Source organism: Lagenorhynchus albirostris, chromosome 1 (genome assembly GCF_949774975.1).
Source record: "Lagenorhynchus albirostris chromosome 1, mLagAlb1.1, whole genome shotgun sequence".
Taxonomy (NCBI): Eukaryota; Metazoa; Chordata; class Mammalia; order Artiodactyla; family Delphinidae; genus Lagenorhynchus; species Lagenorhynchus albirostris.
The window spans coordinates 187,931,880-188,220,237 of record NC_083095.1 but is presented as its reverse complement, the minus strand read 5'-3'; the positions used below and the strand labels follow the sequence as shown (position 1 = coordinate 188,220,237).

Below are 288,358 nucleotides of genomic sequence, written 5' to 3'. Positions count from 1 at the left end.
GGATCGTAGAGTAATTGCATTTTTAATTTTTGGGGGGGAACTGCTGTACTGTTTTCCATAGTGGCTGCACCAATTTACATTCTCACCAACAGTGCACAGAGCTTCCAATCTTTCCACATCCTCACAAGCACTTGTTATTTTCTTTTTCTTTCTTTCTTTCTTTTTTAGTACCATCCTAATGGGTGTGAAGTGGTATCTCACTGTGGTTTTCACTTGTATGAGTGATGTTGAGAATCTTTTCATGTGCTTGTTGGCCGTTTGTCTTATCTTCTGTGAGGAATGTTTATTCAAGTCCTTTGCCCGTTTTTAAACGGGTTTTTGGTTTTTGTTGTCGTTGTTGTGAATTGTAGGAGTTCCTTATATATTCCAGATCTTAATCCCTTACCAGACATGTGATTTGCAACTACTTTCTCCCATTCCATGGGTTGCCTTTTCACTCTGTTGGTAGTATCCTTTGATGCACAGAAATCTGTAACTTTGATGAAGTCCAATTTATCTATTTTTTCTTTTATTGACTGTTGCCAAACCTAATGGCATGAAACTCTTCCCCTCTGTTGAAGAGTTTTACAGTTTTAGGTCATACCTTGAGGTCTTTGATTCATTTTGAGTTAATTTTGTATACGGCGTGATGTAAGAGTCCAACTTTTGGATTCCCAATGTTCAGTACTGTATCTTCTTAGATGATTAAACAATTAGAAAACCATATTCATGACAAACAGCAATAGGAATGTGCTTATTCGGAGATGCCCTTTGATGAGAATCTTTAATGGTAGGAAGAATTTTATATGGAGTATCCCACTCCTTAAACCACAGAAAAGGCTCATGTTTAGTTTCAAAGCTCCCTGGTACTTTTCCTTAAAAAACTCCCATTTTCAAAACTTAGGGAACTCCTCCTTCCACCTCTCCCTGAAAGAGACCTAAAACATGGAGCAAATATTAAACAGAAATCTCAATGAGATGGCTTTAGGATACAGAGGTCTTCTTTTCAATGTTTGATAGCTGTTTACTCTGTGCCAGGCAGTCTCCTTTACTATGATGCTTCCCACTCGTGTGGAAGAGGATATTGTTACCTCTGTCTCACAGCTGAGAAAACTGAGGCTCAGAAAAGTTAAATCACCACAGTGCATTAAGTAGAGCGCCCTGTGCTATACCCCAAAAACAGGGGGTATACGTATATATGTAGCTGATTCATTTTGCTGTACAGTAGAAACTAACACAACCTTGTAAAGCAACTATACTCCAATAAAAATTAATTTAAAAATATAAATAAATAAAAAAGAAAAGGTAAGTGATGCAGGATCTCAGCTCGATATATGTTTCCAATTCTGGGCTCAGATACTTAGTTAATATCTGTCTCCAAACATTTAGTTAATAACCAGTAAAATTCTTGTAAAATTAAGCAAAATATGAATCCTTATTTCAATAGGACTGGAAGAAATACTAGTGTAAACAATGAAAAGAACTTCTCTCTACAATTCAACCTCAATCTTGTTACAGATGTGTCCCTACCATTTGTTATGATTCCTTCGTCGTGTCTATTTTTAACTGTTCCCACAATTCTATTGGCAAGCAGATCCCCAGTAAAATGCCACTCAAGATGTCAGAACCATAGTCTTAATTTTCCTCTTATGTTTGTACTTTCGGTTACTGCCATTCTAGTGCTTTTAGCTGATTAGCCTTCACTTAGCTTCAGGTTTTTGTCATTACAAAAGGATACGGAAACAAACGCTTACCATTTTCTAAATCTCTAACACATATTTAGAACAAAAATTTTCCAGCAATTCCTACACTATTTAGTGACATATTTATGAACCTCCCTTTCTTATTTTAGGCTAGCACATCATTTGGTACTTCAGTGATCTCTTGTTTATTAAGGTAAAATTCCTATAAGATAAAATTAACCATTTTAAAGTACACAATTCAATGGTACTTAGTACATTCACAATATTGTGTAACATCACCTCTATCTAGTTGAAAAATGTTTTCATTTCTCCAAATGGAAACTCTGTACCATTAAATAATAATTTATCCTTTCTCCCTCCTCCCAGCCCTTGGTAGCCCCTAATCTTCTTTCTATTTCCCTGAATTTACCTATTCTAGATATTTCATATAAGTGGAATCATACAATATTTATCCCTTTGTGTCTGACATTTCACATAGTACAATATTTTGAAGGTTCATCCATGTTGTAACATGTTTCAGAACTGTATTCCTTTTTATGGTTGAATAATAGTCCATCGCATGTATAAATCACATTTTGTTTATCCATTTATCTATTATGGGCATTTGGGCTATTTTCACTTTGGGGCTGTTGCGAATAGTGCTGCTGTGAACATTCATGTACAAGTTTTTGTTTGAACATCTCTTTTCAATTCTCTTGGGTACATACTTTGGAGTGGGTTGTTGGGCGAAATGGTACTTCTAGGTTTAACATTTTGAGGTACCACAAAGTGTTTTCCACGGTGGCTGTACCATTTTACATTCCCAAAAGCAATGTGCAAGGGTTCAAATTTCTCCACATCCGCACCAACACTTACAATTTCCCATTGTTTTGATTATAGCTATCCTAATAGGTGTCAAGTGGTAGTTCATTATGGTGTTGATTTGCATTCCCCTCACGACTAGTGATGTTTAGCATTTTTTCACGTGTGTTTTGACCATTTCTATATCTTCTTTGGAGAACTGTCTATGCAAGCTCTTTTCTCATTTATAATTGTGTCTTTTTTTTTTTTTTTTTTTTTGCGCTACGCGGGCCTCTTAACTGCTGCGGCCTTTCCCGTTGCGGAGCACAGGCTCCGGACGCGCAGGCTCAGCGGCCATGGCTCACGGGCCCAGCCGCTCCGCGGCATGTGGGATCTTCCCGGACCGGGGCACGAACCCGTGTCCCCTGCATCGGCAGGCGGACTCTCAACCACTGCACCACCAGGGAAGCCCTGAGTTGTCTTTTCGTTGTTGATTTGTAAGAGTCCTTTATGCATTCTGGATGCTAAATATTTTCTCCCGTTCAGGAGGTTGTCTTTTCATTTTCTTGATAGTATCCTTTGACGCACAAAATTGTTAAATTTTGGTCAAGTCCAAATTATCTACTTTACGTTTAGTTGCTTGTGCTTTTGGTATCTTATCTAAGAGTTCATTACCAAATGTATGTGGCCTTTGTGTACCTGGCCTATGTTTATAATTTAACAGAAAGCTCTCTGAATCCCATTGGACTCGGGTGGCCTCGGCCTGCAGCGGCTTGAAGTAGGGTTTCGGTTCCCGGCCAGTGATTGAGGTCGGGTCGTGGTGGTGAGAGCACCGAATCCTAGTCACTAGACCAGTGGTCAGTGACAAGGCCCTGGCCCTGTGGCTTTGCAGAAGAAGAATTCCCGCAAAGATAGAAAGTAGTGAAACAAGTAAAGTATTTATTAGGAGAAAAAAGAAGTACAGTACGTCTGGATAGACGCACAGGAGGACTCAGAGAGAGAGTTGCGCCCTCGTGGCTGCTTGAATCACTTTTATGGGGCATTCCTTCTGGGTTTCCTTTGGCCAATTTTTTTTTTTTAAACTTTGAAAAATGGCCAATCATTTTTATTTGCCTGGTTCAAAGTCCTTATTTGGTGTATCTCAGGATTTTCCCACGCGTGTGCGCGCACCTCTTAGCCAGAGGGATTCTACTGAAGTGGCCTATGGGTAGACTTAGCCACTTAGCGTTACTCCCCTTTTGACCGCCAAGGAGCCTTTCTGCACGTGTGTAGTCAGGGAGGTCTCCTGACTTTGAGAATGAGGAATATGCGGTCTCTTATCTTTTATCTGGGCCGGGACCAGCATCCTCTCTCAATTGTCCTGTTATTTCCATCTTAGAGCGCAGGTCCACAAGGAATGAACTCAAACCATTTGCCCTGAGAGCCCATCTGTCTCCTGCCTCAACATATTTAACGAAAATATCTCACTCATACTTGAAGAGGCACCTATAGGGGCTTTATAATTAGAGTACTAATAACAGTATTATTATTATTTTTTACCAAGATGGATGGTACACTACATCCAAGCCTTCCAAAGAACTTTACAAATAATTGAAGCCTCACAACATTTTGGCCAAGAGCTATCATTCTGCACATTGAGGACTTCGAGAGGAATGATATACTTTTGTCACATAAACCATAGACAAGAAACAGACACAAAATGCCATTCTTTCGTCCTAAAAGATCTCAAAGGGTTTTATAAATGGAAACGACTAGACTTAAGCACAGACCCATGTAGCGAGAACACAAGTGTGCTCTGACCGCACACATTAAGGCCAGATAACAATTCGGGAGGGGTCGTCTACTTGGCTCCAGTATAAGTACCCCAGCAAGAGGAAGGGCAGGCTAGACGCGGGTTACTAGAGGTAATCTTGTAGAAAAGGGAGTAGGCAAGTTAAACCCTAGGCAACAGAAATACAATACTTCAGTGAAATGTATGCACAATTTGATCTTCTTACATTATACTACATGCTTACTACGTACCAGCGACCATGCAAAAGCTTTACACATTATTTAATTTCATCCTCACAACAGTTCTGTGAGGTGGGTTCCATTATTATCCCACTTTATATACAGGAAGAGACTTTTAGGAAGTTGAAAAATCTCACCCAAGGCTGAGCAGATCACGGTGGCAAGTAATGATTGGAGATATGTATGTATGTGTACACTGTGTGTATATATAGATGTATGTACGTATGTATATTGATTGCAGTATAATCATTTCTACTACTGGTATTAGAGATTTGTCTTGGAGTCATCTGACTGTAAAACGGATAAACAAATAGTAATTCAACATGGGGAAATTTTGCCACCATCGGGCAGCGTACATGTATTTTAACCTATGAAATAAAGATAATGACTCAAAAGGAGGGAAGGAGGGAGGGAGGGAAGGAGGGAGGAAAGAGAATGACTTGCTGAAACCTTGTCAGATCAAGGCAGATTTAACGAACCTCATTATGAAACGAGTCTGGCTCTAAACAGGCCATGCAGTCCGAGTCCTCTGTTCTAAATAAAACTCTACAATTTTCAAAATGGCTTCACGCGTCAGGGCACTGGCTGAAGTGTTGCACTGGCCTTGGTTTGAAGACCCACAAACACCATCCTGCTCTGAGGGGCTTTGGAGAAACCCTTCGTCCTCTCTGAAGATCAGGCTTCTTGTCAGAAAATTAGGAAAAATAATCTCTACTTCCTGAAGTTGTAGGAACTAAATGTACAAAAGAGCATAGAGAGTTTGACCAATGGAAACCAGTCCATAAATAGTAATCCTTCTTCTCTTATGCTTTCTTATTGGCAGAGAGAGAGTGAGGGGTATCCCCCAAGGTTTGGTTAACTTTCGCTTATATGCAGCAACAGTGAAGGGGCAGCAGGTGTGAAAGAAATACACAGTCAAAAGCTCTTATTAATAATTCTGTTACAATTATTTCCTTCCATGTCTTTCCTGAAAGCGTTAGCTGGCAGCTGTGACTCCTTCAAATGCTGAGCTCTTTATGCAGTGATTCTGAGTCCTATTTGCCAGTTGTTTGCAGGACAAGGGCACTGCCTCCTGCATTGTGCCCAGTGATGAATGTGACTGCCCAAATCTTTCTCTCTCACACACACACTCACACAGTCCAGAAGAAAAAGAGGAAACAAAGACATTCATAAAAAGTAGAGATCTGATACGCTAAGATTTTTCCCACCCCAACGCTATACCACTAAGCCAGACACCAAGTAATTGTGAAGAGATAACATTCATTTTACTTAAAATATTATCATGGGAGCTCTAGATCCAGAACACAAAATATCACATCTATATCTTCTTGCTGATGAACAAATCCAGCTCTGATGGGAACGTAGATTAGTGCAGCCACTGTGGAAAGTAGTGTGGAGATTTCTCAAAGAACTAAAAATAGAGCTACCATATGACCCAGCAATTCCACTCCTGGGCATAGATCTGAAAAAAACAAAAACACTAATTTGAAAAGATACATGTACCCCAGTGTTCACAGTGGCATTGTTTACAATTGTCAAGATAGGGAAGCAACCCAAGTGTCCATCGCCAGATGAATGGATAAAGAAAATGCAGTATATACCTACAATGGAATACTACTCAGCCATAAAAAATGAGATAATGCCATTTGCAGCAACACGGATGGACTCGGAGGGTATTATGCTAAGTGAAATAAGTCAGAGAAAGACAAATTCTGTATGATGTCACTTATATATGGAATCTAAAAATTGTAACAGACTAGTGAATATAACAAAAAGGAAGCAGACTCATGGATATAGAGAACAAACTAGTGGCTACCAGTGAGCAGAGGGAAGGGGGAGGGGCATTATAGGGGTAGGAGACTGAGAGGTACAAACTATTAGGGATAAAATAAGCTACAAGGACATATTGGACAACACAGGAATAGAGCCAATGTTTTATAATAACTATAAATGGACTATAACCTCTAAAAATTGCGACTCACTATATTGTACACTTGTAACTTCTATAATATTCTATAGCAACTATACTTCAATAAAAAACAGAACAAACAAAAAATAAAATAAAACCAAGAAGCCTGAAGACATCTAAAATATATATGTGAATACAAGCTAAAATGTAGCCTGTTGCCAAATCTCTTGATTTCTTTCTCCACAATGGAAATACTATTCTAACCACTTCAGCTGGAACCCTGCACTTTACGTTTCTTCTCTTTCATCTTTCCGTCCCATCAGATAGGAAATGACATTAATTTTTCCTTAACAAGTATCTTTCAAAGCAATTCTGGTTTTCTCTCCTCACTGTCATCATCCTAGTCAACAATACCAAGTCTGGCTTTCTCACTTTCCATCTGGAAACCTCTGCGGTGTGCTGGTCCAGAGTCCCCTTCCGCTCTTCAATCACATCTGAGCACTGCCAATAGATTCATTTAAAAAACAAAACAAAAACACCACTCGTGCCAAGTCCCTGTGGTGTGGACAAAACTTTCTATGGAGTTTGTGTCCTCTCTGCTGGGCCCATGGAGGGCCTTTCCCATTCTCATTCTTCCTCCCCAACTCTTATGCCCTTGAGCCTTGAAATCTCTTCTCCCACCACCCTGTCTCCCTGTTTCTTTGTTTCTAGCATTGTGTCTACCATACAACCATCATACATACAGCTTAGTTTGTGAATGAGTGAATTAGCCCATCCTTCACACCATCCAAATAGGAAGAGAAAAAGCCTTTGAACCTTTTCTGAATATACAAAAGCAGACCTCACACGCGATTACCTCATGTGGCCATGTGTCTACTCTTTCACTTAATAACTATGAACTGGGGGGACAATAACAGAACAACTTATAAATGTTTTGGCTAGTACATTATTTTATTGTCTTAACAAACCATGTGCTATTTTAACAGAAAATTTTCTAAGAGGGGAGCTTGTAAACGCAGATGCGTATAATTTATATAGCACTTTAGAAGTATTCATTATTATTCATGAATCTTTGTGACAGTAAAACCAAAATAAACAAGGAAACCAAAACTCTGTCAAAAAAGAACAGATTGAACTTTATGAAGGATATCTGATGCGCTCTCAGAGATTTCAGAAATCTGTCTTGTTCCTACCATGGCATGTTTGGTTGATGGTTGAAGCCCTTAACATGGAATGCCTGCGTTAGTATAGCATATGGAACATTGGTTTTCCAAAGGCAATTTTTAAAGATTACTTAATCCGGGCTTCCCTGGTGGCGCAGTGGTTGGGAATCTGCCTGCTAATGCAGGGGACACGGGTTCGAGCCCTGGTCTGGGAGGATCCCACATGCCGCGGAGCAACTGGGCCCGTGAGCCAGAACTACTGAGCCTGCGCGTCTGGAACCTGTGCTCCGCAACAAGAGAGGCCGCGATAGTGAGAAGCCCGCGCACCGTGATGAAGAGTGGCCCCCGCTTGCTACAACTGGAGAAAGTCCTCGCACAGAAACGAAGACGCAACACAGCAAAAATAAATAAATAAATAAATTAAAAAAAAAAAAAAAGATTGCTTAATCCTGGATAGGCCCATTTTGGGTGTCTCATAACAATTCCAAAGCAAATTTTTAAAAAATTGATTTTATTACCTCAGGTATATTATACATCTCTTGACTTAACCTGTAACCTAGTAAAATATTCTCCCCAAATAGTTTGCACATTCAAATGGTCAAAATTCTTTCATTTGTATTTTAATATCTTCTCAAAAATGGTTGCTAAGCTTTTTTCAAAAGTAAAAATTAGAACTATATATGAAGAATCTCCCCTCCCCTGCCCCCACTAAACACCCACCAAAGCAGAGAGCTTTAAAGTGGCACGTCAGAAACAGTGTTATAGGAGATCGAATTATTTCTGCTTCTTCGGTATTCTGGTGTAAGAATAAACTCTAGTCTCAACAAATAAGGATTTTTAAATAGAGCCAATTAACATAAGCCTCTTTAAAATTTGTTGCAGTTAATTCTGTCCTTCACACTTCGATAAGCTTGGGTTAACTTTCTGTGTTGTTACCTTCCTTTAACATAATGTTAAATGGCAAACGAGTCAGAACACAAATGAGCAAGTACGATGAGTAATCCATGATTTCTTAAGTTTTGCAGCAGGTTTTGAGGGAATGGTGGTTATTTCCATTCAGTTTTTACTTTAAAATTACTCTTCAAATCCTTCCTGTAATGTGCTGTCATTTCACAAATTGCTTTTGCTAGGTTTTTTTGCTACAAGGATGGTTGGTAATGTAATCTGTAATGCTCTTTGAAGTCATGAACTTTAAAGTTCACGCTGGGGTTGGGGCTATGTGTAGAGTTCAAGGGCTGTAAAACATCATGGGTTCGTTGAGAAGATTCAATGGAATCACACCCATCAATGACTAAGATTGCTTTGAAAATACTAAGCCCTCAGTAAAGGTTAGTTATTATCATTATTTTAGTTATTATTACTAAAGGTATGTCTGGGTTTTTTCTTTTTTTTCCTAGAAAATCGTTTTTTCTTATTTAATTTTTTTTGCAGTATAGCTGATTTACAATGTCATGTTAGTTTCAGGTGTACAGCAAAGTGAATCAGTTATACGTATACATCTATCCAAGCGTTTTTAGATTCTTTTCCCATACAGGCCATTACAGAGTATTGAGTAGAGTTCCCTGTGCTATCCAGTAGGTCCTTATTAGTTATCTGTTCTATATACAGCAGTGTGCTTATGTCAGTCCCAGTCTCCCAATTTATCCCTCCCCCGCTTTACCCCCTGGTAACCATAATTTTGTTTTCTACATCTGTGACTCTATTTCTGTTTTGTAAATAAGTTCATTTGTGCCATTTTTTTAGATTCCACATATAAGCGATATCATATGATATTTGTCTTTCTTTGACTTACTTCTCTCAGTATGATAATCTCTAGGTCCATCCATGTTGCTGCAAACGGCATTATTTCATTCTTTTCTGTGACTAATATTCCATTGTATATTTGTACCACATCTTCTTTATCCATTCATCTGTTGATGGACATTTAGGTTGCTTCCATGTCCTGGCTATTGTAAATAGTGCTGCAGTGAACACTGCGGTGCATGTATCTTTTCGAATTATGGTTTTCTCCAGATATATGTCCAGGAGTGGAATTGCTGGATCATAAGGCAGCTCTATTTTTAGTTTTTTAAGGAACCTCCATACTGTTCTCCGTAGTGGCTGTACCAATTTACATAGACAGTCTTGAATTAAGTAAATTTCTTATTTTTTTGTCTTAATGAATATACTCAATCCGTATGACTCACCCTATATAACGTATTTCAACTTTTCAAAATAAGGAAAATTATAGAGTATGCATGAAGACATATAAACATGAACTCATTTCATTTTAAAGCAATTTTAGCACTATGATTGTTGTTTTCTTGATGGAGTTTCTGAATTCTGCCCTCCAAACCCAATGGAGCTTGAAATTATGCCCGTTTAATCTTGAATAAGATACTATTAGATAGAATTATTATCTTGAGGTAACTTCATATATTAAGTAAAAGGCCTCAGAGTTGTGATTTCTGTCTTTTTTCTGAAGTATAGTATACATGTAGGAAAGTGCACAAGTCATGAGTCTATAGCTTAGTGCATTTTCACATAATGAACCCACATTTGCATAACCAGTATTCAGGTTAAGGAAGAGAACATTATTCGCACCTTCGAAGTACCTCAGTACCCCATGCCTTCTACTAACCAACGACAAAGAAAATCACTGTCATGATGTTTAACACTATCTATTAGCTTTCCTGTTTTGGAATATACCACTGATACATGCACTGGTTTGTATGTTGCTTCTTCCACTCGGTGTTATGTTTGCAAAGCTCCCCCAAGTTGCTGTGTGTAATTGTAGCTTGTTTATGCTCATTTCTGTGTAGTATTTCATTGTATGAATACACAACAATTTACCTGTCCATGTTACTGTTGATGGACATTTGGGTTGTTTTGTATTGGGGGCAATTATGAAGAGTGTGCCTAGGATCATCCTTGTCTGTGTCTTTTAGGAAACATATGAATACATTTCTATTGGGAATAGAAATGTACTGGATTCTATACAAACCCAGGAGAGGAATTTACTGAGTCACGGCATGTGACGTTCAGCTTTAGCTTAGAACAGCCTGAGCTCTTCAACTGTTTCCCAAACAGTTTCCCAAAGTGGATGTGCTTATTTACAATCCCCAAAGGAAGGGTTCTAACTGCTTCACATAATTACCAATAGTTGGTATCAATCATCTTTTTATTTTCAGCAATTCTAGGGGATGCAAAGGATCAAGAACTATAAAGGACGAGGATTTATAATCTCTACTCAAATTAGTTACTTACTCCAACTTCATAGACCTTAGAAGAAGATACAATATTCCCGGGTCAGAGCTGAAGGACATTTTATTACTTCGCATCGATTACAGTAACCAGACTACCAACTTGTCTGAATGTGTACCCTGAGCCTCAGTTCCCACTGAGCAACGCAAATAAAGCCAGATGGTACCTGCGTGAGCAGTCAGGTGCATTACGGGAGAGCGATCCTGGCCTTAGGGAAGTCAAATTTTTTATAGTGGGCAGTAAGCGGGCCGGCTTTGCTCCAGAAGGAGATACTGCCTCTATCTTCCAAGGCTGTATGTACACTATATAAACATCAGTGAAAAGGTAATCAGGAACAAAAGCAGGCTCTCAAAGCAGGGTATTATCTCTGCTTGCAAGACATGCAGAAATGCAAGAGACCCATGGAGAATGATCTCTCAATATTAGTATAAGTACATTAGGATTTTAATTTCTACTTCACTGATAATATGGGGGAAAAAAAAAGAATCTTGATCCCTACCTCACACCATAACACAAAATCAATCTTAAATGGAGTATAGATATACATATGAAAGGCAAAACAATAAAGCTTTTAGAAGGAACACAGGAGACTATCTTTGTGACTTTGAGACAGGCCAAGATTTATTGAACAGGATCACCATACATTAATTGTAAAGGAAAAATTGATAAATCTGACTACATTAAAGTTAAAACTTGGAATTATCGAACTGAGCCTTATATAGGCATCAAGTTTAAAGAAAATACATACTTACTGAGACATTTTTTTCTATATATTTCTTTCCAGGACCTTTTCAATACTACAGCAAACATAGGTTTGAAGAGAAAGGAGAAGGTATAAGAAGCAGCTTATAACCTCAGAATGTAACTCCAATAGCCTAGAAGATAGGGCATTACAATAGTGGAGGCTTTCTATACCTTGCTAACGAGAAAGAAACCCTAGAAACCTAGTTTTTTTTTTTTTATCAGCGGACTCAATGTTTTTCCTGTTGCCAATGTGGTCAGATAAATAAACGTATCTACAGATGTGCTGACCTGCAAATTAGTACTTGATGTACACACCACGTTTTAATCAGGCTTTTGTTGCAATGAAACATCTCACACAAGTTAAATGGGGTTTATTTTCAGGATGCTTACTAACTTGAGAAAAGATCTGAACACCGTTAGAAACCAAGCCTGTGTAGTGATGAGCAGGAAAGGGTTTTCTGTAAACTCAATAAAGCTTAAACTTCAAGATCTGTGACTGGTTTGGATCTTTACCAAGAATCTGGGAGAGACTCTAGTCATTTTATGTTTGTCATTTTATATTCTTTTTCTTATATAAGACCCTTAGAATCGTGTAACTTTCAGACTTGAATACCTGCGTCCACCCTCACTGGCCAGTTAACCTTCTCATTTCTTAGGCAGCGAAGCTTCTCTAATGTGGGTTAATGGTCTTCTTTCCATCAGCTGGTGTCCCAGGATTACCTATCATTTCTGCTTCCTCGTGAACTCAGCACCCTGGCCACGCTTGTTTTCATCATGACCTCAGATCCTGCTGTCGCATTCCTAGGTGCCTAATTATTTCAATATTGCCCAGTTAAAATACAAAAGGAGGCTAGGGATTGGTCCAGCTTCTCCTTTTGTATTGGACCCCATCACAAATCACCAATCAACCTAAGAAACGACTGACAGCCCCGTGTCAGGCATCTAGTCCAGATACAGGAGGATCCCACTGCCTGCTTCTTCAACACGGGTTCTGATTGCCATCTCTAACACATACACAGGGCGTCAAAAGCTAAGGCAACAGAGAACCTCAGCTCTGGGGTGAAAGTTGAGAGAATGAAACGTGGGATGTGCGAGGCTCACTGCCTACGTCAGATAAGGATGTGGCAAGAACCCTGCAACATTTACATACATAAGAGGAAGCTGCAGATTCGTAGAAGTTTGGTATCAGCTTAGATTCTCTGAGCCAGTTGTCGGTCTCAGAATCCCTGAATTAGGGAAATCTCAAAAGAGCCTCACACCAGCTCTTCTGTGGAATCCATGGCTTGCGCTGTGCTCCTGACCTGAAAGGCACGGGGAGGATGATGGTTTTTCCCAGAGCAGCCAAATTTACAGAGTGTGCCATTCACTCCCGGGCCCAGAGTCATCGGAAATCAAACCCACTGGTAACAGGTGAGACGTTATCAACGATTACTAAATTATCTTTAAGGTAGTTTAGCGGTGGTCTGAGTTGCTTCATTACTAAAGATTTAGGCCAAATATATTTTTTGATAATGAAGATACTTAATTACTAGGAGATGTGAGGAAGAGAAGTTTAGAATGCCTCTGTACTAGGCCAGTTCTCACCAGTGTTTAGAACAGGCTCTCTAGACATGGAACAGAAAGAGAACTCATTTAGCGCCACAAAATACACTCAAGTTTTGTAAGGAAAATAGAAAGTTTGTCCTACAGAGGAAATCAATCCCTGTGTGTGTGGGTGGAGAGACAGTTGGGAACATAGGGACACAGCCAAAGAGAGGAAAACACTGCAGCATCAGAAGAGAGGGAGGGAAAGTGGGCAGGAAAACAGCCCATCCATCAGCAATAAAGCCACCGGGGACAGAGGACTTTGGTTGATGGACAGCTAGGTTACCTTGAAAACTGCGGGGCTACTCCATGTGAGGCAGGGACAGAGAACACAGCATTTCCCTCCCTGCTGGGCTTTTATTTGTCCCAAAATTGAACAATAAAGTTCCACAAAGTTTCATACGTTCTCTCTCTCTCTCTCTCTCTCTCTTTTTCTCTCTCTCCCCCTACTGCTTTCTTCTCTTCTTATGAAAATAATGTTGAGTGAATTAATGGAATGAACTAGAGTACACTATGGTATAGATAGACGAGAGAGGGAAGAAGAAAGTTTAAAGAGTGTGCATTTTTTTCTTTTCTACATCAATGAAAGAGCAAACAAGTCCATATACATTCAGTGAACACTGACCGTGAAAAAGCATCGTGCTCATTCGGGAAAACAGTGATAATAAAGATGAACCAATAAAGCCAGTGGTTATGTGTTAGTCTGTATCCTCTCACCCAAAATGAGGATCCCAAAATGCTGCCATCTCTCCTCTTTTATCTGTCTCCACCCCTCCTTCTGGATCATCGCTGTCAGCACACAAACATACTTTCATCTTAAACAAACAAGGAAGGGCTTCCCTGGTGGCGCAGTGGTTGGGAGTCTGCCTGGTAATGCAGGGGACACGGGTTCGAGCCCCGGTCTGGGAGGATCCCGCATGCCGTGGAGCGGCTGGGCCCGTGAGCCATGGCCGCTGAGCCTGCGCGTCTGGAGCCTATGCTCCGCAACGGGAGAGGCCATGACAGTGAGAGGCCCGCACACCGCGATGAAGAGTGGCCCCCGCTCGCCACAACTAGAGAAAGCCGTTGTGCAGAAGCGAAAACCCAACACAGACAAAAATTGAATAAATTAAAAACAAACAAACAAACAAACAAGGAAACAAACCAACCAACAAATTCCCCTTCAACCCACTTCCTATAGCCCCAGTTTCTGACCAATTTCTCTGCTCCCTTTAGCAGACATCCTTAAAAGGTCTGTCAGTCCTCTCAGTTGTCAGTTCCTCTCCTCCCGTGGTCTCTGAAGCACATCTCCATCAGGTCTTCCCCCCACCAGCCTACAGAAGCTGCTTCTGTGCCCCAGTCCTCAGTATCTGACACAGTCAGTCATCTCACTTGACTTCCAAGATGATCTCCTGGGTTTCCCCATAACCTGCTGGTGGCTCATCGGACTCCTTTGCTGGTTTGCCCTTGTGTCTTGACCACCAACGGTGGAAGATGTCAGGTCCTCTTTTCTTCTCTGTTGACTCTCATGCCCATGGCCCTGTAATCCACTCACTTGGCTTTAAATACCATCTCCATACTCATCATGCCCCCATTTTTCTCTCCAAATGTTGAAGAGACATCTCTAATTCCTCATGTTCAAAACTGAGATACTGAGAGTCTCAAACTTATGCCATCCACAGTCTTTCTTCTTTCAGTTTAAAGAAAGCCTGACCTTCCTAGGATTTGCTCAGACCCAGATCCTAAAAGTCTTCCTTGGCTTCACTTTTTCAGATTCCTCTTGACTCTACCCTCAATCCGCATTCAGAATCTGACCACGTTTCAGGCTCTGAAATCCTGTTACGCTGGGTCCTCACCACCGTCTTACCTCAATTTATTGTAACACGCTCCCCTTACGGTCAGTTCTCAACACGGCAGCCCGACCGATCCTTCTGAAATGTAAGTCAGAGTGTGTCTGTCTGCACTGAACACCTTGAAGGGGTTTCTCACGTCATGTGGAGTAAAAGCCAAAGCCTTTGTGATGTCAAGGCCCTGGATGATCTAATTCCCACAACGTCTCCAAACTTCTCCCTGGCCACCCTCACCCGCTCTACTCCAGCCACACCAGAATGGCGCCCTTCTTCCGAAATGCCCAGTGGCTCCCACCTGGGGTTCTTGACTATGACGTGACTGTCCTGTCTTTCTGGGTGCTTTTCTCCTAGGTACAGCCAAGGCTAAGTCCCCCCTCTTTCTGGCTTTGCTTGAAATGCTCCTTCTCAATGAGCTGACCTCGTCCACTGGATCTAAAATTGTACGCTGCCCCTCCAGTATTCCAGATCTCTTTACATTCTTTCATTTTTTTCTGTAACATTTATGACCTTCTCACATAGTCTGTAATTTACTTAATTAGAATGCTATTGTTCTCTAATTCAAAAAGGTACACACACCCCAATGTTCATAGCAGCACTATTCACAATAGCCAAGACATGGAAGCAACCTAAATGTCCACGGACAGAGGAATGGATAAAGAAGGTGTGGTACCTATGTACGATGGAATATTACTCAGCCATCAAAAAGAATGAAATAATGCCATTTGTAGCAACGTGGATGTACCTAGAGATTATCATACTAAGTGAAGTAAGTCATACAGAGAAAGAAAAATATCATATGATATCACTTATATGTGGAAACTTAAAAATGATACAAATGAACTTATTTACAAAACAGAAACAAACTCAGACTTACAAACTTACAGTTACCAAAGAGGAAAGGAGGGGGTGATAAATTAGGAGTTTGGGATTAACATATGCACACTACTGTATATAAAATATAAAAAATAGATAACCAACAAGGACTTACTATACCACACATGGAACTATACTCAACTTCTTGTAATAACTTATAATGGAAAAAATATGAAAAAGAACATATAAATATATATAACTGAATCACTTTGCTGTACACCTGAAACCAACACAACATTGTAGATTAACAATACTTCAACAACAAAAAATTTTTTTTAAAGAATGCTATTGTTTACTGTCTGTGTCCCTTGACCAGAATGTAAGCTCCTTGAAGCACAGGCATTTTCATCTGCTTTCTTCACTGATCACTTCTAAGTACTTTGAACACAGCCTGGCACGTAATACAATTCAATTTTTAATTACTGAATTAGTGGATCCCTATCTTTGAGGCGCTCACATTCTAGTGGAAGAGAATGTACAGGCACCATTCGTGTGTTCAAAGTGTTTTGAGAAGATAGAAAAGGGAGTCATTTACTGCGTTGGGTGTGGGGATTGGTGAGAGCATCAAATAAAAGAGGGATCTTGGAGTTACACCTCAGGGGTGAACAGTTAAAGCTGAAAAGCTGGACCGGAAGCCCAGGGAAAGGGCAGAGCATTCAAAGTAGAGAGTTCACATGTGAAGAGCACAACAGTACAAGGTTATAAGGTATATTGGTGTGAGAGAGGCCAAAATATGAAGCTTGAGAACTTACAGCCTCTGTTATCCTTATTCACCACTCTCACTCCCCAACCACCCTGTCTTCTATCGTCTTTTTTTGTTTGTTTCTTTGTTTATTCTTCTGCTTAGATACTGGACTCTTTTGGGTTGACTTGTTAGAACTCTAATTCCTGAATTGAAGAATGGGCCAAACTTTACTGCATGAGATGAGAACAGAAAGACACCCAGGGGGACAGATCCAGGAAGGTGAATGAGGTTGGGGGTGAGGGTAGGGACAGAGGCAAAAAGAGGAAGAGGGGAGGCTGGGGAGATTCTGAACAGCTGCCATGAAGACCGGAACTTTAGAAAGAAAATGTTTCTCTGAGTTATGCAAAGTGATTTCTCTCTCTACCAGAAGACATGAGTAAAGAACACCATTGCAGTCAGTGCTTTGGGGAGTCCATTTGTGTTGGTTTTCCATAACCCCCGGCCCCAAGGCACCTCTACAAAAAAAATGAGAGTTGATTTAGAAGTAGGATTGATGGGTGCGTCGACTTAGAAGATCAGGTTCAGAATGACTCTGAGGTTATTAAGCTAGAGATTTCGGGTAGAGGGTGACACTACCGGCCAATGAGAGGAACTCGGGAGGAGCAGGTTAGCAACTAAGAGACAGGGGCTTAAAAATAATGCGTCCAGATTTCAAAATGTTGAGTTTGAAAAGACTAAGGGACGTTTGAGGGAGATGCCCAAAGAGGCACTGGAATACAAAGCTGAAGCTCGGGAGAGCTGAAAATAGAGATTTTGGTGCCATCAGCAGACGCTGAAACCATGGACACGGATGGAGGTGATCGTCTAGGGACAGTGTGGAGAAGGAAACGAGGAATCCAGGGACGGGTTGATGAGGGGAGGGCAGGGAGAATGGAGTGTGAAGACCAAAAGATATCTAGAAGTTGAATCATCTCAGGATGATTCACGTCTCTGACTTTGCCTCTGTGTCTCTTACACACACACACACACACACACACACACACACACACACTCCCTTCCTTTTATGATCAAATGAGGTCCAGAGTCCAAGCACCAAAGGCTGTAACAGAACACTCCCCCCTTTTGCCTATTCAGCCAATACCTTCTTAACATCTCAGCTAACTCCAGAGTGCCAGATTCTTAGTAGGGACGAGGAAGTAATAATAACAATAAAAGCTAATCTTCGTTAAGGGCCAGTTACTGAGCTAAGATTTTACATAGATTATCTCATCTCATCCTCATAACAACTCTGTGTGGGTTTTAAAATTTCTATTGAATATGCAAAAAATTAGACTCAAACACTTGAATAATGGCCAGTGATCAAAGGCCCGAGGCAGTGGCCAAACTGGGATTTAAATCTGAACAGCTGATTGGTCCTTGCTTTGCATTCCATCACAATAAGTTGCTATGTTTCTCATTTCCTGATGAGAAAGATTAAGAATCTTATTTAATAAACTTTCTTAGCAGGAAAGTTGGAAGATTGGAAACAAAATTTTAAAATTCACAGTGGGGCTTCCCTGGTGGCGCAGTGGTTAAGAACACACCTGCCAATGCAGGGGACACGGGTTCGAGCCCTGGTCGTGGAAGATCCCACGTGCCGCGGAGCAGCTAAGCCCGTGTGCCACAACTACTGAGCTTGCGCTCTAGAGCCCATGAGCCACAACTACTGACACCGTGTGCCACAACTACTGAAGCCCACGTGCCTAGAGCCCGTGCTCCGCAACAAGAGAAGCCACTGCAATGAGAAGCCCACGCACCACAACGAAGAGCAGCCCCCACTCGCCGCAACTAGAGAAAACCCCGCGCGCAGCAACGAAGACCCAACACAGCCAAAAAAATAAAAAAAAAAACAATTCACAGTGAAAGAAGAAGGCTATTGGTAATCAACAAACCTGAGTGTAAAAAAGAGATTTTAAAACATGAGTAGATTACGAAGGGGCCAGAGTGATATAAATAATCCCAAGTGTTGGAGAGTATTTATTTATTGTATTAGAGACATAGAAATACACATCTGAAAAGCACTCAAAAAAGAAAGACCGTCTTCATTCCTATCCTGTAGATCATTTCTAACCACACGGCTTTTTCTCTTCTCCTTGTTAAACTCCTAATCCAGATAAATGTATAGTCATTTTCAATTTATCAGAGAATGTCCAAGTACCTGCACTTAAGCCCTCACTACATTTCCAAAAAAGGATCACGTTTCCTGTGTTATGCTGGCTACTTGTGACAGTGGAATCTTCAGATATGTTCTCTACTGGTCTCACGATCTAAGTCTGTTTTTAGCAGGACATTTTTCAGTTTAAATAAATCAAGAGCAATTTAATTTCATCTGTTCTTAAAGATTCCGAGTTTCTTTTTTTCAGGACCCAAACTGCACTCTGTAAGATTTTACCTCTCAAGACTAAATTGTGCTTTGGGTTTATGGACAATCTTAATGTACTAAATTTGTACTAAATTTGTTACTGAATATCACCATCTTAATGGGGTGAAACACACTGGTGGGAAAGCCAGTCATTATAAAATCCTCTATTTTCCAGATCACAAGATGTCTAAAAATAACTCTACTTTTTATGGTATAGAAAAATAGAGTAAGCTATACTGCAGTTTCTTGTCAAATGTAAACCAATCTAAGAAGTAGATTTATGTAGTTTTGCTAATTTTTAAATCCTTTACTCTCTTCAAGGCCACCTTTTCCACTTTCTGCTTTCTTACTAAACCATAATAGATAACAAAAACTCACTTTTAAAAATCCACCCCCCCCCCACCCAAAATGGAAAAGAAAGATACCAGTCATTGCACTCTATCACTCAAATCCGACTGTGAGAGCAGATGAGAAGAGGCTGAGTGACATTTGGTCCCGGTCAACCTGGGTAGGGTGTAGAAGAGGGGGCACATTTGCTGAAAGTCGAGAAACCGAGCTTCCTTTCTGGGTTTGTTCTGTAAGTAATTGTGTGACCTTGGTCAAGTAGTAACCAGAGGTTTTACAAGGTGCAGAAACAGATTTACTCATCTCTTCAACTATTCATTCAACAAACATTTCATCACCTGCTGTACACTAACTACTTTGCTAGCCGTGGGTGATAAGTTATGGTTGGTTGCTGGTAGATCTGTATCCAAGCATGACTTCTCTGTAGAGCAAGTCTTGTTTCTCAGTCTCTCCTACAACGGCAGATCCCCAAATATCCAAGCTCTACTGCTGGGAAATAGCAAGTGGAGTATTAATATATTCCAGTATAAACCTTTCTCTAATAATAAAAATAAATGATAAAATGAATTCTTTACCGTAAGTGTATTTTTTTCTAAAGTTCGATCTTCCCCTCATACTTTGATTTATTTATTTGCTACAGTAAGGAAGACAAAAATGGATGGCATAAGGAACACAACAGAACATTTTAGGACTCAGAGAATTAATTAAGACTGTTACGCAGGCACTGGCTATATCGCCTCTCATTAAGTTGGAAGTCATTGAGTCTTTCACTTATGATAAATCCAGAATCAGGACACCCTTTGACATAAATCATAGCAATATTTTTTTTGGATCTGTCTCCTAAGGCAAAAGAAACAAAAGGCAAAAATAAACAAATGGGAACTAATTAAACTTAAAAGCTTTTGCACAGCAAAGGAAACCATCAATAAAATGAAAAGATAATCTACTGAATGGGAGAAGATATTTGCAAATGATATGACCAATAAGGGATTAATATCCAAAATATATAAACAGCTCATACAACTCAATATCAAAAAAGTAAACAAGGTGATTAAAAATGGGCACAAGACCTGAATAGACATTTTCTAAAGAAGAAATACAGATGGCCAACAGGTACGTGAAAAGATGCTCAACATCACTAATCATCAGAGAAATGCAAATCAAAGCCACAATGAAGTATCACCTCACACCTGTCAGAATGGCTATCATCAAAATGTCTAAGAATAACAATTGTTGGCAAGGATGTGGAGAAAAGGGAACACTCCTACACTGTTAGTGGGAATGTAATTGGTGCAGCCACTGTGGAAAACAATATGGAGTTTCCTCAAATAACTAAAAACAGAACTACCATATGATCCAGCAATTCCACTCCTGGGTATATATCTGAAGAAAACAAAAACACTAATTCGAAAAGATACATGAACCGCAATGTTCATAGCAACGTTATTTACAATTGCCAAGATATGGAAGCAACCGAAGTGTCTGTCAACAGACGAATGAATAAAAAATATGTGGTATATACACACAATGGAATATTACTCAGCCACAAACAAGAATGAAATTCTGCCATTTGCAACAATGTGGATGGACCTAGAGGGTATTATGCTTAGTGAAATATGGCAGACACAGAGAGAAAAATACTCTATGTTGTCACTAATATACAGAATCTAAAAATTACAACAAGCTACTGAATATAACAAAAGAGAAATAAGACTCACAGATATAGAGAACAAACTAGTGGTTACCAATGGGGATAGGGAAGTGGAGAGGGGCAAGATAGGGGTAGAGGATTAAGAGGTACAAACTACTATGTATAAAACAAATAAGCAACAAGAATATATTGTACACCACAGGGAAATATAGCCATTAATTTGTGATAGCTTTAAATGGAGTATAATCTATAAAAATATCAAATCACTATGAGGTATACCTGAAACTAATATACTATTGTAAATCAATGATACTTTAATAATAAATAAATATATTAATAAATTTTAAAAACAGGGGAATACAAGGAAAAATTCAGAACCAAGGGGAAAATTCCAATGTGAAATTTTTATTGAAAAATAGCTATAGATAACTTGGAGTCATGGACATGTTAAAACAAAACACAAAAACGAAAAGAAACCCCCCCCCAAAGATAAGTGAGTCAGAAAGGTATATTCTACCCAAGCATTAGAGGAAAACAGGCTGAACTAAGCAATTATTAATGCAAGTTATTAATGAGAAAAGATGCCTAAGCAATTGTATGCATTTAGTCCTGCTTTAAATGGTTTTATAAATATATTATGGTTTCCTAATTGAAGCGTAAAAAAAACCTGAATCCTGTTATGAGAGAACCAAGCATAATTGGTTGGAAAACTATGAAGTTCCTTGATTCAGTGAACCAACGCCTTTGGACCAAGATCCCCCTGAATGACAATTGCTCTAACATCAGAAGAGTGAAATAACCAGGAAGAAACAATAGTCCTACTGGGATTCTGATCTTGCAGCTGCAAACCTGAAAAGTATAGTTAAAGATAAAGGCTCCTGTCGCAGGCCTTCGCTTACCTTCTCGATATCAATCTTTTCTCTGACCTCACATCACATGCATTCCTAGAATTACCTGAAAGACCTTTGGGTTAAATTTTGACCGTACTTTTGATGTAACTGCAAATGATTAATTTGTTATTCTTTACGTTTTAACCCACTAAATTATTTTGCTGACATGGTTTGTTCAAGCAAGGAATCTTGGTCAGAAGGCACAGAATATCAAGATTATTAGAAATTGGATTGCTGTTCTAACGACTGAGAATGTCTCTATAACTGTACATTAAAACAATGGGCTTAACCATTCACCACATTTTATCTACACGTTCCAGACAAACAATAGGACAAGCCCACACTCAAAAGAAATGTGGAGTGTCCCAAATCTACAGGGCTAAACGTTTGCGATAAATGCATGAAGACCAGGATAGGGTCTTTTTCTTATAGCAAGAGAAAGAGTAGGATCCAAAGTCATGATCAGGAAGACCACCGACATCATCGTTACTCAAACGTGGGCATATTCACCTCTTCTATGATTACTAGCTTACTAGACCATCCGACTGCAAACTTCTTTAGAGCAGTGATTTGTTCGTTATTATATTCTCAGTGCCTGCATTGACTAGTCAATGCTCCACCAGTGTTGAATAAATGGCATTTTGGGGATATACTTGTGGATTCCATTGGGAGAGCTGTAATCAATGGTCAAATCCAGAGGAGGAATCTAAAGGTTCCCTTCCTGACATCTTCAAGAATTTTTCATTTTCCCTATCAGCAAGTACAGGCCAGGCCAGCAGAGGGCAGTGTGACAGATCACAGATCTCATTTCAGGGAGGACTTTTTAATAAAAGACGCCGAGATACTAAGAGTTTGTTGGTATGTGAGACCCCAGCTTATTGTCATTTGTCTACTGCAGAATAGGTAGTGTTCAGTCTTTTTTCTTAAAAATAGTTTTGATACACGATACCAGTGTGCTTTCATATAAACACTAGGATGTTCAAGAAAGGGGACCCCCAGTTTCTGGCTGAATGTCAAGTGGAAGGCATCACCTCCCCAAAGTGACCTGGGCTCTTCAAGGCCATGAGATGCACATACAAATGGCCACCACATATTAACATATTGCAATATGGGTCTTTCACTGAAAGCATTCCCCAGGTTCCAAAGAGAGATTCCATGCTCATAAAAACAGGACCAAAAATAGAAGAAGTTACTTCAAACAATCCTGAATGATTTACTGTGTTTCTGACAAGGGGAAAGACAGAGGACATTTATTTTCCCTGCCATGAACACCAGAACGTATTAACATTATTTTTGGCAACGTGGAAGAAAATGCAAGTCATTGCTGCAGTGCATCCTCAAAACCCCATATGCCCATTCATTTTCTAGAACATGTGCAAGTATTTTGATCATCCTCTTTGGGACAAAGTACCGAAGGTCATTCTGAAAGCAAATATAGACTTGAAGGTATTATTAATTTATAACAACTTCTACTGATTAGACTTAAAAAAATTTTTTACCACCTCATTTTAATAATTATGGAAATGTTAAAAAACCTGACATTGGAGGCAATGTACCTTTTAGAGCACTCCTTAGTACCCTCAATACAATCAACATTTATTTCTTATTTACAATGCGTTATACATTCTGCTAGTCTCATTTGTTCCTGTCTTCAAGGAACTCTGTCTTGTTTCTTAACACCTAGAATAAGTGTATAGAAAACAGAAGTTGAGCTGACGGAGTTCATTGTCACCCTCTTGCTGCCTCAAGCTTTTATCGTCCCTGGCTCTGGACAGGGATGATAAAATTAATAAAATAAGATTAATAAAAAAGTAATTTCAGCAATGTTTATTGATTTTTTACTATAGGGAAGTGCATTAAAGGAGCTTAGAACTTGTTCAGCCTTAGAGAAATTCTGCAAACTTGGGGTCAGAGAATTAGCAGATAACAGAGTCTAAAGTTGCTTCACTACAATATGGAGTGTATACTGTGATGGTTAATTTTATATGTCAACTTTTAATATGCAGATTTTTTCCAGTAAATATGTACTATAGTATTACACCCTCCACAGTTGGTTGAATCCACAGATGTGGAACTGCAGATCCAGAGGGCCAACAGTAAGTTACATATGGATTTTCGACTGTGCAGAGGGTAGCACCCCAACCCCCATGTTGTTCAAGGGTCAACTGTAAACGTACATCTTCTTGGTTCCGTTTCTCTGGAGAACACTGACTAATACATATACCCAGGCCGAGACTGGAGGAATTAGGTCATTCACTGCCTATCTAGGAGGAACTCAGCATTCTTGTCTCAGATTGAAATTGAGAAAGGCAATGACTTGGGGCAAATCGGATGGCTTTTTCTTCCCGTATTCACCATAATGAATCTACTTTAATAACTGAGAATGCCATGTACCAAAAATCCCAGTCAATCTCCAGGGTTCATCAATAAAAGATCAAGGAGATTTTTCTCTGTTAAAAACTAAAAGGATTTAAAATGTAGCCAATCTGGCTTTGGGGGTTTTGTTTCATTTTGGGTTTTGAACCCACACAGATTTTAATCGATGGATGTTCTTATCATTATGTTTAATGTACAGAGAATTGGTAGTTCAAGCAATTAAATGGAAAAGTTGGCAGTCCACAAAATCAGCTAATGTCCCCCAAATTGTCTATGCCCCGACAAAGTCAGTTAGGCCCCTAGATCAGCTTGCCTGAAACAGAACTTTGTCTTGACAGCTAAAGAAAATACTGTGTGTGTACCTGTGTGGTGTGTGTGTGTGTGTGCGCGCGCGCGTGCGTGTGTGTGTGTGTGTGTGTGTGTGGTGGATCAAAGAAAGTGCTGGCAACTTGTTCTTTGCCCAGTCAGCAGTGTCCAGAGAATAACTGAAGACACAAAGAATTACCTTAGGGTTTACACATACTCAGCCTGTTACTGGAAATTTGGGCAGTAATGTTCTCCCAGTTCTTGATGCTTATTTCAGGTTCTTCTAAAAGAGAAAAATCTTTTTCTTTTTTTAAAAAAAAAATCCATCCTTGTTTCTGAAAGTTCTAGCTTTCTAAATTTTTACTGAAAGGTCAAGACACTCCAGCAGTAATTTCAGACACTATATTACCTGCCAACAATTTCTAATCTTGAGGAATAATCTGTAGGCGAAGGAGGAGGTGTAAGAGTAATAAGATGAGTTCTGACATTAGACAGACTTGGATTTTAATCCTGGGTCTACTGTCTGTGTGCACTTGAGTAGGTTGCTTACCCTGTCTAACCCTCAGTTTCCTCTTCTAGAAAATGGGTTTACAATAGTAACAACCTCACAGTTATTATGAGAAAGAATTGAGACCATGTATCTACGTGCTTAGTATAGAGTGGACGTGTGGTAGGCGTTCAGTAAGTGTTAACGATGATAACAATGTTGTCTGCAAAATAAAACTTATACATAGTAAAAAATAGACAACTTTATAAAACATAAGAACGTGTCACTGGATATGGTACTCCCCAGGCTCTCCTTAACTTAAGAAGTCACATACCGTATTCTCAACTCTACTGTCTCTTATTTAGTATTTTTAATTGACAGAAAAATTTAGCTTTGGCATAAACAATAATATTTGTGAATCACAGGTTTAATGTGTTAGGTTTTCTCTAATAAACAACATAAAACTAAAGCTATTAAAATGTTTGTCTGTGTATCACTTAGGACCATCTCATGTCTCCCCAACATTCCATATACAGCATTTTAGGAATAAAGAAATAACAAATAAGGGACTATAAAGAAAAGTAGATAAACATATACCGAGGAAGGCTTTGTGGAGGAGGTGGAATTGAGGAGGGACTTGAAGATAAAGAAAATCAAATGACTCAGATAAGAAATGATTATAAATGAATGAACTAATCAATGTATCACCATGTCAACTAGACCTTCATACATCAACAGGGCAAGGGAATAGAACACGCACAGATCCTCGTTAACGTTCTTGACTTGATTTGTGGTCCCACAGCTGATCAGAAACAGACTCCCATTTGCAGAAAACTTACAGACATTTTACTCTTTCTTTTGATGTGGGATCACTGAAAATTAAAAAGAAAAACAAACACCTAATAATCTGGATAAATACTCTGCAATGCTGCCACTTTCTCAAAATGTGTCCTAGGCAGGTTATTTTCTCTCTCTAAGCCTTTGTTTCCTCATCCATAAAATGGAGACAATACTTGCTTCAGAAGTATTTATTATGTGGGTTAAATGAGGTAATATGTAAGGTGTTTCTCACTGCCTGATTGAGTTCTCACTAAATGGTGACTATTATTATAATTATTATAACAATTTATCACAGTTGTACCTGTAAGTTTTAACAATTAATTACAAAGAACAATACAACAGAGGAGCCACACCTGGCAAAGGAAATATTCCTATCGACTGTATGTAAGTACTCGAGGATGAAGGGAAGAAAACTTAGTTGCCTCTGAAAGAATACGATGGTTAATCGTCACGCTTCTGAGGCATCAATAAAATATGAGATCGCGTTCACCCTCTTCTCTGGAGGACCTCAGGTACTTTTAAATGGACATCCTGCTTAGAAGATTATATATTATGCAACTGAATGAGTTCATATTTGCTTTGCACCCTGAGGGATTCACTCAGATTTTATAACAGACACTCCATTCATGGATGGAGCAAGATCACGGTTCTCCAGAACCTCTAAGAAGTTGATAAACCGGCAAGAAATCTGGGTGACTCACATGAGCTCAAGGGACACAATTACCATTCCTATTTCAATTTGATAGCTGATGTGAAAAAGCAGCCTTTTTTTGCTGTGCTTAATTTTCATGAACTACCATAAGCCTGAAAATTCACTGAAAGGGAATTGTCAGAAGCAAGAGAATAAGACCTTAAAATCTGAGAAAATCTACATGTACAAATATGGTTGAATGGGAAAAGAGTATTTTACTAATATGTTAAACACACACACACACACACACACACACACACAATCTCTTAGTATTTCCAGAGCTTCCTTCTCTGAAGGACTCAAAATATTTTGTGGAGGAAAAAAAGCTTTTAAGATTTCTGCAAGATAGATATGAAGACAATACTCCTACTTTGCAAAGGAGAGCAATTCTGTGATTTTCTACAATCTTTATTTACCTCCCTCCAGAGTTGACTAGTTTGAGAAATATGTTGCCTATAGCAACTGTTTAAATCTCAGTGATTGAAAACATTCACCAGCATGAGCAAGGGACTGTCACCTGTTTAAATGAGGTTAGGGCAACTTTTGTGGTCTTTCTTCCAATGCAAGAAAGCATCCGGCCTAGGGCTCGGCATCACCTTGTTTGTGAAAGACCTGTTCTCCCAGAAATCTTCTTTCCTTTCCTTTTTCTGCTTTCTTCTTTTTTAAAACAGCCCCATTCAGCATCTTCCCATGACCACAAATCACTCATTTCTCTAACAGGCGAAGAAAGAGTACACACAGTCAAATCACATCCCTGTTTCAGGGTGTTTAAAATATCACACAAACAGGGGTCCTCACAGCACCATCAGCTAAGCCTCTTCTTACCCTTCTCAACTAGGGAGGCTTAGTGGCCTTGCAGCAAGGGTCGATGTGAAGGATGAATGGTCCTGACATAGAGCGCTCTTAGTCGTGCCTGAAAATCCTTTTAAAACGTGACCTTCTCATGGACATTCTGGAAATTCTTTTCCTAGCCTTGGCTTTGATGCCACTCCCTGAAATAGCAATGTTTACAGATAGTCCCAGGAAGAGAAAAGGTCTGTGAGCAGGGCCGTGGCATTACGCTATGTAAGTCAACATCACAGGAAAATAATTAGGGACAGAAAACTCACACTGAGTCCTCCGTGCTGATGAGAAGGATGTGTGTTCTCAGCTAAAGGCAATGTTGTGGGTTAGGAGTCAAATGCATGACTAGTTGTAGGGGTGACAGAGTCCCGAGGCTGAGTCCACCAGCCACAAACCAATTCAGAATGTACTGGAACTGAAGAGTGAGTCCAAGAGACAGCACTGACTCCCCCTTCCTTCGCGATTCTTCTACATAGACGCTCAAAGGTGAGAACCCCTGTGCCGGAGAGTTAGTCAGGAACCAGTGGGCACAGACTGTTCACCAGTCATGATGCTTTTATTACTGCAGTAGTGCCAAAGGAGGTTAGAAAAGAAGCAAGCAAGACCATTGCCACTGAGAACCGTGCATCTTCCCCTGGCAAGATACAAACCTAATTACAGAAAGACAGGAGAACCCAAGCCCCAAATCCTTTCTTTTTTGTTATGCCCCTAAAAAAAAGTTACTGTTTGGAAATCCCATATTTCCTTTTTCTAAAATCTATTTGTGGGATCTCAGATCTAGTCGATTCTCCTGAGCTGGCCATTAGAGGGGGCAGTGGAAATCACACTGAACATCTACCATCTGCCAAGTTCTGTAAATTAGCTTTATTTTTCTCTCTCTCTCTCTCATCTATCTATCTATCTATCTATCTACCTATTTATCTATTTACCTATCATCTCTCTCCAAGGTTACATACTATCTCAACATCTCATGTAGAAGGCATTGCTAGGCAAGTTAAGAATTGACTGTCTTTTACACAGTCAGTAAGGCATGGAGCTGGGATGGAAAGACATATCTGTTTGACATCACACTGCTTGTTATTTTCACCCGGCCACAAGGGCACCTCTGAGTTTGGTATTCGTGGCTGAGATCCCTCTAGTAAGGGTTCCATAAATTTGCCTGTAGGGTAAAGCCAACAGGGTGGTAATTCCCAGTGAATGAAGGATTGAATGAAGCTTGCACAAAGAAAAGGACAGAGGACCTTAGAGTCTGAGAAAAGACCTGAGGTTTTCCTGCCGGAGCAATACACTGACCCCTGCTCCTTGACTGCTGTCCTCACGGAGAGTCCTTGAAGAACCAAACCATCTTTGTCTCCATTTGCACAAGTGTCACTCAGTGAACATGGAGAGAGGGGGGATCTTTCCCCCCCGACATAGAAATGACATTGCTACTTTATTTCAAAAAGAGTATTTTTATATTAGGCAAGTAAAGGATTCTCAGTTACTCTGACAATGTTGGACTATGCCCACAAAGAGGTTAGTGGTCTATTCATCAATCTATGGAAGGATTTCTTCAGAGGAGAAAAGTTCTAATAGATAGATAGATAGATAGATAGATCAATTGATGGGTAGGTGGCTGGCTGGATAGATGGATAGACTATACAGATAGGTAGGCAGGCAGATATGTAGGTAGGTCAATAGATAGGTAGATGAATATATCAGATAGAACAATAGATGGATAGGTGGATGAATATATCAGATAAATAATTAGATAATGTAGATAGATGTGAATATTTATAATTTTATTTTGGAGAACTTGATTTAACTTTCAAACGCTAAGGTAAATCAAAACTTGGCTGATATAATCAGCAGATTTAGGGGGTCCTTGCTATGATTTCATGAAACTTATAAAGATCTCCAATCTGACAATTATCACACTGTGTTATAATTATCTATTTACCTGTGTTACTTGTTGGTACCCAGATCTTCCCCTTTCTGGGATTACTCTTTCTTTTAATATTCACATAAAATACCTTAAGACAATTTCTTTGTGAAATTGTCTAGTCCATATTCCCAAGAATTCTGTGGAGAACCCAAGTGAAGGATGATTGTTTTCATGGTCATCTCTTCTTATAATTTCTAACTCCTGATATATTCTCACTATTTATCTTTCTTTGTTCACAGTCTACACAGATTTTCTCAAAGTGTGGCCTCCATCTTACCTCCTATGTTGCTGCTCCTTTGTTAAAGGATAATTTTTAAAAGTTAAATTGTGATGCTCATACAAATAGAAAATGAACTGATGCCAAAGATTTTACTTAACTTATTGTTGAGGGAACCAGTAAGATGTTACCACTGCTTCAAATAAGAATATTTGAAAATACGTGCATATATGCTGAAAAAAATTTTGCAGATCAAAGCAAGAGTGGTCAATACCACATGGCGATAATCAACTGCATGTCCCCACAATTTGCACTTTTGTGAACAAGAATCATTTGCATTGCTGCTGCCATTCTAGCTAGCAGGGTTGTCAAACAGCTCAAAGACAACGGAAGCTGGTGATGGCACAGAGGATGCCCTGGACAGTCAGTAATCACTTTTCCCATCACAACATCTTTCAGAATTTTTTAGGATATGTTTTCCTCCGTTCTCCAAAGAAAGTTGTTATTTTTAATATATTTTATTGAAGTTTAGGATTATTAAAACCTGAGACAGTAACAGACAATAGCACATCTCAGAAAAGCAGGAGACAACCCGGAGTTGAATATCCAGTCACTTGACATGGAACCCTCAGTCATCTGTAGCAAAGAGACTTTCTCATTGGCCATCTTTCTCCTCAGAGAAAGGCTGTCCTCACCAACCTCAGCTCTTCTCTCCATCCACACATTTTCCTTCTTTTATCTGCAAGGAAGCCCTCCCTTCTCTCCCTCCTTCATCCAGACTGACTCTGAAATTTATTCACAGCATCTAAAGGTCTGTTAGATGTTTTCCCACATAGAGACAGGTTTTTGACGTAAGTAGTATTCTGTCCCTCTAGGGCATTCTGTCCAAAATGCTGTCAGCTTTGACAATAAGAGCATTTTTCTTCTGTTCACACAAACGTTTAGGCTCTTTGAGAATATTCTTGAAATTTTCAACACTTAGCCCGCAGTGAGCCTTCGATAAAATGCTGTTCTTTTATAACTTAGGTAAACAAAACCGAAGAAGTTCAATTTGAACTGAGAAGCCTTCCTTCCTTTTGAATTCAGAAGCCCTCATCTTCCCACATCAACATCTGATCCGGCTCATGACTCTTTCTGAGTCTCAGGGTGCACTGTTCTTACTGAGGAGAATTACTCTCAATGGATGTGAAAAGGACCTCTTCTCCTCCAGCTCAAGTACCCTTTCAAGAGTTGGCCTTCCTTGCCTAGCCTGCGGGTGGGTAAAGGTTACACAGGAAACCTGGCTGACGATTTGAAAAAATGACAATCAGTAGGCTAATGAATAACTCAAATTCAGTGTGTCTTGTTCTTTAAATCATGGCTATTTGATGACTTTCCCGAAGGTAATGTGCTAAACACTCAAGCTTTCTATTTTTGTAAAAAAAAAAAAAAAAAAAAAGAAACAAAAAACAAACAAAAAACTCACTTAGGAAAAGATGAATTTGCTTACAAGATAACTGCAGCAAATACAGAGACATCCTTGATAAGAAGGCCAAATGAAGGCCTGGTAAGAAGAAGAGGCACTGGGAACCAAGGACTGTATTTGCTTCCAGGAGACAGAAGTGTGCACCTTCTTTTTTTTTAGTGTGTGTGTGTGTGTGTGTGTGTGTGTGTATGTGTGTGTGTGTTGCAAACTCTAACATCTGGGGGTGAGGACTGCAGACAGGAAAATTAAGTGTGTAAAGTGGGGCTGGGGGAAGGTATTTGGACCAGATGGTATAAGTCCCGGGATGATGGCATTATAATTTGAAGGGCAAATGCCTCCTGAAAAGTCTATGGCTTGTACTTGGCAATAGTTGACAAGGTCTATGATTTAGGACTAAACATTTCATGGATTCTCTAGGTTTTCACAACCTTTTTGAAGGGAGAAAAGGAAAGGGGTCCTATAGCCTAGGAATTCTCACTTATATTTGATCCTCTCAATTATCTTGGGCAGCATTCTTATCTTAAATTTGTGGATAATAAGAAGTTAACTCAGAAGAGTTAACTGGGTTTGTCCAAGGTCAGTCTACAAAGATCCCAGGTTGGGATACAGGTTCGTACGACTCTAAATCACATGTTCTCCTTCTATTTTCTATTATATGCTGCAGCTAGTAGATGGGTCCAAAAAGATGCAATCTTAAAAGTGCTCAGAAATTCAGAAAACATTATGTCACAGGGTCTGTGGACCATAACGTAGGGAGAAGGAAAAACAGGAAGTCATCATTAACAGTTCTTAGAGTCAGTCACTGTAAGTGGTTTTCTATTTAGTTTCCTTTCACTTATTTTAACGAGATGACCTAATCTCTACTCCCATTGTCATCCCAGCCCAAGCCCCACTCGCTAGATGCCTGAATTGCTAAAGCCACTTCTCCATGGGATGTGACCCAACCCAAGCCACCAACACACATCGCCTGCCTCAGATCACCGGCCTCCCCTCTTCACATATTACCCCAGTGTTGTTCATAAAAATGTACAACTAAATGCTGAGTGGTAATAGATCATGCCTGTATTTTACTCACTTTAAATGAAGGTTAAAGGACAAGTTAGGGAACTCTCTTAGGATATCACGTTAAATTCGAATGAAGACATTTTCGTTTGCCCCTTCCCAACTTCATACATTTGCAAACCAGTCATCCAGCCTGAAATCTGCATAGGCATCGAGTCAGAATCCTATCATTTGGGGGAAAATTCCATTATGGCGGTTGATATACAACTGCTCCTTTCTACATAAAACCTTTGTTTTTATTACTCTGTAATTTCTAAAGCTATTACATTTTGCTAAGCCCACCCCCAGAATACAGCCTGGGTACAGCTGATGATTAAAGCAAGAGAGACATGGAGACCAGCATCTTCTGAAATATTTGGAGATCAGGTCACTAGGCCAAGCACCCCCAGTCTTTTCTGCAATGATGGCCCTTTATCTACTGGTTCTCCCAATCCGCTCAGAAAGGGAGCTTTGAACTCTTGCCTTGGGCACGCTTCCCAGGAGTTCCAAATATCTCCCCCGGCCGTGGGCCAACAAACGACAGCTCAAGGATGAGGTTGGGCTGTGTTTGTTTGAAGTGTTCTGTGAACTCTGGCTCCACATTCTGGGTTGTCCACCATGAGCTGAGCTCTCTTTCCAGCCAATTGGAGGTCTTTTTCCTGAGAACAGTTTTGGCCAACGAATCAGAGCTCAGGTTCCAAGGCTGTCTTTACCTTCCTTCATATTCAATAGTTACTGAAAGTTCCAGAGCGAGTAACAGCTGGGTTTCCACATTAAACTAAGTGCCTGTGATAAGCTGTCCCACTCCGTGGTGAAACATTTCCTTTAAAAACAGAACGTATCCTTCAGGCCATGATCAGCAAAGGCTACACTTTGAAACTAATATACAGTCTCAGCCCAAAACAAGGTGGGACTAGGGCCCCCCACTAACAGTACTGGCTTGACAGGAACTGACGTGTGAAAAAATATTAAAATGTTTTAGAAAAGGATAAACAACAAGGTCCTACTGTATAGCACAGGGAACTATATTCAATATCCTGTGATAAACCATAATGGAAAAGAATATGAAAAAGAATTTATCTATATGTATAACTGAGTCACTTTGTTGTACAGCAGAAATTAAACACTACATTGTAAATCAACTATACCTCAATAAAATTAAAAATATACATAAATGTGCAATGTGAAACTGAATAATATTATTTGAGATATATTGCTATTAAAATCTTAGTCTATCAATGACTTGCCTTTTATGGCATTTTTAAAAAGTTACTCACTCATTACGGTTTGACCAACTTGCAAAAGTAAGGCATCTACTTCCTGCCGCTATTTAGTCCCAAAGGAGGTCAAGCTGCCCACGAGGTTCTCCCGAGTGAAGGTTCCTCCCGGTCAGGTTCCCTAGACCCTCTACCACCTCCATATTTGTTTGGATCAACAAGATCACCTTTCAAGTTGCAAACAACCTGTGGAGAGAATAGACATAGCAGACGTTTTGCACGCAGCGTCCACAGAGCTAACATGCTCAGGGAATTCGGTTGCCCTGAGGAAAAGGAGGTGATAATGGGAGGGACTCTCGACACAGAACGTCTGGGAGGGGGCCGCCCCCTGAGGCTCTGACTAGTGCAAAGGAATCAGCACACTTCCTCACAAAGAGCTCCTGGGATGGAGAGAGAAAGGCATAAGGAGGCAGAAAGGGGACGTGGAGCCCTTTCAGGGCAAAGCCTGTCTTCCTTGACGTCTCCCTAGGTCCCTGGGGGCTGCCATGTTTCCCCTTTAACAGCCCCAGGAAGACAGCCTCCCGATCGTTTTCTATAAGCAGAGAAGTTATTCTTTAAGTTTCAATGACTGACACAGAGCTTCCCAAAGTTCACCGAGAAGGTACCTCTCAAGCAAAGTAGAGTGAAGGATGTGCCACGTGGTTGCCGGGGGAATGAGCTTTCCAGGCAAGGCGGGTTTTACTAAAGCAACTGGATGTTCATCTCCAACCAAACACTGCTTTGTGTCTGGTCATAGCGGAAATAGGGTAAACTTGGATTCAGAAGTTGATAAGCCCAAACATTTATCATCCCTGGAGGGAACAAGTGTTCAGAAAGATATGAAGAATGCAGAGATCGGGTTCGAGAAGGAAGGTCAGACCTTGAAGAGCCCAGGATGTGACGGTCAGGGCGTGGGTGTCTATTCTGAGTGAGATGGGAAGCACTGGAGGGTTTTGAGCAGAGGAGTGTCCTGCTCTGACGTGGACTTCAAGAAGTTCCTCTTGTTGTGTTGATGATAGTCTTTCAGTAAGAACTTGGGAGGAATTGGTTTTACTCTATTAAAGCCCAAATCAGCTCACAGTATCCATGCAAGATGTTGTTCTTTAGCTACTCCAAGAATGTGTATCTCAAAAGCACCCAAACTAAGTACCAATCATGTTATATACTGTGAATATTTGAATATCTACGTTTCTATCAATTGACTAAGTAAGGTATTGGGAATATTAAACCTAGTGTGTCACTATATAAACCTGGATAATATCTGGTCCCATTTTCCTTATTCATCAACAGAGGTATTTGAACTAGTGTACTCATTCTTTACTTTTATCACATGTTTATAGATAAATATGGTGGAGAAAGAACTATGGTGGGAAAAGATCACACTTCTCTTCAAGGAGATCATATTCTACTAGTGAGAGACCAGAACAAGTCTAAAGAAGGAAGGTATGTGTTTTGTTTGCTTTTGGTGCATAGAACTGAGGGTTTTAAAAATTCTTTTGGAAAGGAACTATAAAATAGGAAGACCTGGGAGATTCAGGGGAGACAGAAGAAAATCTGTAGATTGTACTCGATGAAAAGGAGGGGGCTTGGTCCCCCTGAGGCCAGAGAGAAAGGGGCATTCCTTTGTGATAAAAGGTTTAATAAAAATACATGAAGATCATAGGTTTTCAGGTTGGAAGGTAAGGTAATGGTCATAAGAAAAAGCTTCAATTTTCCCTCAGAAGAAGGTAAAGTCACTGGTTAAGAGGGGGGAGGATCCTGTGGGGTAGAAAGATTGAGGAAAACAAGGAAGCTTGAAATAGCCACTGTGGAGAAAGGACAGTGAGAGCCTGGGGGTTAACGCCTAGTTGTGCCAATCTGTACTTTGTGATGTTTTTTCCAGAGGGTAGGAATGAGTGGAGAACACAATCTAGTTGGTTCAAAGTTGAGGAGACTGCTGCCAGCATGATATGAAGACCGTGGAAGCAGAGGCTGGAGGAAATGGAGAAAGAGTATTTGACATGAAGAAGCATTTGTTCTTGTCTGAATAGGGAGGTAAGAGAGGACCTGAGGAGGTGAAGGTAGCAGTGGCAGCTGGGGTCAGGGAGGGGAAGGGACCAGGTACCTTGACGAGACAGGGGCAGGTGTAGCGGGATCAGGGTGAGGGATCGGGGATGGGGGCCAGGTATAGAGAAGACAAAGTTTGGAGTTCAGGTTTTATAAAGGAGGCAGATGGAGTGGCATGTTACCTGGCGTGTGATGGGGCGGAATGTGAGAGAAGGAGGAGGTCATTGGAATTCAGGTGGTACAAGAACTGAGAGCTTAGGGTGTAGGATGTACGGAAGCTGATGTGGGGATTGAAGGTCACTGGGATTTCGGCAGCGTTGGGGGAAGAGGTCCTTGTAGCCCTAACATCATATTATTTGGATTTAGTATAAAAGGAACCAACAATTAAGTCAGTGGTGTCTTTTAGTGAAGTTCAGTGAATAATACTGGATAACAATTGGCTAAGGATGTCTTTATTTTATTAAAGCAACTCAATGTTCATCTCCAATCAGATACTGTTGTGTGTCACGTCATAGTGGGAATAGGGTAAACTCTGATTCAGAAATTGATCCGACCAGCCATTTATCAGCTGTGTGGCTTAGCTTCTCCAAGAATCTTTCCTTATTTGTGAAGTCAGAGTAGTAATATTGGCCACTAAGATTGTTGAGGTTTTCACATACTGGGACACAGATGAAATGGATGCCCAAGATGACGTGCCTGGTAGAGCCTTGTTCCTTCCCACCCCTGCCTGTCCTGCCCTGGGTCCACATGGGAGCTACTGCATTGAGACAAAATGCCCCTTTCCCTGGTCCCAGTTGATTAGTTTCAGGTGAAACCAACATGTACCCGCCAACACTTTGCACTCAAACCAGAATGAGTGTGGTCTGTCTTCCTCCCATGGCTGAAATCCTGGGGTGAAAATTACAAAAGGTGTGAGTTTTGGGAGCGAAACAGAGCTGATCTGCAGAGAGGTGCCTGGGAATCTCCTCTTTTGCCTCAATGGCAGAGGTGGATTTTTTTTTGAAAGTGCGAGTGGATGCGGTGTGTGAACATCCACGGTGGGGTACCTGACAGAGTTTGCAGGGTCCATAACTGCTTTTATTTTTTTTCAAGGTGTTTTGTAGGATAGAGGTTAGGAGTCAAAAGTAATCTACATGATTTATGAGACACTGCTCTGGAGTATGTGCATGGGTGCATGAGAGAGAGACAGAGACAGAAGGGGAGGAATTGGGAAGCTGGCAGAGGAGAGAGGGGAGGATCTGAGACATAACCTCTGAGAAGAGTCCCAGCTAAAGAACCAACTTATCTTCAGTCAATAACACCCCGCAAACAACCAGAACCTGCTTCCTGTCTCCACCCGGTACTTCAAGCCCAAGTTGGAAACACTCCTGGGAAGAGGCAACAATAACGTCAGATTATCTTAAAACGAGAAGGAAATGAGTGAAGAAACAGCGATCCGGAGGTGGAGCCCAGCCACAAGGAGCCAGAAAGCGGAGGAGGGTGACTGTTCTGCTGAAAAGTGGACCTTCTAATTCAAAACGCTTAGTCACCAGACTGAGCACAGATAGCAAGAGCGGGAGGAAGGGCTGGGGAGTGTGGGGAAACATCTCAGAAAGCTCTCGACAAACTCGCAGTCTTCTGGAAGCTTCGGAAAACCAACTCAGGGGATAAAGCAAACAGCTCCATGGGGGATTTCACAGGGCAAAGCTAGCTAACACCCATCGGACAGAGGCTCTGAACAGTGGAGATGGGTCAGACAGCATCTTCTACCACTGGCCATGATTATATCCGATCCTCGAATAATCTGTAAAATGTGGCTCCATTTGGATAATCGCCCTTTCGTGCCTAAATGGCCCGGTTAAAAAATCAGCTCCAACACGGGGAGGGGGAAGGGTGAGCTGGGACGAAGTGAGAGGGCGGCATGGACGTATATACACTACACCAAATGTAAAACAGATAGCCAGTGGGAAGCAGCCGCATAGCATAGGGAGCTCAGCTCGGTGCTTTGTGACCACCTAGAGGGGTGGGACAGGGAGGGTGGGAGGGAGACGCAAGAGGGAGGGGATATGGGGATGTATGGATACGTAGAGCTGATTCACTTTGTTATACAGCAGAAACTAACACACCATTGTAAAGCAGTTATACTCCAATGAAGATGTTTAAAAACAAATCGGCTCCACTATTTCACTCAGTCTAAGCTCCCTTAGAGCTCTAACCACACGCTTAAGAAAAACGACATTCATTGTTTTAAATGTCTCCGTAGGGGATGAGTGAACACAGAAACTGATGTGGGTACTCAAACCACCTGTTAACACTAGGTTATAAGCACTCAGATGAGTCAATTCTTGTTCTAACTTTATACCTTATCATCAAAATGAAGATACAAACTTTTTAAAAGGTTTATCGAGAAATGAATAGATCCCTGAGAAGGTGTCACCAAGACCCTGCAGATCTGTGGACCCCAGTGTTCGGTAGACAGAGCCATGTCAGGCAAGGTGACCTGACCATTTCTTCCTGGCTCTATGAAGGGTGAACTCGGTGGGTGAGGGGGAGACCGGAGACCACGTCTCCAGTAGCCATGGAAATAGTTGAGGCAGAAGGTGAAAGGAGTGAAAGACGGGAAGGGGAGGAAAGAAAAGGAGGGGACAACTTTGAGGGAAGGAAGGGAGGAAGGCTCAATGGATCCTCATGGCCACTAGAGGGAGAAAACAGAGAGAAGTCAACAGTGTCTCTAACTAGAAAACACGCAAGGCATCCATACTTAGGTTTCAAGTATCCCAGTCAGGACTCTCTTCTGTGGAGACAAGCTTCTGCGCACAAGTGATTCAACAAAACTCTACAGAAGGAACGCTTAGTCCCGTGTCAAGCGGGATATGCGATTAGAAGCCTTGGGCCCTCTTCTCAACTCTGCTAAGTGTGGAAACTGGAGGGCATGATCCCACAGGCAGCTGTTTCCTGGTCTGAAAAGCGGTGGGCGGGTGGGTGAGTGGACAAAATGCTCAAAGAAAATCCCAGAGCAGCCTGACAGAAAGACCCAGGAAAAAAAAAAAAAAGGTACCAGACAAAAATTAAGTCAGGAAATCCCTCTGTAAATGGTCTGAGCTCAAACGAACCTAGCCTTGAGCAGAGCGAAAGATGCGGTCAGAGATCAGGTTTTGGAAAGTGATTTCCAATCATTGCTCTGTTCTCTGCCGAGGGGAGCAGGCAGCTTGGCTTTGAGAAGAAATGGTCATTTAACCGCCTATCGCTCAGGGCAACCGGTTTAATTCGAAGAGAGCCTGCCTGTGGTTGACTGCTTAAGAAAAGTCAAGTTTATTTGCAAGAGATTTGAGATCGGATTATAAGAGGGGTGTAGAAAGATATCAAGCAGTTAGGAAAACAAGAGCAGATTTTAGATATGTTTAGCACGTTACGAAAAGTCTATTACATAAAGCCTGAGTTCTTGGGAGAATTTGCTTGCAAGCTATTGGATAACTTCTAAGAAAAATATTAACCGGAAGCACAGAAATAACTAAACAAATCTGGTGGATGAATTTTTCACACATGGAGCAGGTGTCACTCCATAAAATCCAATCCAAAACATTTGATCAAAAGGCTCCTTCTCAGACGAGGTTAGAAGTAAGTCAGACGCAGGTGTTTAGACCACATACCCGTTGGTGCCACAGACAGGAAGCAGACTTTGGAAATGCCACTGAATCCCTCAAATCCCTAACTTTATATATACTTTTTTACAGTGATATATTACTGGGTGTGAGTATAGTCACTATCATTTTGTTGGTTTACTTTCCTCTTGAAGAAAATAAGCAACTGCTAAAACTTTCAAAGACATGCATTTTCAACCCAAGTAACATCTCAGAATGAATTGTTTCCTGAACAGAGCATCCTTCTGGTGAGTTCTCGTTGGCTACATCTGCTGTTTGACAAGGGTCATCACTGAGTCACAGACTGACTCTGATTTCAGATTGTCCTCTGTCTGACCTTGAAGCCATTGAAGGGAATCAGAATTGGATTCAGAAAGCCATTGAAGGGAATCAGAATATGCCCTCCCCAAATATGCCACTTGGGCATAAAGATTATTTTGAGCTGAAGACAATTCATAATCAACGGATACAAGAAGAATTCCCTGACCTTCCCTTCTCTGCCAAAAAGGAGGGTCAGAAGCCATGTATTGTGTTACATCTGTTGCTAGGACAAAATAGATCATTTATCCTCTTGAATTCCTTTTGTATCATGTACTTATATTATAGTACCTATGGCATTGTATTTCACTGAATTTTCTTCTATATTTGTCTCCCACTTGCTTGAAAGCCTTCAAGAGCAAAGAGTATGCCTCGTCCCTCTATTTTTAGCTCCTGGACAAGGGCCTGGCATACCAGTAGCCCTCAATAAAAATTTATTGAATGAATGAATAAAGGAATGAATAAGAGCTTTCTTCAATTTTTGCTGATTTTTACACATCAAAATCTAATACAGTTTTAGAAAGCCATTGAAGGGAATCAGAATATGCCCTCCCCAAATATGCCACTTTGGCATAAAGATTATTTTGAGCTGAAGACAATTCATAATCATCGGACGCAAGAAGAATTCCCTGACCTTCCCTTCTCTGCCAAAAAGGAGGGTATTAATTTCCATGTGTGAAGTGTCCCCCTCTCTCTTCCTCACCTTTCTCTGTAGCATAAAGAGAATATCAACTCATATCACTGGAGACAGGGGAGTCAACACCCCCCTAAAATAACCCTTACCTTCCATTAGTTCTCCCACATATTTTTTCCTAGTTACTTCCCCGTAATTTGTCATCCCTCGAAGCCCAGCTCCCTGCCCTTTCTGTTAAAGGGGTATATAAGCCCCTGAGTCTAACCACTTCTTTGAATTTCACTTCTTTTCTATGAACTTTTGTGCACATAAATATTAATGAAAATTGTGTACCTTTTCTCCTGCTAATCTGTCTTTTGTTAGCTTAATTTGCAGGCCCCCAGGTACTCACTGTAAGAGGATATAGATTTTCCTACCTGACCTTATTATATTTTTTCATATTTCTCTTTATATCTGTCAAAGAAATATTTTTCCTGGCTATATTCACTTCATTTCTTATCTTTTCTCTCCTCTGTTAACATTTCAAAGTATAGTATAAAAGCAAGAAACTTCTACCTTGACCACACGGGACTCTTTTTAAAGACTTTTCATTCCTGTTAATGTCTCAGCCCCAAAAATAAACTCTGGAGGTTTCCACTTTTCAGCCCCTGCCTTTATTAATTACTCCATTTTCTATACACAGGGACTGTAAGAACATTTTCATTCTTCTATTAATTTTGTCTGTTATTCTGTCAATTTTCACTGTCTTAGAGTATTTTTGATTATAGATTTGGCAAAGTAATTTTCTTCTTTCCAAAGATTACCCCAAACTCTCATCTTTGTTCAGCGTAACAAAACTCTACCCTTGACCAAACTTTGGTCGGGCTGCTTTGAACACTCTTTTCAAGAAGGACTCAACTCTTGGACTCCTGTGTCTATCTTGGCATTGCCCAATTTTACCAAAAGCCCTGCTAAGCCAGGTAAGAGAATTCTCCCACCCTCCATATCTGATCACTTTGATATCGGATTCAGTTCCTCACCCGTCCCCAGCTGATGTCTGATCACCCCGGCCTGACGGCAGCAAGAATGTCAGGTTGGTTTAACCAGCATCCCCTTCATCCTGGATGTTTTCTCTTTGTAATGTTCCGTCCGCAGACCCCCACCCTGCTCCTTGTGTATAAATATCCGCTTGTTCTTGCTGTCTTCAGAACCGAGCCCAGGTCTAGGCTGCAGTCTCTCGTCCTCTCGTGCAATAGCCCTTGAATAAAATCTGTTCTTAACCACTTTACTGTCGGACTCTGATTTTTCTTTCACAAGTTGTATAGGGACAGTATCTCAAAAAGGACCTCTTGCAAAGGAGCCTCCTTTTATCTGTCACTCGCTTTGCCCTGCCAGAGTGTCATTTAAGGAAAACTAAAAACGTGACTCTCAATCCTCTCCATTATCCATCTGGTTAGAATCACTAGAAAGACCGTAAAACCAAATCCCTCCTTGCTGAAACCAAGTGGAAATGACTTAGTGGCCTTGCAGGAACTAGAACCAAAACCAAACATATACATACTAAAAAGAACCCCGAACAGTAGAGAGGATAAAAGAACCTAAAGAAGCCGAGAGTCAGCAAAGTTCAAGCTCTACTGCTTTTTGTCATTCACACCAGGAGCCAAGAAAAGACAAGCCTGGGTTTATGTAGCCTATGAGTTTCACGTCTCAAGCAATGCACTGCACCGGGCTTCCAGGTGAGTCCACAGCAGTGTTGCACGGCAGCCTCCAAAATTTCTCAAGTATAGCTTTTTAGTGTTAAAAATATGCATCTCATGCATAAGTCAAAAATGAGCGTGTGTCCAAGATTTTAACCAACTTGGTAATTAATAAAGGAACCAGTAAGACACTAAGACTAGTTCAAAAGACACTTTGGATGGATGGATGGATAGATAGATAGATGTAAACGGTTATGGTAAATGGTAAATGGTAAATGGTAAATAGATGTAAATGTAAATGTAAATGTAAATGGTAAATAGATGTAAATGGTTATGGTAAATGGTAAAATTTGTTAATAGATGCAAAACAGGTTAATATCTTATGGGGCAATTAAATGTCATCTTTGAGATTATCTTTTATATCTTTATCGTAGAAATGAATTATTTCTTTAGTGAAACAAAATTTATTTGCCTTGTTGTGGGCAAGAATCAACTGCATTGCTATCAGTTTTTGCACGATAACTTCTTCTCTTATATCTCTTAGATATAAAATTACCTAGATATAAAAGTCAACCAGAGGTGCACAGCCCTATAGAATTAGATAATCTCCAAAGGGGTTTCCAGCCCTTTGCTGAAAGGACACTCTAACCGTTTTCCCCCATTTCCAAATCTGGGACAATTTCTCCTGACTTCCTTTGGAATTTGATTTATCTTCCCTCCCTTTCTCTCTCCCTTCACTATTTCTTTCCTTCCTTCCTCTTCATCTATTTATTGATCATTTACTGTATTCTAGATCAGCACTGACCAATAGAACTTTTCTTTTTTTGACGTGGACCATTTTGAAAGTCTTTATTGAATTTGTTACAATATTGCTTCTGTTTTATGCTTTGTTTTTTTGGCCGCGAGGCATGTGGGATCTTAGCTCCCTGACCAGGGGTCGAACCCGCCCCCCGCCCCCCCCCCCCCGCATTGGAAGGCGAAGTCTTAACCACTGGACCGCCAGGGAAGTCCCAGAACTTTCAGTGATGACAGAAAGTCCTATGTCCCTGCTTTCCAGTACGGTAGCCACTAACTACTCATGGCAATTGAATAGTTGAAATTTGGCCAGGAGGACTAAAGAGATTTTAACTGATTTAATTTTGACTAGTTAAAATCTAAATAGCCACATGTGACACTGGGGACCATCGTGGGAGGCACAGTTCCGACGCTGTGTGCGACTCATCAATATGTAAGGTTCCATGTCCCTCGCCTCCCATCCCTCCTGCCCTCTAAGGTTTATGTGCTCACAGAGAATTTAAGGCAGGTATGAATGCACTGTTCTAGAAGGCACTTGATGCTCTGTGGTCTCGTAGAGGAGACTACGTCTCGCTGGGCTGGTCTATAAAGGCTTTAGACAACAGTGGATGAAACTTCGACTTGCCAAGTTGTCAGAGAAAGACCTTCCAGGAGGAGGGGACAGGATAGCCAAAGTCAGGAGGTAGGTAGATGTTTAGGGACTGAGGAGTCGTCCTGGCAGGCCACCGCCCAAAGCTCAAGTAGGCAAGCTGGGAAATCTCAAACTTTCTAGAAAGGAAAGGGGCTTGGAAACAGCCTGTAAGGTCCTCTGAAATCACTGAGGATCTCAGGACCTTCTCCTATAAACGTTCTGGGAAATCACTAAACGCCTGGGGGCAGGGGTGGGCATGGACAGGACCAGATCTTTATTATTAAAAAGCTCCATAAAGACAGCACGGAAGATGGATTGGAAGGCAGGAGCCACCGACGTGCAGGAGACGGGTTGGAAGGCTGTTAAAAATCATCAACGTGTCCTACAGAGTGAAGTAAGTCAGAAAGAGAAAAACAAGTACCGTATGCTAACACATAGATATGGAACCAAAAAAAAAAATGATTCTGAAGAACCTAGGGGCAGGACAGGAATAAAGATGCAGACGTAGAGAATGGACTTGAGGATATGGGGAGGGGGAAGGGGAAGCTGGGACGAAGTGAGAGAGTGGCATGGACGTATACACACTACCAAACGTAAGGTAGCTAGCTAGTGGGAAGCAGCCGCGTAGCACAGGGGGATCAGCTCGGTGCTCTGTGACCACCTAGAGGGGTGCGATAGGGAGGGTGGGAGGGAGACGCGAGAGGGAGGAGATATGGGGATATATGTCTACGTATAGCTGATTCACTTTGTTATACAGCAGAAAATAACACACCATTGTAAAGGAGTTATACTCCAATAAAGATGTTAAAAAAAAATCATCGAAGTGAGAGGTAATAGGGTCGGCATCAGAAGGGTGGTAACCAATGAGGTGGGATACATCCATCTGACGTTGCTATAGCCCAGGAAGGAGTTTATTTTTTATAAATATAAATTATATTTATATAAGTATATGTATGTCTCTGTGTATATATATATATATATATATACACACACATATATATATATTTGTATAATATAATATATAGTTACATATAAATATATTTATGTATATTTATATATTCATGTATATTTATGTATATAATACATATGTTTATATTATATTATAATATATTTATGTATAAATAATATATATTTATGTATATTTATAGACATATAATGTATTATATATATATATTTGGAATAACACATTTCTTCAAGTGCTGTTTGAACAGAATGACTATTGGGGGTGTACTTAGACATGACAACCCTGGCTCTGACCATAAACAAGTAAGAGGAAGAATTACTTTAGGTTCTAAAGCCAGCTTTGTGAACCTCTATGAGATTCTCAGAGCAGGCTTTTGATGACATATACAGGGTCAACCCCGGACAACATTGTTACATATTAAACACCTTAGAGTGTTCGCATTCCTTCTCCCTGACTGTCCTGCGTAACTAACGTGGGTTTAACTTATTAACTCGTTATGTACCTGGCACTTCTTTAGGGTCTTTAAATATTTTATTAGTTTTCTGTTAGTTTGTGTTCGTTTTCCAGAGCCGGTGTAACAAATTACCACCAGCTCAAAGGCTTTAAAAGAACACAAATGTATTATGTTACAGTTATGAAGGTTAGAAATCTGACACAGTTCTCGTGGGGCTACAATCAAGGTACCAGCAGGGCTGTGTCTCTTTCTGGAAGCTCTGGGGGGATCCATTGCTTTGCCTTTTCCAGCTTCTCGAGGCTGCCAGCATTCCTTGGCCCTTTGCCCCTTCCTTCGTTGTAAAGAGAGCAATGGTAGGTCAAGTTCTTCTCCCAATAGTTCACATCACTGTGACCTTCTCTTCTGCCTCCTTCTTTCACTTCTAAGGATCCTTCTGAGTACAGTGGACCCACACAGATAATCCTGGATCATCTCCCTATTTCAGTAATCTCCCTGATTTGCAACCTTAATTCCATCTGCAACCTGATTCTCCTTTGCCATCTCCCCACCTCAAGGTCCTTAAAGGTACTCAACTGCAAAGTCCCTTTCAACACATAAAGTGACACATTCACAGATTCCTGGGATTAGGATGTGGGCATCTTTGGGGAACATTATTCTGCTTGCTACAAATGTATTATTTCCTTTGATTCTCACCACACTGTTAGTATGATTATCCCCATTCTACAGAATCTCACTGCACTATTACAGTGATTCTTCTGTGTTGTGGATAATGAACCCAATGCTTAGGGAACTTGAAGGCAGCAACCTATAGCACACACAGCTTGCACAGTGGCAGTGCTAGGACTGGAACCCATGTCTGTCTCTCATGCTTAACCTCTTCACCACTAAACCACACTAATGCTCACAAATGTCACTTTCTCCTGATTCCTCCTTTTCTCCCTCAGAGTTTTATTCTCTCTAACCTACCCCAGAAAAGCATTACACCTGGAAGGTATGTCAAACGTGTTGCATTGTTAAAGCATCAATGCTTCAAATGATACCTTTCTAGGGGTACTTGCTTTTGCCAACATGAAGGTCTAGGAACAAAGGTCAGAAACTGGTGGAGAAACTAGCAAATTCAGAAGGGATATTTTGAGCTTGGGGCTTTCTCAGCACTTCTGGGCTATAGACGATTGTCTGCTTTGCTTCCTGAGAGGACAGCCTGGATCCCGTGCAAAGGCTGCTTGAGAAGAAGGGGTGACAAGATTTTGAGAGTGATTGAGAATAAATTCCGATGGCGTCTTCCTGCCCTTCTCCTCCCGGGAGCCATCCACTTACAGCATCAAAAGACAAACTGGCCACATATATTCAACATCAGTTCCCTTTTTTTAAAAAAATTAAGTTTATTTTTAAAAAAGAGAGAAAAGCTAAGATGCGAGGATGAATCACATTATCAGACATCTGCTCAGAGATTAGATGAGCTCATTATGGAAATTCAAGAGTATGAGGCCCATTTGGAAGCTCGTTTCTGAAAAGGTACAGTCCTGTTACTAAGGTAAAAAGGTATCGCGCTATGGTCCATTTTTTTTTCTTTTGCCTTGACCTCCTTCATCAGCTAAAAGTACAACCAATCCAGATGGGTTCTGCTGGGTAGCATTTGGTCCTTTGATGTGAAAGCTGGTTGGGCAGGTGTGTTGAACTTGGGAGATTTAATTGAGCTGCACATGTATGATCTGTGTGCTTTCTCTGTGTTGTACGCTAATCAATAAAAAAGACACTAATGACAGAGTGAGAATGAGGGAACAATCTCAATAAAGGACGCAGGACTGCTGGGGAGCAGAGTCTGATTTATCCTGAAGTTATGAGGCTTAGTTCCTGGGCCCCTCACCACCCCTCTGGGTTCCAATCAATGTCAGGGGTAGCTGGGAGCAGTTGAGTTTTCTAGGTGGGAGGGGAAGCCAGATTGCAATTGGAAATTGCTTAAAGAAAGAGATAAGGAATTAATTATTAAGAATCCAGCAATTTATTTCTTTATTTAAACACATATTCAATTTTTGATTTTAAAAAGCAAACCAACAGGACTTCCCGGGTGGCACAGTGGTTAAGAATCTGCCTGCCGATGCAGGGGACACATGTTCGAGCCCTGGTCCAGGAAGATCCCACATGCCACGGAGCAACTAAGCCCGTGCACCACAACTACTGAGCCTGAGCTCTAGAGCCCATGAGCCACAACTACTGAGCCTGCATGCCACAACTACTGAAGCTCATGCGCCTAGAGCCCGTGCTCTGCAACAAGAGAAGCCACCGCAATGAGAAGCCCATGCACCGCAATGAAGAGCAGCCCCTGCTCGCCGCAACTAGAGAAAGCCCGCACGCAGCAACGAAGACCCAATGTGGCCAAAAATAAATAAATAAATAAATTTATCTATATATTATAAAAAAAAAAGCAAACCAACAAAAACAAATGAACTCACCACTTGCCCTTGTAGAAATCACAGTGCTGTGACAGGAGCAGCCCTGCATGGAGAAGGAGGAAAGACTACATTGAAATCCATGTGAAGCAAGAAAGACAAATAATTTGAACCACTGCTGCACTGATTTCCAAACAGAAAAGTGCCAAAGGTCCTGGTAGGTTCTTGTGGATTGTAATGTCTTTTGAAAGAAATTACCCTCATGGAATTTACTTTCTAAAGTCGGGGTGGAGAAAGACCGACAAAAACAAGCACAATATATAGCACTTAAAAGGGAACAAGTGGGGCTTCCCTGGTGGCGCAGTGGTTGAGAGTCCACCTGCTGATGCAGGGGACACGGGTTCGTGACCTGATCCGGGAGGATCCCACATGCCACGGAGTGGCTGGGCCCGTGAGCCATGGCTGCTGAGCCTGCACGTCCGGAGCCTGTGCTCCGCAACGGGAGAGGCCACAACAGTGAGAGGCCCACGTACCGCAAAAAAAAAAAAAAAAAAAAAAAGGGAACAAGTGCTATGGAGAAAAATAAACCAGGGAACTAGGAAAGGGAGGGCGGTGGTAGTGGTACTAGAAGTGTGGTGTGAGTTTTTAAATGAGGTGAACAGGTAAGTCTTCACTGAAAGATGAAATGTAAGCAAACCCCTGAAAAATTAGAGTCCTGTGGTCATCTGTGGGGATGCATCAAGGTGAGGGGAACGGCAGGTGCAAAGGCCCAGAGGCAGGAGTCCAGAAGCAGCCAGTAGCTACAGCAGAGCTGAGGAGGGCTGAGTGGAAGGAGAAGTGTTCACGGAGTGAGCAGATCTTGTAGGTTTCCTAAGCCATTGCGAGGAGATTGGCTTTTACTCTGAGTGGTTTGGGGAGAAGTTGATCAGAGGAGTGGTATAATCCAATTGTAACTCAGTAACAGCAACATAATTTAAAAATGGACAAAGGATTTGAATAGACATGGCTCTGAAGAAGATACACAAATGGCCAACAAACACATAGAAAGATGCTCAACATAAATCAGCCATTAAGGAAATGGAAATCAAACCCACTGAATCTTTCTGGTGTTGTACAAATTGAGAAGAGACAGTCTGAGGGTAGGTGTGGAAGCAGGGAAAAGAGTTAGGAGCCTAAGCGATAATCCAGGTAAAAGATGAAAGTGCTGTTGGTGGGAGTGTAAAATGGTGCAGCTATACTGGAAAACAGCTTGGGATTGTCTCAAAATTTAAGCACGAAATTACCATATGCCCCAGCAATTTGATTCCTAGCTATATAACCAAGAGCACGGAAAACTGTTCATACAGAAACATGTACGTGACTGTTCATGGCAGCATCACTCAAGATGGTAAAAAGGGGAAACAACGCAAATAGCTATCAGCTGATGGATGATAAACAAATATGGCATATCCGTACTAATGGAATGTTATTTGGCAACAAAAATACTACATGATACGGTACATACGCCAACATGGATGAACCTTGAAAATGTTATGCTAAGTGAGAGAAGCCAATCATGAAAGATCACATATTGTATGATTCTATTTAAGTGAAATGTTCAGAATAGGTAATCCATAGAGACAGAAAGTAGATGAGTAGTTTCCAGGGCTTTGGGGAAGCGGGGAAAGGGAGAGTAACTACTAATAGGTACAAAGTTTCTCTTTGGGGGGAATAAAAAGGTTCTGAACAGAGAGCGGTGATGCTGTAAATATACTAAAACCCACTGAATTATACATTTTAAAAGGGTATGTTTCATGGTTTGTGTGAATTGTATCTTATTTTTTAAAAGAAAAAGAAAAAAAAGAATGAAGGTTCTCAAAAGCTAAGTTATTCTTAAAAGAAGATCTATAAGGGGGACATGTATCAATTATTAAGACTTACCATATAGTCACAGTAATGAAAGTACGGCAGCAAAGTAGACCAACAGAACAGAAAAAAGAGGTCAGAGGCAGATTCATGTATAGAGGGGAACTTAATGTATAGTAAAATGGCATCGTTAATCAATGGAGAAAGAATCCATTATCTAGCAGCTAGTATTAGGAAGAAAAACAAACCTGAATTAATACCTAGCACCGGATAGGTGGATGCCAAATGGATTAAAGACCTAAAGTTATTAGAAAACACAGAGGAATATTTTTTGTGACTTGGAAGGGGGAAAAGTCTTAAAATCTCAGAAGTGCAAACAGTAAAGCTAAAACTTGATGTGTTTGATCACATCAAAATTATGAATTTCTGTTCAGCAAAGAACATCATGGACAAAACTAATAGATTGACAGAATGGAAAAGTTATCTGTAATGCCTGACACTGACAAAGGATTAATATTCCTGAATACAAGAGACACTTTCATATGAACCAAGAAAAAGATAACAACTCTAATAGAAGAAGTCAACAAAGGATACAAAGAGGCAGTTTATAGCAGAGGAAAGTCACACGACTCTAAGCATATGAAACAAGGTTGAAACGCAGTAGACAGAAAAGCACAAATTAAAGCAACAAGGAGGCACTGCCTAATAAATTGATTGGAAAAGTTAGAAAGTTGGAAAACGATAAATGTTAACAGGGATGTAAGGATACCTGAATCCTCATGCACTCCTGGAAAAAAATGTAGACTGATACCATCGTTCTGGGGAGTGACCAGGCACTTATATTCCCTGACCTAGGAATCGCATTCCAGATATATATTCAAAGAAATCCTCATATGAGTCCATAAGGAGAAGTATTTGAGCATAATTATTGCAGGTTTCTGGGGGAGGGTATCAGGAAGGTGTAGGCAATCTGGCTATATCTCACTGGGAGAGTAGATAAGTAAAATGTACTCTTTCTAAGAATTCACACGCACCCATGTGCGTACACGCACCTACATACAAGGTGTTAAGTGCTCCATAGTCTGAAGAATAAATCTTTCTTTCTGTAAATCTGATTTGTCTAAGCCTATTCCTAATTCTAATCATAGACAATCTCATGTTTTTCTTAAGTCACAGCTCACCTACCCCACATATCACTTATCACACCAGGTACCACAACATATAGCATGGTTTCTAAAACCTACACTCTCCTAAAACACACAGGTCATAAGAGCTATGCTTTGGCATCTTTCCCTATTCTGAATTTGTAATGCAGGAACAAGCTGGTTCCTTTGTTATCCTGAGAGCCCTGAAGTCGCACTTGATTCTTACCAGTTTTCCTTCCAAGAGACTAGACCTCCTTTCAAAATCAGAGCCTAGACAGGAGCTCTTGTTCTATCGACAGACTTCCTGTGACGGCTGCCCACCTAAACTCCGGAGCACCAGTTTTCTGGATCTTACTTCCTTTCCTTGCAAGTTGAGCCCCTTGTAGTTCACCTCACATACTCACCAGCTCTTAACTGTGATCAGGAGAGGAGCCTGCCAAGTTCCACTAGACCTTGAATCTTGCCTACTGAGATGAAGCCTGACTGGCACCTAGGCACGTTCTTTACTCAGTACCTTGATCTAGATGGCTCACCTGTTGTCAGGTCCCGGCCACCTCTATCCACCTTTCATTCTTACTTGAAGCGTGGACCACAGTGCCCAGCGCAGTAGGCTGAAGAATGGCCCCCGCGTTAGGTCCACGACCTATTTCTGGGACCTGGGAATGTTACCTTATATGGCAAAAGGGACTTTGCAGATGTGACTAACTTAGAGATCCTTAGAAGAGGGGTGTTGTCTTGGATTATACAATGGGCCCGGTGTAATCACAATGGTCCCCAAAAGAGGGATGAAGGAGGAGTCCGAAGAGGAGGAGATATAATGATGCAGGCAGAGACTGCAGTGACGCTCTCTGAAGATCAGCGAGGGGCCACAAGCCAAGGGATATAGGCAGCCACTCAAAGATGAAACACCCAGGGAAACAGCAGAGCCCTGTGAGGAAACAGGTCTGTCAACACATTGACTTTAGCCCAGTGACACTGACTGTGAAGTTCTGACCTTCAGAACAGTGAGAGAATTAACTGAAGCCGTGAAGTCTGTGGTAATTTGTTACAGCAGCAATGGGAAACTAATACACCAATAATCACTCTCAGAGTGTTATACCGGAGACCTCCTCATCATAAAACTGAAGGATCTTTTCCTCTTCTCCTTCCTTTCTCCTTCCTTCCTAACGTCTCTTGGGATTTTAAGGGGAAACACCCAGATGTGGTTCTAATTAGCGTTTCCACGCAAGAATTCTTTCTTGGCATTCCTCAGAAAATTTATGTTTTCCTCAATCCTGAGAAAAATCAGTTGAGAAATTGGGGAAAGGGGGAAAGTATTATCATGCTCCAGCAAGAATTAAAGCTTAACCGTCAACGTTGGAGAGGAGAATTTACGAGCTAATCATTCTTGCCTGTAGCAGTTGCCATATTGTAAGTGTTTGCTTCTGGCCGTGTCTGCGGCGAACGGTGAGTCATTCTGGTACATAAAATAAATATTAATAAGCTTATACACAGTGTATATCCATCTTGCTAAGAGAGCCAAACATTACATTATTTGAATACAAGCCAGTACTGTTTGCCGGCATTTCCAGTGTTTGAACATTCACTCTATAAATTCTACTAAATTTAATATTTGTTTATTAAACAAAAATGTTTAGATATCCATAATAATGAGTTAAGTATATAAAGAATGTTGGAAGTATTTTAAAAATAAGTTATGATTTGGGGGAATTCTTGAGAAATTCTGTAAATTATGGTATCTCATTCCTGAACCCCCCAAATTTGTATCTATCAGGACTTTGGAAGCACTAGTTCAAATCCCTCCTCTATCATTTTACTAGTTGCACAGTCTTGGGCAAATTACAATTTTGAGCTTAAATGCCCTCATCAATCAAAAGGGGACAATATTACCATATAGGTTTGCTGCAAGAATTAAATAACATTATATATGGAGAGTGCCTGAGACGTAAGTCTTCAAAAAAAAGGTCAAGAAACCACAGGGGTACCTTTTCATAATCTTGGACTTGGCAACGGAGTTTTAGATACACCACCAAAACACAAGCAACTAAAGATAAACTAGATAAACTGAACTTCAGCAAAATTAAAAACTTTGTGCATCAAAAGACATTGCCAAGAAAGTGAAAATACAACTGACAGACTGGGAGAAAATACTTGCAAATTGTATCTCTGGTATACCTGACCATATTTCCAGAATATATAACGAGATTCTAATTTTCAACAATGAAACAACAAACCACCCAAAGGTGGCAAAGGACTTGAATAGATATTTCTACAAAGAAGATATACAAACGATCAATAAGCACATGAAAAGATGCTCTCAGTGTCCTTCATCATTAGGGATATGCAAATCAAAACCACAATGAGATACCATTTTACACCCACTAGGATGGAAATAATAATAATAATTTTAAAAATGAAGAATAATGTGTTGGTGAGGTTGTGCAGAAATTAGAACCCTTCTACACTGCTGGTGGGAACATGAAATGGAGCGACTCTTGTTGAAAACATTTTGTCAGTTCCTCAAAAAGCTAAACGTAGTGTCACCATATGACCTAGCAATTCCCCTCCTGGGTATATACCCAAAAGAAATGAAAGCAGGGATCCGAACAGACACTTATATGACAATATTCACTGCAGCATTATTCACAAGAGCCAAAATGTGGAAGCAACCCAGGTGTCCATCGATGGGTGAAGAGAAAAGCAAAATATGGTATATCCAAACAACTGAATATTATTCAGTCATAAAAAGGAGTGAAGTTCTGATACATGCCACAACTTGGATGAATCTTGAAAGTGTTAAGCTGAGTGAAATAAGCCAGACACAAAAGGACAAATCCTGTATGATTACATTTATATGAAATCTCTAGAATAGACGAATTCAGAGCCAGAGAGTAGATTAGAGGTTACCCAGGCTGCCAGGACATGGGGAGTTATTGCTCGATGGCTCTAGGGTTTCTGTTGGGGTGATGAAAGAAGTTTGAAGTTTAAGTGATGATGGTAGCACAATACTGTAAGTAACGCCACTGAATTGTACACTTAGAAATGGTTAAAATGGCAAATCTTACGTTAAATATATTTTATCATAACAACACCACAAAAGAAGAATTTGGGAAAAAAACCATAAAATGAAACCCCCTACATGGTTCAACAGGCCAATGAATATGAAATGTAGTTTGAAACCTTTTTCTCATCCTTGCTCTAGGGCACAGACACAAGTCCCATGGGTCTTAGCCCAGCTTTCTGAGGAAAAGCAGACCTTGAGACAAGGCATTTCTCAAAGGTATTTATTTTGGGAAGGGATCCCAGGAAATAGGAGGGGAACAGTGCAGAGAATGAAACAGAAAATAAGGGCAGCAGTTCCATAAGTACATTCTGGGCTCCGTCGTGCTGGACACTCCTAGGAGCTGTGGAGACTGCTACCCAGAGGGTAGCATTTGTCACCCACATCCTTCCCCATGGGGGACAGGTTGCCACGCGGGTGAATGTTCTCGCACATCCAGGCTGGCAGGATGGGGTATCTGCGAGGGGCCTTCCCTCCCATCCTGCTGCAGCGTCAGAGAGGCGCCAGGCCAGAAAATGAAAAAGATAGCTGAAGCCGAAGCACGGGCCCCCAGGTGGCATCTGGGGTAACAGTGGGCCGTAGAGGGGCCCCAAAGAAGCATGGTGCGCCCAGATGTGCGACTATAATCTTTCCCATGCTGCAAAGCCCTTGTCAGGAAAGCTTGAACATAGTTAGATCAGAAATCCATAGTAACTCCATCCTATCTGTCAAGTGAAGTTTAAAACTATTAAATGAGATTTCTGAAGGCTCCACAATGTTACCTCAATTTATCCATCCTCAATTCTTTGATGACTCACCTCTACGTATGTCTGTGTTCCAGCCCCACTACTCAGCATTTCCCAAACACGGGACAATTTCCTTCAATTGCGCGTTTGCTTGGCTCATTCCTACCATTTAGAAATCCCTTCTATCCTTTAAAAAACCATCTGCTCTTGGGCTTCCCTGGCGGCGCAGTGGTTGAGAGTCCGCCTGCCAATGCAGGGGACGTGGGTTCGTGCCCCAGTCCGGGAAGATCCCACGTGCCGCGGAGCGGCTGGGCCCGTGAGCCATGGCCCCTGAGCCTGCGCGTCCGGAGCCTGTGCTCCGCAACGGGAGAGGCCACAACAGTGAGAGGCCCGCTTACCACAAAAAAAAAACAACAAAACCCATCTGCTCTTAAAGGAACAGATCAAATCTCTCCTCTACCAAAAAGTCCATTCTGAGAACAAGACAGAGGTGAATCAGGGCGTGGCTAACGACTTGGGGCGTGGCTAACGACTTGGGGCGTGGCTAATGTATAGGGCATGGCTGGGCAGGCGGGTTTCCTGGAGCTCTGGACAGAGTAGTACAGGATGAACCCTACTGTATATACAGTGTATGGAGTCAGGAGGTCAAGATGTCACAAGGACAGGCATGAGAAAAACGGTTCAAAGAAAAGTAGCTAAGAAGTTTAAATGGAGAGGCAGGAAAGCACAGCATTAAATAAGGTGGAAAACTCAGAGGATGTGATAAGGAACGAGAGCCGAAAGAATGGGGCTCCAGCCAGTGGACAGATTCATTTAAAGGGGCGGAGCTGGAACTGAGTCTCTGGTCGGAAGTTCCCTCTTCCTACTTTTTAGCCCATCGCAATCCACATCTGTCCTATGTCTCTCGACACACCTTGCATCAAGATGATAGCTATTTGCACATGTGCTTTATCTCCCCTTACAGACAGTAAGTTCCTTGAGAAGTAGGATCATGCTTTTTCTACGCTACACAGTAAAAGGCACAATGTCTTTCCAAGTGCAAGTTCAATAGATGTATGTTGGACTGGATTAACGTTACACACCAAAATAATTTTGGCAAAACAAAACGTAGAGTTAGATTTATAATCCCTTTCCAAATTTCAATTAGTCAGATAGGAAATGCCATAAATAGTAGCTGTCTGGGGTATTCAGAAGGAAGCAGGGCAGAAATGATATTTTAAGTATTGCCTATATGTCAAACTCTGTGCTACATGTGTTTATATATCTTATTTAATTTAATCCTAGTGGTTGTACTATTCTACAGATGGGGAAACTGATGGTCTAGACGCTATCCAGAGTTATCCAGGTAGAAAGTGGCTATCTGATCCCAAAGACTCTGATCTCATTAGCACCAAAGATGTTCATGATAAGATGTCAGTGAAAAAATGCATAAACAAATGTCTTCCATCTTTGAGATAATCACGTAGCTGAGCTAACTCTGAAACAGAAAAACCAAAAATAATGGCTGTAACGTCAGGGTCATGTGATTGTAGGTGACTTTTGTAAACTAAAAGTTCCAAAGAGTCTGCAATCATGTTGCATTTCTGTTGCGTTCATGTTGTAAAACTTAATGCAGAAGAAGAGGCCGAGGCCAATCTTCCTCATCGATAGTAAAATATCTTACTCATGACGTTTTGTTCTATTTTATGAGCCAAGCAGCACCAAGGACAGCAAAATGAGGGACCTTTGAACTTCATTCCTCAAAATTCTGCTTTGCTCTGCTGGTGCTCTGATCAGCTCCAGCCCAAGCCCATTTTAAGAGGTATATGGGGCAGTACCCTCAAAGGACGTTAGAATTAACAGGCATCTTGGCAATCAGCAAACTCAGCCTCCTTATTCTATAGATGAGGACTCCAGGAACAAGTGACCCTCAGTGAGCCAGGAGCCTGGAGTAAATGACGGCCTGAGGCCAGGGATAATGGCCTCTGATATTCCAGAGACATCAGCCTTGCGAAAGGCTGGGGGGAGGAGCTGTGACATCCCCCACCTTTCTGTGTCCATAGTCTTAGACTCCAGTTCCCTCTCACAGTTCTTGTAAATCACTGAGACATCACAGTCCCTAGTACACAAAACTGCTTGGTTTTGTTAATGAAAAGGTAAAAAGAAAAATAAACCAAGTATAGAGGAGGAGAAAATAAGCCACAGAAGAGCCCAAAGTGGGAAAAAGACAGGACATGCCTGCAGTTGGTTAATCTGCAATATATGGGGTGGTTGGGTGTTATGGATTGAATGTTTGTGTCCCCCCCAAAATTCATATGTTGAAATCCTAACCCCTAAGGTGATGGTATTAGGAGATAGGGCTTTGGGGGAGGTAATTGGGCCATGAGGGTGGAGCCCTCATGAATGAGATTAGTTCCCTTACTAAAGAGACCCCAGGGAGCTCCACCGCCCCTTCTGCCACGTGAGGACACAGCGAGAAGGCTGTGTATTGTCTGCAACCAGGAAGAGGGACCTCATCAGAAGCCGGTTGTCCTGGTGCCCTGATCTTGGACATCCAGCCTCCAAAACTGTGAGGAGGAAATTTCTGTTGGTTGTAAACTACCCAGTCCACAGAACTTTGGACCAAGACACTGGGGATGCGAGGAGACCCCAGGTAGAGTCTCTTCTCTGGCTGATCCAAAATGACATGGGAGCTGAGAGGAGAGGAAGAAAAATAACAGGTGGAATTCCGGCTATGACTTTTCTGGACCAACCCCCAACATTCCTCTGCAAACTGAGTCAAGCAGGAGGTGCTGTGTGCCAAAGCAAATTGATCACCACGCACTATTCTCACCCGAGCGCTCATCAGCAGAGGAGAGAACAAGCCCCCAGGTATGAAATGATTTGCTCGGTACCATTCAAGGTATGGAGGAACTGGAGCCGGAACCCCAGGCTGCGTGTTCCCTTTATATCCAGATGCTTCCCTAGCTCTGCTCCTCAAAGCCTCAGGTGTTTCCCAGGGGTGCCATTCACAGGTGTTCCAGTCAACACCCTCCTTGAGCCAGAAAACTCCCTTCTAAGGTGAGGCTTCCTCATGAGAGTTTGCTTAAAGAAAGGGGTCCGAGGCTGGGACACTCAGAAGCCACTTTCCCACTCGGTCCTGTCCCTGGAGTACTAAGTACCCCCTGGCTCAAGAAAGACATATTTTTTCCTGCACCCAATGAGGTTTCTTTTACTGTTTAATGTTTCTCAGAACCGAAGAAGACCTGCAAATAGAACATACAGAAAATATCCACCACTCAGCCCCACGAGCTTCAGGAGCTATCACTCCAGCCGCAGAAGGGAATCAGAGAGCCCTACGCTGTCTGTCCCCCGGTCCCCTGCAAGCCCTGGCTCCTAAATTATGGCAGGAGGAAGGGGCAGGCTGGGCTTCCGAACAGTGTGTGAGACAGGAAGAGTATTCTCAGTCATATTGGAAGGGCAGCCGTTAAGCCTGGCAAAGTGGGAGGATGCTAGAAGGAAGACGTAGCCACTCTTGGGTTTTTCTTTTCTATTCAGAAGTTCTTCAGGACACCCTGGTTAGGGGAAGCGGGGGAAGGAGGGGAGTGATTTTGAGGTGGCCGTGGCAAGGCAAAGGTGTGAGTCCCAGGCCCTGCGCCCCGCCCCCAGCTGGTTGACCTTCCCCTTAGATGTTCCTCACAAGGGGTTCATTGTCACGGGAGAGCCGGAGCCGGGGGATTTGTCACCATAAAACACTAACACGAGGCAGGGCCCACTGCAGAGTTAACCTTATCTGAAAGGCATTATGTGATCAAGGGAGACTTGGCAACCCTCGTGAGGCCTGCTCGGCAGAAAGGGCCCAAGTGCTGACTGGCTCTGCCCCAGTGCGGTTCCACTCGGCTAAATGGAGGGCTGGGAAACATCCTGCCCCTGTGATGACTGAAGGGACACAAACCAGACCCAGGCTTGCTAAGCTAAGTCCATTCAAAGGAGAAATATTTATATTTTACATTTTAAATAGTCCCCGAGGGAGGCACAATATGTTTTTCATCTCGCCTGGGTTGAAGAACTAAGCGTCCTCGAGAAGCAGAGCAGGCCCCGCGAGTGGCAGATTCAAGTGAGAGTGATGTTCTTATCGCGGAGATCAAGACCGCGGCCTTCCAAGACGGACGAGGCTTTCCGCACAGACACACGCCACAGCGGTTACTCAGAAGAAAAGGTAAACGATGGCCTAACGAGGGGCGCGCATTCCATCACACCCCTGGCTGTCTGGACGCAAGCAGCTAAAATGTCACCTGCGTCCCCATGCTTCTTCTGTATCATTATGTAGCACGCATGCCCATTTCCAGGAATGCGTTTCTTGAGACTATGGGGGAACGATTGACAGATTTGTGCAGAGGGAAGGTTACGAACATTCTAGGAAAACTCACAAAGAGGCGGGGGAAAGGCAGGTAAGCTTCTGATCTGGGCTGACCTGCTACGTACAGTGTGGAAGGAAACTGGGCTGCTTTAGACAGGAAGGTTCTTGAGAGAGAAGGGTGACTACGTCCCTATGGGATCAGAGAGAGACCGGTGTAGTCCAGTTGCTCTCCGGAGAGAGAAAGGACCACCCAAGTGGATGGCCAGGGCGAGACCCGGATGTTAGGGCATTGGAAGAAGTCGGTGTCTAAAGAAGTGAGGGAAAGAACCAACATGCAGGATGTCTCAGCGGGTGAATCACTCTCCTCCTTTCCATCACGGGAACAGCCTTCAGCTCTGTGAGAAACACCAGGACCGTCTACCACAAGTTTCACGCGAGGCCTTCAGGAGCCCTGCCAGGGTGTGGGTCCCAGCTTCCTCGCCCTCCAGCTGTGTGACTTTGGCCAAGTCATTTTATCTCTGGGAGTCAGCGTCCCTATCTGAGAAATGGGGGAAAGAATGGTATTTATCTTTTTAAATTTAAATAAGCATGTATAGCACTTACTATTTGCCAGAAACCATTCCAGCTACTTACAAGTATTGACTCATTGATTCATTACATTGAAATAGGTAGCAAAGGTTGTTGTGAGGGTTAAATGAAATCATAGAGGTAATTACTGATAAAACAGCACCCCAAATATAGGAAGTGCTTGGCAAATGTTGCTAACGTTGTTGTTGTTATTATTACTGTTTCTGAATGGACTCCGTTTAAGCTGGTAACTGGTCTGATAAAAAAATCTTATTAACGGAAGTGACATCATAATAGCTCTCATTTATGGACTGCTCATTACATGCCAGGAACTAAGGTGCGTTGCTTACACAGATCATTGACCTGGCGAGGCAGAAAGTGCTACATCCATGATGAGGACTGAGGCTCAGAGAAGTTAAGGAACTGGTTCAAGTAACCACAGCAAGTAAGTGTCAGAGGCAGGCCTCAAAGCCCAGGCTCTTTCGATAGTCCAGGCTATGGAAGGCAGGATAAACACATTTTGTTATCGGTGAACAGACTGCATGAAGAAGTAGACTAGTTTGAACTGCTGATGTGGGTATGTGTGTTCTGTAAACATCAGTGTACTCACGTCACAGGAACTACCACCAAGTAATGGGTATACTCACAGTGCCTGAGGTAGTGCTTGGTGGGTTGGGGGTTCCCTATTTCCATTACGTGAGTGATTGCAGACGTGGAATGCTCCCCAACCTCTCATTCTCCCAGTTATAGAGTTACACAAATCATACTGTTAGTCCTTTTGAAAGAAAACTTTTTGCTGAAGAAAGAGACCAATGAGACCCAGGAAGGAAGACCGTAGCCAAAGGTAGACTCGACACGTCCAGGAAGCGTGGAGGCTGGAGTAGGGGTCGGGAGAGCTGGATTCTGGGCTCAGCTCTGCCGCTCACCAATGGCAGCATCTTGGCCAGGCCCATCCTGCTGCCTCAGCTTCCAATTCCTGGATTCCCAAGTCCTTTGATGAGCCAATAATACAGTCAGACTTGGGAGTAGCGTTGGAATTCAGATACACTGGTCTAAGCCTGAGATGCAGTGACCCAGCCATCCTCCTGGTCAGAGCCTGGAAGCCCAGCCCACCCGACTCTGCTGTCTGGATTCCTTGATCCCATATGGAGGGAAGGCTTCAGGAATTAGGGTTGAGGCTCTGACACTCTTTCCAATGTTGTGTCTGGGCAGCTTCTTCTCTCTCTCTCAACTCCTTTTCCCCAAAGCAAAGTCAGTTTCTCCAAACCCCTTTCCATAGCTTTCTCTCCTCTGTTACTAACACTTTGTCATCCAGAACTTGCCTCTGATCTGATCATACATTAAGCCAGCCTCCTGTTGTTTTGAGTTCCACCTTTGGAAAGTAAAGAAACTGAGCTTGAATCCATCAAAGTTTCCTACCAGACCTAGCATCCTGTGACTCTGTACATGAAGGTATATATACTCACATCTAATGCCTATTTCAGAGAAGAATTCTGTTTGACAGTTAAGGCTCTGAGTTACCAAGTCAACAATAGTCTTTTTTTCTTTTTAGATTTTTTTTTGATGTGGACCATTATTAAAGTCTTTATTGAATTTGTTACAATATTGTTCCTGTTTTATGTTTTGGTTTTTTGGCCCTGAGGCATGTGGGATCTTAGCTCCCTGACCAGGGATCAAACCCACACCCCCTGAATTGGAAGGTGAAGTCTTAACCACTGGACCACCGAGGAAGTCCCAACAATTATCTTGATATAGGACATAACTGGATAATCAGACAAACATTATTACATATGCTCAAATTTGAGTGTCTCCCCTTGAAATAAGTTGTCAGGAATAAAACCACCTATTTGTATAGAGATTTACTGTTTGAAAACACTCTCAAATGCATCTTCCCATCCTCCTTATACTAACCCTTAAAGAGAGATGGAATTAACCCCTCATCAATATATTACAAACATCAGCGTACTTATGTAAGAATAACCACCTCAAACTTGCATTGAGGGTTAAAGGAGAGATACTTACAATGCCAGGAATAGTGTCTGGTACACAGCTGGTGCTTAACAAATGAAGATGCAGTCCTAGTGCCAACAGTATTAAGGGGGATAGTTATTCTCATTATGTCATATAATGTAGTGTGGAATGCTCCTCCAAACCTCACTTCTAATATAAAATTACTATCTTCTAAAAAAGACAACTAAACAGAGATCGTAGCATATTTTTTACCTATTTTTTCATGTTAGTCATAAAGGAAACACCTGAACAGTGATAAGTCAACAGTTGAGTTCTGGAGCAAGCAGTATACTCTGAATTTGACTAAAGAATTGGTCATTCGCTACCAAAAAAGAAAATGACAGGCCAATGTCTTTGATGAATATGGATGCAAAAATTCTCAATAAAATACTAGCAAACCAAATCCAACAACATATAAAAAAGAACATACACCACGACCAATTTGGATTCATCCCAGGGTCACAAGGATGGTTCAACGTAGGCAAATCAGTCAATGTGATAAACTACATCAATAAAAGAAACTACAAAAACCACATAATCATCTCAGTAGGTGTAGAAAAAGCATTTAATAAAAGCCAACATCCATTCATGATAAAAACTCTTACCAAAGTGGGTATAGAGGGAACATATCTCAACATAGTAAGTTATTTAGGACAAACCCACAGCCAATATAATACTCAACAGTGAAAAAACTGAAAGCCTTCCCACTAAAATCTAGAAGAAGACAAGGATGCCCATTCTCACCATTCTTATTTAACATAGTACTGGAAGTCCTAGCCACAGTAATCAGATAAGAAAAAGAAATCAAATGAAGGGAAAAGGTAAAATCCTCATTATATGCAGATAACATGATACTATATATAGAAAACACTAAAGACTGCACAAAAACTGCTAGAACTGATAAACGAACTCAGCAAGGTAGCAGGATACAAGACTAACATACAGAAATTGGTTGCATTTCTTTATACTAACAATGAAATATCAGAAAGGGAATGTAAAAAGACAATGCCTTTTACAATCACATAAAAAAAATACTTAGGAATAAACCCGACCAACAAGGTGAAAGACTTATATGATAAGAACTATAAAACATTAATGAAGGAAATTGAGATGATTCAAAGAAATGGAAAGATATCCCATGCTCTTGGACTGGAAGAATTAATATTGTTAAAATGTCCATACTACCCAAAGCAATCTACAGATTTAACATGATCCCTATCAAATTACCCATGACATTTCTTCACAGAACTAGAACAAATATTCCTAAAATTTATATGCCAAAGCAATTCTGAGGAAAAAGAACAAAGCAGGAGGCCTAACTCCCCCAGGCTTCAGACAATATGACAAAGCTACAGTAATCAAAACAGCATGGTATTAACACAAAAACAGACATATGGATCAATGGAACAGAATAGAGAGCCCAGAAATAAACCCAGACACCTATGGTCAATTAATCTTTGACAAAGGAGGTAAGAATATACAACTGAGAACAGACAGTCTCTTGAGCAAGTGATGTTGGGAAAGTTGGACAGCCACATGTAAATAAATCAATGAAGTCAGAACACACCTTCACACCATACACAAATGTAAACTCAAAATGGCTTAAAGACTTAAATATAAGACATGACACCATAAAACTCTTAGAAGAGAACATAGGCAAAACATTCTCTGACATAAATCGTACCAATGTCTTCTTAGGTCAGTCTCCCAAGGCAACAGAAATAAAAGCAAAAATAAACAAATGGGATATAATCAAGCTTACAAGGTTTTGCACAGCAAAGGAAACCATAAGCAAAATGAAAAGTCAACCTACGGATTGAGAGAAAATATTTGCAAATGATGTGACTGACAAGGGCTTAATTTCCAAAATATACAAAGAGCTCATACAACTCAACAACAACAACAAAAACCAATTGAAAAATGAGCATAAGATCTAAATAGACATTTCTCCAAAGAAAACATACAGATGACCAATAGGCTCGTGAAAAGATGCTCAACATCGTTAATTATTAGAGAAATGTAAGTCAAAACTATAATGAGGTACCATCTCACACTGGTCAGAATGGCCATCGTTAAAATGTCTACAAATAGCAAATGCTGGAGAGGGTGTGGAGAAAAAGGAACCCTCCTACACTGTTGGTAGGAATGTAAATTGGTGCAGGAACTATGGAAAACAGTATGGAGGTTCCTCAAAAACTAAAAATAGAGTTGCCATATGATCCTGCAATCCCACTCCTGGGCATATATCAGACAAAAGTATAATTTAAAAAGATGCATGCACCCCAATGTTCATTGCAGCACTATTTACAATAGCTAAGACATGGAAGTAACCTAAATGTCTATTGAAAGATGAATGGATAAAGAAGATGTGGCATATATATATATATAAAAAATGGAGATCTACTCAGCTACCAAAAAGAATGAAATAATGTCATATGCAGCAACATGGATGGACCTAGAGATTATCATATTAAATGAAGTAAGTCAGAAAGAGAAAGACAAATACCATATGATTCCACTTATAACTGGAATCTAAAGTGTGACACAAATGAACCTATGAAACAGAAACAGACCCACAGACATAGAGAACAGACTTGTGGTTGCCAAGGACGGGGTGGGGAGGGATGGATTGGGAGTTTGGGATTAGCAGATGCAAACTACTATATATAGAATGGATAAACAACAAGGTCCTACTGTATAGCACAGGGAAATATATTCAATATCATGTGATAAACCATAATTGAAAAGAATATGAAAAACAATGTATATGTTTATATATATGACTGAATCCCTTTTCTGTACAATAGAAATTAACACAACATTGTAAATCAACTATATTTCATTAAAATAAATAAATAAATGAAAAGAATCAGTCATTGACTTATTATCACAGCCTTTTTTGAAAAAAGTGTCTTAGTCTGTTTGTGATGTTGTAGCAAAATACCATAAACTGGGTGGCTTATGAACAACAGAAATTGATTTCTCACTGTTCTGGAGGTTGGGAAGTCCAAGCCCAAGATGCTGGCAGATTTGGTGTTTGGTGAGGGACCACTTCCTGGTTTGTAGATGGCGCCTTCTCGCTGTGTCTTCACATGGTGGGAGGGGCAAGGGAGCTCTCTGGGGTCTCTTTTATAAGGGCACTAACCCCATTCATGAGGGCTCCACTCTCATGACCTAATCACCTCCCTACCTCCAAATATTATCACTTTGAGGATTGGGATTTCGACATACGAGTTAGGAGGGGGGATGCAAACAACATTCAGTCTGTAGCACAAGTCTAATAATCTTCATCCACCTTGTGACATTGTTAGAATATTAACAAAAAGAATTTTTAAATAATTCACAAAAATAGAGACTCATGCTTGTACACCTATGGGTAAATACTTCAGAGGTCTTATTTGTTATCCCATCCAAAAAGTTAGTCTGGCATTTCATTAGATTGGCCTCTTATTTTTGACTCAACAGGTTTCAGATATGGAGGGAGATTTACAATTTTTGATTGATTCAGTTGCTCGTCAAATAGTAACTCAACACCTTTTGTAGATCAGATAAAGATCAATCTTCTGGAAATACCCAGATGCATGAGAAAATGCAGAGATAGCTCTCTGGTGGGAAATAGGGCGATCTCTACTGTAATAAACCACAGAGCCCCAGGAGCCGTGATAGAGGCTTGGTGGGAACATAAAAGATGGTGACATCATCCCCCTGGGCTTGGTGAGACCTAGGAGAATGAGGGAAGAACTTGTAGAAGAACTCGTGCCTGAGGCAAGCCAGGCAGAGGGAACCTCCCTGCAGATACAAAGAGGTGAGGAAGAGCAAGAGGAAAATATGCAAAGCAGTCTGACTTGATTGGTGCCTAAAACACAAAGAAGGAGGAGACAAAAATGCAACAGGAGAAGTAGAAAGAGGACAAATCACAGGCAGTCTTTACTCCATGTTAAGTAACTTAGACACTTTCATGGAGGCAGTAGGGAGAAACAAAATATTCTTTTCAATTTATTTATTTACTTTTGGCTGTGTTGGGTCTTCGTTGCTGCACACAGGTTTTCTCTAGTTGTGGCAAACGGGGGCCACTCTTTGCTGTGGTGCGCGGGCTTCTCACTGTGATGACTTTTCTTGTTGCGGAGCACGGGCTGTAGGAGCACGGGCTTCAGTAGTTGTGGCACACGGGTTCAGTAGCTGTGGCTCACAGGCTCTAGAGCGCAGGCTCAGTAGTTGTGGTGCACGGGCCTAGTTGCTCCATGGCATGTGGGATCTTCCTGGACCGGGGATCGAACTCTCATGCCCTGAATTGGCAGGCGGATTCTTAACCACTGCGCCACCAGGGAAGTCCCACAGACAAAATATTTTGAATAGAGGAATGACTTGATTTGGCGTTTAGACAGTTCATTTTGACAAATTTTTATTTAGCAGCTTTGGGGCAGTAGGCTAAGTTAGAAGAGTACAGAAGTGAATAAGAGCTAGCATTTTACCCTGAAAGAACGAAAGTTGAGGGGAAAAGATAGACAAGGAAAGACGTCACGTCAAAACACTTGCTAGTACTCTGATGACCTGGATATTTGCAAAGAGAACACCCAGATAGACTTGGCGAACCCAAAACAGCTCCAAAAATAGATGGGAAAATGCTTCTCTTTCCTGAGCTGTACATAGTATGTTTGAGTCTTTGCAACACAAGTACATTGTCTTTCTTTATTCCTTGCAACAAAATGCCCCTGCACAGGCATCAGCTCCCAGACTTGGTGGGGGGCCTTAAAAGTCATCTAGTTTCATATCTCTTTAATAACAGCCTTCCTCAACTGTTATTAAACCACCCAAGTCAGCTTGTTCCACTGTTGGAAGTAGATATGTTAAAAAGGTGATTCCTGCATAATATTTCAGAGGTTCCTCTCCCAGTAATGTCTTTTAACTCTCGTTTGAGGCAGCGTGTGTAACGAGAAAGACCCCAGACCAGAGAATCACAGTGGCTCTGCCAGTTACTAGCTGTGTGGTCTCGGGTTAGTTACTTAAACTTTCTGACTCAAGTTTCTCATCTCTAAAACGGTTTAATATGGGACTTACATGATGATAAGAGAAATATAGGTAAAGCAATAAGCAAGTCCCTTGTATAATAAAGTTCAGTAAATAACAGCTGTTACTATGATGATTAAAACATCATTTCTGGGGCTTCCCTGGTGGCGCAGTGGTTGGGAGTCCGCCTGCCGATGCAGGGGACGCGGGTTCGTGCCCCGGTCCAGGAAGATCCCACATGCCGCGGAGCAGCTGGGCCCGTGAGCCATGGCCGCTGGGCCTGCGCGTCCGGAGCCTGTGCTCCGCAGCGGTGAGAGGCCCGCGTACCGCAAAAAAAAAAAAAAAAAAAAGCAAAAAAACCCCATCATTTCTGGATATGCCTGTGCCCTCGCTTCTTTAAAAAAAAAAAAAAATGAAAAAAAAAGCAAAACTTTCATGAACTCTCTTCAAATGTTGGTCCCGGTATTGAACTCATTACCTGGGTTCATCACAGGTGATATGGTCACAGAATACTGTCTCTCTTGGGCAGAAAAATATAGATATTTGGCAATTTCAGACATTTATTTCCAACTATTCTCCACTGTAGAGAGCTGAGCTGGGTGACAGCCCCAGAAGAGCTTCACCTCTTCCAGTTTAGCCTGATAACCAGGTAGTTCTCTGTGCATTTTTTTTAAGGGTGATGCATTTAAAACTCCAAATGAGACCCATTTCTTACCCATAACAATCACAGTAGGTGACCCTGTGTACCTAACATTTCACAACTGCTTCCTGGACTGGTCAGTAACTCAAGATGAATAAATAGTTTCTGATTCAAGGTGGTGACGTAGCGGGATCCTGAACTCACCTCCTCCCACAGACACACTGAATCTGCAGCTACATAAGGAACGATTTCCTCATGAAAAAATCCCAAAACTAGCTGAGTGGTTCCCCCATTTTGGATGAATGAGAAGAAAACCCACGTGGAAGCGGGTAGGAGGGGCTGAGGCACCATCTCACCATAAACCTCACCAGCCACACGGTGCCAAGCCACAGTCAGGAGGAAACTCAGAGCCCCGAGCTCCTCCCCAGGGAGCAAAGCATTGGACCCCCACATCACGCAGCGAACTCTTCAGACCTGCACCTGAGAGATGAGCCTCCCCAAACATCTAGCTTAGAAAGCCAACTGGGCTTGTTCCGTGAGACCCGCAGATGACTGCAAACTGAGAAACAACTCTTAAAGGGCTCACGTGCTGGGACTCTCACCGCAGGGACCAAGCAGAGGCAGAAACTGAGAGGTGCCCAGACTTTCTACAACAGAAGCTTATTGCGTATCTGTGTATCCCAAAGCATCATCCCAATGGGGCAGGCATCGTATTTAACAGACATTTACAGTTGGCTGAAATACTCTCCGGACAGAGGCCAGCAGCTGCCATCTCCGTGCTCTCCCGCTTCCTCACTCCAGGTGGCCGGCGTCACCCCAAAAGGAGCTTCTCACTTGTGCAGCACACTGAATTGTGCGACTTCTGCCCGGCAGACTCATCTGCATCTCGTGGCTCTGGTGCCCAGCAGCACTTACACGAGTGGGTCCCATAGGATTACAGCCAATGGAGAAAGAATTCTTAACCAGCTGACACTCCAGGGACACAGCAGAAAGGCAGAAGATTGGGGCACCCAGTGTCTCTGTGAAAGAGGCCTGTTAGCTTATCTTCAGAGCTGCAGCTGGAGGGTCAGGCTTCTACTCAACACGCATCAGAGGGCGGACTTCAATCCTCTCCAGAGACCTTGGAGGGTGGATTCTATCTCTGCACTTTGCTTCTGTTGTGCTCCAGAGGGACAGTCTCTCCCAGAGGGGAGCTTGGACACACAGCTGGTGCCCAGTTTTTCTGGCTACTTCCCAGGGGATGCTCCTTGATCACCTGGGCTGATCACCTGATCAGCAGGGTTTGCATTCATGGGACTGGAACAGATGGAAAGACAGGTCTTGGCCTCCCCCCACCCCGGGGCACAACGCAGACAGCAGACTGAAACACACCCCCAGTCTTTCTGTGAAGGAAGCCTTTTTACCTGTCTGGGGGCAGGCTTTGGGTTTGGCACACTTACAGGGGCCTGCGAGGTGCTCTCCCTCTGCCCCACTCCAGCTTGCTGGTGTCTGCCATAAAGGACCTTCTACGCTGGTCTGGTGGCCCAATCTTTGCTGCTAATGCCCAGGGGACACATCTCGATCTCCTGGCTCTGATGACCAATGGGGCTTATGTTCGTGGGTCCCACAGGACAGTAACAAATACAGAAAGAGTTCTTAACCAGCTCCCACCCCCAGCGCAGGACAAGAGGTAACAGTGAGGCCACCAGTCTCTCTGTATAAGAATCTTATCAGTATATATTCGTTCCGTGGCCTGACGGGCAGGCTTCTAACTAAACAAGCATCTAAGGGCTGACTGTAATCCTCTCCAGAGACCCTGGAGGGTGGGTGCTCTCTTCCACTCTCCCCCTGCTGCACCTCTATCTCCCAGAGGAAAGTGTGTACATGATCCTGGTGCCCTGGGTTATGTCTGGTGCCCCAGTTTTTGTGGTTGCTGCCCAGGGATGCCCCTGGTCACCTGGCTCTGGTGGCCCACGGGGCTTGTGTTCACGGGTCCCCTCAGACGACGACAAATGGAGAGGCTGTTCTTCGCTGGCTACCACCCCCAGGATACAGCATGGAGACAGCAGACTGAAACACACCCCCAGTTCTTCTGTGAAAGAGGCCTATTTGCTTCTTTTGGAGCTTCGGCCTGAGGGCCAGGTTTCTGATTAAACAGAGGCCTAAAGGCTGACTGTAATCCTCTCCAGAGACCCTGGAGGGTAGGTGCTTCTCTCTGTGCTCTCCCTCTGCTGCACTGGTGTCTCCCACAGGGGAGCTTATACTCACTTCTACTGCCCTGGGTTATGTCTGGTGTCCCAGTTTTTGTGGCTGTTGCCCAGGGATGCCCCTTGATCTGGTGGCCAGTGGGGCTTGTGTTTGTGGGTCTCCTTGGACTATAGCAAATGGAGAGACAGTTCTTGGCTGGCTACCACCCCAGGGCACAGTGCAGAGAGAGCAGACTGAAACACACCCCCAGTCTTTCTGCGAAAGAGGCCTATTAGCTTGTCTTAGAGCTTTGGCCTGAGTGGAAGGCTTCTGGTTTGGTGCACATCTAGGGGTCTACTGAGGTGCACTCCAGGGATGGAGCCTGGTGGGTACCATCTCTGTGCCGTCCCTCTGCCTCCTTCTCCCTCTGGGTCGCTAGAATCTGTGGCAGAGGACTGTTACTGTATCTTCATTGTTGTGGTCTGAGGGGCAGGGCTCTAATTAGACACAAATCAAGGGGCCAACTACAATCCTCATGAGGGACCAGGGAGGCCAGCAAGTTCCATCCGTGCACCCTCCCTCTGGGCTGCCCCAGATCATCGGTTCTGTGAAAAAGAAGCTCTGTACACATATGGTGCCCTGGGTTTTGTGTCTGCTGCCCAGGTGGACACATCCACTGAAAGCCTGGCTCTGGTGACCAGTAGGGCTTGTGTTCATGGGTTCAGGGGGACAGTAGCAAAGAGAACAAGATAGTTCTTCATTGGCTATCATACCAGGTTTCAGCACACAGGGAGCAGACAGAAACACTCATCTCCCATTCCTCCTCTGAAGGAGGAATATTTGCATATCTGAAAAGCTGCTGCATGAAGGTCTGGCATCCAATCAGCCTGAATCTAGGTGCTGACTGAGATCTTCCTCTCTGGTACAATGACAGGTCTCAGCACACCCTCAACTATTGGGAGCCCCTGAAAGTAAAGTAGTCTGCTTAGACAATCACAAAGGTTTGAGACACAACCAAGATCTAGGGCAACGCTGAACAGTAAGTTTCATTTCCTACATGAGGCCACTCCTTAAGCCTGAGAGAAGTGACTGTTTTATCTAATGCATCTAATGCAAAGCGTTAAAGAAAAAAGTGATGATATGGAAGAATATGTTCCAAATGAAAGAACAAGATACAACCCCAGAAAAAGACCTCAATGAAATGGAGATATGTGATTTACCTGATCAAAAGTTCACAATAATTGTCATAAAGATACTCACTGAGCTTGAGAGAAGAATGGATGAAGAAAGTGAGAGTTTCAACAAAGAGATAGAAAATATAAGAAAGTACCAAATAGAAGTCACAGAATTGAAGAATATAATAACTCAACCGAAAAATATAATAGAAGGGTTCAACAACAGACCAGAAGAAGCAAAAGAAAGGATGCATGAACTCGAAAGCAGGGCATTGGAATTCACCCAGTTAGAACAGCGAAAAGGAAAAGGAATGAAAAATGAGTGAAGACAGCTTACGGGATGTATGGGGCACTATCAAGCAGGCCAACATTCACATTATGGGAGTCCCAGGAGGAGAAGAGAGAGAGAAAGCGGCAGAAAAATTATTTGAAGAAATAACGGTTCAAAATGTTTCTAACCTGGGAAAGGAAACAGACATCCAGATCCAGGAAGCCCAGGGAGTTCCAAAAAAGATGAACTCAAAGAGACCCACACTATGACACATTATAATTAAGGGTCAAAAGTTAAGGACAAAGAGAGAATCTTAAAAGCAGCAAGAGAAAAACAGCTTGTTATAAACAAGGGAACCCCCATAAGACTAAGAAGGGAACCCCCATAAGACTATCAGCAGATTTTTTTCAGCAGACATTTGGCAGTCCAGAAGGAAGTGGCATGATATATTTAAAGAGCTAAAACAAAACAAAACAAAACACTGTCAAGCAAGACTACTCTACCTGACAAAGTTGTTGTTCAGTGTTGAAGGCAAGATAAAATTTTGCAGCCAAGCAGAAGGTAAAGGAATGCATCACCACTAGACCAGCCTTACAAGAACTGTTAGAGGCACTTCTTTAAGCTGAGCAAAAGGGCACCGATTAGGAACAGGGAAACATGTGAAGGTACAAATCTCACTGGTAAAGGTAAATATATAGTAAAATTCAAAATAATCTAATGTAATGGTGGTGTGTTGATGACTTAAAAACTATATGAAGTTTAAAAGACAAAAGTAGTAAAAAACATAATTACAATAATTTGTTAATGGATACACAGATGTGCACTGTGACATCAAAAACATAAAACATGGGTGGGGGAAGTAGAAATGTAGAGCTTTAGAATGCATTCCAACTTAAGCTGTTATCAACTTAATATGGATTGTTACAAATATAAGTTGTTTTATATAAGCCTCATGGTAACCATAAAGCAAAAACCAATTGTAGATACACAAAAGATCAAAAGAAAGATACCTAAACTTTCACTACAGAAAATCATCAAATCACAAAGGAAGAGGGCAAGGGAAGAAGAAAGAGACAGAGGAATTAAAAACAATCAGAAAAGAATTAACAAAATGTCAATAAGTACAGTTGAGCCTTGAACAACATGGGGATTAGGGGCACTGACCCCCCACACAGCCAAAAGTCTGCATAAAACGTAGAGTCAGCCATCCGTATTTGTAGTTCCTCCACATCCACAGTTCCTCTGTGTCCACAGTTCCACATCCAAGGATTCAATCAACCACAGATCGTGTAGTATTATAGTTTTTACTACTGAAAAAATTCCACATATAAGTGGACCCATACAGTTGAAACCCACATTTTTAAGGGTCAAATGTACTTACCTGTCAATCACTTTACCTGTAAATGGACTAAAATTCTCTAGTCAAAAGACATAGAGTGGCTGAATGGATAAAACAACAAGACCCATCTATATGCAGCCTATAGGAGATTCACTTCAGATGTAAGGACACACACAGACTGAAAGTGAAGGGGTGGAAAAAGATATTTCATGCAAATGGAAAACAAAAGAAAGCTCAGGCACCTATACAAATATCAGACAAAGTACACTTTAAGACAAAGACGGTAAGAAGAGACAAAGAAGGTCATTATATAATGATAAAGGGGTCAATTCAACAAGAAGATACAACATTTGTAAATATTTACACAACTGACTTAGGAGCACCTAAATATATAAAGCAAATATTAACAGACCTAAAGGGAGAAACAGACAGCAATACAATAATAGTGGAGGGGGCTTCCCTGGTGGCGCAGTGGTTGAGAGTCCGCCTGCCAATGCAGAGGACACGGGTTCGTGCCCCGGTCCGGGAAGATCCCACATGCCGCAGAGCGGCTGGGCCCGTGAGCCATGGCCGCTAAGCCTGCGCGTCTGGAGCCTGTGCTCCGCAACAGGAGAGGCCACAACAGTGAGAGGCCCGCGTACCGCAAAGAAGAAAAATAATAATAATAATAGTAGAGGATTTCAACACCTTACTTTCATCAAATGGATAGATCATTCACACAGAAAATCAGGAAGAAAGTATTAGCCTTAAATGACACGTTAGACAACATGAATTTATCAAACACATACAGAACATTTCATTGAAAAGCAACAAAATATACATTCTTCTCCAGCATAGATGAAATATTCTCCAGGTTAGACCACCGTGTTAGGCCCATCTTAATAAATTTAAGAATAATGAAATCATATCAAGCATTTTTTCCAATTACAATGGTATGAAACTAGAAATCAGTTACAAGAAGAAAACTGAAAAATTTACAAATATGTGAAGGTTAAACAACATGCTACTGAACAATAAATAGGTCAAAGAAGAAATCAAAGAAAATTCAAAAAAATACCTTGAAACAAATTAGAATGGAAATACCACATACCAAAACTTAAGGGATGCAGAAAAAGCAGTTCTAAGAGGGAAGTTCCTAGTACCTACATCAAGAAACTAGAAAAATATCAGTTAAACAACCTAACCTCATACCTCAAGGAACTAGAAAAAGAAAGACAAATAAATTCCAAAGTTAGTAGAAGGAAAGAAATAACAAGATCAGAGTGGAATTTCATAGTAAAATAGACACTAAAAAGACAACAGAAAATATCAGTGAAACTGTAACAGAGAGAAACAAACCTGACTCCATATTGAATCTATTCCTTTAGCTCTAACTTTTGTGCTCTGTTGCCTGTGCTTAGTCATGCTGGTTCTGCACCTTTCATAAAAGAATGTTGCTTATAACCTGAAATATACAGTCTATCCCATTCTCAAAGCTCTGACCTTTAAAAGTATAACACTTTTCCATTCATACAGAGATAAACAGTTGCAGAACAAATAGTTGCAGACAAACATATTTGTCTTGTTGGAGGTTTGTAGAAGCATTGTGACCAGACTTACTTGGACAGCTGCAAGAATAAAGGATTCTAGTACCAAGAAGTTTGCAACAAACAGCCACACTCCCTCCCCTTTCAGTATAAAACAAGCCTGAATTCTAACTTGGGTAAGATAGCTCTTTGGGCCACTAGTCTACCGTCTTTTTGACCTGCTGGCTTTCTGAATAAAGTCACTATTCGTTGCCCCAACAATTCATCTCTTGATTTACTGGCCTGTCGTGGGATGAGCAGTAGGAGGTTGGACTCAGTAATAAAACTAAAAGCTGGTTTTTTGAAAAGATAAACACAACTGACAAATCTTTAGCTTGACCCACCAAGAAAAAATGAGAGACAAATCACATAAATAAAATCAGAAATAAAGAAGATATTACAACTGTTACCACAGAAAAACAAAGGATCGTAAGAGACTACTATGAACAGTTATTGGACAACATTGAAGAACTGGATAAGTTGCTAGAAACATATATCAAGACTGAACCATGAAGAATAGAATAACTGAACAGACTGATTCCTAGTAAGGAGACTGAATTAGTAATCAAAAACCTTCCAACAAACAAAAGTCCAGGACCAGATGGCTTCAGTGATGATTCTACCAAACATTTAAAGATGAATTAATACCACTCCTCAAACTCTTCCAAAAAATAGAAGAGGAGGGAACAAACTTTTTTCTCAAGACGAACATTACTCTGATATGAAAGCCAGAAAAGGATGCCACAAGAAAAGAAAATTACAGGCCAGTATCCCTGATGAACATGTACAAGAATCTTCAACAAAATATTAGCAAGCCAAATTCCACAATTCATTAAAAGATCATACACCAGCATCAAGTGGGATTAATTCCAGGGATCCAAGGATGGTTAAACAACCACAGATCAATCAATGTGATACACCACATTAACAAAACAAAGAATAAAAACCACACGATCATCCCAACAGATTCAGATTCAGAAAAAGCACTTGACAAAATTTAACAACCATTTTTTAAAATAAAATCTCTCAACAAAGTGGGTGTAGAGGAAACATACCTAAACACAATTCAGGCCATATATGACAAGCTCAAAACTAACATTATATTCAATGGTGAAAAAGCTAAAAGCTTTTCCTCTAATATTAGGAACAAGACAAGGATGCCTACACTTATCACTTTATTCAACATAATATTGGAGTCCTAGCCAGAGAAATTAGGCAAAAAAAAAAAAAAAAAAAAAAAAGGGAAGGAATAAAGACGGGAAGGGAGGGAGGGAGGAAGGAAGAAAAGGTATCCAAATCAGAAAGGAAGAATTTAAACTGCCACTATTTGCAGATGACATGAGACTACAAAGAGAACACCCTGAAGACTGTTAGAACTAAAAAGTGGATTAAGTACAATTGCAGGACATAAAATCAGCATACAAAAATCAGTTGCATTTCTATATACTAACAACAAGCTATCAGAAAGAGAACTTAAGAAAGCAATCCCATTTACAACAGCATTAAAAAGACTAAAATATTTAGGGATAAATATAACCAAGGAGGTGAAAGACTTGTACACTGATAACTATAAAACATTGATGAAAGAAACTGAAGATATAAATAAATGGAAAAATACTCCATGGTCATGGATTAGAAGAATTAATATTGTTACAATGTCCATACTACCCAAAACAATCTACAGATCCAATGCAATCTCTATCAAAATTCCAATGGCATTTTTCCCCAGAAATAGAAGGAACAGTCCTAAAATTTCTATAGATCCACAAAAGACCCTGAATAGCTAAAGCAATTGTGAGAAAGAATAAAGCTAGAGGCATCACACTTCCTGATTCCAAACTACTTTACAAAGCTGTAGTAATCAAAACAGTATGGTATTGGAATAAAAACAGACACATAGATCAAAGGAACAGAATAGAGAGCCCAGAAGTAAACCCATGCATATAGGGTCAATTAATTTATGATAAAAAAGCCAAGAATATACAATGGGGAAAGGACAGTCTCTTGAATAAACAGTCTGGGAAAACTGGACCACCACATGTAAAAGAATGAAACTGGACCACTATCTTACAAAATACACAAAAATTAACTCAAAATGGATTAAAAACTTGAATGTAAGCCCTGAAACCATAAAACTCCTAGAAGAAAACGTAGGCAATAAGCTCTTTGGCATCAGTCTTAGTGATGATTTTTTGGATTTGACACAAAAAGCAAAGGCAACAAAAGCAAAAATAAACAAGTGGAACTACATCAAACTAAAAAGCTTCTGCACAGCAAAGGAAACTATCAACAAAATGAAAGTGAACCTGCCAAATGAGAGAAAATATTTGCAAATCATATATCTAATAAAGGATATGATTAGACATTTTCCCAAAGAAGACATATAGATGGCCAACAGGTATATGAAAAGGTGCTCAATATCACTATTTATCAGGGAAATGCAAATCAAAACCATAATGAGATATCACCTTACATCTGTTAGAATGGCTATTATTTTTTAAAAATGACAAGTGTTGGTGAGAATGTGGAGAAAAGGGAATCATTGTGCACTGCTGGCTGGAAGGTCAATTGGTACAGTCACTGTGGAAAACAGTATGGAGATTCTTCAAACATCACTACCATATGATCCAAGATTCCACTTCTGGTATTTATCTGAAGGCAACAAAAACACTAACTTAAAAAGATGTCTAGGGACATCCCTGGTGGCACAGTGGTTAAGAATCCGCCTCAGGGGACACATGTTCGAGCCCTGGTCCGGAAAGATGCCGCAGAGCAACTAAGCCTGTGCACCACAACTGCTGAGCCTGCGCTCTACACCCCATGAGCCACAACTACTGAGCTCGCGTGCCACGTCTACTGAAGCCCGCGTGCCTAGAGCCTGTGCTCCACAACAAGAGAAGCCACCGCAATGAGAAGCCCATACACTGCAACAAAGAGTAGCCCCCTCTGATGCAACTAGAGAAAGCCCGCATGCAGCAACAAAGACCCAACGCAGCCAAAATAAATAAATTATTTTTTTAAAAAAGATATCTCTGCACTCATGTTCGCTGCAGCCCTGTTTACAATACCAAAGATATGGAGGCAACCAAAATATATTTTGGTTTACAATACCAAAAATATGGAGGCATATATACCTATGTACAATGAAATATATTCAGCCATAAAAAAGAATGAAATATTGCCATTTGCAATAAAATGGACCGACTTTGAGGGCAGTACACTAAATGAAAGAGGTCAGACAGAGAAATATAAGTACCATATGATCTCATTTATATGTGAAATCTAAAAACCAAAACAAAAACAATGAGCTCATAGATACAGAGAACAGATTAGTGGTTGCCAGAGGCGGGGGGTAAGGGGTGGGCAAAATAGGCAAAGGGTGTCAAACGTTTAGTTATAAAATAAATAAGTTATGGGACGTAGTACAGCATGGTGACTATAGTTAATAATACTGTCTTGTGTGCTTGAAACTTGCTAAGAGAGTAGATCCTAAAATTTCTCATCACAAGAAATAAAGGAGTTGTAACTACTGTGGTGATGGATGCTAACTCGACCTGTTGTGGCGGATTGTTTAGCAATATGCACAAACATTGAATCATTCTGTTGTACACCAGAAACTAATAATGTAATATATCAATTATATTTTAACAAAAAAATCCTTAAGCCTAGAAACCTTTTGGAATTTTAGAACTTAAAGAATTCATTTGTTAAATGATGTTAAGTTGTATGAAAATCATAACTTCCATTAAAAAAAAAAAACCATGCTGCATAGACTGTAGATCCTCATGGGAAGAAATTAACATGAACAAGAATAAGCAAAGCCACCTTAAATGACTGAGACCTTAGAGAGGAGAAGGGTTGACTGGGACCAGAGAGGATGGTAAAAATTGTTAAGATTGCTGGACCAGAAATCTGAGATCTTGAGCTGAGTCCTTGGTCAACGCCTTTACGGAGGTAAGAGCTTGGGCTGTCATTTAGACTCTCCAAACCTCAACTTCTTCTCTATAGAGGCTGTGTGTTGCAGGGATTGAGGTCACAGATGCTGGAGCCAGCCTGCCTTAGCTCTGAACCTTGGGCAAGTTAACTGACCCCTCTGGGCCTCAGTTTCTTCATCTGTAAAAGGGGGGATGAAAAGAGTGTTTCGCCTATACTTCCAGGCTTCTTAAGAGAATTAAATGAATCTTATAAAGCACCTTTAATAGTATCTGGCACCTCGTAAGCACTATAAAAAGATTTGCTATTACATCACCATTATAAAATCAAAGAGTTGAATTAAATCTCTGAGGTTGGTTCTTGCACCAGCATGCTGGGATGCTGTGGGCTGAGTCTAGGGGCACTCTGCATAGCTATTTAAGGGAAATGCTGAGATTGTGAAACAAAACTAATCCATAAACCAGAAATCCTGGATACTTTCCAAAATTTTGTGTAAAGTCAAGGGTAGGGGTGGGAATTGGTGAGAGCCTGGGCGGGTCCCAGCTGGCAGCACCTGTCTCTGTGGGCAGGGGAAGAGGAAGATCTTCCTCTTTTTATACTGGTCAATATGACTAGGGAGATGGAGGGATTTATCATACAAAGAAAGCAAGCCTCTGAGAAGCAAGAGGCTTTGCAAAGCGGGTTAAGCAGTGGTGGGGGGGATGGGCTGGGAGGTGGGGGGAAGGTCCGTATGATAAAGTCTGTCTCTGAGACATGAATGTTGTGGTAGGGGGAGGGCAGGTGTGCAAGTACATTTCACAGGCCCTTCACATGGGGTTAGATCACTTTGGATTTGGAAAACTCTCTTTGGCTTCTCAAACTTCCTATGATTTCCAGTGGGTTTTGAGATGCACCTATGGAGGTAAAAGCTTGACCATGGGGGGCTCATTGCCCCACACACATGGGCGCCAGGGCAGGTAGGAACATCCACTGGGCGAGTTGGCGCCGCTGTCCATGGTGCCCCCGCTGTCCAGGGCAGCTATGTGTACCTCCAGCTGGAGGGCACCTGCCCTGTTTGAACAAGCCAGCACTCCCGAGGGTGACGCCTCATGGACCCTGGACTCTTCAGAGCTGGTCGCATTCCCTCAGCAGCAGGTGCAACAGGTACATTGGCAACAGGGGCAGTGGGCTGAACTCCTTTGGGCTCTGAATTGAAATCAAGTTGTGACCATAGCCATGACCTCAGACAGGTTCCTCTCCATCAGCTTCCCTTATTCAACCTCCAGATCCTTAGAAGTGTGATCAGGTGGAACATAATAGGTTTTGCTTATAGTTAGGGAGTTCGGGACTGACATATACATACTACTATATATAAGACAGAAAACAACAAGGACCTGCTGCATAGCACAGAGAACTCTGCTCCATGTTATGTAACAACTAAATGAGAAAAAAATTTGAAAAAGAATGGATACATGTATATGTATAACTGAATCACTTTGCTGTACACCTGAAACTAACACAACAGTGTTAATCAACTATGCTCCATATAAAATAAAAAGTTTAAAATAAAGTGAGTGCCTCTGGGCAACAAGAATAAATAAATAAGATAAAGAATAAGAGAGAGGGGCTCACGCTGGGTGTAAGCATTATGACACTTGGAGGGAGGCTTCCCAGAGGAGATGGCAGACTGGGGTCAACCAGAGGGCCCCCCACCATCTCTCCGGCTCTGGAAGTGAGTCAAGGTGAAAAAACAGTAAGGAAATATTTGAGTGACTGGTTTGGAGGCTTGAGTAGAAGATTGTAAAGACATAAAAAGGTTTGATCTCCATTCCCTACCAAGGAAAGACATTTCCATGAGCCGAGGTACAGCCCCGAGAGGTAAACTGTGAAAATGTGATAAAAGAACGGGATACTGATGATGATGATGGTGATGACGATGTTGATTTAATATTTATCGAGCCTTCAGTGTTCTCCAGGCACTGTGCTTCAGGAACAGTAAGCATCTCATACCGACCCCACCACAATCTCACAAGGCAGGGTCTATTTTTAGCCCTATTTTACAGAAATAAAAATTGCTCAAAGAAGTTCTAAGTTTATTAAGTGGCATTGCTGGGATTCCAGTTTAGCGCCTGAATTCTTAATGCACACAAGAGCCCCAACATGATTGGTCCAGTCTACCCTAGCAACCAGCATCGTCACAATCCAACCCTTCCCCTCCAGCTTCGAAGAGGAAAGGAAGTTGTCCAAGTGCAGTATCGGGCTCGCCTGCTGGCGCAGTGGTTGAGAGTCCGCCTGCCGATGCAGGGAACATGGGTTCGTGGCCCGGGCTGGGAAGATCCCACAGCCGCGGAGCGGCTGGGCCCGTGAGCCATGGCCGCTGAGCCTGCGCGTCCTGAGCCTGTGCTCCGCAACGGGAGAGACCACAACACCGTACCGCAAAAAAAAAAAAAAAAAAAAAAAAAAGGTGCAGTATCCTGAGAGGGGCGTCTTACAGAGAGAGGCAGTCGCATCTCCGAAGTCTGGCTTCTGGAAGGGGTGGCGGAGGGGTGATCACGGCTGTGATTTATGGCCATATTTATATACACCCTGGTCCTGGTCAGCACGTGGCATTGGAACCGCCTTCCCAGGCCCTGAATTCTGCCTCACAGTAACGTGATACCAATTCTCCTTTCCCTAAAGAGGGCCCTGTCAGTGGGTGATGGATGTTCAAATAAGATTTCTGTATGACCTGCTCCTTGGTTTTTATCCCTCCGGGAGCATTTCTAGTTCAGTGACTAAAAAACAAATCAATCAGCGAGTAGAAATACAGTGGAATCCTAAATTTAGGCCTACTAAACAGAAATACTCTTAACGTTATTGTGAAATCTGGTTTCAAGGAAAACACCATTTACCCCAAAGCTCAGTGAGTAACACATAACTTACATGACTGAGAGGATGACCATGGGCAGCCACCCCAAGTTTAGACTCTGTCCATATTTAGAAGGCAAAAAGTCGTCATACTATTTTTATCATTGCCACTCAATTTTGAGGAGAAGAGAATTTCTATCGATTTTTAAGATTGCTTGAGGCTGGAGGTCCAGCTCAAGCTATCGGGTTGCTGATAAGGATTAACACAGAGCCAGGTATAAGGTAGCACGGGGGGAGGGATGGCCAACCCAGAAAGGTACCCTCAGGAGCCACTACATCCTATGCTTAGGATGACCCTTGCAGATGACCTCTGATGGCCAGGTCTTTGCTCACAACCAGAGCACACTGGTGTTGGGTTGCAAAATACTCACTGAAAATGTCTCTCCAAATCCTCCCGACAGCTGACACCTGTTAATCCCTCTACATCCTCGGCACCACCTCATCCAACGTCAAATTAAACCCACTCTAGATGAGCAGATGCAAACGAGTGTCTATAGGATGGGTAAACAAGGTCCTACTGTACAGCACACGGAACTATACTCAATACCCTGTGATAAACCATCATGGAAAAGAATATGAAAAAGATATATATGTGTAACTGAGTCACTTTGCTGTGCAGCAGAAATTAACACAACATTGTAACTCAACTAGACTTCAATAAAATTTAAAAAGAAATTAAACCCACTCTAACTTGAAGGTTACAGAGTAGCTCACATCAAGATGTTTAATTTAGGGGCTTCCCTGGCGGCGCAGTGGTTGAGAGTCTGCCTGCCAATGCAGGGGACACGGGTTCGTGTCCCGGTCCGGGAAGATCCCACATGCCGCGGAGCGGCTGGGCCCGTGAGCCATGGCCGCTGAGCCTGCGTGTCCGGAGCCCGTGCTCCGCAATGGGAGAGGCCACAACAGTGAGAGGCCCGCGTACCGCAAAAAAAAAAAAAAAAAAAAAAAAGATGTTTAATTTAGCCAAGCCCCAAACTACTCTAAACTTGAACTGGGAACAAACTCATCCATCAGAGTTTTTCTAACTAAACTGGCTTAAGTTAAGGCTTCACGCCCAAATCAGAACGTGCTCATAGAAACCCAAACACGGTTGGTTCCAGGTGCTTCTTTTGCGTAACCTCCACACCACGTCGGCCTGTACAAAGCGGTTTTGTTCAGCGACATATTATCCTCCAATAAAAGGACGACAAAGCTCTACGTGTCGGGGCCGCTTACCTTTCAAGGCAGAGATGAATGAAAGTGCTACCTGCGAACTCTTCATCCGGTAACTCCCGCGGCCGAACCGACGCTCACAGGCAAGGTGGAAAGAGCAGGGGCCTTCAACCTAGGAACTCAGGTCTAGTGTGAGGCTTGTCGGGCGTTAATCAACTTAATGGGGCAAGAGTCGTGCGCCTGCTCTTTCCTGACGCCAGGTGTGTCTGGTCTCCATCACGCCAGTGAAGCTCGGGCGGGGGGCGGGGCATCCAACCAGCAGTCTCAGCATCACCTGCAAGCAGTTCAAAATCAAGCCCCACCGCAGACGTACAGCCTCAGAAACTCTAGGGATGAAGCCCAGCAGTCTACCCTGGGAAACACCCTCCATCGGTCCTAATGTCTGCCGACGCCAGAGCACTATTGCATTACGTCATGATACTCCCTTAAATGAAGCTCTAACGACAACTGAAGGAGAAACCCCCCTCATTCTGAAATCAAAGAAAGGTTGAAGAAGATTGTGTTTGGGTGCACGTGGCAAAGACTCTCTACTGGTAAGTGAGGAAGTAGATGTATTTGATGCAGCGCCATGAGTCATTCTGGCAGTAAAATGGGCTTTTTTCCCTTGTCAAGATATCTCATTAAAAAATAAGAAAAATAGTAGGCATCTGTTTTCCAAGAAAAATGACTAAAGCCAGAGTTATTTTCTATTTTAATGATTTTGCTAGGTTATCAGGAATGTTGCTTGTACATTTCATGACCTTACCTACTTAAATAATGTTTAGGGTTCTATATTTCCTCAGAAAGAGCATAAAAATATGTTTCACTTAGTAATATTATTCTCATCAACACACTCTGTTAAATCTGTGACACTTTACGCATTACATCTACTGCCCGACTCAAGTTTTATGTTAAAATTTTTTGAATTTCACCTTTTGTTTCCAGTTCTCTTTGCCGAGAACAGATTTCCTTTGCTGCTTATAGAGAAGAGTGCTGACACAGTAGCCTTTAAAATTCCCAAGTTTGCTCATTTATGAGCATTTCTTAGCCAGTGGGTCACACTTTCAGGTGAACTATTCTATATTTTTTTTTTTTTTTTTTAGCGTTGATTCAGAATCTGACATCCAGTAACAGAAGGTAATACAAACCATCACATTAAAACAAGACTTTATTACATTTGTTTGTAATTTAGTTTGCTTATGGTTTATAATCTCACATACACACAAAAAATATATTATTGACATCAAAGAAGTTACAGCAGATTTTAACCCAACAGACGTTTGTCCACTTCAAATACTACAAACAAACATCCTTTACTAGGGAAAAAATATTTTTTGGAAGTTTACTAGAATTAATTTAGAGCGTATGAGTTACTAAAAAGGTGTGAGTTCCATCACAGTGTTGGAAACTAACAACAAAAATTCAATTAAGTACAACCTGACATTTATACACTATAGAAACAAAATTGCATTATAAAATCAATAAGTTAATGAACTAAAAGACACACTTCACCTAAGATAAAAATATTTAATTTATAAATCACTGTAGAATACAACAAAAGAAACAAAATGATGCCATTGAAATTGATTTTTGAAGGATTTTGAGACTCAACTTATATTTTAATATTTTGTTCATATATAGCCAAGAGTAAGAGGGAAAGCCAACCTAGGGTCAGTCCAAAGTTCTGCAGGAGAAACATCAACCACGGTCGCTGTGTTTGAACATGAGTCATTTCAGGAAGCTAAAAAAAGAATAAAAAACCAGAATAAGATCCAGATATATTCACTGCTGGGAAAAGTTTGGTGGGAAAACATGAGAGACTCTGTTATTCAGAACTTAATAACCTTTCAAATTCCCCAAACAGTTACAAAATGTTTAATACCTACTCTTACCAAAATTCTAAAACATTAGATAAATTAAGCCATTTGATTTGGTTAGAAGGATCTTAGTGATACCAGAAATCTTAAAATGACAGACCTATCAACGGAAAGCAAACCCAACTCTTATTTTTATTTTTGGAAAATGCTTCAATGTGCAATAGATAATAAATGAAAGGTTATCATTTTTGATCGTTCTGTTGGGTTTATGAAGTTGCTAAATTCACTGGCTATTACGAAGCACATACTTGTTTCTTTTCAAAATGATGACCGAGGTCTTCCTGACCTTTGGAACAATAAAGGCATCATCTCCTAAGGCTGTATTTTATTCTCGGAGAGAGAAATGGCAACCGCTTTATGTTTGTGAAATGCCGTACGCCATTTAGAGGGAAACGTTCACTCAAGCATCTGTGTGAAATGCCTCACTGTGTTTGTCTCACATTCTTTCGAATCCCTCACCCTGAGAAGGTCAGAGTGAGTATCTCTCTCTCATGACAGTCATTTCTATTGGAGCACAGGCTCAGGTCAACATGGGTTGGAGACTGAACTCCGCCTTGGCACTGCTGACGTTTGGGGCTAGAGGATTCTTTGTTGTGGGAGTTCTCCTGTGTACTGAAGGATGTTTAGCAGCATCCCTGATTTCTATCCACTAGACGTCAGTTGTACGTCTGCCCCTAGTCATGACAACCAAGAATGTCTCCAGACATTGTCAAATGTCCCGTGGGGGCTAAAAACCACCTCTGATTGAGAACTCCTGGGTTCTTTTACCTAGCAAGAGAAAGGTCAAACGTAAAAAATATGCAAGGGCTTTAGATTTATGGCAGTGGAGAACAGGCTGACGTAGTTTTTCATGCCTGTATGGGAGCATCCGGTATATATATACCTTTTCAGATTCTTTTCCCTTATAGGTTATTACAAAATATTGAGTAGAGTTCCCTGTGCTATGCAGTAGGCCTTGTTGATTATCTATTTTATACATAGTCGTGTGTACATGTTAATCCCGAACTCCTAATTTATCCCTCCCACCACCTCCCTTTCCCGGTTGGTAACCGTAAGTTTGTTTTCTCTATCTGTGAGTCTCTTTCTGTTTCGTAAATAAGTTCCTTTGTATTATTTTTTTAGATTCCATATATAAGTCATATCATATGGTATTTGTCTTTCTTTGTCTGGCTTACTTCACTTCGTATGATAATCTCTAGGTCCATCCATATTGCTGCAAATGGTATCCCTTGCTTTTTTTTTTTTAATCAAAATAATTGGCTCTGTCATAATGTGCCATCCATTCAGGGGTACCTTCTAGCAGCTCACCTTTCCCTTGAGGCCTTTCAGGATGCCCTGGCAGAAGGTCTTATGTGACATTTGCTTTCATTTACATCCATTTTATCATGCCCTTTCTTATATCTTTCCCCCTCTCCTGTTTACTCCTCATAACCCTGTAAGAGGTAAAATTATTAACTCCTTTCAGTTATGAGGAAACACTGGCTCAAGGGGGATGATGACTTATCCAAAGGCACACAGACATGATGTCAGAACCAAGACAAGGAGCCAGGTCATCTCATTATTGTAGAGGATATACAAACACCTACAAAGACCAGCTTTCTATCTGAAATTCACCTCTGTCTATTATGGCCAATACATTTCTAACTAATTAGAAAAAAATAGAAAATGCAAACACTAAAAATGTCCCATTAGGCATAAACTAGCCATTGCATGTGATAAAAATACGTAGTAGAATATACAGATATCACACTGCCTTTGTCATAAAAGACATCACATTACTGATTCTGTTTTTAAGGCAGACAATATGCACTGGGAAAAAAGCTATAACAGACTAACTTTGTACACCTATAGAAACAGACAAACAATGAAAATCAACATTTCAAAACACTTTAAGGAGATTCTCACCCTGATATGGAAGCTTTGATCTTAATTTGGATGGCCTGTCTGAACTTCCCATGTCCATGTGGTTTGGTAAGAAAACCCAGCTAAGCTTGCTTTTGAGACAATACTTGGCCCTCACATGCCTCTGTGGATGACATGTGAACCGTAATATCTCTTGGGTACATACCAAAATACCAGAGAGTTCTGCAGAAAGTCTTTCCAAAAGATACAAATATAAAATGCCAAGGCTCAGACCACATCTGATCACAGTATTTCACTTGCTCCAAATCTACCCACATTTTAAAAAAAATTATTTATATTTTATTTATTTATTTTTGGCTGCATTGGGTCTTCATTGCTGCATGTGGGCTTTCTCTAGTTGCAGTGAGCGGGGGCTACTCTTCATTGTGTGTGAGCTTCTCGTTGCGGTGGCTTCTCTTGTTGAGGAGCACAGGCTCTAGGCACTCAGGCTCAGTAGTTGTGGCTTGCGGGCTCTAGAGCGCAGGCTCAGTAGTTGTGGCACACAGGCTTCATTGCTCCACAACATGTGGGATGTTCCTGGACCAGTGCTTGAACCCGTGTCCCCTGCATTGGCAGGTGGATTCTTAACCACTGCGCCACCAGGGAAGTCCTACTCACATTTTTAAAATAATTTCAGTCAGCAAATTTTGAAGGAAAATAAAGGTCCATTTGAATTAATTTTCAAGAGCATTTATTGTTCTTTTCTTCTTTTTAAAATGCCCAGCAAGAGGTTAGATGCCACCATTTTTCCCTGGCTTTCAAGTGAGAAAAGACCCCTTTTCCTCCAGGGCAATTAAATTCTGTTATTGAACAGTTTTACAGATGTTGATTTATAACCTAAGACCAGAGGGGTGAAATGATGGATAGAGTGTGTTAACATTGAAGCAAAATGTAGAGAAAAAAGATGAGAAATGTTAGTAAAACAGCCGTGCCCAGAGATAGCACTAGGAGAAATGTTCTTTCGATTTCTTCCAGATATTCGGAAACCTTGAAGTACAAAGTCCTTCCCTTTTAACCTCCATGCTTGGCAAGTTCCTCAAGTCAGATCAGTGAATGTCAAGATATGATAGTCAAGGTGTTGTAATCTTCTGGAAAATAATCTTGAACTAAGATGCAACTCTTTAACATACCACTAAGTTCTTTTTTTAAATTTTCAATCAGGCACAGGAAAGAAATTCCCTGAGATGTGCAAAGTCCACATATTGACGGTGATTTTTCTACAGATAATTGTCCTTGCAAGTTCTATTAACTAATTCAGAGGTAGTTATGATGGTCAACTGCTGACTAGGATTTCTGAACATTTTAGAAAGTGATAGTAAATAAATGTTCTACACTTGAGTCCATCCCGATAATTGTATCCTTAGTCAAACTGAAGCTTTAAAATGAATGTTCACAGAGAAGCTAGAACACATCAGGAAGGAAAGTGGATAAATACTAACATCATGTACCATGTAGTAATTAGATACTAGGGAGGACTTGTCACAAAAAAAGGGTGGTCTTTAAAATATCCTCTGAAACTAAGATTCTGTCTCTCCTTCTCGTACATCTAAGGTTCACACTCCCAGGCCATACAAAGACTTCTCTGTCCATTTCCACTGGTATTCTGAAAATGCTTCCTTGCTGGTGTCATTAAAGATCAATTACTGGATTTTGCAACATTTACCTTCATTATGGTTCATAAATGTACATGCTAAAAAAGAAATCTCAGTGTCCAATACTTCTATTGATATAATACACTAAAAACTTCAAAGGCCTTTCATTATTAACAATGTACAATTCAAATATAGAAGTTCAACATTCATTTGTTGAAGACACTTGGCGATATCTCTTATGAAGGTAAAATTGCAATGCAAATATTTTTCCCCTCTCAGGAATCCGTAGCTTTTGGCGTCACCAACTTTCAAGAGAAATGAGATGTTTCTCCATTAATGAAGCACAACTAACAACTGGTTTGTGCCATCTTCTTTTCAGAGGGACCTTAAGACCCATCGTGCACTGAGTCAGGTATGTATTTGCCTTTGGTAAGAAGAACCATGCTTATTCCTAAGAAATATGATGAGGAAAAAAACCTCAGAAGCCTTTTTGTAGGGTGTCCTAATAATGTTTAAACTCTTTAGGGGCACATATGCAATGGGTTGGTCTGTCACATTTGTAAATGGCTTAATTTTGTCCTTGCAGAAGGGTCACTTCTAAGAACAAAATGGAAACTTGTTAATGGAAGTCACCATTTGGTTGGCAAATCTGCAATGATCTGTTTGCATGTGCAACTGTACACTTAATAGTTGTGTCACCTACAAATTGGCACTTGCCAGCTACCTCTAAGGATTAAATTATGAGCCCATGCGGCTGCTGACCTTCAACACCTCCTGAAAGGAGTTCAGGGTGGAGATCAGAAATGAGGTGCTCTGTGCTCTGGAGAAAACTGGCAGAACAGGTCCTCAGATAATTAGATATTTTCAGGAGATGATTTTATGAGCCCAAATCTTGCATCTCCTCATATCTAGAAAAAACACTAAAATCCTTCATGCTGACATCTGCTCCTCGTGACTAGCGAATCATGAGATTAGCAGAAACCTTCTGCAAAAAATATGTGCTTGACTGCATGCACTCCCCCTTCACTAAAACCACATATATCCTGACCTTCCCCCTACCTCTCTGAAGCAGTTTCTCAGAGCTACCTGAAATGCTGTCTCCCGGGCTATAGTCCTCATTTTGCCCCAATAAAACTTAACTCACAGCTCTCACGTTGTGCATTTTTTTTCCCGTCGACAGTTGAATATTGAAGACTTCTGGATTCTGGTATGGCATGTAAGGAGATTACAAGTCACCAATTCATCCTAACAAGTGAAAAACTGAACAACCTCAAAGGTTAACCAGCCTTCTTAGATATGTCAGAGAAGTGAGGTCACAGGGCAAACTGCTGGCCTACATATTGAAAGACAAGAAGACACAGAGAGAGAATCACAATTTACTGTAGCAGAAACCACAAGCAGGAACTTTTGTAGGAACCAGCACCAGGGTAGGGAAACTGGAGCTGTAAGTGATGGATCGTTAGAGGCTGAGCGTAGATAAGCCTAAGCATTAAAAGCTTCAGGGGGAACCAGTCTTAGGGAGGCCTTCCACCCACACACTTTTGTGAATTTTACTGAGAGGAGCTCTACCAGGTTCTCACAGTGAATATTGGAGAAAAATGCCGTCAAGCTTCCAGACTTCAGAGCAAGGAAAGTTATCAGGGAAAAAGATGGGCATTAGATAAGGAAAAAAGAGTCAATGCTCCAAGAAGACATAACAATCCTTAATGTGTATGCACCCAACAACAGCATGTCAAAATACATGAGGCAAAAACTGATAAAACTGAAAGAAGAACTAGATGGATCCATTATTATAGCTGGAGACTTCAGCGCGCCTCTTTCAGAAACAGACAGATCCAGGAGGCAAAATATCAGTAAGAGCAAAGTGGAACTAAAGAGCTGGACCATCAATCAGCTGGATAAAATTGACATCTACAGACCACTCCATCCAATCACAGCAGAACACACATTCTTCTCAAGCTCACGTGGAACATTCACCAAGACAGACCACATTCTGGGCCATAACGCTTAATAAACTTAGAAGAATAGGAATCATACAATGTCTGATCTCAGATCACAATGGAATTAAACTAGAAATTAATGACAGAAAAATAGCTGGAACATCCCCAAATACTGAAGATTAAACAACACAGTTCTAAATAACATGAGTCAAGAAGAAATCTCAGGAGAAATTAATATTTTGACCTAGATGAAAATGAAAATCAACTTATCAAAATTAGTGGGATTCAGTGAACATAGTGAATAGAGGGAAATTTATGATTGAATGTATATGTTAGAAAAAAAGAAAGATCTAAAATCAATAATCTAAGCTTCCAATTTAGGAAACTAGAAGAAGAATAGCAAATTAAATCCAAAGAAAGAAGAAGAAAAGAAATAATAAAAATTACGGCAGAAATCAATGAAATTGAAAATAGGAAATCAATAGAGAAAAATCGACAAAACCAGAAGTTGATTCCATGAAAAGAGCAATAAAACAGATTAGCCTCTTCCAGGCTAACTAAGAAATAAAGACAGAAGACACAAATTACCAATATCAGAAATGAAAGAGGGGACATCACTAATAAATCCACGGACAATAAAAGGATAATAAAGGAATATTATGAATAACTCTATGCCCACAAATTTGATAACCTAGATGAAATATACAAATTCCTTGAAAGACACAATCTGCTAAAACTAACACAAAAAGAAATAGACCATCTGAATAGGCCTATTGCTATTAAAGATAGAATCAATAATTAACAACCTTCCAAAGCACTAGACCCAGATGTATTCACTGGTGAATTCTATCAAATATTTAATGAAGAAATTGTGTCAGTTCTCTACAATCTCTTCCCAAAGAAAGAAGCAAAGGAAATACTTTCTAATTCATTCTAAGAGGCCAGAGTTGTCTTAACACCAAAACCAGACAGAGATATTACAAGAAAAGAAAAATAGAGAGCAATATTTCTCATGAACAGAGTTGTAAAAATCCTCAACAAAATATTAGCAACTCAAATCCAACAATGTGTAAGAAGAATTATATACCACAAAAAAGTGGGATTCACCCCAGGCATATACAAGCCTGGTTTAACATTCAAAAACCAATTAATGTAATCTACATTCCAATATCAACAGGCTAAAGAAAAATCACATGATCCTATCTATAGATGCGTATAAAGCATTGACAAAATTCAACACCCATTTATGATAAAAACTCCCAGTAAACTAGGAATAGAGGGAAATTTCCTCAAATTCACTATGAACATCTATAAAAAGCTTACAGCTAACTTCTCACCCAATGGTGAGAAACTCAAAGCTTTCCCATAAGAACAGACACAAAGCAAGGATGTGCCCTCCCACCACTGCTTTTCAACATCGTATTGGAAGTCCTAGCAAATGCAGTAAGAGAAGAAAAGGAAATAAAAGGTAAAGAGATTGGGAAAGTGAAAATAAGACTGTGTTTATTTGTACTTGACATGATCATCTATGTAGAAAATCCAAAAGAACCAACAGCAAAGCTCCTGGAACTATTAAATGCTTATATCAAGGTTACAGAATGCAAGGTTAATATACAAAAGTCAACTGCTTTTCTATTTACCAGGAATGAACAAGTGGAGTTTGAATTAAAAATATATTACCATTTATATATTTATATTAGTACCCAAAATGAAATACTCAGCTATAAATCTAACCAAATATGTGCAAGATCTATATGAGGAAAACTCTAAAGCTCAAACAGAAGATGTCAAGGAAAAACTGAATGGAGAGAGATTGCATGGTTATGAATAGGAAGACTCAATATTGTCAAGATGTCAGATCTTCACAACTTGATCTACAGATTCAATGCAATCCAAATCAAAATAAAAATCCCAGCAAGTTATTTTGTGGATATTGACAAACTGATTCTAAAGTTTATATGGAGAGGCAGAAGACACAGAATAGCCTACACGATATTGAAGGAGAAGAATAAAGTTGGAGAAGAACGTCAAGACTTACTATAAACCTACAGTAATTAAGACAGTGTGGTATTGGCAAAAGAATAGACAAACAGATCAATGGAACAGAGTAGAGAGCTTAGAAATAGACCCACATAAATATAGTCAACTGATCTTTGATAGAAGAGCAAAAGTAATAAAATGGAACAAAAATCTTTTAAACAAATGGTGTTGGAACTATTGGATATGCACATGCAAAAAAAATGAATCTATACACAGAACCTTCATAAAAATTAAATCAAGATGAATCACAGATTTAAATGAAAAACAAAATTATAAAACTACTGGAAGATAATATAGGTGAAACCTAGATGACCTTGGGTTTGGTAATGCCTTTTTAGATACAACATCAAAAACATGATCCACAAACGAACTCACTGACAAGCTGAAGTTCATTTAAATTAAAAACTTCTTCTCTTGATAACATCAAGAGAATGAAAAGATAAGCCAGAGACTGGGAGAAAATATTTGTAAAAGACACATCTAATAAAAGACTGTTTAAAATATACAAAGAACGCTTAAAATTCAACAATAAGAAAACAAACAACCCAATATTTAAAATGGGCAAAAGAGCTGAAAAGACACCTCCCCCAAGGAGGTAGAAGGTATATCGATGGCAAATAATCATATGAAAAGATGTTAAACATCATATGACTTCAGGGAATTCCAGATTAAAATGGCAATGAGATACTACTGCACACCTATTCGAATGGCCTAGATCCAAAAAACGGACAACACCAAATACTGGCAAAGATCTGAGGCAACAGGAACTCTCATTCATTGCTGGTGGGAATGCAAAATGGTACAGCCACTTTGGAAGACATCTGGCATATTTTTTGCAGAACTAAACATTCTCTTATCGGTAAGATCCAGAAATCGCATTCCTCAGTATTTACCCAAATATTTTGGAAACTTATGTTAATAGAAAAACTTGCACATGGATGTTTACAGCAGTTTTATTCATAATTTCCAAAACTTGGAAGTAACCAAGGCATCCTTCAGTAGGTAGATGGGTAGGTAAATGGTGGTACATCCAGACAACTGAATATTATTCAAAGCTTAAAAAAAAAAAAAAGCTATCAAGACATGGGGAAAATGTAAATGTATATTACTAAGTGAAATAACAGGCAAAACTATGGAAACAGTAAAAAGATTAGTGGTTGCCAGGAGTTAATGAAAAGGGAGGGATGAATAGGAGGATCACAGAGGATTTTTAGGGCAGGGAAACTATTCTGTCTGATACTACAGTGGTGGAATACATGTCATTTGTCAGAACCCACAGAATGTACAACACCAAGCACGAATCCTCATGTAAATATTGACTTTGGATGCTGACGATGTATCAGTGTAGTTTCATCGATTGTCACAAACATATTATTACAGTGGTGTGGGATGTTCATAGTGGCGGAAGGTGTGTATGTGGGAGTCAGATGTCATGTGGGAATTTTCTGTAGTTTCTAGTCAATACTGCCATGAACCTAAAACTGCTCTAAACAATAAAGTTTATTAATTAAAAAAAATCCATTCCCTAGTTACACTAACCACATTTCAAGCACTCAGCATAGTCACATGTGGGTGTGGCCACCATCTTAGACCATGCAGACAAAAAATTTTTTTTTTAATTATCTAAGCCCAGTGTAAATTAAAGAAACACTCAGCATGGCCTATAGGCTTACTGGGAGAAACATTATAACGGTTATGGATCGTCTGGTATCGATTATGGATCTAATGATATTTCTTCTGTTCCACCTATACCTTCCTATTTTCTAAGAGTAAAACTAGAAAAAAATGAGAAGGAAAAACTAAAGAATATTTTGAGTTACTGGATTGTTTGGTGGCTACGGCCAAACTACAGAGTGCCATTTCAAAGTCTTTTATTTATACTCAGAACAGGAAGATATTTTTCCAAGTATTTTCCATAGTCTCATAACACTAATACACTTAGATTTGTTTTAATCATCACTGCTATGAAGAGCCACTGGGATAGCTCTATGTTGTCTAGCACATGAGAAAAATTAACTTTTGAATAGTCACCCATTCACATATTTATAACAATGTTAATTTTTCAGTTTTTCTCTTGACTTTTGAAGGGTCATTTGATGATTGTTCATTGCTAACATGTTGCTAAAAAATGATTACAAAAAGACATGTAGGAGTTCTGTTAAACAGAGAGGTAGATAGATTACCGTTTTAAATGACACCCCAAAAGTTTATCCAGTGTTTGCAAAACCTAATAACTCAGTCTGTATAATCTTTTGTCTATGCACTGTCTCCAAGAAAATTTTCTGAAGATGTCATCCATGAGATCACAACTTGCTGAAAAAACTAGTAAAGCAGAAAGACTATTTTGCCTTTATGAATCTAAGAGATAGATGCACTGCTCTTGTCTGTCTGTCTTCTCCCTTGTGTTGGCTGAGCAACTTACTTGTGTTAGTAACTATTCCACCATAGACACAATCACATTACCTTTTTGCTTTTCTTTCAGATTGTAGCTCTTCATAGCAGTGATCATCTCATACATTCAATAAACTTTAGATGAACTGTAAACAACCTATGTTACTCCTGATGAGCAAACAAGATTGTATTTGGCATTCACTGTCACGAACGTCACAAAAACAGGGAAGTTGCTCTAGTGAATGAAAAAAAAATCAGACGAGGATCAAATTTGTCATTCAGTCCTCAGGAAGAATTTAGGAAAATATCATCCTTTCTAACTCTGAAAAGCAATAGAGATTTCTTTTATTTACTTATTGTCATCAACATAGGTTTATCTATTCATGCAACTTAAAATTGAGGAAGAAGAGAAAACAGTGGATAGAATTGCAGCAGATTTCTGTTTCAGTGAGCTTAAAAAACAAAAGAAGAGAAATGGGCTTATGTGATTAATGATGGAACCCTTTTGACTTGTAAATGTCTTTAACTTACACAATTTTATTCACCATAGAATTACATTAAAAAATTACTGTTTATGAAACATGTCTTTCCATAAGCAAAAATTTGTTACCCAGTACTAATATATACTTTTTTACTCTCGAGCTTTTAAAATACAATTGAGGGCTTCCCTGGTGGCGCAGAGGTTAAGAGTCCGCCTGCCGATGCAGGGGACACGGGTTCGTGACCCGGTCCGGGAAGATCCCACATGCCACAGAGCGGCTAGGCCCGTGAGCCATGGCCACTGAGCCTCCGCGTCTGGAGCCTGTGCTCCGCAACGGGAGAGGCCACAACAGTGAGAGGCCCGCGTACCGAAAAAATAAAAAAATAAATAAAATACAATTGAAAAATTCAGCAAAGTTGTAACATCAAAACCAACACACAAAAATCCATTGTGCTTCTATATCCAAACAATGAACAATCTGAAGAGGAGGGATATTAAGGAAACAATTCCATTTGCAACAGTATTGAAAAGAATAAAATACTTAGAAATAAACTTAACCAAGAAGGCACAAATAAAGGGAATGACATCTCATGTTCATGGACTGGAAGACTTAATATTGTTAAGGTATCACTACTAGGTAAAGTAATCTACGGATTTAATGCAATTCCTATGAAAATACTAATGACTTTTTTTTTTTTTTTTTTGGCAGAAACAGAAAAATCCATCCTAAAATTCATATAAATCTCTAGGGACACCAAATAGTAAAAACAATCTTGAAAAAGAACAAATTTAGAGGTCTTGCACTGCCTGATTTCAAAATTTACTACAAACCTACAATAATCAAAAGAGTGTTGTCTTGGCATGAAGACAGACATACAGGTGAATAAACTACAACAGAGAGCCCAGAAATATATTCTTGCATACACAGCCAATTGATTTTCAACAAGAGTGCCAAGACAACTTGATGGGGCAAGAACAGTCCTTTCAACGAATGGGGAAAACTGGATATCCACACACAAAAGAATGAAGCTGGACTCCTACCTTACACCATATACAAAAATTAACCCAGAATGAATCAAAGACCTAAATGTAAGAACTAAAACTATAAAACTCTTAGAAGAAAACATAGGGGGAAATCTTTGTAACATTGGATTTGGCAGTGATTTCTCGGATATGTCACTAAAAGCTCAGGCAACACAAGAGAAACATAAAAGTTTGACTTCATCAAAATTTAAAACTTTTATGCAACAAAGGACATTACAGAGTGAACAGGCAATCCATGGAATGGAGAAAATATTTGCAAATCATGTATCTGATAAAGGGTTAATATCCAGAACATATAAAGAACTCCTATAACTCACAACCAAAAACCAAACAACCCAATTACAAAATGAGCGAGCGACTTGAATAGACATTCTTCCAAAGAGAAGATATACAAATGGCCAATAAGCACATGAAAAGATGCTTAACATCACGAATCATTAGGGAAATGAAAATGAAAACCGCAATGAGATACCACTTCACACCCATCAGGATCACTATTATCAAAATAACAGAAAATAACAAGTGTTGGTGAGGATGTGGAGAAACTGGAACGCTGACTACCACTGGTAGAAATGTAAAATGGTGCAGATACTATGGAAAACAGTATGGCAGTTTCTAAAATAATTAAAAATAGAATTATCATATGATTTAGCAACTCCATTTTTGGATATATACACAAAAGAACTGAAGCAAGGACTCAAACATATTTATACACCCGTGTTCACAGCAGCATTATTCACAACAGTCAAAAGGTGAAAGCAAGTCACGTATCCATTGATAGATAAATGGATAAACAAAATGTGATGTACATACAATGCAATAGTATTCAACATTAAAAAGGAAGGAAGCTCTGACACATGCTAGGACACAGATGAGCCTTGAAGATACTATGTGAGGCGAACTCAGCCAATCACAAAAGGACAAATACTGCATGATTCCACTACTGTGAGGTACCTACAGTAAATGGTCAAATTCATAGAGAAGAAAGCAGAATGGTGGTTACCAGGGGCTGGGCGTAGGGGTGTGTTGTTGTTTAATGAGTATGGAGTTTCAGTATGAAAAGATTTTTTAAGTTCTGGAGATGGATGGCGATGAAGGTTGCACAGCAACGTGAATGTACTTAATGCCATTGAACTGTACACCTAAAATGGTTAGAATGGCAAAGTTTATGTTATGAATATTTTACCACAATGAACACACACACGTTCACTCACTCCAAAGGTTTCAAAAACTTTGCTTTGATTAATTCTTTAGCTCTTTAGCTTACTGTAATATTACAATAAGTAGCATCTAGAGTACATCTAAGAAAATATACGGTAGGAAGAGGTGTCATTTACTAAGGATTTATTGCATTCACTTTGTACTGAGAAACATGAAGTTCTGGGTTATGTTTAGATCTCCAAGTCCCAGAGCATAAAATGTCATGTTATGAATGTTTTTGTCCCCTCTCAAAATTCATATGTTGAAACCCTTCCCCTAAATGTGATGGTATTAGGAGGTGGGGCCTTTGGGACGTAATTAGGATTTGATGAGGTCATGAGAACAGAGCCCACATGAATAGAATTAGTGCCCTCGACACAAATTACTATGTTGAGCCAACAATCCTGAAATTGGGAGATTTGTTGCCACTGACACAAGTCCTGTTTCGAATTTAGGTCTTTTAAAATTAGTAGCTATGTTTGTAAAACAACTTAATACAGTAGTTTTAACTTTCCTTACCAAGCAAGAAACCAAGGGCCACAGCTCTCGGTGTGTCTGAGATCACCAAACTGGAGGCTTATAAGGTTCTTTTTAAAAATTCAGCATTAGACATTTTATTTGTTAAATATTCAAATACAAAATATTATAGGTTTCTACCTTCTCAATGGTATCCCAAGGGAATTCATGAAGCCATTTGCAACAGAAGATAAATGAAAATTTCTCTTTTGAAAACTGAGTTGTAAGCCAAAGACCATATCATTGTCACATATAATTCAGAGAGACAAAGATATTACCTGTTTTTAACTTGTATTTAACTATTCACTTCTCCATTTTTTTCCTTAGGGGAAGCAATTAAGTTAGACAAACTCTTAATTGTATAGCTCAGAAAAGAGAGTCATCAGCCAGCTGTAATATTTTCCTAAGAAATGGATTGCTTTGGAAGATGTGTGTGTGTGTGCACGCATGCACATATGGTTTGAGAAACTAGTTAGAAGAAATAAAACATGAAGAGCAAAAAATACACACATTTCTGGTGGCCAATTTTTAAAAATTACAGAGCTCAGTGTTCATCAGAGTTGGGCCTATTAATCATTTTCTCAGTAGAAAATATCTAAGTGTAGGGTTTGACTGATTTTTAGAGAAATCTCTTTTTTTACAGAAAGAGAATGGAAATCTTTCAAAATTGTTGGCAAGAATGATTTTCATACTTCTTGCTTTTGTGAAGAAATAACTGTGAACGTTAAATTATATTCATTGTGCTGCCTGAAATGGTTTTTAAATGCTTCCCATATTTTCACAGCAAAAGAGTGTTTAAACGATGTCAGTTACACACATTGATTTCAAGTACAGTATTTGTTGAAAGCAAATATTCATATCAAGATTATTTTACGTCTTTTATAACAAAATATCCCTTTTCTATAGATGAATATTGTTTAAAGGTCATTACACCTAGATATTGCCAAACTTCAAAGAAAGGATAGCTTACTAGTTTTTTTGGATAAAGGATTCATTTACCAGAGCCAACTTGGGATTATAGATTATTGATTGAATTGCACTGGATTTATTTAAAGTTCTCTGAGAAAGAAAGACTCAATCAAATGCAATAAATTGAAAGATAAAGAAAGCATGATGGGAACAGGGAATAGGACCAAAATATCCTAAACGTGTAGGAATAGCTTAATATTACAGGCACCTGCTTTTAAAAAGATGAGAAACCTAGCTAGGAGGGTGGCCCTTTTGTCAGTCAATTTATGTTCTTTTTACCCAATTCACAATCTTAAAGCTGTTATATTTACTAGACTAAAATAATTGTAGAGAAGCCAATGAATGCCCTTCATCTGGACTGTTGATAATCCTATTTACTGAGTGGGCTTCATAGAGGGATCTGTTTTTTCTGTGTTGGGGTATATTTTCAAAGCAGAGGATCTAAGTTCAAAAATTCAAACTATTCTTTACCCTGCCTTTCATACAAAGAAAATTATCTGGTAATTGGAAAATGCTCCAGGCAAAAGGGTGGCTGTGATATTACTTGGAGGATATTATTTCCAGAAGAAGGTAGATAAGCAAATTGCTCTAAGTGATTCCTCTTCAATCTTACTGTTTCCTCTGCCATTATGATGTCAGTGAAAAGAGGTTTTAAAAGAGCATCAAAACAAAAAACAAAACCAAACACGAACAAACAAAAAACCAAAATAAAAAACCCAAGTGCAGAGCAGAAGAGGAAGCAACCCAGAGATTTATGTAGTGAGAAAGACTGGTGGAGGGAGAGGGCTGGAAATAAGGTATATCCTCAATTAATTCCCTGTGATGTACACGGAGGGGGCATGAGAGTTTCTTTTGCTTTGGCATGAATTGGTAGGCACTTCCTTCTTCTGTACCTACTTCTCTGAGTTACAGCTCCTCCACTATCAGCTTGGAGGCTATTAACATACTAGATCCTAGGCAGCTGTGCAGTTATCCCCATTCTAGAGACATCTCCAGTCACATCCATCATGATAGCCCCTTGAGATTTCTATGGGCTTGTTGCTATGGAAACAGTTTTGCAGGATTTAAAACCTTAGGAAAAGTGCCTAAAGGTTTGAATCTTGTTTCGGATCCAAAACAAACCTTTCTTTGGCATAACCTGCTTAATGCTCTTCAAAATGAATTAACTTATTCTTTAAATAATAAATCATATCGTTAAAAATAAAGCCTCTCTTATCCAAACTGCTGAAAAAAACAGTACTTCCAGGGCTGGTCTTTTCCTTCTATTTGAGAGATTTTATAAACTTTAGAGATGGTGGCTATGAGAAATCTTCCTGATTTTTTTAGTTCTGGGAATTTTCTTAGAAGGAATTTTCAGTTCTCAGACTTCGAATGAGAAGCTCTTACATAGCTGCCTCTGTTCCCGAGCACATCTAAACCAAGGTTAGTAGCACAGAGACATTAGTTTTCTATGGCTGCTGTTAACAAAGCACTACTAACCTGGGGGTTTAAAACAACACAAATTTGGGCTTCCCTGGTGGCGCAGTGGTTGGCAGTCCGCCTGCCGATGCAGGGGACGCGGGTTCAGTGCCCTGGTCTGGGAAGGTCCCGCATGCCGCGGAGCGGTTGCGCCCATGAGCCATGGCCGCTGAGCCTGCGCGTCTGGAGCCTGTGCTCCGCAACGGGAGAGGCCACAACGGTGAAAGGCCCGTGTACCGCAGAAAAACAAACAAAAAAACCCCAAAAATCCCCCACAAATTTATCTTACAGTCTGTAGGTCAGAAATTTGACTTGGGTCTCACCAGGCTAAAATCAATGTGTTTGGAACCGAGCAGAACCCTGTGGGCTCCCTCCCCCCAAGTAAAAAGGCCCCTTCATGTCCTCTGCCTCTTGTTTGTAGAAAAGCTAACATCTCCCAGGTCTTCCTGGGTCACAAAAGAGCAGGTTCAAGCAGTTAATGATTAGGATAATAGGGTCACAGACAGTGTCTGATGCACATTCCTGAATTGTTTTACAGATACCGTAATTGCCACAAGAGGGAAGTAACTGTATGACGACCAGACTGCAGTCATGACATGAGCTGCTCCATCTTGAGCAGAACTGAATCTATGGCACAATTCCAAGCACTGGCCTTAAGAGAATGGGATTAACACTATTGCTCATAATAATCTGTATCTTTGTAGGCATCAAAATAATTGTAACTTTTTCTGCTTGTATATGTAAACGGGCAACTGAAGCTGTCAGCCAAGAGATGCTTCAAACCCATGTCAATATCTTTCACACTAAGACCTCGAGGCCCTTTCACAGCATGAAGCAGCTACAGAAGAGGGACCTTCATCCCTAATCCCATAGAAATGGAATGATATCTGAGGGGGGTGGGATTTGTAAACAGCTCTTTGCAGGAAACGACCCACAGCAGGAAACCCCCTTTCTTGTCCACTCAGCAAAGCTACGCTGTAACTAACTTTTCAATCAGGCACCCCCATGCTCTACTCATCTCCAGCCCTAGCACACCTATCAGATCTTGTGCTCACACAATACCTTGCCTAACTTGTTGGTTCTTTCTGTAGATCAAAGAAGTAGAAATGAAGAGTAAGTAATTAACAGGTGACCAGATCTCTTCCCTTGCTTCCCCTTCAGTAATCTCATGAACAAACAGTGTGGACAAACTGTGTGAACAAGACAGCATCTAAAGAAACATCACAAGAAGTCAACAAGCCTGCATGCAGTGGGAGAGGGTGACGACTCTGACCCCCCATCTCAATGATTAACTGAGATTACCTCCGTTTTTCCCTTTAAAAACTTTCATGGCCAAGCAGATGGTTTTTGGGGGACACTGAGTCAATCATCTCCCCAGATCACCAGCATTCTGATTAAAAGCAATTTTCCTTTCTACCAACAACTGCCTCTCGGGTATTGATTTTCGAGCGGGGAGCAGCCGGACCTCAATTTGGTAACATATTTTTCCATTTCGGATTCTTTAGGGGAGAATCTGTTTCTTTGTCTTTTCCAGCTCCTAGAGGCTGCCTGCATTCCTGGGCTCCTGGCCCCCTAACTCCAATTTCAAATGCAGCAACATCAAATCTCTCTGACCTTTCTGTCGTCACATATCTTTCTCTGACCACAGCTGGGGAAGGTTTTCCACTTTTAACAACTGGTGATTAGGTTGGGACCACCCAGATAATCCAGGGTAATCTTCCCATCTCTGGATTCTAAACCTTAATCACACCTGCGTAGTTTCTTTTCATATGTGAGATAACATATTCACAAGCTTCCAAGACTGGAACATGTATATCTTTCAGGGGCTATTATATCTATAAAGAACAAATCTCATGAAATCTTTGTAGCAAACATGGGAGTATGAAAAAGATCACAAACCAATAGATTTGTTTTAAATAAGATTTAGGGAAATAAGATAAACAAGATACATGGATATTAACATATGCATCACAGACACTGCTGATTGTATCAGACATTTCTCCTGTTACGTCACTTCAAATACTCTTTCAAAGCCCTACCACTTACTTTCCATATTCTGTGCAAATAGCAAGCAGGAAAGCAGGTGTGACTATATTAACAACAGGCAAAGAAGACTCAGGACAAGGACTTTTACCAGAGATCAAGAGGGATCGTTCACGGTGATAAAAGTATCAATTCAATTAAGAAGATGTAGCAGCCCCACATATGCATGCATCTAATATCAGAGTAGCAAATGCATGAAGCAAAATTGATAGAACTAAGAAAGAAATAGGGAAACCCACAAAGTTAGGTCTGTATTCTAACTCCCTCAAGCATTCCCTCAATAATTAACAGAACTAGTGGAGAAAAAAAATCATCATGGAATTTGAAAATATGAATAACACTATCACCCAGCCTGATCTAACTGACATTCACAGAACCCCTCATCCCACAGCAGTCGCACTCACGTACTTTTCAAGTGAACATGGGGCCATTCACCAGGATAGACCCTATTCTGGGCCATACAAAAAGTCTCAGAATATTTCAAAGGGCTAAAATAATACAAGGTATATTCTCTGACTCTGCAAGAATTAAAGTAACTAAAAGATATTTTTAAAGCTATAAATATTGAGATATTAGGCAACATACTTTCACACAGTACATGGGTCAAATAAGAAAAAATCATGAGATGTTGTGAATGTTTAGAAACATTTCAAAATGATCAGTACTGGAAACAGAACATATCAAAATACATGAGACTCAGCAAAGCAGTGCTTAGAGGGAAATTTACAGCTTTAAATGCTTATACTAGAAAAGGAGAAAACGCTTAAAATCAATGATACATCGTTCCACCTCATGAAGCCAGAAAATGATCAGAAAATTAAATGCGAAGTGAGTAGAAGGGAGGAAATAATAGAAATAAGAACAGAAACAATAGGCAAAATCATGAAGCAATAGTATATAATCATTGCCAGTTTTTCTGCTTTTAGAATTTGTGCTTCCCGTTCCTGCAAACTTCAGCACCATCAGATCACACAGATCCTTGTTCTTGAGGAGAATACACCAGGGAATGTTTCCACTGAACTTGAAGTTATGTCTACCACCTGGTCACTTGAGCATCTCATGCTAATGTATCAACCAACAGAGAAAAAAGTTATTATGCTGATGGGAACAATCGTCAGTGGTTTCCCATGAGGAGTAGGGTGATTGCTACCCAATGGAGTAAGCAAGGACCGTATCTGGAAACCTGAGAATTCCTTGGAGCCTTTCTTGGTGTTTCCATGCCTGGTGACAATGGTGAACAGGCAACCACAGGAGCTATGGCCTGACAAAGACAAAGAGGATCCCTCAGGGAAGATCTGGGTGTCCTACCAGGAATGAAATCAAGGTCAGCCACAGTGCTGCCTGAAGGTGGGGAGAATCAAGATTGTCTGCTGGAAGGACGGAGATCATGAATATCAAATACTGCCTCAAGAGCAGTAGGGTTTAGAGACTGTTTCCACTAACTACCTTGTATTAAGTCTTTGTGGAGACTTTTGCTGTCTACCGCTCTGCAGGGGCTTTGGTATAGATGGAATTCCAAAGTGAAGGACCAGAAGCATATCTGAGTGGTGGATGGGGTCAACTGTTAATGGCCAGCACGTGTGTGCTATTTCATATTCTTTCAGCCCATCTCTCACCCCAGCTACTGCGGCAGACACCATTTCCAAGAGGGCGTTAACTAGTCCTGCACGAAGCCTTGTTTCAGGTCTACACTACATTCCTCCTTCTCTTGCCCTGGGCTCCTCAGCGTGATGGCATGGCACTGCCAGGGAACTCCCTTGGCACTCAGGCATGTATCATCTGAAATGTGGGAGGTGATGCTTATGGGACCAACGAACAATGGGGACAGACGCCCCCTCAGTAGGTCCTGTGTGGCGGATGCCCCACGGTGGTATTGAACTTAATAAAAACCCATTGTTCTATTGACCTTCTATCCTCCTCTGTTTCACTCCGCCTGCCCTTCACTTCTGCTCCCCGGGATCACCTCCCAAGTTGACTGACTTCACACACGCCTCTGTCTTAGGCTCTGCTTTGGGGAAACCCAGTCTAGCACATGGATCTTTATAATAGCGAATGAATTTCCTCTGGCCACCCAGAGCTGCGTTCATTCTTAACGTACTTTAGAAACCATTCGATGGAACTGAGAGGTGATGTGCTTGGATCAGGCGATACCACTCGGGAGAATTTTAGGCTGGCAGACTTGCCTGGTGAAGACTTTCTGCTTTGCTGGCATCATTGCTAACGGCCCCATTTTTGCCCCCAGTTCTTTTCCTTTTAGGAGTTTGAAATCACACACCCAATTTCTTTGAAACAGATAAGCAAAGCAAAAATCTAGCTAATCTTTTCACATTAACCCTGCTCAGAAGATGCCTGGTAAATTTCCAGAATTTGGTAAATGGCCAGTGAATGAAAGTATTCCCCCTTACCCTTTAGTGGCCGTCATTTATTTTCTTTGCTGTTGTACAGAGTCTTGAAACCTTGTTTTCTTCCCTTGAAATGACAAAAAAGTATTTTCTTTGGCATGGCCCCAGAGTACAACAGTTAAACTTGCCACTATGTGAAAGAGCTGTATTTGTTTAGAAGTTACTCAAAAGGCCGTGAGAGCAGGTGACCTGGATTATAGGAAGTAGCCCCAAGAAACTCAGAGGATTTTCTTTCCTGTCTTTTTGCCAGGACACTGATTTTTCTTTGGCCAATAGTAATTTGCAATAAGGTCAGGATTTCTTCTAGTTAGAATGTCATAGGATGTCAGCCATATTGTTTTCTTACAAGCAATTCTTTATCCTTACAAGACTGGGAGAAGAAACATCGAGGGGAAAATGATGTCTAGCTTAGGGCTCAAATGGTTCTCGATAATCTTTTCAGGTCAATTTTAGGAGACAAAGAGAAAGGACTAACTACGGACATACACATCCATCATACTTGAAGAGAGACTACACTGTGTTAAAACACAAAATCAACTTCAAAAGAATACAGCAACTGCCCCCGACGAACTCCTAAAGAAAAAAGGAATTAGAAATGCAAAGCTGTTGTGACCGCCTGGAGGGGTGGGATAGGGAGGGTGGGAGGGAGGGAGACCCAAGAGGGAAGAGATATGGGGACATATGTATATGTATAACGGATTCACTTTGTTATAAAGCAGAAACTAACCCACCATTGTAAAGCAATTATACTCCAATAAAGACGTTTTAAAAAAAAGAAATGCAGAGCTGAAAATTCGGAGGCTCCAGAGTGAACTTAAGGACGGATCTACAGACATTTTACATAAAAGGCAGCTCACGACAGTCAGTGATGAGTGGCCGTGTGCTTTCTAAGTCACACAAGGTGAGAAATCCGGATTTCTCAAAGTGGAAGGATGGCGGGATTCTCTAACACTGATTGCGGGTTGGGGACCGGGGTTCAGAAAAGATGGGTAGAATCAGCTGCACCTTTGACTATATTCACTATCAAGATTAGGGAATTCCCCGAGTATCATAGACGATATGTAAGAACATTTCCAAATATGAAAGTACATTTTGGTGTTTACCTCATATACTTGAATCTCATGAGAATGAAGAAAGACCACCAGGGCTTCCCTGGTGGCGCAGTGGTTGGGAGTCCGCCTGCCGATGCAGGGGACGCGGGTTCGTGCCCCGGTCCGGGAAGATCCCACATGCCGCAGAGCAGCTGGGCCCGTGAGCCATGGCCGCTGAGCCTGTGCGTCCGGAGCCTGTGCTCCGCAATGGGAGAGGCCACAAGAGTGAGAGGCCCGCGTACCGCAAAAAAAAAAAAAAAAAAAAAAGACCACCAAAAAGTCAGAAGCATTTACAGTGGGTTTTTCTTTTTTTTTTTGGCTGTGCGCCAACAGGCATAGGAGATCTTAGTTCCCTGACCAGGGATTGAACCCGTGCCTCCCCACCCAAGCCCCAGCAGAAGGGTGGAGTCCTCACCACTGGACCGCCAGGGAAGTCCCCACAGCGCAGCTTAAGATGGTGGTTTTACTTGAAGAGTCCGCTTCTTGAATTCTGCTTATAGAATGCACTCTTCTGGTTGTATAAGCCCAGGTTCCTGCCTTCCAGATTTTTTCCCTTATGAAACAGTCTCTTTAGGTACTTCCAGGACAATCGCAAGTTTCTGCCAAATCACTAGTCAACCCCAATGGCCCTGTTCCACATATGACCTTCAAGATTGTTTATTTTACGTTTCTGCTCCAGGATGCATGTAATCACATGTTTTATTTCTCATCAGATTGGCTTTCTATTGATTTTAAGTCTTAAATATTTCTTTTGTTGGGACTTCCCTGGCGGTCCAGTGGTTAAGACTTCGCCTTCCAATGCAGGGGGTGAGGGTTCGTTCCCTGGTTGGGGAGCTAAGATCCCACATGCCTTGTGGCCAAAAAAACCAAACCATAAAACAGAAGCAATACTGTAACAAATTCAATAAAGACTTCTTTTAAAAAATGGGTGATTTTTAAAAATATATATTTCTTTTGTTAATTTATGCCATTTTAATTTGCCTTATTCCCGCCCATGAGACAGGAAAATCATTATGACTTTTATCTTAAGACATGTAAGTTGTAAACAATCTAATAGAAGGTGACCTTAAAAAACTGGTTTATCTTGCAGAGAACAGAACTTAAGAGGCAAAAAAAAAAAAGTGAAATTTCCCAGGTTCAATTCAGATTCTAGGGGATGAAACGTGATGATTGAGTTAACCATTAATGTCAGCAAGGACCTCTTCAGGAAAAATATATTGCAATTTTAGAGACTCAATACTATAATCATCTTTCTCATTTCAGCAGCATGATAGCGCTCTGGCAACTTAAAGATAGGGTTGGTTCATTAAGCCAAAGAGCTCTTTAATTTAATGACAAATTCAGTTGAAATATTTTCTTATGTATAAACAAAATGGCTGGCTGTTTAACAGAACTTTTCAGCTGGAAGTATAGGCATCTTTTATAGATGCAAAGCTGGAGCAGAATGAAATGACAATCACTTTTTGACAATTATAAAGGTTTCAATCATTCCACTTAATTTCAGCTAAAAGAACGTCAATATTCTCTGAATCTCAAATTATGTTTCTTCTGCCTACCACTTACCTTCTTGGATTGCACAGAGTATTTCCCTACTCTTTTATACTTTTGTCTATATCCTTCTTCTCTTCTCCCCATCGACCCTTCCGTTTTGCTGCTTTTCCTCTGTTTTGCATTTTTAGTGTTTGGAAAAACAAAATAGAAAAACCACAAAGCTTACCATTTCCACCAAGGATAAATATAAGAACATCCCAGCAGTAATTGTTAAGATCCAGTTTTGAATACATGGATCCGCGGATACCGAGAGCCCAATATACAGTCCTATGAAGGCAGTTAAAGCACTTATAAAATTCATCAGGATGGCAATCTTAATAGGAAGTCCAGAGCTTAAGAGCACAGCAAAGTCTCCTGAAATTTAAGGGAAAAGAAACTAGAATTATCATTTAACGGATGATGCCTTTGTTCAACTCGTGTGCTATCTGTTTCAAATTTCAGCAACTGGGGCCAATTTTATAAGTAACACTGAATGATCAGTTAATAAAACACTTTCCTATATTTCTCTAGGATTTATAGCCTAACTCATAATACTTCAGGAAGTTACATTTCAAGAGTTCTGTTCCTTTTACTGCTCTGGAAGATAGTGTATACAGAGAGAACTGTGACATACTCTCTACTTCCTAATGTCCTGTGACATATTCAACTGAGACAAATGCAAAATGAAGTACTTGCTGCCCTGGGATTTCTAAAGCTTTTTACCTGGAAACTTGCCAGGCAAAATCCCAAGGCAGTAAACATTATATAGGCTTTTCTTTTTTTACTTAGGCAGGAACTGCTATGGAGAAAGAGAAAATGACTTAAGGAGATTTTTAAATCATGGCAAAAGTTGGTTAGGAAAACAAATTTTTCCTTTAGAAAATGTTTTACTGCCTTAATTATAGAAAAACGACCTTATTCCCTCTACACTTTTCCTCCAAAAGAAGAATGATCTTGTAATCTGAGAGGCTCTATTTCTTAGTTTTGGGATTGAGAAGAGGTTGAAGTTCAATAAAGAGACATAATGGAAAAGAATATAGAGAAGAATGTCTATATGTGTATAACTGAGCCAGTTTGCTATGCGGCAGAAATTGACACAACATTGTAAATCAACTAGACTTCAATAAAAAATTTTAAAAAAGAGACAGCCTGGGGACTCAGTTTCCTAGTTCTACTGCGTAATTAATCCTATGAACAGGTCTTCAGACATTTTCGCTGGCCTGTCGCAGACTGTCACCCTCCTCTGTTGGGTTTTATCATAGTAGCTAAAATAGGACCATACAATATGGCCCCCAGACCAGGTATGTCTTAACGGATTCAGGAAGGACCTTGGATAAACTCCTTAGAGAGCAATGGGTCAGTGATGATCAGTGACAGGACTTTGGGCAATAGACACAGAACCCAAGAGGTCAGGGGTGGCCCAAGTGGGCAATGTAAATGTGAAAGTGAGATAAGAGTGACTGACAAGAGCCCTCTCTCTAGGGCACACGTGTGCCTGGGACCAGCCTCTCCTCCTTCTGGACCTGTTTCAGAAATGTCTACTCCGTCTCCTCTTGGTTCCTGGGAGGCAGGATTTGAATTACATGGGTTAGTAAGATTATCCAGAAAAAGGGTCTTACATGAATCTGATACCATACGCCTGTCATTTCAATGTTACACTTGGCTTTAGACATTTTGTGCAAATCAGGTTGATGAAACCATGGTTTGGCTTTAATTTAAATGTTATTTTATCTCACTGGCCTGTTTGCTGACATAATGGATCAAAAGTTCTCCTATTAATGTTTGTCCCACATTTAATATGCAGATTTTAAAGTTTCTGATGACGTTTTTTTAAAAAAATTAAAGAATCTTTTTATTATGCCAGTATTTTAATTTAATTTTTATTTTGTATTGGGGTATAGTTGATTTACAATGCTGTGTTAGTTTCAGTTGTACAGCAAAGTGGTTCAGTCATACATGTACATACATCCATTGTTTGTTTGTTTTTTGCATATGCGGGCCTCTCACTGCTGTGGCCTCTCCCGCTGCGGAGCACAGGCTCCGGACGCGCAGGCCCAGCGGCCATGGCTCACAGGCCCAGCCGCTCCACGGCATGTGGGATCTTCCCGGACTGGGGCACGAACCCGCGTCCCCTGCATCGGCAGGCGGACTCTCAACCACCGCGCCACCAGGGAAGCCCCATCCATTGATTTTTAGATTCTTTTCCCATATAGGTTATTACAGAGTATTGAGCAGAGTTCCCTGTGCTATACAGCAGGTCCTTGTAGATTATCTATTTTATATATAGTAGTGTGTATATCTTAATCCCAACCTCCTAATTTATCCCTTCCCCCCACCTTTAATGACTGTTTCCCATATAGAATTCTCCAGAATCCAAAAAGAGTCACTTCTGGATCCAGGAAATATCATAAATGGGTCTAATTGAATTCTATCTTGAGGTACAGGAATTTTTTTTTCTAGTTCTTTGCTTTTGATGGTTTAAATAAATTATGAACAGAAAGCATTCATCTTTCAATCATGTGTTGGAAAAAGCAGCCTAGTAAACCATGGCTAGAAATATATTATGATTTTCTCAGCAAGCAGGAAGAGTGATTCTACTGTCAGACTTACCCATTTCGTGGGGAATTTCATGACACAAGATAGCAATTGTTGTGGTCACTCCTGACTCGGAAGAAGATGAGAAGGCTGCTCCTATGACTAGGCCATCTGCAAAATTATGCAGGCTGTCCCCAACCAGGATCATTATTGCTAACAAGCTAATGGTTTTGCCTAAAGAACCAAAAAAAGGTGTAAGAAGCATTAACAAAGCACTACATAGTTCATGGAATCCTTCAGTTACGATCAACTTTCCCCTCCAGCCTCGACATTCTTAAATTGCACCAGATTAAGTAACTCCACTTTGTCTCAGCTTTCAAAATAGGTCAGGACCGGAGATGTGAATACGGCAACCGATATGACACACGGATTTATGGTCACCATTTTTCTAATGGGTCTGACTAATTATGAGATGTTAGGGCATTCGCTCTTCTATCCTGTTCAGCTGTGCCAAGAGAAGATAAAAATAACACTGTTATAACTTTCCAAAATGCATTCGATGACCTTTCCACATAATGTCTTTTGTGAAGCATTTTTAAATAATTTAAGACCCTCGGGGCAGAATGCCATGAAAATGGAGTCTATTTTCTGAAACTGTCCCCTGAGTCAGACTGCCCCTCGTGTCAGTCTCCTGGAGTCAACTGTCAACCTCTTGCCACTTTGTGATCGTTCCCCTTTCTGGTTGGTGCTAACCACCCTCCCCTACTGCCTCCTTCACTCCCCAAATGTGACCACGGCAGAACCGCTTGCATCCCTTCCGATCCCAAAGTCAGCTTTGGAACATTTACTGAATGTTCTGTCTTTCCGACTAGACCAACTAGACGTTGGAATGAAATGAAGAGAAGCTGTCTTCATGCGCTTCTATTACGTTATTTACGTTATCTGATTAGTAGACAGCCAATGAAATAAACTGGACCATAATGGGTTTAATTAATGAAATAATTAGATCACAGTTGGGTTCAAGCTTTTGACGGACAGAATTTCTGTTTTCAAAAACCTAAAACTGTGTATTAGTACTATGGGTTGGAACCATTAACAAATACAAAAAGTATTCCAGGGATAACACATATTCCGACAGTGAACTACCTAGGTATACCATTTGATAAGAACAGCCATTAAAGTCAATTGCTGTAGTCTAATTACTCAGTTGATGTATACTGTGTGACAGGTGTTAGGAGTTGCTATTGTTACTATTAGAACTGCCCACAATATTCTAATAACTGGACACTCAATAAAAGTAGGAAGAGGTTACCTTCTGGTTTCTGTTACCTGGTCTAAGACTGTGGAGGGACTGCACTGTAATATGGTTTACTGGGGGGATATGATTTGACTTATTTCATAGCCCACACTGTGAAATAAGGAACTTCAGTAAACAGCAGATCTAGCCCAGACTACCAGCCAGGAGATAAGTGTATTGCCTGTGTTGGAAAGACATGCCATGCATTTACATCTCAAAATCATGCTTTATTTAGAACCATCGTGGTGAGACTCAGTTCTGTCATTCTGGTGGTTTCCTAATTCATTTCATCCTTCAACAAAAATGAGAAGATTTTAAGCAACAGTCATAAAAATACAGAATAAATATCAAAGTACTGAATTCAGAGAGTTCTTATTGGCATTGCCTGGAAGCTCTCTGAGCCTAAAAATGCAAACAGGTCACTCAGCTGTTCCTGCCAATTTTCGGAAGTAAAGCTCTTCTTTGTGGAAATAAAATCAAATAATTTAAAGTAATCCATGTGACAACACTGCAGCATACAAATAAATTGTGATTTCCAATCCGTGCCTGTGCGTATGCCTACATGCAGTTTTGATATTAACGGCATATATTTGGATGGAAAACCTTTACCCAATTTATACTTTGCCAAGAAACACTGCAGCCTATTTTTGTTGCCTATTATTTTGTTACCTCTGATGATGGGTTTCTAAATGTCAGATCATGGCCATGTAACAAGCCGCAAGGCAAATACACATATTTGCATATAAACAATAAGGAGCACATTGTGCATGTTAAGACAACTGAAACATTACTCAGTGGAAGGTAAGACAAGCGTTCACTGGCAAATCAATGTACTCATTACAGAACTATCAATAATATTTCACCTTTCCTTCGGTACATGGAAGTCATTTCGAGTTCCACATTTCTGACTTAGCAGAGGTTTTCCATGGTAATACCCCGGCTGGATCTTGTATCGTGCTGCTTTTTGTTTATTTAAATCAGACTGTGGATAGGACTTTCACATCCTGAGTTCCACCAGTGAGGTAATATGAAACAAGTAATCAAATATTTGAAGCTAATTCAATATGTCCCTGGCAAAAGGGGCAGTTGCATAATTGAATTTGGATTTGTTCACTAATCATTCTGTATGCCAAGATGGATATCTGAAGTAGAAAGATATCAGGTCTACAAAATATTTGAATAAGACCATCATTATTACTTCCACTTCCATTATTACAGCCACTCTCTGCTCCTAATTTGACTAGGTGTAGCCTTCTTTCCACTTCCTTTCTTCTAAAAACAAATACAAAGAAATGTCTCTGATATACCTTCTGGGTGCCTGGCATTCTAAAATTTCTCCTGGAACTAAATATTTACAAGGAAAAATATCACTACCAATGTCCTGAAAAAAGCATTGGACAGACTACGTAATTACATATTTTGAATCATATAAATAAGTTACAGGCGTGAAAACATCAAACACATTCAGAACAGTGATTGTTACCACCTTGTTTGTTCTTATTAGCATTTATATCCTCAACTACATTGCAACCTAAGGATAAAGACCATTCCTAATTTTATTCCCCCGTGCAATCACAGTGCCTAAAACATCCTCAAACATTTTTTTAAAATCATTTATTTAATTTATTTATTATTTTTGGCTGTGTTGGGTCTTCGCCGCTGTGCGTGGGCTTTCTCTAGTTGTGGCGAGCCAGCTACTCTTCATTGTGGTGCACGGACTTCTCATTGCGGTGGCTTCTCTTGCTGCAGAGCACTGGCTCTAGGTGCGTGGGCTTCAGTAGTTGTGGTTCGCGGGCTCTAGAGCACAGGCTCAGTAGTTGTGGCGCACGGGCCTAGTTGCTCCGTGGCATATGGGATCTTCCTGGACCAGGGTTCGAACCCGTGTCCCCTGCATTGGCAGGTGGGTTCTTAACCACTGCACCACCCAAGAAGCCCTAACATTTCTTAAATGAATGAAAGAATGTGAAAAAATACAGGGATGCATGCCTGAATGAATGATCACAAGGAAATTGTTGCTGCATTAGCATTTCTTAGTTCCTCAATGCTAGAGTTTAGTAGCTATGTAGTCCTGGGCAGTGGCTTACCCTCTCTAATGACTGGTCTCTTCATTTGTGTAATTTGAATATTAATTATTCTTACTTCAGTAAAGTGTTAAGAGGATTAAATGAGATAATCCATATCTCATTAAATGAGATAATCCAGAATGTGTTTAGCATTCTGCCTGGCATATAATAAGTATTCAATAAATACCTCTTTTTCTTCTCAGGTAACTAACTTATTCTGATAGAATGGGCATAACTAAATCATGGCTGCTTAACATTAAACTATTGAGAAGTGTGTTTACAAAAGAGTAATATCAGTGAGATAAATGGGGCAAAGATTCAGGAGCAACTGATGAAAACCAACACAGACCTTTTAAAAAAGAAAAGTTCTAAGAATCATTCAGAAGCATGAGCAAAAGGGAATAAAGTCCTGACCAAAATTGGCTAATCAAATTCAGAAATAGGGAAAATCATAGAAAGAAGACGACTGGATGCAAATTATACAAACAAATGAGTTATAGCATAAGATGTGAATAACGAGATAGCACTGATTTGAACTCCACCATGTTAACGACAATATCATAAATGAGATAGACATTTGTGATGAATTATCAGTACACTGTGATAGAAGACCAAAAAAACAGTACTGTCTCCAGGCTTCACGGGAAGTAAAAGGCTCAAATCATCAGGTAAGCAAGATTTTAAATGAGCCTTGATAACCACGTAAGTATTTACACTAATCGAAGTTTCCAGAGGATCAGTTTTAAGCCATTGGGGAAAACATTTTTAAAGAATGAAGTAACATTGATATTAATGTGTAGTAGGTTTCAAAGACTGATAGGAATGAGCCCTTATTAAAAATTTCATTGCAAAATTTTAATAATGAAATACGTACCCAGTATGAAATTTACATGGTTTTCACATATTTATTTCAAAACAGAAACAACCTCTTTCTATGGTACTTCCTATATTTAATGTTTGGATTTTTAAAATTGGTACTCACATTTTCTGCTGGGGGCGTTCAGACTGCCTATAGGAATTTCAGCTGCCTGTGCATCTTCCAGGCCTTTCTATTTTAAATTAAAAAATAAAATATGAATGATAAGCAACAGTCATCATTTTATCGAAAAATGAAACATGAAGAGTTACGTTGATTATCAAAAGACATTCTGATCCTCCGGAGTACATTAGAACTTTTCAATTTCATAGACAAACACAGACGGCAGAGCCAAGAGTCTGCAAGCATGTTTTTCCCACTATCTACATGTAGATGGAAATAGCACTCTTACATAGCTCAGAGTCTTCCATAGAGAGCTAGAGGCTACTTAGATAGTCTGTAAATCATTATTAAATTATGGAAGCCTGTATGAAACCCAAGCCGTAGGAAAAAAAAATGATTCTTGATTCTTGACCTCAGTTGGCCCTGCTCCTGTACAGTAAGTAGACTGTGGATCTAGAATTTCTTCTGATCTTTAAGTAGATTGTGGAGAAGAAACCATTGCAAACCCAACACTTCATTTCATTCATCGTAGCGTAAGATGCTGTTTCTGTGGTGTTTCCAGTCAGGAAAAGAAAAAAAACAAAAAACTTGCTGACTGAGAAAGGAGATCAACAAACTTACAAAAGAATACAATTTTAAAAGATTTTTCATCCTTTCACATGACAGGTAGGTGAGATTTTGGAACTGACTTCTACAAGTTGAGATGATATGATTTTATTTCAGAGACTGACTCATGGTTCAATTTCAGGAAAGACACCTTCCCTCCCTAGGCCTAAGATTCTTGTTCTATTGTGTGAAAAGAATACTTCTTATCTGTCTATGGAACATGTCCTTTTAGAAGCATATTCCTATCACCCCAAATTGTGGAAACTTTGAGACAAATTTAATGTGAGACATAGGCCTCTTTTTATTTAATGTAAACAGAGAAAGTAAACTTAACATTCACATGTTAGAATAACAGCAGTTATTCAAAAGATGTAACGATGGGCTATTTTTGGAGAAGGATGGCTGAGAAGGTAGGATCTGAAGGATACGGATTAGAAGAGGTAGACAGGCCTCTTGCCTGAAATTGGTGGATCTAGAAACAAAAGAAAAATGTGGGGTTTTTAAAAAATTATGTTATATCAAAGCCTGATTAAGATCAAAAGACTATTAAAAGACAGGAGTTCAGATATTTATTCCAGGATTTTTTTTTCCAAAAAGCTATATATTGTCACAGTATCTAAAGGAATTTAGAGGCAAATACCTAAAACTCCTTTGACGACTGGAAAGATCTGTGAGTTCCTCTTCCTTAAAAAATTTCCTTAAAAAGCAGGAAATTCGGGGCTTCCCTGGTGGCACAGCTGTTGAGAGTCCGCCTGCTGATGCAAGGGACACGGGTTCGTGCCCCGGTCCAGGAAGATCCCACATGCCGCGGAGCAGCTGGGCCCGTGAACCATGGCCGCTGAGCCTGCGCGTCCGGAGCCCGTGCTCCGCAACGGGAGAGGCCACAACAGTGAGAGGCCCGCGTACCGCAAAAAACAAACAAAAAAACCAGGAAATTCAAAATGTATATCTCAGAAATAACTAAAAAAAAAAGACAAAAAAACAGGAAATTGGACCCATCAAACAATCCTAAAAGTTCAAATTATTTCTATTTCTCTTTAGGTTGATCTTGCAGCTTAAATAACAAAAGAAATGGTGAGTATATTATTAGTGAGCTAGAGTAGTCAAATCGTTCTAAACTCATTGAGTTAACATCCGAGATGTGCTTGTATCTTGGGGCTCTGGACCCTTCATTCACACAGAAGAAATGAGGTCAGCATTAAAGTGATTTAAAAACTAATCTCAGCCTGAAGTTATCTTCTTTCAAACCACATGTGACGTATCTAAACAATAAACACAATAAGGCTTTTGTAAAGACATATTTTTTGTTCACATCCTTGAGTTAGCTCTAGCTCTGCAATCTACTACCAGACTTGTATTTTGCCAGGTTAATGTGTCAGGAATAGCTTACTTCTCTCTACTCAGGAATCTACTCTTGAACTGTAACCCCCTCCCCCAAGGCCATGGTTATAGGAGGCACGTTTTCTAACTATGTTATATATTTTCATATTTTTCCAGTCCCTTTATTTATGACTTTAAGAATTAAAATGGGAATATTGTTTTGAACCTGATTGGAGGTTGTGTTTTGAGAACTCACACGGAAGATCTCTGTTGTGGAAAACTCAGTGTAACAGAAGGCACTTACTATGAGACATCTCCTTGGACAGAATCACTTCTCTCCTACATTACGAAATGAACCCTCCACTCTCAGGTCCTCTAACTAACTCCTTGCTCAACATTTATTTGGCCTCACCTAGTCATGACTAAGGATTTCTCAGACTGGAGAAACCTCAAGGTCGGCTGGTTTATGAAAACTTGTAAACGGAGTGATTAAGGATATGTTTATTATGTCAATCTGATCCTCGTGTGTTTCAAAGAGGTGCAGAGAGCAGTGACTTGAATCTGTGGAAAATGCATTTTACCCTTGAAAACAGCTTTCAGGTGTTTGGCAAAGTTTTCCAAATAGGATTTATCATGATCAAGAATAGGCAAATCAAGAGTGGATTCTATTAATACTTATCCAGCCTACAGATCCTCATCTATTTATCAAGGAATTAAGGAAGGAAGGTAATCAAATCAGTAGAATACTTCAGGTCAGTAACCTACCAACTGGATAGTTGAAGCAGATTTGCCTCTGCCTGACTGGTCACTTAATTCAGTGTTGAACGCAAGATGGCTGGAACGTCCCATATGCCCATTAACCAGTGACATGCCCTGCTGGATGAGGATGGTTTAAAATTAGTGCTGAAGCCAGAAGAACACAGGTGTAGCCTCTGTCAATTGCACAGTTCTATTTAACATTTTGCTTATTGGCCAAAGGGGTGGATGACAACAAAAGGGTACTAGGAGAATTTCATCAGGATAAATACTTGCTAAAATGAATGTTTCAGGGCATAGGACTGCCCTAAAACATCATGCATAGTCTAAATGGTTTAAGAATGCAACCGCAAATATGGGGTTAGCAGATGCAAACCAATATATATAGTATGGATAAGCAACAAGGTCCTACTGTATAGCACAGGGAACTATATTCAGTATCCTGTGACAAACCATAATGGAAAAGAATATGAAAAAACATATATGTATAACTGAGTCACTTTGCTGTACAGCAGAAATTAACACAACATTGTAAATCAATTATTCTTCAATTAAAAAAAAGCATGTAACCTCAAAAATTCTAGTCATGATTTACAAAGGCATGAACGGTGGTAATTTTATATTGTCTTTTTATTTACTGCAAAATTAAATTGTGAGTCCTTTCTGATGGAGATACCAAAAGGATGATCGTCAAAACTGTATTGTACCCTGTAACTACTAAATGAATATCTCCAGAAAGATATTCACCAATTAAAGTACTTGTAGCTTCTAAAATATTCACACTCCTTTTCTTTTACACAATACCATAATCTTACAATTATGTTCTTAAAGCTCATTTTAAGTTCCCTGACAAGTCCAAGGACCATCGAAAAAAATATAATTTTTGAATGTTCAGAATTTATTTCACCCATTTCCACCTGGTTACATTTCTAATTATTATGCATAAGTTGAAATGTTGGCTTTCTGAATTAGTTTTTCCAGTCCATGAATGCTAGTCTATTGTGTATAAATGGGGATCTTATTATTGTCTTCAATGCTTATGTAGATTAGAACTCCTTTTGTGGAGGTTCAGTTCCTAAATTTTTAGAGAGAGTGGGATTCCTAAGTTTTTAAGAAAGTGTTGGGATTGAAACTGTCATTCCTAATTCCTGAATTACTATAGTACCCTAGCTTGGGCCCCAGGCCAAAGAACAACCCTGATTCATTAAAACAGAAAAAATTTCCACAGAATTTTGTTTAAAATCTATTTATTGTGAAAAGTTTCAAATATACAAAGAAGCTAAAAGAACTGTGATGTCAACACTCAGATATTCACTCCCTAGATCCTACCATTGACATTTTATTACACCTATTTTATCACCCATCTATCTATCTACCATCCTTCTATCCATCCATAAACCACCTTACTTTTGATGCATGAAATAGAATTTTAGAATAAATTTAGGGAGGATAATAAGCAACAAGTGCTGATATTTTGAAAGACAGTAGTCTTTTAAAAGACTTTTAAAAGATAGTATACCAAAATGTTCATTGCAGCTCTATTTACAATAGCCAGGACATGGAAGCAGCCTAAGTGTCCATCGACAGATGAATGGGTAAAGAAGATGTGGCACATATATACCGTGGAATATTAGCCATAAAAAGAAACGAAATTGAGTTATTTGTAGTGAGGTGGATGGACCTAGAGACTGTCATACAGAGTGAAGTAAGTCAGAAAGAGAAAAACAAACGCCGTATGCTAACACATATAAATGGAATCTAAAAAAAAGAAAAAAATGGTCATGAAGAACCTAGGGGCAAGATGGGAATAAAGACACAGACCTACTAGAGAATGGACTTGAGGATATGGGGAGGGGGAGGGGTAAGCTGGGACAAAGTGAGAGAGTAGCATGGACATATATACGCTACTAAATGTAAAATAGCTAGCTAGTGGGAAGCAGCCGCATAGCACAGGGAGATCAGCTCGGTGCTTTGTGACCGCCTAGAGGGGTGGGATAGGGAGGGTGGGAGGGAGAGAGACGCAAGAGGGAAGAGATATGGGGACATATGTATGTGTATAACTGATTCACTTTGTTATAAAGCAGAAACTAACACACCATTGTAAAGCAATTATACTCCAATAAAGAAGTTTAAAAAAAAATACCAGTAGCATCAGTTACTCAAGGAAAATGACTATAACATATATTGCTTCTGCTTATACCTACAATACCTAATTAATAGAAATTAACAAAGACTTGTTTTCTGAGTAAAAAAAAAAAGATAGTAGTGTTTGCTTGTTTAAAAGTTTGTTTAAAAGTCTTTTAAAAGATAGTAGTGTTTGCCCTGAGTACAAGCATTTTATAGTATGTGAATGGGAAGAAAGTCAGGGAATAAGTAGAAAACCATGAAGACTGCAGAATCGCAGGACTTTGTAGGGAAAGTTTATTTTAGTCTCCTGGAGTTTTTTGTTTGTTTACCAGCATTTATGTTTTTAACTATCCCACAAAACTGTTCATCTATTTTCTTATAGGGAAATATATAAGAGCAAAAAGAAACAAAATCTAAAAATAAGCCACACTGCACTTTACATTTCATCATATATGTAGAAACTGATCAAATGCAGGTACAATGGAAGCAATTATTCAAGCTGAAAAAAAGATTTGCTGGAATTCCCACTCCTGAGCTTCTTGTTTGCATAATTTTAAATGTCCTTAAGATAGAAATGACGCATAATTTTCGGAATTTTCAAAGTTTTTCTTTGCTTGTTAATTTGCTTTGGGTTAAGAAAGATACCCAAAACACAGATTGGTAGCTAGGCCTTTAAACCCCTTCATTCTCAGACATGAACTATTCTCCTGTTTCTAAACTAGCCAGGGAGGTCAAAAAGGAGGCTGTAATAAGTATAGTAATGGGCCAGCAACAGATGTTTGAAAAATTAATAACCGTGCTTGTAGGGGAGCTCTCAGTCAGAATGATCCGTGTGTCCTAGAAATCGGAGTCGCATCCCTTAAACAGACAACCTCATGAAGATGTTAATTACTTTTGAACAAGTATTTCTGAAATGAAAGACAAATATCATGAAGCCCTAACATAAAAGATCAATAAAATTTAAACTATACCTCGGCACTTGGTGACACAAGAAGAAGAAAACATTTTTCTATTAAGAAAAATCCATGGATGCCTCCAATTAATCCCAACAGTTTCCAAATGTGGCCCTTGTGTTCATGGAAATGTCCAGACTCCGAGGCTTCCTGCTCATGTAAACCAAGAACCTAAAAAGAAAAGAGATGGAAAGAAAGAACTTCTGATGACTTAAATATTATTTAGTAGGTCCACTGTTGAAAATATATTCAATTTCCATTCGGGGCAACCCCATGACAACATCTGAATTCATTCAAAGCCCAGTTTGCTTTTAGATGTATGAATACTTCCACTATATGATTTAATCAGGGCCAAATAAGATGTGAAAAAAGAAAGGAGAGCTTTGAAAAGCTGCTGCTAATGAGTAGACTAAAGCCTAAGCCTATTTCAGCAAGTGGCCTAAATTTTCACACATTCTCAGTCCTTTAGCTGAATTTTTTTCCAGTTCAATCCATCCCGATTTGCACAGCAATGCTTTATAACAAATCAATATTTTTTATATCCAAAACAAATATAAAGATACATTTCACCCAGGGTGTCTTCTCCCCATGCCCCATAGCAATTAAAGAAAACTTTTAATAAATGTTCAAATAAGTAAGAAATCCACCTGAAGGACTTTTTCCATTGAGTGCACCTGTATGCCCAGCAATACTGTCAGCTCTCTGGGACACAAAAGGATACTAGAAAAGCACCAGGAATTTTCCTCTAGTTGACTCATCCCACTGCTTGTCTCATCCATTTGTTGACCTCATGATTTCTTGTGAGCTAGTAAATCAGAATGTATCATATTCCCTCCCCAGGAGAAGACAGTTTGGGAAATATTGTGGTTTCCATATTTAGGATATTACTAACCATTAAATTTAGAAAAGAAAAAAATTATATGTGTATATGTTCATATAAGTAGTGTATAGATATTTATGTACATGTGCATATACATATTGATACATATGTACACATGTGTGAGTATATGTACAGATCTCCATATACACATTGAGTGTATGGACATAACTGAAGACGTATACAGGTTAGTCCACTTTTTCTTTTGGTAAAGACTTAAAAGGACAGGCACCTCATATTTGGAATTACCATGATGTCACAAAACAGAGGACGTTGTCATGTCAGAAAAGAAAACAGAGGAAAACCTCACAATCTCAGAATAAAATGTACATCTTCAAGTTGAATCAATGCAGCTAGTTACAAGAGGAAATCGTGACAGTGGGATTTTTCTCATTTCTGTGCAGACCTTTAAACACTTGCCGCGCATCACATTCAGGAACCACTGATTTCGCTAGCCTTCCACCACACCTGTACGGCATCTATCTTCCTCTTCCCAATAACTTATGTCCTCCTCTCTTTCCTCAAGTAAAGCAACTGCCTTCGAAGTGAAACCCAGCTAAGTTCCCCTCTGTAAATATGTCTCTGTAGGGCCGGTGGACAGTCCCACTCCCCCCAACGTCCACCCCTGCTGCCTTGGGCTGTGTACTCTCCCACTCGGGGAGACCCAGGCAGCCTTAAGATCCTGTTGCTATTTCCCAGGATCCTGGGCAATGAACAGCTCTGCACCCACTGCAGTGACCTAGCAACAGGCTTCGGCCACCGCCTCAAGCCAGTAAGCCCTGAAATATTTCCTGAAAATTAGATTATAAGGGAAATTAAAACTAATAATGGTTTGTTTCATTTCTCCAATGCTCACTTTGCAATTTTCAGAACACGTAATAATTTTTGAGCCTCTAAGCAACAAGAGGGACCCTGCAGGAAATTGCTAGAGGCTTGTGGAAAACTTTAACATCTCAGACTTTGTGAGACGTGGGGGAAATCATTGGCTCAGCATTACCCATCATGAGAGATTTCAGGAGGAATACGTAACCTCACCTGAAGACCCTTCTCCCTGAACTCGTCTGCATCTCTGGTTCTAATCCTTTCATCTCTGACAAATAAAGAGCCTCTGAAAACTTCAGCAAAGAGCCAGCTTCCTGGAGATTGCATGTTTCTTAAAGGAAGTCTAGATGCTAATAGTTGGGCAAGAAAGAGAAATTCATTTTGATGGTTCAAACGAAGAGAGGTTAATGGTGGAGCTATGACAGAGGTGTGGGCAGGTGTCAAGGGTATGAACGAGGGATAATGAGACACCCCGGAAACCGGCAACCGCAGGGAACCATTATCACTCTTAGGGCTGAAAGGGCAAAGGGCAAAGGTTGGAAAGAACTGAAGCTCAATTACTGAAGCTCCATGGGAGATGAAGTTAGGGAGGAGGCCTCCTGCAGGAGGTGTATTACTGCCGGTAATCAGCCGCTTCTAGAGCTAGTGCTGGAGGGAGGGAGTAGGGAAGAGATACCCCTGTCACTCTCTCCTCCTGCCCTGGCTTTTCTGTTGTTCACCCGCTGGGGGAACTCAAACAACAATCCAGCCTGCAGGGAGCTGAGGGGGTGCAATCTTCAGGGGCAGAGAAGAGCAGAGCATGGATCTGATGAGGGGTTGGGGGCCAACGGAGAAAAACCAGTACATCTTATAGCCCATTCGTTTTTATTTATAGATACGTACACTTCCTGAATTTCTGTTAATAGGAATCCATATCTGATCACGTATTTTTAAATTTCAAAAGTAAGAATAACCTGGTGGATCTAATGATTAATCATCTCTTTTCTCCTACAAGGGTTTTGGGGAAATAACACTGATTATCACAGAAAACACTGGCCACTGTATCTACGCATCCACGTCACTGTGAAATTCTGCATAAACACCTCCAGTGGCACAAAGTAAAGAGAAATTAGAAACACTCCATCTGAAATGGAAAATAGCCACTTACCTGAGGAATCAGATGGAGCAGAGCATCCCCAGAAAGTGTCCCAACAGCCAGACCCACAAACAGCTGTAAAATGAGCCGATAGCTCTCCTCGCAGCAGTGGAAAAGGGTCAGGGTCGTCCCGAGCATGGAGCCCAGCGTGAGCAACGTCACTGCCATGGTGCTGTAGCCATATTCTGAGCCAAAAAGGAGATTGCAAAACAGTCAGAGCCCCTGTGAGGGCCTCTGCCAGTGAACATGCTAGAAGAATCTAGCCTCTACTATAACCGACAGGGATACAAAATTGTTTTGTGAGTGTTATACTGGGTAAAAGGTTTCAAGGCTTTAATTTGTAAGGAAAAGAATGAAAAGACTTTCTCCAAATTATTCCGTTGCTTTGAAGTTATCCTGACTACCCCTTATGAAAAAATCACCCTAGCAAGCAAGGAGCTAGCTTACCTCCTACCCCCAAAGAAAATAATTTCTCTCACTTTAAACTACAACCTCTATTGACAGACACTGGTAATATTTGTCATTTAATTTCATTTAAACATTTCGAAGGCAAGGAAGCAAGGTTACAGAAGGAGCATATAGTTTGGGCCACTGCAGATCAATATTTGTGGACAAAATGAGTACTTTCTCACAAAAATTCTCAAAATTATTTGTAATGTCAGAAGTGTTTATTATTCTCTGACTAAAACGAGCGGTTGTATTGGTAAAAACGGATCAGTCAATGTGTAATGGATGATAATATAAATTTGGACAGCCTACCTTTTGGATTATTGCAATAAGTTTTTATAACCCCTAAAATTTACTCTGTATTTCTAAGCTTCTAGATTTTTTAAATGTTCAGAAAGTGCAATTTTTTACAATTATTCAAACAAACAAATATGTAGGAGGGGAGAAGAAATAAAAGGGTAAAGGAAGAAAGAGAAAGAGAAAGATTAAGAGAAAGAAATGGCTTTCAGAGTCAAGTATATATGATTTGGGAATAAGGAGTATTCACACACCATTTTCCTTTGGTTGCAGTTATCCAGAGCGAATACTCTGTTTCAAATTAGAAGTTACTAATGTCAGGCCAAATGGTTTGTAAACAAGGAAGGTAGGTAATTACAAAATTAAACTATCATTTCCTTTCGTGACCACAGATAGATAAAAAAATCAAACAATTTCAGCTATCATACTATTGCACTTAAAGCCCATTGTGGATTTTAATAAATTACCATCTTAAAAGGTGTTACAATTGAAGATGTTGCACCCTCATCATTCTTGTACTTTTCTGGGACAGTCATTCTCCACAGTACGTCATGTTAATGACACTAGCTGGTAAGATGACAATAGGCTTGTGATGTGAAGAGGACCCTTATCGAATTACAAGCTCTAAATTATACAGAGATCGAACATTAAAATAAAGTTGGCAGTGTACTCAGGGGAGGCAAAAAACTTTCACACTTTGATTTTTCCCACTCTCACCACTACTCCTTCGCTGCTAGGGAAATCTATAAAACGGCTGTTGTTCAACAGATACAGAGTTTCAGTTTTGCAAGACGAGGCATTTCTAGAGATCTGTTGCGGAGCAATGTGAAAATACTTAATACTACCGAACCGTACACTTAAAAGGGTTGAGATGGTAAAGTGCATGTATTTTTTACGACATTAAACAAAAATAACAGCAATAGTCTGGAATGATCATACACCTGCCTAGAGGTTTTATTTTGCTCTAATTTAATACCTATGTTGTTAAAAAATCCCTAGAGATATTTAACGAAGTTTCACATTCCATCCTTCCACAAACAGACTCTCGGTGGGAAAGTGATTCTTCTTGACTAACAGATAAAGACATTTGAAGTTTAACATGAGCACCTGGGTGCCTAATAAAGTTCAAAGTTGCCACATTTTTATGGTGGCTACAAAAGATAAGAAAATGTCAGGAACTCAACAAGGACAAATTAGGGGCTGACATTTCCCAGGCAAAAGGCAAAGTTTCAAGTTCTTTAATTCTTCTACTCTCCCCATTGTCCTGAGGGCAGCTACAGTGCGGTTTTGGAAGAGAAAGGATGTTTCATTCCTTGGGAGCTTGTAAATCTTTCTTGATTGGAGTCAGATTTGATATAAATCTTTCCCATCCTTACAACAGAACTGGACCTACCAACTAAATTCTTAACCAATCCTGAGCAGCTTCTTTGAACAGGTCTGAAACGATTTCTACACGGCCATAGCATTCTTTCCTGGAAATTCAATTGAAGGCGGTGCTTAGGGGTTGCGTTTCAGCATACTGAACACTGTGTTCTTAATAACATCTCCCTGTGTCGTCCTCTCTTTAACATTTTACATTCCTGTAATTTCAAAAGGCCAGCAACACAAACCTTTCTCTTTAGTTATATGACGCAACATTTTAAATTGAGGACGGTGCTGTTTTTCTAGGTTCTTTAGTGAGTATGACTTGTTTGGATTTTTCTCAGGAAGACTATTTCCTAGAAGGGTCTAGAAGTTAATTAAAAAGGGAATGAAGCTTTTTTCATGGATCTTCAGTCCAAAACCCTGTTTCCAATTGGCCTGTATAACCAGACCCTGTGCCAGGGAGGTGTCTGGTTATACAGATCCATTTTTGAGCCATCACTGACCACAAGGTGTTGACTTATTTAGCTGCTCACTTTTAATGAAGCTTTTTTTCCTCTCAGTGAACGTGGAGTTTTAGATATATAGACCTGGCATGTTTTTGTTCACAATCTTCAAATGAATCACTCGATGCAGGATCCATTATGAGTTAGAAATAAGTAACTGAACAATTCTGCTATGATGGGCACTGCAGACTACCTCAAAGAGAAAGAAAAGCAGTTCTGAAAAATATGTAAGGCCCTCAGATCAATGGTAATATAATTTTTTTTTTTTTGCGGTACGCGGGCCTCTCACTGTCGTGGCCTCTCCCGTTGCGGAGCACAGGCTCCGGACGCGCAGGCTCAGCGGCCATGGCTCACGGGCCCAGCCGCTCCGCGGCATGTGGGATCTTCCCGGACCGGGGCACGAACCCGTGTCCCCTGCATCGGCAGGCGGACTCTCAACCGCTGCGCCACCAGGGAAGCCCGGTAATATTTTTAATATAGTTAAATGTCATCTTTTTACTATCCATCATAGATGTTTTTAGGCCACCATTTTTTTTTCTTTTGACTTTTAAATGTCAGGTGCTTTAAATTTACAGAACACATTTTTGTACGCATTAGCCCCCTGGAACTTCACTGGTATACTGCGAAGTCTCAGAGTAGTGTTCACCTACTGCAGTGATGTTACGGGTCACAGGTGAGTGTGAGTACTGATCCCTTCACTTCCTGGGGCTGCCAGCCACAACCGGGAGGCCGGCACCTCCTTGCACTGGTCACCTCCACCCCAGGACAGCCTCTCTGGTTGACCCCAATGTGCCTTCATTTTTACTGTGTGCCACAGTGTGGAAATGGATAGGAAGCCCTGTACTATCACTGCTTCCCACTGTGCAGAGAAAGAGACGGGCTTGGGATATAAAGAGATTGCTGAAGATCACAGAGTTGGCTGGGGAAGGAAGGCGTGACTCAGCTCTGCATTTCTGACCCCAACACCGACGCCCTTTCTCATATACCGGGCCACCTCTCAACTACCGCCTTTGAACTTGGTCCGTGCTTGAGTCAAATACAGGGGACAAACTTGATTTATGTAAGTTATACACAAAATATAAAATATTCGTTGAGAGGCAGTATAGCATAGGGGGTTAAAAACAGCTTGTCTGGGTTTGAATCCCAGCTCTATCACTTACCAGCTGTGTGTCCGTGGGCAAGTCACTTAACTTCTATGTGCTTCAGTTTCCTCATCTCTAAAGTGAGGATAATAATAATAATTTCTAGCTGTAGCACTGTGTGAGGACTCAATGAGCTGACCAATGTAAAATGCTCAGAGCGGTGCCTGGTCTATGGTACGTATCCTTCACTCACCATCATTATCGCATACACTGTGTGCGTTAGCTCTCCGAGGGAAGAACCAGAACTTACTCTCCGGCGTGGGGGGTCCCAGCTTCGCTTGTTGGTCCTGGGGCAGCTGGCAAGAGCAGCTCAGCAACTGCTGGATGATCCCTGGACTCATTTGCTTAAAGTCCTCCTTAGAAATGGCTGAAAGCTTGTTCTGTAGAAATATCTCCACGAATTGTCCAGCAGAGAAGCAAGTCTGTAGGAGGAAGAAAATACACTGTTACCATCCTCAGCACTGAACCAAATTCCCCATCGACTACCATTCTTGAGGAGTCAGAACTAAGTGGAAGGGTTCAAGTCAACCCTTCCACATGAAGCCATTACTATGTGTGTCTCCCTGAAGCCTTCTGTCCATAAATAATTCCCCAGGATTATCTTTCATCTCTGATTAAACAGCTGTATCTCACTTTCATTCTGAGTATCATATAGTAGGAGTTTTGCACACTTTTTTCTTTCCTGAAGAGATGCACCGTGTTTTACAATGTGTTGCACAGTGTTCTAAACAGCAGCCTAAGGAAACCTTGAGGGGGGATGGCTTTGTATTATTAACAAAGCTAAAATTCACAGGATAAAAGGAGCTCTGAGGTAATCGTCTTTAATATTCTCTGATTTAGCAAGCCTTTGTAGGCAACATGCATTTTCAAAAGCAATAAAAGTTAAGGCAATATTTTAAAAAGTGAATATGCTGTATCAACTCGCTGGTGTGTAAACACTGAACGATATGGCTACCTCTGTCCCTTGACAGCCTCCCACCACAAAAACAGTTGAAATCACTGTTATTGCCTACTGATTTCACTAATTTTTATCTAGATCTTTGTGATTTTTTTCATATCGTATAGGGATATCTATGAGATAAGAAGTAGAAACAGACAACAAATGAAACGGGTCTCTAAAACTTGCCTCAAAGCATCTGTCCATTTCAGAAGTGTTAAGGGCTGACATTTTGTGCATCAAAAATTACACTGAAAAGTTTTCATATGTGGATGAGAAGGGTGTATAGTTTCGCTAGCACAAATGCGTGTCTTCTACTGAAATAAGACCCCAATGCGAGATCAGTGTGATCTTTAGTTACAGTAAGGTATCTTTAAAAAAGTCAGTGATGTATACAAGGATTGTCTGATCTGCCATGCTGTAGAAAGTAGGGATTTTAAACAAAGGCACATGGCTAATCAGAAAATCATGACGACACATTTGCTGGATTCTCCCACACAAAAATCCTTTGGGATGATTCCGAGGGTTAAAAAGCTTTATCTTGATTGGGAGATGTTTGGTTGCATGGAACAGGACCTACTCAAACCAGCAGACACCAAGGGGAGGATGCATGAAGCTTACAGAGGATGTCTGAGATGGGAAGGACAGCCACATTTCAAGAGGAACTGAACCGGAAGCTGGAAAATTAGAACCAATGACTTTCCTCTGTCTCTTTGGGGCTTAGTATTTTCTTCTTTCTGTTTCCCTCTGCGGACATCTACTTCCTTTCGAAATCTGGTCTTCTCTCTTTAATAAACACATGGCCGTATAAGCCCTGACCCTAAGGTTACCTTTCCATCCAAGAACCCAAGATTGGATTGAGGCTGCAAATCCTGACAGATCTGATTGGCTCAGCAAAGCTATAGATGGGTTTTCTTGGTCAAATACCCGTCTGATTCCATCAATTTTGCCCCCGAGACAGGAGGTGGGACCATGCTCTTCAAACACGGCTTCTGGACCCAACACTGTGGGTGAGAAAGCCATTTCTCAGAAAGGGATTGGGCAAGAACTCCAAAAGTTTTCTACTGCAAGCAGCAGCAGCAGAAAGCTAAACTTGTGATTTTTTTCCCTTTATCAAAATAATTTACACCAAAGACAACAGTCTCTTTTGTATCATTTATTAATCATGGAATAGAATTACTTCATCATTAAAAATACTGGCAACAATAAAGGGAAACTAACAAGCTTCTGATAATGAATCCTTCGTAATAAACATTCTCATTGAAAAATGCCTGCCTGGGAAGTAAGAGAGTGGAAAGATAAACATGAAAAGAATGCCATGCATCTTCCCGCAGTTCACTGTCAAGGAACTGAATAGTTTCTAGTTTTAGAATACCTTCTCATAGAGTAAGGCTATTCTATTATAAGCTTCTATGCCCTTGATATTTACTTGCTGTTCCTGTACTATTTAGGTTATTGTTGCATTACATTTCTTCTGAAATCACTAACACAAATGTCCTTAAAGGGGATTTATTATATCCTATAAAATTTTGGTAGACAAAATGTTTTTAATGAAGAAGAAAACAGAATGGAAATTTAGATTATCCCGTCAATAACCTTTGAAATAGCTTTATTCCTTCACATAAAATTTCAACATACTTGTACACTTGTGTGGACATCATCAGATTCCTGTGGAAACTTTACAAACACATTCTCAAGTGTTGCTTCTGGAACTTTAGTTTTGAGAATCCCTTGGAGGGCTTGTTAAAAGACAGGGTGATGAACTCCACAATTGCAGGGTATAATTCAGTAGCTTCTGGGGTGGGACCTGAGAATTTCCATTTCCAACAAGGTCCCAGGTGCTGCTGTTACAGCTGGTGCAGGGACAACACTTTGAGGACCACCGGCCTAAACAATATAGGCAGGATCTCCAGATCTAGCCTCTTACCTTAGGGTCCCCTCAAAAGTCACAAAGAAAGTGACATGTTGGAACAGAGAAGAATTGGGAAAGAGGTTGTTTTGTTTATCTTGCAGAGTCAGCACAGAAAATGATTATTACTGTTCTTAGAAGATGCATGCCTTAAGTAGGTCACCCCTACATTTTGAGAAATAGCCTTCATTCTTTATGCAAAGAGGGTCTCCATCAGACAAATGTGTTCCCTTCTAAGAGCTGGCCCTGAAGAAACATTTAAAGAGACTTCACAAATAAGGATTGATATAGGCATCAACTCCTGTTACCTTCAGTTGAATACACTAAGTGTGAGTTTGAAAGAATCAGCTTTAATTGATGCGTTTGATATCTGGTCTAATTAATAGAAATTCACTTTTTAAAATATATCGTAGCAAAAATATGTGATAATGCCCGATCATTCATAACTTACAGGAACGACCTTCACTATCGTTAGAAATATTTAAGGAATTTTGCTCTTTTAAAGTACAGATTGTGCTTAATAGGAATATTAACTCATCCAAGATATAAATAACAAAAATAGTTTTATTTCTTTAAATCAACATTTCTCAAACAGCATAGTTGTTCAGAGCACAGAATACGCCATCAGACAACCTATGTATACACCTCAGTTTCTGTGAACTTAAGCAACTACGTATTAGCCCCATGCCTCAATTTCCTAATCTGTAGGATGCAATCATATAACCTAACTTCATACAGCTGTTGTAATAATTACATGAAGAATGCAGGTGAAATTGTGCAGTGTCCAATACATAGTATTAATTTCCTCATTAAATGTAAGCCATGATCATGGAATATCAATTTTTCAAGATGTCAAATAATAAGGGCAGGGAAGGTTTCTATGTGTAACAGAGTCTGAAAAATGCTCGATCCAATAAGATTAAAGAATTTTATTTACTAAAGGACATCCCCAGACACATTAATGTGCTACAGTGCAATATGCACCGTCAGTATTTCCCAGTCAGATTTGACCATAGCACCGCTTTTCAAGAATTATCTAGGTAGACTAGTGAATGTCCTTTGGAACACAACTTTAGGAAATAAGAATATGAACATGTTTATAGGCTCACATATCACCTTTTCTCAAAAACCTTCTCAGTGCTGCCTACTATACCAGTATTTCTCTGTTGCTCACAATCCAAAGTAATCTCTTCATAATCGAATCTAACTTTAAAGTGTTCATTCATCATTGTAAGTTTCTGTATAATGTCTATATCCTCCCACTACCCTGTCAGCGCCATAGGAGCCGTGCCTATTTGTGTTCAATTATCTATCCCTGTTGCCCATGACGGTGACTAGCACATAGTAAATGCTCACAGGTTTGCTGAATTAATTATTCATGCATTCAGTATGGACCCAGTGGAGGAAAGAGTAATATATATCATTCTCCTAAATATCTTGACCTCAAGTTTATGTCTATAGAGACCCACTTGTAAGAAGAAAAAACCCTGCCCACACCGTGGAAATAGAATATTTTTACATTTAAGGAAATCTACATTATCCTTTAACTTTTCAACAACTCTTAGAGAATGTTCACAGCTACTTCCTTTGACAACAGCAAATGATGGTACAAGAGGAATAATGACAATACCTGATCCCAGGAAACTGGACTGTCATCTGATTCTGGGTCCTCGGGTACAGATAGATTAGGGTAGGCCCAATCATGGACTGTTAGGTTGTTTTGTTTCCTTTGAAGTTGATGGATTCTATCTTTTCTGATACAGGTATTTTTAGTCCAGAGAGCGTTGAGGAGTTGGTCTAGTTCTAGAAATTTCATACAAAATCTGGTGTCACATAAAGACAGGCCAGTTTCAGAATAATCACAATTTCACACGGCCGCAGCATAGATATTTACTAAGTAAATTTCTAAGTTCTAATGAAAAGCCAAGGTTTTACTCTGAACAAGAATAGAGAGCATTTAGGGACTTCCCTGGTGGTCCAGTGGTTAAGACTCTGTGCTTCCAATACAGAGGGTACCGGTTCAATCCCTGGTCAGGGAACTAAGATCCCACATGCTGCACAGCATGGCCAAAAAAAAAAAAAGAATAAAGAGTATTTATACTTCACACGGTAATGATTCTCTCACAAGATCTTGAGATCTTAGGGCTGAACCGTGATGAAATGAGCAATTCCAAAAATGAAGTGCCTTCTAGTAAGTCAACTAATTCTTTTTCTAGGTGTTCCCTATAAAAATGTAAACAAAAGATGAAACAGATTTAATCCTTAGAAAATTTATTCCCTTTAGGCACTATACATCCTTAGTAGATTAACTATAACTTTAATGTAAAGTCAATCTAACCTTTTTCCTCTTCAGTGTTTAATGCAGGAAAGAAACAGGAATTGAAAAGCAGCTGAGATTACTGGGACAAAAGAGACTTTGTTTTCTAATGCTACTGTGGTATGGGTGTCAGTTTACAGACTGCAGTTTAGTTTCCCTTGGTACAGCTGTAGCCTTAAAAAAATGACTGATACAGAGAACAACTGAATATTATGGTGAATTTCTTGGGATTTATTCATCTTTCTACTTCTGAAAAAAATACCTCTGGTGTTTTCCTAAATGTTACCATCAGTAGTAGGAGAACTGCAAATTAGAATTACTACAATATTTTATTTTAAATGGCCAGTTTCAACAAGAACAAAAAAAAAAAAAGAGAGAGAAAGAGAGAGAGAGAGACCTGCAAAGAAATGGAAAAGTGTGACTCAGAGTCAGGGAAAAAAGCAGTCAATAAATATGTATCTGAGTATTCCCAGATGTTGGATTTACCAGATGAAGAGTTCAAAGCAGTCATTATAAGTATGTTCAAGGAACTAAAGAGAATAATATTTGAGAAATTAAAGGAAAGTATGACAATAATAAATTAACAAATAGCAATTTTCAATCAGGAGATCAAAACTATATAAAAGTCTAAATGGAAATTCTGGAGTAGAAGAACAGAATAAATGAAGTAAAAAATTCACTAGAGGAGTGCAACAGCATATTGAGATGGTAGAAGAAAGAATTGCTGAATATGGGGATAAATTAATAGAAATAATCTAATCTGAAGAACAAAGAGAAAAAGAAAGAACAAGTCTCAGAGACCTGCGGGAAACAGCAAATATACTGACCCATATGTAGTGGCAGTCACTTGGAGAGAAGAAAGAGAAAGAAGTAGAAAAAGATACTGGAGAAAATAATGGCTAAAAACTTTCTGAATTTGATGTAAAGCCTTAATCTACAATGTTCAAAAAATTCATCAGAGGGAACTCCCTGGTGGTCCAGTGGCTAGGACTCCATGCTCTCACTGTCAAGGTCCCAGGTTGGGGAAATAGTATGGGGCATGGTCAAAAAACAAACAAACAAAACAAAAAGAAGCTCATCAGACATCAAGTAGGATAAATATAAAAGATCCAAACCCAGACATAGTCAAACAGTTGAAAGTCAAAGACAAAGATATATCTTGAAAGCAGTGATGGAAAAATGACTCATCACATACCAGGGAGCATTGATACAATCAATAGCTGACTTCCCATCTGAAAAATAGAGGCCAGAAAGTAGTGGAATAAGATGTTCAAAATGCTGAAAGAAAGAACTATCAATTAAGGATTTAATATCCAGCAAAACAACCCTTCAAAAATGAAGGTGAGGAAGCAACCTAGGTGTCCATCGACAGATGAATGGATAAAGAAGATGTGGCACATATATACAATGGAATATTACTCAGCCATAAAAAGAAATTAAATTATTTGTAGTGAGGTGGATGGACCTAGAGTCTGTCATACAGAGTGAAGTAAGTCAGAAAGAGAAAAACAAATACTGTATGCTAACACATATATATGGAATCTTAAAAAAAAAAAGGTTCTGAAGAACCTAGGGGCAGGACAGGAATAAAGATGCAGACGTAGAGAATGGACTTGAGGACACGGGGAGGGGGAAGGGTAAGCTAGGACAAAGTGAGAGAGTTGCATGGACATATATACACTACCAAATGTAAAATAGCTAGCTAGTGGGAAGCAGCCGCATAGCACAGGGAGATCAGCTCGGTGCTTTGTGACCACCTAGAGGGGTGGGATAGGGAGGGTGGGAGGGAGACACAAGAGGGAGGGGATACGGGGATTTATGTATACATATAGCTGATTCACTTTGTTATACAGCAGAAACTAACACACCACTGTAAAGCAATTATACTCCAATAAAGATGTTAAAAAATAATATAAATAATAAATGAATTTAAAAAATGAAGGTGAAATAAAATTATTCTCAGATAAACAGTGAATGGAGAATTAATTGGTACCAGAACTGTCTTACAAGAAACACTAGATGAAGTTATTTAAGCTGAAAAGAAATGATCTGAATGGTAAGTCAAGTCCACAGGAAGAAATGAAGAGTACTAGAAATGTAAATATGTGGGTTAATATAAAAGACTATAAATATATTTCTTTACCATTGCTCTCTCAACTCAATGAGGAAACAAACTTTTCTTTCAAAGTCTAAAATATGATAAGGGTACAGACCATTCTCAAAATATTTACCACTATATCGGGGTTATTAAGCAATGTAATTAGATGACAAAGAAAAGACACACACGAATTGAAAAAGAAGAGGCAAAACTGTCTGAAAACTCTAAAAAATTAGGGCAAAATAAAATGAAAGATTTAATCATGGAACAGGTTATAAAATTAATCTAAAAAAAATCACTAACCTTCACGCAGACAAACACCAGTTAGAAGCTGTAATGAAAGAGAGGACCCCAGGTAAGAGAGCCAAAAGAAAAGTTAAATGCCTAGGTATACATGTACCAGGAAATGTCTAAAACCTGTGTGAGGGAAATAATAAAACACTCCACAAAAGCACACATGTAGATATGCCCAAATAGAAACACTATGGGATATAAAAATGCAACATCTTGTAAATATCATTTCTAAGTTATTTTATCATTATTTTGCAATTATAATAAAATTATCACAGGGTTATTTTTTCCCAGAGCTTGACAGTTAGGTGATATTTGTTAGGAAGAGTGAACAAGCCAGGAAGACCCTGAAAAGAAGAGCAATGAAGAAGGCTAGCTCTATCAGAAATTAAAATATACTATAAAGCTACTATAAGTAAAACAGTACAGTACTGGCACATGGGTGGACACGTGGGCCAATAGAACAGAATGGAAAACAGAAATAGACCTGATTGCATTTATCACTTTATTATATAAAAGCATCTCAAACCAGTGGAGGAAATAATTTCCACTGCATTTTAAATAAAAGGTATAAAGAAAACTGCATAGTCGTATAGAGAAAATAAACTGGATCTAATCCTCACAACATGCACCAGAATTAATCCTAAATGGATCAGAAATGCAAGCATACAAGTACTAGAAGAAAACACGAGTAACTTCTTCTATAACCCGGGAATGTGGGAAACTTTCTCAACTCTAACTCAAAATCCAAAAGCAATAAGAGAAGTTTGATTAATTGGTTTATATAAAGATAAAAAATATTTGGAGAAACAATTATCCCAGCTTAGTCAGACAAGGTACAAGAGGAACCGGGAATATTTTACACTGGAGAGCAAGGGAGATATAAAATGTGTTAAGGGTTTTGACAAAAAGACTTACAGCCACCTTGAATAAGATTCCACTTGTCAAAGAGGGAACGATCTGAGTATCAAAAGGATAATAATGACAATAGATTGAGAGATAAGAAATCATAATGATATAAAAAGAAAAGCTCACTGTTCCTTGAGGATGCAAGGAAACTATGTTATTATTTTGTAAAGTGGTAAATTAAAGAATCAAGAGTTTATCCTTACTTTCCTTTAAGAACCTCAATAAAATGAAATTGCGGTGAGGGAAATATTTTCCACTATAGAATTATTACACTGAAACATGAAGAAGAACTGAGAGAATCAGAAGATCACCACTGTGTAAGCCCCAAACAACTGATCAATCTAGGCAATGACCATCAATAGCTTATAACTTCTCAGAAAGAGACAACCAGATGTTATGTGCTGCCGATGGAAGATACCAATGATCAGACTGTAGCCCCAAATAAATAAACAACCTAAAACTAATCAAACCTCTACATATAAAAATCAATATACACGAAACACGTTGCATAGAAACACATGTAAGGGACTTCCCTGGTGGTGCAGTGGTTAAGAATCTGCCTGCCAATGCAGGGGACACGGGTTCGAGCCCTGGTCCGGGAAGATCTCACATGCCATGGAACAACTAAGCCTGTGCGCCACAACTACTGAGCCTGCGCTCTAGAGCCCATGAGCCACAACTACTGAGCCTGTGGCAACAACTACTGAAGCCCGCCCGCCACAACTACTGAACCCGCGTGCCTAAAGTCCATGCTCCTCAACAAGAGAAGCCACCAAAATGAGAAGCCCACGCACGGCAACGAAGAGTAGCTCCCGCTCACTGCAGCTAGAGAAAGCCCGCGCGCAGCAATGAAGACCCAGGGCAGCCAAAAATAAATAAATTAATTAATTAAAAAAAAAAAAGAAACACATGTAAAATGAGTAGGAATGCAATCAGCAAAATCCAGATGGGATAAATGATCCCTTTTTGTTTTTTTCAACAAAAAAATTGCAACAAAATAGAATGGAGGGGAAGGGCATGACACCTATCAAAAGTAAAACGTCAGAGACATACCAACAATTCACATTTTATGGACCTTATTTACATCCTGGTTCAATAAAAACTAAAAATATTTTTTAAAAAGCAGAAAAATGTGAACATGGAGGAAATTTTTATGATATTAAAGGAATCATTCGGTTTTTTTTTAGCAGTGATATTTGTAATAGATGCTTTTAAAAAAATCCTCCTCTTGGGCTTCCCTGGTGGCGCAGTGGTTGGGAGTCCGCCTGCCGATGCAGGGGACACGGGTTCGTGCCCCGGTCCGGGAAGATCCCACATGCCGCAGAGCGGCTGGGCCCGTGAGCCATGGCCGCTGAGCCTGCGCGTCCGGAGCCTGTGCTCCGCAACGGGAGAGGCCACGACAGTGAGAGGCCCGCGTACTGCAAAAATAAAAAAAAAAAATCCTCCTCTTTTAGAGATTCATACAGAAATATGTACAGGTTGATCGCTTCAAAATAATCAAGTGATTGGGAGAGGATGCAGGCAAATATAAGATTATCCAATTGCTGTTAATTGTTAAGGCTGGGGACTGTGTACATGGGGGTACACTATTTTATTGTTTCTACTTTTGTTTATGTTTAACAATCTCTATAATAAAAACATTTAAAAAAATTAAAAATACCATACTTTTTCCCCCTCTACCCCAAAATACAATTGGTATCAGTAGAGCCCTAGCTCAGAGGCAGTTGTTAGAAAAAAATGCCTTGGGGCCTCTGGAATAAGCATCTAATTGCACTGGGATGGGATGGAATTCTGACTTCTCAAATGCAAACGTGGCCGCTTTGTGCCCAAGTGGGTGATACTGAACACCTCTCACAAATAATGATTTTAGTTTTTTTATCCAGGGTCCATGATGGTCAATATCTAGACAACTTGCCTTGATCTTACAGTACAGCTTGCCTCTAACTGTATTCTGTATTCCGGTCTGATCCGGTCTGATGGCTCGTCCTATTTCAGGTGGCACACATTTTTACTTGAAAAGGGAAATCATTCCATTCCTTCGGTTGATATGCAAACTGTCCTGCTAAAACTCAATCACTCAAAATCTGAATTTAGCAATTCCTGTTTGCTACATCAAAATCATTCTCAGCGTAGCATGCTTTTCCCCGGCCTATTTCCTAGTGATGACATCTAGGTAACACGATTGAATTATACTTCAATTTTCATCTTAATAAAACTTTCTTTCTCTCATTTCTTAAAGCAAATACAGACGAATTGCAGAAAAACACACCTGTCATTCGGTGGGTTAGACAAACAAGTCAGAGAAAGTTCTGCGTGGAATTGTATGACTCCTAGCTCTTGATCCCTTTCAGAGTTAGAAGATTTATCTAGATCATGAGGGTGTTGCTGGTACCTTGGAAAATTTGTATTTCTCTTCTATGTTGTGACTTCCCAAGAGGAAGAATGTGACCTTGGTGTGTGTGCAAAGCAGGGCATTCTGATGCAGATGAAAAAATAAGTCATTTCACTCTCAATGTCTTGTCAACTACAAAGAAACGCGTGAAACACACATTCTGATTCCTTTCATGACGTCTTATTTTACCTCAGATCCCTCCAACGCTGGCTGTCACGAATGTAGCCAGGATGTGTATTTCACAGTACGTTTATTTAACATTAAATGACTTACTTTTATGGTTCCAAGCAAACTGCTACCAAGCCTCTTGCACCCTTCAGAATACTATTTTATCCTTCTACGTGATACTCTGTCCCCCCGGGCCCAGCACTTTGTACCAAACGGGAAAGTGTTCAGTTAGTCCTAGTAGCAGATCATAAAAATCTCTCCCTTTGGCTCTCCATCCACAATTTCATCATCCCTGCTCAAACGAGCTGAGTGCTTTTTTTTTTTTTTTTGCGGTACGCAGGCCTCTCACTGTTGTGGCCTCTCCCGTTGCGGAGCACAGGCTCCGGGCGCGCAGGCTCAGCGGCCATGGCTCACGGGCTCAGCCGCTCCGCAGCACGTGGGATCTTCCCGGACCGGGGCACGAACCCGTGTCCCCTGCATCGGCAGGCGGACTCCCAACCACTGCGCCACCAGGGAAGCCCTGAGTGCATATTTTTGCCTTATCACCACATACATATCATAGCATGTCTGCCCTGAAAAGGCCCCCTGGGCTGTCTCACTACATGCTGAGATTAAAAGGGTCTTTAAAACATACCTGGACAAATTCAGTCATCGCAATGATTCCGTTTTTGTTTTTGGCACAGTTTATATTTAGTAGGTGTGACTGGGAAGTGAAATTCATGAAAAGCATCCTTACCTGACAGATGGAGCGTATTTGTACTATTCAAGGAACTGAAAATATATTCTGTAAAATAGTCTGGGGACGGCAAGTTTCTTTGTCCCAGACAAACACCTTGGAGGGACAAAGCGATGATTGTCTCTGCCAACTGAGGAAGTGTATTTTCATCGGCACCATCACTGCTTGAGATACCAGATATTTTCTGCAGCACTTTGGTTTCCATACACTGAAATCAGACACAAAGTAAAAAGAAAATTTTAACTTCTGAAATTATGCTGATTAGAATATCTCTAGGATTTCCCCAAAAGACAAGGAATCATTCTTCTAAAAGAGGAGTGAATTGTTTGTGGGACTGTGCCTACCATCATTCTCTAGTCTCAGATAGAACTCTATCTGGAAAATACTTGTTTCTTTCATCTTCCATGACACTGAATTTTCTAACTCCCATCCCATTGATTCTTATTTATCTAATCTTTCTCATTGTCCTACTGTAGAGCACAGGGAACTATATTCAATATCCTATGATAAAACATAATGGAAAAGAATATGAAAAAAAATACACACATGTATATATGTATAACTGACTCACGTTGCTGTACAGCAGAAATTAACACCACATTGTAAATCAACTACACTTCAATTAAATTTAAAAAATAAATTTCCCCTTAAGGCCCCAAAGAAACCACCGAATATTATAAACAAGAGCATGTACAATAAGGTAGGTTACAGAAGTGTCACTCAGGTGGCAAAGTAGTAAATGGATTGACAGGGTTAGAACTTGAGGGCAAGAAGTCTAGTTAAGAAGTTATTGATTAACCCAAAATATCTCGTGACCTAAGACGGTAGCACTAGACATGGAAAGAAGCAGATGCATTTGAAGAATATTAAGAAGTTAGCCTTGGAAGGACTTGGAAGAAAATGTGGAGGAGTGCAGAGTCAAAAATGACTCAGGGGCTTCCCTGGTGGCGCAGTGGTTGAGGGTCCGCCTGCCGATGCAGGGGACACGGGTTCGTGCTCCGGTCCGGGAAGATCCCACATGCCGTGGAGCGGCTGGGCCCGTGAGCCATGGCCGCTGAGCCTGCGCGTCCGGAGCCTGTGCTCCGCAACGGGAGAGGCCACGACAGTGAGAGGCCCGCGTACCGCAAAAAAAAACAAAAAAAAAGACTCAGGTTTCTGGGTTTGACAACTGTATAATGGTAATACCGCCCACTATCCCACAAATTCTCCGGGCAAATACCCAGTATATATCTGGTGCTTCCCTAGGTACTGGAAATGCAGTGGTGACCCAAACCAAAGGCAGTGTCTGCCTGCCCTGGAGCTTAAAGTTCACTATTGTTAATAAAACAATAATGTAATCAAATGTAAGTTGATCACTTTGGCAATTGCTTTGAAGGAGAGGTACATGGTACAATGATGTAAAAGTAGACAGCTATTTGACCCAGTCAGGCAGACCCAAGAAGGCTTCCTTGGGATTGTGGCGCACGTGTGCACACGCGCGCGCGCGCACACACACACACACACACACACACACACACACTTATCTGAAGGAGTGGGAGAAAGGAACAGCCCAGGCAGGAGACACAGCATATGCAAAGTTTTTGTGGCAGGAAGAAGGATGGCAGATATGCACAGCTGGAAGGAGGGCAGTCACTGGAGTGGGCGGAGTAAGGGGAGCACGGTGAAAGTTGAAGGTCTACTGGCATTTAGTGGGGTTTGCCCCTTATCCTCAAATCAACTGGAAGCCAAAGGGGAATTTTGGGCAAGGTTTGGGAATGGGGGTTATAGGACTGGATGTGTGTTTTGACAAATTCACTCTGGCTACCTGGTGGAGCACAAATAGACTGGAAAGAGAGTCAGTGCTTCCTAGTAGCACAGTAAGAAGCCTATTACTGTAGCCCAGGTACAAGACAGTGATGATGATAATGGAGTAAGTCAACAGGTTAGGGATCTCTTCAGGAGGTAATAGCAGTAGGACTTGGATTAGATATAAAGGGGGAAGAAATCTGGAAAATAAAATTTCTAGTTGGGCATTTGACTGGATGATGATGCTATTTGCTGACCTATGAAGGGATACATGAAGACTGGATCTCGTTGGGTTGATTTATAACCTTGATTTGGGATATTTTAAGTGTGAGGTGCCTTTACCATATCCTTAAAGAAAAGATGTTGTATAGTCTATATGGTCTGGAGTGTAGGGAAGAGGTCTGGGATGGAGGTACACTCTGGTGAGTCATCTTTAAGTATAGATGTGCTACCCCAGAGAAAGCATATAGAATGATGGGAGCTAAGACCACACCTGGAAGAGCACTAATGCTTAAAATCTAGCCTAATCGAAAGAGCCTGCAAAGGTGAAAATGGGGGTCAGAGGGAAAAAAAACAGGAATGTGCAGCAACTACAAGCCAAAGTAGAGACTATTTCAAGAGCTACATAAGCAACATCAAAGAAAGAACAGGTTCAGGAATAGAAATATGACTTTTGATTTTAATATTGAGTTTCAAATGCTGAGGAAATATACACATGGAGATTTTTAAAGATGGGTGTATATATGAGTCGATAGCTCAAAAGAGAAATCTGGGCTGGCTTGCAACAGAATTGAAAGTCATCAGTGTTTAGGAGTGCTTGACGTTGTGAGAGCATCTCACTCAACAAGAAGGATGCCATGATTTAAGGGATGGCAAGTCAAGTGGATCCTACAAAGGAACCTGATACAGAACAGCTGGACAAGTGAGAAGAAACCAGGAGATGGGGCTGATGTGAATGGGAAAAAACATGAAGTATGGGCTGACAGAAATCAAAGAGCAAAAGAGAGCTTCATGGAGGCAAGACTTGACAAAAGTGAGAGAGCAAAGAGAAGGACAGAGATGGTTGAGAGATACAATGTACAGGAGTGTGGGAAGGAGGAAGTATGTTCATCCAATGAGGACTCAAGGGTAGGTTATGACGTCAATGTTGCCTTCTTGTGACATAGGACAAGGTGGGAAAAGTATGGATCAGGTTTATTTATTTATCTATTTATTTATTTTATTGAAGTATAATTGATTTACAATGTTGTATTTAATTTCTGCTGTACAGCAAAGTGACTCAGCTATATATATATATATATATATATTCTATTTCATACTCTTTTCCATTATGGTTTAGGGAGCTATATTCAGTATCCTGGATTTATTTCTTTTTTAAGTTTGTAATTGGTGATCTTGGCAAGAGCCTATTCATAGCTATGGTGGGGAGCAGCGGGGAAGGCGGAGAGGCAGTTACCAAAATTTTAACAAATTTGGAGAAGTAGCCAGAAGATTCATGGATGACAAGAACAAGTTAAAATAACAGTGTGAACCTCATAGAAGTGTGAGTTTTTCATGGAGGGTGTGAAAGAGTAACCTCTCAATGTGCCACTGAGGACAAAGGAGGATTCTAACCATGGTTTCCAATCCCAAAGTCCTCGGGATGTGGTCACGAATACCCGTTCTCCATATAAGAGGCAGGGCTAGTAGAGCACCATGTACATTTACCATGGAAACAGCAAAAGAGTGGCAAGAATGGAGAGAGGTGGTTGCATTAAGAGATTGAGTCAGGAGGATAAAACAGAGGAGGAAGAGAAGGAAAGAATAGAGGGACATTTAGATTTTGGGCCATTAGGGAGGGGCGCTAAATCAGAATATGATGGTGTAAGGTTGTTTCTCTTAGTGAGCTGGTTAAGGCCCGCCTGGAGTTGCTGTTAGTGGCTTGACCTATGGAGGTTGAGTCCCATGAAAGCAAGACCTAGAAATGCTAGTCATGGTGGGCCTGGACCGCCAGCATCTTCTGTGACCTTACACCCCCTAGTCAAAGAGAGCAGCAGCCTGCAGTGAGGTGCCAAGAGGCCTCCTGCAAGTCTAGAATGACTGACTTCCTAGTGGAAGCCTACTCCAAGGGCATGGGCCACAGGACCCTTCCCAGGAACTGGTGACAGTGTATCCTCCAGGAGATAGTTGTTCTGAGGCCTAGCACAGGGTTATGACTCATGAGTAGCTCACTTCTTCTTGACTGAATAGATGAATAAAGTAGGTCTACACATAGTATTGAATTACTTTATTCTGTTCTAGGAATGTTTAATCTCACATACTTTCAGAAGCCCAGGTATTTGCAGTATATGTTGGATAACCATAAATCTACATTAAATATATAGACTCCATCTGCCTGTAAGTGCTGGCTTTGCATTTGCATTTAACCTGTATCAAGACAGTAACACATAGGATGACTAAAATCCTAGTGGCTCATTTGAACCAATCTTACATTACGTAGACGTTGAACTGAGGAAATTCTAGGTAGGCACACCTCCCTATTAAAGCAAAAAACTGAATTCTATACAGGAACCCCATTTTATCCCTTGGAAATAGAAAGAAAAAATATAACCATGTTTGAGAGCCACAAGATTAGAGTTACTGAAGTGATAGCCCCAAAGTCCTTAGTAAACAGTCTTTCCATTCGTTCTGCCAATTACAAGAGAAATTTACAGCACACTGGAGGATATTTTTGCTGGCATTAAGTTGTAGCATGATTGCACAGATACCTTTGAACTCCTAGAAACCAGAATTGAGGTCAAGAATCAAATTTATCACTATATGTTGTTATAGAATGAATGTTTGTGTCACCCCCCAAAATTTGCATGTTGAAATCCTAATTATCAGTGAGATGGTATTAGGAGGTGGGGCTTTTAGGAGGTGATTAGGTCATGAGGGTGGAGCCCTCATGAATGGAATTAGTGCCCTTGTATAAGAGATCCCAAGAGCTCCCTTGCTCCTTCCACCAGGTGAGGACACAACAAAAAGATGACCATCTGTTAACCAAAAAGTAGCCTCTCACCAGACACCACATCTGCCCAGCACCTTGATCTTGGACTTCCCAGCCTCCAGAACTATGAGAATAAATTTCTGTTGTTTACAAACCACCCAGTTTATGGCATTTATGTTATATCAGCCCAAACGGACTAAGACACATGTCAATGAATAATTCAAGAGAAAAAAAAAAACACATTCTGCCACAGTCTTCAAAATGTGCTGGTGGCTCCTCAATTCATTCTTTAAGAAAATATGGCCTAAAAAACCCCATGTTCAGAGAACGTTTTCAGCTTAAACTTCCCATCACAAAGCAGAAAGCAAAAAGGTAATTGAAAGGCCAGCTTTTGCTGGAATAGTAATGAAGGCAACAAGACACCCATTTCCTAAGAGTGGGAACTGTGAGAAAAGAAAAGCACTTGGGACCCCTGACCACATGCAGCACCAATTACAAGCCACAAAAGAGATAATGTCTGTGCTGTCATGAATAATGCTTTTTGCAAGCTGCATCCTCAGGGAACTAACTAATGACTAATTCATCTCTCGCCAACTCTTAATGCCTAATCCTTCCCTTGCCAGAAGGCAAGGCAAATAGACACACTGCTCTCACCGCTACAGTTCAGTCCTTGGAGACTGATCAAAAGCCATGAGTCACACTCACTTTAGTGCTCAGGGGGACTCAGAACAGAGCTGCCCCGTCACCTGGTCTGCCTGCCCACCCACCCAGCTTCCGCCTAAAACTCATCTGACAACTGATTAATCATTACATCCACACCCCCTTCTTTTTTTTAAAAAAACAAAACAGCTTTGTTGAGGTTTATTCTGGATTATTTTAAACAAAATAAAAAATAAACATTTTTGTACATTCACATGATTAGTTGTTACATTTCCCCCTTCAGACTCAGAATTTTAAATTACATCACTTAACATCCCATCACTAAAAACCACAATTACTTACCTCTCAGAAGTTTTTGAGTATCCTAGGAATGAATCAGTGACAAAAAAAAATCATGCTCTGAGACTGTATCTTAGCAGCAGAGCTAGTTAGCAATTCTGACTTTCTTACCTGGCTTCTGGAAGTGTCAAAGTACTGCCTGGTGAAAGCCAGGATATCTTCCGTCTCATTCTGTGAAAGGAAATAGGAGTCTTCATCCTGCCTGAGGCTCAGAAGGCTGTGTAGGTAAAATGTATACTCCTTATTGCTCATGTTGAGCTTGGAAGAGCAGATCTCTTCCTGATGGATGATGTAATAGAGGAGGAGAAGAGAAACTCTCTGGACCACTTCCTCTCTGAGCTGATCCTCGAAATCTCCTCCAGCTATTAGTAACAGGGCATCTGGTTCGAAGCACTGTGCAAAAAAACCCCACAAAATAATAATAAAAAATAAAAAACAGAAACAAAGCTTGACAAATAGTCCCAGAACATTAACAACCACAGAGTCTCTGTTGCTTATTATTTTATGAATAGGAGGGAAAAGTAGGCAGCCTCCATAGCCCATTCAAGTAAGACAATCATGGTTGGACTTTTATATAAAAAGGATGTCCTCCCAGAAGCCCTTATTCCCTAAATGCAACCCTTCTATCTCCAACTATATTAACGCAAGCTGTCACTTCTCTGCCTTGATTAACACCAGCTGACTCTGGCTTTTAAAGTGATGCCTCATTGCGTTTAGAATGAAATCCAAGCTCCTTATAATTTTCTCCTCAGTCTGGCTTCTGCCCATCCTACCTCTCTTACCTTATCTTAGCCTCCCTCCACCTCTCTCACTCAACTTCTGCCCCTGTGATTTTCTGTCAGTTCCACCAGGCTCTTTCCCACCTGATTTCTCAGGTCTCAGTTTCAAGTGCCACTTCCTCTGGGATGCCTTCCCAGATACCATTTCCAAAGTCCCCATCCCTGCCCCGTGTTCTCCGGCACAGCACCATTCAACAAAAATATCACACAGGCTACAAACGTGAGGCACGTTTTAAATTTTCTAGTAGCCACATTTTAAACCGTAAAAAGAAACAGATGAAATTAATGTGAATAATATATTTTCTGGAAATACATGTGCAAGATATGATCATTTCAACGCATAATCAAAACTCTAAAAAAGTATTAATGAGCTATTTGATGTTCTTTTTGTCACACTAAGTCTTTGAAATCTGCTGTGTGTTTTACACGTATCAGCATATCGCAACTGGGATGACCCACATATTAAGTGCCTAACAGCCACAGGCAGCTCTAGCATTACCGTTTTTCCTTTTTTTCATAGAACTAGGATTCTAAGGTTACTATGTCTCCTGTTTCTTTTCTATTTCCTCTTGAAGACAACTGGCTCATTAAGGCTGGATTTTGTCTGTTTTGTGCACAGGTCTGTCCTCAGCCTCTAGCACCATGCCTGGCGCTTAAGAAGAGTCAAAGTGGAATGAACGAGTACCATCTGCTTCTCTCTTAGCCTACCTAAGAGAACTGATGTCAGTCCTTTCTGAGACGCAATCAGTTACCACATCCTGCTATTAACAGAAATGCTGGTGGTTCGAGAATTACTAAAAATGCTTCCATGATGCTTTGTTTCACAACCCACAGGCAGACAGCTGGCTTATCTCATCTGGGAAGTTTACATGGCAGAGGAAGGTGTTTGGGATAATGGGTTGGGACAGTGAGAAAAAGATAGACACAGGGGTTGTGGAAGAGAAGCTCTCCCAGCAAGATAAGAGCTGTGTTTCTTCGAAGACAGTTGGGTAGCTTCCCAGCGTCTGAGAAGCAGCTCATGACACGGCACCAGCCTCAGAGTGAAGGCATCACGAGATGCCTATCTGAAGGACATCCCTGGTGGTCCTGTGGTTAAGAGTCTGCTCTTCCAATGCAGGGGACGCAGATTTGATCCCTGCTTGGGGAACTAGGTTCCCACATGCTGCGTGGTCTGGCCGGTAAATAAATACATACATACATACATACATACATAAAATATGCCTATCTTGAGCCCCAGGGGAGTTGTCCCACTGTGGGATAATCTACTATGAAATCTGTTCATCTGTTCTCTGAGGTGGAAGTTTCAGGGATCCTAATTCCATGTCTGCTGTGTGTCCCACTGGGTAACATCTGGAAAATACCATCTGAGCCAGAAAGAAACATGTCATCCATCCGTGAAGCAAAGCATTAATCACGTTCTTCACAAGCCACACAGATTCCAATTTCTCCCCAACTCAACTGTGAGAGGCCAAAAGCTCAGCAGAGGCAGGCTTCCCAACGAGATCAACTCTGAGTGTCAGTATTAAACTCAGCCACCAGACCCGCAGCAGCCCTTTCCTGTTCCCTCCTCAGCCCTAGAGAAAAGTCCATAGGTTGGTAGCTGTTAGACGGGACTGACACCAGGACCCAGGGAAGTGAATCAGCTGAATCGAGCTTCGTGCCAAATAACCTCCTGAGACTAAAGTATCGGGAAAACCATCGGTCATACCAGCTACCATTTATCGGAAGCCAAGTGTCCAAGACAGTGCTAAGTATCTTCCATATCAAGGCATCCCTCAGAGTATGAATCTCATTGGTTCTGGAAAAGGTGTCGGATGATCAATTTTTCAAAGGGGGGAAACTCATTGCATTATTTTAAATGGAAAAAAAAAAGCCTACATCATAATCCACCACGTATTTCTGCACAATCAAAAGCATTCAGAATTCCAATTACCCAATTACTTAATTCATAAAGAATTAATTAATAGGTACATATATATGCAGTATGCAAAGACCCTGCACAGAATTAAGTATGAAGTATGTTTTCCTTCTATGAGGAAAATATACCCTTAGTGTATGTGTTAGCCAAGTTTAAGAGCGGGTGAGTAACGCACCTAAAGCCACACCGTTAATAGTGGTTGCCCAGTCTTAATTCCTGCTCTGCCAGTGATAGACTTTGTACTTGCTGTGCAGCCCCTCACCAGGTAACTTTCTCTCCCTCCTGTTTGGTAGGAAGAGATCTGGTCCATTAGGAGGCCAGGGGATTGGCAAGGTTATCATGTCCATCAGTGAGAACACGGTGCAGCCAGCGGGCTGGACAACTTCACCTTTAGAGGCTTCCAAGTGCTATGCAGCTCGTCTGATGGCGCCGGGAGGTGGGAATAAGAGCGCCAAGCACAGGTAGGACCTCCGTGAGCCACCAGACCACGTGCATGCGGCCCAGGTGTGGTCGTGCGCTGGTTGCACAGTGTCTGTGGCCACCCTGTATCCCATCCAAGCAGCCCGAGACCCTTGGCCACTCGTGGCTCCTTCTCCAGGCTTTTGCTCTGTGCCTTTCTAGGGGTGAGGCAGGAGGTAGCAGAAAAGAGGGTAAGATAGAGTCCCTTCTCCTATCAGTCTAGATAGAGTCCCCTCTCCTATCAGTCTAGATAGAGTCCCCTCTCCTATCAGGGCAGGTACAGTCCCCTCTCCTATCAGGGCAGGTACAGTCCCCTCTCCTATCAGAGTAGATAGAGTCCCCTCTCCTATCAGGCTAGATAGAGTCCCCTCTCCTATCAGAGTAGATAGAGTCCCCTCTCCTATCAGGGCAGGTACAGTCCCCTCTCCTATCAGAGTAGATAGAGTCCCCTCTCCTATCAGGGCAGGTACAGTCCCCTCTCCTATCAGAGTAGATAGAGTCCCCTGTCCTATCAGGGCAGGTAGAGCCCCCTCTCCTATCAGAGTAGATAGAATACCCTGAACACAATCAGGCAGATGTTCACTCCAGAATTTTTTTGTAAAAGGCTTACATGTTGGAAGGTAAATCAGTTTCTGACTTGGAAAAGTTTAAATAAGCTGTGGAAGCAGCTCATTTTATCTTGCTAGAGACTTCGGTCGTCTTGAACGAACAGAGGTAGCCTACCCCTTGCTTAAGTTTTGAGGCCTGCTGAAATGGAACTTAATGGTGAATCAGAGGACCATGTGGTGAAAACTCTGTGCTCTGATATTTGAGTCTTTGACAAGTTACCTTAATGCAGAAGGTGGTGGCTTGAGGACGGAGTGGTGCAGGGAGAATCGGAAGAGCTAACATAAGGTACAATCTCTTCTGGGCGTGGATGTGACAAAAATTGCTATGGGGGTTGGTGGGGGGCCTGGGATTTTCAGTTCATCACCACTAGATTTGTTTCAGTTGTTACAGTTTTCCAGAGTGGCTCAGTCGTGGTTTGGGGGAGGATGTTTAGCAAAATTTTGCAAATACTGGCACCCCACAGGCATCAGATCTGTCCCAGGCTCTGACTCCAGTAAAGTGATTCTTTTTTTTTTTTTTTTTTGCGGTACGCGGGCCTCTCACTGCTGTGGCCTCTCCCGCTGCGGAGCACAGGCTCCGGACGCGCAGGCTCAGCGGCCATGGTTCACGTGCCCAGCCGCTCCGCGGCACGTGGGATCTTCCCGGACCGGGGCACGAACCCGCGTCCCCTGCATCGGCAGACGGACTCTCGACCACTGCGCCACCAGGGGAGCCCCTAAAGTGATTCTTTGTTGAAGAAGAATGGCCTCATTCAGAAATAATCCATTGACTTCCTTTGAATCTCGTCAGGTGGAGGCATAAGGTTTAAGAGGAAAAGAAAAACACAGATTCTGGGAATTCGTTTTTCAACTTCATAAGGAAACAAACTTTGGTAAAAAAAAAAAAGACTAGTCAAATTGTGAGAAGTCCTCTCTACTAAGCTAAACGGACTACTCAGACGTTTGGTAGTAATTTTCTATGAACCCTGGAGCCAAATCAGATTGCCTTTTCCCAGCTGCTTAATTCAGCTTTGTTTACTGTTTGTGTATTTCAGGCGAGACCCTCAGCGACAAAGGGCTATATGAAATCTTCTGTGTTAATAAGGCAGCTGTCAGAACCTGCAGGGTAAGCTTGAGGAATTTTAGACCAAGAGATGTTTAGAATTTGATTTTGCATTATGGGTAAGTCAGCTGCCTTCTTTTAAGTTCTTAGATTTTTAAAGTTCTGTTTTAGGAGGGGGCAGGGTTGCTAACAATTGACTATACAACACAAGAGGGAAATTATATTTCTTCCTTTTCCTCCCAGACAAAGATCTGGAAGGATGTCAGCTGATGACGGGCGCTAGCTTTTTGTGGGTCTGTACTAGATTTAGTGGCATTTCTAAGTGACAGAAAGGAAAGTCTTAACTGAGAAGAGTTCAGATAAACTTTCTCGATAAACAAGATAAAGCTTGATGCTTTTCAAACTTTATCCCATCACCATTATGACAACTCGGGGATGGGGGAGGGAATTAAATGCAGGACCTAAAAGCATTGATTCTCTCTGAATGTGTCTGAGAATCGCCTGGAGATCTTGGTTAAAATCCCCAAACCTCGGGCTTCCCTGGTGGCGCAGTGGTTGAGAGTCCGCCTGCCGATCCAGGGTACACGGGTTCGTGCCCCGGTCTGGGAGGATCCCACATGCCGCGGAGCGGCTGGGCCCGTGAGCCATGGCCCCTGAGCCTGCGCATCCGGAGCCTGTGCTCCGCAACGGGAGAGGCCACAACAGTAAGAGGCCCGCGTACCGAGAGAAAAAAAAAAAAAAAAAAAAATCCCCAAACCTCTGGGGACAGTCGAGGTGGGCGGGGCCGGGGGACGAGCAGGAGGGGGCTGCAGAGGAAAGTCTTGTTTTCTCAGCAGCACTGAAGGTCCGTCACAAAAGCTGCCCCAGTGACCTGGAAAAGGGGGCACTGGACATTTCCGCGAATATAACAGGGGAAGAGAGCTTGAGCTCGTATATGCTTTCATAGATGGTCATGTGACCTCACAGGGAGCCCCCTGAGAAAGGAATCAGCATCTCGGCATCCTAACAAGGACACGGACCCAGTGCTGACGGACTCCAAACCAGATTCTTTTCCCTTCCCCACGCCTGGAACCCATGCAGGCTCGTGGTTCTCATCATACCTGAAGTGGAATTTATTCTTTCGGAGTTAATTAATCCCTCATTAAATGTATCAAAACCCCCTTCTCACCCTTCCCGTTAAAAAATTAGATTAGATGATGATGATTCGGGTAAATTGGAGACTTCTGAGCAGGTGAAGCTGAGATCAGCCTCTTTTTTTAAGCTTAGTGTCTTAGAGAAAGAGAAACAGCGGCAGCAGGAGGGTGAAGCTATTACACACAGCGTTTCACTTCCTAGGAATGGAACAGAAACTAAATTGGCCAAATACTTGTTAATGTCATAGAAATCAAAAAAATGTACAAAACAACCCATCCCCCCCCAAAATGGAGAATAATCTTGCCTGTTTACATCCCCCCCCAAGCTAAAGTAATATCCAACCAGCCTTAATAAGGCATTTCATGTCATTAGAGAACATTTCTCTGAAGCGAATTCTCAGAGGACATTAATAAGATATGACTCCTAGTTATTTCCGGTGGGAAGTCTTCCGTTGCTATATATATAAATTACTGTCATCACAGATGAGTTGCCTTTACAACACATGTTTTCTCTGGGAACCCTTGGGAGTTTTACTGATTACTGAATTATTTACTGTTTGCACAGAGCAGAGAAAAATTCTGTTAGCAAGACCCTTCTGTGAAAAAAACAAAAACAAAAAACAAAACATGTGGCCAAGAAATGTTTCCCCCAGAACAAAGCGTGATTGAGAAGATCTGCTAAAATTTATTTTGGGGAGAAATGATTTGCCTCTCTTATTTAGTTAGTTATGTCTTCATTTATTTACTTATTTATTTGTGAGTAAGTTCATTTTGAAAAATCTCATCTCAGGAAAGGGATGCTCAGACTGTTTTGGTCTGTTTTTTGTCTGAAGTCATTTTAAGACATGGGCTCTTGCCTCTGGGGCTGCTCTGGTCATCCCCCCCTCCCCCCACCCAATGGAGACATTCTGATGTTACATTAAATGTTGATTTTACAGTAATGCTGATTTTACATTAAAGTGGCCTGCAGAGATTTTTAAAAATTCCATCCAGGGAAAGTGAAATCTCTATCTCTGGAGAGGAAGCTCCAGCCTGGGTATTTTGTGGAACCTGGCCAAGTGATGCTAATGGACAGCCAGGGTTTGAGAGTCACTTGATAGACTAGGAAATGCCTGGAAAATGGGTTTCTGGGGCCCATTTTAGCCCCACTGGGAGCACTTCCCTTCCCCAGCTTAGATTCCTCATTTTTAAGCAGATGATAATCCAATTCATTAACTCCCCACGATGCAAAATATTAGAACACACCTACCGATATCCGGGAGAAAGTACTTAAAAAATTCAACATGAGATAAATAGCAGATTGGTATTATTATGCCTCAGAAAACAAATGGCATCTATCTAACCAATCATGTTCAAGGTCACTGCAAGCTCATTAAAAGGATTAGCCAATCAGAAAGAAAAGGGATCTAGAAGTGCATACCTGCAAATAAATACCTCTAAACCTGCAGAAGCATTGTAGAAAGGCTTACTGAAGCATTACCATTTTAATAAAAACAAGTTCTCCCTGTCTCTAAATGCCATATGCAGAATGCTGTATGATTTGTCATATCCCAAATATGGGCGTTATTACACCATAATGCATTGCCCACTCGGATATTGGAAGGTTTGCAATGGATTTTTCTTTCCTAAAGTAAGCGGCTAAGGAATGCATGGCTCTCTTTGGAAAATGCCCTTGTCCCTGATCCCATTCTATGGCACTAACCAGATTGCAATCTCCTTGCCTTCCGTCTGTCCTCCGTGGGCACCCGGTTTTCTCTAGCAGCGTTCTGATGAGGCTTCTTGAGTGGTTCAGGGGCGTGGGCTCTTCTGCCGAGAGAACATGTAGAATTTCCGTCAGTTGCCCTGGACTCCAAGTGCCGCTGCTGTCTGGAGTTGAGGGTCTTTCCGTCTCAGTCAAGGGAACCAGGCTGAGTAGCAGGAACAATGGCCCCCCGAACACAGAGAGCTTTCTCCAGAAGCACATTTCCACTCTTCCTCTAGCCCAAGTCTGCCTCTGATGGCGGTGGGTGGGTTGGTGTGCACAGTGTCAACTTGTAACTGGAGGAATGTCTGTGCAAAGAGGAAAAATAAAGCCTTTAATTACTGTGCCTGCAACAGGTTTGAAAGGATTCATTAATTGGGTGGCTAAGCTGATTGGCAATGACAAGCTGTTTCTGAACAACTGGGGGTCTGTAGCTCACTTATAACTCCCACCAACCGGCAGGAAACTATGGTGGGTGTAGACTTTCAAACTGTACAACAGCCAAGAAGTGTGTTATATTGTCTCTCTCTGAAATAGACAGAGTCAAAAATTAGGAAGAATGCATTTCACTGTCCATCCTGACGGTGCTACAGGTCATAAGACCCGGGGCAGGAAACACCCTCATTTATTTTTTTATTGGAGTATAGTTGATTTACAATGTTGTGTTAGTTTCAAGTGTACAGCAAAGTGATTCGGTTATACATACGTATATATATATTTTTTTCGGATTCTATTATGTAGTTTATTACAGAATATTGAGTATAGTTCCCTGTGCTATATAGTAGGTCCTTGCTGTTTACCTATTTTATGTATAGTGGTGTGTATACATTAAGCCCAAACTCCTAATTTATCTCTCCACCCCCGCCAACAGGAAACGCCCTCATTTTATCCCATTGATTTATGGGCCTCCTCAGTGAAGTAAGTAAATAAAAGTAAACAGAAAATACATTTGAATAAATTACAGCTATCATGTTGAGTTAGAAGATTTTTCGATAAGGAAGGGACTAAAAGAAAATAGTAACATCGAGAACATACTGGTTACTTTTTAGTTTTCAGTTGATTAAAAGTATGAACTATCTTGGAAAAACAAGAGAGTTTCAAGGCCACACGAGCCATGATACATCCACATATTCAGGCCTCAGCAAAGAAGTGAAAGGACAGCTTGAGAACCAATCAGCTTTCTGGAAAAAAATTAATATCTTCAACCGACTGCTTAAGGAATGCAAAATGTTAACAGCATCTCATGGCAGATCTTGGCCCAGAGATGAGCTAATAATGACTGTGGGGTAGTGAGAAAAATACTTTCATGGTTTAAAAAGAAAAAAGAGAGAGAGAGTTTAAGATTCTTATGTTAGCGTTTAAAAAATGACAGACGATGATACAAACATTTCTAAACCCTGTGCTTACCTTCAGACAAAAGACAAATGATTATTTATCTGGAGCTCTGTGGCCTTTTAAATCTCAGAGAGTATTTCATGGTTACAAAGTCCTCTGTTTTTAAAATTCCTTGACTGTGTGCTGGGAGCTAGAGAGGATTATTTCAGCCCAGAACAGTTTTCAGTTGCTATGGAGAATAACAATGAAGGTGGATAAAAGTGAGAACTTTCTGTCTGGCCGATTTTCAGGAAAACCAAATTAGTGTCGCTAATGAACCTGACTTTTTATATCAATATTGACCAACTGTCTTAGAATTCTGAGAAGAACCTTAGAATTTCCTACAGCCACTTGTCCTTTAAAGGACTGAGCTAGGTCAAAAAAGTTCCCCTTGTAGAATGGAAAGGCTTTTGTGTTAGGTCAAGACATTTTTTCCCCCAGAGGATTCTGTGATAATTGTTTTATCCACATCTCAAACCAACGATTTGTTGAAAAGATAGGCTCATTAGAATTTTATTTTATAAGGTGCAGAGGTTTAAACGATTTCAGGCATTCGTGAATTCATAAATAGATTTTTCAAAGAAAAAGTGTTTGCTGGAGGAATAAAGTTCTTACCTGGGACGTAAGTGGGAAACTTTAAGTAGCTATATATACTCTGATCCCAGAGCCTGTGGTAGAGGTCATTGCATAAGGCCCTCGGGTCCTGTGAAAAGAGCTCTCACTAAGTTATTGGGGAATAAATGACTGAAAGAACAAATGAAGTGGTGAATTTTATAGGAGGTAAGAGACGTCAAGACCCAAGATTTCAAAGTGGACAGTGTACGTGGAAACAGCACACAGGCTATAGACACACCGAGTGAACCTGAAGAGTGTAGGAAATGGGGAGAGGCTTGAGTCTGCTGCTAAGGTGCTAGCTGAGTGAGGAGGGGAAGGAAATACAGAGAGAAGGAAGGCGACATCATGAGTGTCCTCAGTTGCTCATTGGATATGAAAATTGGGAGCAACCGGGTGAGAGAATCCTAGGCCCACACTGATAACCCTGTCAGGAATACGGAAGGCTGACACTCCCAGAAAATGGCCGGCTGCTCTGAATTACACAGCACGGAGCCCTCGGGTTTAGCCAAACTGTCAAGGGAAGGGCCTTGGCCTGTTTCTCAGGAGCTCTGCGGGGAGATTACCTGGAATTAGAGTCTAGAACCAGCGGTCCAACAGAAGAGCGAGGAGGCGGTCAGGCCCTTCCAGCCGTGGATCCGGAGCACGCAGAGAAGCAAAGGGACTGAGGACCAGAGGGCGGCACTGCGAAGCTCGCTGCAGGCTCCCGCCCCTGGCCTGTTGCCCTCCCCCCCCGGCGGGGGCGGGGAACACCTGAGCATCGTTCCCAGGCTCCACCCTAGCTAAGTCTCGGGCACTTGGTTAGGAGGCAACTAAGGGAAAGCGGCCCAAAACCCACTGAGCAAATTATCCAGTCCTGCCATCACCTGCTACTATTAAGAACCTCCACTTTGCCTTATTTCCGGAACTAAGCCCTTGCTTCCTGGCCCACCTCCAATTAGCAGGTCCCCAAATGGGCCCTCCCTGCCCGAGTCCCACTACATAACCTTCTCGGTTTCGGCAGCACTGGATCTTGATTGGCTGTGACCAGTGGTCCCGGGACAGTGTCCTCTGCTGGGACTTCGGTATCCTTTACCTGATTCCCTGATGGATGTCCAGGCTGGAAGTCCCGTATTTCCTAGTCTGAGATGCCCTGTGCCTAGAGAGCCCCTCCTCATAGGGTCCCAGCGAGTTATCTCCTGCAGAAATTCTTAAACACCCATCACTAGGCTCAGCTGATCCCGGCACCTCCACCAGCCCAGCCACAAGCCAGGAGGCTCCCAACTGCGCGAACTTCTCCCCCAGGTCACAGCCTGTATCATTTGCCCCCCAAGGCTTGCTCTCCTCTCACAGTCTTACCTAAGTCAGCTAACAGCCAGGTTCCTCGTCCTGTCCCAGGGTGAGACAGCCATTGAGGTGGGGGGTGGGGTGGGGTAAGGAGAAGGCTGGAAGGCAGGCAGATCCCGGGGAAGAAGCAGGAAGCGAACACGGGGCTGTGGCTTCCTTAGCCTGGTGTGGGTGGCATCCCCAGCCAGCCTGCAATCAACCTTCCTTAAACACCATTATACTTGCAATCCAAACCGACCTCTAGGGGTAATGAGTTTCAGGTGTGAACTAACCCACTGTACAAAGCAGGAGCTCATTGACTTCTGATTGACATTTACAAGGATTTAACCCGCATGTGGGACCAGTCTCACCTGATGCAGTATCTCCTGATACACAGACCCTTTTTTTGTGCTAACGCAGGAAGATGTAGTGGATGGGAGGTGGGAGGGAAGCAGGAAGACTGAATAATCCATCCTTCCTTCAGCTCGCATTCTTTGCCTTTTGGGATGGCCTGAGTTTCAAACTTCTACCTCATGTCAATATAATGTATGTACATGTGTACTCTGCCTTGACCTGGAAAGAATTTAAAGGGGCCCACCAGGTAAAAAGAAATACAAGATGTCAACTGCTTAAGAAGAGACCGAAACAAGAGTAGAACCATCTCGTACCGTTCAGGGCTGCCATGTACAGTTTTGCAGGTTGCATACTGTACGACTCTAGGGCTCATCATTCACTTCCGTAATCACCACAGATTTATAGATTTATTAAAACACTTTTCCAGCAAATGTTCTGAGGAAAGGGGGCTTTGAGCTTGTGGTAGGACTGCATGTGTTTCTCTTCCTCAGCATCCAGCCTGGTGGGGCCATCTCTGGCTGTAAGATGCGGTCCTACAATCTGAGCTACCGCTGGGCCTCACTTCTCCCCACGTCCTCCCTTTATGCTGTCTTCTTCCCTCTTTTCCAAGACTCTAATCTCTCTAAATCATAATTATAATAATGTTTATTAACATTTTGGAGTGTCTTTAATGCCTAGGCACTGAGCTAAGTAACCTTACATGTATTTTCTCATGTAATTTCAGCTGAACCTAATGAATTTCTCACTGTACATTTCAGAAATCCCCGGGGTCACACAGCTAGTAGATGCCACCAGAAATCCAGGCCTGTCCTCATCAAACTCGGTACTTATACCACCAGGCAACTGTCTGTTGCGATGTGATCCCATGTTTTTATTTGTAAGTCCAAGCTTCTTTTTACAATGAAACCTGGGATACACAAAAGAAGCAGGCAAGAGTACATCATAAAGAAAAGAATCCTTTTCCATATACGTCATTACACAGTATCGAGTAGAGTTAAAAAATTTTTTTTAATTAAAAAAATTTTTAAATAAAAAATTCATGTGATAGAGCTAGATTAGAAAAAATAATAATAATCTGCTACATTGTGATTTTTGCATACTCACCAAACCCCCTTCAGCCCAAACGTTCTCAGGAAAAAAATTTTTCAGAAAAAAAGTAGAACTTTAAAATAAATAGATCCTCAGGGTCTCCTTTTCTGTATTACTTAACAGGACTACCCAGTAGGCATTTGAAACAATGCTACTCCTTCTTCAACTGCTCTCTCAGAGGAAAAACAGAATATTCAATTAACAAGGCAGCATCTACAGAGTAAATACTAGTTTTATTTCTCTCCTGATTCTACATCACTGCATTTCCAAAAACTAGAAAATGTCAACTGTTTTAAATGTAGACATTTAGATTATCTTTGATTTGGAAACTGATAGTAAACATGATTTTTTACAAAACACACATCTCATGTGCAACTTTCAAACAACATCTCTTTCTCCTTATGAAAACCATGTATGATTACTAATAGAAAAAAAAACTGTAGAAAATACCTAAGAGCATTAAAAAAAAAGAGGGTGGTCTCTCCACCAGAGATAACAGATGGATTATGTTGTGTGAATGGTTTTAAAGCTCACTGTTTGTACTCATTATACAGTGTCGGTCCTGCTAGAAATGGATATTATTTTATTAGTCATTTCAAAAATTCACCTTTCAGTTTGGTTTTGATGATCCTCATAGCTGGCTTTCCACATCCTTAATTTCCACTCTTTTTATTTCCTGTCTTTCCATAGTTCTTTCTGTGGGAAAGGAGCTTTGAGTGCAGACGTTGCTAGAGGTCTACCCGATATCCATTCCTCCTGCCTTAATTTGTTGGGCAGCAAAGTGCCCAGCTAAAAACTCTCGCTTCTGCAGACTCTTTCGAAGAAGACACGTGACACAGCTTGGAGATGACGTGAGTGGCAGGCTGCTGGGGGCATCAGAGAGGCCCTCCTGCCTGAGGTGCAGAAGTGACATCACATGTGGCCCAGGGTGAGGTAAAGAGAAAGAGAACAAGAGCCTCCCCCTTCAAGTTGAAGCAGGAAGACAGAAGAAGGGGAGCCTGGGCCCTAGAAGTATCATCCAGGTCACCCCAGGAGCCCTGGTTGCCTATTCTTGGAGCGTTGGTTGAGTGAAATCCACAAACCCCTATCTGTGAAATCCTTTTTGTCAAATTCTCTGTTGATCTGCACCAAATGCAAACACTGGTACCCCTTGAGACAACAATGATACGTCTTGCCATCTTTTTCTGCCTCTTGAAATGACATTTGCAGACATGGAGAGAGCTCATGGAAATGGAGAGTTGGAATGAGGAGGCCTGGTGGCCAATTAATTTCCCAGCTACTTCCTGAGTCACTCTGGGTGAATCACTGTGTAAACAGATATATGAGTCATCCATTTCTGTACCGCAGGTTACCACAAGCTTGGGCTATGAACAGGACACGTTTATTATCGCACAGTTTCTGGGGTCAGGAGTCCAGGCGTGGCTCACGTGGGTCGTCCACTCCCAGCCTGGTTTCATCAGGCTGCAATTCAGGTGGCAGCCGGGGCTGGGGTTTCTTTTGAAGACCGGACTGCAGAGGATCCCCTTTCAAGCTCACCTGGTCCTTGGCAATCTAATGAATTCTAATCACAGGGTGACACCCCCTCATTGAACTGGTCAGAAGTAAATTACAGGTTCAGCCCACACTCGAGGGGAGGGGATACCCTAAGGGTGTGAATACCAAGAGGTGGGGATGACTGGGGCCCATAAGGTATCAAAGGGAGCAGAGCAGAATCACTGTGCTGTACACCTGAAACTAACACAAGATTGTAAATCATCTCTACGTCCATTTACAGAGCGAGAAGCGTGGGAAATGATGTGGGTGAATATGATAATTAACATTCCAGAGGCTGTGGTTTGCATCTGTAGTCTTTTCTGAGGGGGTAGGGAAGATGGAGCTTCTGACATCTTTCTTCATCTCCTAATCACTCTCCAACTGGTTTCGAAGTCCTCCTGGAGTTAGCCACAGATATTACCAATCAAAGGCTGTATTTAACATTTCATATTTACTCAGAAGCTTGAGTAACAGTCTAAAACACTGGGAATTGTGTTGTTTTTTTTTTTTAATTTAACTTCACATTTGTTTGATCCTAAAATTGAGAACTTATCCTTTGTCATTTGAAAAGGATATTTCATAAAGTATATAACCATCAAACATATTTTTTTACTCCACACACTAAAAATATTGCAGTTTCTAGAATATTTTTAGGAAAACAGCAGAATCCTTATTGAACACTTTATTCTGCTTTTAAGATTGAGACTTTGGCATTCATTGTCAAATATGTCAAATTATGTGACTTGGGCTGAAATTTCTATCTTTTGAATATCCTTTAACATGATGACTTTTTAAAAAAACTTCAACTCAAATATTGCCAAGAAAAAGTGATTCAACATTTATGTTGATTAAACTAATGCCATTCAAGAGCATTGTGTAAACTAAATTGTTCAGTGCTTAGTACTCAATGGATTTTAGTCTCAGCATGAAAAATAATCTCATATTTCTAATATTTGTGCAATCTTTAGGCACATGATATAATTTAAAAAGTTGTTATTTAAGCATTTATGTGCAATGTTATATAGATCATAACTATGTCAAATATATTCACGGCAAAAATATTGACTATAAAGTATTAATAGTAGTTCCCCACTGGTGGTAGGAATATAGGTGAGTTTTCTTTCCATTTCCAATATTTTCCAAAGTTTCTATAATAAACATGTATAATTTTGCGCAACAGGGAAAAAAAGCATCATTTTTAAAAGAGAGGATTTGACTAAATCCATGGTTTTCCTTTTTAAATTATTTGTTTAGGCAGCAAAACTCTTCTTTTAAAAGAAATTCTTAGAAGTAACCACATATGCGAATCTGAGAAGAGTGATGATTGTGTTTTGGAGGTGTTCTTTCTTGTTTCTGGAACTCCACAACATCCAAGCGTTCTTCAGAACACATTTTTAAAACCACTAGACCAGACAGTTTCTAGAATTCCTTAGAGCTGGCTGCAGTGGTAATAGGAGCCTAACAGACCTGGGGGAAAGGCCCCAAGTAGGACTTATGGGATCTCTGAGCCATTTTCTCTTCATTTTTAAGATGGATATATCATCTGCCCTCAGGGCATTGGGTACAATGGCACATTTATGAGCTCAGTAAATGGACTATTGTCACACTGCAATCATTATCTAAGCCCTATGGTGTAATTCCATGAAAAGTCACTCTCCGGTCCCTCTCTCTGGCTCTTTCTCCAGGCCACTGAATTTCCCCAGGTTCTAGGATTCATGATAATCTCTCAGGCTGAAATGGTCCTTTCTCCCCTCAGCTGATTAACCTAGAGTTAGTTTTAAGACCAACTCAAATACCACTGCTTTCGAAAAGCCTTCCATGAGTCCCATGTGTGGTAGAACCCCCATCATCTGCACCTTGTGATACTCTTTTATCCTACTTGTCCAATGGTGTGTTAATTCACATGTTTATATCTTGTTTATGCCTCAGCTCACCCATTAATGGGGCACGGGTCTTAATCATTTTTATATTGCTAGCATTACACACTGTATCTGATAAGTAGTGAGGGCGCATCAACAGAAAATAGTGGCCACAAGCAGTGAACAGTAATACAGCCATTTTGCTCCACTAGATATAAGATTATTAGCAGTTGAAAACAAAGAGAGGAATCTACTGATCAATGTAGTATCAGAGTAGGTCTATGATTGAATGGACTTCCTACTGTTATGGACACAGGGCAGGAACTGGCAGTGGAAGATGCCAGCATAGGCAAGATACGAAAGTACAGAAGTGCACTTGAGTCCTGAAGGTGGGCAAAAGTCCCACCCTTTGGAAATACACCTCAAATCAATCCAGCGAGCAATTTTCCCTACAAGGTGTTAAAATGTAAGTCATCGAGGCATGAGAACACACTGTCCAGTTAATTTGTTAAGCTTACCTATCCAATATTGAGGAAAACCATTACGTTTCCAAATGGTTTAAATTGTTCAGTCGCTATTAACTCACAAAGCTACTGAAAGTCCGAGTAGCATACATGTGTGTGAAAAATATGGCTTTTCTTTATCTTCTTATGTCAACTTCAGTCTGACTCTGAGCCTCCACGTCGACTGGCTGCAGAGAAATTCTATCCTAAGCTGGGGCAAAAGTCCCAGGTCAAACACCCGGGAAACCCTCTAATCAGTGGTACACTCTGGTGATTGTTAAGAATCTTCTCATCCCAATTCCTGTGGTCTGCTTTTGTTCACTTCCTCTCCTGTTTCCATTCTGCATCTGGGACTCAGAATCTTTGCTCAGACTGAAGCCTCTCTGTCTCAGTTTGAGGCACTCCTCTGATGTCTTGTCACTCCAAGAGAGCAAATTCTCCCTTCCTTTGCCTTTTTGTCAACAGATGGAACGATGATCCCTACCCGCGTTAAGGAGGGCAACCTGCTTAACTCAGCCTACAGATTCAAGTGCTGATCTCATCCAGAAACATCTTCACAGACACACCCAGAATAACGCTGAACCAATTATCTGGGTACCCTGCGGTCCCATCAAGTTGAGGCATAATATAATAGTAACTACCATATCGACATCTGATCGTTTATTATTGAAACCCAGCTTCCTGTTACGTTAGAACTTCTGGAAACTCAGCTTCCCTTGGGGGCTATGTAGCATTTCCCATGTGAACTTCTTTATACTTTAGAGTTTAAGAGAGTATAAATCTCAATCTATTGAGGGCCTGAATAAAACAAAAAGGCAAAGGAAGGGAGAATTTGCTCTCTCTGTGTGACAGTCTCTGAGCTGGGCCATTGGTTCTTAGATACCCTGAGGCTTGGCACGGTGGAATACGCCTGGTTGAAGACAGTCCAAAAGAACACAGTGGCTTGGATTCTCTGAAGATCAGCTTCAGGAAAGGCTACCTGATACTGTCTGGCCTCCCCAGACTTGTATTCCTCGCTCCTCTCTGCCTGCATGGAAACCCCAGAGGATCGAGATTTTGCTGCTTGTCAAGGAAGAGACGTGGCTTTGAAACGTGAGCCAGGAGGAAGCGAAACAAGCCCAGTGCCTCTACACATCTTGATGTTGAGCTCCGAGGAAAACAGCAGCTTCCCAGGCTCCAGTTGGCCAAGGCCTCTCGGAGGCTGTCCCAGATTCTCTGTCGCTTGGCAGTGGAGTCCGCATCAGCTGCTCAGGCTGAGGTCCCAAACTGGGTCTGCTTCCTTCATGCTCTGCAAGTTTGGCTTGGGTGTCCTCATTGGGTGGGGAGTGGCCCTGTGGACAGTCAAAGCAGGAGTCCCAGTTCCTGCTTTGTGACACACCCACCGTAGGTGCTTGAGACCAGCACAGGTGTATCTGGCCAGGCTGCAGTCCATAGGGGGAGGTGGCTCACGGCACAGGTAGGGGGCTGGCGGGGTACGTAGGATATGGAGAAAGACTCCCAACAAAAGCAATTCTTATGTAATCCATCTCTAGTTACAGCCTACCGACACATGGCAGCAAAGGCCCAGACCAAAGCCTGGACATGCCCAGAGAAAACTGCAACATTTTATTATAAGACCCAAGATCAATAACACAAACACAGAGAGACTGTAGAGGTTTAGCCCATCTTGCAAGCTGGTGTCTCCTGGACGGAGTCAAACCTTGCCAGGTAAAGGGAACGTCATATGCAGAGAAGTAGGTCCCTGGAGACTATCAATCCCACACCCTCCTTTCTTCTTCATTGGATATGTCAAATTCCCCTCCTGTGTCCCCAGTTCAAGAGCCAGGGCCTTTGAGTTTTGGAGTTAAGCCCCAGGGTGGCACATGGCAGTGAGCAGAACACATTCTAGGACAAGCTGGAATTCATTTGATAACCTGTCTCTGTGCCTGACATTTGATAGGTACTTAATCAGTTTCCCTATTAGAGCCTTATTATTATTATTTCCTTTAGAGCCAAGGGTTACTCTGATTTCCAGAAAACTTGGGCAAAATAAGAGACAAATTCCTCTTTGAAAGATTTATGGCAAGTTTTCTCAAAGAAGCAGATGAAGTTTCTTTCGCTCTTTCACTTCTCAAGAGAACAAAGCTGGATTACAGAGTTAAGATGGTCACGAGCATGAGAAGGTTTCCATTTACTTCCTTTTATAAGCTGAGCAAACTCTGACCCAAGGAAACTGACATTTCCATGAGGTGAGCGTCTTTATGGTGATAAACAATTCTCTGTTATCGCCAACAGTGTAGAGAAATGGTTCTTTCCACAAAGATCTAGGGTTCTGCCCAGGACAACATAATGTCTGGCTTTTCCCCTCCTTGAGTTTATGTTCTAAGATTGGATAAGAGGGACAAATTGTCAACTCACACATCTTCATTCATGGTGATTGTGAAGGGAATGTATGAACACTACAGCATTGGGAGAATGTCTTAATCCATTGGGGCTTCTATAACAAGATATATGGTGGTTTATAAACAACAGAAATTTATTTCTCACCATTCTGGAGGCTGGGAAATCCAAGATCAAGGCACCAGCAGATTCAGTGTCTGCTGACAACCTGCTTCCTGGTTCATAGATGGCCATCTTCTCTCTGTGTGCTCACATAATGGAAGGGGCAGGAAGCTCTGTGGGGTCTCTTTTATTTTATTTTTTAATATTTATTTATTTACTTACTTATTATTTTGGCTGCTTTGGGTCTTCGTTGCTGCACACAGGCTTTCTCTAGTTGAGGCGAGCAGGGGCTACTCTTCCTTGCGGTGCGCAGGCTTCTCCTTGAGGTGGCTTCTCTTGTTGCGGAGCACGGGCTCTAGGTGCACAGGCTTCAGTAGTTGCAGCACACAGGCTCAGTAGTTGTGGCACACAGGCCCTAGAGCACACGGGCTTCAGTAGTTGTGGCTCGCAGGCTTAGTTGCTCCATGGCATGTGGGATCTTCCTGCCCCAGGGATCAAACCTGTGTCCCCTGCATTGGCAGGCGGATTCTTAACCACTGCACTACCAGGGAAGTCCCTGTGGGGTCTCTTTTACAAGGGCACTAATCCCTTTCATGGGGATTCCACTCTCATGACCTAATCACCTCCCAAAGACCTCACCAATACCATCACCTTGGGGGTTAGGTCTCACATATGGATTTTGGGGGACACATACATTCAGACAATAGCAGAGGATATAAGGGAGTTCAGAAAAGAAGTGAAGAAGTGGATTTTAGCACCTACAGTTCCTGATTAAGTAACAGAAAGAATAGAAAAACTGCAGCTTTCGTTAACTCCCATGCTGTATGGCTATAAGGCTTTGACCTCACGGATTATGTGAGATTTCTAATAGCTTTGGGGAGAATGAAACCTCAATGTAAAGTGATTCCAGAATGGAGTGCTCATCAAAATCACAACCTGAGGGCATCAGAATCCCTTGGGATGCTTGTTGAAATGCAGATTCCAGGATTGGACCCAGGTCTACTTAATCAGAATCGCAAGCATGGGCCCAGAGGAATTGGTATTTTGAATAAGCTCTCCATGTGACTCTTATCCCCATCAAAGTTTGAGAACCCCTGCCTAAACTCCAAATCAGGACCAAGCCCAGGCAGTCTTGAACTTTCTTGCCCTTAAAGAAAACAAATTAAGTCAACAGAAAAGAGAACATGGTAGCTTCGTAGGTTTCTTGAAAATGAGAGAACTGTATGTACATGAGCTGTAACCAGACCCATAAGGAGAAAGGTTTTCTCAACCCGCAGAGCGAGTTGAATGAGATCAGTAGTTTTTGCCAAAACCTAATCCTGCAGACCTGCCATGAATAACTTTAATATTTTAAAGCCCTCACAGCATAGCCAGGATCCCCAACCAATTCAGAAAGCCTTTCCAATGTTAGTGTCACCTTCTGCTGAAAGAAGTTGCCTGTCAGGGGTCCCTTCTAAATGAAAAACATTATTTACAGAACGCTAAAGAAATTCTAATACCAAAATATGTGCTCCTGGTATGTTGTTGAGAGGTTTGGGCAACGTTTCCAGCAGAAGTCTTCTAAAGCATTTTTATGATAACATTTAAAATCCAAAACAATGTTTTAAGGAAATTGTCTTATTTGATAGTTGGAGACAATAAGAAAAACCAGAAGTATGAAGAAACAAATTATAATGTTACTATTTGGGGTCATATCTTCTCTTTGGTAACAAATTAAAAAGTAATTTAAAAAAATGAAATGATATTAAGGGTAGCTTTTCTACATCAGAAAATTCACCAACTGCTCTCCCATAACTGTGAGTCATACTACTGTATTCATGTTGTCAAGAATTTTGAATAAGGAATCCTGAATAATTAACCTTCTCAGTAGTACTATTTAACATATTTCTTCATCACCGAATTCATGGGAAGTTCTTATCTGTTTGCTCTGTTCTGTTTTGCTAGTCAAGCCAATGCCTGAGTACCACACCTAGATTCTAGTTTCATGGGTCTGGGGTGACGTTCAGGTGATTACAATGTATAACCAGTGTTGAGACATCCATTTATAGCCAATGCAATAGGTTTTCCTTAAGTCATTAGAAGACAACTTCTCAGCAATATAGGTGCTTTACATTCCCAATAATACAAAGGTTTCTAAATTCAGATAGGACTCTCCACCTCCAATTTTGTTATGGAGACAAGCCAGTAATTGTTCTATGCATCCCACAGTTATATGACCTAAGTCTCGGGGGGAGGTGGGTCTCTGAGCCTAATTCTTACCAAGTTTACTGGAGTAACTTAAAACTCCAAATTTGAGTGTCTCGGTAAAAAAGAGTGTTATTTCTGAGGGCCTCTCTAAATGCAGCCAAGTCACACATGCAGCTTTGATTTTGTGGGTTTTAAGGCAAAGTAGTAGTTAGACGTGTCATCAGGTCAGAGCCTGACATGACATCAGGATGCTGTGAAAGCAGGTCAAGCAGAGGGAGGACCAAAGAGAAGATGACTTCCTGTCAGTAGCTGAGCCAGTTCCTAAACTCCAGCCCCTGCCCACATGCATCTCACTTTCCTCCCTAATGACAATGAGCTGCTTCTCATCTCAGTGGCTTTGCTCAAGTGTTTCCTGTCTCTGGCATCCATTCCTACCTTCCCTCCTTACCCCTCGAGATACTTTCTATCATCCCGTCAGACTCCGCTCAGTCTCTACTCAGATGCCACCTCTCAGCAGCTGTTCCTGACACTCAGACTGGTTCCATAGGGAAGCGAATAAAACTTAAGCTTTGGGGTCCCTCACTCACATGGGTCCCTTCCAAACCCCTGGGAGGGGCCCCAGAAGTGCTTTCACGTGGTCATGTTTCTTAAATAAAATCTGCAGAAGTAAGACGTTTTAACCATAATTGTTTCAGACTCTCCACTTCAACTACCCTTCTGTCAAACTTCCTCTTGTGTTAAGTCCTGTTAGAGTGACCATGAGAAATTTTGAGAATCAGGGTAACCTCAAATTCCTACTCCATGCCTCTCCCATCTGGGGTTAGCAGATGCAAACTATGATATATAGAATGGATAAACAACAAGGTCTTACTGTATAGCATAGGGAACTGTATTCAATATTCTGTGATAAACCATAATGGAAAAGAATATAAAAAAAGAATGTAGATATATGTATAACTGAATCACTTTGCTGTACAGTAGAAATTAACACAACATTGTAAATCAACTATATTTCAATTAAAAAATAATTTTAAAAAGAGAGAATCATGGTAACTGGACACTGAATTTGGAATACATGCAGTTTAGGTATAGTGGAATAATATGTTTACTAATAATATAACTAGTGGTATCAGTATAAGAATAGCATGTCAGTCAGGATTCAGAGAAATAGAACCAGTAGAAAATATTAACACAGACAGATAGATAGATGATAGATAGATAGAAAGAAAGATAGATAGATGGTTAGGGGCAGGAAGATGTACACAGAGAAACTACCAGAAATTGCTTTATGCTGTTGTGCCGGACTGGCCCAGCAAGTTCAGAGGGCAGCCCATCAGAGAGGGAAGGTCAGGAGCAAGGCGAAACCTCATGGGCCGAAGCTGTTAGCTACCGCAGTAGTCTCTCCCGCCAAAAAAAAAAAAAAGCGTAAGCCCAATTTTAAGACCATTTAATTGATTAAGTCTGGCCCACCCAGAATAATCTCCCCAATTTAAAGTCAGCTGATGAGGGATTTTAATTCCTTCTGCAAAATCCTTTCCCAGAGCTCCTCGATTCATGTTTGATTAACTGAATACTGTAGTTCAGCCTAGTAAAACTGACACACCAAAAAGTCACCTCACAAATAGCTTCTAGTAATATACTTAATCCACTGTACCAAATTATCCAGCCTTGACTGAAAGGTTGAAGACCAGGGTTTACACAGCAATATAAGTGTAGTGTAATGTACATGGGACCAAAGTAAGTTGCAATTAGAGGAGAAACAATTAAATACATGAAACCAGAAGCTATAGAAATGCTTTCAATTTCCAGAGTGTAAAAATGTAAGTAGAAATTTCAGTTATCATCAATGCCTAGTCAAAATGGAAGATCTAAGTAACATAGTATATACAATGATAAAAGAACTACACTTATTTTCTTTTTTGATAGGACTGTGATATTGGAGCTTTACCAAATATACGACTTGGAATATGTAACTAGGAAAACATTTTTGGAACATTTCAATGAAACAGCAAATTCTTCCATAGATACTGGCAGACTGCAGATTTGGATGTATAGAAAATATATTTTATTTTTTCATTTTAAAATTTATTTATTAAATAATTAGGAGAAAATGCAAGTAAGTTAAAGGTAATATGAAATAAAGCAAAAACCTAGCCACAAAACCGATAGAAATTATTCTGAGATCAGGATAGAAACAAGAACAAGAGAATTTTCAGATAACTCCAAAAGGAAGGAAGAGCTAAATTTCAAGTTGAAGTAGGGAAGAGACTCATAGGTTTTATGTCAACTTAGTTAATGAAGGGAATGAAGAAAAGTGAATCATATGAACATATTAGAAAAAGATTTCAATTTTTACTGATTTGACACAAAATACCAACCTCACCAAAACAATCAAAATATGCCATTAGAAAAACAATATCAACAAACTGATTAGTGAGTATCATCAAATTCAAAGGTATCTGAGATTACTTATCGCACAAAAAAGAAAAAAAAGACTCAAAATGAGTGCCCTGAAATTTAGCATATGAATATTTAGAAATATTAGAATATGAATATGTATATGAATGAAATTTAATAGAAATGTTCCTATATTTGACCATAATCCTAAAAATTTATATCATGTTATCAATAGCAAGTTGTATGGTTAAAAGAACCTTTTCTAAACTATCAAAGATTTTTAAAAATTCTGATCAATTGAACTAAAGACTGCATCATCTTTCTTTTCCCTTTATAAAAAAAAATGACAAAACCATTGCCATATAAAGTGGTGTGATGGTTAATTTTATGTGTCCCCTTGGCTGGGCCCTGGTGGACTTTTAGTAAAGCAGATTACCCTCCACAGTGTGGATAAGCCTCATCTAATCAGCTGAAGGCCTGAAGAGAACAGAGAGCCAGAAGAATTCTGCTACCAGACTGCCTTTGGGCTCAAGCTGTAACTCTTCCCTGGGTCTTCAGCCTGCTGACCTCTCCTGTATATCTGGGACTTACCAAGCTCCAAGTTGCATGAGCCAGTTCTTTAAATAAATCTATAGAGTATGTAGGTAAGTAGATTACAATATGATAGATGATAGATAGATAGATAGATAGATGATAGATAGATGACAGATAGACACAGATAACTGATGGATAGATGTATAGAGCCCTTTGGTTCCACTTCTCTGGAGAACCCTACAAATACAAGGGACAATCAAAAAAAAAGCATTATAGAAGTATGTTATGGGCTGAATTGTGTCCCCCGCCAAATTCATATGTTGAAGCTCTAACACATAGAACCTCAGAATGTGACTGAATTCAGAGGTAGTGTCTTTAAAGATTCCATTACGTTAAAAATGAGGTTTTGGAAGTTCATATAATTCAACATCAAAAAAACAAACAACCTGATTTTAAAAAATGGGCAAAAGGCCTGAATAGACATTTTTCCAAAGAGGAAATACAGATGGCCAACAGGCGTATGAAAAGATGTTCAGTGTTGCTAATCATCAGGGAAATGCAAATCAAAACCACAATGAGCTATCACCTCACACCTGTCAGAATGGCCACCATCAAAAAGAACACAAATTGCAAACGCTGGAGAGGATGTGGAGAAAAGGGAATCCTTACACACTGTTGTTAGGAATGTAAACTGGTGCAGCCAGTGTGGAAAACAGTATGGAGGTTTCTCAAAAAACTGAAATAGAACTACCATAAGACCCAGCAATTCCACTCCTGGGTATATATCCCAAAAAAGAGAGAAAACACTAATTCTAAAAGATACCTGCACCCCAATGTTCAAACCACCATTATTTACAATTGCCAAGATACAGAAGCAACCTAAGTGCCTGTCAACAGATGAATTCATAAAGAAGATATGGTATATATACACAATGGAATATTATTCAGCCATAAAAAAGAATGAAATTTTGCCATCTGCAACAACACAGATGGACTTGGAGGGCATTATTCTAAGTAATAAGTCAGACAGAGAAAGAAAAACACTGTATGGTATTACTTACCAGTGGAATCTAAAATATACAACAAACTAGTGAACATAACAAAAAAGAAGCAGACTCACAGATATCGAGAACAAACTAGTGGTTACAGGCTGGGGGGCAATATAAGGGTAGGGGATTAAGAGGTACAAACAGTTAGGTATAAAATAAGCTATGGGGATATACTGTACAACATTGGGAATATAGCCAACATTTTATAACTATAAATGGAGTATAATTTTTAAAAATTGTGAATCACTATATTGAACACCTATAATTTATATAATAGTGTACATCAAGTATACATCAATAAAAATTTCCCCCAAAATGATCTTTTGTGTCTGGATGTCCACTAGACTGTGCAGTTCTTGTGGACAAGCAATGCTTCTCACCCATATTTGAATCTCCAGGACCTAGCTCAATGCCTGGCATATGTATTAGGTGCTCATGGAATATTTCCTGAACTAATGGGTAAATGTACAAACAGATGGCTGAGTGAACACTGAAAATGGATGAAGCAAGATATTACCAGTCTCTCAAGATATCATCTTTAATTTTAGAGTTCAAGTTACAGACTATCACATTGTTTTGAGTTCACCTGGGAAAAAAATATCCTTAAGAATCTTCCGGCTGCGGAATTCTGATGAAAACAAGTGCAAAGCCACTGAGGAGAGCACTTAAACATTTAATCCCCAGAAAGAATTTCCAGTTAAAAAACAAAAACAGGGGCTTCCCTGGTGGCGCAGTGGTGAAGAATCCGCCTGCCAATGCAGGGGACACACGTTCGAGCCCTGGTCCAGGAAGACCCCACATGCTGCGAAGCAACTAAGCTCGTGAGCCACAACTACTGAGCCCATGTGCCACAACTACTGAAGCCTGCGCACCTAGAGCCCATGCTCCACAACAAGAGAAGCCACTGCAAGGAGAAGCCCGTGCACCATAATGAAAGAGTAGCCCCCGCTCGCCGCAACTGGAGAAAGCCTGAGTGCAGCAATGAAGACCCAATGCAGCCAAAAATAAATAAATAAAATAAATAAATTTATTTAAACAGAAACAAAAACAAATCAACTACAACAACCAAAACCAAAAAGAAATGCAAAAAAGCAAACAAAACAAAAACTGCTCTTCTCTGCTTTATAAAACTTACCCCCCTCCAAAAAAAATGCTTATTAATATGTTACTACTTAATTTGGGTACATATATAGATACAGGTGACTTATCTATTTGATTGTATGTTTGAGTGGATAATGTGAGGATGTGAAGCATAAAACTCAGCACCCTGCCGAATACAGTTTCTTGAAAGGATAAGACATTTAAGTCTGAGATATATGTTGTTTGAAGTCCAAAATATTTTCTGCAAAAACGCAGCTCTGAGTTATGATGAAAATGACTTGTGTAAAGAATTTGTAAATCGTGCCCACTCATACACTCCTCTTTCACATCTTTCTCTTGTATCTTAAAAGAAAAAAATATGTATATATGAAGATTTTTTTCAGTATAATTAACCACATGCTCCTTTGACACCATAGCCATTGTTTCCACTGGAACTTCCTCTAATGGAATATGTTGTGTTCTTACCAGGAAAATAAAAGCAATTGGTTTTCTATTGTCTGAAGCATGAGAGTTGCTTGTTCTCAGCAAGCTTTCCCACAATTGCCCACCTCTCTCATCCTGTTTCTTTGTACCTGTCACCTATCTAAGGTGGAGTATTGCAAACCTCACCTTACCTCCTGTGTACACAGTACACTACTTAGTCCTTTTTGAATTACAGACTCTCTTGAAAATCTAGCTATTTTCTTCCCAGAAAAAAAAAAGGCATAAACACAAATAGAGACATTTTGCATACAATTTGGGGGGCCTTCATAGACCCCTTAATGCCATCTAAGGAGTCCTGTTTAGGGACCTCAGGTAAGGAATTTCTGCCCGTGAGCAACCCCTTGGAAAAGGCAAGAATGAGCTGGGAGCGTGGTACCCATGCAAGATGTGACACCTCCAATGTATTTCACAATGTACATAAAGCTTTATCTAAGGCAAAACTTTTTAAGCAAAAAGGAATTGTTAAAGTGAGAAAATGATATTAAAGACCTAATTCCCAATAACAGCGCCTTTGATTGTTGAATTCTGAAATAAGTCAGTGTTACAGGGGAAAGATCCAGGGAAACTGGCCAAGTCATTACAGTAAAAAATTCATTTTATGCACAGTGTTTTAACAATCTTTTTTTTTTCCAAACAGATGAAGAGTTTAAAGAATTCCTCTACTAATAATATCATTTATTTTCAGAGTACAGTGAAGTGTAAAGTAAACGGATAAATAAATCTCAGTTAAAAGAAAATTTACACTTACCAAGATCACCAAAATACAAATCCATTAAAAATAGACCTTGTTTTTTTTTTTTTTTTGCGGTACGCGGGCCTCTCACTGTTGTGGCCTCTCCCGTTGCGGAGCACAGGCTCTGGACGCGCAGGCTCAGCGGCCATGGCTCACGGGCCCAGCCGCTCGGCGGCATGTGGGATCTTCCCGGACCGGGGCACGAACCCGTGTCCCCTGCATCGGCAGGCGGACTCTCAACCACTGCGCCACCAGGGAAGCCCTAGACCTTGTTTTTGATGTCTATTTCACATTATCTAAATACATCCAGTTATGCAAATTTATATTTTTATTTCACATCTTTGCATTCTTGATATACATAAAACAGGACAAAGAACACATTTGCAATATTCAGCGTGGAAAATCCTGCTTGGGGCAAACAAGATTCTCAGCTGCCCTATTCTTTCTGCACATGTAAAAATATAATTCTAAATCATTGGGGTAAAAATCAAGATGGGTATAAGAAAAAAAGTGACTAAATTTTTGTGTCACCCGAGGTTATTTGTACTTGGCTTTTAAAATGCTCATCTAATTACCGAATAACTATTCAATGGGTAACAGTTCTTTGGGAGCTCCTTAAACGATTTCAAGAAGCTTAGCTGGTTGTTTCTGGGGTTCTTGTAATCTGTATGCAGTTGACACTAGCTACACACCAGTGCTGTATATTCACCTAAGATCTTTTTAAACATAGTAGTCAATGTCGTTATCCTTTTTTTGTGAAAATATCTTGCCAGGCTAGAAAATAAAGTTATTTTTTCCATGAGGCAAAGGAAAAGGACAGACCAGTGTAATACAGCACTAATTTGAAAGGAAATAATCACATTGAATGAAAGACTTTACCATTTTAGTTATAATCTTATGAAATTCAAATATACCTAAATCACACCGTGATTCTAGATGACTGCGTGTTCATTCTGTTCAATGTTGCCCATGAGATCTTTTGTATCACTAGTTCCTGGACTCGATCCACTATTAAAATAGAGAGTGTTCTCAAAAGTGTCCTCTCGAGGGAAAGGCACACGTCTTTTCTTATAAAAGAAATACGCAGCGAAGCCAGCACCCGTTATAATCAGGAGGACCACTATGACTACCACTCCTGCCACGTTGGAAGATGGTTTGGAAGGGCCCATCTTCCTTGGGTCAGCTGTAAATAAATAAACATGTTAGGAAACGAGTTAAGGGGAGGCAGAGAGTAGAATGCTATGGAAACAATACAACTTTCTTCTTAGGAAGACTAAAATTCACAAATTTTCTTTCCAGTGACATTTGCCAAACAGAATGCAGGACATGAAAACAGAAGTCCATGTGATACAGAAGATTATTTTACATGTTAAGATGATTATGCAGTTGCAAGAATATTTCATGTATCTACGTAGCCCTGAACTGGTATAATATTTTATTTTATTTATTTTGTATGTGTGTGTTCATGTGACCCTTATTTTATTTAATAATGGCCCCAAAGCCCAAGAGTAGTGATGCTGGCAACTCCAATATGCCTAAGAGAAGCCATAAAGTGCTTCCTTTAAGTGAAAAGGTAAAAGTTCTCAACTTAATAAGGAAAGAAAAAAAGTTTGCTGAGGTTGCTGAGATCTACAGTGGGAATGAATCTTCCATCTACGAAATTGTGAAACAGCAAGAAAGTTGTGCGAGTTTTACAGTTGCACCTCAAACTGCAAAAGTTACGGCCACGGTGCAATATTTTATCATTTTAAAATATTTACACCTGTTTCAAACTAATTCGGGGAAAAAAGAAAGTGAGTGGTGGAAATCTGAACACATGAGTATTAGTTCACAGACAGCACTTACGAAGTTAATAAGGGGGCTTTAGGCAAGCTATAAATCTCACTTCGAGTTTTTTTGGCAGCAAACAACATGAGTGAAAGAGGATCAGTTCCTTATTCAAGCTGTCCATAAAATTAAAACTTAACACATTGCTTAAAAAAAAAAGAAAAGAAAAAACTCACAGGGATTTCTAAGAGAAATTTCCTCGGTGGGTTCTCATAGGACAACCCTTGGTAACAGAGCAATCAATGTCCTCAGTAAGATCTATGATAAGAACACCCACCTGACGCCAAGGCCTGCTCTCCTAGGGCATCACTTAAGGAAGGTCGATGTCATAATGACAAAGGCTAGTATAGCTCAAGAAATGCGACTGAGAGAGCAGGGCGGATAGGAAGGGATTATTGTGGTTTTTAAAACAAACAAATTTGATTGATATATTACTAATATGGAAATTAAAATTTCAAAATGGTCTTACCTTTTGTTGTAATTAATGTATGAGTAGGTTCAGCATCAACAACTGTTTGTAAAATAAGAAAATAATTAAATACTGTTTGTAAAATAAGAAGATAATTAAATACTTATTAAAAACCCATAATAGTTGCATGTAGATAGTGAGCATTATTTGGTTTACCAATACATCAAACCATCCATGTTGGATTGATGGTGATATATGATATAGACAGACAACAAATAGATGATAGATAGGTAGACAGATAGATAGATGGATGATTGATTGATAGATAAAATCTGCATATTTATACAGATTGATCTATCTATCCATCCTATAACAGCATCCTATAGCTGCATGATGAGTTTGAATACATTGGAAGATCTGAAAATATGATCTCCCCAGTTGCATTTGAGCCACTGATACTCACCCTCAAAATATACCCAATCTACCCATAAATAATGTATCCTAGGCTAGCAGTTTTAAAAATGGCTCACTGAAGCATAAGGTACTACAAGGCATTTGAATGAAAAATAAAATAAGATTCCAACACTGCACCAAAGGGTGTGGTATCTTAGAACAGAGCTTTCAAAGAATGAAGAACTACGCAATTCTAAAATAAAATAAAAATCTACTGGGGATGGAGTGTTAATTTATCCAACTCATTTATTTAAATCTCTTATCTAATATATAATTTTGTCTCTTGGGAAAGATATTACATGAAGTAGAATAGCATAAAACATTATGGAAGTCCAGAGAGTATCACAGCATGGGCATATAATATTATTAATTCCCCCAGCCCCTGTCCTGACATGGTCTGTCATTCACTCTCCGAAGGAAACTTAATTGGTGTTACATGATTTATTCCTTAATAAATTCTCATTCCTCCTCACCGTCCACTTTGGTTTGGCCAGGGTAAGTATTTCACCCCTTCTTCTCGCACGCCATAGGCCTGGCTCTCCTAACTGCTCACAACTTTGCAAATCCATATGCATGGATATCCCATTATAAATGTATTGATATACCAAAATCATTATGTCAGTTAAGCAGAAGGAGAGTGTTTTGTGCTCACTCAAAACTGCAGACAGCAACTGATCACCACGGCAGATTGGATTTCTCACTTATAAAGAGGGAGATGGACTTCCCTGGTGGTGCAGTGGTTGACAGTCCACCTGCCAATGCAGGGGACACAGGTTCGTGCCCCGGTCCGGGAAGATCCCACATGCCACAGAGCAGCTGGGCCTGTGAGCCATGGCCGCTGAGCCTGCGTGTCCGGAGCCTGTGCTCCGCAACGGGAGAGGCCACAACAGTGAGAGGTCCGCGTACCACAAAAAAAAAACCCCAAAAAACCAGGGAGAGGTTTCAAGGAACCTGTAATCGCATTATATTGATAATTACACACCTGATATCAATATGTGAAAGAGATGGGAGCCTGGAAACACACATACCATAGGACAAATTCTAACTTACATTTTGGTCTTTTACAAATGTATCCTTTATAGGAAGAACAGTGAATATTACTCCAAAATCCAGAAGATGCATATAAAGCGACACAATCATTTCTTTCTCCAGAGGGATCTCCTGTCTTCCAGTTGACAAAGGAGAGTGGGTTGTTGTTTATCCATAGCCACATTCCTGATTATCAGAGAAAGCCAATAAAAATAGAAGTTAAAAATAACTTGCCTTAAAATAAATTCAACTTATTCATGTAAAATTTCTAAGCATGTTATTTTATACTGCAATCAACAGCTGTTTTACAACCAAACTTTTCACAGGCAAGATAATAGTAACTAGTTGTTACAGGGAAACTGAGAATGTGTTTCTCATGTAGTTTTAGTTGAAAATTTATTCCTAATTAGTATAAATATGTAAACTTATCCTCCCCTAATTGTTTTTTTCCTGGCAAGAGATAGAAAATTTTTTTTAAAACTTCTTTAACTTAGCTACAGTAGATATTCTTTAATTAGCAACTTTCAAGATAGCCTAATATGTGAGTCATTTAAATTTTCACTTCTTACCTCAAATGAAAATATGAGTTTGAATTTTCAAACTCTTCACAAATTAATCATTACTTAAGGCAAGACTTTCTAGGACTAAAAACTTGTTTTACCTACAACATTTTGAAATGTTTGTGATTCAGTAATCATGGTGCAAAGATTACCTTCAACGTTTCTATACAATCCTATCCAAAAGTTGGCTTTGCTTTGAAGTGGCTCAACTCGATATGACAGGAAACTCGATTCAGCAGCACTTTCAATGGTAACCAGAGAGGAACCTGCAGAGTACAAAAGGGTAAATATGATGGCAGTATATTTAAGTAGTTGAAAATATTTTTATCATGATAGTATTGATATTAAGAGCAATAAAAATCATCCCACTATCTCCACTTAAGGAGAAGAATTTCAAAGAGTGGCCATTTGGCTTCTAAGAATTTGTTTCCATTCTGAAAATATTATTTTTTTAAGCATCATTTGTGTACAAGCACGTAACGACTCACTGCAGGATATACAATGATGAGTAAGACATAGAATGTTTAAGAAGGTTATGGTTCAGTGGGTAGTAATGAGTTGAGAGCACAAAGAAATGTATTAGGAGGATAGTTGTTTTAGGGGAAGAAACTAAAAGGGAGCATGGAGGAGACAGAATTTAAGATACTAGGGAGCATAATATTTCAAGTAGAAAGGATAGAAAATAATTCCAGGAAGAGGAAGAATAAGAGAAAAGATGAAGAGAAAGGGAAGCATAGAGCTTCTTCATGAACAGAGATAGCTCACAGATGCATGGAATTCTCCATATTTGGTTTTTAGTAACAGGATTTGAAATAGATAGGTAGGTAGGTAGGTAGATAGATAAGGCAATTATTGGGGTAAATGAATAGTGTTAATAGATAGTTCAGTTTGGCTGGATGAATCTGGTCAATGGGTGAAAAAAGACTTGGGTTAGGTCTCACCGCAGATGGGAGGAGACTGGTATTTAGGGTAATGTGGTGATTAAAAAACAGTTTTTTTCAGGCAGCAGAATGATGCAATGCACTCTGGGAGTATTAATCCAGCTGCACAAAAAGGAGAGAGGAAACAGAAAGACTGCTTAGATGACTATGGCATTGACAACCCAGTCAAAGACTGATTCAGAGCCAGCACTGTATTTTATAGTTAAATTACAGAATTTTAAATAATAACAACTTAAAATATAATTTAAGCAGTTTATGCCAGACATTTTGCTTTGGGCTTTATAAGCATGATGTCACTAAAATTTTACAACAATCTTATTAAATTAGTACTACTGTTACTCCATTTTACAGATAAGGAACCTAAAGTCCAGAGGGTAAGTAATTTACCAAGATCCTAATGATAGAGGAGGGCAAAGTCATGGCATGATCCAGGCATCTGGACCTTGAGGACCTATACTTAACCATATGCTTGCACCCCATGTTACTGGGTCCTGGATTATTCTCTTGATGACTGTTTTCATTGCATAATTTCATAATCCATTATTAAGCATATTTCATAGACAATAGCCATTTCAATATATTTGTGACATATTTTGATGAATGTGAATCATTCACTAACAGGAAAATATAGTTATCTAAAGTTGAAAACGAAGTTTCTACACATTTACTGCAAGATTTTTAAAAAAAAATACTCAGCAACATGAAAGAAAAACATTTTTTTAATTAAGAGAAAGCAGGTTTCAAGTGACATCATAAGGACTGGCAGAGTAAGTACCCCTGAAATTCCTCTCCTCTACAAAAGCAATAAGAACACTAACAAATTTTTCAAAATCAACTTTTTCAGAACCCTGAAAGTTAACTAGCAGCTTGTAACAATCCAGGAAGCATTTATTCAAGAAAATGCTTGACTCTCAGTAAGAAAAGTAAGCTACATGGTGTTTTAACTTGTCCTAATCCCATAGCTTTATCCCTAGCTCTGTGACTGCGCTAAAAACCAATGGCCTCAAAATCACAGTGAAAACCAGAAGCCAGGAAGACACTGGTTAAGTCAGAATGGGATTGGGGTTCTTTATAAGTCACATTCTCAAAGAATTTCCATTATTTGATCTCTCTGACATTTCCCTGGAAAACCTCACTTGCCTTGATTTGACCTGACTCAGAGCTCATCCAATGTAAACAGCCTTTTCCTTGGGGGTATTTGTCAAAAACTAACAGTGGCAAGTACCTAATATCACCGCTGCCTGAAGCAGTGCGGGAAACAATTTTAGGTTAACAACAAGGTAACCAAAACACTAAAAGGAAAAACTATGGAGTAAAATGTCCATAGGGAGCTTTAAGAAGCATTGACCTATTCCTGGGAGCCTAGAAGGCCACAGACACACATTGGGGTGTGTACACGCCCAGGACTATGTGCATGCCCATGAAAGATCTGAAAAGTCCCTACGCTCTCACCTCTGGCTGACCCTGAGAGTCTGCACAAGCAGGAAGTGAAGGCTAAGGCAGAGTTTATAACTGCCTATATGAGTGTTGAAGGCATGTCTTCAGACCGAGCCCTTCAGTAAAACCTGGGGAACCTTCTGGTTCTAGGCACTAAGGAAATACGTTCCCAATCATTAGCTGACCACTAAACTAAGCAGGCAAGAGACTTCAGTAACCGCACTTGAAAAAGAATACAAAACTTTACAGAATTCATGAGGGAAAGTTACTAAACAAGCAAATAACAACAAACAGCAACAAAAACAAACCTTGTGGAGTGGAAATAAACTTATTTCCAGAGTTAAATATTCATTTTTCAACAAAAAATTACAAGAACTGTAAAGAAACACGGAAATATGACCCATACCAGCAAAAGAAGCAGTCAATACAAACTGTTCCTGAAACAGCCACACCTCTGACTTACTGGACAAAGACTTTTTAAGTCGGCTATTTTAAAGATGTTTAAAGAACTAGAGGAAAAAATGTCTAAAGAACTAAAAGAAACTATGAGACAATTGCTCACCAAATAGAGACTATTAATAAAAAGGTAGAAATTGTTTTTTAAGAAATAAAATTCTGGAGTTAAAAAGTATACTAATTGAAAGGAAAACTTCACTGGAGAGGCCTAACAGTGAGTCTGACAAAGCAAAAGAAATAATCAACAAACTTGAGATTATCCAGTCTGAATAACGAGGGAAAAAAAGAAGAAAAATTTACAGAGTCTCAAAGATATTTGGAACATCACCAGTCAAATCAAGATACACATAATGGGAGTCCTAGGAGAGGAATGAGATAAAGAGGCAGAAAGAATACTTGAAGAAATAATGGCCAATAGCTTCCCAATGTTGATGAAAAACATTAATGTAAACATGCGGGAAGCTCAACAACATACAGGTAAGATAATCTCGAGAAGCTCCACATCATAATCAAACTATCCAAAGATAGAGAATCTTAAAAGTAATAAGAGAGAAGTGATTCATCACGTCCAAGAGATTCTCGATATAAGTAACACTGCTTTCTCATCAGAAACCCCAGAGACCAGAAGGCAGTAGGATGACATATTCAAAAGGCTGAAAGAAAATGACTGTTGACCAACAATTTTCTGTCCAGCAAAACTGTCCTTCAAAAATAAAGGAAAAGTTGACATTCTTTTTTATTTTTAACATCTTTATTGGGGTATAAATGCTTTACAATGTTGTGTTCGTTTCTGCTGTACAACAAAGTGAATCAGCCATATGTATACATTTGTCCCCATATCCCCTCTCTCTTGAGCCTCCCTCCCACCTTCCCTATCCCATTCCTCTAGGTTGTCACAAAGCACCGAGCTGATCATCCTGTGCTATGCAGCAGCTTCCCACTAGCCTTCCATTTTATATTTGGTAGTGTATATATGTCAATGCTACTCTCTCACTTCATTCCTGCTTCCCCTCCCCCCCATTCCCTCAAGTCCGTTCTCTACATCTGCATCTTTATTCCTGCCCTGCCACTAGGTTCATCAGCACTGCTTTTTAAAATTCCATGTATATGTGTTAGCATACGGTATTTGTTTTTCCCTTTCTGACTTACTTCACTCTGTAGGACAGATTCTAGGTCCATCCAACTCACTACAAATAACTCAATTTCTTTCCTTTTTATGGCTGAGTAATATTCCATTGTATATATGTGCCACATCTTCTTTAAAGACATTCTTAGATAAACAAAAATGGAGAGAATTTGTCACTAGCAGATCTACTCTACAAGAAATACTAAAGAAAATCCTTCAGGCCAAAATAAAAAGATAGTTGACAACAACTTAAATCCACATGAAGAAATAAAGACCACCAGTAAAGGAAACTACATAGGTAAAAACAAAAGACAGTACAAATTTATTGTTTGTTTATACTTTTGTTTAATCTTATATGATTTAAGGACAACTGCATAAAACAATAATTATAAATCTGTGCTGATGGGCATACAGTGTATAAAGATGTATTTATATGATAATAATAACACAAAGGACTGTAGAGGGAAAGGGGCTATATAAGAGCAAAATTTTGTACTCTATTGAAATTAAATTTATATTGATTTGAACTAGATTGTTGCATATTAAGATGTTATTTATCATCCCCAGGGCAACCTCTAAGAAAATAACTAAACAACACATAGTAAAAAATATAACAAGGAAATTAAAATGGTACACTAGAGATTATCTATTTAATGTTAAAGAGGGTAGAAATGGATAAATAGAGGAACCAAAATACATAAGACAAATATAAAATAAATTAAAGGGCAGATTTAATCCTACCTTATCAGTAATTACATTAAATGTAAATGGATTAAGTACTCCAATCAAAAGACAGAGATTGGCAAAATGAATAAAAAATAAAAATAAATTTTAAAATAATACAACTATATTTTATCTACAAAACACACATTTGAGATTCAAAAACATAAACATGTTAAAAGTAAAAGCATGGAAAAAGATATTCCATGCAAATAGTAAATAAAGAAGAGCTGGAGTGGCTATACTGATACTAGACAAAAGATTTTAGACAAAAATTGTTACTAGAGACAAATAAGGATGTTTTATAATGATTAAAGTTTTAATTCATCAAGAAGATATGACAAATATAGACATATATGCACCGAACAATAGGCCTCGAAATACATGAAGCAAAAACTGACAAAGTAGACTTCTCCTGACTCAGAATTTAAAGGAAAAACTCATAGGGAGTTTTTAAACTCCCTGTGGCAACATATAAGTCTCCTGAAATTCCCTTCTCCCACATACACACCAGCAAACACCTACACATAGAGCAATTCTATCAGTAAAATCCAGAAACTCAGTGACTCCTACATATAGGGCAACTGAGAAAACACAAACATCTAAATGAGTAGGAAAGGCTGAGACACACTCTCTTCATAAACCCCACCCATGGCACAGTGCCGTATAATCAGGAGGGAGCCCCTAATTGCCAGCTTCTCCCTGAATAGAGAAGGGTTTCAACCATACATCTAGCACCCCAAATTTTTAGGCTCCTGTTCCTCTATTTGAAGGAATAGGCCCCCCCAAATGCCTAACTCTGGAAGCTAATGGGGTTTGCAGCCACGAGACCCATAGGACCACAGAAAATGAAGCAGCCGTTGTTAATGGGCACCGAACACCTGCCATGGCTATTCTCCCAGGGCTCAGCTAAGAGGGAACAGATAAAAATGCCCGTCCCTCAGTCTTTCCCTAGAAGGGGACTGACTGCATACTTTACAGCCTGCTGCCTGGGGGGTCCAGCTGCTAATTTGCATGCAGCAAGGGGCTAGCTGTGATCCTCCTGGGGGAGCTGGTGGGCCCTTCTGCCACCTTCTTTCTCCGACTTGCTGCAATGATAAAATCAGGTCACCAACAGGTCTCTGGAAGGAGCTTAGACACACACCTGGCTTATCTACTTTCCCAGGTGCCCGAGGGTCCAGTTTCTAATCAGTCTGCTTTTATGTGCTAACTGTGATCCTCTCCTTTGGGATATCATCAGGTATTGGCACACCCTCAACCACTGGGAGCCACTAAAAACAAAGACAACAGCTGGTATAACCACAAAGTTTTGAGTGACAAACAGGAACTTGGGCTGGATTGACTGATGAGGTTCATCTCCCACACAAGACCACTCAAGACTGGGAGAGGTGCCTCTTTTATCTAATGTGCAGAAACCAACACAGAGAGTCAAGGAAAATAAAGCAAAATATCTTCCAAGCAAAAGAACAAGATACATCTCCAAACTGATATTAATAAAACAGAGACAAGTAATTTACCCAATAGAGAGTTCAGAATAACAGCTACAACGATACTCAGTGAGGTCAGGAAAGTAATGCATGAGCAAAGTAAGAATTTCAACAGAGAGAGAAAATATTAAAAAGTACCAAAGAGAAATCACAAAGCTGAAGAACACAGTAACTTAAATGAAAAGTTCAGTAGAGGTGTTCAACAGCAGACTAGAAAACTGGAAGAAAGAAACAGTAAACTCAAAGAAAGGGCAGTCAAATATATCCTGAAGCAAAAAGAAAAAAAGAATCAAAAAGAGTCAAGCTAGCTTAAAGGACTTACGAGACAACAGCAAGAGGATCAATCTACACATTACAGGAACTCAAGGAGAAGAGAGAGATGGGGGCAGAAAGCTTATTCAAAGAACTAATGGCTGATAATTTCCCTAACCTTGGGGAAAGAAACAGACATCTAGATCCAGGAAGCATACATAAGGAGTACCAAATATAATGAATATAAAGAGACAAACACTGAGACACATTATATTAAATTGTCAAAAATTAAAGACAAAGAGAGATTCTTAAAAACAGCAAAAGAAAAGCAACTTGTTACATAAAAGGGAACCCTTGTAAGACAAAACAAATTTTTCAGGAGAAACTTTGCAGGCTGGAAGGGAGTGAGAAGATATATTTAAAGTGCTTAGAGATAAAAGCTTCCAGCCAAGAATACTCTACCTAGCAAAGCTGTCATTCAGAATTAAATGAGAGATAAAGAGTTTTCAAGACAAACGAAAGCTGAAAGAGTTCATCACCAATAGACCAGACTTATAAGAAATGTCAAGGGGAATTCTTCAAGCTAAAATGAAAGGACACTAATTAGTAATATGAAAATGTTTGAAAATATAAAACTCAACGGTAAAGGTAAATGTATAGGAAAATCCAGAATATTCTGATACTATAATGGTGGTAAGTAAATCACCTATAACTGTTGTATAAAGGTTAAAAGACAAAAGTATTAAAAATAACTATAGGGCTTCCCTGGTGGTGCAGTGGTTGAGAATCTGCCTGCTAATGCAGGGGACACAGGTTCGAGCCCCGGTCTGAGAGGATCCCACATGCTGCGGAGCAACTAGGCCCGTGAGCCACAACTACTGAGCCTGCGTGTCTGGAGCCTGTGCTCCGCAACAAGAGAGGCCGCGATAGTGAGAGGCCCACAAACCGCGATGAAGAGTGGCCCCCACTCGCCACAACTAGAGAAAGCCCTCGTGCAGAAACAAAGACCCAACACAGCAAAAATTAATTAATTAATTAATAAACTTCTACCCCCAACATCTTAAAAAAAATAATAACTATAAATACAATAATTTGTTAATGTATACACAATATAAAAAGATGTAAATTGTGACATCAAAAATATAAAATGTCGGGGGAATGTAAAAATACAGACTGTTTGCATACATTCAAAGTTAAGTTGTTATCAGCTTTAAATACACTGTTATAACTCTAAGCTGTTTCATGTAATCTTCACAACAACCACACAGTAAAACCTATAGTAGATACACAAAATAAAAGGAAAAGAATCTAAGTAATACTACTGAGAAATCATCAAATCACAAAGGAAGTGAGCAGAGAGGAAGAAAGGAACAAAAGAAGGTCAGGACAGACAGAAAACAATTAACAAAATGGCAATATTAAGTGCATACCTACCAATAATTACTATAAATATAAATGGACTAAATTCTCCAATGGAAAAACATAGAGTGGCTTAATAGATTAAAAAAACAAAAAACAAAAAAACACAAGAAAACTATATGCTACAAGAAACTCATTCCAACTTTAGGACATACATAAGCTTAAAATGAAGGGATTAAAAAAATTATTCCATGCAAATGGTGTTGAGAAAACTAGACACCCACATTCAATAGAATACAACTGGTCCACTCTCTAACACTATACAGAAAAATCAACTCAAAATGATTAAAGACTTGAATGTAAAACCTGAAATCATAAAAATCCTAAAAGAAAACACAGGCAATAAACTCCTCGACATTAATCTTTTTGTATTTGACACTAACAGCAAAGGGAAAAAAAGCAAAAATAAACAAATGGGACTACATCAACCTAAAAAGGTTCTGCATAGCAAAGGAAACCATCAGCAAAATGAAAATGCAACCTCCTGAATGGGAGAAATTTTCTGCAAACCACATGTCTTAATAGAGGTTTAATATCTAAAATATACAAGGAACTTATACAACTCAATAGCAAAAAAATAACCCAATTCAAAAAATGAGCAAAGGACCTGAACAGATTTTTTTTTCCAAAGGAGACTTACAAATGGCTGAGAAGTACAGGAAAAGGTGCTCAACATCACTAATCATCAGGGAAATGCAAATCAAAACCGCAATGAGATATCACCTCACACTTGTTTAGGCTAGCTATTATTAAAAAGATAAGAGATAACAAATGATGCAGAGGATGAAGAGAAAAGGGAACCCTGCTAGTGTGAATGTAAATTGGTACAGTCCTTTTGGAAAACAGTGTGGAGGTTCCTCAAAAAATTAAAAATAGGACTACCGTATGATGCAGCAATCCCACTTCTTGGTATATATCCAAAGGAAATGAAACCACTATCTCGAAAAGATAGCTGCACTCCATGTTCATTGCAGCATTATTTATTATAGCCAAGACATGGAAACAACCTAAGTGTCCATCAACAGATGAATGATGAAGAAAATGTAGTATGTATATACAATGGAATATTATTCAGCCTTTAAAAATAGGGAAATTCTGCCGTTTGCAACAGCATTGATTAACCTGGAGGGCATTATTCTAAGGAAATAAGCCAGATAGAGACAGACAAGTACTACATGATATTACTTATAGGTGGAATTTAAAAGTCAAACTCACAGAAACAGAGGGTAGAATGGTGGTTGTCAGGGGGTTGGGGGGTGGGAGACATAGAGAGATGCTGGTAAAAGGGTACAAACTTTCAGTTATATGATAAATAAGGTCTTAGGATCTAATGTATAATTGACTACAGTTGATAATACTGCATGGTATCACTGAAATTTGCTAAGAGATTAGAACTTAAGTGTTCCCACCACACACACACACACAAAAAGGTAAATATGTGACGTGATGGTCATGTTAACTTGATGGTTAGGAATCCTTTCCCAACAAATATGTGTATCAAATCATCATCTCTTACACTTTAAATGTATTACAACTTTATGTCAACTATACCTCTATAAAACTGAAGAAAAAAACTAAACATAAAAGTAAAAAGAAGTGAAAACTCCAGACTGACTTTTGAGTGAACCTGAAGGAAATGAGCATGTAACCCTTGCTCGCCACTGTTGAATGAAGAGCCCTGACTTAGGGCATAATCAAAATTTAGCCACAAAGTAATTCAGTAAAGTATTCGGTGGGATTTAATTAAGTAGATTTTTTAATGCACCCTGAAAAGTTCACTTTATTTGACATTTTTATTTCAGGAGGGAAATTGTTCATCTATGTCATGTCACTTGAGTTTTGTTTCGTATTTATTCACAAAGATAATCAGATCTAAATGCTTTTTTATTCATGGGAAAGCAAAATGGTTCCTGGGCACTTGTGAAGCCTGAGCCAATCAGTGATAAAAGATGAACGCGACACTCTGAATAATAATCCTAACAATTTAGAATATTAGGGCAGCAAGACTTGTTCAGCGAGTCACTGCTTTCTGCCAGAATTCTTTCACCTTTTGAGGCTACGTTAGAAATTATATTTGGGGGGCATGATGTCGACCTTTCTGTTACAATATAAATTATTAAGACAAAGAAACAAGTAATTTTACTTTCCTTAGGTTTTTAATATACAGTGTTACTAGCATCCTGGTACTCTACATAGATGATTGTGGGATTTTCTGACGGTAAATGTGGTACTTACCCATTCGAAGACATTCCAGAGAAGCTTGGCCCCAGTTCCTTGTATATGAAGACTCGATATAGTAGCAGTGACCATGGAAAGGAATCCATGCTGTGTGCTCTGACTCGGGGCATCTACCAGGCAGCTGTGGAGGTTCAGTGGCAGGGATTTCTGTTAATAAAAAGACATTTCAAATAAAGTAAGACCTGAAGTTTCTTTAGTACATAGAATAATATATCAGCCATTAAGGAAATTTTCATCGCCTATCATTATTTTTTTTAAGCTCTAATGGTAATCATTTGGATATGCCATTTCTATTATTGAGTATTCTTTTTACTTTATCATTTTTTTTCATACAAAATGTATTTCCATAGAAGGTACTATGGTATAATGGCGGTCAATCACATTCATAATTAAGCATGAGGATCTATAGATAACCTACAAAGACATTAATAAGTTCCCCTAAAAGGTCAACCATAAATAATTTGCAAAGGCAGTCTTCCTTCTAGACAGTTTTCTTTTTCTAGGATCCTAGCCCTTATAAAACCTTCTTAGCTATGACTGACATTGATGTTATAACTAAATGGTATAGGTAGAATTCTAGGACTTTACCACTGTCCGACTCTATAACTGTATTCTAGGACTGTATCACTGTATTATCACTGACTCTGATGAACCTACACATATTCTGATAAAATTATTTTGATATAGCTGTGCTGTCAACATCAAAAGTAATCATCATTTCCTGAGGACGCTGACATCATAGATTCAGAGGCCTATTCCAATAATAAAAATTCAGAAATGTATAAAGAGGAAATAAATTCTAGCAACGAAGAAAAATTTCTCTCTCTGTTATTTTGATCTCTCTATATTTGTTTATTGCCAGGTCAGTCTTTGGTTAGGTGAAGGAATATGTTTTATATTATCCTTAAGCCACCCCAAAACATGTGACTGTTTAAGAATATCAACGGTGGTTGGTATCAGCTTATTGAGAACATTTCAAATCCCTTGATTGTTTTTGTGGATTCAATTACCGTCGGATCTTTTGCAGAGAAAATAAAAACTTTCATTGCAACGTGCTGTCTTCCAATAGCCGTCAAGATCCATATAAACACACGCTGACTTCAGTCTGGGCTCATCACTGGCCCAATTAGTGTACCTCACCCTCCATTTATCGGTCCAAACATATTCATTATTGGTCTGCAAGAACAAGAACAACTATTAACGTGGAGCCTGGCTTTGTTTAGAAAATACCAAAAGAACCCAGCAAGGAGTAAAAAGTATAGTTAAGACTGTGATTTGACAAAGAATCTTCAACATTTGGGAATTAAAAGAACATTATAAATTTTTTCTACCAAATCAAATTCAGGAAATGCAGCCTTTTTTAAGAAAAAATGACTTCTTAAAGCTCCCCATGAAGACATCGTTGGAAGCTATTCTGCAAAACACAGACTTAAAAACCTATGTCTTATTCTAGAAAACTCTCTTTATTTGCAGGCCCTCAGTGCAAAAGAGGGGTTTTACCTTTGGAACAAATAAAACACGTATTATATTATCACTGAAATGATAATAAAAACTAAGTCATTTTCCTTGCACTCATGGACCCGAGAGAAACACTTTTCTAATCTTCTTACTGTTTGGCTGTTGAAACAGGGCCAACAACAAATGACTTATGCAAGGTGACGTGGCTGGATAAGAGAGGAGCCTAGGTCTCTTACCTTCCAGTTAGGTGGTCTTTCAACCAAAATGAATCTGATGGCATCTTTTAAAGATAATTGTTTTATTCAATTTGCATACTTCTTATTAAATTTATTGGGGCAAATTTATGGTCACATACAAATTAACTGACAACATCAAAAAGACTACTTATCAATAATGTTCTTTTGACGGTCTAAAAGAAATTTTACAGGTAAAACCTCACAACAGATGCTGTATAACTTTAATCAGAGATAAGTGAATTTTTAAACCATTCAAACAGCTGTCCCCTTTTTAACTGCATTATTTAATTTACCAAAGCAATTACCAAAGATTTAATGACAAAATCAAAAGCATGCATTATCTCGAGTTAGAATTTTGTAGTATTCTACCATATTTAATCAAATAATGCTGGCATAATCATTAACTCCATAGATGTAATAAATAGAACAGTATTGTTTTAGCTATAAATGTTGGGATAATGGAAAGCTATTTAATCTTTCTAACAATAAATAAAAGCCTATTTTAAACTCGTAAGAGAATTGGGACCATATTTGTGAGAAGAAAATATATGAATTATCAAGAGAATTAGTTACTAAAAATAGATCCAACATAGAAGTAAAGATGCCGTGCTTAAGTTTAAACACAGAAATCATTGTGTTAACTACTTACTTTTAAATGTTTACTAACCTACTCGGGAAATACGCATTGCAAGAAGTGTAAATGTTGAGCTCTGCATCATGGTGGAAGAAGTTCTACAAAGTCTGGCACCAGTCTGCTTTCCAGCTCTACCCCCTTACCTCCTTTTATTTCTTCTTGGTACTCCTTCCTTATGAGCCACCATCCCAGACCACATCTGTAAAGTTTGACTTTCTCAGAGAAGCCCTGTTGGTCCTCTCCCCTTGCACAGATGATCGCTTTTCTCTCCTCTCCCAGCACTTTGTATATACCTCTCTTTGACACTGTATTATCTCTTGATTACTTGTTGACATCTCTGTTTATTGTACTAGGAAGTTTGCTGATTGACTAGTTAGATGGATGTATGGATGGATGGAGGATAGATGGATCCCCTGGCATCAGAGAAGACTCATTTTAGGAAAATGTTGGCAACTCCCACACCACTCTTAGTTCTGTGTCTCAACCCTCACTCTACACCATCTTTTGCCAACCTTCCTTCTCTGTTATGGAATACAGGGAATTGACCGCAATGAAATCTGTCACACACGGATGGAAGCGGCCCAGCTTCAGAAGAGATAGCAACTCTAGAATGACTTTCCACAAAAAATAAGGAATATCCTCATCGCCCAGGAACTATGCCCCTGACGCTTTCTTAATTCCTTTCTTAATTCCTATCCATAGTTGTCATCATGACACTAGAAAGAAATAAGTTAATAAATAAAACTGTTTAGATGCAGAACTTAATTTTCATACTCAAAATATACAGTAACACTATATAAAAAACCTAAGGAAAGTAAAAATAATACTTATCAGTTAGGTAAGTCTTAGTTTGATTTCTGACATAACATCACTAACTTGCTAGATCCTTGCACTGGGTCCTAGAGAGATTGGGTCTTGTACATGTCAGTATCATTTCCAAAGCCCAGCAGGTTTTTACACACAAGTATTCAACAGAATGAACAGAAGAGAATCATATTCAATCACAATTTGTCGATCATGTCACGTCGCACATGTTTCCAGCATCTCACCAAGTTACTGTTCAGGGCGATCCACACAGGTTCATTCAGTGTCTGCATCTGCATCCACGCAAACGCATTACTATAGGGATCTAGAATGCTAGCGATCAGGGAAGTGTGAAGCTTGCAATAATCATCTGCTTCATGCCACTGCAGCTTTAATTTCATGAGTGAGTAGCTACTTTCCCCATATTTAATAAAGCCATCTGTTGGAATTGTTGTTGGAGAACTAGGCAAGGAAGGGTCTGGAATAAAAAATTATTTCCATTAATATTATACATTACCTGAGCGCCATCAGTACATGACTTCTATACCTCACACATCCTAAAAAGAATCTGAACAGCACAATTCAAACTGTCAGGTGTTAAACATATTTTCATGAGCCATTTCACACCAGAACACAAAGTTCTATTTTTTAATCCGTATGCCTGACTGAATTAAGTCATTTCCAAATGCTATTTAGAATATTAAGGTAAATACACGATCAAGTTTCTAAACTATAAAACCAAAAAGACTTGCAAATACTATGAGATCTAGTATCTGGATGAAAGACACGCCACAGTTTAATCTCATAAATTAAAGAACATCTATCATCCTGTCAACACGAATCTTTTTTTTTTTTCCATCTTGGTCAAATCTTAAGGTCAAGAACAGTCTTCCTCTCCTTCCCTTCCCCCACCCGACTCTGTTCCATTCCACCCATGAATTTGCATCTATTTGTATCTATTTGACTTCACCTGTGAATCCTGTACCTTCAAGAAATTGGTTTATGGTCTGGAATGAAGCCATATAACAGTTTCCACTTCATTTAACCTTGATCTCAGGATCACGCTTTAATCTTATCATGATTTCCCATGTGAGCCCCATATCTTATCCAAACTGAAGCCTTTGCAAGCTGGCGTCACTCTGGCTTTCTGATCTTTCCTCCTCAATCTCTCAGCATGCGTTTCTAATAACGACTCTAGACCCACCCATATTTTGGGCCACTTATTGTCAAGACCCCAAAAAATCTTGTTTCTGGGCGCCTTAGCTGATGCCTTAGGGCAGAACAGAGGTCAGCGGATGACAGCCAGAGGGTGAAATCTGGCCTGTTGTCTGTTTTTGTAGCCCATGAGTTTTTAAATGGTTGGGGAAAAAAAAACAATGAAAAATATTTTGTGACATGTAAACAATACATGAAATTCCAATTTGTGTCCATAAATAAAGTTTCAGTGGAACTCGGCCACGCTCATTTGTTTACATACTGTCTATGATTGTCTGCGATCACAGCAGAGTTGAGTCATTGCAACAAAAACTTCATGGTCTACAAAGCCTGCAATATTTATAATCTGTCTCTTACAGAAAAAGGTTGCCAACCCCTAGTCTAGGGTTCTAGATGTCCCTGTCTACTGATGTTGTCTTGGCCAATTCTCCAACCTGTTCCACTGCATACCAACCCAACCCACCATGTGCCTTGTTCTGTCACTCCAAGAATGCCAAACTTTCTTTTGAAGAATCTGGTAAGGCAACAATTTTAATTCAGCAAGGAGGGCAGCCTCCCCTTTCTTCTGCTGTTGCTGCCACCGTGTGTTGATAGAATAGCATTAAACCAAGAGATCCAGCCCCGGATCCTTACATGTTACAGCCAGTAGGAAGTAAACAGTCTCATCGTTTCCCAGCTTGGAGAGAGCTGGGTTTGTCTTAACAACATGGGAAGAGTTTTGGACTGCTAAAAGTGCCCAATGAAGCTTGAGAGAAAGCTTTAAGAAGCTTCACCAAAGGCTATACGCAGCCAGGAAATTAGCTCATTCGCTTGTTTATTAAAACACTCATAGAAAAAATTATAAGGAAAAAACTAAATCACTGAGAGGTTACTTTCAGGTGGTTAGATTATGGGTAATCTTTTCTCTTTATGCTTTTCTGTATTTTCTAAAATTTCATCAAGGGATTGTTCTTAAGTGTTTTATATTCATATGTGTTCATTCACGTTTTTATTTAGGTATCTTTATATATTTACATGAATTCATATATATTCATTCATACATACTCATATATATGAATAAAAGCAACACTGTTTTACTTTTTATTTATTTAATTTTATCCTTTTGGCCACGCTGCACAGATTGCGGGATCTTAATTCCCCAACCAGGGATTAAACCCAGGCCCCAGCAGTGAAAGCCCTGAGTCCTAAACACTGGACCACCAGGGACTTCCTGAAAACAACACTGTTTTAAAAAAATACTGAACACACATTCTTTATTGAAATGTTAGAAAATATAGAAAAGCATAAAAATGAGAAAAAAATTACTTAGAATCTAACCACATCAATATTTTAGTGTTTCCTCATAATTGTTATATATATATAGAGAGATATAGATGTATAGACATATTATATATAATATAAATGCAAATATATATACATAGAGAGAGAGCGTTAGAAAGAGACAGTTTTTGATAAATGAAGAAAAATACAATAGTACAGTGAAGGAACGAAAGGTCTTAATCCCACGATGCAAACACATCCACTATTCCTATTTTGATGCATTTCCATCGCCTTCTTGTTCTTTTTCTTTAAGGGGGTTCAAAGTGTTTTTTGCATCATCAGTAGTCTACAAAATTTCATATTCTGCCTTTTTCACGTTAACACTGTCGACCTTTCCTGAAACCTAAGTCATTAAAAATTGTCAAAATATCTTTTGTTGGCAGCAAATATTCTATCCCTTGTGTTTACAGGAAGAAGAAAAAGAAGATTTTAAACAAGTTTAGGAATCATCATTCCCTCCTGGAAGGGGACTCCCCTCTTTCCCCAAAGTGTGGAAGCACAGATGCATTACCAGTGGCCTAAGATTCTGGTGCTCGAAGGGTGTAGCAGAGAGAGAAAAGCGGCATGGCCTGGACCTTCTTTTGGATCAATAGGAGGTTAGAATTCCTGCAGGACTTTGCAATCATCTGAAAATATCTTCAGTGATTTTCAGTCATTGTCAGAAATTGATATCAGTTCCCTGATTCCCCAGAAAGTATAGAAAAATTTGTTAGATCCGGGAGATCAAGCAGCTTCTAATTCAAGCTCCTCTGAGAGCTCTGCTCAGGGTGACAGCAACCCACCTCAACTTCAACCCTCATCTCTAATCTTTTATTTTCTGAACCTCTTCTTATGTAGCCAAATGTTTCTATTCTAATTTCACTCGAAACTAAAATGCACACGACCATAATCTTGATTCTTGGTCGATATCCACATATCTGTTTTATTTTCCTTGCACCACAGTTAGGCTTCCTAAGATGAAAAAAGGACCACAAATAAGACATCTACATTTTTAGAGACACAGAATATATAACAAGTAATGAGGCATATAGGGTGTTTTGGGGCAACGGTTCTCAAATTACACAAATTGAAGTGAGGTATCCCTACTCTGACATTTTTTTCTTTTAAGGTAGAGGTAAGCAAGCATCCCAAATTTCTAACAAAATTAGAAAAAGTTTCAACCTCTAGTTTAACCTGTGCAAACTTTCTGGTAATGGATGAGGGGGCACATTCATGAATAAATTACGGAAAATATCCTTTTTGTCTGTCACAGCCATCCATGGATGAAAGTGAGAAATAAACATGTTGATGGGGACTTCCCTGGCGGTCCAGTGATTAAGACTCCGTGCTTCCACTGCAGGAGGCGCAGGTTCGATCCTTCGTCAGGGAACTAATATTCCACATGCCACACGGCACGGCCAAAAAAAAATTTTTAATTATTTAATTAAAAATTTTTTTTAAAAACAACGTGTTGATGTGCAAGGGAAGGGTCACTTTTTTAAAACAAAACTTAGTTTTTTTAGAGCAGTTTAAGGCGCACAGCAAAATTGAGAAGAATGTCACTTTTTAAAAAGTATGGAAAAACCCCACCTCTTCCAGCCCAGCGTGGTCCGGTAGGACTTACCGGGAGGTGTTCGGCATATATAACCTCGCTTACTGTCACAGGTGTCATCCATCCATTTTCCTGCGTCCCTTGACTTCCCTCCGATAATAAGAACACAGTCAGCCTGTATATTCATGGAGAAGAAAAAAAAAAGCCAAATGTGGATGGATAATTATTTAAACCAATTCATTAATAAGCAAAAAAAAAAAAAAAAAAAATCCTTTATCCCTAACCTCCAACTTTAAGGATAGTCCTAATTCATCTACAGCATGTTTAATTCATCCCTACTTTCCATGCTACTGGCCAACTTTCACGCAGATCCCTCACTGAACCCTTGCTATTTTAATTGAAAATTAAGCAGAATTGGATAAACTTTGGAGCTGGTTCTGAGAAACGCTGCTGTCAGAAGTCTCATTAACTCCCTGAAAGCTACCACAGCTTTCACCAGGGCCAGAGACATCTTCTCAGCCTCCAGCCTCATTATCCCATGAGCCTCAACTATCAGGAACCCCTAACTGTACATTTCAAAGATTCTCTGCTCATTCCCATCCCCCTTCTTAGCTATTCTTATCTTTCATTATCCTGGCTCAGCATCTCTGCTCTAAACCAGGAAACCTACACAGAACAAGCATGTCTCCACTACACAATGCATGTGAACATTTCTCTCCCACTCTCTTTATCAAACTACATTTAATCCTCTCCATTTTATAAGTCCTGAAATTGTAACAACACAATATATGTGTTTTGATTCCAGTTTTGTGGAATACAAACTTTATATTTTTACACACACTAAGAAAAAAATCTAGGAATAAAACCAACAAAACAGTGTTGTTGTTTTTTTCCTGGAAGGTGAGTTTACAGATTTTGTTTGTTTCTGTTGTTTCTCCTTTTCATTATGTTCTAAAAAACAAAAAAACTTGTGCAACATTGAATTTTTTTAAATGAAATTTACCACTCATCCAGGAAATCTTTCTAAGCAAACCCTATCTCACTCCAGTCTACTTTTCAGCCCTCATTTATGTAATAAGGATTGAAAGAATTTCTCCCCCGAAAGTCACTTACCCACAACCAGAATATATCTACCCCACACAGAGCTACCAAATTAATTATCATAAAGATGCCATCTTGATAAGATTGTTTTTCTGCTCAAAACTTTTTTTTTTTTTTTTTTTTGCTGCCTATCTGACAAAGTCCAAACTCTTTCTCAGGGCATCTAAATTTCTCTGAATTCTGCTTTCCACGTTCTAAAGTTGACGCCTATTTCTTTTCTGCATGACACTCCTACTATATTTAAAGCTCTTTACTTCCGCCCAAACCCATCTTGTGCCTTTTTCTTAAAGACTTTATTCACCTTTCCCACTTAACACAACCTTCCCCAGCCTCTTGCCATGATTCCCTAATCATGATGTTTTAAACTTCTTGGGAAGAAGACCCACATTCTTCTTCACATGCCTCCTTTCCATCAAATGAAGAGCTCCACAGATATGTGCTGCCTGATTAGATCACTACATCCCACGGGAAGTTTCTTTCCTCCTAACTACTATCATGCTTTATAGCTGATCTTCTCATTACACACTTTCATATTGTTCTTCTCGTCTTTCTTGTAGAAGACTTGGGGTCTAGCTTAGGTGTAAGCTTCTTCAAGGTAAAATAAAATCTTATGTGCCTTCATGGATTCCACAATGCCTAGTATGGTGTTTAACACTGATTAGTCAGCTTCAATGATGTAAGATTAAAAACAGGGAAATAAAGAAGCAATTGTCATGTACCACAATGTTCATTGAAGCTCTATTTACAATAGCCAGGACATGGAAGCAACCTAAGTGTCCATCGACAGATGAATGGATAAAGAAGATGTGGCACATATATACAATGGAATATTATTCAGCCAGAAAAAGAAATATAATTGATCTATATGTAGTGAGGTGGATGGACCTAGGGTCTGTCATACAGAGTGAAGTAAGTCAGAAAGAGAAAAACAAATACACTATGCTAACACATATATATGGAATCTAAAAAAAAAAAAATGGTCATGAAGAACCTAGGGGCAGGACAGGAATAAAGACAGACGTAGAGAATGGACTTGAGGATATTGGGAGGGGGAAGGGTAAGCTGGGACGAAGTGAGAGAATGGCACTGACATATACACACTACCAAATGTAAAACAGATAGCTAGTGGGAAGCAGCTGCATAGCACGGGGAGATCAGCTCGGTGCTTTGTGACCACCTAGAGGGGTGGGATAGGGAGGGTGGGAGGGAGACGCAAGAGGGAGGGGATATGGGGACATACGTATGCATATAGCTGATTCACTTTGTTATGCAGCAGAAACTAACACACCCTTGTAAAGCAATTATACTCCAATAAGGATGTTAAAAAATAAATAATTAAAAAAACTTTTTTAATTTTTTAAAAAAAGAAGCAATCGTCTGTGTCTTAGGTTAATGCACTTAGCAGAGTGTCTGACACATAGTCAGCACTCTGCAAACAGTAGCTCAATCATGATGATGACGACGACGATAACTTCAGAAGCAGTAGGAGCTTGCAGAACTACACCCCAAATACTACAACACTTTCAAGAGTTTAGGGGTAGCTGATGCAGAGAACATTGCTAACTCTGGGTTCAAGCGTACATGCTGACGGCAGCCTGGGCCCGTACTGGAGCTGGCTTTCCCTATTCCTCGCTACCATCACCGTCTATGTCCTCCCACCCCCAACCCAAAGATGAAGCGTTCTTAACTGAATGTATACCCCTTCCTTCAAGGCTGGCTCAGTCTGAAACAGTTAAAATGCGCAAGAATGAACCGGATCAAGGAGTACTCTGGCAGAATTTTTCACAGAAGATTAACCACTAATACATCGACCTGAAGCAAACCAACAGTGTATGGAGAGGTGATGGAAAGCGATATTTACATCTTCATAAGAAAGACTACTCCTTCTCCCACCAGGGTAACCTTTCCCCCAGTTTGTGTAATGCACTCCTCGGCCATCCGTCCAAAGGAACGTGTGCTCTGAATTGACATCATTCAGCCCAGTCCAGGTGTGAAAAGTGGAGTTTTTCATATGATACGTAAGGAATGCTGAAAGAAAGTTTCACAAGATCATTGTGAACTTTGAGGGGAAAGACTCCAATATCAAAAATACTCAGAATACATTAATTTATAAATACCGAGCATGTGATCAATGTCTTTATTATCATTTAAAAGCACTTACCATGAAAACAAACACATTCTAACCTGAGCAGCATGTTATCACGTCAACTTTGGACTTTGTTTCTCGTAAGAGAAGTCTAGGTTTCATCTGGGTCACTGCAGATAGTTGTATAGGTTGTGCCCTACCCAAGGACCCTGGGGCGCTGGGGCCGGGGAGGCTGAAATCCACCCTATGCCCCACCCTCCGTTTTGTACACCCAGATCTGGGTTATGGCTGCCTACCGTCCTGCACGAAGAGGTACATTTTTCTAATTCACGCACGGTCATCCTGTACTAGTTAGCATGTGTCCTGTTTCTATAAATAAGATAACCTGATTATACTGGGTTGGCCAAAAAGTTCGCTCGGGTTCTTCTAAAATGGATTAAAGACCTAAATGTAAGGCCAGACACTATCAAACTCTTAGAGGAAAACATAGGCAGAACACTCCATGACATAAATCACAGCAAGATTCTTTTTGACCCACCTCCTAGAAGAATGGAAATAAAAACAAAAATAAACAAATGGGATCTAATGAAACTTCAAAGCTTTTGCACAGCAAAGGAAACCACAAACAAGACCAAAAGACAACCCTCAGAATGGGAGAAAATATTTGCAAATGAAGCAACTGACAAAGGATTAATCTCCAAAATATACAAGCAGCTCATGCAGCTCAATATCAAAAAAACAAACAACCCAATCCAAAAATGGGCAGAAGACCTAAATAGACATTTCTCCAAAGAAGATATACAGACTGCCAACAAACACATGGAAGGATGCTCAACATCACTAATCATTAGAGAAATGCAAATCAAAACTACAATGAGATATAATCTCACACCGGTCAGAATGGCCATCATCAAAAAATCTAGAAACAATAAATGCTGGAGAGGGTGTGGAGAAAAGGGAACACTCTTGCACTGTTGGTGGGAATGTAAATTGATACAGTCACTATGGAGAACAGTATGGAGGTCCCTTAAAAAACTAAAAATAGAACTACCATACGACCCAGCAATCCCACTACTGGGCATATACCCTGAGAAAACCATAATTCAAAAAGAGTCATGTACCAAAATGTTCATTGCAGCTCTATTTACAATAGCCAGGACATGGAAGCAACCTAAGTGCCCATCATCGGATGAATGGATAAAGAAGATGTGGCACATATATACAATGGAATATTACTCAGCCATAAAAAGAAACGAAATTGAGATATTTGTAGTGAGGTGGATGGACCTAGAGTCTGTCATACAAAGTGAAGTAAGTCAGAAAGAGAAAGACAAATACTGTATGCTAACACATATATATGGAATTTAAGAAAAAAAAAAGGTCATGAAGAACCTAGGGGTAAGACGGGAATAAAGACACAGACCTACCAGAGAATGGACTTGAGGATATGGGGAGGGGGAAGGGTGAGGTGGGACGAAGTGAGAGAGTGGCATGGACATATATACACTACCAAACGTAAAGTAGATGGCTAGTGGGAAGCAGCCGCATAGCACAGGGAGATCAGCTCGGTGCTTTGTGACCACCTAGAGGGTGGGATAGGGAGGGTGGGAGGGAGGGAGATGCAAGAGGGAAGAGATATGGGAACATATGTATATGTATAACTGATTTACTTTGTTATGCAGCAGAAACTAACACAGCATTGTAAAGCAATTATACTGCAATAAAGTTTTTTTTTTTTTAAAAAGGCATGGAGATTAAAAAAAAAGGATGTTATGGAAAAACCCGAACGAACTTTTTGGCCAATATAATAATAACTAGGGGCCAAAGAGAGCTCTTAACCTTAAAAAGTTCTGAAAATAGAAACTATTTGTCAAAACGAAAAAGCATTAGGCTGTCAAATGATCACCACCTTGGACTGACAAACCAAAAGAGCTTCCCGAATGGAACTCCTCCAGGACAGCCAGTTCCTAAGGGGTCAGCAGCCATCCACACCCACTGCGCATGCTTGGACCCAGGGGGCATCCTGGTGCTAAGTGCTCACATCACTGGGAGAGAAATTCAGAGAAAGCAGGACAAATATGGCCTCTTGCTTCTTTATCAATTCTGTGGCAGACAGGATGGTGGCAAATATTCAGAAACTCTAAGAGGCTTAAATATACATGTTCCCCAACCCTTCTCCAGCAGCCCATCCCCATGCCTGCCACACCATGGCAGCCGCCTTCTGAGGCCAGCAACCTCACCTGCCAGGAGCTGTGGACACCAAGGACACTAGATGGGACCGAGTGAATGAGCACGGACTCTACGGGACAATTTCCAAACTCTGCTTAAACACGACTCCTGAATGCAAATAGGAAACCAAATGACTAAGCACTTGGGTTACTAATAGAAAATGTAAAATAGAAAGAAGGCCACAGAGATTATCTGTTTATTCATGAACAAACAGTTCCACAGAAGGGTCATTGCTACATGCTTACTCTTCGGCAGAGTAATAGACGCCACGACACTGCTCAGAGATTTGCTTATTTCTCTATTAACTCAAAGTAAAAAAAAAAAAAAGAAAAGAAATTTCTTATAATATTTTTCAGAAAGAAAAGAGCATGGGTAGATATTTACTTTGGTTTTTTTTATTTCCTAAATAAGATCATAACTCTTGCCTTATCCCCAACTTGAAATGAAATGTGGAAAAGCTCTACCTGCCAATATTTCAACACTGACTTGTTTTCTGCCAAGAACCACAGAAAGAATTCAACAGCGTGTGCCTGTGTTGCCAGGAATAATGTTAGTTTATCTGAAAATTGTTCCCTTCTGCACATCTCTATGACCCAGGTTCTAATTTTGTTATGGCAAGAATCAGCTCTTTGTGGTTAAGAGAGGGAATCAATTATTGTGTTTCTCTGCTGGGTAGCTAAGCCCAGAATGTGGTAGACCAGTTAGAGAAACGTGAGTATTATATTCCTGAATTTTTTTTATTGTGTGCTATGGTTTGACACTTTTCTTTCAGTGTCTGGCAAGCTGCTGAACTTGTCAAAGGTTCTCAGTGAAAGCCTGGTTGATTTACTGAAGAATGTGTTCCAAGAAAGCACATGGTAGCATTTATGGAGTGAAATTAACACTTAGGAGAGCGCCACACAGCGTTCCAAGGTCTCTCTTCTTTCTTATCTTTTTTGGGGTATATCATTTTTTCCCAATAAATGATTTTGGAAGTCAAAGAACCTCAGAACCAAAAGGGAACTTAGAAATCATCCAGTCTACATCTTTCCCCAACGACATCTCCTAAATTCCTACACACAACAAATATGTATTGGGCATCTTCCATGCTACATACCAGTCAACACATGTGACTCTGCGGCACCCATTTCAGTACCTTCCAACAAAAGCATTTTCACAGCCCTTTAAAAGAACTCACGAAGCATCCCATCCAATTCGTTCTAATTGTTAGAATAACCTCCTAATTTTGAGCCTACATTTGTTTCCCTGTAACTGCCACACATGGGTTCTAAGTCTTCCTTCTTTAGTGGGACGATCCTTCAAAGTTCACATCCTCTTTTCCAGGCTGTGAAACCTAGTGTCTTTCAAACCGTCCTCACTCGCTGCTGGCTGTGGTTTCCAAACCTTCATCAGTTTAGCTGCTGTCATCTGAAAGGCCCGCAGTTGGTCAACATCATTTTTAAAGTAACTAATTTAACCTAATATCTACTTCCAGTAAGGTGGCCCCAAAAAGACCATGTGAAAGGGGTCAAGTACCTTTCTCTTGACCACAGTATAATGAATTTTACAATCTGCTGTATGTAAGTGGTGTGTTTCTTCATCCTGTTCTTCAAAGCTCTGGCTTATCCTTACGTTTTATCAAATTTTTTTTCTCAATTTGTTCAAAGTTCATATTGAAAAATTAGTTTTATTGCATTATAAATTCTATATCAAGTGACTAGAAGAGCAGTAAATGGAAAATAAGCAATTTCTAATTTTATTCCTGGAACTACTCTTCTTCTTTGACTCTTTGGTGAAAAAACTGGTTTGGCAGAAACAGATGGAATTGAAGCTGGAAGACCCAGTTTGATTCCCAGTCCTACCCCTTGCCCTGTAAGCTCCCTGATCTAAGGCTTCCTGAGCACATTTCCTCATTCACAAGGGACTAATGATTCCTGCTTCATAGACTTGTTAGGAAAATGGAAAGGCAACTTACATGTAAAACGCTCAGCATAAGGCCTACAGCTAATAAAATAGCTCCAAACATGTGCTTGTTTTCCCTTCCTAGTCTTTACTCTGGAACACCAAAAATTCATTTACTATAAGCAACATTCTACCATTTTAGGGGAAAAAGTTACATATTTATGTTCATCACTGACTGTAAAACGGCCCACACACCTTGCTCTTTTTCATTGTGTATGGACACCAGATTTCCTCCAAATCCTATGCAAGCTTTTCGTGCCTCTTGCCAATTTTTTCTTTCTTCTTCAACAAATCCAAAGATTTTGAAACACTCGGATGGAAGGAGAAAAAAATCATAGGGATTAGATAAAGATAACAGTATTTGCTCTAAAGAAATCAAAATGATCCATGAAGATTAGAGCTAAATATACATTTGCTCACAACCAAATAGAAATGCAAAAAATTGTTAGTTTTAGGGCTTCCGTGGTGGCACAGTGGTTGGGAGTCCGCCTGCCGATGCAGGGGACGCGGATTCGTGCCCCGGTCTGGGAGGATCCCACATGCCGCGGAGCGGCTGGGCCCATGAGCCATGGCCGCTGAGCCTGCGCTCCTCAGCGGGAGAGGCCACAACAGTGAGAGGCCCGCGTACCGCAAAAAAAAAAAAAAAAAAAAAGGAAAAAAAAATTGTTAGTTTTATTACCCATCAGCTTTCTTTGCAAAGTTTTTTCTCTCTTGGGACAAAGGGCATGACTATTTGGGTAATACCGTCAAGTCTACTATCAATTCCCACAGAGAATTTAACATGGAATTTCCACATATTCTTGCCTAAAATTTTTAAAGTGATGAGCCAAGCAAACATTAACTTGAAGCTGAAAGATTTGCATTGCTACTCTCCACACTAGTCAGTGACGTGACTACAACTAAGTTTTCTTAGTACCTTGTAATTATAAAAATTCCAACCTTCCTTACAACCTCCTGGGACCGAGGGTGTGGTAGGGAGAGCCGTGGCATTGATACTACTGTTATGGCGTTGACAAATGAAGGCATTTGGAGAACCACAGTTAATGTCATTCCAGAACCCTGACAAAGAACAGAATAGTTAAATTAGATTTACATGCTTAAAAACACTGTTTTTTAAAAAAACTTTTTTAAAAACACTTTTTTTAAAAAAAACACCTTTGTATTGAAGTACAGTTGCTTTACAATGTTGTGTTAGTTTTGGGTGTAAAGCACAGTGACTCAGTTATATATATCAAATTCTTTTCCATTATAGGTTATTACAAGATATTGAATACAGTTTTCTGTGCCATACAGTAGGTCCTTGTGGTTTATCTATTTTATATACAGGAGTTAAAAACAGTTTTTAAAATGTGTTTAGTTTACAATAGCCAATACATGGAAGCAACCTAAGTGTCCATCAACAGAGGAATGGATAAAGGAGTTGTGGTACATGTATACAATGGAATATTACTCAGCCATGAAATAGAATAAAATAATGCCATTTGCAGCAACATGGGTGGACCTAGAGACTGTCATACTGAGTAAAATAAGTCCGGCAGAGAAAGAGAAATATCATATGATACTGCTTATATGCAGAATCTAAAAAAAAAATGATACAAATGAACTTATTTACCAAACAGAAACGGACTCACAGACTTAGAAAATGAACTTATGGTTACCGGGCGGGAAGGGGGAGGGGGATAGTTAGGGAGTTTGGTATTGACATCTATACACTGCTGCATTTAAAATAAATAACCAACAGGGGAAAAAAAGATAATAAAAAGCTTACCCCCCAAAAAAATAAATAAATTTTAAAAATGTGTTTATATTTTATAAGGATTCTCAAAAATGGTTTATGCTACAAACATCATTTTTACACAAGAGAGAAGAAAGATCTATGTGATACCCTTTTGCGCTTTCACTTAAACCAATAATAGTTCAACTTTATAGAGAGTTTACTATGAGCAAAGCACATACTAGATGTTGCAGGTTATTATCTAAATAGCCAGTAATTGCTAATAATAATCATCTAATAAACTTTATATACAAAGCATTTGCTTAGTGTTTTAGATGTATTATCTCAATCTTCTCAACAACTGATACATTCTGTTATTATTCCCATTTTACAGATAAAGACATAGAGATAAAGGAGATAGATAAACATTCTGGATACTTTCCTCATTCAGAACATGAAAACATGTTTCATAAAATGAGAAGTGAGCAGATTGTATCATTTAATTAGAGTAAATGTTAAGCATCCATTCTCCTTACAAATTGAACAGTTATGTTGCTAAAATTAGAATTCTCCTTGATTCTCTCTCCTTTTCTTGTCTGATTTAAGCACACAACTTGCTACTTTTAGCCTAAGGACGTAGCAAATGACACGTCACACCACAAGGCAGATTCAAGAAGATTGTGATCTTATCTACCTGAATTTGAATACATGGTGACACAGTTTTCATCATCATTTGCAAAATTGGGTTCCCCTGTGGCCCAAGCCACATAATCCACTTTGCTTCCGTCCATCCAACTGGAAAAGAAAATTCAGCCGTTTAGCAAAAATCCAATCAGCAGAGTTGGCTACAGCCTAGTGATGGGAACAGGCAAGTCAATCAAGATGAAGACAGCACAGCATCCGAAGCAAAGAGAAGAGAGGTTTCTAGAGAGAGCAGCAGGAAACCCCCACAGGTCATGGGTGCTCCCCCAGGGAACTGAGGTCTCCTGTAGTAACTGGATGCCTGGCTCGTCTGCTTTCTTTTCCCTCCCTGGAAGAAGTACTTTTATTCTTGATGTGAGAGAAGAAATGGAGATCCCAGTTACCCTGGAAGTGCACCAGAAGTAAACATCCTCCCATAGGACTTCTTAGGCATGAGTCCCACAAAACAAAACCACCCACAGACAGACGGAGAATACAGAGTTTCTCACTGGGCCTCTTCTCTGATTTTCATGTTTACTCTGGTTTCCCCTAAGGTAGGTGAGCCAATACTCATTTTCATAAATTATGGAAATTCGGGGGCCGTTCGTGAGCTGGAAGGAGACCAGGAGATCACCGAATCCGATCCTCTCATTTGGAGGATGGTTAAAATGGATGCTTGTCCAAAGGAGCATCACCCATTTCTGATCTTTAAAAATAATGAGAGTGAGTTTGGGTCTTTCTTGCCAAAAATGGCAACAGCAGTCACATGGAACATATGTGGTTAATACATCTGTGCAGGAGCCAGGAAGACAAGCTTGCTCTTCAAACTTAGAAGAACGTGGGTACTGATGAACAAGGAAAGAAACCCCCCAAAATGTACTAATTTCCTCCCTCCTGCAGCTCTTGCTGGTCCCTGAACCTAATGAAAAACAATATAGTCATTCCTTTGAAGGGAAAGCATTTCAGGCAGTTGAAAGAATACTTCAAAAGCAGTGCTCTGAAAGCAGGAAGAGGGGCAACACGAAAGGCCCCTTTGGTTCTAGGCACCAAGGACAGTCCAAATGGGAATAATTTTTCAAATAGCTTCAATATTCATATCTGTATAATACATCTTCCTAGCAGACGATTTACTAACAGTTGATGACCTCCTGAAACAAAGAGAGGTGACATTTTGCAAGATTCAATCAGAGTCTGAGTTGTTTGAGATTTATAATGTTGAAATATTGAACAGGATTTTAAAAAATTGGTTTTTGTTTTTAAGATGCTTTGTAGACGGAGAGCCCAGCAGGATTTTTTTTACATTCATTCAGCAGAACCAAAATCTGAAAATCACTTTCTGTTGCTCATCACAGCACTGTCCTAAGCAAAGTTGTTCTATTTTGATTTACTTACGTAAACTTTTTATCCAAGCTGATCAATAAACCAATAAAATATGCTGGTTGTGCATCATTCCTGTTGACCTGGAACATGGAAGTTTACATGTAGTTCAATCTGTACTTAGATGATAAGCAAATTCTTAAATAAAACCTACAGATTAACGAGGCAGGCTATTTGGGGACTTTTGTAAGGAGGCATTCAGACAGAAACTTTGTTGTATATTCAATGGTTTTCATAGAAATAAAAGGAAAAGTATGCACATTATATAACAACCTGCATTTATATAGCAAATACCTTAAGACATTCTCTGTAACATCAGATGTCATTAGACACTATTAAAGACGTTCTTTAAAACAAAGTAGCCATTTGGGATTATGTGTCTAAGGAAAGACTTCTCCACCCACAAATATACTGGTGCAATATTAGGAAAGATCCTGAGAATTTCAAACCACGGTATATCTACGAAGATGGAGATAAGTCATGCTACACTCCAATACCTTTGTGATCAAATGAATTTTTATTCTTTCGTTACTGTTGAACTTATTTTTTTCCTTCTCTCCCTCTTACCTCCTTTCTGGAAAACAATAAAGATGCCATGAAGATTTTTAAAGAGAAAGATCAAGCCAAGGACGCTTGGAAAGAAACCAATTATACCTTCACTGTTAGCTGACAATTTTGGCACAACCAAAAAAGACTTTTATATGAATAATCAAGCTGTACTATCTATTAACCAAGAATCTGGTTAAGATTAAGACATAAATTATAATCAATTTGCACTAAACACAAAGGGTCCAGGATTGATATATATCAACTAGTTAAGAATGATAATCTTTGAAAATCAAATTAGTGAACTCAAAGCCATCAAGCCTGGATTCTCCCAAAGCCCAGGCTAAACACTGTTTCTGGGTTCTCTGATTCTCCACTGAATACTCCAGCAATCAGGTCATTCACTTCTGCGATGGCCAATACCCAGCACCCCTGCCCTGACACTCACATCTTTACCCCTGACCTTAGGAGGTTCAAATTCAGCACATAATTGGAAATTGCACCATGGGGTAGCAATCGTAGACATTGTCTTTGCTTAGCACATGTCACTGTTCCATTCTTAAATTAATCATATGCTTACATATTTCCATAGAAACTTCTTTTCGCTTTCACTTCGGATAGAAACAAGATCTCCAAAATTCCTCTTGCAAAATTCTCGTGCCTTGTCCATGGTTTCCTTCTCTTTGCTAAAATAATACTGGTAGTCTTTGTAAATAGCCCACCCATCGTCAGTGACTGGTGGATCTGAAAAATTAGTGGAAAAAAGGTGATGAATTTTATTTAGACAAATTCAAGAATCTGGTATGTATGCCACACAAGAGTGAAAAGAGCAGAGTAGCACTATCAGAGGTATCTGCAGCTCTGAGAGCTCAGAAGAAGGAAGTTGATGCCAATACAGACTGAATCACCCAAATCCAAATATCTACTTTCCACTAACTCTGTAAAAAATAGTTACTTTTCTTCTCAGCTAAGTTCCATGATCATTATTGGGTAAAAGAACTCCCAATGTTACATTCACCAATAGGAGCTGGAATGACTGACATACACGCACCCATGATGTTTTAGGTTCAAAGAGTGGAAACTGTGAGAAAGCAACTTTCATCTTAAATCTAACAAAGAACTTGTAAAAGATGGACCTGGGTGCTTCAATGTGTAATTGAAGAACTAAGGAATTCAGGTACCAGGAGGGCTCCGAAGGCTTTTTCCCAACTATGGAATTCCATGATTCTGTGCTATAGTAGTTTGAGTAAAAGCCCCAAAGATGCCCAGGTCTTAATCTCTGGAATCTGTGACTGCTATACAGGAAAACGTACTTTGTAGACATGATTAAGTTAAGAACCTTCAGATGGAGAGATTACCCTAAATTATCTGGGTGGGCCCTAAATGTAATTCATCAGTATCCTTACAGAGGGAGATGTGAGTACAGAAGAAGGTGGTGATGTGACAAACGAAGGAAGATGCTACACTGCTGGTTCTGAAGATAAAGGGAGGGGCCATGAACCAACAAATGCAAGGAATGCAGCTCTAGAAGCTTGTGACAAGGAAGGAGATTCACCCTTAGAGGCTCTGGAGGGAGCACGGTCCTGCCTATCCCTTGATTTCAGCCCAGGGAAACTGAGTTCACATCTCTGACCTCCAGAACTGTAAGGGAATATACGTGTGTAGCTTTAAGCCACCAAGCTTGTGGTAATTTGTTACAGCAGCCATAGGAAACTAATACATGAGGGCCGTGGATTTGATTCATGAAAGCTGAGAAGTGATATTAACATGCCTTACGTTTGTGCATGGAAGTATCTGTCTGGAGGGGTAGAGCCAAACTTTCATGAGATTCTCGAAGATATTAAGAACCTCTTCTCTCCACCTTCCTAGGGTAAGGTTTTTGGTTTGTTTGTCTGTTTTGGTTTGGGTTTGTTTTTCTTTTTCCATTGAGAAAGGAAAGAGGAAAAAAATGAATCTATTTTCTATTTCTATCAATATAGAAATCAGGAAAAAAGGAAACACCTACTGTCTTGAGGAGCTGGGGTTGGCTCAGGCTTTGGTGTTTGTCCTGGAAAACAAAAGAAAATTAGATATAAACAGTGCTTGAACTTGTGCTATTACATATCCTTCTTGTTTCACTATTTTCACGGGTCAATATAGCTAAAAACTTAACTGCTCTCTCTTTCTCTTCCTCCCTCCCAATCTTCAATTCTCCTATCAGTTGTGGGGGAGAAGAATAAAGAGAAACAGAATTAGGAGTTAAGAGTTAATCAGATCAGGTTCAACAATACCACCAGAAATTAGAAGACAGTTTTTTAGGCCCCAAAAGTAACATCATAAAAAAGAAAGAAAAGAACATGAGTTTTGGAATCAGAAAGTCTAAGTTCAAATCCCAGTTTGGGGGTTAAATGTCTCACCCTTAACCTTCTCAACTGCAAAAAGGAGTTAGTCACACACGTAAAGAGATGGGGTAAAATGTGAGTTCCTTGTGTTTAGAAAGTACTCAATAGATGTTCGTTTTGCAGTGGTGCATCTTATAACGAGCTGTGAAAGTACTTAAATTTTCATTATTTGAAACCATTAAATACGAACTATTTATTTACAAAATATAATTTCTTCAAAAAACTTATTCTTGGGGCTTCCCTGGTAGCACAGTGATTAAGAATCCACCTGCCAATGCAGGGGACACGGGTTCGAGCCCTGGTCCGGGAAGATCCCACATGCTGCGGAGCAACTAAGCCCGTGCGCTACAACTACTGAGCCTGTGAGCCACAACTACTGAGGCCACACAACACAGCTACTGAAGTCTGTGCGCCTAGAGCCCGTGCTCCGCGAGAGAAGCCACTGCAATGAGAAGCCTGTGCACCGCAACGAAGAGTAGCCCTTGCTCGCTGCAGCTAGAGAAAGCTCGCCTGCAGCAACGAAGACCCAACGCAGCCAAAAATAAATTAAAAAGAAAAGAAAACTTATTCTTACTAAATGTTTGTTTTATGAAACACTACATAAAATATTTTTCTTTCCAAGTAGTTACTAATACTTGGACTTTGCTGGAATCCAATAAAAGGACTCAAGTTACTTAGCTTTGGGTTTAATGAATTTAACATCTGTAAGAACAGAGCTACTAATAATACAAAAGGAAATTAGTCTTTGGTAGCTAAGAGACTTTTAAAGAAAAACTGGCCACTATTTATTCTTCCATTCTGAAAACATTGGAAACACTCCTCTAAGCCAGAGTAAGGAAAATAAGCAGACAGACAGTAGGAGAGCGACACAGTATCTTTAGCGATGGAGCTGGAACAGTAGCCAAGGATCCCCAACAGCAGGGGGCGACGTGGTTCCATTTATCTGTCCACAGAAGAGGAAGTTATACATATTTTGGTTCAAGGGTGGACCTGTTTATCTGAAAAAAATCTGACTTGGACATGTGGAACTTTCTGAGTCACAAATCATGATGGATAAGTATGCATTGATCATTTGGGGCCATCAATAACATGATGGGTCTTACAGCATCAGGGACCTCAAAATGGTACCAGTTCTTTGACTGAACATTTCCTTGAGAAATTAAGCAGCATATTCAGGCTGAGGGAGACTTTCACCTATTGGATGACTAACGTGGGTCAGAGGGTGGAAATGCCCAAACAGAGACTGCACCCTCATTACTCTGCTTACAGAGTAGAACACCTACCCACTCCCATGCCTATAGGACCTGAGCGAGAAGCGCAGCTCGTGGGAATTATTTTGGAGGATGTGACTCTGGTCCAGGACTCCCGGGTGGCCTTTTGATCTTCTGTTCCTTTGGAACATTTATCTGTGCTCAGCGACTTCATTCTTATCCTGTGAAATGATGGCCCCTGCCAATTCCCTTATTTTGTTTGTTTGGTTCCACAGATAAAGGGAAGATATTGGGATCACTGGAGGTTAGTTCTCCAATCTGAGATAAAGGAGAGGACAGATCATCATACCTTTTCGTATCTGGCAAATCCAGTTGTTAAGATGTTCACAGTTAATATCGTTCCAGGACATACCAGGGTCACCTTTCAACTCACCACAATACTCAACATTTTGATAATTATTAGGTTCTCCATAAGCCCAATTTTCATATGAAACCTATATTAGAAACATTACATTACAACCATTAGCCATTTTTATCAGCCAATGCCAATCAACCATCCAAACACAAAAGGAAAGATGTTTACATTTCTTAATCGCTTCAGTTTTTTTTCACAATAGGTTTGTTTTGCAAACAAGTTTTATGAACACAGCTGGGAAAGAAATAGCTTTCATTAAATGAAACTTCTGAAGTCAAATAGAGTATGCTATTAAGTATTATAAAATTTTCTTTCCCCTTATTAAATAGAATGGATCCAGGGCCATGAAAGTGGGATTTGTATACAGGAAAAACCTGGCAAAAAGTTCCACTTCTCAGTATTGGGAGTTCCTCAATTTATAACTCATTCTTAAGGGATAATATTTCATTGTGATACTGGAAACTTTCTTTTTACTAGAGGGGTAGGAGAGAGAAATATAATTAGTTCTCCTTACGAAAGAAAAGACTTATGAAATGTTACTAAGGAAGCTACCAAACGTTGCCAAAGTGAACAGTGGAAATAAATGGAGGGCTGGGATTAGGTCCTCTGCAGAGTTCTCAGAGTGGAATCATAGCCCCCAAGGTTTTAGAATAAGCATCATGATCTATTTTCCAGAGATCTAAATATAAAATCCATGTTAACAATGGAGCCATCAAGTAATCCACCCTACCGAGCACCTTGAAAAGTTGCTGATGGGTCGGGACAGGAAGTAGAACTGAAAGTATACAAAATCACTTCCTGTGATGATGGCCAGCACGTGCCACAGCCTCTCACTTCCCCGTTCCTGAGAATGGAGAAGTCTGACAAAGCCTAATGGTTTCTAATGGAATATCAAAAGTTGTTTCCATACCTCCTAGTCTACAAGAGGTCATAAAACACTCAATTTTTAAGAAGTCTAGCTACTTGCATAACAACTTGGCACGAGAGAATGAAGACATTATTTTATATCAATTAGGGGAATGAGTTTCCTAATTTTTTTTCAGCCAGTCCACCATGTTCCACCTTGGGTGAACAGAACTGTCCTGGGACAGGGGCAGAATAATGGTCCTAAAGCAGCATTCATTTTGCATAGAAAAAGGTCTCTAGCTCTCATAATAACCCATCTTACCAAAAATTTGGAGTAAGCCAAAAGGTTAATACCCAAATAAATACATGATAAAGTAAGAAAATGATATGTTAAGTCAAATTACTCACAGGAGATCCATCACTCCAAGTAAAGCCCTCAGAAGGACTTCCATATGTCAGTCCCAACCAAAACAGTTCGTGGTAGCTTCCACTAGCTCTGCAACATACAGGATATAAAGGTAGCTTATGAACCAAGTTTGGTTACCTATGAGTCCTAATCCAATTTGAAAATGACCCCCAAAACATAAATTAGTTAGTACACTGGTAAAGGGATTCAATGACTAAATGTAAGCTTTATGCAACAGTTGTGCATTTTGGTACAACCTGTAAATATCCTGAAAACAAGCTGCTGTTTGAAAGAACTGTAAAGCATTGGAAGGTACTCATTCATTTATTCATTTAACAATATGTACTGAGCATCTTATACGTTTATAGAGCAATTCATCACAGGATTTATATCTATAAAATTAAAGCATTTAGAAGTGAAACTAAATCAAAAAGTGCCCACGGATTCAGGATAGGATATACGTATCCAAAGCAGCATAAGGAGCCAACAATTCTGGAAATATGAGAATTTTCTCAACATCATTAACACCCAACGGGTCAAAGAAAGGAGTATTGTATAGAAAAGCTACTTACGTTATTAATCGCCATATTGTTTGCTGTTCCTCCTTATTATTGACACTAGCTAGATCTCCACCCAGAGCTCTACAAAAATCTCGAGATTCAAACCATGTTTTCTTCTCATGTTTTCCTTTTGTAAACAGCTAAAGGTGATACAGATTCAGAATTTATTTTACACTTCATAGCTTATCAAACCAAGAGAAATAATCTACTTGTGATGAGATTTCATTTATAGAAAAGTAAGACATTACAATGGCCCCAATTTGGGGGATGATTTTGTTGAGAAAACCTTAGAAAACGAACTTATTTTATAGCACCTGGAGAAGTCAGATTAAAAGCTTTAGGCGTATGCGTTTGGCATACAGCTTCTTGTAGAAGATAGGATTAATTCGCTTAAGTGTAAAAAGTAGCGTTGAGATGGAAGAGAATGAAAAGAAACTTGATATAGAGAAAGTAAACATGAATTTAAAAAATTTAAGGGTAATAACCTCCCTAAGATTGCATCACAGTTTGTTATCCTGTTTAGCTTAAACAACGAATAACGCGGCAGCCTTCCAACACTTTGTTGTTATGTTCTTAAAACTGCCTTTCCCTTTTTCCTTATGAATGTATATTTTAACAACGATTGGAGAACGTGTCATGACTGACACTTATCGGGGAGAGCATCTAAAAAGATGGGATATAAGCTAAACTAAAGCTAAGATTTATAGAATGTAGAGAATATGTCATATTATCCACAGTGATAGTATGGGAAATATCCATCAGGATGCAAACAGTAAAGGAGTTCATTGCATCCACCAACTTTTATAATTTTCATTCATTATTTCTCATGAGACGTGGCGCCCACCATTGCACGCTTGTAGAAAAAGGGATTTGCTTCCAGTGGACTATGGTTGCCCAGTTGTCATAGAGCAACCCAAGGCAATCTTCACCTTGACCTTACTTGAGTTATCTGGATACAGGTAACTTGAGCAACTTTCCACTGCAGTAATTCTCAAGACTCCTGTGAATATCTCAAGTTGTTAGATGGTGATATAAGATTTTATTTTCTTAAATCAATTTACTAACAGCTGAATTTTATGACTAATTCTCACATCTTAATATGTACAAAGATGGTCTATATGTTTTCAAACAAACCCTACCCCAAGCACCTCTAAAACCATAATTTCTAGGGAAGCACATATTTGGATTCGTTGAACATCCACCTGGATAACATCTGTTGGAAGCCCTGGTTCACTTCCCAGCTCCGAGAATTCTACTCCTTCTCTCAAAAATTCTGCAGCTCATCTCCACAGCCTGCCACCCTCAGGCGAATGGCTGTGCATAGGCCAAACCTGGCCTTTGTGCAATAGCTCAAAAGTTTCCAGAGGCAGCAATCAAATACCTGATTAGCTTTGCATTAGTCCTCAATCCATTTGTAAAATCCTCTCCTGTCTTGGCTCAATATGTTCCCTTCTATGTAAATTATGCTTTTAGCTTTGACTGGCTAATCTGGATTGAACGGCTAATCTGGATTGAACAGCTAATGAGTCTCTGTTGCTGCTAAGTAGAAGTTACCAGCTCAACTAGCCCTTGAGTTAGAGGAGACTAAACAACTTCATTCTGACACATGTTAGTAACTCACGTTCTTCATCAGCTTTGCCTAACTGTCTTACAAAACATACCAGGGCCATATGCCTCAAAGGACTGAACAAAAGAAGTCCAGAGAACTGGCCTTTAGAGAACAATGTCATTAAGTGGTAGAGAAGTACATTGCTATATTTGGCTAAACCCAACCTTCTCTAGAAAGAATATGATTTACAAGAGAGAAAAAAACCCCAAATGCTTAATTCATTGGGGTATGGGGTATGTTTTTTGTTTGGGTGAACTTGATTGCATAAGGAGAAAACGGATGGTCCAGTCTAGGAATGTACTGGTTGATAGCAGGATATCAAATTGTCGTTTATAGGTCACTGAACGGCCATGTGCCCCTACGGGAAGTCTTTCATCTCTCATCAGGCATAATAATCAGGGGTTAAATCAGAACAAGGGAGTATACTCTCTAGAATCCCAGTGTGACATGATCGCAGATTCGTTTATCAGTTCACTTAGCCTAAAGCTTGGGCTCCAAGAACAGAGCCAACATGGGATGCAACAGGCTAGCATGAGGGGGAGCAGAAATTTTCACTAAGATAGAAAGGAGTGCGAGCTCATACTAGGGCAAGCAAGCATGGGAGAGAGGAAAGACGCCAAGAGTGGGAGGTGAGGAAGGAAAGGAGGCAAAGAAAGGCTGCCGCGAGTTGTGTGTGTGGTATGGGTTGTGTTTGCTGGTCTAAAAGCAACTGGTCCTTAGCAATCCACCCAAGGAGAGCTCCTTAAAAACAGTGGATGCCCCAGCCCCCTGCCAGATCAATAAAATCAGGATTTCTACAGGTGGAGCCTGGGCACTGGTTTTGTTTCAATTCCTTAGGTGATTTTAGGCTGAAGCATATCCCAATTCTTTAAGAGCTCAGCAACTGAGACTTACCTTGAAACACAAGCTTGTTTTACCGGAGGTGCCCCAATCCTCTGGACATTTGGGTTCCGGGGTGGTTGTAGGCTCTGGTGGGCGAGTTACTCCTTCTGCCCAGTGTTTGCACACAAATTTTGCCTTTTCTTCACATCTCAAGACATCCCACAAGCCCCCTGCAACCCCAGTTCTCATGGCAACACACCCGGCTTTCCGTCCTGCGGGTAACAAAGCAGAATTCACTCAACAAGTGATTGTGAAAGCCAGCTATGTTCACGGAAGACCGTTCAAACCTGAGCCTCAAGCTGTGGGATCGAATCTACATGTGACGAGAAAATGTAGAGGAGAGATCCTGCAGCATTTGGCTACTGATTTGTGCTATTTTTGAACCATTATTTACCTTTTATTTGTGTGGCCTGTATCCCCAACTGAATTATAATCTCAAATGTCAAGGTTTTGGTAACATTTTGCATTTCTAATATCTGGCAGGGTGTCCCCCTCAACACAGACATTTAACAGTACAAGAGTTTTAGTATGATAAAATTTACCGTAATGACAAAAATAACATTTTGGGTTTCTTTTCCCAAGGAAGTTGATTTTTTTGAATTTATTTTTTATTTTATATTGCTGTCTAGTTGATTTACAATGTTGTGTTAGTTTCAGGTGTACAGCAAAGTGATTCAGTTATACACGTACATATACCCAAAAATAATGGGGTTTTGATGTTTCTTTCTTTTTTAAAAAAAATTATTTAAGATCTGTTATTTTTCCCCCTGGGGTCCACGTAGATATCTGAGAACAGAAGTTCTTTGGACTTCAAAATGAGACACGTCTGAGCTAGAGATTTTAGATCAATTACTCAACTACTATGAACCCATTTCCTCGTCTTAAAATGCAAATACTGCTACCTACCTTACAGAGTTGTGATGCACGCCAGCTTTAATGGATAAAAAGGTACATAAAAGACAGTGTGGACTACACTAAGCTTCATGGTTTGAAGCTTTCTGTTTTACCGTCATCATTATTTCGAAATAGTAATTAAGATAGAGCTTTGGAAACATTAGGATTCCTTGCTGCTAAGATGAGATAGTCTTTGGTTGCTGTCCTTTTAAAGGCAGTAAATGTTTAGAAGTAACTCTCCAAGTTCTGGGGAGGTATATTTTTCCCAAAGTATTTTCTGTAAGATTGCTAATTCCCTATGACTCGGGTTTGATCCATTTTTATTCCCTAAGGATGTTACAGGATTAATCTCTCAGAATCCTACTGCTAAATGATCAACACCAGTGAAATGAAGGAGTTTTGCCTGGAGAGTAAGAATTACCACCCTTCAAAAAAAGCAAAAACGTGCACACAGCTCTTAATATACTGCCCTGTTCTTTCAAAATAAACTGAAGTCTTACTATTTTTCAGAATGTTCAATAATTAAACAAAAATCACACCATCCAAATTACTGATCTCTTTTCCTTATTGACAGCTGAGGATACAAATTTTTAAAACTTCTGAAGATTAGGACTTATTAGGCCGAGTAGTTAATTTGTGCCCTTAAGCTCTGTTATCCCTTCTTTAGCTTTTTATCCAGGCACAATGAAACACTTGCTATAAGGACATTGAATTTCCTAAGTGCAGTCATACTGAATTATGTCACAGGCTAGACACCAGTGCATAAAGAAAGCAAAGAACCTTTCAAAGTCTACTTCAGAAACTTCTTATTAAGGCAAATCGGGCTTCCCTGGTGGCGCAGTGGTTGGGAGTCCGCCTGCCGATGCGGGGGACACGGGTTCGTGCCCCGGTCCGGGAAGATCCCACATGCCGCGGAGCGGCTGGGCCCGTGAGCCACGGCCGCTGAGCCTGCGCGTCCGGAGCCTGTGCTCCGCAACGGGAGAGGCCGCAACAGTGAGAGGCCCGCGTACCGCAAAAAAAAAAAAAAAGAAGGCGGCAAATCAAAATTTATAGGGAGGGAGGGTGATCTTAGTGCAAACAGCCTGGATTTGGAAATTACAAAGATTAGTCCAAATCCGTGCTTATAAATTTTTCAAGTTCCAGTTTCCACCTCTTTACAATGAGGATACTTAAACTTACCTTGCAGGTTTCCTATAAGGATAAAATTAACTCCAAGGCATATCAAGGGCTAAACGGGGTAGCCCATTCAAGATATGGAAATAATGAGTTCCACATAAGCACTACATCTTGTTCCAGATTTAGCGCAGTCATAATTCCATTCATAGTTACACTGAAAAGCTTTATACCCCTTGAGGACAGTTTTAAGTTTTCAGAAGTAAGTTAACCATTTGGAATCTTTATGACCATTTAGGATTTCATCACTGTTTCATAAATACTTCAAATAGAGCTGTACCGGATAACCTAGCAGTTTTCTCTTCCCTTTTTTTTTTTTTTTTTTTTTAGACCACTGCAAACTAATGGGAACATTTTTAAAAGGAAAAGCAAAAAGAGAATGAAATATGAGATAATAAAATCTAAAAAGCACAATTAATTTACATAAGTCTGTTTGGAAAGGTGCTGTGAAGGAATTACAGGCTTGGCCCGATGGACGTGTAGGGTAAATGGAAACTCAAGACCAAAGTGCTGGGACTTCCCTGGTGGTCCAGTGGTTAAGAATCCACGCTTCCACTGCAGAGGGCAGGGGTTCCATCCCTGCTCGGGGAACTAACATCCCTCAGGCCACATGGTGCGGCCAAAAAAGCAGAAAAAAGAACACAGATTCTTGGTCCGCTCTCCAGGCCACCTGAAACAAGACCGAAGCTCTGAACATACCTGGCATATCTGAATTCCAGTGGGTGAACTGAACCCCTTCCGCGATGGTCCACTGAAAAGTTCCTTTGTTTTGTACATCTGAAAGTCCTATCCAAAAATATCTTTCAGGCCTCAATCCAACCCAACTAGTCAGAAAGGCTTGTTCATATCTTAAAAAAAAAAAAAAGAACTAAATTTTAGAAAAATGTGAATTTTTCTAATTATCCACATGAAAAATATCTCAACTGTATGCCTGAGCTATGCTTCAGTTGGCAAATCAAACCTATTGTGTTCTATTTACATGTCATTTAAATAATGCAAATTTTCACTAAGGAAATGTGATCTTATGAAGGAAAAATATCATACAGCTGATTGAATAAAATCATTCAACTGTACCCAAACTATTTTTCTCTGTTGCTCACCAGTCCCTCTGCTCCTCCTCAAAGTGAAAGAGAACTCAAAATGCAAAGGAGAAAACTATCGCCTTTTAAAATACATTGTTTGAAAATCAGTCCACTTTTCAAATATTTCAAATGCTCTACACAATTCTTGGTGAAGTAAGTGGAGAGGTTGTAACATTATCGAGGACAATACAGTTAGAAAATCTGTGTGGATTTTCCACTCAATTTCATTCTCATTTTTCAGCTCTGAAACAAAAGAGAAAATTATCAAGAAATACAGAGAACTAGAGATTCAATCTCTAGAAAGAACTGGGAGCAGAATCACAAATTCCAGCGTTCGCTCTCCTCTGGATCCCGTCCTTATATTTGACGTAATCTGGTAATAATACAATGTAGTTGGTAAGGCAAACAAAATTTGTCTTAATTGATAAACAGACAATGGCGCAGCAACATATGCAAAAAAATATCTCTTTGGAGCAAAAGAAAAGTGATGTCCAGAGTTTCCAGGAACAAAGGGAGCTGTAGATGGCTCCAGGGAGAATAGAGAGAGAAATGGAGAGAAAGCCACAATAACAGAACATTTGTTTGACCCTAGTCTGAATAATTTCATTCCCTAAACTGAACAAACCAAAAAAATTAAAAAGTAACAATCAATTTTTCTTAAGGCCCCAAAACCAAATTGAACCACAGAGTTAGTGAGTTCCTGAACACAAGTATCACAGAAAACACATAAGGAAAAGCAAACTTAAAATAGAAAATCTAGGGAAATCTCTATTCTAATAGACCAAAGACCAACAGTACAGATCGGAACATGCTCCCACAGTACTTAAAAATGTATAGCTCACTTCCAGGTCATAAGATAAAAATTATCTATGATCTTATTTTCAGAGGTTAGCATTGTATCAGGGTATTACAATGTATCAGACATTTAATTATACATGAAAAAAGAATGTTGAAAAACAAGTTCTTTTATAAAGACTATATAAATTCTATGACATCTTTCACTTTATCAAAGAATTTTTAATATCAATAGCATCCTCTACATTTTATTGGGTCTGTGTTGAAAGGTCAATAAATATAACTTACTGTATTAAAACTCAATGATTTTTACCTATTCACTTCCAATTAAATGGACATTTTTAAAAATTTCTTTTAAGTTTCTTCTGTGCCTGATCCAGTACTTTGCAAAAAGCAGGAGAAAAATAAATACTAAAACCTAAAGAAAGATGGGACTCTAGATGTTAAAAGTTACATAAAGGGCTTCCCTGGTGGCGCAGTGGTTGAGAGTCCGCCTGCCGATGCAGGGGACACGGGTTCGTGCCCCAGTCTGGGAAGATCCCACACGCTGCGGAGCGGCTGGTCCCGTGAGCCATGGCCGCTGAGCCTGCGCGTCCAGAGCCTGTGCTCTGCAACGGGAGAGGCCACAGCAGTGAGAGGCCCGCGTACCGCAAAAAAAAAAAAAAAAAAAAAAAAAAAGTTACATAAAATTCTCTGTGTCCACATCATTTTCTGGACCTAATAATCTAGTAAACCTAGCAAAGCAAAGCAAAACAAAGAATGGAAGACTGGAAAGAATGAATAAAGTATTCAGTAAATCTCTCTGCCTTCTTTTTTGTTGGAGGTGGTAGTAAAGATAGAAAGTATGATTTTTGACATGACAAATTTTACTTACTTTTTTTGCTTTAAAAAATTTGAGATCTGCTACATTTTAAAAAAGTTAGATCTCTCATGGAGCTCAATATCAAAAAAACAAACAACCCAATTAAAAAATAGGAAGAAGACCTAAATAGACATTTCACCAAAGAAGACATACAGATGGCCAAGAAGCACATGAAAGGATGCTCAACATTACTAATTATTAGAGAAATGCATATGAAAACTACAATGAGGTATCACCTCACACCAGTCAGAATGGTCATCATCAAAAAATCTACAAACAGTAAATGCTGGAGAGGGTGTGGAGAAAAGGGAACCCTTTCGCACTTTTGGTGGGAATGTAAATGGATACAGCCACTATGGAGAACAGTATGGAGGTTCCTTATAAAACTAAACATAGAACTATCAAATGACCCAGCAATCCCACTACTGGGCATATACCCTGAGAAAACTGTAATTCAAAAGGACACATGCACCCCAACATTCATTGCAGCACTATTTACAATAGCCAGGACATGGAAACAACCTAAATGGCCATCAACAGACGAATGGATAAAGAAGATGTGGTACATATGTACAATGGAATATTACTCAGCCATAAAAAGGAACAAAATTTGGTCATTTGTAGAGACGTGGATGGTCCTAGAGTCTGTCATACAGAGTGAAGTAAGCCAGAAAGAGAAAAACAAATATCGTATATTAATGCATATATGTGGAATCTAGAAAAATGGTACAGATGAACCTATTTGTAGGGAAGGAATAGAGATGTAGAGGTAGAGAACGGACATGTGGACACGGGGGGGGAAGGGGAGGGTGGGACAAACTGGGAGATTAGGTTTGACATAAATACACTACCATGTGTAAAATAGCTAGCTAGTGGGAACCTGCTGTATAGCATGGGGAGCTCAGCTCGGTGCTCTGTGATGACCTAGATGGGTGGGATGGGGGTGGGTGGGAGAGAGGTCCAAGAGGGAGGGGATATAGGTATACATATAGCTGATTCACTTCCTTGTACAGCAGAAACTAACACAACATTGTAAAGCAATTATACTCCAATAAGTAAATAAAGTTAGATCTATAAACAACATTTACCAGAGCATTAGCAAACTGTTCTGAATATCGTTTTACGCTACTAAAAGTAGCAAAATATTTTATTGTGTTTTCAATGAAGAATCCAAATAAAAACATGATTTTTAATGCTTCAGCCACACTTCAAGATTCAATGTAATTTACTTAGAAATTTAGAGCACATTGATATGCTTTTTTGGAAATGGTTCATTATTTGATACATTTTTTTAAAAACATGAAAATAGTTGCATACCTGTCTTCAATAGTTGTTAGGTAAGCCTTCTCATTCACACAGGTTTGGTTTGCTTCTGTAAATGTTGAAAGTGTGTGTCCAATCAAATAGCAGTAGAAGCCATGTCTTTTCCAGCCCTGTTGATGTTATGAAGCAGATTATCATGCATATTTATTATATAATATTATTTTAATAATTCCTCTATGATGAAACACAAATTGATAAACAATAGAAGTGTGTAAAGAACACAAATAAGAATAATTTGACATGCAATGAAAACAATTTATGTGAATAAGGAAAACAGGAGTGCATTGTTCCTCAAATGGCAATTATGATACAAAATGGGGCGAGGGGAGTCATTCTCTCCACTTCTGATGCAACTTCCAACACAAATGATTTGTGACATGTTTACCCAAGAAACTGAACAAGATGGCTAAGATCTCAGTTTTAGAATAGGTAACCACAGGAAATAATTTGCAGAGTAACAAGCCTAGTCATCTATTGAAGCCAGTAGTAGATGGTGAGTATAAAGCTGTACCACCTGGTCACAGGATAGTACTTATCAAACTTCTGGCAACATGATTTGATGTGCTTCCTCTCCCACACTTCAAACACACAGAAATAAAAGCATGCTAAATAAAATCATAACAATAAACAGAAAATCCATACTAGAGTTTGGGAGAAAGAAGGGGCAATCTCCAGGTATCAAAAATAAATACTAGAAAACTAAAGAGCTGGAATGGAAAATGCACAAGCTGAGACTGTAGTTGCCTGGTTATGTATCAGACCAAGATTAAGGTCCTGGAGTCTAGGGGCTGGGGTATTAATGTCCATACAGATTAGGATATTTGGCCATCAGCCCACCTGAGGCAGGGAGATAGAACTGAAGTCCTTGTGTAAAGATGATACCCACGAAGGGTAGCTCCTCTTTGAAAGGAGAGCGAGAAAACTCCACCCACAGAAGGAGGAAATGACAGATTCTTGTCACCTGCCTGGGGTTCTGGGTGAAGGAAGAAAAAAAAATTCTTCTGTTCGAAAATAAATACCAAGTCTGTGCCATAGATGGGTGCCAGTGCCAACTTTACACCCTCCACATTGTATGAGAATCTAAGCCTAAAAAATAAAATATAAAATGTAGTCTACAGAAGGAGGATCTTGCAGGCACTTTGAGAAGTAAAATATAAAACCACATGACAGAAATATGTCCACAATCCAGGTCATATAAGACTACGACATTTGAGGGTCAGGGTGGGGATGGGATGGGGACGAATTCACGATCAAAAATTATAAACCATGTGAGAAAAATGCCTCATTTTAAGGGAGAGTCAACAGTTTAACATAATAAAACAATCTGGAAAAAATACAAAAAGAAGCATGTTGAGATGATTTAAGTGACAAAGGAAGAAACAGAATCAATGATGAAAGATCAAAATACTATGAACAAAGAACGAGAGGATTCAAACACACACAAAACAGAATGTCTAGAAAAGAAAAATATGAAGTTAAAAACTCAATGGCCAGATTAAATATAGAAAATACAGTTTCAGAAAGATTAGTAAATTGACTGAATGTAGGAGAGATAAGAATATGGAAAGATGTTTTAAAAATCATATTGATAGAAAATATAAATGATAGAATGAGAAGGTTGAAAATCAACCTGAGAGAAGTTTCAGAAGCACTGAATAAAATTAATGACTGGTAATTTTCAAGAATGGAAAGATACAAATCCTCAAAATGAAGAGGCACACTCAATACCAAATGGAACCAATAAAATAAATCCCAAACTGAACACACTGTACTTACAGAGAAAATGAGATCTTAAAATCAATCAGAGAGAAAATACAGAGTATCCACTTTTTAAAAAAAGATTTAGTCTAGTAGGAATTCCAATGGCAAAAATAAAAGTCAGGAGAAAATGAAATAATAGGTAAAGTGCTGTCAGAAAACAGCTATCAATCTAGAATTCTAAAATGACCTACATAAGTTACTGTGCAGGGTGAAGATGAATTCAAGAGATTTCCAAACAAAGACAGAGAGTTTTCCACTCCCAAATCCCAGGGAAAGAAATTCTAAAAGATTTACTTTGGCAAGAAAGGAAAGACAAGAGGAGCAAGTGGGCTAAAAGTCTACACTGAGCAAAGAAGTCAATAAATGTTAGTAAATCCAGGTCTAACTGCCTGGACAAATAGCAAAGATACCTAATTGGTGGTGGGAAGTTAAAGAATGGAATAGTAATAAGATCTGTAGTTTAGTCAATAATATTGTATCCAGGCCAACTACCTGTAGTGATCATGTACTCTGGTTAGAGAAAATGCTGTCATTGGCTGAAGTGGAGTGGAGGATACAGGGGAATTCTCGGTACTCTTTTTTTCAACTTCTTGTGAGTCTAACATTACTTCAAAATTTGAAAAATTTTGAATGTTTGAGTGGAATAATTAACATCCATTTTGTTCATGAGGCAGAGAGAGATATTGGTTAACTTCAAGTCAGGAATGCATGTTAAAAATATAAGGGGGGGGGCTTCCCTGGTGGTGTAGTCGTTGAGAGTCCGCCTGCTGATGCAGGGGACATGGGTTCGTGCCCCGGGCCAGGAGGATCCCACATGCCACGGAGTGGCTGGGCCCGTGAGCCATGGCTGCTGAGCCGGCGCATCCGGAGCCTGTGCTCCGCAATGGGAGAGGCCGCAGCAGTGAGAGGCCCGCGTACCGCAAAAAAAAGAAAAAAAAAAAAAAAAGCAAGCAGCTGGAGAAAGAGGTTCCAGGGAAATACCATGCAAAAGATAGTTTCTGTGGCAATATTAATATTATTTAAAATTGACTTTATGATAGAAAAGCATTACTATGAATGAAGAAAATAATTACATAGTTGAAGGACTGATTCACCAAGAAGATATAATACAGATCAAAGTACATAAGTCAAAACTTGATACAATTACAAGGAGAATATTTTGTCAAGCAGACAAAATATTAGAAATATAGAATATCTGGATAATATAATTGCTAAGTTCTATCTAGTCACCATACAGAGACCCCTGAACCCCCAGATCAAAGATCATTCTGTTCAAGCACAGATGGAATATGTATAAAAAGTGACTATGAACTAGATAATGAAGAAAGTCTCAACAAATAACAACAAAAACTTTATATGAGCACAATGCAGTGAAATTTAAATCAACAGTAGCTCCCAATTATTTAGGAACTAAAACACAAACAAACCCCCATCACTACCAGCAAATGCTACCACTATGAAAACACACACACACACATTTCTAAATAATTCACGGGTCAAAAAACCTTCATGGAAATAAAAAATCTTTATAATTTAATCATATGAAAACACCACATAACAAAACTTGGTGGCTGGCCCATCGTTTCAATTCCACCTTTTATTTCTGTAAGCATTTTAATACACATTCACTTTAATGTCATCTCCATTAATTCCACCGTCTAAGCTCCTGGTGGTATGTTTTATAATTTTGGATTTCACACTCGTCTGTGGGATTCCCAATCAGCCTGGGAAGGAGGACTTCTGCATAAAGAGGATTTACATTTGCGTCCGTCAGACATCCAGGAATATTAGCAACTTGAGACCACTTCATGTTAATTTCTTAGATCAAGGTTTCCCATGCAGGTAGCAATGAATTGAAAACTGAATCCCAGATCTTTATGACAGAAGGCCTGTAGTTTTGAATTCTCAGAAATACGTCTACACCACCAAGTACCCAGGCCCAGACAAAAAAACTATTATCTTCCTTTGTTGACAAGTGGATTTGTTTTCTAGACTTTCCAGTGATTTGAGGAAATCAGTGCCTAGAGCATGTGTTTTTAAACCGGCTAAATTAATATCTCTGAGTTCTTGTATCTTCTCCTGTTTAGTTAGAAACATAATGTTTATCTTTTAAGATCACTGAAAGCATAATAACCACACTCAACAAACAGTTGGCCAATATTTTCTTCTTCTTATTATTTAACCTAATGATTAAATTGGATTTTATCATTATAGACATGACAGTTCACAGAAAAAATATACACAAAATTTTGATTGTGTAGAAGTAATAAAATTTGAGGATTGGTTTATTACTTATAGAAAATTACAATAATAGACAATCTCCTGTACCTGCATATGATTAGGCAAAGAATATGTAAGTATACTGGTAGTGAAACCAGCAGTGAAAGTGTACTTGGCAGGAAACTTGGGTTCTAGCCTTACCTCTGTGTGACTCATACAAAGTTATCACTTCTCTGGGCTGAAATTTCCAGAACGCAAAAATTAAAAGGGGTTCTTCAAGCATCACTAAGATCCTTTCTATCTCTCACTGTATGATTTTCTGTGTTTGCTCTATTTTTCTTTATGGTTTAATTGGTCAGTACTCAAGTATGTTTCATGAATTCTGGTGTTTGTTATGATTTGATCACAACTTGACACTCTTGGACAGAAAATCAGTTTCTACTTTATTTTTATCCAAGAGAAGTGAGAAAGGAAAAAAGAGGAAGATGGGCAACTCAGCGATCAAACAGGAAAATGACAACCATACGCCCCGTATTTTGCTTTTAGAAACAGCGCCACAGAAATCACTTACTTTAACCTCAAAGAAAGATAAGACCTGCGGGGAGGTATTACTAACTGTGCTGCAGGTGAGAATAAAGCACGATAGGACTGCATGGTTTGACTTGGTTTAACTGAGTTACTACCTGGTACTACCAACTAGAGTCTAGACCTCCTGCCTCCCAGACCCTCAGGGATCTACTGAGAAGACTCCCCACCAGAAACAGGCTCACCAGAAATATTATAAATGGAAAAAATGACTGAGGATTGTTTGCTATCTGCAAATTAAGGTTATCCACTGGAAATGTCCTTGATGACGCATAGCGTCATAGACTACCACTACCTGTAAGGTGAAGCAGTTGGCCCCTATTATTAAGTACCTTCACAGACAAAAATAAAGCTATCACATCATATCTGCTGATCTGAAACCACTGCGTGCTTTCTGTACTCACCCTCTGGCAGCCTGTTTCCACTTCCACTATTCCTGGAGTTTGGGCTTGTGATTTCATCTTACAGATGTAGCCAAGAGACTGTTCACAGGCCCGATCCGCCCAGTACCCATCCTGCAGAAAGCAAAGGAAAAAAAAACACAAAAACTCAATGATCATCAGTTGTTTGGTGCTATTTCCTCATAACTGCACCTCTGAAAAGGGAAATAAAGGTTCGAGGTTATTAAGAGAAAAAGGCATCTATGAAAAGGAAAGGTAAATGGACATTTTACCAGGAAACTGCAAATTTGACTTTGGCTACAAAGATATAAAGAGATTGTAGCCCCAGTATGTTTTTTATATCTTCGCAGTCAAGCCACTCTGGAGGGGGATCTAGAGAGAAACGAAAAATGCTCATAAGCCCTTAAGAGATGGTCCCAACAGAAGGTTTACCTCCTCTTCCATCCCTATGGGCAGCTGTTTTCAAGTTAACTGAGTACGTTTAAAGCCACCCAGAAAGAAGGCCCAACCTGAAAACACACCTGAAACCAGTTTTCTTCCCTCCATTCTTCCCATTTCTATTGATGAGGGTCCCCCCGGAGCTCAGGTACCATATTTCACTCTACTTCAAATTCCACCCTTTTTGCCTTCCTTAGAGATTTCACGTTAAAAGACTTCTCTTCTCCTTCCCTTAACTGCTAAACATCTTGAAAAATGTTTTCCGTACCCACTACAACCTGGTACTCAACTCTTCAGCCAGTGTAATATTTGCAAATTGCAGATTAGGTCTGGCTATTCCCAGGCTAATGCATGTTTTCTCATGGCCAGTATTTTCCCTACACACCCCTCTACCTCTAACTCCATGCTTTCAGCCACACTGTCTTTTGAGTTCCCTACAAGTAGGATGCTCTCTGGTTTCCCCTTCCCAGGACACACTTCTGCCTATTCTTTCAATAATTAACACATACTCTTTTCTTAAGCTTTCAACTTATCACCATAATAACAACCACAATGATAAAAACAGTAGCTAATACTTACTGAGCAGGAAGTTTGGGCCAGGCACTGTGCACGTTATACACCTTAACCCATTTAATCCTTATACCCACCATATGAGCTGGGTATGATTATTATTATTATTTTACAAATGAGGAAATAAGCCATGCATCAAAACCAAGCCCCTGAACCACCAGCTTCATTCTCTATTAACAAAAGATCACTTGATGATATACTTAACAACCATCTTCATTCTCTTATTAACAAAAGATCACTTGATGATATACTTCAGTCGCTAAAGTGATATTTAAGACACGGAAGCCATTTTTTCATATTTGGCATCTCTTTGTAACCTAAAAATAAAATCTGTAGCTCTTCAAGCACAGACTCTAGGCTGTTGGACCCAGAGGAGATCTAGCTAGGTCTCCATCCACTCAGGGCAACCAGCTAAAAGTAGGACCAAAGCTCTGAATTGATTAATCAAGCCATATAAAAACATGTGCCACCACCTGTGGAGAACAGGGAGCCCTCCTACACCATCGGTGGGAATGTAAATTGGTGCAGCCACTATGGAGAACAGTATGGAGGTTCCTCCAAAAAACAAAAATAAAACTACCCTATGACCCAGCAATCCCACTCCTAGGCATATACCCAGAGAAAACTATAATTTGATATATGCACCCCAATGTTCATTGCAGCACTATTTACAATGGCCAGGACATGGAACCAACCTAAATGTCCATCGACAGAGGAATGGATAAAAAAGATGTGGCACATATATACAACAGAATATTAGCCATGAAAAAGAACAAAATAATGCCAATTGCAGCAACATGGATGGACCTAGAGATTGTCATACTGAGTGAAGTAAGTCAGACACAGAAAGACAAATATGTATCACTTATACGTGGAATCTAACAAACGTGTACAAGTAAACTTATTTACAAAACAGAAGCAGAGTCACAGATGTAGAAAACGTATGGTTATCAGGGGAAAAGAGGGGAAAAGGGGGGAAAAGGGGGAGGAGATAAATTGGGAGATTGGGATTGACATATACACACTACTATATATAAAACAGATGACTAATAAGGACCTGCTGTATAGCATAGAGAACTCTACTCAATACTCTGCAATGACCTATATGGGAATAGAATCTAAAAAAGAGCGGATATGTGTGTATGCATCACTTTGCTGTACAGAAGACACTAACACAACACTGAAAATCAACTATACTCCAATAAAAATTTAAAAGAAAACAAACTGAGAGCCAAGCATAGGAATGATATGAGCGTTGGTTGTTGGTTAATTTCATCTTTGAAATGAAAGTTTCTGTCTGTTGCTTTTCTAGTCCTCTTGAGACTTCGGGTGTACCAGACAACTGAGGGGACTCAAAAAACTGAATCCGAATTCTCCTTCAGCCTTGATCCATGTCAATTCAGTAGAATAGAAACAATGGAAACAATCGTATGTAGTAAGTGGGGCGGAAGGAAAATTTCCCTGTGGCTTTCGCTAGATATCAGTAACTAAAGTTGCCTTACTTTGCCTTTCATCACCGCACAGTCTTCCTGCCTATTGTTTTCATGACTTGGTTCTCCACGAAGCCATTTGGTAAATGTTACAGGGGATCCATCACTCCATTCAAAGTACATTTGAATCTTGATGTCATTTAAGCCAATCCATAACTCATCGCTTGGCTCTAAACAGGAAGAAAAACACAGAAGTCATTTACCCAAAGTTTTCTTTCTAAACATCAGAAGGTTATCAGGAAAAGAAGACCCGTTCCTTATCAACAACTCCCTTGATATTATCACTAGCATGAAAGACCATCCTCTTGAGCTTCAAACGGATCTACCTCTGCAGACTGAGATGTCAACTACATTTTATGTTGTCGATTTTTTTTTTTTTTTTTTTTTTTTTTTGTGGTACGCGGGCCTCTCACTGCTGTGGTCTCTCCCGTTGCAGAGCACCCCCCCCAGACGCACAGGCTCAGCGGCCATGGCTCACGGGCCCAGCCACTCCGCGGCACGCGGGATCCTCCCAGACCGGGGCACGAAGCCGTGTCCGCTGCATCGGCAGGAGGACTCCCAACCACTGCGCCACTAGGGAAGCCCCTATGTTGTCAATTTTAGTTTAAAATGTGTAATGTATTCTTCACATTGTGGATATGACTGTATTCTTTTGTTGTGTTACTGCAATTTCTATCTCCTGGGAGTTGTTAAACAGAAACTGAAGTGGGTCTATCATGATCCTCTATCTTGTGAAGCTGCTTTTTTGTTATAAATCATTTACCAACCACACTCATGGTGCTGGAAATACGGCAGCTTCTTTATACGTAAATCTATTTGACTACTATTAAACCTTATTGAATGTTTTAAAATAATAAAAACTAAAAACCACTCCTATTTTACTGACGATGTTATCAAGAACATTCTAGGTGTTTCTGTTCAAGTTTAATCACTGTAATAGGAGTGAAAATGATCCATACAGTGAGAAGATATATAAACTGAAGGGCTGGGCTGTCTTTGGCATTTAGCACTTATTTATTAGTCTATGTATATGAATGAAACTGCCACCATTTTCACTATGAAACACCAGAAAAACCCAAATAACAAACAGAAGTTAAAATAAAAACAACCAGGTATAGATATAAAAGAGGATCATTCTGTTTTGAAAATTCTATGAAGAGCATTATTGATTTTATCAGTAGTTTTAATTCTAAGAATTCTAAATATCATAAGTAAAAACGGGACCAAACAGAAGGCCTGAGGTCTCGTGACTAAAATCACACACATTTCCATATTTTAAAAACTGAAGGAATACACAATTCAATATCTATTTAAGTTTCATATGTTCTTTAAATGGTTAAATAAAATTACTTGCCCAAAGTTTGTCAAGATGATGTTGTAGTAGAAAATGAGAAATATGCCACATTGTATAGGAATTTCCCTAAATGGTTTAGTCTCTTCCTCCTAAAATTGTCACTCAACTTTGCTTTTGGAGAAGTCCCTGACTGGCCTGGTGCCAGTCCCAGCAGATGTTTCCAGCACCATGAAGCATGAATGGCATTGCCAGGATGATCCCTTTTCCTTTCACTTAATCTGGCAGATCATGTTCTTTGGGCAGAAAATATAGGCTCCAAAATGACTTCATGTACCCCTCAAGGTTTTTAGGTTCAAGACCAAAGAAAACCTAAACTCCCAAGTCCCACGATTATAATAAAGTATTAAGAGTGTCTGATAAACATTTTTCTCACTAAACTGTTCTCCCCCTGTAGCTTCTGTACGCACAAGCTTGATCCTACAAAAATATGTAAGATGTGAGCATAAAGTTGTTAGACGGACTTACCAACCTGTTAGGAAAGCTGTCTTTGTTGATGGAGTCATAACTTATATGTGTAGGTCCCAATTTATCCCCTGTATTTCCATGATTAACATGAAAGATATCAACTCAACTAGCTCCAAAAGGTTTTCTAGGCTTCTGACTTAGAAACAATCATTTTAATTTTATAACTTTCCTTTACCTTTATCAATATGATTTGTATTGTTTTAAATAAATAAATCTTTATCAATAATAAAAAAGAGGTTTCCATAGTGAAAGTTTACTAATTCTCCAGCTGAGTTTAAAAGCAACCTTCGTCATCCAAACTCCTAAAATAACTATAGCAATAAATATATAAGGTTCTCCTATTACTAGACCATATTATATAAAGTAGAGCAAAATTTGCACGTTAGCCCTACAGCCTCTTAACTAATGTGTTTCCCACCGATTCACTTGCAAACCTTATTCCCTACTATTCACTTGCAAACCTTATTCCCTACTATTCCCTTACTCCCTTATTCCCTAGAGTATCATGCCATCTCTGTCACGATATTATTCAGATACACTGGTTTTGATTACATTAGTATCGTGTAGTCCAGATGCTCCAGGACAGGTAAATGTAGAATAATCGAGAAATTATTTACGGGCTGTAGCAGAATATCATCATCACCCCACCGAACTCAGTGAGGCGCGCAAAGGAGAAAGGACTCCGTTCAGCACTGGCACTGACAGCAGCAGTGCTGGGGATGTTCTACATCTTTTTCTGAGACTAGTTTATTCTTCTCATCTATTTGTTCATTGTTTTTTTTCTTCTCCCCTACCCCCGCTCCTATCCATTTTCAGGCAGTAAGTGTCAGGAAGCAGTCCCCACCATCGCCACCATCCATTTCCTCTTGTTTTGCTCTCTGGAAACGAAAAGGTCCAGCTATTCTGCAGTAGCATAAGTGGAAGCAGAAAACGATCATGGTTGAATCAGCAAGTACGGCTGAGTGCCCGTCATCATTACTTCCTTCCTCAGCCTCCTCCTCTTCAGGATAAGCATATTCCCAACTCGCTTTACTCACTTTTGAAATGTTTTTGATAGGGCCAATCTTTTAAAACTTTACAATATTGAGTTACTACATTTTCTCTTCGTCTCTTAGAGTCCTAAAATGGAGATGCAAATTTCTTTAAAAGGTTTAGGCCACCCACCATCTAACCACTCCAATCAAATAAATTCTTTCTTTCCCTGCTCATCATTCTAGCAGCCTTAGCTAGATTAATAAAGAAAATAAAATTCAGAGGATGAGATGGTTCATTTAGAGACCTTTCCTGTGAGACAAAACATGGGCCTTAAAAGAGAAAATACATCCGTACACACAACTAATTCCAACTAGTGAAATATTGTTCACCAATTTAAGGTAGACTGCTCTGAATCCAGATTATATAGAGAAACACAGTATTTTTTTTTGAAACACAGTATTTTTAAAACTATGCATACGTTGATCCCATATTAAAAAAACTCAAATGTTCTCTTAGTGGTAAAAATTCTTTAAATTACTACATAATTTTAATATTTGAGGCCTGATTGATATTTGTTACTAAATTGTTCATTGAATTGTTAACTTGAATTTATTAGATTTAACATTTATGATTAAATTTCCCGAAGATGGGTGGTAAGTCAGGAAGATGAGAATCAAGTGTATTACAGACGAAGTTCCTACCATAGCCCAGCTGGGAGATAATGAAGTCAAATTCCTCGATGCTGTGTATACTTGCTAGGTCACCACCTTCCTTCCTGCATGCAATCAAGGCATCTCTTTGGAGTTTCTTCTCTTCTCTGTAAATCTTGTAACAGTGACCTGCATACGGCCACCACTGACTTGGACAGTTGGTAGGCACATCACTTTCTAGAAAAAAAAAAAAAAGAGTTTGGAAAACATTTAAAAGGAGCTTTTTTTTATTGTTTTAAAAAGTTTTTAATTTAACGATATTTTCTATCATTCTCTACAGGAAACAGTTCACAGTCATAGGCAAATATAGCTAATATTTATTTTTCCATTTTTTGGCACAGGTATTCACGAAAGATAGACGAGATTGTGTTTGCTTTTACACTAAAGATGATATGGAAGTCATCTTTCATTTTAAAATAAAGCCAAATGAGAAATCTGTTCTTATTTTCAACTGTACCTACAACAAGGCCACAGTAAGATACAATAGATTGTCTCATTTCGTCTGCATTTTATCATCGGCAGACCTGTCCTAAGCATGTTCTATAAATACTGGAAGCACAAGAGTTTTGTCATATAATGTATTCATTCCTCAGAAGATTTCAAGTTACCTCTATTCTACGGGCATTAGGAAGCCACCCATTCCTCAGAGGATGGGCACGACTCACAAGGCAGGCAGGAGAAAGACGTGCTGACACAGGGCCTAGAATGGGTGGGGGGCGGGGGGGGCACCAAGGAGCTTCTGAAACCATGGCAGTGTGAGCCGGCCACCTGTGCCTTTGAACTAACCCACTGCCGTGCACTTGCTCCCAAAAGATGGCACATAACTGCAGAAATCACAGGGACTTCGATTCCAAAGTCTTTCAGGCAAAATCTGAATCTGCCACAAGCTGTGTGATGGTGGGTCAGTCACATCACATGAACCAAACTATCCAGGTATGTAAAATATTGTAAATAATATGAATACTAGTACTAATATTAAACTACCCATCCTCACTGTGCTCTGCACTTGAGATGACTATAAATTACAAATACGACAACAATGTTTAATCAAACCAGTAACAGTGACCAAGGTCCTAATTATTGATACTAATAGTCAGGGTCAAATTTCATGACCTTGATTATACATTACAAACATGACAGTAATGAGCTAGGGAAAGTGACAGTAACAATGTTCGAAGGCAAGAGACTTGCTTCATTCATCCTCATATAGGCCCTGAAATGGCACAGGGCCTGGCACAGAGTAAGTGTCATGAATTGTTGGTCAAGAAAAAGAATTGAAGTTATATTTACTAGACAACAGCTTATTATGACCATTTTGTGGATACTATTTCAAACAGCAATTGAGCAATATATCTTGCGTAAAGAGGGACTATATTGCCAAATGAATGTCAATTTCTATATTTAAGTTTGATACTAAATGTTCTCAAATGTGCTGCCTTAGTAAAGGTTCCGTACAGGGCACCTTTGTTATCCGTTTCATGTATCAGTTCCATAGTCTCTCAAAATCTGGGAATGTCTGCATCACCTTTGTATAAGCTCAAAATTCTGTGTACGGTCATTCAAGTAAATAGGCAGTCCTGAGATCCAAACACTGTATTATTATAACAGAAAAGTGCATATTTTTAGAAAATCTATTCCTTCTATACAGTTCCAGTGGTGACCAAAAAAAAAAAAAAAAAAAAAAAGTTAGTATCACTCTGGAGCCCTCTTGTGGGATATTTTAATTTTGCTGCTCAAGAAGTTGAAAATGATGCCAGCACATGCTGAGGGCTTCAAAAACTAAACACATGCACTTTAAAAATATTTCAAAACATGAAAACAACCGATGTAGAGGCGTCCCCTGGGGCAGCCACAAAAAATGGCTTATTCCTATACAGCAACACTGTCTGACTGAAATATAACATAATCCACAAACGGAAGCCACGTATGGAATTATTATACATTTGCCAGCTGCCATGTTAAGTACAAGTCTCAAGAGAGACAGGTAACTTCCATTATAATAATACATCATATTTAACCCAATATACCCAAAATATTATCATATCAATATGTAATCAATTTAAAAAAAATGAGACCGTTCACTTTTGTTTTTCATGCTGTGTCTTGTGAGTCCAGCGTGTATTTTACACTCACAGCAAATCTCCGTTGGAACTAGCCGCACTTCATGTGCTCAGTGGTCACATGTGGTTAGTGGCTACTGAACTGGACAGTGCAGCTCTAGCAACCTAGGGGTCATGGACGCACAGGGTGGCATTGCAAAGACAAACAGGGGACGAGGTGGAACCCTTGCCCAAGAAAGTCACCAATAATGTATGCTGCATAATCCTAACTCTGATATGCTTTTCCAAGCTCTGGTTTATTTGAGTTTACAGATAAGATAGAATGATTAATCCAGGAAGTATAGAGAAATTCAAAAACCAATGGGAAGTGAAAGTTAGCAAGTGAAGCAAGTAAGGCATGTAACCGAGCAGGACCCTAGGGGGCCTTCCTGGGACAGACCCCCTCCCCCATATCCTCTGCTGTAGCTCCTCTCTGAAGTACCCAGACAATAGTATCTGAGGGACATTTCCTGAGTTGTTTTACAGATGCTAAAACCACCACCAAATGGAAGAAATTAACTACTTGATGGTCAGGAGCGTGTTGGCACCTAAGGATTGATAACATCAACCCCTGGGACACTGCCATGTTCCCTCATCATCAACCAATCACAGAATTTTGCACAAGCTGATCACATACCCTGCAACCCACCTCCCTCGCCTGGACTTTACAAATGCTTTCCTGAAACCCATAGGGGAGTTCAGTGTTTTGAGTACTAGCTGCCCTGGACTCCTGGCTTGGCACCTGCAATAAACCCTGCAATTTCCTTCACCACAACCCGGTGTCAGTAGATCTGGCTTTACTGCACGCAGACCAGCAGACCCAAGTTTGGTTCCAGGAACAGGCATAGCACAGAAATAAGAATAATGGACTGAGTGCTTGACAATATGAACAAACATTCACAGGAAGAACAAGTGTTAGTATTTCCACTTAATAGACAGGAAACTAAAACTGGGGTGTTAAGGAACAAGGCCAAGTTACAGAATTCTACCTCCTTACCTCAGACGTGATAAAACCACCATTCTCCTCACCCCCTAAGTGGTAATTCCAAACCTTCTGAAGGAGAATTATATGAGCTCTTCCAAGAGGGAAGGATTATATCAGTACCACTTCTCGTATGGGAGGAATAGAGGAGACGAAATACAAAAATGACTGAGGTCTCCCTGAGGCGTGCCCGCAGCCATAAGGGTGACCCTGTAAAGGATAATCAAACCCAATAATGGGACCCTCATCTATATCCATTGGGGAGCTCCGCCATATTTGTATCCATCAAAATGGCAAACACACCCACTCTTTGATCTGGCAATTCCACTTCTAGGAATAATCACACACATCAAATGACACATGTATAAAGTTACTCACTGCGGGATTGTTTGTAATAATAAAAAATTGGAAGTAAACTAAAGTTCCATTAATAGGGGACTGGTTAAAAAAAAATATGGTCTCTCCCTGCAATGGCTAACGTACAGCCATAAAGATGAGCACAGAAGCTACCTATGTACTGTAGGGAATGATGCCCCAAATTGTTATTAAGTGAAAAAAAGTAGAGCAAAGTGTATCATATGCTGCCATTTGTATAAAACAGATAAAAAGAATTACAAACATATTTATTCACATATTCATAGAATAACTAGGTAAGGATATACACCCAGACACAGTTATTCAGAGAGGAACTGCAAATCTGAAGTAAGAACTGGAAGAAATTATTATTATTTATCATGTTGTACCATAGACTTTCTAGCCATGTCAATCATATTTTAAAATAAATGAAATTGCTTTTAAAAGTCAAGGAGCAAAAAAAGTGAAGAATGCCACGCTGTCAGATTTCCCAAGAAGAATATATATATACATACATAAATGACAATGAAGTATTAAGTGTCTCTCCAAAAACAGGTGAAATGGTGAAAAAAATGTATCAATAGTTAGTTTGCTTTTTGTCAATTTGAAGAAAAAAATGCATTCTGGGCTTAGTAGCTTAATTCTTCTATAAAATTATAATAGAGAGCATAATTGCAGTTTTTCCCGCTGGTCTAGCCTATATATAAAATTCAGGGACTACTTCTGGGATGTTTTATTCCATTTTGGTGAAGACTTCAGTGTATATGTTAAACTAAATAACACTGGTGCCCAGATACGCCATTAAATAGTGAGGACATAATAAAAACATTCCTTTCAGATACTGATTTCCTAGCTTGGATTCCAGTTTTGTCACATGTGCGAGTTTTTTATATCCTCTGAATATCTTTTTCCTCATCTAAAATGTGTGAATAATAATACCTACCTCACGGGGCAGCTGTGAAGATAAAATTTTTATTAATGCTGTGTCAAAGGCTTTGCTCATGCCCAAACACTCCAGCACGCTCAGGAAAGGTTAGCAACCACCAAAAAGACATTCTGTAGGAATATCATTAAGTTGATACCATAAATGATCAACAAAACCTGTCATTGCCTACAGTTAGGACTAGACTGTAATTTGATCTTTAAATATAATATTTTATACACTTCAGATCAAATAGATCACTTACCTGAGGGGATAACAAAAGAATTCAAAGTTGTGTTGCCCTTTTTACAAATATAGCCTAGCTTCTGAACACATTGCAGATTTTCCCATTTAGCGCTCTTCCCGGGATTTAGTGACACACAGCTTTTTCCTGGTTCCGCTGATGGACTTCCTTTGGGGAAAAGAAAAAATAAAAGTGGGACTATTATAGAAATTACAAGTAAATAGACCCCCCAGAGGCTCGTGCATTTATCCTTGGCATTTAATGGATCCCCACCCTTTCTGCTACACATTCACAAAGAAATATTTAGTGCCCGCAGAGCAAAAGACATGTTGGGTGTCTATTTGTTTTCTCATGGTTGGGTCATTCCAATACCTGAAATGTTGATTATATAAGTTTACTTCTTTGAAATAAATTCTTCCCCACAATATCAAACAATAAAGCTAAACCTTAAACCCTGAACAATCTTCACACTGGGTTATTTTACGTATGATGGGGGGTAAATAACAAAAGAATACACGATGTTCTAAATCAGTCATATTCAACATTGTCGATACCTCCCCAGAAACCTAAGTCAAGCTAACTGTGGACCAGCCAGAGAATTTCTGGACATGGGAAAACCTCCTCCAGTTAGAAAGAAGAGGCAGGAAAGAAGGCAATGCGAGGAGAAAGAGAAGCAAAGAGATGCTAGAAGCAGCAATGTGCCACAGTAAACGCTGATGAAGTACTCCCAGAGCTCAGACTCTCTCTCACGATTTTCAACTCAGGCTACTGAAGAATACTTCCAGCAGCTAACCTCTCATCTCACTGCTTACTGGAAACGGATTAAAGAACGAGGTCAGGTCAACCTTCTTAATGCAATCGATACATACATAGATGCCCACATTTCTCATGCTTTTCCACCACTTTAATAAATGATTTTGAAACCAGTGCTCTAAAACCTTGCTCCATCTCACAAGAGAAGACAGGGTGATGAGTCACATTTTGTCAATGATTCTCTTTTGTGACCTCCGACATCTTTACGACCTGGACCTGGACCACACTTTCCCTTCCCGAAAGATGGGAATCACATCACCTGTTCCATAAAGCCTTTGTCAAAAATTTTTGGAAGTTGCTTGAACAGCACACAAAGAAAAAATGGTTAGTGATAAGGATAAAGATGTTTTTTAAATGTGTTGATAGTATGACCAAAATTCCAGTATAACTGAACTAACAGATCAGGTACCAGTACTAGAAAGAAACTTTCGGAAACAATAATGTATTTTACAGCTAACGGTTATTATTTAATATATGAGCTGGTAAATCATAGTAATACAGTCATTTATCAATAGAACACAAGACCTACTTTAACAAATCAGCTCTTTGTCTTTCAATGGTTACTATAGTTATATATTTGAATTCACACGTCTATACCTTTTGTGTAAACTAACCTCACTTCAAATGTAGATGTATTTTAATAGGTGCTTTACTTGTCAAGTACTCAGTTGAAGGCTGATTGAACAACTTATACAATAACAACTTCTAATGGTCCACAAGGTTTCTAATTTTCATTTGAAGAAACTCTCCTATTATTTCAGAAGGTGGTTTAATTTTGCGCCTACTTCTCAGGAATTGGTTTAATAAGGAAGGACATTTCTTTTCCTTTCTCATTAATATTCCAATTTTATTCCTCACTCTCCCAGAATCTAGACCCCTCAATTTTCTCACTGAACTCTCAGAATGCAAGTGGTTAAATATTACAATAATCATCACTTAAAACTGAGTAATAAATAAAATGATCTGCCTACAATGATTAAGCAGCAAAGAATAAACTCTAATCCCCCAACAAGTGATTATTATTGTCTAATGATCTGACTGAGCCAACCGGCATTCTCCAATAGTGTGACTGAGTCAGTAAGCAGACATACGCAATTCTCACTCATAAATAGCACCTCTTATATTCCCTTGCAGCAGTGTTTGCTTCCCATATTCCAGAGGAAAGCAGAGCTGACGCTTAGTGACAGCCCTGCAAACATCATGCCTTGAAGGAGGACATTGAAAGTCAAATTTCATAGTAAAATCTAATCAGTTTAAACCGACGTATGTGCTCTAAAAATTCCCTCTCATGTTTTAGCATATTCCGAATATTATCTATTTATTTCAAAGTTTTTCTTTTTAATACCATAAGTCGGTAACATGGAAAATGTGGAGAGTTTAATTTTCTAAGCCAAATGCAAAAACCATTCGGTGGCTTTATAAAAAAGAAGTTTGACCATATGAAGAAACACCACACTAGTATTTTCCATAGCAGAACTGGTAAATGAAAATGTGACCCGTCCTTTCTCACACCTATGGCAGACATCACTAATCCTTACCTGCACACTTTCCTAATAAATCAAGATTAGTACAGGATGGGGCCTGGGTTGGGAGTGGAGAATCATACTCAGTAGAGTGCCTTAAGCAGCCACTAACAGTGGTTGGTACTGGTGAATAAGATGAAGACGCTTTGTCATCATTGGTCCTTTTGTTTTCTCAGAATAATTTCTGTATATGTAAAACATCTTTATCATCTAGTCTCCTTTTATGTTCTGTTACCTCTATGTTACAACAGTACAGAAATAATTAGCTCAGAGTATTTTCTGTCCTCCAAAAAATGGGAAAGCCGTGGAAGGCTTGATCATCCCCTGTGTTTTTCTACAACTAAACTACAAACTGTCAACAAAACTGCTCATGAATGATTATGCTAGTATGGAATATTACAATCTGTGGCTGGTATTATTTTTAATCCAACTCTAGTCGATTAAAAATAGGAGAAAATGGCATCAACGTAGACCTTCAGATCATTATAACGATGACAGAAATACTGCAAATATCTCATGGCTCAAGATAATGAGAAATTCTCCAGCCTAAAACAATTTAAACTTCTTGAATTCATAGTGTGTGTGCAGATATAAATAAATATGTATAAAATCTTTGAATATACTATGTAGCATTATATATTATATATATATCATAAATATAAAATCAAATTTTTGAACATAATACCTAGCAAATCAAGGATGCTCTGCGAATATATACTTTAACAAAGTCCTCTATTGACCTGTGTGATTATCCTTCCAGACAAGTCCTTATCCCAGAAAGCTGGAATAACCTAATGGTGTTAGAGTATTCAAATCTAGTTGGCAGGTTTCAAAGCAAGGTGAGAAATAAACTGTACTTGATGAAATCTCCCAGTTCTTCTCTTTGATATCTACATGTGAGCTGATGAAGGTCTCCATGGTACCTAGCTAAATTAAATGCAGATGAATTCAACCAGCTTAACGCCACCAACTTAATCAGACGAGCTTAACCCTACCTGGTAACCAGTTCAAGTATCGGAACGGACTGCCCCCACTCCACTGCCATCCACTGTTGAAACTCAGACTGTTCAGTCCAATCCAGAGTCCGGAAGTCAAGGAACTGGTTAACCCTTTAGGACAAAAGCAAAACAAAAACAAAACTGACATTCGGAAAAGATGGTGTAATCAAACTCAGAATTAGGTACTTGAATCAAAATGTACTAGAGAGAAGTAACGAAGATCGCGCCGAGCATGTCTCCTTTGATCCTCTCCTCAGCGGGAAGCAAGTACAACCGTTACCTCCACGGGCACGTAAAGCAACAGAGGTGAGAACACAGATAAGCCAGCAACGGTCTCGCTAAGCGGCTAAGGATCCTTGCTAAGGATCGTGTGAATGTGCTTCTAATTTGGAGAAGACTCTCTTTGACTATCGTCAAACAAAAACATGTTTACTTCATTTTAGAGTAAAACTAAGATTTCTTTTGTACCAAAGTCACCGTTTTCTATCATGAAAAAGTTTAATACACACTTCAATCTATTTCACTCTCATAAGTTATTACCCGACCTCATATTTTAGAACTTACGCTCAGAATTTTACCCGATGACATTTTAAAACATCCATTTTTTTTTCCTCATTAAGATGATGATTAAAAACTAAACACTAAGTGCCTGTGCTACTATGAATAACACTTAGGCAGCTAATAAATCATAATTACAATGTTTCAAAGTCTGTGCTAGGCCTGAGATGCAATAAAAAAACAAAACAGAAGCAACATGGACCTCAGTCCGCCCAGGTTAAACAACTCTAATGTGTTATTACCTGTAACTTTTTAAAAACCATGGATTTGCTGTTCTCTCTATATTCTTTTTAGTTGATTTAAAAGAATTAATGGAAAGGAAAACTATCGTTTGTCTTAAATAAAATACCAACCTGAAGTGTCTATAAACATAAAGGGTAATCATAAATGGACCACTTCATATTTACTGTTCTCTAGAGGATATACTCCCCAGTCAAATTTTTCAATGGTGAGAATAACCACTTACTATATTCAGGGCACTGTTTTCGCTCGTTTTCAATCCTCACAAACTCTAATTAGGTACTGCCATCTCCATTGTACAGATTAGGAATTTGACACCCAAATAGTTTAGATGACATGTGCAGAGCTGAAATTTAAACCTAGGTTCTTTTTGGGATTTAATTCCCCGAACAGGGACCAAATCCACGCCCCTGCATTGGAAGCACAGACTCTTAACCACTGGACCGCCAGGGAAGTCCCTAAATCTGGGTTCTTATGACATCAAATCCCAGACCCTTTAGCTCTGATGCAACCAACTAAGCTATCCAAATTCACCGAAATTTTCCCCACTTTTTCATTAGCTGATATATACGCACATTCATGTCACAAATTCAAATGAAAGGGGATTACAGTGACTCGATGCCCCAGAATCCTATCTCACGTTTTTTGCTCCCCAATGCCATAAAAGCACAGATCACGTTCTTGGAGAAACGTGACCGGAATGCTGTCAGTTTATTCAGCATCCGGCAGAAAGGCACTGACAAAGGGAGAACCCGCTTGAGGATACTGACTAGGTTGATATTGATTAGGTAGGTTGATGCTTAATGAACGGAACTGAATCCAATACTGGAGTTATTTACTGAAAAGTAAACCCTATTGCATAATTTCTTTAAAGTAATAAAAATGGGATGAAATTAACTACTAGCATGTAAAAAGTCAGTGAAAATTAATTCAGATCCACTTATCTTTATCAAGTGTTGTAGAAAAAAAAAGTCTGAGTTAGTACAGCTCTCGCCCTTAGGTACTTTATACACTTTGAGAGGTATCTCGTCCAGGGCCTTCATTTTACGGATGAAGAAACGGAGGACAGAGAGGTTAAGAAACTTGTGGAGAGTGAAACAGAGGATGAGTAAATTAGGACTTGCACTCAGGGTTCACTTTGGTGTTTCCAGTGAATTCAACTCTTGCTTAAATTGAATTTGCCTGTGAGTTACTATTATTGATATAATACATTTTCCAGATAAGTTTAGATGTTAGAGCACCTTTAAATAAAGAACCATGAACTAAAAAGATATTTCTGATAAATGCCATCCCTCCCCAAACAATAGTCCATGGCAGAACTCACTCTGGTTTACCTGTGAAGACTCAGCATTTGGTTCTCCAAAGTTGGAATTTTACCAAAAAATAAAATACTTATTACAAGCTATGTCAAGGGAATGACATTATCAAACGGGAAAATCTTAATATTTCTCTAGTCTTAAATCTCTGCAATGAGCATCATCAACTATGACTGCATTCATTACAAAGAAAATACTGATAATGAAGTGATAGAAATTCATTCATAGTAAATCAATTTTATAGTTATTCATCTCATTGATGGTTTCCCTTTAGTTCATTAATTATTTTACATAGTTATTAAAACTCTTTTGAGTACTAAACTATTACTTATGTCTCTTTAGGGTAAATTAAAGAAACCAACAAAAACGGCCATCTCACCTCATTCATGTAAATAGATAACTTATAAGGTGTCAGGAGGAGATGCCTGTCTACTAGTCTGTACCTTAGAAATGTCATTCTGGGATCAGTGTCATGTTGATACTATATTTTATGTTAATAATTATTCTATTAAATACCACTGAACATTGATTTTTTCATAAATTATTTTTCTTATTGAAATATAGTTGACATACAATATTACATTAGTTTCAGGTATACTACATAGCGATCTGACATTGTGTACATTATGAGATGGTCACCGCAATAAGTCTAGTAACCATCTGTGCCCATACAAAGTTATTACAATATAATTGACCATATTCCTTATGCTGTGTATTACATCCCCATGACTTTGTTATATAACTGGAAGGTTGTACCTCTTAATCCTCTAACTATTTCACCTACTCCCCACCTGCCCTCCCTTATGGCAGCCACCCATTTGTTCTCTGTATCTATGCATCTGTTTTCATTTTGTTTTGTTTTCTAGATTGCATACACAAGTGAGATCAAGAGGTGTTCATCTGTCTCTGACTTACTTCACTTAGCATAATACCTTCTAGATTCACCCATGTTGTCACAAATGGCAAAATTTCATTTTTTATGGTTGGGTAATATTCCATTGTATGTATGTATATATACCACATTTTCCTTATCCGTTTGTCTATCAATGGACGCTTAACGTTGTATCCATATCTTGGCTATTGTAAATAACGCTGCAGTGAACACTGGAATGCATATGTCTTTTTGAATTCGTGTTTTTGGTTTTTTTCCAGGTAAATAATCAGAAGTAAAATTGCTGGATCCCATGGTAGTTCTATTTTTAGTTTTTTGAGGCCCCTCCATACGGTTCCCCACAGTGGCTGCACCAGTTCACATCCCCACTGACAGCACATGAGGGTTCTCTTTTCTCCACATCTTTGCCAACACTTGCCTTTTGTTGTCTTTTTGATGATAGCCACTCTAACTGGTGTGAAGTGGTATCTCACAGTGGCTGTGATTTGCATTTCCCTGATGATTAATGATGTTGAGCATCTTTTCATGTGTATGTTTTCTTTGAGAAAACGTCTCTTCAAGTTGTTTTGGTCTTTCTCGGGCTTTGGGGGTCTATTTTTGATGTTGGGTTGTATGAGTTCCTTGTATATGTTGGATATAGCTATTCCCCAAAATCAAATATTCTGGTATGTTTTAAAACTTATAATAAAATACACATATCTAAGTTTTCAAAACTATGAATTTTTGAACAGAACTGTAGGAATAAATAAATTAGATTTTGCCTGAGATTGCTTAATTAAATTACTACGTTTGGCATGATGGGAAAAGATGATCACTCTTTAAGGAAATTATCCTTTGAGACTCTCCTTTGAGATTCTCCTACTCTAGGTACTCCTAGGCTTGTTTTGAAGAATTAAATTAAGTAATACTTCTTAAAACAGGGCCTAATACACAGTATATGCCCAATAAATGTAAGCTATTGCTATTATTAATATTATTATTGTTATTACTCCATGTTGAATTCGGGTTGGCAAAAAGTGTGATTTACAAACAGATTTCAAGCTTTGTGTTAAATATATCACTTAAAGCTGATGAGTGTCATACACAATTTTTTCTCTAATGTGTTTTTAATTTTATAAAGAAGATGACCAAATTTTCATTTCTTTTTTTTTTTTTTTTTTTTTTTTGCGGTACGCGGGCCTCTCACTGTTGCGGCCTCTCCCATTGCAGAGCACAGGCTCTGGATGTGCAGGCTCAATGGCCATGGCTCACGGGCCCAGCTGCTCCGTGGCATGTGGGATCCTCCCGGACCGGGGCACGAACCTGTGTCCCCGGCATCGGCAGGTGGACTCTCAACCACTGCACCACCAGGGAAGCCCCCCAATATTTTTAGTATTATTACACAAAGCATCAATTCCACATGCTAAACTTTTTAATGTTTAATTTTCCTGCATGTATCGTCTGAAACAGTTTATAACTACTTTTGAACTTAGTTGTAATAGAAGACGTATTACTGTCCAATAGTACACTGTATTGTTCTTTTCTATACTGTGGTCCAATGTGTTCTCCACACAGCACCATACGGAAACTGGCAAAAACAATCAAAGTAACTAGCCAATTTCACTTCCTATATCTTATTTCAGTTCTATAAATCCTAATCCTATGCATACATAGTTATAAATCTGATTCAGGAACTGAGGATTCAATAGGGTGTTCCAACATTTTTGAGGGTAGAAGAGATGATGAAATGACTCTGGGTGATATAAGAATTGGCCGCTGGGCAGAAGCTGTTAACCCAGCAGATAATGTGAAATCAGATTGCCAGTTTAGAATAAATTTACTGGAGCAAGGAGCTGCTGACACCTAAATTAAAGGTTCTCTTTAGTGCTTTGGGGGCCACCAGATCCTTGCTTATTTTTAAGTGAGACCCAGGCAGAGCGTAATGGAAAGACAGTGCTGAATTCCAATTCAGTTATTTTCAGAATGGGTGGCATTAGGCAAAATTCCTACCTTCTCCCTCCTAATCTGTTATCTATAAAGTGGGGACAATATTACTCATTTACAAGGTTGGTGTCAGCTTTAGAAATAAAGCTCAGTGTCTGACACACAACAGCTGTTTAATAAATGACAGCTAATTTGATCTCAGAGTCATAAGAGGCTTATACCTTTTAGAAAAATGAAATTCACTACTCAAAATTCTCACATAAAAGAAATCATATTTTAAAAGCGTAACTATGTGTGGTTTTTAAAAAATGTTAGCGCCCTATTTTCCAGAATGGAGTAGATAGATGACAATCCCTCACTCACCCCAGGATTTTCTAGTCTTCCCCAATATATGCCGAAAAATCCCAAATGTCACGAATATCTTCCCTCTAGAAAGCAAAAGTCTGGTTTATTTTTTAAATTCCCCGTCAGACTATTTTTGTCCCCTAATGCATGGCATTTTTGACTTAAAGAAAAGCAGGAAATATTACAAATCTCATTCGAGAAGTCATTCCTACCCGGATTTCAGTTAAAATTTGCTGACTGAAATTCCGGAGGCTTGGATAAGATTCAAATAAGTATCTGAGGTGAACTCAGCCTCCCAATCTCTTAGGGCTTGTTTGCGCTCCTGGGGACACAGTAATAGCCCTTGCTGATTAGAGAAGCATTTCCTGCAGCCAGAAGGCTGATAGCGGGGCCGGGAATGAGGAAGTGAGTGGCCCAGAGATGCTGTCCTGCTCACAGAGCCTCTTTCCCCTAGCAACTGGGGAAGAGTTCAAAAGTAACCTGTGCTCTGTCCCTTGGCTTCCAGAAAGCCAGAAAACAAGCAAACCTCAGAAGAGTCAAGATAACACAACCTGCAAACAGATTCCTTAAAAAAAAAGCCAAGTGAAACCATTTCAACTCTGAGGTTTCTCTAACCCGTGCAAGCCAGCACAAATCACACCAGGATTGTCTCAACTCATTCTCTCTCTTCCTTAATCACCTAAATAAATTTTGTCTTATCTCTGTCTCTGTTTTCCTCTTTTTCTCCTTATTTTTACACATGGTTGCAAATACTGGTCCCTCTGTACTTTGCCCCAATACTGCATACAAAGACCCCAAGGACCAACACAAAACAGAATCACTGAGCAGACAGAGGCGTAATCCCATCTCTGAGCTCACGAATGCCCATAGTGAGGCCGCGTTGCTTTTCTATTGTCAATCTCTTTAATGATGGCTGAAAGAAAATGGTGGCTTGCAGCCTATACTGAAAGCAGAAAACTTTTAAATGTTATACTTGGTACAAGAAAGATTTCATTACAGTGGAGCTAGTACTCATGATTTAGTCCTCAGAAATGGACTAGAAAAGTCTTTCTTACCCAATAATGCTTTGTGTATTTCACAAGGTGGTGCTAAAAAACATTCATGTTACATTTTTTCTGCCCAAAATAGAATGCAATCAACATCTTCAAATTCAATTAAAAAATAATAACTTATAGGAGAAGTGTGTTCCAATTGGTGGAGAGGATCACCCGCAAAGAGCTGGAGAAAGGGAATCCTAGGTGATGAGACAAGGCTGGGGACAGCTCTGTCCCCTTGTAACAGTTCACACACACTCTCCCACTGCGGCACAGCAGCCTCAGGTCATCGCCCCCAAGGTCCCCCAGCTTCACAGAGCCGGGGCCCAGGCGGTCAGGCTCCTGAGTCTGTGCTCCTTACTCCTGAGCTCTGCTGCCTGCTATCCAGGCAGATGCAATCTGTAGGCTTTGCTGATACAGCAGGTACTGTACCCAGTGCTTTGCCAAGTGGGATCCCCATCCACTTGCCCTAGAATCACCTGGAAATTTGATAACATGCAGATTCCAGGACCCCACATCATACCTACTGATCTACAGTCTCTGGGGTTTGCACCCAGGCAGTTTCACTTTAACAAAGTTCCCTGGTGACTGATAAGCAACTTCACACTTAAGAACAACTGTCTTCTCGCCATAAACTGACCACTGGTCCAAACGTGAGGGTGAATTTCTAAATAATGTTTTTTCTTGTGCTGCATCCTCACTTGTCAGTCAACAAACATCCCTTGAGACTGTCTTCCCGGAAGGTTCTGTGTGAATCTCTTTAGGGGTTGGGAGGACATACATATTCACAAGACATTCCTCACTTTCAGCCATCTGCCTCTCAAATCCATTCTCTACACAGCCTTCAATTTGCTTATAATTTGTATTTATTTGCTTGTTTTCTTGTCTATGTGTTTTCCCCATTGGACTTTAAGCTCCATGTGGACAGGACATGGCAGGCTTTGGTCACTGCTGTGTCCCCAGGAGCTAGCACAATGCCTCACACAGAGAAATCACCCATCTTGTAGAATGAATGAATGAATAAAAATCGAACGTATTTATAGTCTTGTAGGGGAAGTGGGACATATGTACGTAACCACTGTAAAAGTGGTAAACAAATAAGAGAAAAGCAGATGGAAATAGAGAAGACTGCATTTCAACTGTATAAAATGTGGGGAATTCCAGGTACAAGAAATGCCATGGGGACAGATGTGGAGGTGAGAAAGTATGAGACATAGACGAGGAACCCAAAAGTTTTCTCTTGTCAAGACTGCGAAATGCACAAAGGGGAACAGCAGTCACTGGACAGGTGACAGCCCCTGAATGTCAGGCAAAGGTGTGTTGTTAATTATTTGACAGGCGATGAGAAGCCACTAAGAGTTTTTGAACATGGTGGTCACTGGATCCGAGATACTTTCAGCTAGTAAGCAGGGTCAGGGTGAACGGGAGGGAGGGGATTAGGGCAGGGAGTCGAGGATGCTCTATTTCCCACACTCGTTTCTGGTCCTGACCTCTCCGCTCCTCAAGTGTGGATTGCAGAAGCTAAAACAGACCCTCTCATCTCAAGCAAACATTAGCCCTTTTCATCTTCACAACCTCATAAGAACAAATGCTAAAAAAACAAACATTGTAGAAAGAGTATCAGTAAGACCTGAAAACCATTAGAGTCTGGGAATTTGAAAGACAGGAGGCAAAAGGACGGCTCTTCACTTGTCCCTGTTTGTGGTGGCAGCTCTTCAGTTTATCATGTTAAATTCTCCCACGCTAATGGAAAACCAATGGCTTCAAGCTATAGACCTAGAATATTTGACCAGTATAGCACCCGTGTCTTGTGTCCAAGAACAGCATCGCTAACTGATTGTAGCATCTTCTACTCTGAGCCCAAATAAATCCTCCGAATCATTCGCAGCACAAGTTCTAGACACTGACACAACGGACAGAAGAAAGTTGGCTCATGAGTTGAAACCTAGTCGCCATCCCAGGTGTCTTTTTCAGGGTGCACATTTGTCAAACCCTCTGCACCATCTGCTTAGGACTGACTCTATCATGATGTCTCAAATTATTCGTGTTGTATGCTTTTAAGTTAAACTATACGGAAATAAAATAATCATGATTTCACAACTCTGTTTTCTTTTCGCGTCTTTACCTGTCAGGTATGTCTGCTCATGTATCTCTGTGATGCTCAAGAGTTCGGCATCCTGTTGCTGGCAGCTCTTCCTCGCCTGGTGCCAAGTTAAAGCCGATTTGGAATTTATCTGGTAGGAAATGCTGGTCAACGGATCTTTATTCCATAAGCTTTCACTGCCCTCGACTGTAAAAGAAGTCAAAAGGAATCGACTACATTATGCGTGGAAAGAATTTTCAGTGAACAATATCTTTTAAACAAGCTTGGTAGCATTATTGCCTAAAGCATTATCTTTCCCTTATTTTCTTTCTTTTAATCAGTTTTAAAGTGACTATGAGATTTTCTTTACTCCTGAAATGAAGAGGGGGAGTTTTCAAAGATCGACCGCATTCCATCTGCTTCATGTGTCTCCAGAAAGACAGGGACTCACCATCTCTATTTTTCCATTAGGACATTTGAGATCAGATGAGTTGGGAAGTGAGGCAAATACACAGACTAAGAATAGAGATGCCAGCCCAACTTCCTTAATCTAGAAAAACAATAATAAAGGGAGAAGAGAAAATAAATATGTCTTCTCTCAGCAACGGATATTTCACCCGTACATTCTAGTTTGGTCTTTTTAGACCAGAGACACAGGCATTAGAGGGGAAGGTCATAGATTCCACAGACAGACTGACCAGGACCTGCCTCCAGACTCTGTCACTCACTGGTGAGTCACCCTTAGTTAAATTGTTAACCACCTCTGGAGTCTCACGTTCTTATCTCTAGCACGTATTAAACATAGGCAGCTCCTGGCAATAGCCGATTGTTAGCTCTGCTTTACTCAGAGTAAAACACTTTTTAATTCAAAATTTTTTTTTAATTTTTTAAATTTTTACCTTATTTTTTCCTTTGCTATTTTATGATTCCCAATATACTCTATAAACGTGGTTACAGTCTATGAAAGGCCAATAATATAGATGGATAAATATAGATGGATAAATATTACTGATTGCATTTCACACATAAGATGTTTGAGAAATGAGTCAACAGATGAAATATTTTTGTGTGCTTCATGATATAAAAACTTCTCTTTTGTCTTTTTAATAATGTAAAATTCTACTTACAAGTCATGTGGAGTCATAATCCTTTCATTTTTTTATAAGGAAAAGATTACGTAAACTCAAATTCTCTGAGGAGTATTCAACTTGCTAACAAATTGGACAGTTGTCCGTGTGTATAGAGCCTACACCATATATATGCATACAGCCGACATTATACATACACATATAGCCCACACTTTATATATGCATGTCATTGTGATTCTTTGTATCTGAAGTGACCTTTTTCATACACTTACCACACACTATGATATGAAATTTGTGGTTCATGAAACACCAAAGAGGAAGAAAACTATATCAACATTTCATTTGGGCAACAGCATAGACATTTCTAAGAGGTTTTAACTATAAAATTATTATATATTCACATAAAAAATATATTTGAATTAGTAATGTTAAATTTAAATTACCACAGTCTGAGGTCTTACTAGTTTAATGTGCAAATGGATTCTTCGCCCTGTAAGTGAGATCACTCAGATGAGACTGGTTTGAGGTTTACTTGAAGTCGGAGCTATTTTAAATAAATATTTTTAGAAATTTGGAGGTTTTGCTTGTAGTGTGGTAGAAAGTGTGAGCTACAAAAGAAGGAGGGGATGATTTTCTCGTCCAGAAATGAAGGAAAGGGCTACAAAGGACCAAAGAAAGAAATGCAATTTGCTGCTTCTCTTCATTTAAAGAAAGGGTATTTTGCATTTTCAATCAAGGGATTAAGACCTATTTCTCAATGCATGCATAGGTTTGCTGACTCTGTATCTCCCCAAATGGTTCAAATTCCCACAGTAAACCAGCGCAACTGACTCTGAAAGCTAAAATTGCCAGCTATGGGCAATTGAGAGAAAGGAGTCTTTTCCTTTTCCTGTTCTCCTGATACTTGAAAATAAACGTCTAAATAGAAGGAAAACATTACAATAAACACTACAGAGGGCAGTGAAGAGCATGTACTGGGTGTCACTAGGTCAACAGCCGGGACCTCGTCTTCCTGTATTGAATCTGCTAGTTTAAGGCTAACATCAAATAAAATGTTCTTTTGGAAAAAACACACAAAGCAAAGACAACGAAAGAGTTTGGGAAAATGCAAAGCCCTTCAAGAAAGGCATGGACTGTATAAAATGTGCTTTAAAATTGTAATGCATGTTGAAATCAAAAGTGTTTTAAATTTCCCGTTATTTTACCTTTACAATGAACTAGGCCAAATATATAATTTGCTTTGGAAGACATAAATTGGAACCAATGAGACTAAAAGCTTATTCTAGAGCCTACCCAGTTTATCTCTAAAACACATGTCTAGCCAAGGTGTTGTTTTTTTTTTATGATTGGTGGCTGGCCATTTGTCCTCCATTTAATGATTCATTAAATCATATGTGCAGCAAACAACGTCCCTGTCAACACCATGTAAGTGCAGGATGTTACAGCTGGACCCGTGAGATCTGCAGCCCCAAGACACTCCATGATAACGGATTTAGAAAATACCATTCCTACAAAGTCCAGAGGAAGATGTTTCTCAATCACTGAAAAACAAGTCTTGCTTTATCTCATGAGGAAAATGTTCAGTTTTGTTTTCAGACAAAAAGCCTTCTAATATAGAGATCAGACATCAGTCAACCTTTCATGGGAATCAAACCTTTAAAAGCTGTTATAAAACAGAAATGCATTTACCTCACCCAAGAATGGGAGAGCGGCTCCACCATGAACACAGGAAGACTGAGTTTTTGTGAGTATTCACCCAGAACTGAGGGACTGGACCCAGAGGGGAATTACAATAATCTATGGGGCTGAGAAATCAAATTAATTTTTAGTAAGATGTTTAGGGATTAAAAATCAAAAGAGATAAATAAGCACAATTCTTGGAATTCTGTCTTTAACTTGACAGACTAAGATATGTTTGTAAATTGGACTGTTTTTTACAATAACGCTTGGAATACCGCGATGGTATGTGGATGTGTGATCCTGAAAGTTTAGTGGGGTACGCGGCACTATTGCAACGCAGGCGGTCTCACAATCAGCCCAGACTGTATCTGAGGCTCTGACCCAGCGCCCGCCCCTTGGCAGGACAGCAGGAAACAGGAGCTCTGATCCACAGAGTCTGAAGTAGCAAGTGGTTGGGGGTAAGAAGTTCAGGGGGAAGGAAAGGAAGGCCGATGCTGGCAGCAGGAGGAGGGTGTGGGTGATGGAGAGAGGGAAGCCAAGAACCCTTCCTCCTCTGTCTTCTTCAGCCACATCCCTGCCTTCCAACACGAATGCCCTCGTCCACCCCACCCAAAACCTGCTGCCCTGCTTCTTTATAAATTCTAGAGCATGGAAAGGACACCAAGAATTTTTATGGCCCCCCCACTTCAATACGATGCAATGCCACTTATTCTGCATCATTGCAATAAGACTTACATTTTCATTTTAAAACCCCTCCAAGCATAGACATAACTGACTTCCATTGAAGCTATGTTAAATTAAATAATAGTCTTCTTAAACTTAATTTAAGAAGAGTAGCATTACTATCATTTTCACAGTGAGGAACCCTTTTCATTACATCGACACAAAACTCAGGAGCCACTCACATCTCTCTCTCTCTCTCTCTCTCTCTCTCTCTCTCTGTCCATCAAAACCAAGGCTGTGGCATTGCTTAAATTCTGTTTTTGATCTATAGTTTAATAAAGGTAAATCATTGGGGGGCTTGGAAAATGGGATGCCCACCTGTGGCATTAAGTATATATTGCATCATATACAGTATAATTTGCCCTCAAGTCTTAGAAAATAACTGACAGTAACAGTGGAATTTGAGGAGAAGTAGTAGTTAGTGAAAATAAAGGGGTCATTTGAGGCAGCCTAGGGCTGAGAGTCAGAAGATCTGTGTTCTTGTCTTTAGCCAATATGGATCACTCCCTCCATTATAAAATGGGACAATGACATCTGTAGAGGGTTGTGGTGGGGTATGATGAGATAGGAAATGAGAAGTCACTTGGAGGAAGAAATGTTCTCGATAAACACGAAGTCTGATCACTAGGTTGCATACTAAACGTGCCAAAATTGTCTTGATGATAAAGTTACTTACATTTCAATGGACAATATCCAAATAGCCTATCCACGTCATAATCTGTAGTGGTTCCACACCAGAGCCATCCGTCTGATCGCCCAGCAGTTGTGCAATCCGCATACCACTTGTTTTCAAACTTGAATGGAAATGCACAGGTTGCCCCATTGGCATTGCCCAGGAGTGTGTACATGGCTAGAAGAGACACATTGACTTGTACTTAGAATGGATGTGAATCTCCTGAACGATTACTTTCCAATCACAAGGTTACTGCAAGGATCGGTCTTACGCTTCTGATCACAGCTTTTACACTAACACAGGGAATTCCTTTGTATTTCCCTTCTCTTGCGACTCCTGTCTTTTGCTGGATACGTGTGTCCTCGGGAAAAACTCTAGCACCACTTCTATGCTGCTGTCTTTTGCAATAAGATTTTCCTCTTTGCTCTCTTGAGCCAAAAACAGTCAGCTCTACGGACAACAACTTTGACTTCTGCATTTCCTCCAAACAGGGAAAAGGCCATCCTTCCCCTCGGTTGGAATCAGAGAATTACTGAATCTCTAGATTGAAAAATAACCTTATAGCTGTGTAACCCAAACACACAGTCAAAACTTCAATCCCCTCCAACCACTCCTGTCCAGCCAGACTCCGCTTGAGTCCCTCAACAACGGCTACGAGAAAGGGTAGGAACTTTAGCATAAATCTCCAATTCACATCATGGAAAGAAATCACGTAAAACCCTTAGATACTATCTATAATCAGTATTTGTCTTTTTTAAAAAAATGAGTCCAAACAGATCAAAATGTGAAACTCTAGGTTCACCTAGAAAGGAAAGTTGAAACAAATATAGAATTGTGGACTTCCCTGGTGGCGCAGTGGTTAAGAATCCGCCTGCCAATGCAGGAGACATGGGTTCGAGCACTGATCTGGGAAGATCCCACATGCCACGGAACAACTAAGCCCGTGCACCACAACTACTGAGCCTGTGCTCTAGAGCCCGCGAGCCACAACTACTGAAGCCCACGCACCTAGAGCCTGTGCTCCGCAACAAGGGAAGCCACCACAATGAGAAGCCTGTGCACCGCAACAGGCAAGAGCAGCCCCTGCTCGACGCAACTAGAGAAAGCCCGCACGCAGCAATGAAGACCCAACGCGGCCCAAATAAATACATTAATTTAAAAAAAAATAGAGAGAATCGTTATGGATCACAGTTTGGTGTAAGTCAAAAGGAAGCTCATATCTCCATTGACAACCAAACCACTCAAGTAGCTAAATGCTCCAGTATGTTCAGTCTACCTTTGTAGGGATGCCTCTTTGGGTGATAATAATCCTCTATATTGAAATATTCAGTCTCTTGTGACAAGTTTATATTCAGAATTTTTTCTAGGTAGGAATACTCTTCTCCTAATTAAGTTTCATAGATTCTATGACTTTAAAAAGTTCTTTAAAGACATCTTGAAAGTCACTAAGATAATATAACATTTGTAAAACACATAGCACAGCATCTAACATATGTAAAGAGCACAACAAAAAAAAGCTACTTACCTCCTTTCCTTTTCCTTTGCTCGTACTTATTTTGTCCACCTTAAAAGCTAGGTTTATTCTCGGTTCCCTCAAAATGACTCTTTTGCCAATTGCCCAGCTGTTAGTAACTTTAAAATGTGATTCTAGCTTTTGTTGCACTAAGTTACAGGACTAATTTTCCGAATCATAGACTGTATAAAGAACATGCTGGATTTGTAATAATTACACCATTGTTCCTTCATATGAAGAAAGCGTGATAAGACCACCTAGGGCTAGTGGTACTGTTCATTCAGCTAGCCAAGGAATTCTCAGGGCTCAGTTTACAGATGTCAATCAGAAATGGCTTTTTAAGGACTAACTTGATTTATTAAACAAAGCACTGATGAGGCCAACTTGACTAACAAATCACGTCACTGCACTCAATTGACTCTTCCTCTTGAGGGCCACACTTCCAATCCTCAGATCTGTCCAAGTCTACAAAGTCTGAGTCGATCACTCAAAATTAAATCCTTGGCCTCAGACAGTTTTCTTCCCCAAGTGTTCTTTAGAGAGACAAAGACTCTGCATACATCCTCTCTGCACTGTCTTTACTTCTAATGCATATTCCAATGAATCGATTGCAAGATCACTCTGAAGGGCTAGATCTTCTAGCAGGAACATCTTAAGTATTGGGAGAGACTTAGGGAGTATGCAAAGTGTGGTCGATGGACCATCTGCATCCAGCCACACAGTATTGATAAAATAATTCAATAGATCCCTAGGCCCTTCCCCCAATATGCTAATTTAGAATCTAGGTGGGGGGGGGGACCTTGGGATCTGTATTTTTAACAAGCTCTCCAGATGACTATTAAGCATCTTAAAGTTTGAGAACCACTATCCTAAATCCTATGCATATTTTTCTCAAAGCAAACAGAAGACCAGAAAGTAGGGGCAGTGGGTGGAGAGAGGACTACAGAACTTCAGCGATATCTTTTAAAATAAAATGAGAATTCTGATCTCTTAGCACCAAACTTCCTTGTGTTGGATTCCTCAATTAGAACGATTGTCCCACCTGTGGAATTTGACTCAGTCAAGTTTGGTTCACCCTTGTCCTGCCCTATAATTTTCCGACAAGTTTCTCCTGAAATGCTGTGTTACTTAGGTTGCCTCTTAGGTAATTTCTAAACCTACATTATGTTCAGTAAAAGCCTTGGGATAACTTCTTTCTGAGCCCTCCTTCGCACTCTTCTTCAGTTCCTACTCTCTTCTTCTCTTTATAGAACATAGAAGGAAAATGGAAAGCTGTCAGATCATCACCTTGCAAAGAGCTGAACTCCGATGATCTGCGTACCTGCCGTAAGCTAAGTTCAACCAACATTTGCAGCCTCAGTAACATAGTAATTTTGCAAACAGCTTAATCTCTTGCCCCAAGAGGCAGGCTCTTTCTCTGACCTTGAGGTCGTTCTAGATCACACTTCACAGAAATCAAGTGTCCAAACCTGGAAAGTGGTTACAACATCATCTGACTCAAGAAGCCTTTGTAAAGGGCTTCAAGTTCTTTTTTGGTTTTTGTTTTATCTTTTTTCTGTGCAGCCACTAGAGAATGAAATTTGGCCAAGATGAAAGAAGGCTAGATACTCTGATTTTATTTAACCTTCAAGAGTTGAAGGAACCAACTACATATACAATTATTTCCTGCCCCACGGGTGCTACCACTTTCTAAAACAGCAGACTAAAGACGCTGAAGGTTAGTTTATAAGCTAATTCCTTAGCTTTTCTAATTTGCTGATTATTACATAATGTCTCTAAATACCCATAAGGTAACAAATAAATTAGAAACATTTAGAAACCAAAATTGTCAAGATTTCATTTTACACAGTCTGAATTGGTAAAGAATGTTGTTCCACGGATCATTTGTTCAGAGGTAATGTAAACCAAAGGAAAAGAAACATTTCGTTAAACTCTTATCACGACAATCATACAGTGTAAAATGGAAGACACCGGGTCAAAGATTACAGTGAAAAGTAATTTCTAAAAACGGTAACCCACTGTTAAAAAAAAAAATCTTAGCAAAAGTTACAAGAAATGTCTTCTCATTAATCACAAATAGCTAAAGTATCATTTAGGACTTTGAACCACATTTACTCATTCACAGAACACAGAAGAGTTCCAGACACAAAAGTAATCAATTAATACTCTTCTAGTCCAGACTAAACAAGAATATGCTTATTTCCTTGAATTGGTTTCCAACCAAGAAGATGAGAAAGACTTGACAGAAAGGAAAAAAAAAAAAAAATCCCAAGCTTCTTACCTTCATAACCTCTAGAGCATAAATCATCTGTGGTTCCATAAACTTTCCATCTGCTCCATAAGCCTGATCCCTTGTAAAGCATAATGTTCTTTTCTTGTCTATTGCCATAGTTAAAAAATAAATCTTCTCCCTTGATTCCCAAAAGCGTGTCATTTTTGCACTCCCATCTCTGAAATTCACTCTTGGAGTCACAGGCATACAGAGTGACGGCAACCCAGTCACTTTTTGATGGTACCCCTAAGCATAACTTCAAGGCAACGCTCATGATCTGCGATTCAGACACCCATCGGAATTTCTGCGCTTCGCTGTCTGGGTTGCAAACTGCAGTTTGAACTGCACTGGGAGTTAATGCTTCCACGCAGCGCCTGTGATCTTCATTGTATATTAAAAATTGCCTAGTGTCTGTTAAAAAAAGAAAGAAAGAAAGAAAGGATGCTTAAGTGGATACATAGGACAAAGACAATATTTTAGGTCAAAAGTTCTCAATGTTTCCATTTCCTGAAAGACCTGTCATCACAGGAAAAGGGTTGAAATTGACTCAGCCTGGGCCGGCTCTGCTCCCTCCGTGGGTCCCTGAAGCTGGAGAGAGACCGGGTTGAGGGGCCTCTTGGGAGCATGTGGCTGGACATCTTCAAGATGTCCTAGTTCAGACAAGGAACCTTATGAAAAGACTTAAATGCACACAAACTGTAGTGGAGTAAACACAAAAGGTAGGTAACGGAGGAAGAAATAATACTCATCTGAGAAAAGCAAATTTGGGGATGAATACAATAATTTATAAAATTAAACACTTGTGTATCCTGGAATAGAATTTTGAAGTCCTACTATCCCTACCCTTTTTGAGATAGATGAAACCTATACCCAGTGATTCTAACTATAACATTAATTAGTAAGGTTTTTCGTATTTAAAAAAACAATTTTGGGCTTCCCTGGTGGCGCAGTGGTTGAGAGTCCGCCTGCCGATGCAGGGGACACGGGTTCGTGCCCCGGTCCGGGAGGATCCCACATGCCGCGGAGCGGCTGGGCCCGTGAGCCATGGCCGCTGAGCCTGCGTGTCCGGAGCCTGTGCTCCGCAACGGGAGGGGCCGCAACAGTGAGGGGCCCGCTTACCGCAAAAAAAAAAAATAATAATGTCCAGCAAATTTGTGAGCTAAGTATCTTCTGGGAAGCCCAGAGGTCTGGGCAACGAGAGAAGTTTTTTTGTTTTCTTTCCCATCCAACAATAGGTAACTTGGACACCTAGTGTCTTTCATTTCATTGGCATATTCAACCTAACCTCTGCATAACAAAAAGATACAAAAATGCATTTGATAGTGTTATAATTTGTGAAGTTTGCAGTAAAGGTTGAATAAATGTAGGTTTTATATCATTTAAGGTAGTATTTATGAGAGTAACTTTATAAATAACAGTTTTTTTATACTTGTAATTTGGGGCTGGTACTTTAAATAAGTATGTATAGATAATTTATAATTACAGTTCATAGCTGCTAGCTGGCAAAACTCAACTTCCTCTTGACAAAAAGAAAAAAAGAATAAAAAGATCTGGTAAGCATATTTTTGTCCTTTAAATCAAAATTGGTTTCATGTTTCATCATGTAAAGTTTTTTCTTTTTTGTCTATTTTTTTAATAGACAAATGAAAGGAACTGACTGTTTTTGTGGCACAAATATAAATTAAACACTTTTTGTGAAGTTTAACTAAATTCTTTCTACTTAAGAGGTTCTTTCAAAATGAGCTGAGATAGTATCACAGATGTTTGAGTGTCTGGCTGAATGAGCTTGGTATTTTTTTTACGCTTGATTTCAACTTCAATTTATTTTTTTTAATTGATTTGATGGAAGGATAAACTGATTTACAATGTTGTGCTACCTTCTGCTGTACAGCAAAGTGACTCCGTTATACATATACATACATTCTTTTTCATATTCTTTTCCATTATGGTTTATCCCAGGATATTGAATATAGTTCCCTGTGCTATCCAGTAGGACCTTGCTGTTTATCCATCCTATATACAATAGTTTGCATCTGCTAATCCCGATTTCAATCAGGTCATCCCAGCGAAATTATCAAAGTAATCACAGTGCCACTAAGAGAGGCCTTTGCTTCCCCAAGCCAAATTCTATCTACCGTCCTCAGCACCCCGTGGGGTTGGCTCCACTTACACTCGGAGATCAGTCTTGGACTATCAACTTCAAGGTCATAATGGATCTTTGCCTGAAAAGACTATGTTCTCCGGCTGCATCTGCTCTTGTCTACACTTGTTAGAGACCTCTTGCCTCTGTCTTGCCTGGGTTCCTAATTCAGTGCTACTTCGAACCTCTGCCTAGATTCCTTGGCTGGGTTCCTCATGTCTGCTGGTTTGATTTCTTGGAATCGGGACTCGCTAGAGCCTGAATTCAGAAGATCTGCTTCTGCTGGCATCTTTGGGATTGACGCCTGTCAACAGAACATGCGGTGTCAACCAAGCTCCTCCCATCTAACTGAAGGCCTTCCCAAGCCTGATCTGTGTGAGGTAAAATGAGGAACTCTGTGCGTTGGTAATAAAATTAAAATGTTAATAATATTTTGTTTTGTTCACAGTAAAACCCAGGAAATAAGAAGATAAAATGTTCTTTAGAAACAGTGATAGGATAAATTACCATACACAAATGTAAATGTGCTCATCTAAAAAGGTACTGAACTCTGAAAATGTTACCATAGATACCTGTAGACTCAGCTATATTGCCCTTCACGCTTCATTTGTGTTGGCTATTCCACCTGTTATTTTCCTATCTAGACTTACCTTCCACATTTCACAGTTTTTCTCAGTACTATTCCAACAATAAATCTCTCTTCCACCTCCTACTTCAGCCATTTGATTTTACTGTTGAGTGGCCAACACTTAGTAACTGTCTAAATTCAGTCAACCAACGAGTTGATAACCAACCATTTAAGGTAAGGTGCTTGGAAGTCATATTGCATGAATAGTGTTCCTCTTTCAGAATTTTTATACTTACCTGACTTTTATTTCGTGTACTTAATTTTTGTCTGCAGTTCCATCTTAAGTTCACTCTAAATATGATGGTATTTAATGAGCAAACATCCAATATTCTCTTTTTCATTAAGGGCACCATCATCCACCTAGATCCATAAGCCAAAAACCTAGGAGTCATCTGGATTTCCAGCTTTCCTTCACTTTCTAGGACAACAGTAGAATCTGTTGGCTCTACCCCAACACATACCATGATGGTTCCTTTTATGTGTCAAATTGGCCAAGACATGGAATGCAAATATTTGGTCAAATACCAGTCTGGATATTGCTGTGAAGGTTGTTTTGGGAGGTTTTTTGTTTTGTGTTCTTGTTCTAGATAAGGTTAACATTTAAAGCAGTAGACTTTTAGTAAAGCAGATTACAGTCCATACTGTAGGTGGGCCTCATCCAATCAGTTGAAGGCCTTCAGAGAAAACAGACTGAGGTCCCCTCCAGAAGAGGAAATTCTATCTCTAGATTGTCTTTGGACCTGAACTGCAGTATCAACTCTTTCTTGAGTTACCAGCCTGCCAGCCTCCACCACTGCACGAGGCAATTCCTTAAAATAAATCTCTCCAAAAAGACATTGACAGATAGATGACAGATAGATAGACAGATAGATATTAGATAGATAGATAATAGGTAGATAGATAGATGGTGGGTAGAGAGAGACACACACAGAGATACACACACACACACACACACACACACACACACACACACACACACACACACACACACACACACACACACACACACCCCCTACTGGTTCTGTTTCTCTGGAGAAACTTGACTAATACAAATACCCTAATCCATTCTTTTCTCTTCACCTCCACTGCCTCACCCCAGACTAAGCCACCATGTTCTTCCTCTGATCTTCCTCACTTTGAAACTGGAATCATCAGAGATAATGCCTGATCTCCCAGTTTCCTGGTTGACATGGGCTTAACATGTCACCTGACTCCAAACTGTAAACCCTACCTAATGTCATGGAATGTTTCTACTTAGCCACATAAAAGAGGCAGATTTCTCTCTGTTTTGCAATCCCTTTAGCAGATTGACAGTGCATATCACAGTCGGCTTGAATAGTTATTCCATAATAAAATTATTTTTTTTTCTTCTACTTTCAGGGAGAGGTTTTCTAGGTTGGAAGAGATTTTGCTTTTTACCATATCTCTTCCCACATTTAAACCCTTCAAGAGGACCACTGCACACATGGGAAAAAAACCCTCCAGTCTCCATGTCACAGCTTACTAGATGGGGCTCGATCCAGCCCTGCTGACCCTCTGCTCTCACCTCCTCCCACCCTTGTTCTCACTCACCACCTGCCAGCCACAAAGCCTTTCTGCTCCTCAAGAACTTTAAGCTCATTTTCACTGTAGAGACTTTGTATTTCAAGTTCCCTCTTCTTGAAATACTCATTAAGGTTCCAATTCAAGTGCCAAATCCTTAGTGAGCTAACAATCCAGATTTTACTCGTTTATTCTCTATATACTATTCATAACCATCTTAAAATATATATTTTTAAAATTTTGTTTACTTGTGTTTTGTCTGTGCCCCTACTGGAATGTAAATTGGCTGAGTAGAAAGACTTATCGTTCCAATCCAGTACTGTATTCTCTCTTTTTGGAGCATAATAGTCCCTCAACAAATATTAGTTGAATGAATAAAAGAAGAGTCATTAAATCTGAAGCATCTCCTGACTGTAAACCCAGTTACATTCTTTTATTTAATAGTTGATTACTGATGATGGTTCTATTTCATAAGACTTTTTCCCTTGAAATTTTATTTTTACCAAAGAGTGATTTATAAATGTTTATACTTATAAAAGGAGTACTTGGGGACTTCCCTGGTGCCACAACTAAGGAGCTGGAGAGGCACAACTAAGGAGCCCGCAAGCCGCAACTAAGGAGCCTGACGCAACGAAATAAATAATTTTTTTTTTTTAAAAAGGAGTACTTGGAAATGAAAAGCTTCTATTTCAATACAAACTTATCTCTTCTTGCTTCCTTTATTTATCTTTGACATTAGGAAGCAGTGCAAGTTTGATATTGCCTTCGCCAGACAATACAAGGAAATGTAAAATCATTGCTTTATGATCCCGCATTCATACATTATTCTTCTCCTCAACTAGTCAACATGTAAGTTTTGCTTTTATCACTGTCTCTGTGCAATGTCTCTGAGTTAAAATGTCATACTTCTTCCTCTGAAAATGATTCAAGACCTTGACCAAAAGACAGCTTGTGGCATTTTTGTCACTATTAACCAGACCAATGTTTCATTTGGATAAACATTTGATTTTTGTTTTCTATACTAATTATGTTTTTGTAACAGAAATATTGCAAAGCTGAACAAATGATAACAGATGACACTTACACATCAGAAATGTATTTACAGAATTGAAGAGACCCGTCATCCACCTTAACTCAATCTTACTAACCTCACACTTATTTTTCAACAAATAGGTGCTGGGCACCATGCTAGCGACAATGCAAAGACAAACCAGACACAAATTCCCTGCCACAAGGAGCCCACACTTCAAGGGGAGAAAGATCAAAGGTCAAAATACATTTAGGAAAGAAGCAAGAAGTTTCCACACAATGCCTCAGGTTAAAAATGGCTGAAACCTAGATATCCAATATCACAGGTACAGATTTTCTTTTAAGCACATTTGAACCATTTTAAAATGATAACATTGAGCAAGTCATTAAACTTCCAAACTTACTGGCAAAGAAAGTTGCGTTACTAAAGGTGACAAGTTAGAGATGTAACTATTATATGCTGCACTTCCTTATATGTGTTTAGGCTTTCCCCACCATCAATACGTAAAATGCTGACATGAAAGCATAAGAGCTAATAACTTCTGGAAGACAGAGAAGCTGGATAAGAGGAAAATAAGTGGGTATTCTGCAGCAGATGCTACCAGAACCATTTCTTCCTGCCTTTTGCCATTTCAGTGAGCGCCAGCCCCGGGCCCCAGTGGCATCACCACATCTCTGGGCCGGGGGGCATTTTCTGGCCATCAGAGAACGCTTCACACACTGCGAAGACCAGTAGGGTCAGAGAACGAACTCCTCCTAGGAGTAGCCCTTTGCCAGTGACCAATGGCTACAGACGAATAAACAGCCCCAATCTTTGCACCGTGGGTAGGATGATTTTGAGGCGCACATCCTACATTGTCACCCAGGGCACCTAGCAAGGCTGAGCTACAGCTGTCCACAGGGGGCCATGGCTCCTGGACCCACCATGGACCAGCGGCCTTTATTCTGGTCTCATGTCTGCACCCTTCAGCTAGTCTTTCCCAGGACTGGCTCCCAAATAAACTACTTCACTCAAATCATTGTCAGAGGTCACCACCTGAGCCATCCAGACTAAGAATCTATTAACCCCTATAAGTGAATGTACACCCACAGATGTGTCTCCAAAGAACTGAAAGTAAGTTAATAAATATTTATTTTTATAAATTTATAATGTTTGTAAGTTAAAAATAAATATTTATTATGAACCTAGTATATGCAAAAAAAACTACAACAAGTGCTGGGGGCAGGGGAAAAAACTAAGGATCACACTATTAGGTTTAGCGATGTTGAACAAAAGGATAAAGGAAAAATGGAGAATGATTTTATTTACCACTTCAATCCTTCATTCATTCATCAAATCTCCAGAGAACCTACTAATTTACGTCCCTGCATTTGGCTATCTGGGGAGGTCCAAGTATGAATCCAATATGGGTTGTGACCTCAAAGAAAGAATAGAGGCTGGGAAAAGGAACTCTGCCAACTTCCTGCCTCCCCTCCTAAAGACAGGGATATCTACATCCTCCCTGGGTTCGTTCACTCCCATCTCAGTGGCTCTCCCTCAGCCTGCTGATCCCTTTACCTGTGTCCTGGATTCCATCCCCTCCTGAGGCTCTACTCACTATCCTTCCCTTTCTCCCCTATATCCTCAACCTCAAAATGCCAGCCTCTCCCCCAATTTCAAGACAAACAAACAAAACCTGTAGGTAAGAGGTTGACTCTACACAGCTTTTTCTTCTTCCACTCAACCACACTAATTAATCTTTATGTATCATGTTCACCTGATTGTGACATAATCAGAGCTGTACTGCTCTCTGGCTGTGTGACCTTGGTCAAGTTTCTAAACTACTCTGTGCTGCCTTTTCGTCCCCTCCCCCCACAAAGAATGAGGAGGAAAGCACAGGACCTGCTAGTTGTTGTGAGAATTAAATGAGATCATCTAAATAAAGCACTGAGAACAGTTCCTGACACAGAAATTGCTTGATACATGTAAGTGTATTCTTATCACTAACTTGGGAAAATCAGTCTTAAAGGCAATGTGAAATGGTCCAGAACAGGATGAAACCGGAGAAACAGAGAACCTTTGCAGCAGCCCAAAGGGAAGGACAGAAGGACAGAGACAGTGGAGACCCCCAGAGTTTCCAGGTGATGTGGTGGAGAGAGGTATATTCTTCCGGGTCAGCAAACTTGCAGGCAAATGCTCGTTCCACCGTTCACTAGCTGTGTTGCCTTAGTTAATCATTCTAGTCTCAACTCCAGATCTGTAAAATGAGTATAATAATGCTCTCTGATAGAGTTGCTTTGAATTTTCTAAATGAGATAATTTAAGCAAAGCACCCAGCATACCATTTTGCAGAGAGTAAACCTTCAAATGTTAGTGTCCTCTTTCCCATCTCCAAGTGAAAAGTCTAAACAATTGATACAAAGAGAGGGACTAAGTAAGTCCTTCTTTGACAGACTGTTGTTTTGAAGCACGTTTATGTCTTTCCTGATGGACACACTCCAGCTGGTAAATTACATCTACTTCTTAGCCTCAGAGCCAAAAGACCATGGTCAAGAATTAGCTCTGGTCCTTAATGGCTAGCTGACTTCCAAGCCTCAGTTTCCTCCTGTAGTAAAATGTGGACTGTAACACCCACCCAACCCATCTCACTGGGATCTGATTAAGGATCTGATTAAGGAACTGCAAGCAATTACTTAAAGTGATTAAAGCTCTGAAAGGGCTCTGTGACCTTATCTTGGTCTGTAATTAGAAGAACCTGTCCAACAGTGCTTACTTCTCTGTCAGTTTCCATTCCTTTTGAAAGGGCACTTGCCTTCCTATCTCCTTTTACTTTCACTTTTATTCTACCTGATTTCCACTAGTTCCCTCTATGGACCCATGTAACCATATGGTATTTCCATTCAATAAAGCTTGATGGTTGCCAAGAGGCAAGAGGACACTGCTGTTCTCACATTGACATCCGTTTCCCTCTCTCTGCCATGCAGATAAGAAACCACTTCAGAAGCTACTTTCCTGTGCAACTCCCTTTGTGATCTGTGGTCTCCTGGTTCTCCCTTAGCTGCTCAAGATTCAGTCTCAGACCGGGTTTCAGGATCAGTGTCATCACTGTAATCTCCAGGTCCCTTTGAAGACGAGGGTCTTTGTCTTAACTGAGGTTGAGTGTATTTGATTCTTTTTTTTTTGACAGGTTACCTTCTGTATTTTCTTTTTTAAAAACTTATTGAAGTATAGTTGATTTACAATGTTGTGCTAATTTCTGCTGCACACAGTGATTCAGTTATACATATATATATATTCCTTTTCATATTCTTTTCCATTATGGTTTACCACAGGATATTGAATATAGTTCCCTGTGCTAGACAGTAGGACCTTGCTGTTTATCCATTCTATACATAATAGTTTGCATCTGCTAATCCCAAACTCCCAATCCATCCCTCCCCCACCCCCCTCCCCCTTGGCCACCACAAGTCTGTTCTCTCTGTCTGTGAGTCAGTTTCTGTTTCATAGATAAGTTCATTTGTGTATATTTTAGATTCCACATTTGTGTATATTTTAGATTCCACATTTAAGTGATATCATATGGTATTTGTCTTTCTCTTTCTAGCTTCTTTCAAGCGTATTTGATTCTTTAAAGCTCACATTTAACCAGTGATGACTCTTCCTACCTAGAAATTAGGTCCAACACCCTCAGAAGCCACTGAAATGTCACTCAACAAAGCAATTGTCTTCTTGCCTATATCTGGAATATCCTACATCCACAGATCTTCATCTCTGAATTATAGAAAAATCAGAGGTTATTTGGGACAACAACATGAAAAATAGACAACTATAAGAGTAATTGAAAAAAGAAAGATGACAAAAATTTGGTTTTGGTCAACAATGTCTGAAAGTATGTCTTAAATCTGGTATCCAAAACAAGTCATATGTATGAAGGAAGAAATGAGAGACTAGAAATGAATAAAAGTTAGAAAGAAAGAAAGGAAGGAAGGAAGAAAGAAAGAAAGAAAGAAGGAAAGAAAGAAAGAAAGAAGGAAAGAAAGAAGAAGGAAGGAAAGAAGGAAAGAAAGGAAGGAAGAAAGAAAGAGAGAAAGAAAGAAAGACAGAAAGAAAGAAAGGAAGGAAGGAAGGAAGAAAGAAAGAGAGAAAGAAAGAAAGAAGGAAAGAAAGAAAGAAGAAAGAGAGAGACAGAAAGAAAGAAAGGGAAAGAAGGAAAGAAAGAAAGAAAGAGAGAGAAAGAAAGAAAGAAAGAGATAGAGACAGAAAGAAAGAAAGAAAGGAAGGAAGGAAGGAAGGGAGAAAGACAAGAAGAAAAGTAGAAATATTATAAGGAAAATTTTATGAAAAATGAAAACTAGTAAGGGAATAGGCAGTGGGCAACTGTTCCCCGAAGATGTCCAAGATTGGTATGAAACCAATCATCTGTGGAGCAAAAACACATTGCTTCTGTTTGATAGAAAGAACGCTGCCCTGGGAGTCAGCAGGCCTGAGCATTCAGCAGGTTGTGCCACTAACCAGTGAGACCCTGGAAAGATCACTTAACCTGTCAGGACCTCAGTCTTCTTACAATAAACGAGGAGGTTGTATGCAGGACAGCAGTGGGCTAGAGGTCACATTCACTCTGTTAGTTTTGGTTTTTTTCACCCTCACGGGCCAGTGAGAGCCTCTTACTGACACCTCTTCCCAACTCTGCTTCCAGTGGCCTCACGTTGGTAGTTTGAAATCAACCATGGTTGGAGTCTCACACTGTGGAAATCACTCCATGCCACAAATCAGTGCTTTTTCTCTTCTGAGAACCAACTGTTACGTTTACCACCACTGCACTGCCTGTGAGCCAAACCGTCCCAATTTCAAGCTAAACCTCTGTGCCTGAGCAACTCTCACTGTATCTCTACCACGATTGTATCCCCCACTGAGGTCGAGACGTTGGCACAAGAACTGAATGCAGTTCTTCCTGCTAAAGAGATCACTCTCCCTCTGCTATGCTTGGCCGCCCGGCCCCATCCAGGTACAACACGGGGTCTCGTGGTGTTGATGATGCAGGATGTTCTCAGGGAAGTGGGAGAAAGGGTTCTGGGTTGGAAAGAAACCACAGGAAGCAGGGAGACCTTTTTGGGGGGGTTGTATAAATGGGAAGGGAGTCCAGGGGAGGGGTACGGAGGGTTTGTACATTCTTTATTCTACAGCTAAGTAGGCGCTCTGCTTTATCCAGAAACCTCCGTTCATGTGCCACTGGGCCAAGAAAAGGCCAAATAAGAATTAAAGGCTCTCAAGTTAATAACAAATTTTCTGGAAAGAGCTCCCTTATACATGTTTTTGTTTTGCTTTCATTCTTTAAGTAAAGATCCTTCAGCACTCTCCTGCTTCTCCCATAGTTGTGTCTATGAAGAGGAAGACATTCATCAGAGCAAAAGGCATCCTGCTGTCTCCAGGAAGGAAAACTGCCTAAGCAAAGTGAGAAAGACTTTTTGCCCCCAAAACATTAAGAGCAAATTTAAAGAAACTTAGGGAATTCCCTGGCAGTCCAGTGGTTAGGACTCTGCACTCTCACTGCCGAAGGCCCTGGTTCAATCCCTGGTCTGGGAACTAAGATCCCACAAGCCACGCAGTGTGGCTAAAAAAAAAAAGAAGAAAAAAAAAAGAAATTTAGGGGCTCTATCTGTGGTATCTGTGCTGCCCAGTATGGTAGCTATTAGCCCCAAGGGTCTATTGTACACTTGAAATGAAGCCAGTCTGAACTGAGATGCCCTGTAAGTATAAGATGCGCATTGGATGTTGACATTTTAATTTTAAAAAAATGAATGTAAAAATATCCCAGTAAATTTTATATTGATGAATGTTGACTAATAATATTTTAGATACATTGGGTTAAATAAAACATATTCATAAAATCAATGTTTCTTTTTACTTTTTTAAAGGTGGCTGCATAATGTGGCTGACGACGTACCTATTGGAAGGTGCTGGGTTAGGGTCCAGGTCTCATCCAGTGTCTGTCTGAAGACCTTTAGTGACAGAGAACTTACCCCTAAGCAGAACATTCTATTTGAGACAGCGCAACCGTTAGAAGATTTTCACTGCTCTTAGTTTTAACCTTTGGGGTCACAAAGAATATATTAATCCTCCTGCACAAGACTGTTTTTCAAGATGAAGACAGGGGTGATGTGGAGCTCACCTGCCCTGCTGTCGCACTCCTCACTGTCTGAGGGATGCACTCTGCAGCCAGGACTCAGGTCAAATGTGTCCTCAGGCCCCAGGACTCTTTCCTCGGCATTGTTTTTTTGGGAAACTTCTCCTTTAAATGCTAACTCTACTGCTTGTATTGAACAATTGATTGCTATCACGGGACTAAAAAGAAGTCACTACTATTGACAGCTGACACTTAGGACGCAACTACTCTGGGTCATATTATGTTCTAAATATTTTACACAGTTCAACTCATTGAATCATTGCCACAACTGGTGAGGCAAGTAATACAATGCTCCTTACTTTACACACACAAAAATTAAAGCACAAAGAAATTAAGCAGCTTCCCGGCAGGGGCCAGGTGCAAACCCTACTGCCTTTGCTTGTGTTTTTATAATCCCCACTACTTCGGGCTCATGGTGAGTTAACGCTTTCTGTGATGGAACACTGTCCCTGGGAGGCTTCCTGGTGGGGGGGAGTTTCCGTCTCCTCCGTGGCCCCGACTCACACCCGCGTCCAACTCAACAGGGCATGGAGCGCCCTTTCGCACAGGCTGGGCGCAGACGGCGTTTGCTGATTTGAGAGGAATGAAGGGGGATCGGGGAGCCAGCATTTCCAAGTTGAAATCCCGTTTGTCCCATGTAAAAAGAGACCTGGAAATAAAAATTCCTACAGGCACTCTCATTCCAAGGGTAAAGCAGGTTGAGACTGAAATAGAAGAGAGAGTATTTCTTCTATTTCTCCATAAAAGAAATAGAAGAGAGAGACTCCATAATGTCTTTGGGCTTCTGAAAAGCTCTGAATCTATGCCTCACGAGCAATCATCAGTCTCCAGGAAAAAAAAAAAAGGGTGAGGGTGGACAGGAATAAATCAGTGTGAACAACTTAGAACAGAGATAAGGATCAACGTGGAACATAGATAAGGATGAACTCTCCGGCAGTAAAAGCTAGATCAAACGGTTCATCCACTACTGAGTGAAGTAAGTCAGAGAAAGACAAATATCAAATGACATCACTTATATATGGAATCTAAAAACAGGGTACAAATGAACTTATCTACAAAACAGAAATAGAGTTACAGATGTAGAAAACAAAAGTATGGTTACCAGGGGGTAAAGGGGGGGAGGGATAAATTGGGAGACTGGGACTGACATAAGCACACTGCTGTATATAGGACAGATAACTAATAAGGACCTACTGGATAGCACAGGGAACTCTACTCAGTACTCTGTAATGACCTATATGGGAAAAGAATCTAAAAAAGAGTGGATATATGTAGATGTAAAACTGATTCACTTTGCTGTACACCTGAAACTAACACAACATTGTAAATCAACTATAATCCAATTAAGCAAAAATGTAATGGCTCATTCACAGAAAAAGAGATGAGTTCTAAAACTCCCATGGAATCTTCGGGCGGGGGGACGATCTGCAATCCATCCTTAGACCTACCATGAAGAGAGACACCAGTGCCGCCTTCCTTTTGGTCAAAAACACTCAGAAGTTGTTGATGGGGGGTTAGATAGAAACTGAAAATTAGAATCGGCCAACCACAGAGGAAATCGCTCTAAGAATAAAGCGGGGAAGAGGCAACGGCAGATGAGAGAAGAGGTAAGGGGAAGATGGGGCTCTGTGGCGCTCAGGTCAGGCCGCCCCTCTGCCCTGCCAAGCGGCCGCCTCCTCCGGGTGCCCCGCTTCCAGGCCTGGGGACCAGGCGGAGGTTTGCCGCAGAGCTGGTGGTGCGGAAGTCCTGTTTTCTCTTCCCCGCAGGTGTGGAAGAAATCCCTCAACCCTGACCCAGAGGGGAGGGGGTACCCCAGGCCCCAAGTCAGAAAGCTTCCAGGTCAGAGCCCACTTACCCAGGAGCTGCACGGCAACCGGAAGGAGAGAAAGGAAAGACAGGAGCGCGGACAGCTTCATGGCCCAGGGTTGATCCTCTTCTTGCAGGGATGGAGAGCAGAGAGCCGGGAGAACCAAGACAGTGAGGGCGCCGGCTCGCCCTGCCCCTCCCCCCCTCTCTGCACAACCGGCTGAAAAGAAGCTTGGAGGCAGGGCCCACTTTTAAAGGGCTTCTGAAATTAGGGAAAACCTCCAATAAGGAGATATCCTGTCACATGAGGGCGGTTGGAAAAACAGGAATTCAAAGTTACAACTTTGCTTTGTAAGCTAACTTCTGAGAAGAGCAGATACAGGGGAAGGGGAGAGAGGGACACGTGGGGGGAGAGCGATGAGGAAGATGGGGGAGGCGAGAGGGGGCCAGTGAGAAATGAGCAGCCGGGCCGGCCTGCAGGGCAGTGGGAAGTGAAACTGCTCTGGACCTCCTGGTCCTGCTCGGAGGATGGGGCCATGGGGAGGGCAAGCTGGAGGCCACTACCTGGCCTGGAAAAGTCAGGTTTCCTCTGGGAAGCCACTCGGCAGACAAATCCCACCGGAACATGGTAGAGAGGGTAGGCACTAAGAAAAAGGACAGTTTTCTGGGGGAAACATACTCTTAAGAGCTGAAACGGACCCACCTCGTTCTCCATATTCAGTGCTTAGAGCCTCCTTTTTCCTTAGAAATCTTCAAAAGAAACTTCACGTGGAGCTTTGTTCCTTTTGGCTAGAAGAAAAGTGAAATAGAGACTAAGCCTAGGAAAGTATCTCAGTCATAACAGGAGGGAGAAACTTCTAGAAGTCTTTTTCTAGAAATTTCTCTAGAGAGCCAGAGAAAACAGTGACAGGGTTTGCAGTAAAGCCTCGCTGCCCATCCTCGACCATAGTGATCTTCTTCAGGTTCACTAGGGTCCTCTTGCTGGCAGAAAACCTGCTCATTTGGTCAAAAAGATGTATATTCATTACAAGATAGGCAGAATACTTTCTTTTAAAAAAATGGAAACAGGTATTTCATTAAGCACCATATTAACCCTAAACATCTATTTTGTTATTTTTTCAGAAGTGAAATATGAATTAAGAACATTTTGAAGAAGATATTAGTAATTAAATAGCCAACCCACAACTGGCATGTGGGAAATGTTAGCCAGTCAAAAAGAAGCTACTGGAAACATTGTATTCTTTGAAAATTTAAATGAATAGTTTGTCTTCAAGTGGAAAGCTCACACAAAGATTCACACCTCTGTGATAATGTTATAAACTTTGCTTCCTAATAAAAAATGTGACATTGTTCTCTTACTGAATTTTTTTTTTAGCATTCTAAATTTAAGATTATTCTGACAGGATGAAAAAGATGGTAAAAATGTAGGGCACAAGAAAAATGTTTCTTTTTTTGTTAAGCTAACTCTTCACTGACATAAAGAAGTTGGTTACAAAACAGAGCAGATGAAACAAAATGTTGTTTTCTAAAACAGTGCTTCACTGATTTATCATAAGAAAAAAAATATTTTAAATGAGGCATTCATGGTTTTTAAATGTAAATCAATTCTATAAATTAAAAAAGTTTGGCCTAATTTGGATTTCTATTAATTTCAGAAGCAAATAAAACTTAACTGAATTCTCCCTACACTCACATTCAGGGTTTTTTAAATTACACAAGTGTGTCATATGGCCAACCAGGATCAGTGGTAGAATCTGTGACTTTGAAACAAAAGGAGGCCAATTGTCCCACAAAGAATTTACCCCATAACACTGACCTTACTGAAACAAAGATTTAACAGGCTAAAAGAAAAAGAAATCCAACTCTTGGGGGGGTGAAGGTGGAACTGGAAGCTCTAGAAATCCATCATTCTACCTCAACAGCTACTGAATTGGCAGAAAGTGTCTGGAGGAACTATTTTGGAACTCTAGACTCTAGTGGAAACCTGGGAGCATCCGGTGGAGAGCTTGGTGGAGAGGCTGCTAAACATCAGTGAGTTTCAACCTCTCCCCTGTGGTGGTGGCTACCACCCTCCACTCCCCCATCTTTGTGGCAGGTAACAGTGAGGGTGGCAGACTGTTTGGTGCAGCTTGCCAGAACCAGGACAGACCGTCAGGAACTTGTCCTCCAAATATCAGAGTGGTGTGTTCTGAAGGCTGACTGCGCTCTTCATTGCTTTCACCACTTCTGTTCAACGTAGTACTGAAAGTTCCAGCCAGAGCAATTAGGCAAGAAAAAATTAAAAAATAAAAGCATCCAAGAAGATGTGGCACATATATACAATGGAATATTACTCAGCCATAAAAAGGAATGGAATTGAGTTATTTGTAGTGAGGTGGATGGACCTAGAGTCTGTCATACAGAGTGAAGTAAGTCAGAAAGAGGAAAACAAATACCGTATGCTAACACATATATATGGAGTCTAAAAGAGAAAATGGTTCTAAAGAACCTAGGCGCAGGACAGGAATAAAGACGCAGATGTAGGGAATGGACTTAAGGATGCAGGGAGGGGGAAGGGTAAGCTGAGACGAAGTGAGAAAGTGGCATGGACATATATATACTACCAAATGTAAAACAGATAGCTCATGGGAAGCAGCCACATAGCACAGGGAGATCAGCTTGGTGCTTTGTGACCACCTAGAGTAGTGGGATAGGGTGGGTGGAAGGGAAAGCAAGAGAGAGGGGATACGGGGATATGCGTATGCATATAACTGATTCACGTTGTTATACAGCAGAAACTAACACACCATTGTAGAGCAATTATACTCCAATAAAGATGTTAAAAATAAAACAATAAAAATAAAAGCATCCAAATTGGAAAGAAAGGAGAAAAAGTATCACTCTTCACAGATGGCATTATTTTATATGTGGAAAACCCTAAAACTTCTACAAAAAACAAAAACAAAAAGAATGCTAAAGCTAATAACCAAATACAACAAAGTTGAAGAATATAAAATCAAAACACAAAAATCAGTTATGTTTCTATACACTATTAATGAAAAATCTGAAAAGGAAATTAAGAAAACAATTTTATTTACAATAGCATCAAAAAGAATAAAGTACTCAGGAATAAATTTCACCAAGGAGACAAAAGACTTATACAATGAAAACTACAAAACATTGCTGAAAGAAATTAAAGAAGACCTAAATAAATGGAAAGCTATCCCATGTTCACAGAATGATAAACAAAGCACTGTTAAGATGACAATACCACCCTATCTCTTAGAATACTATCTCTTAGAATACTATCTCTTAGAATACTACCCTAAGAGATCTACAGGTTCAATGCAATCCCTATCAAAATCCCAATGATTTTTTTTGCAGAAATAGAAAAACCCATCTTAAAATTCATAAGAAATCCCATTTAGCCAAAACAGTTTTGAGAAAGAACAAAATTGGAGATTTCACACTTCCTGATTTCAAAACTTACTACAAAGCTACAGTAATCAAATGGTGTGGTACTGGCATAAATGAGTCATAATGACTAACAGAATAGAACAGAGAGGCCAGAAATAAACCCTCGTATTTGCATTCAATTGATTTTTTTTACAAAGGTACCAAGGCCATTCAATGCAGGAAGGATTAAAAATGGATCAAAACCTAAAGTTAAGAGCTAAACTATACAATTTTTATAAGAAAACATTAGGAAAAAAACTTCATGACATTAGATTTGGCAAATGATTTTTTCTTTTTGGACATGACACCAAAAGCAGAGCAACAAAAGAAAAAAGTAGATAAATTAGGCTTCATCAAAATTAAAAACTTGTGTATCAAAGGATACTATCAAAAGAGTGAAAAGCCAACTCACAGAATGAGAGAAAATATTTGCAAATCATACACCTAATAAGGGATTAAGATCCAGAATATATAAAGAAATACAACTCAACAGCAAAGCAACTTATTCTTAAAATGGGCAATGGACTTCAATAGACATTCCTCCAAAGAAAATATACAAGTAGCCAATAAGCGTGTGAACAGATGCTCAATATCATTAGTCATCAGAAAAGTGCAAAGAAAACCACAGTGGTATAACGTTTCACATCCATTAGGATAGCTATTATCAAAAAACAAAAACAGAAAATAACAAGCATTGATGAAGATGTGGAGAAATTGGAACCCTTGTGTATTGCTGGTGGGAATGTAAAATGGTATAGCCACTGTGGAAAACAGTTTGGCAGGTCCTTAAAAAGTTAAATGCGGAATTGCCCTATGATCCAGCAGTTCCACTTCTAGGTATATACACAAAACAATTAAAACCACAGACTCAAACAAATATTTGTACACCAATGTTTATTGCAGCATTATTCATAGTAGCCAAAAGGTAAAAGCAATACAAGTGGCTAGCAGTAGATGAATGAATAAACAAATGTGGTATATATATACAATGGAATATTATTCAGCCATAAAAAGGAATTCTGATATGTGCTACCGCATGTACAATCTTGAAGTAATACAGAAACAAGAGGACAAATATTGCATGATTCCACTTCTATGATGAACGTAGAATAGGCAAATTCATAGAGACAGGAAAAATAGAGGTTACTGGGGACAGGTGTGGGAGGGGAGAATGAGTGCTATTGTCTAATGGGTTCAGAGGTTCTCTTTGGGATGATGAAAATTTCTGAAAATAGTGGTGATAGTTGCATAACATTGTGAATATACTTGCAACCACTGAATTGTACATGAAAAATGATAAATTTTATGTTATGTATATTTTACCACATTAAAATGAAATCCAACTCTTAGCTTTCTCTTTATACCCTTCTACTAAGTTTTGGTTCTGGTTTTTGGTTTGCTATTGATGACAGTGGTTGTTTTCAACTAGTACTTCCTTCAAGCTAAAGAAGGATTTCTATAAAATAAAGGAAATCCTCATTTTTTCTAATTGGTAAGACAATTGCTGAACTATTTCATTTCCTCTTAGACTTTCCCTTCACACCCACTCAATTCCATATAAGATGAACTTAGTGACTCCTCTCTTCTGAAACAATTTCAAGAAAATTAGCTCCACAAATTATTTGGTAACCTGTTCTACCATTTCTCCTAGCTAAAACTGGTGACTGATGCAGAAGTTTGTTTTGTTTAAACATCTCTATCTTTTAATGGGCAAATTTGCTCAAATGATAACAAGATAATTTCAACTCAGAAGGAAAAAAGAAGATACAATGACGCAGTTAAGTAAAAACTTTAAAAATGTAAAGACAGAAAACTGGTTTTTTATGTTCTTATTCCTCGATTTTCCAATCCTATCAAAATACATCAAAACACCAATAATGCATTAGCAATTTAATAGAAAATAATTACCTTATAGCGATCAAAAAATCTTTGTATTGGATTATTTATCTAAAAGTTGACTTTAATTTGTAATTCTCTTCAGATGGTATATTTAGATTCACTGTAATCTACAGTATATGCAGACTATTTGAAGAGCCTGTGAGTTTTATAGTTTTGCAATCAATGTGTTGTTTTGTTTTGTTTGGCATGGCATACATCTTTATAATATATTGGGTGGGCCAAAAAGCCTTCAGTTTTTAAAGTAAAAATAAAAGACACATTTTTCATTTTCACCATGAACTTTATTGAACAACGTATTCACCCTTTTGTTCCACTACTTTCTGTCATTTTTCAGGCAACTTCATAATTCCATCTTCCCAAAACTTTTTGAGCAAAGAACTTTTCCAGGTGCCTTTTACAGTCTTCCAGGGAATTGAAATTTTTTCCACTAAAAGAATTTTGTAAAGACTGAAATAAGTGGAAATCTGAAGGCGCGATGTGTGGTGAATACAGAAGATGAATAATAACTTCCCAGCCAAAGTGTAATAGTTTTTGCCTGGTCATCAAAAACACATGCAGTCTTGCGTTATCCTGATGGAAGATTATGCGTTTTCTCTTGACTAATTCTGGATGCTTTTCGTCGAGTGCCATCTTCAGTTGGTCTAATTGGGAGCCGTACTTGTTGGAATTAATATTTGGTTTTCTGGAAGGAGCTCATAATAGATAACTCCCTTCCAATCCCACCATATACACAACATCACCTTCATTGGATGAAGACTGGCCTTTGGTGTGGTTGGTGGTGATTCATTTCGCTTGCCCCACGATCTCCTCTGTTCCACATTGTTGTACAGTATCCACTTTTCACTGCCCATCACAATTTGTTTTAAAAACAGAACATTTTCATTACATTTAAGTAGAGAATCGCATGTGGAAATATGGTCAAGAAGGTATTTTTCACTTAACTTCTGTGGAATCCAAACATCAAATCAATTCACATAACCAGGCTGGTGCAAATGATCTTCAACACTTGATTTGGATATTTTGAGTATGTCAGCTATCTCTCACGTGGTATAACGTTGACCGTTCTCAATTATTCTTTCAGTTGATCGCTATCAACTTCAACTGGTCAACCCGATAGTGGAGCACCATCCAGCGAGAAGTCTCCAGCACAAAACTTCACAAACCACTTTTGACGTGTTCTATCAGTCACAGCACCTTCTCCATCCACTGCACAAATATTTTTGTGCGTTTCATTTGCGTTTTTACCTTTCTTGAAATAATAACGCATAATATTCCAAAAACGTTGCTTCTTTTCTTCCATCTTCAATATTAAAATTTTAAAATTTAAAATATTTAAAATTTTAAAATATTAAAACTACACAAAAATTTACCAATTTTGATAAGTCTTTTTTTAATTGGAGAATAACTGCTTTACAATGGTGTGTTAGTTTCTGCTTTATAACAAAGTGAATCAGTTATACATATACATATGTTCCCTCTTGTGTCTCCCTCCCTCCCACCCTCCCTATCCTACCCCTCCAGGCGAGCACAAAGTACCGAGCTGATCTCCCTGTGCTATGCGGCTGCTTCCCACTAGCTATCTACCTTACCTTTGGTAGTGTATATATGTCCATGCCTCTCTCTCGCTTTGTCACAGCTCACCCTTCCCCCTCCCCATATCCGCAAGTCCATTCTCTAGTAGGTCTGTGTCTTTATTCCTGTCTTACCCCTAGGTTCTTCATGACATTTTTTTTCTTAGATTCCAGATATATGTGTTAGCATATGGTATTTGTCTTTCTCTTTCTGACTTACTTCACTCTGTATGACAGACTCTAGGTCTATCCACATCATTACAAATAGCTCAATTTCGTTTCTTTTTATGGCTGAGTAATATTCCATTGTATATATGTGCCACATCTTCTTTATCCATTCATCCGATGATGGACACTTAGGTTGCTTCCATCTCCGGGCTGTTGTAAATAGAGCTGCAATGAACATTTTGGTACATGACTCTTTTTGAATTATGGTTTTCTCAGGGTATATGCCCAGTAGTGGGATTGCTGGGTCATATGGTAGTTCTATTTGTAGTTTTTTAAGGAACCCCCATACTGTTCTCCACAGTGGCTGTATCAATTTATATTCCCACCAACAGTGCAAGAGGGTTCCCTTTTCTCCACACCCTATCCAGCATTTATTGTTTCTAGACTTTTTGATGATGGCCATTCTGACTGGTGTGAGATGATATCTCATTGTAGTTTTGATTTGCATTTCTCTAATGATTAATGATGTTGAGCATTCTTTCATGTGTTTGTTGGCAGTCTGTATATCTTCTTTGGAGAAATGTCTATTTAGGTCTTCTGCCCATTTTTGGATTGGGTTGTTTGTTTTTTTGTTATTAAGCTGCATGAGCTGCTTATAAATTTTGGAGAGTAAATCTTTGTAAGTTGGTTCATTTGCAAATATTTTCTCCAATTCTGAGGGTTGTCTTTTGGTCTTGTTTATGTTTCCTTTGCTGTGCAAAAGCTTTCAAGTTTCATTAGGTCCCATTTGTTTACTTTTGTTTTTATTTCCATTTCTCTAGGAGGTGGGTCAAAAAGGATCTTGCTGTGATTTATGTCATAGAGTGTTCTGCCTATGTTTTCCTCTAAGAGTTTGATAGTTTCTGGCTTTACATTTAGGTCTTTAATCCATTTTGAGCTTATTTTTGTGTATGGTGTTAGGGAGTGATCTAATCTCATACTTTAACATGTACCTGTCCAGTTTTCCCAGCACCACTTATTGAAGAGGCTGTCCTTTCTCCACTGTACACTCCTGCCTCCTTTACCAAATATAAGGTGACCATATGTGCGTGGGTTTATCTCTGGGCTTTCTACCCTGTTCCACTGATCTATATTTCTGTTTTTGTGCCAGTACCATACTGTCTTGATTACTGTAGCTTTGTAGTATAGTCTCATATCAGCGAGCCTGATTCCTCCAGCTCCGTTTTTCGTTCTCAAGATTGCTTTGGATATTCGGGGTCTTTTGTGTTTCCATACAAATTGTGAAATTTTTTGTTCTACTTCTGTGAAAAATGCCAGTGGTAGTTTGATAGGGATTGCATTGAATCTGTAGATTGCTTTGGGTAGTAGAATCATTTTCACAATGTTGATTCTTCCAATTCAAGAACATGGTATATCTCTCCATCTACTTGTATCATCTTTAATTTCTTTTATCAGTGTCTTATAATTTTCTGCATACAGGTTTTTTGTCTCCTTAGGTAGGTTTATTCCTAGATATTTTATTGTTTTTGTTGCCGTGGTAAATGGGAGTGTTTTCTTGATTTCACTTTCAGATTTTTCATCATCAGTGTATAGGAATGCAAGAGATTTCGGTGCATTAATTTTGTATCCTGTTACTTTACCAAATCCATTGATTAGCTCTCGTAGTTTTCTGGTAGCATCTTTAGGATTCTCTATGTATAGTATCATGTCATCTGCAAACAGTGACAGCTTTACTTCTTCTTTTCCGATTTGGATTCCTTTTATTTCCTTTTCTTCTCTGATTGCTGTGGCTAAAACTTCCAAACTATGTTGAATAAGAGTGGTGAGAGCGGGCAACCTTGTTTTGTTCCTGATCTTAGTGGAAATGCTTTCAGTTTTTCACCATTGAGGACAATGTTGGCTGTGGGTTTGTCATATATGGCCTTTAGTATGTTGAGGAAAGTTCCCTCTATGCCTACTTTCTGCAGGGTTTTTATCATAAATGGGTGTTGAATTTTGTCGAAAGCTTTCTCTGCATCTATTGAGATGATCATATGGTTTTTCTTCTTCAATTTGTTAATATGGTATATCACGTTGATTGATTTACATATATTGAAGAATCCTTGCACTCCTGGAATAAACCTCACTTGATCATGGTGTATGATCCGTTTAATGTGCTGTTGGATTCTGTTTGCTAGTATTTGTTGAGGATTTTTGCATCTATGTTCATCAATGATATTGGCCTGTAGTTTTCTTTCTTTGTGACATCCTTGTCTGGTTTTGGTATCAGGGTGATGGTGGCCTCGTAGAATGAGTTTGGGAGTGTTCCTCCCTCTGCTATATTTTGGAAGAGTTTGAGAAGGATAGGTGTTAGCTCTTCTCTAAATGCTTGATAGAATTTGCCTGTGAAGCCATTTGGTCCTGGGCTTTAGTTTGTTGGAAGATTTTTTAATCACAGTTTCAATTTCAGTGCTTGTGATTGGTCTGTTCATATTTTCTATTTCTTCCTGATTCAGTCTTGGCAGGTTGTGCATTTCTTTTTTTTTTTTTTTTTTTTTTTTTTGCGGTACACGGGCCTCTCACTGTTGTGGCCTCTCCGGCTACGGAGCACAGGCTCCGGACGCACAGGCTCAGTGGCCATGGCTCACGGGCCCAGCCGCTCCGCGGCATGTGGGATCTTCCCGTACCGGGGCACGAACCTGTGTCCCCTGCATCGGCAGGCAGACTCTCAACCACTGCGCCACCAGGGAAGCCCAGGTTGTGCATTTCTAAGAATTTGTCCATTTCTTCCAGGTTGTCCATTTTATTGGCATAGAGTTGCTTGTAGTAATCTTTCATGATCTTTTGTATTTCTGCAGTGTCAGTTGTTACTTCTTTTTCATTTCTAATTCTATGATTTGAGTCTTCTCCCTTTTTTTCTTGATGACTCTGGCTAATGGTTTATCAATTTTGTTTATCTTCTCAAAGAACCAGCTTTTAGTTTTATTGATCTTTGCTATTGTTTCCTTCATTTCTTTTTTTTTTTACATTCTTATTTTAATTTTATTTATTTATATATCCATTAACCCACCTATTCCATTTTTTTTTTTTTTTACATCTTTATTGGGGTATAATTGCTTTACAATGGTGTGTTAGTTTCTGCTTTATAACAAAGTGAATCAGTCATACATAAACATATGTTCCCATATGTCTTCCCTGTTGCGTCTCCCTCCCTCCCACCCTCCCCATCCCACCCCTCCAGGCTGTCACAAAGCACCGAGCCAATATCCCTGTGCCATGCGGCTGCTTCCCACTAGCTATCTACCTTACTGCGTTTGTTAGTGTGTATATGCCCATGACTCTCTCTCGCCCTGTCACAGCTCACCCTTCCCCCTCCCCATAACCTCAAGTCCGTTCTCTAAGAGGTCTGCGTCTTTATTCCTGCTATACCCCTAGGTTTTTCATGACATTTTTTTTTCTTAAATTCCATATATATGTGTTAGCATACGGTATTTGTCTCTCTCTTTCTGACTTACTTCACTCTGTATGACAGACTCTAGGTCTATCCACCTCATTACAAATAGCTCAATTTCGTTTCTTTTTATGGCTGAGTAATATTCCATTGTATATATGTGCCACATCTTCTTTATCCATTCATCCGATGACGGGCACTTAGGTTGTTTCCATCTCCGGGCCACTGACCTAATGAAACTTGAAAGCTTTTGCACAGCAAAGGAAACCATAAACAAGACCAAAAGACAACCCTCAGAATGGGAGAAAATATTTGCAAATGAAGCAACCGACAAAGGATTAATCTCCAAAATTTACAAGCAGCTCATGCAGCTCAATAACAAGAAAACAAACAACCCAATCCAAAAATGGGCAGAAGACCTAAATAGACATTTCTCCAAAGAAGATATACAGACTGCCAACAAACACATGAAAGAATGCTCAACATCACTAATCATTAGAGAAATGCAAATCAAAACTACAATGAGATATCATCTCACACCAGTCAGAATGGCCATCATCAAAAAATCTAGAAACAATAAATGCTGGAGAGGGTGTGGAGAAAAGGGAACCCTCTTACACTGTTGGTGGGAATGTAAATTGACACAGCCACTGTGGAGAACAGTATGGAGGTTCCTTAAAAAGCTACAAATAGAACTACCATATGACCCAGCAATCCCACTACTGGGCATATACCCTGAGAAAACCATAATTCAAAAAGAGACATGTACCAAAATGTTCCTTCATTTCTTTTTCATTTATTTCTGTTCTGAATTTTATGATTTCTTTCCTTCTGATAACTTTGGGTTTTTTTTGTTCTTATTTCTCTAACTGCTTTAGGTGCAAGGTTAGGTTGTTTATTCGAGATGTTTCTTGTTTATTAAGGTAGGATTGCATTGCTATAAACTTCCCTCTTAGAACTGCTTTTGCTGCACCCCATAGATTTTGAGTTGTCATGTCTCCATTGTCATTTGTTTCTAGGTGTTTTTATATTTCCTCTTTGATTTCTTCAGTGATCACTTCGTTATTAAGCAGTGTACTGTTTGGCCTCCATGTGTTTGTATTTTTTACAGATCTTTTCCTGTAATTGATATCTAGTCTCATAGCGTTGTGGTCAGAAAAGATACTTGATACAATTTCAATTTCCTTAAATTTACCAAGGCTTGATTTGTGACCCAAGATATGATCTATCCTGGAGAATGTTCCATGAGCACTTGAGAAAAATGTGTATTCTGTTGTTTTTGGATGGAATGTCCTATAAATATCAATTAAGTCCATCTTGTTTAATGTATCACTTAAAGCTTGTGTTTCCTTATTTATTTTCATTCTGGATGATGTGTCCATTGGTGAAAGGGGGTGTTAAAGTCCCCTACTATGAATGTGTTACTGTCGATTTCCCCTTTTATGCCTGTTAGTATTTGCCTTATGTATTGAGGTGCTCCTATGTTGGGTGCATAAATATTTACAATTGTTATATCTTCTTCTTGGATTGATCCCTTGATCATTATGTAGTGTCCTTCTTTGTCTCTTCTAGTAGTCTTTATTTTAAAGTCTATTTTGTCTGATATGAGAATTGCTACTCCAGCTTTCTTTTGGTTTCCATTTGCATGGAATATCTTTTCCCATCCCTTTACTTTCAGTCTGTATGTGTCTCAAGGTCTGAAGTGGGTCTCTTGTAGACAGCATATATTTGGGTCTTGTTTTTGTATCCATTCAGCCAATCTGTGTCTTTTGGTGGGAGCATTTAGTGCATTTACATTTAAGGTAATTATCAATATGTATGTTCCTATTCCCATTTTCTTAATTGTTTTGGGTTCTTTATTGTAGGTCTTTCCCTTCTCTTGTGTTTCTTGCCTAGAGAAGTTCCTTTAGCATTTGTTGTAAAGCTGATTTGGTGCTGAACTCTCTCAGCTTTTGCTTGTCTGTAAAGGTTTTAATTTCTCCATCAAATCTGAATGAGATCCTTCCTGGGTAGAGTAATCTTGGTTGCAGGTTTTTCTCCTCCATCACTTTAAATATGTCCTGCCATTCCCTTCTGGCTTGCAGAGTTTCTGCTGAAAGATCAGCTGTTAACCTTATGGGGATTCCCTTGTGTGTTATTTGTTGTTTTTCCCTTGCTGCTTTTAATATGCTTTCTTTGTATTTAATTTTTGACAGTTTGATTAATATGTGTCTTGGCGTATTTCTCCTTGGATTTATCCTTTATGGGACTCTCTGTGCTTCCTGGACTTGATTAACTATATCCTTTCCCATATTAGGGAAGTTTTCAACTATAATCTCTTCAAATATTTTCTCAGTCCCTTTCTTTTTCTCTTCTTCGTCTGGAACCCCGATAATTCGAATGTTGGTGCATTTAATGTTGTCCCTGAGGTCTCTGAGACTGTCCTAGTTTTTTTCATTCTTTTTTCTTTATTCTGCTCTGCAGTAGTTATTTCCACTACTTTATCTTCCAGGTCACTTATCCATTCTTCTGCCTCAGTTATTCTGCTATTGATCCCATCTACAGTATTTTTAATTTCATTTATTGTGTTGTTCATCATTGCTTGTTTCATCTTTAGTTCTTCTAGGTCCTTGTTAAATGTTTCTTGCATTTTGTCTAGCCTATTTCCAAGATTTTGGATCATCTTTACTATCATTATTCTGAATTCTCTTTCAGGTAGACTGCCTATTTCCTCTTCATTTGTTAGGTCTGGTGGGTTTTTACCTTGCTCCTTCATCTGCGGTGTGTTTTTCTGTCTTCTCATTTTGCTTATCTTACTGTGTTTGGGGTCTCCTGTTCGCAGGCTGAAGGTTCATAGTTCCCGTTATTTTTGGTGTCTGTCCCCAGTGGCTAAGGTTGGTTCAGTGGGTTGTGTAGGCTTCCTGGTGGAGGGGACTAGTGCCTGTGTTCTGGTGGATGAGGCTGGATCTTGTCTTTCTGGTGGGCAGGTCCACGTCTGGTGGTGTGTTTTGGGGTGTCTGTGGACTTATTATGATTTTAGGCAGCCTCTCTGCTAATGGGTGGGGTTGTGTTCCTGTCTTGCTAGTTGTTTGGCATAGGATGTCCAGCACTGTAGCTTGCTGGTCGTTGAGTGAAGCTGGGTGCTGTTGTTGAGATGGAGATCTCTGGGAGATTTTCGCCGTTTGATATTTTATGTGGAGTTGGGAGGTGTCTTGTGGACCAGTGTCCTGAAGTTGGCTCTCCCATCTCAGAGGCACAGCACTGACTCCTGGCTGCTGCCCAAGAGCCTTTCATCCACACGGCTCCTTAATTTGGGATGAGTGGTTGTCTATTCATGTATTCCACAGATGCAGGTACATCAAGTTGATTGTGGAGATTTAATCCGCTGCTCCTGAAGCTGCTGGGAGAGATTTCCCTTTCTCTTCTTTGTTCTCACAGCTCCCAGGGGCTCAGCTTTGGATTTGGCCCCGCCTCTGCGTGTAGGTCGCCGGAGGGCGTCTGTTCTTCGCTCAGACAGGATGGGGTTAAAGGAGCCGCTGATTCAGGGGCTCTGGCTCACTCAGGCCTCCGGGGCTCGGAGGCGGGGCGGGCCTGCGGCGGCAGAGGCCGGCGTGACGTTGCAGCAGCCTGAGGCGTGGCGTGCGTTCTCCCGGGGAAGTTGTCCCTGGATCCCGGGACCCCGGCAGTGTCGGGGTGCACAGGCTCCCCGGAAGGGGGTGTGGAGAGTGACCTGTGCTCGCACACAGGCTTTCTGGTGGCGGCAGCAGCAGCCTTAGCGTCTCCCGCCCGTCTCTGGGGTCCGCGCTGTTAGCCGCGGCTCGCGCCCGTCTCTGGAGCTCCTTTAAGCAGCGCTCTGAATCCCCTCTCCTCGCGCACCAGGAAACAAAGAGGGAAGAAAAAGTCTCTTGCCTCTTCGGCAGGTGCAGACTCTTTCCCGGACTCCCTCCCGGCCAGCCGTGGTGCACTAACCCCCTGCAGGCTGTGTTCACGCCGCCAACCCCAGTCCTCTCCCTGCGCTCCGACCGAAGCCCGAGGCTCAGCTCCCAGCCCCGCCCGCCCCGGCGGGTGAGCAGACACGCCTCTCGGGCTGGTGAGTGCTGGTCGGCACCGATCCTCTGTGCCGGAATCTCCCCGCTTTGCCCTCCGCACCCCTGTTGCTGTGCTCTCCTCTGCGGCTGCGAAGCTCCCCCCCTCTGTCACCCGCAGTCCCCGCCCGCGAAGGGGCTTCCTAGTGTGTGGACACTTTTCCTCCTTCACGGCTCCCTCCCACCAGTGCTGGGCCCGTCCCTATTCTTTTGTCTCTGTTTTTTCTTTTTTCTTTTGCCCTACCCAGGTACGTGGGGTGTTTCTTGCCTTTTGGGAGGTCTGAGGTCTTCTGTCAGCGTTCAGCAGGTGTTCTGTAGGAGTTGTTCCACGTGTAGATGTATTTCTGGTGTATCTGTGAGGAGGAAGGTGATCTCCGCGTCTTACTCTTCTGCCATCTTCCCGGAAGCCCATAAGTCTTTTTTAAAATGCACGCTAAGAAAATTGTTTCCAATGAAGTTAAAGACAACTTTAAGTGCTACCAGAGCCATCCTACAGAAAAAACAGAACGAACATTTTGGTCCACGCAATACTTATTTAACATTACAAAAAAATTTAAGTATAAGATTATGTGACCCATTTAACATTTGAAAAACATTTAAGAATAAGGCAAAAAATGTACTTTTATGATCTAAAAATGACCCAAATTTTATAGATGGAAATCAAGACCAATAATAGTAGGCATCTTCTTCAGAATTACACCAAATATGTAACACTACCTATAATTTTTATCTATTTAGAAGGTAATATTTTTTATTTATTCATTAAAATAGTCTGGAAAATGTATTCCCTCAGGTATCTACATCTTTAAAAAGAAAAATAAAGAAATCATTGTAGAGAAGGCTTTTCTGAAAAATCCATTAATATTCCAATTTCAATGCAAGGAAAATTATGAGATTTTTAATAGGATCATTCTGACAAATTAAGATTTGTAAATGTGTAAGTGCAAATTTTTACAGCAAATAGTACTTGAGTAATTATACCTAAAACATATAAAATCATTTTTATATATTTAGGACTACACTACTTTTTTAAAACATCTTTATTGAAGTATAATTGCTTTACATTGTTGTGTTAGTTTCTGCTTATAACAAAGTGACTCAGCTATACATATACATATATCCCCATATCTCCTCCCTCTTGCGTCTCCCTCCCACCCTCCCTATCCCGCCCCTCTAGGTGGTCACAAAGCACCGAGCTGATCTCCCTGTGCTATGTGGCTGCTTCCCACTAGCTATCTATTTTACATTTGACTACTTTTTTTAAAAAGACTATTTTTTTAGAGCAGTTTTAGGTTTACAATAAAATTGAGTTGAAGTTACAAGACTTCCCGTCTCCTCCCCTGCTCCCACACATGATAGCCTCCCTCATTTTCAACATCCTCTGTACTCTTCCTGTTCATCTCTTTTCCCTCCCCACCCCACCCCAACTACTGATTTTTTTATTGTCTCTACAGTTTCACCTTTTCCAGAATGTCACATAGTTTTGAACCATATAGTAGGTAGCCTTCTCCAGTTGGCTTCTTTCACTTACTAGTATACAGTTAAACTTCCTCCATGTTTTTTCAAGGCCTTATAGCTGATTCTTTTCTAGAACTGAATGGTATTTCATTGTCTGGATGTACCAAGGTTGATTTATCTATTCCCCTACCAAAGGACATCTTGGTTGTTTCTAAGTTTGGGGAATTAAGAATAAAGCAGCTAAAAACATCCATGTTCAGGTTTTTGCATGGACATAAGCTCCCAGCTCCTTTGGGTACATGTTTAAGGAGCATGACTGCTGGATCAGATGGTAACAGTATGTTTAGTTTTGTAAGAAACCATCAAATTGTCTTCCAAAGTAGCTGCACCATTTTGCATTCCCACCAACAATGAATGAAAGTTCCTGTTGCTCCACATCCTTACTGGCATTTGGTGTTGTCAATACTTTGATTTTGGCCATTCTAAATGGTACGTAGTGGCATCTCATTGTTGGTTTAATTTGCATTTCCCTGTTGACATATGATTTGGAGCATCTTTTCATATGCTAATTTCCCATCTGTATATCTTCTTTGATGAGGTGTCTGTTCAGGTATTTTTTCCGTTTTTAAATTGGATTGCTTGTTTTCTTATTGTTGAAATTCAAGTGTTATTTGTGTATTTTGGATAACAGTCTTTAACGATTTGTCTTCTGTAAATATTTTCTCCCAGTCTGTGGTTTGTTTTCTACTTCTTTTGATATTGTTTTTCACTGAGAAGATGGTTTTTAATATTAATGAAGTCCAGCTTAGCGATTATGTCTTTCATGGATCATATCTTTGGTGTTATATTTTAAAAGGCATCACAACACCCAAGGTTACTAAGTTTTCTCCTATGTTTTCTTCTAGAAGTTCTATAGTTTTGTGTTTTCCATTTAGATCTGTGATCCATCTTGACTTAATTTTGTGAAGAGTATATCGTCTGTGTGTAGATTCATGTTTCTGCATGTGGATGTTCAGTAATTCCAACACCATTTGTTGAAAACACTATCTTTTCTCCATTTTATTAATTTTGCTCCTTTCTCAAACTGGTTGATAGATTTATGTGGGTCTATGGCTTCTCTGTTCTGTTCCTTTGCCAATAAAATTCTGTCTTGACAACTGCAGCTTTATAATAAGACTTGAAGTCAGGTAGTGTCAGTTCTCCAACTTTGTTCTTCTCCTCGATATTGTGTTGACTATTCTGGATCTTTTGTCTCTCCATATAAACTTTAGAATTAGTCTGTCAACATCCACAAAGTAACTTGCTGGGATTTTTATTGGGGGTGCATTGAATCTATAGATCAAGTTGATAGATATAGACCAGTTGATACAATTGCTATACAGATACAGTTGATCAACTCTGGATCAGCTCAAGTGAAGAACTGACATCTTGACAATATTGAGCCTTCCTATCCATGTACATGGAATATCTCTCCATTTATTTGGTTCTCCTTTGAAATCTTTCATTTTATAGTTTTGCTCATATAGATCTTATACATATTTTGTTAAATTTTCACCTAAGTATTGCATTTGGGGAGGCGCTAATGTAAATATTAATGTGTTTCTAATTTTTAATTTCACTTGTTCATCCCCTGATATACAGAAAAGTAGCTGACTTTTGTATATAAACCTTGTATCCTGCAATCTTGGTATAATCACTTTTTAGTTCCAGGAGTTTTTTGGGCCAATTTTTATGAATTTTCTACGTAGATGATCATGTCATCTGTGAATAAAGGAAGTGTTATGTCTTCCTTCCTAGTCTGTATACATTTTATTTCCTTTACTTGCCTTATTAAATTAGTAAGGACTTCTAATATGAGGTTGAAAAGTAGTGGTGAGAGGGGACATCCTTGCCTTATATCTCACCTTAATGGGAAAGCTTCAAATTTATTACCATTAAGTATGATGTTAGCTGTAGGCTTTTTGTAGATAGTCATTATGCAGTTGAGAAAGTTCCACTCTATTCCTAGTTTATTGAGATTTTTAAAAAATCATAGATATTGGATTTTTTCAAACACTTTTTCTGCATCAATTGATAAGATCATGTTATTTTTCCTATTTAGTCTGCTGATATGATGGACTGCATTACTTGATTTTCAAATGGTGAACCAGCCTTGCACACCTGGGATAAATCCCACTAAATTATGGTGTATAATTCTTTTTATAGCTTTTTTTTATTGGAGTATAACTGCTTTAAAATGTTGTGTTAGTTTCTGCTGTACAATGAAGTGAATCAGCTATATGTATAACTATATCCCCTCCCTCTTGGACCTCTCTCTCACCCACCCCTATCCCACCCATCTAGGACATCACTGAGCACTGAGCTGAGCTCCCCATGCTATACAGCAGGTTCCCACTAGCTATCTATTTCACACATGGTAGTGAATTTATGTCAAACTTAATCTCCCAGTTGGTCTCACCCTCCCCTTCCCCACCATGTCCACATGTCCATTCTCTACATCTACGTCTCTATTCCTGTCCTGCAAATAGGTTCGTCTGTACCATTTATCAAGATTCCACATATATGCATTAATATACGATATTAGTTTTTCTCTTTCTGGCTTACTTCACTCTGTATGACAGATGCTAGGTCCATCCATATCTCTACAAATGACCCAATTTCATTCTTTTTATGGCTGAGTAATATTCCATTGTATATATGTACCACATCTTCTTTATCCATTCATCTGTAGTTGGATATTTAGGTTTTTTCCATATCCTGGCTATTGTAAATAGTGGTGCAATGAACATTGGGGTACATGTGTCCTTTTGAATTATGGTTTTCTCAGGGTATGTGCCCAGTAGTGGGATTGCTGGGTCATATAGTAGTTCTATTTTTAGTTTTTTAAGGAACCTCCATACTGTTCTCCATACTGGCTGTTTCAATTTACATTCCCACCAACAGTGCAAAAGGGTTCCCTTTTCTCCATACCCTCTCCAACATTTACTGTTTGTAGATTTTTTGATGATGGCGATTCTGACTGGTTTCAGGTGATACCTCACTGTAGCTTTGATTTGCATTTCTTTAATAATTAGTGATGTTGAGTATCTTTTCATGTGCCTCTTGGCCGTCTGTATGTCTTCTTTGGTGAAACGTCTTTTTAGGTCTTCCGCCCATTTTTGTATTGGGTTGTTTTTTTGATAATGAGCTCCATGAGCTGTTTGTATATTTTGGAGATTAACCCTTTGTCCGTTGCTTCATTTGCAAATATTTTCTCCTATTCTGAGGGTTGTCCTTTTGTCTTGTTTATGGTTTCCTTTGCTGTGCAAAAGCTTTTAAGTTTCATTAGGTCCCATTTGTTTATTTTTGTTTGTATTTCCATTACTGTAGGAGGTGGGTCAAAAAAGATCTTGCTGTGGTTTATGTCAAAGAGTGGTTGTCCAATGTTTTCCTCTAAGAGTTTTATAGTGTCCGGTCTTACATTTAGGTCTTTAATCCATTTTGAGTTTATTTTTGTGTGTGGTGTTAGGGAGTGTTCTAATTTCATTCTTTTACATGTAGCTGTCCAGTTTTCCCAGCACCACTTATTGAAGAGGCTGTCTTTTCTCCATTGTATATTCTTGCCTCCTTTATCAAAAATAAGGTGACCATATGTGTGTGGGTTTATCTCTGGGCTTTCTATCCTGTTCCATTGATCTATATTTCTGTTTTTGTGCCAGTACCATACTGTCTTGATTACTGTAGCTTTGTAGTATAGTTTGAAGTTGGGGAGCCTAACTCCTCCAGCTCCGTTTTTCATTCTTTGAAATGAATTGAAATTGATTTCTTTGACTATTCATGGTCTTTTGTGTTTCCATACGAATTGTAAAATTTTTTGTTCTAATTCTGTGAAGAATGCCATTGGTAGTTTGATAGGGATTGCATTGAATCTGTAGATTACTTTGGGTAGTACAGTGATTTTCACAATATTTATTCTTGCAACCCAGACCATGGTATATTTCTCCATCTGTTTATGTCATCTTTGATTTCTTTCATCAGTGTTTTATAGTTTCCTGAGTACAAGTCTTTTGTCTCCTTAGGTAGGTTTATTCCTAGGTATTTTACTCTTTTTGTTGCAATGGTAAATAGTATTGTTTCCTTAATTTCTCTTTCTGATTTTTTGTTGTTAGTGTATAGGAATGCAAGAGATTTCTGTGCACTAGTTTTGTATCCTGCAACCTTACCAATTTCATTGATTAGTTCTAGTAGTTTTCTGGTGGCATCTTTAGGATTTTCTATGTATAGTATCATGTCATCTGCAAACAGTGACAGTTTTACTTCTTCTTTTCCAATTTGTATTCCTTTTATTTCTTTTTCTTCTCTGATTGCCAGTCTAGGACTTCCAAAACTATGTTGAATAAGAGTGGTGAGAGTGGACGTCCTTGTCTTGTTCCTGATCTGAGTTGATATGGTTTCAGTTTTTCACCATTGAGATTAATGTTTGCTGTGGGTTTGTCATATATGGCCTTTACTATGTTGAGGTAGGTTACCTCTATGACCTTTTTCTGGAAAGTTTTTAGCATAAATACGTGTTGAATATTGTCAAAAGATATTTCTGCATCTACTGAGATGATCATATGTTTTTTCTTCCTTAATTTGTTAATATGGTTTATCACATTGATTGATTTGCGTATATTGAAGAATTCTTGCATTCCTACCCCCCTTGATCATGGTGTATGATCCTTCTAATGTGTTGTTGGATTCTGTTTGCTAGTATTTTGTTTAGGATTTTTGCATCTATGTTCATCAGTGATACTAGCCTATAATTTTCTTTTTTTGTGATATCTTTGTCTGGTTTTGGTATCATAGTGATGGTAGCCTCATAGAACAAATTTGGGAGTGTTCCTCCCTCTGGAATTTTTTGAAAGAGTTTGAGAAGGATGGGTGTTAGCTCTTCTCTAAATGTTTGATAGAATTCTCCTGTGAAGCCATCTGTTCGTTGACATTTGTTTCTTGGAAGATTTTTAATTACAGTTTCAATTTCATTACTTATGATAGGTCAGTTTATATTTTCTAATTCTTCCTAGTTTAGTCTTGGAAAATTGTACTTTTCCAAGAATTTGTCCATTTCTTCCCAGTTATCCATTTTATTGGCATATAGTTGTCTGTAATAGTCTCTTAAAATCCTTTCTATTTCTGCTATGTCAGTTGTGATTTCTCCTTTTTCATTTCTAATTTTATTGATTCAGTCCTCTCCCTTTTTTTCTTGATGAATCTGGCTAAAGGTTTATCAATCAATTTTGTTTTTCTTCTCAAAGAACCAACTTTTAGTTTTATTGATCTTTGCTATTGTTTTCTTCGTTTCTATTTCATTATTTCTGCTCTGATATTTATGATTTCTTTTCTTCTACTGACTTTGTGTTTTCTTTGTTCTTCTTTCTCTAGTTGCTTTAGGTGTAAGGATAGATTGTTTATTTGAGATTTTTCTTGTTTCTTGAGGTAGGATTGAATTGCTATAAACTTCCCTCTTAGAACTGCTTTTGCTGCGTCCCATAGGTTTTGGGTCATTGTGTTTTCATTGCCATTTGTTTCCATGTATTTTTTAATTTCTTCTTTGACTTCTTCAGTGATCTCTTGGGTATTTAGTAGTTCACTCTTCAGCCTCCATATATTTGTGTTTTTTACAGTTTTCTTCCTGTAATTGATTTCTAATCTCATAGTGTTGTGGTCAGAAAAGATGCTTGATACGATTTTAATTTTCTTAAATTTTCTGATGCTTGATTTTTGGCCCAAGATGTGATCTATCATGGAGAATGTTTCATGTGCACTTGAGAAGAAAGTGTATTCTGCCACTTTTGAGTGGAATGTTCTATAAACATCAATTAAATCTATCTGGTCTATTGTGTCATTTAAAGCTTGTGTTTCCTTATTTATTTTCTGTTTGGATGATCTGTCCTTTGGTGTAAGTGGGGTGTTAAAGTCCCCTACTATTATTGTGTTACTGTCAATTTCCCCTTTCATGGTTGTTAGCATTTGCCTTATGTATTGAGGTGCTCCTATGTTGGGTGCATAAATATTTACAATTGTTATATCTTCTTCTTGGATTGATCCTTTGATCATTATGTAGTGTCCTTCTTTGTCTCTTGTAATAGTCTTTATTTTAATATCTGTTTTGTCTGATATGACAATTGCTACTCCAGCCTTCTTATTATTTCCATTTGCATAGAATATGTTTTTCCATCCCCTCACTTTCAGTCTCTATGTGTCCCTAGGTCTGAAGTGGGTCTCTTGTAGACAGCATATATACAGGTCTTGTTTATGTATCCATTCAGCCAGTCTGTGTCTTTTGGTTGGAGCATTTAATCCATTTACATTCAAGGTTATTATTGATATGTATGTTCCTATTACCATTTTCTTAATTGTTTTGGCTTTGTTTTTGTGGGTCTTTTTCTTCTCTTGTGTTTCTCACCTAGAGAAGTTCCTTTAGCATTTGTTGTAAAGCTGGTTTGGTGGTGCTCCATTCTCTTAGCTTTTGCTTGTCTGTAAAGCTTTTGCTTTCTCCATCGAATCTGAAAGAGATCCTTGCTGAGTAGAGTAATCTTGGTTGTAGGTGTTTCTTTTTCATCACTTTAAGTATATCCTGCCACTCTCTTCTGGCCTGCAGAGTTTCTGCTGAAAAATCAGCTGATAAACTTACAGGGATTCCATTGTATGTTATTTTTTGCTTTTCCCTTGCTACTTTTAATATTTTTTCTTTGAATTTAATGTTTGTTAGTTTGATTATGTGTCTTGGTATGTTCCTCCTAGTATTTATCCTGTATGGGACTCTCTGTGCTTCCTGGACTTGGGTGACTATTTGCTTTCCCATATTATGGAAGTTTTCTACTATAATCTCTTAGAAAATTTTCTCAGACCCTTTCTTTTCCTCTTCTTCTTCTGGGATGCGACCTGTATAATGTTGGTACGTTTACTGTTGTCCCAGCGGTCTCTGAGATTGTCTTCAATTTTTTTCATTCTTTTTTCTTTTTCTGCTCCTCAGCAGTTATTTCCACCATTCTGTCTTCCA

General features: G+C 39.8%; 2 protein-coding genes across 4 annotated transcripts; both read right to left on the bottom strand.

Moving 5' to 3' along the window:
• Positions 1-82,114: 82,114 nt before the first annotated feature.
• On the bottom strand, positions 82,115-149,718 carry SLC39A12 (solute carrier family 39 member 12). Of its 3 annotated transcripts, none has more exons than XM_060121751.1 (12): positions 149,458-149,718; positions 141,928-142,209; positions 136,065-136,272; positions 128,784-128,956; positions 124,558-124,729; positions 120,566-120,738; positions 117,738-117,890; positions 114,649-114,759; positions 111,961-112,027; positions 107,694-107,852; positions 105,271-105,458; positions 82,115-82,348 (listed from the first exon to the last, which is right to left on the bottom strand). In XM_060121751.1, exons 1-12 carry the CDS (start codon positions 149,716-149,718, stop codon positions 82,220-82,222), a joined length of 2,076 nt encoding a protein of 691 aa, XP_059977734.1. In that variant the 3' UTR covers positions 82,115-82,219. The 3 variants fall into 3 exon arrangements, with proteins under 3 accessions (XP_059977734.1, XP_059977743.1, XP_059977747.1); XM_060121760.1 differs by having other exon boundaries at positions 114,649-114,756; XM_060121764.1 differs by lacking the exon at positions 114,649-114,759.
• A 17,692-nt stretch (positions 149,719-167,410) lies between these two features.
• MRC1 (mannose receptor C-type 1) lies at positions 167,411-265,440 on the bottom strand. The gene is made up of 30 exons (XM_060121740.1): positions 265,359-265,440; positions 252,010-252,411; positions 248,219-248,392; positions 244,094-244,258; positions 235,658-235,771; positions 232,348-232,494; positions 227,717-227,902; positions 224,234-224,391; positions 221,727-221,837; positions 216,751-216,866; positions 213,394-213,542; positions 210,640-210,839; positions 208,149-208,276; positions 207,579-207,666; positions 206,259-206,403; positions 204,323-204,364; positions 202,898-203,061; positions 201,787-201,854; positions 200,408-200,508; positions 198,916-199,058; positions 198,195-198,309; positions 193,605-193,771; positions 190,715-190,817; positions 186,822-187,054; positions 184,455-184,620; positions 183,442-183,591; positions 173,521-173,634; positions 172,830-172,994; positions 171,387-171,428; positions 167,411-170,273 (listed from the first exon to the last, which is right to left on the bottom strand). The coding sequence occupies exons 1-30, from the start codon at positions 265,417-265,419 to the stop codon at positions 170,023-170,025; spliced, it is 4,368 nt and encodes a 1,455-aa protein (XP_059977723.1). The 5' UTR covers positions 265,420-265,440; the 3' UTR covers positions 167,411-170,022.
• Positions 265,441-288,358: the final 22,918 nt, after the last annotated feature.

Coding starts and splice junctions, on each gene's coding strand:
- SLC39A12 (XM_060121751.1), bottom strand. CDS start 149,718: ATGTGCTTCTGGAGAAAGCTCTCTGTGTTCGGGGGGCCATTGTTCCTG. Junction 124,730..128,783: donor GTCCAGTTTCCTGGGATCAG/GTATTGTCATTA, acceptor TTCCTCCTACAG/ACTTGCTTCTCTGCTGGACA. Junction 107,853..111,960: donor GAACGCCCCCAGCAGAAAAT/GTGAGTACCAAT, acceptor TTGGTTCTTTAG/GCAAAACCATTAGCTTGTTA.
- MRC1 (XM_060121740.1), bottom strand. CDS start 265,419: ATGAAGCTGTCCGCGCTCCTGTCTTTCCTTTCTCTCCTTCCGGTTGCC. Junction 208,277..210,639: donor AAACAAGCTTGTGTTTCAAG/GTAAGTCTCAGT, acceptor TATCACCTTTAG/CTGTTTACAAAAGGAAAACA. Junction 193,772..198,194: donor ACACAATGAAAAAGAGCAAG/GTGTGTGGGCCG, acceptor ACTTTCTTTCAG/CATTCCTTACGTATCATATG.